This window comes from Acomys russatus, chromosome 10, assembly GCF_903995435.1.
Source record: "Acomys russatus chromosome 10, mAcoRus1.1, whole genome shotgun sequence".
NCBI classification, from domain to species: domain Eukaryota; kingdom Metazoa; phylum Chordata; class Mammalia; order Rodentia; family Muridae; genus Acomys; species Acomys russatus.
The window spans coordinates 7,186,394-7,453,304 of record NC_067146.1 but is presented as its reverse complement, the minus strand read 5'-3'; the positions used below and the strand labels follow the sequence as shown (position 1 = coordinate 7,453,304).

The following is a 266,911-nucleotide window of genomic DNA, read 5'->3' as shown; positions in this document are numbered from 1 at the left end:
AGAGAGAGAGGAGAAGATTAAACTTTTTCCCACATTCAAGTTATATGAACCCTGTCATTGGTGACTCCATATGAGGTTACAATCTACAGCACAGGAATCTGGGACCTGGGGTGGTATGTGTGGCCAGTGCTGTGGGTTCTAGTAGCTGTTTTCATATTCCCAAAACATTCTAATATTCTTTAGTAGAGGATGCAAGATTTTTACATTTCTTCTCCAATCAGAAAGATACTTGGTGGTACAGCAACTGGATACTCTCTTCTCATATTAGTTTCGCAGATTCAGCCAAACCCATTGCTGATGCTCCTGCCACACAGAGGAAGAGACAGATCCCCCACCTCCTGAGAGAACCGTTGTAACAAAACCAGCACAGATGCCACAGGGCACTCCTGACTGTTGGCTCTGACCATCAACTTGCACTGTGTGCAGCACACAGCCATGCAAGCAAACACTTACAGGAAGCCTAGGAAGGCGGTGAAAGATGTGGTCGACGCCTACAATCACTCAGCTTTACAGAGCGGCAAGTATGAGAGTATGGGTGGAGCGCATCCAGGCAGTCGAAAGCCATAGAGTAGAATGGAGTTTGGGGAGTAAGTTTTGTCTGGCTAAGGCTTGCAGACCTGCAGGTCCCGCTGCCCCACAGCTGTTTGACCAATCCTTAGAGTAATCTCTCTTCCCTCCCTGCCTCCCCACCCCACAGTGACCCCACTGAAAAGTCACCATCCGAAGATTCCTGACTGATGTAAGAATGGTCCTCGGCAGGGAGGAAGCAACAAAGACACAGTGATTCCACCCTAGTTATGTAGCATCCAGAAGGGTCTATGGGAGAGAGCAGGGGCACAGAGGGATGCTGGGCTTGAAGATGACAGTGGGGACATCATTCCACATGGCTCTGAAGACAAGGGGTAGCCCAACATCCTGTTACATCGCTGTGCTTAGGGGCTCCTGACACATTCTGCTCCAGGAAGTCATAGCTTGGGACTGAAGAGGATGAAGGCAGGCCTAGGGCAATGAGGGAGGGGCTGGCCAGAGTGGTGCACGATGCTTAGAGCATGGCAGGCTGTGCTTCTCTGGGGACATTCCTGTCATGCTGGCCTATTCTGGGCTTGCAGAATGACTGGAGGTCACTAAGCAATTCTTTTTTATTCCACTGTACATCGAAGGATAGCCAAAGCTACGCAAAGAAACCCTGTCTCGAAAAAACAACAATAACAACAACAACAACAACAAAAACCCCTAGTTACAGCAATTTCAGGAGTCCCTCCCAGTCACTGAAGACCCAGGAGTTCCTTGACCTCCTTTATCTTAGAAGTTAGATCTAGCCAGCATGATGGGGCATGCCTGTAATCCCAGCACTTGAGAGACAGAGGCAGGCGAATCTCTGTGAATCAGAGGCCAGCCTGGTCTATAAAGTGAGTCCAGGACAGCCAAGGCTGCACAGAGAAGAGGAGGAGGAGGAGGAGGACGACGACAATGATGATGACGAGAGAAAGAAAGGAAGGAAGGAAGAAAGAAAGAAAGATCCCCCAAGATGGAAGGTCTGAGCCGGGCGTGGTGGCGCACGCCTTTAATCCCAGCACTAGGGAGGCAGAGGCCGGCGGATCGCTGTGAGTTCAAGGCCAGCCTGGTCTACAAAGTGAGTCCAGGGTGGCCAAGGCTACACAGAGAAACCCTGTCTCGAAAAACCACCCCAAAAAAGGAAGGTCTGTGAACATTGTCCCCCATTTCCCAACTGTTTACTTCTGTGGAAGCTAATATGACTTAGTGCATAGGCCAAAAGTTGGTAATGTCCCTAATTTAAATTTGTTTCATCCTTAGCCTCAATCTGATGGCAGGAGAGGAGGCCTCTGGGAAGGAACTAAGTTTAAATGAAGTTATGCAGATGAGGCCCCCAAGAGAAGATCGGTATCTGTATGAGGAAAAGAAACAAGATGAGAGCTTTTTCCACCATGTGGGGACCCAGCACAAAGACTGCCACCTGGAAGCCAGAATATGGTTCTCACTAGAGCGGAACCATGCATACAGCCCGATCTCAGGCGTCCAACGCAGCACCATGAGAAAAACATAGCTCTGTTGGGTGAACAGAGTGTTCAGGAGGGAAAAAAAAAATGGCACACAGGGGTAAAAATTCTATCACTGACTGATTGGCTGGTTAGAACTTCCTGGTGGTTGCGGCTGGGGAGATGGCTCTGGCTGCCCAGAATTGAAGGCCTGATCCCTGGTGGAAGGGAAGAAGTGACCCCACGGTGCTGTTCTCTGATGCTTACACATATTGCCCAGTCAACAACAACAACAATAAAACAATGTAAAAACCAGCATCTTCCTGAGGTGGAGAGTGGGTGGGCAGCACTGTGCTCAAATAGACATGGTCTTGGGCTGTCTTAAGATCACCTAGTAGCCCTTCAGTGCTCCCCTCTGCCTCTCCCATGACATCCTTGTGACTGTCAGGTAAAACTTCAGGAACTGTATTAATTTATCCCAGTGCCAGTTGTCACCGATCCAAAGGCCAAAAAAGGTCATCAAACAGGCTCAGAGGCCTACAGCAGAGATACCCTCATCTTTCTGCACCCTGACTACACGGTGTTTCCACTGGTGTTTTTGAAAACACCTTGACTTAGTTCAAGGCCAGCTTAGTCTATAAAGTGAGTTCAGGATAGTCAAAGCTACACAGAAAAACCCTATCTCAAAAAACAGACAGAAGAAGAAGAAGAAGAAGAAGAAGAAGAAGAAGAAGAAGAAGAAGAAGAAGAAGAAGAAGAAGAAGAAGAAGAAAGAAGAAGAAGAAGAAGAAGAAGAAGAAGAAGAAGAAGAAGAAGAAGAAGAAGAAGAAGAAGAAGAAGAAAACACCTTGCCTTATAACTGTCTTCTGTTGTGTAACAAGAAAAACTACATGAAACCACTTCCACATTGAAGTGTTATTCTGAGCAATCCAAATCTACATTCCTGGGCAACAGGTGATGGACCGGTTGGCTCCAGAACAGATTCTCTTTCTCCCTTTAAGGTCTACACTGGCAGGGGTTTAATCACTCTTTCCTGCAGCAGCCGGAGCAGACCACGACACCTCCCAAACCAGACCCAACAGGAAACAACTGAGCCACTTCAGCTCTTGCTACTTGAAGGGACTCCAGGCATCCTGAGCGTGGCAAGCATGGCTCTGGCAGGCCGTGCCCTTCTCCCCTTCCCTCTGCCTTCCTAAAAACCATTAGATTCCATTCCTAAAGCTAGGCCCCAAGCTCTGTTCTCCTATTCCCGGTCACTTGCTTCTCCTGAGGCTGATGACCAAGGTCCTGCTATCAAAGTATTGAAGTCCAGCAAATCAAAAGCCCCCTTTGGTTCACCTTATTAACATTCCCAATTAAAATTAAGCACCTCATCCTAACGTGGGGTTTCCCCTTTTATCTAACTGCCATTTTTATATGTGCCACATCCGTCTCCTTTGTATCTGGAAGCAGCCAGTCCTCTGTTATTGCCCCCTTTACTGGGCAAATACCCCTTCCTCCTTTTCCTTGCTCCCTTCCCCTTCTCCCTAACCCTCTATGACCTGTTCTTTGTCTCTTATCTCTGCCCTTTGTCTCTCTGGGGCAAATAAATCTCCATTTGTGCTGAGAACTTGGTCTTGGAGGTCCCCCAATACCAGTCCCTTTCAGTACCTGTTTGCTTTTCTATACAATCGGACTAACACTTATCCTTGCTTTCAGTGGTGTAGGGGAAGTTATGTGTTCATAGATGATATAGCCCATGCACACGTGTCATCATGACTGTTATTTTTACATGGAAGAGGAACAAATCAGGTCATGGGCTGGGCCAGGGCCTGGCCCTGGTGTTCAGACTGCAGCCCCACTTCACCTACAGTGACTCACACAGTAGGCCCAGCGCTTCCTCCTTCCTCACATCCGTCCTGGTGGTTTCTCCTTGTTTCCATCCCAGAGAGAGGAGGTGTTAGGAAATAAAGTACAAGGAAGTATTGGTGATGACAGGAAGGGCAGGCTCCGCCCATCTCAAAGGAGGTGGCAAAGCCTGAGAGAAGACAGGAGAGAGCTGAGGTGCTGGAGGGGCTAGGCTGCTCTTGAAGTAACCTAGAGAGTGACTAAATGTGTCAAATACATCTCTTCCATATTTTGTTGGTACCCACAAGGAATGCAGAAAAATACAAACACTTTGGGCAGCACAGTAGAGCAGAAAACAAAGTTCAGGTGCAGCTACACCATTGGTAAGGACAGTCCCTGATCATCTGACATGTGTGTTATCCTCCAGACCAGAATGTCACGAGTGGCCTCACTATCCTAAGTCCAAGATACACTGCCATGATAAATTGACTAAGAGACCATCATCGTCCCTCCCTCCCTCTGCCAGCCTCTCTTGATTCCCTGTTATTAATATGCCTATCATGTGCAGCTCTGTTAAAAACCTCCAGACCCTGAGGTTCTGACTTCCCAGCATCTCCCTGGGAGGAACCAAGAAGTTGTGATAAGACTCCAGATGATGCTGATGCAGCTGCCTAGGGTCCACCCCGTCTCTGCCTCGGAGTTGAGTGTCTCGGCTCATGAGACAAAAAGGTCCTCTTGAGACTTTGAAAATTCTGAGCCACACTCAGCCACTTGATAAGAAGTTTAAGTAGGTTGAGAAGATGAGAGTACTGAAAACTATCCATGATGAGGAACAGGAGGCCTGGGGCCAGCAAGATGGTACCTGTCGCCAAGCCTGATGACCTAAGTTATCCCTCCAGGACCCACATGGTGAGAGGAAATAATCGGCTCCGGCAAGTGGTCCTCTGACCCATGATGTGTATTGCAACCCTCCTTCCAACAATAAATAAATGTAACTTTTAAATTAAATATAAAAAAAAATGAAGGGGATACTTTGTCAAATCACACTGTCCAAGGAACTATAAGCTCAGTAGCTTGTAGTTGTGACTTTACAGTAGAGTAAGAAATAAAAAGAACTTGGGCTAGAGAGATGGCTCAGAGGTTAAGAGCACCATCTGTTCTTCAGAAGGTCCCGAGTTCAATTCCCAGCAACCACATGGTGGCTCACAACCGCCTGTTATGAGATCTGGTGCCTTCTTGTGGTGGGCAGGCACACGTGTGGGCAGAATACTATATAAATAATAAATAAATCTTGAAAGAAAGAAAGAAAGAAAGAAACAGAACAGAAGGTCACTGGTCCTGGGAGCTAGCAGAACACAAGCAAAGCATCCCAAATGCTTCAGGGACTGTTTCCAAAACTGAAAGTGAAAGTTTAAGTGGGAAGAGAAGTGACTGTTGATACCCAAGCGTCGCCAACAAGAGGAGCAAAGGGTCCTCTGTGGATCTGCTTACTATGACTCAGTGAGTCCCGCCCAGTCAGTGGAAGGCAGACGGCAGCCCAGCCTGACTCTGGCCTGTGCAGAATCTTACAGCAAGAAGGGAAAATTCCCTTGGTCTGAAGGCTTAGAGAGAAATTTTCCATATGAAACAAGTAAAAGAGTAGAGGTGCTCACAAAATATAGAAGAAGGCATACTTCTAAATGACTTTGGAATAGTCTTTTTGAAAATAAAACTCGGGGGCTGGAGAGATGGCTCAGTGGCAAAGAGTGCTCTCTGCTCTTACAGAGGTCCTGAGTTCAATTCCCAGAAACCACATGGTGACTCACAACCATCTTATAATGAGATCTGATGCCCTCTTCTGCAGATAAAGCACGAATATACAACAAATAAATAAATCTTTTTAAAAAATAAAAATAAAACTTTATTGGAAAACAAATGATGGTTTGCACAGATGAAGCATATGCATACAATATGCTCCTTAAGACAAAAATTCAACATTACAAAGCTGCCAGATTTCCAAAGTTAATCTATTGATGTAACGCAGATGTTACCAAAAACCCAAGATGTTTTATTTTACTCGGTAAAATTCTTTGGAGATTAACCTGGAATTACAGATTGAATAACAAAATACCCAACCCCCCTCAAAAAAAAGTGTGCAATCAAGTTATTAATTTTAAAACATTGAGGTACAAGACAGAGAGATGGCTCAGTCCTTAAGACTGTTTGCTGTGTGCATGTGAGGATAGCAATCTGGATTCCCGCAGGCATGTAAATAATTTGGATTGTCCCCACACACACCTATAACTCCTGTAGTGAGGGGAGCAGAGACAGGAAATTTGGTAAGATTTGCTGGTGCCTGCCTCCATAGGTGAACTCATGTGCTCTCCAGGTTCAATCTCCCTGCCTCCAAGGGACAAGGCAGATTCATAGAGGAGGCCACCTAGCACCTCCCTCTGGCTTCTGGTGGAATCAAGTGTGGTCAAGGAAACCCATGTGCATACACCACACAGACAGACAGACAGATAGACACACACACACACACACACACACACACACACACACACACACACACACACACACGATTATCCAGTTTCTTCTGAAATTAAAGCCTTCTGTCTTGGAGGGAAACTTAAAAAAAATTGCAGGGAAGTAAAACATGAAACACTTCAAGAAAATTCATTTAGACAGGAAGTACACAACTCAAAATAGCTTCAGGAAATCCCTGAAACTGACCAGATCCACTAGGACCCTCCCTTCACAGTCAAGTATAAATAGTAAGGATGGCTGGGAGTCACGCTCAGACCAGTCAAGCTTCTGGAAGAGACCTACAGAGCTGCTTGAAGCGGCTCAGACCAAGTGAGCCACCCGGAAAGACCCTCTCCACGCGGCTGAGCTGCCGGCAGACTGTGCAGTAGTGGGCTCCAGGTTCCCAGCTTTGTGAGCTTTCCCCACCATTGCTGTGGTGCGCCGTGGTGATGCAGCTGTCTCTGAGTAATTTCTGTTCCTGTGAGTAACCTTCACCTATATACCTGTAAGGGACCCCAATAAAACATCCATTCACCAAGTTGGACTTTGAGTGTGTCCATGCTTTGGTCTGTTGTCAGTTCCCTATCAGGAATGAGTGGACATTTGTTCATAATATTTTACACACACACACACACACACACACACACAAACACACACACACACAGTCGGATTCTAGTTGAAGACAGAATTATTGTCTATGGAGAGAATTCCTAGGATACATAAGAATTTAAGGGCTAGGAAGATAGGGAGGTACCTGCTGCCAACCTGATTGCCCAAGTTGGATCCCTGGATAGAAAGAATTGACTACCCCACAGTGTCCTCTTGATGTCTGCGCATCCGCTATGGCAGCTCTCCATGCCCCACTAAATAAGTAAATAACATGTAATTTTAAAAACTAGCATAAATAGGCCGGGTGTGGTGGTACACGTCTTTTCCCAGTACTTGGGAGGCAGAGGTAGGTGGATCTCTGTGAGTTCAAGGCCAGCCTGGTCTAAAAAGGGAATCCAGCATATCAAACAATATGTTTATTTTAAAAACTAGGAAGATTATGTTTTAAAATGTAAGGTGTGGGTGAACCTGTCTAGTACTATCTTGAATGGTATGTTTTTTATTTTATTTTTATCCAATACATAGGATATGTATTGGCAAGCAGAAAACATAAAAAATGTATTTATTTTAAAGAAATGAAACAAAATGTATTTCATCATTACAACAAAAAAGAACTTAGTCTAAAGTGCACAAAACCTTGTTCTCTGTGAGAAATGAATAATTATTCAATAAATAAAGCTGAGAAAATTGGTGCTTAGGGTAAAAGTGATTATTTTTAACTCTGGAAACAAAATCTTTAGTGTACAAAAGTCTGTTTAAAATTAAAGATACATAAAATATTTATGATAATTAATAAAGACAAAAGTGTAATAATCTTAATATATATTTAGATAATATATGTCAATTGAATTTCTGGTTTAAAAAAAGGAAAACATTGATTTATGAATAAAATTTCCCCCTCTTGAGAGGGGCATAAGTCCCAAGCATAAAGAGAGTAGAATAGGAAACAATTGCACTAAATTTTGGTAACTGAAAAGCAGATGGTGAGCATTGACATGTCTGCCAGCCCCTGGGAAATAGGTCGCACACAGGAACACGCAAGTGGCAGTGTTCTGAGAGGCGCCTCAATGGGGATAAACACGGAGCTGTGACAAAAGCACCAGCGGGTGTCTCGGCAGGGGACTTGAGGTCTGTTGTCTGGAAAGAGCAAAGCACAGGGTCTCCGGGCAGGAAGACAGCGTGCAGAGCTGCATGTGGGGGATGGAGGGGGGACCATCTCGACACAGGCCCTCCCGTCAGTGCCAGTGCGTATACTAAAACCTCCAGCTCATAATCTTCTGGCCGGCTCCTGTCCCTCCAGGCACGAGACTGAGATCTTCTGGCTATTACAGCAGCATGGCATGGGAAGGGGAGAGATGCTGAGAATCAGACTTCCCCAACCCCACTGCGGCGCCTACAACCAAGGGCAGCTTGAACTGTGGCCCCTGCAGTCGGGTGCCTGCATGTTGGGCTATCCTGAAGGCGAAAGACCCACTTCAGGCTCAGAACTTCTGGTCAGCCTCTTAGAACAGTAGTTCTGAATATCAGCTGATAGAAAATTAGCTTTTAAAAACTTTAAAAACATTACTCCTCAGGGGTTCAAAGTCACTCTTGGCTTTCTAAAAAAAAATTTCACTTATTATTTAGCTAAGATTCTGGCCACATGAGGGCCTGCTCTCACAAAAAAAAGGCATCAGGTCTCATTACGGATGGTAGTGAGCCACCATGTGGTTGCTGGGAATTGAACTTAGGATCTTTGGAAAAGCAGACTGTGCTCTTAACCTCTGAGTCATCTCTTTAGCCCCACCCCCATCCTTGGCTTTTTAACAAGTTCCTTTCTTTAAAAAAGAAAAAGAAAAAAAAAAAAAAATCCCACTTACACCCTAAAAGACTTTTCACTCATAAATCAAAATTCAGACATCAAATATAGCTCTTGAAACAATATTGCAAAAATGAACTTAGTAGACGATTTTAAAAATAAAATTGTAACTTCTTCCCTCCAAATAACAAAAATAAATAGGCATATAAAGAAGAAATAAAAGATAAAGAAAGTTAGAGTATTAGTCCATGGAAATCCAATATCTGAATAATAAAAGTTTCAGAAAGAAATTCATGGTCACTAAAAAGCCAGTATTTATATGTAGAAGCATATTATTTAATATAAAGTACAATGTATGAAAATAAACTTGAACTGTGAATTCTAAATAGAAATTAACAGGACTAAAGTTGTAAAACAAAGGCACAAAAGCTACAGAATCTCAGAGTTGAAGGTCGTTCCAGATTCCAAGGGTGGGAGTGGAGGCGTGTTAACAAACACCCTGGGATTCTTAAAAATCATGTGGCATGCTAGAAGATGATGTAATATTTTCAAAAGTCTGAAAGAAAATTACTTCTCACCAAAATTTCTATGCCCAGCCAAAGTATCAATTGAGAGTGAGACTAAAACCACAGTCGTTTTACACAGTTTACTTCCCACACGTTATATCATGAATTGTGTATCAGAAGAAGAAGAAAGGGGCTGGAGAGATGGCTTAGAGGTTAAGAGCACTGACTGTTCTTCCAGAGGTCCTGAGTTCAATTCCCAGCAACCACATGGTGGCTCACAAACCATCTATAATGTGATCGGATACCCTCTTCAGGCCCGTAGATGTACACACAGACAGAGTACTGTATACATAAAAATAAATAAATAAATATTTAAAAGAAGGAGAAGGAAACATGGAAACAAGACCCAACAGAAACCTGACATAAAGTGGATTTCCTGACGAGGGTGAGGGGGCATTTCAGGACGACAAAGGAGCACCAAGAATAGACAGAAAGTTCCAGAAGGGCTGAGAAGAATCAAACTGATAGACTATGTAATGTAAATAAATGGGAGTCTTAGGAAGAGATTTAGACAATAAGCTAAGTGTTTAGAATTTACTAGAAATAAGTACATAGTAAGTTAAGTATGTTAAAAACTAAAGGCTGGGCAGGGAATTCACCATGTGAGCCAGCTCCAAGTATCATTACAGTGCAAACACTGGACTGATCTCTGCTGGGCAGGTTTTGTGCCTTGGTTTTATAACTTTAGTCCTGTTATTTTCTATTTAGAAGTCATGGTTCAAGGTGGGAGCATGGAAAGTAAGCTTGTGTACGGTAGGGTAAGGGATTGAGAAGGGAAATCAAGGCAGAAATAGTCGGATTGGCACACCATCAGCAATGCCTAAAGTGGAAGTACATCACTTAGAGACCTGAGGCAAATACTAAGCAAGCAGCTAGGAAGAGTGAGCGTGTCTCCATGTGCCTAGAACAGAAGAGGAAAATCCTCCACATGGGAGGGGAACCCTGCTTGTCTTCTGTGAGCCAGCTGCAGCCAGCCATGGTGATACACCAATAATCCCCACACTAAGCAGTCTGGGGCAGGAGGACTGTGGCTCCAGGCCAGCCTGGGCAACATAGAGCGGCGTTTTGTTTTGTTTTTTAATAAAACAAACATAAACCATCGCTTGTCACTATCCTAAGTGTATCCCCACCACTCCATGTTGGCGACGGGTTTTGCTCCGCCATCCTGCCCTGTGTCTCTTCTGCTCTGTTCTAAAGACAAGGATGCTTGGCCTTGTTCCTCCTCTGCTGATGAGCTTTTACGATGCTCATAAGAGACAGGGGTGAACAGCACATGCGGTCACAAAAGAATCTCAGGCCAGAGCCTCAAACATAGCTCCCAGCCTCCACAGACACTGAAGAAACAGCCATTGGTCATCTGCTTTCAAGTATAGGTGAGAGAGTGCAGGCACTCGTAACACGCTCTGATGCTAGGCTCTAAAAATGTGAATAGTCTGTCCATCAGCTACGTCTCCGCAGGGCAGGGGTGGGAGATGACTGCCTCTGATGGGAACTAAGGTGGCAGCGATTTGATCACTTCCCCTTGGCAGGCACACAGAGGAGGCTATCCTGATGAGACCTGATAGGCTGTGGTCAGAGGGTGGGGGAGGAGGGCCCCCCCCCCCCCCGATGTCAGAGGTCTAGGGCAGGGGAATGGGGCAGAAGAGGGAGGGAGGGTAGGAACAGGAAGCTAACAATTGGGATGTAATACGAACAAATTATAATACATTAAAAAAATTAACAAGTTTTAAAAATGTGAATGGGGAGGCAGAGGCAGGCGGATCGCTGTGAGTTTGAGGCCAGCCTGGAGTACAAAATGAGTCCAGAGCAGCCAAGGCTACACAGAGAAACCCTGTCTTAAAAAAATAAATTAAATTAAATTTAAAAAAAAAAAAAAAAAAAACCAAAAGTGCAAATGGAAAATAAATAAATAAATAAATAAATAAATAGAAAAGAAAACAGAAAAACATATGCCTTAAATCCTAGCACTCAGGAGGCAGAGGAGGCAGGCGACTCTCTATGACTTCAAGGTTAGCCTGGCCTACAGATCTAGTTCTAGGATAGCCAGAGCTACACAGTGAAACCCTATCTCAAAAACCCCCCACAAATCCACAAATCTAAAAGTCAAAAGAAAACAAAAGCAAATGCTTATCATCTTTCCTGGTCATAAAGTAGTGCATGTACTCTGAAGGCAAGTAGATGTATAGTCACATTGAATAAATAACCTTTTCTGGGTTTTTTTTTTTCTTCCCAGTTTTATTTGTCTGTTTAATTGGCCTCCTGAGGATGGGTGGCAGAGCCTCGGTTGTTGGGGAGGTTGGGGAGGGGGTGCTGTCAGGGTCCAGGTTCTGAAAGTGTGAGGTCTAAAGCACCCAGGCTCAGAATTGTTTGTCCCTTGGCGATAGGCCAAGACAAAACCAAGACAGACAGACAAAACCAAAACCTGGAGAGATGGCTCAGCAGTTAAGAGCACTGGCTGCTCTTCCAGAGGACGAGGGTTCAATTCCCAGCACCTACATGGCAGCTCACAACTATCTGTAACTCCAGTTCCAGGAGATCTGCGTCTTCAGACATACATGCAGGCAAAACATCAATGCACATAAGATAAAAATAAATAAATCTTTAAATTAAAAAAAAAAAAAGGAAGATGGTGAGATTGCCTGAAACCACTTCAGAAGAAATCCCCCAGTTTAAATTATAATTAGTGCCAGAGAGAGAGAAGCTACACACAACCAACCTCTTATTTCCTCAGAGATTGCCCTACACTCAGTGTCCCGTATGATGAAGGGTTTTGTCTCATTTTATAACCTGAGTGGGTTTCAGAAGTGAGCAGTTAAGTCAGGACATATACAGGAGAGCCCCTGAGCTGTGCCACAGAAGCCGGAAAAACTAGAGAGGGTTTCAGCAGCCAGCCCTGGGCCAGGAAAGGCCTTCCTAGCTCTCCAGCCAGGTGCTGGGATAGATATCTGCTCTTGGAATTCTCTTGCCATTGCGTAACAAGGTTTGACTTGTTTTTCAGAAATCTTACTGCAACACCAGCATTTGTGTAGGAAAACACTGCGTTATCTACTGACCAGCAGATTAGCCAAACCTACTTGGCCTTTGATTCATTCCTAAACTCATTAATTACCACAATCTGTCATTCTGGGGCAGTTACTCATCAGGCCCTGACGGGAAGCCCATTTCTGTCCACTCCCTCATAGCCTAGTGATGTCATCATGATCTGCTTTGTGACTTCATGTCCTAGGGTGCAAATTCCTTGAGCCCTGACTCCTGCGTGTGAGGCTTAAAGAACACCCAGAAGGCTAGGGGGGTAGGGAGGGAGGAGACACTGACAACGTGGCCATGTGAGAGAGACACTGACTCACAGCCATGACAACGTGGCCGTGGCATCATGACTTCATGGCTGTAGTCACCAGTGCAAGGTCTTCACAAAAGCATCCAGCCACGGGGATGCTAAGAGAAGCAGAAGGCTGTGGATGGGGGGGAAGGGATTCTGTGGCCAGCCAGGCAGTTCTGCTTAAACCAAGTGGGTCAAAACGTAAAAACAGAACAAAACAAAAAGCCATAACTTGATAAGAGCAGAGGGCTGGTAGGAACGTGTGGGGGGCGGGGGTGGGGGGAGAGGCGGTATGTGGGACAGTGTGTGGGGCAGGGGTGGGGGTGGGGGAGGGACTATGTGACCAGAATCTACTCTATATACATGTATGAAATTGTCAAGGAATAAATTAAGCTTTTAAACCCCTAGTAATATTTTCAGTAATAATGTACCTGTACCGCTCCCTATAAAATTTGCAAAGCAAAGGGCGTCAGCCATTATCTATGCATTCTCTTTTCACTGTCACCTTTACATCCTACATACTGCATCAGCGTTCCAAAGCAGTGAGAATTTTTAGGTTTTTAATAAGGGGAAGCTGAGTCAAGATAAATTTTGTTACAACGCACTGGGATGTATTTATAAGGTTTGAGACCAGCAAAATACCTGTGTGTGGGGGGGGGGAATTTATTGCGCAGTCCTAGTGTTATCATGCTTTCAGAATAGTCCTACTGCTGCAATGCCGACTCACTCAATGTTGAGACACAAAGGTACAGGAGGACCACAGGTGGCATTAGGATGCCAAGGCATCCTCTAGCCCATGGCCCTGCCATGTGGGAGAAGAGAGGGGTGGCTGGGAAACAGGACTGGGCAAGAATGAAGAGCTGGCTGGAATATAAAACCATAAAACACAAGGACAGTAGCATAGGTGACCGTCAGCTAAATGATAATTTTTAGAGTCATATTACATGTGGAGATCTTTGCTATTTGTGATCTGTATTTGCTTTTTTAAAATTGTAGTTTGGGGATGGGAAGATGGCTAAGTGGGTAGGAGAGATTGCAGTGAAAGCAAGAGGCTGAGCTCCAATCCACACACACACACACACACACACACACACGTAAATAAAATAGAGCTGAGTGTGGTGGCTCACACCTTTAATCCCAATACTTGGGAGGCAGAGGCAGGCCCAAGACTCTGTGTGACTCCAAGCCTAGTCTGGTCTACAAAAGAAGCTCCAGAACAGCCAGGGCTATTATGCAGAGAAACCCTGTCTCAAAAAATAAATAAATAATATATATATATATATATATATATATATATATATATATATATATATATATATATATATGTTGTTATTGATTACTTTTTTCTCTATACATATTCTCAGTTTTACATGATTTTGTATTAATAATTTTCTGTGCTTTTTTTTTAAGATGACAGCAAAAACTACAGCAGTTCAGCTGTACAAAACTGGCTATCTATTCTCAGGACAAGGTGCTAAGGAAATCCCAAAGGCAGGAAGCACTGGACACAAATGGGCTTGGCCAAAGGAGGTGACCAGAAGGCTCAAAAGGTTCCTCAGAGAGAAATTCCCAGCTAGTGACCATCAGCCCCCGCCCCTCTGCCCTCCACCCTGTGAGAGTCCAGAGCTGCCCACACCTCCCTGCAAATCGCTTTCATATTCGCGTCTCTTTGTTTTGAGTCGTGAGGCACAGAGTTTAAGCAGGGTTGTCTGAGTTTAGAGTTCCCCATCGGGGTCTGCTGGACTCCTCAGTGAGCGTACATCTGAAGACAGTGACTACCAGCAGCCGTCAATAGTCACTAGTTCATCAGTAAAAAGTTCATGATCTTAACGGTTGTGTTGAGCCTAAAGAATGTCCTTTCACGGCCCTTTATAGTTCCCAGCTCCCACATACGTCCAAGGCCCTCTTTCGTAAAGTTCCCTGAGCCTCAGAGACTTCTACTAATTTACCGTATCAGTTTGACTGAGCTGATGGATGTTCAGATAGTTAGTCAGCCAGTATCTGTGAGGGTGTTTCCAGGAAGAATTGGCCAATAAATCAACAGCCTCTCACCAGTACGGGAAGGTGTCAACTCATCAACCCATTGTTAGAAAATCAAAACAAAACAAAAAGACGATGGGAGGGAGAATTTACTCTTTTTCTTCCCTTAGGCTGGGTTGTCCTGTCTTCTTATGCCTCCAGCATCTCCGTGCCCCTGGTTCCCCGGATTTTAACCTCCCAACAGTACTCACGCCACAGGCGCCCCACCCCCACTCATAGCCACAAAGTTCACAACTGGACTCAGCCCGGTACATCACATTTCCCCAAGTCTCCTGGGATCCTCTGCTTAAAGGGTCTCTGCCTCTTCCTGAGCCTGCCTGCCTGCGGAAAGCCCACAGTGAGGAGCTGTTATAGGCAGGGGTGGCTGCTAAGGGGACTCTGTTCTTGCCAGGTAGAACCTGAAAGTTACAGGATGGAGTGTCCCTGTTCACACACGCACGGGAGACCATTTGTGATTTGGACCAAAGACGGAGGGAGGAAGCCACAGGATGGAGGCCGGGCCTCTCTGCACTGCCAGGCCCCACACTGAGCTGCAAAGAGTCAGAGAAATCTCAGCTCAACTCAGGCCTGTCAGGTGGGGTGGTGAGTTCATGGTTCAGTTAACAGTTTGTCATCCTGATTTATAACATTCTACCATCAGCCATGGAGTGTCTGAGTCTTAACTGGAATATTTTTATCAAAGGCCTCACAGGTATTAGGGACAGACCTGAGAAGAAAGAGAACTATGGGGCTAAGGAGAGAGCTCAGTCCACAGTGTGCTTCTTACACAGCATAAAAACCTGAAGCCCCTCCCACCTCCCATTTAAAAAAAAAAAAAAAAAAAAGCCTAGATGCAGGGAGCACACTTGCAATCCCAGCACCGGGAGGTGAAGGCAGGTGAGTCCCCGGGACTTGATGGCTCGTCTCGCCTACCTGGAGGGATCCAGGCCACTGAGAGACCCCGTCTCAAAACAAAATAAATAACTGAGGAACAGCGCCTAAAGTTGTGTTTGGGCCTCTGCACATGCATACAAATATGCATATATGCCGGAACATACATGTAGACTCAGATGAACACACATGCACATAAGCACGTGACAGGGGGAAGAGAGGGAGAGAGGGAGAGACAGAGACAGAGACACACAGAGACAGAGAGACAGACACAGAGAGAGAGAGATAGAGAGAGACAGACAGAGAAAGAGACAGAGGGGGAGAGAGAGTTAGCCCTGTGGCATCCAAGTCCCTGGCTTATCATGTCCCCTGCCTTTCTCTCAGCTTAATCATATAAACTGGTGAACAACACATTTCCCCTTAAGCTAATAAGGAATTCTGTTACCTTCAACCAAGCATCCTGGTTTACCACTTACACATGCCCACAACCAGCTACCTGTCATCCCAGCAGCGTCCAAATAGACCTCACGATACCATAGCAAGTAGAACTCAAAAAAAATATCCATGGAGAGCAATTTTACCTACCTGACCCCTAAAAACACTTGCAAGAGGGTGCAGATGCCGGAGACGAAGAAAATAGTGCTGATGAGGTAGCTTTGGGTCAGGGGGTCATGCTGCAGGCATAGGTCCTTGGCCAGGATGAGGGGCACAGCCACGAGGCCCCCCAGGGCTGTGAGGAAGTGCTACGAGCAGAGCAGAAGGAGGTGGGCCTGGAGATGCTGTTGGCTGCATCGTCATCCCCCAAAGCAGAAGTGCATCCTCCCCAAGGATGTCCTCCCATGCCCAAAAGTGAACACCCTGCAGCTGGTCCGTGAGGGGCCTGACAGTGAGGGGCAGGCAAAGATGCAGGAATAAGTACTGGGCAGTTCTGCCCTAAGAAGCTGAGACCCAGCCAAAGGGGCTAGGCTGTGAACACAAGGTCGCTGCATTGGGAACTGATGGCCTGAGAAAGAAACTAAGTCAGGGACGTGAGCTCAGAGGGATAAAACAGGACCAAAGTGGGGCCTAAAGAGTAAGCTCATGCAGGACCTGGTGTTGCATGTCTTTAATCCCAAGACTTGGGAGGAAAGGCAAGCAGATCTCTGTGAGTTCAAGGCCAGCCTGGTCTACAAAGTGAGTCCAGGACACTCGGGGCTATTACACAGAGAAACTCAGTCTCTGAAAAAAAACAAAAAATAAAAACAAAACAAAAAAGAATAAGGTCACAGCAAGGGTGGGTGGGCATGAGCAAGGAAGATCCCATGGTGAGCTTGGAGCTATTGGCAAAAGGTTCACTGAGCCCCACCTGGCAGGACAGAATAGGGCCAAAGTTCAGAGCAGACTAGAAGTCATAGCACGCAACCTCGGTTTCCAAGGGGATAAACTGCATGGATGTAGGTTACAGAGAGACATACAGGAGATAGGTAGCAATCAATATGGTACAGGAATGAGCCACTGTTCCACATACTCTGACCTCAGAACAGCCAGTCTGAGCAGGCTTAGGGGATTTCTCTCTTGGGCTGCAGCTAAATCTGTTTGGAGTCATACTAAGTGTCTTGAATCCATCTCTTGTACCCCTATTCTTCCTTCTCCTCTTCCTGGAAATAAAGAGCTCAAAATCTTCTAATCATATGGGTAGGGATAGCTGGAGGGTAGGCAGGTGAGAAACAACCAACCAGGTTGCTTTAAGGGGCAGCCAGCTCTGGCTCCTGGTTCCTTGCTGAGCCGTGTCTCAAAGGGACCAGTCAGCCAATGCCTTATCTACCAGATGACTGCCCTCAATGAATGTTCTGGGATGATCCAAAAAGTATGACCAGCACTGCTCTTTGACAGGTGGGTAGGGGGATGGGGAGCTTGCTTATTCCCCACTTGTACAAATGTCCGAACCAGCCAAGACGGTTTGGCTGCCCCCAAGGAAGGGGATAAGAGAGTTGTCAGAAAAAGAAAACACATTCTGATGATCTCTCCTTCTTCCCATGGGCTCTTGGACAAGGACATGAGTTTAACCCTTTCTAGCCCCCTTCTGGTGAGACTGTGGAGTGAACACGCATTGGGCAAACAGAACGTCTGAGCTATCCTCCACCCCTGGCCAGACTTTAAAAGCCCCATATAGACACTTCTTTGGCCTGCCTGCAGCTAGAAGCCACAGCACTCTCCAGGCCTAGAATCCACTCACGTTTCCTTTTCCATCGTACACACTGTCCAGCAACAGTGGTGAAGCCCACCTATCAGGGTTAACTCCCTCCTGTCATCAAATGAGCCTCTTAAAAGCTGAAGCGGAGAGCTGCTGACAGGACCGCCTCTGTGCTCAGCTGGCACCTCTCCGCCTTCTCAGGTAGAGCTTCCCCTAAGTGAAGTGGTCCTTTAGCCAGGCCAGTCACCCCCCATCCAAGTGAGTCACCTCAGAACGGTGGAGCGTGTTTTTCTAATCGTCAACACCCATCCTCCCACGTTGAGGGAGAGATCTAGGATCGGTATAGAAAGCTCCAGCGGCAGCTGGGGTTGGACCAGCTGTTAGATATAGAACTTCCTTGGGCCCAGTGCTGCCTGGGTGGCCCCTTACCTGGATCCCCAGGAAGATGCAGAGATACCATGGTGGGCTATCCAGGATGCCATAGGCCAGATGACTGCTGCCAGAACCCTTCTGCTGCCCAGTCTGCTTCTTGCCTTGGCCTTCAGCGTGGGAGCTGAGCACATCGTCACCCCATTGCTGAGACAAGAAAAGAGCATGTGTGAACACTCCTGAAGAAAACAACTGCATTTCCTGCTCTCAGCTGCATGGTGGGGCATTCCTTTAGACACGAGAGGCCCAGGACAGAGATCAGCGGTGTTAGCCAGCTGAGGCCAACAGAGACTGAGAAAAAAAGACTAGTGCCACCCTATTCCCTCCTTTAGGCATCTGTGTTAATGACTGTTAAGTCTTGGGCTGTAGAAAGGCAGCGGGGGTGGGGGGGGTGGGGGGGGGGGGGGGTGGGGGGGATGGGCAGCGGGGGGATGTTCACCCAAAGCCTTGGCAAAGAGACAGCTTTGCCAGGGAGGAGATGGAAGCCCGCCTTAAGGTCAAAAAGTAGATAGATTTACTCTCAGGGATGGAGGGTGGGCCGCTATGGCTGAAGACACCACCTGCTTCGGACTCGGAACTTTTATGATTCGAGCTCGTCTGATCTGAGAGTCTACTTCATACAATCTATTGACTGTATTGCTTATTCACCTTGGGCTAATAAATCATATTTCTGTCTCAATATTCTCATCTATATAAATCTAGGTGGTTAAGGAAACTACTTTGCAGTATAAAGCACATAGTCTAGGGCTTGACACAGCACAACTGCCCAATAAATATTAGCTATTGTGTTCACTCTTCCCTGCCTTGCATGGCAGGGATGATGTGTGCTTGTGGCTGACATCAAGACAACTGATTGTAGGTACATGGGAACACTGTCTCTGGTGTGGCCGGAGGATCAACTCATTCTAGCTGAAGTGCCCTCAGGGGAGTCCCCAGGCCCTGGCCAGACCACAGAGTGCAGACTCTATGCGATGGCACAGCCAAGGCTGCCCTGAGGGTAGTGTGGGCAGCGGGAGACAGTCCTGAAAAGGGTATTGAAATCATTTACTCCAGAACCCCCTCCACACTTAAGGGTCCTACACTGCAACCCACCTCAGGGACCATCTCTGGAGCAGTGTTGGATCAGTATTAAGCTCTTTGACTTTGTGTGCTCCTTCCTTCACAGGAGTATTTAAAATATTTGTGGATTGCCTTAGGACAAACATGAGTCATGTATTAAAGGCTCTCAAAGTGCATTTTTTTTAATGTGAGTATTTATTTGGCAATATTGGAGATTAAACCGAGTCCGTGGGTCAAACATCGAGCCTCCCCTATGCTAGGTACACTGTGGTGCATCCCAACTTCATTAGATGAGGAGAGGTAAGCACAGTTTCAGATCAAGAACTGGTCAGCTGCTCTCACCGGCTCCAGAAAGCGCCCCCCAGGGAACAGTGTTCAATATGCCCTGCCCCCGTTACTGGAAGCCTCTCTTTCCAAGGCCAGCCATAGCCTGAAAATAGCAAATGGAAACTTCCACAAAGAATCATATTTATAAGCTTTACACTTTAAATATTTATTTTTATTATTTTTAAGTTGAGTGTGTGCGTGTGTGTGTGTGCGTGCGTGTGTGTGTGTGTGTGTGTGTGTATACATATGAGTAAAAGTGCCTATGGAGGGCAGTTGAGCATCTCAGACGTTGGGTCCCTCTGCAAGAGCAGCCCACTCTCATCCCAAGCCTCCTCCCTAGTCCTAAGCTTTCTATTTTAAACCGCACCATTCTGAGCAGTGGGATGGGACTGTCCACAAACCTTTCCACGCTGCCTGGGAAGGGAACTAACTGTCCTTTTGTCTAGAGTGCCCGTTGTCCGCGTGCTACCTTCTGGCTATTTGCTGAATAGCTGTTCCTGCCATCAGATCAACTGCCTGAGAATCACAGGACTCGGGGTCAAGCAGTGAGAACCCCAAGGCGCAAGAGGATTGTGAGAAGAGGCACAGGAACATAAAACATGGAAAGACACATTGATGCCATGTGGCAGCATTGCAGGACATACAGAAGGAAGTACACACATGCACACACACACACACACATACCCACAAATATATATGTAAACACATAAATACATAAACGTATAAGAGAAATGATGTGCTTCAGCACTAACTACCTGAAATTTCGGGAAGAAATCTACTGGGAGTCTTAGAAAGCATCTCCACAAATAATGGCAACTGCTGTTTTCAAAGTGAGGTCTCTCAGCCTCTGCACTACTGACGTTTGGACTGTTTTTTCTGTGCTGTGCTCTGTGGGGCTGGAGGTGGCTGACCTATGAACTGTGTTATGTTCGGCATCATTCCTGGCAAAGAGCAGTAACCACTCCCCCCCCCCCAAATCTAACTTAGGGGAAGTGCAGGTTGGAGAGGAGGTGGGTGCAAAGGGATAGGTCACACTGTGTCACACTGTGAAGTGTTGAAGGCGAAGAAAGCCAGACCCTCCATGGGGGCAGAATACAAATACTGGCACATACCCATGAGTGTATGCATAAGATTATTGTGTAATTCAATACTGTGTAATTCAAGTGCTGTTTTCTGTTCCCCTTCCCATCTCTGAACAATCCTTGTTCTGAGGCTCTCCTGTCTCAATGTCAATGCTCTCCATTTGCCCCCTGAAATGCCAATAAAACAGCATATAGCCAATCGCTGAGCAGAGGAGAGAATAGGGCTGAACTTCCTGCCAGCCACGGGAGGAGGAGCTAGAGGAGGAAGTAGGGGATTGTAGACAGGGAGAAGAGGTCCAAGTGATATCAGGTGAGGAGCTGGAGCTGGGGGAGGAAAAGCTACAAAGTGCAAGGATCTCTGAGATGTACGCTGGAAGGAAACCAGATTGGTTTAAAGGGTTAAGAATAGAGTAATAGGTGCTGGAGAGACGGCTCAGAGGTTAAGAGCATTGTTTACTCTTCCAGAGGTCCTGAGTTCAATTCCCAGCAACCACGTGGTGGCTCACAACCATCCATAAGGAGATCTGGTGCCCTCTTCTGGCCTGCAGGTGTATATGCAGCTAGAGCACTGTATACATAATAAATAAATCTTAAAAAAAAAAAAAAAAAAGAATAGAATAATAACCACTCAGTTGTGTTGTGAGGCTTATTAACCAAATATAATAGAATCTCAATTATTTGTGTGATGGCTGGGTTAAGCGAGAAACTGAGAAACAAATACAGTTTGGTTTTTTTTTTTTTTTAAAATAGCTTTACCACATGAGCCCCTCACTACTGGTAATGAAGAAAGCCCAGTTTGGCACACTGAGGGAGCCATGCGTCGGCTTCATACTTCTTAGTATGTGGTCTACTGAGCTAGCCTCGGCCCTGCTCTGGAGAACTATTTTGTTCCAAGATAAAATACTTGCTCAAAAATTTTCCTCTTTATGCCATGTCCCCCTGATAACTCTGACCCACTGAGAAGAAGGACATTTTAAGGATGGCTGACAGACCAAAGACTAGACTGCACTTTCTAAAGCAGTACATATGGACGTGACCCTCAGGGAGCCGCAGACGTTTTACTGCCCCTGCTGTGGGTGATAAGCCTTGCAACGGAGCTGTGCGGTCTGCCCAGAAAAACATAAGGAAGAATTACAACGAGAAAAAAAAAAATCAACAGACGATCACACACACTATTGTCCTCACTAGCTTCTAAATTGGTGGTAAAAGTTGAAACATGAAGGATAAGATGGTGATATTGTCTAGCTAGAGAGTCGCAAGAAAACAGAAAACAAATTAGATCAGTGATAAACAGCCCTTGCTGAGATCCAAACACTTTGAGCCCATGGGACAAATCGAACAGTGAGGAAGAAGAGAGCAAGGAAGAAATATGATAGTAAAAGGACTGAACAGGAGAGAGGTGGTGAGTGGCGCCCAGCTTGCCGGGGTGCATGAGACTATGCTTGCTGGACAACTAATAAGGAAGAGAATTCATCCAGACCCTTGGACTGGACCAGACGTTGGTGCATTCACTAAGCTTCGTGGTGGAATATGACTTCTCAAGAGGTAGCCAGGGCTCTGGCGGAGCTAGGTGACCTAGGCTATGATGTAACTTGGGCTTGAGAAATAATAAAGCAAGCAAGAGGGGATGATAAAAAGAAGAGGCAAGAGAAAGGGGCCTGTCAAGGTCTCTTAAGAAGCTTAGGGTTCTTGTCTGGAGCTGGGGTTTCTAGGGAGAAAACTGCCAGAAACTCAAATGCTGTGGATGCTGCCTTTTGGAAAGCTTCAAGGCCCAGTACAGGTCACCAAAGGGGTAGATGGGCCAGACTGGTGAGCCCCAGTGTGTCAGCTGTTGTGGAGGAAGGAGCTCTGAGAGGTGGGAACCACAACAGCCCTCTCTTTAAAGGAGTGTCCTGAAGGTGAGGACCATGCAGAAGGACAGGAGGCCACGCCTAGAGCTGCAGATGTTCTTGTCTCCTACTAATGTGCTAGATAGTATGGCTTAGGTAGATGCTGGAACCAGGTGACCACGGGGACATCAATGGGGATGGACACCAGCTAATGGGTGCAGAGGTAGAATGGTACACAGATAGACAGGCAGGCAGGCAGGCAGACAGGCAGGCAGGCAAACAGGCAGACAGGCAAGCAGGCAGACCGACAGACAGACAGGTAGGCAGGCAGGCAAGCAGGCAGACATACAGACAGATAAAATAAAGAAAGGGAGAGAGAGAGAGAGAGAGAGAGAGAGAGAGAGAGAGAGAGAGAGAGAGAGAGACTGAACTTCTCCTAGGAGTGGGTAAGTTTCTTTGTCCTTGCATTAGGCAATGCCAAAGGCGAGGGTCTCAACTCATCCTGCCCTCTTATTTTTAGGTGACCAAAAGGGTGGTGGGACCAGGGTTCCAAGACTAGCTAGAGAGGCCTCCATGAGATTCCTCTGGCCAGACTTATCTGGGCCTTGGGTTTTTTTGAGTTTTGTTTTGCTTTGCTTTTATAAAACAGAAAGAGAAGCACCTGTTCCACTCGGTTGTCAGTAAGAAAACCTGGCTCTCTCTGCTTCCCTTTGTTTGACTCAGAAGCTTTGGAAAGAAAGCCTAGCCTGATGCTGAGAGCCTGGGGAAAACAGGTCCCTAGCCTGAGACCACTGGTAAGGAGAGCTTAAGCAATCTAGGCATTGTCAGGAAGCCTGCCCCGCCTTCCACCTCTTCCCCATTCCTTCCTTTTATTCACAGTTCAAGGCTCAGAGAAAGCCTGCCTGAGGGTGGCTGGAGGTAACAGGCCCCAGGGGGCCAAGGAGGGAGGAAGGAAAGGGATTGGGGGCAGAGCTTCTGCCTTGTTCCCCTCCATCTCCCACCAGCACTCACCAGGCCATTTTGGGGCTCACAGCTGCTGACGTCAGAGATCATGGCAACCAGAGGGAGTTCTCCTTCTGTCTTCCCACCAAGAAACAAGACTGAGAATACCAGCAAAGCTGACCGGTGCTCCAAGACAGGAGGACTGGTGAAGGGCCTGACTCAGAGGGCGGGGCCCAGAAGGAGTTGCCCGCAGCATCTACCCTCGTTCTGATGCTTCCTCCAAACTCTAGAGACTGAGGTGTGCCAGACTTGGGAAAAAAAAAAAAAAAATGCTTCCTGGTTTCATAAGTTTTGTGGGCACGAGAATAATTCTCAGGACCAGGACACAGGGTCATGACTCAACTCTTTCAGAAGGCCAGGTTCGCAGGGAAGGCGGAGAGAGGTGAACAGGTTTACAAGTAAGCTTTTGGTTTCCCAACCTGAAAACTGATCGAGATGGCACAGAACTCACTAAGAAGCTAACGCGACCTGTGGGGTTGGTGCACGAACGAGATGATTAGTGAAAGAATATTACGTGTTCTGGGCACTCTGCCTCTGAGGCTCATGAGTGGAGGCGAAGGCTTAGGGCAGGGGTTCTTGCCCTGTGGGTCACAACCCTTTGGGGGGGTCTGCCATGGACCACCGAGGGGGCTTCTAGCCGTGGAGAGCAAGGGTCCTAGGATATCAGATGGGGACGGATTCGGCGCGACAGACAGACATGAACACAAGGGAGGTTCAATGCTGCTGCCAAAATCTTTACAGTCATGACAAGAACTTCTGCTAGCTATAAAGCACAGTTTAAGAAATACAGATCAGGTTACAAAGTGCAAAATACAGCAATAAACAGAAACTAAAAGTACAACAAGGTCCTCTGGCTATGCATAAGGGCCAGAGACAGACTGCAGTTAATCACCTCAGAAGGTGGCATGAGCTTTTCTTAGAATTCGCAGTCCGCTAGGCGAAGCTGGCTCCTTTCTTAGGCATGTTATTATCAACAGCTTTTACCCATGAGAGAAGTACTGTCCATACTTAGATAAAGTTGTTATATTCCTTTTCACATCTTAATATTTCTGGTAGTCCCATACACTGTAAACCAAAACAATCCCGTGGGGTGCCATACTTTACTACCACCTTGGTGAGTTGTGTGATTATGTCATTTTTCTCTGCTGCAGTTAAAGTGCACCATGGAGGTCTGGCTCTCAAGATTCTTTCCCAGGGACTCAGGTCCTAATGTCTTATCTTTTTACCATCCTTAGTAACCCATCGTGTTAAATCCTCATCCTACACTCCTATATATGGTAATGGAGGGTAGGGAGTGGTTCTTAGAGTTAGGGTCCTCTGTATTTGGGTCTCTGCCACCATTTCCCTTTAATCCAGTCCTAAGTTGTCCCATTTTCTGTTTTACTGGGAACTCCCGGGACTGCTTCACTCTCCTCGCTATCCTCACATTCCTGGATATGCCTTCTCTTCCTAGAATTCTTTAGCCTATACTCCAGCTGTTGCCATTTGTCAAGTGCCTCCTGTACAGTTGAATTTTCTTTCTGTATCAACTGCAAAAACACCTTCACCCCCAAGGTGCAGTTTTATTTACAGTCATGTTTCTGGTAATGTTTAATATGAGACATTCAGCTTCCTGCGGAACTATTTCATCCACGGCCACCATTGGTTCATTTCCCGATGGACTCACATCAGGTTTCTCAGTTACTGAGATGTTCAGAGGGTAAGAACGGCCTTGCCCTGGAGGTGGACTTAATAAGAATGCGTGAGTGATTATAGAACAAGGAAGGAGGAAAAGCAGAAGTGGGCCAATAACCAGGCTCTGTACACCCAGGACTCGGGATGCTCATCTCAACAAATACCTGGGCTTCTGCCAGGGACCCTTGCGAATCTGGTTGCCCATCACCTGATCGATGTCGGAGCATCCTCTGAGCCGATAAGGTTGCATGTTACACAGACTCTAGCGGAGTGGGTGTGGCAGGGGTCCAACAACCCTTTCACAGGGGTAATCTTAGGCCATGAGAAAACAACAGATATTCACACTATGATTCGCAATAGTAGCAAACTTACAGTTAGGAAGTAGCAACAAAAATAATTTTACGGTTGGGGGTCATCACAACATGAGGGTTGCAGCATTAGGAAGGCTGGGAACCCCCGGCCTAGAGGCTCAGTAAGAACCGGAGGAAACAGTGCTGAGCCTTTAGCTAAGCGCAGGCCTCTGCAAGACACAGAAAAGCCTGGAGCTGCTTTCAGAGGAAGCCAGAAGGCTCACCCCCACCCCATGAAAGCCAAACCTAGCAAGCAGCAGCTACTTCTGGTGGTAGAATATTCTGAGGAAGGTGGCCCTGCCTCCCACCATTCGGAACACATGTCAGGAGCCACAGAAAGTTCCACCGGAGCCCAAGAGCAAGTCCCAGGGAAAGCATGATAGGACTCTGGAAGAGGAGGGGCTTGGTCTGGCTTGAACTGTGACAGAAAACCCAAGATCAAAAAAATCAATAACATTAACTGGCCGTCCTCCAAGGACTTGACTCCGCACACCCTACAGCTTTATATGTACTGGTCTGTGTTTGTCTTGTTTAATTTGAGGACAAACTGAGCATGTGCGTCCTCGTGTCACAAGTTGCACCCCAGGACCTCTGGGAAGGATGCTGACCACGTGAGCGTTCTGGGTTATGTCCCTGGCCCCTTCTGCACTATCCCTTTTTTCTTTTATGTTCCCTTCTTTTCTTTCTTGTTTATTTGTGCACATGTGTGAGGTGTGAGTGTGAGTGATGGCCAGAGGTTAACATCGGGTACCCTTTCTCCATCACTTTCCACCTTATTTATTGAGCCCAGAGGCCACCCGTTTTGTTAGTCTGGCTAGCCAGTTTGCTCTGGGGAACGCCCTGTCTACCTCTCCTGAGCACTGGGATTACAGAGGGGCCACCACACACACCCAGCATTTATGTGGGTGCTAGGGATCTGAACTCCAGTCCTCACATTTGCACGTGCTTTTCTCACTGAGCCACCCCTCACCCTCATAGGTGTAACAATTGTATAGTAAATAGAAACAACTGGTATGGCTAAAAACTTAAACTGTGTCCTCCTTTTCAGCAGCTACCAGCTTTGCTTTCCTTCTTCTGGGACACACACACACACACACACACACACACACACACACACACACAAATACATACAGATATGCAAAGACACAGATACAGATGCATACACACACACACATGCACAAACATAGTCATACACATAGGGACACACAGACACACACAAATACACACACAAATGCACACACAGAGACACAAATACATACACAGATGCGGACACACGCACAGACATACACAATATTTTGAACTCATTCTTGCAGAACACTGACATTTCACCCAAGCTGCTTAACAGGAACGGCCACAATAGGCGGTTTGCCATTCATCTGGTGCAGGTAACTGCTTTTGATCACCTGTCAGCCCGTCTCCAAGTCCACAGTCCTGGGAGGTAGAAATCTAACTACAATAACCAAAAGGGCTAGAAAGGAAGTAAGGCTTGGAGAAGAAAGACATCGGTCGACCTCCGCCATTCTCACTCCTGGTTAGTGACACCAGTGTCTACCAAGTGACCCTATTCCTCATCCTGAGCCCATCCAGGCATCCTTGGTCTCCCAAATCCTTGCAACTCCTTTCCTATGTGAGTCCAACACGCTTCAATGACAGGAACTACCCTAACCCCATCTGAGCCTACGTTTTGGCCTCTCTTCCCACTCTGTATCAGTTTCTATGTGTATGACATCACAGCCTTCTTCCTGTCCATGATTTGGATAAAGTCTTAAAACAAGAGGCGGGGCAGTGGTGGCGCACTCCTTTAATCCCAGCACTCGGGAGGCAGAGGCAGGCGGATCGCTGTGAGTTCAAGGCCAGGCTGGTCTACAAAGTGAGTCCAGGACAGCCAAGGCTACACAGAGAAATCCTGTCTCGAAAAACAAACAAACAAACAAACAAAAGTCTTATAACAAAAGTTAGTCCTGCAGCCCCTTAAACAAACAGGGAAACCCTTCCATACTCCCCTGAGTCATAAGGATAAAATGAAACTCTTCCTCACGCAACTGTGGCTGTGTCTCAGGACTTCTTTCCTGTAAGCCTGTGGCTCACCACTTCCGGTACCTACACCTGGGTCTGGCACACACATGTGCTCAACCCACAGCAAGTGGATTCAATCAAATTGCCCAGGGTTACTCGGCTCCTCTTAATCATTAAATTGTCTCTCAGATCTCTTAAGCCAAATTTTTGTCCCACAAAAGGGAGATTTAAGCATCCACTTCCTCCTTCCAAGGCTCTCCGTTGTAAAACAGTGGGGAGCCTGCTCAGTATAGTGTTTAGCACAGAAGGAAAAAGGGCTTGAGTTCTCTGGGGCACTGATGTGAGAAGCGGGGCATGAGCTGGCCATGGTGGTGAACACCTTTATCCCATCACTGGGGAGACAAAGACGAGTCGATCTCTGTGAGTTTGAAGCCAGTCTGGTCTACAGAGTGAGTTCCAGGTCAGCCAGAGCTACATTGTGAGACTTAATTAATTAATTTTAAAAGGCAGCAGTGGTGTCACACAGCTGTAATCCAGAGGACACCCTGGGGCTCACCTGCCAGTCTGAGGGCCAGGACATGCAGAGGGCAGAAAATTGAGATAGTGCAAAGCTGGATGGCGTCCCCTCCCCCGAGAAGCTATTGCTGACCTTGCCTTTGCTCCCTTCCCCTTTGTTTTTTTTTTTTTTAAGATTTATTTATTTACTAAGCATACAGTGTTTTGCCTGCATGTACACCTGTATGCCAGAAGAGGGCACCAGATCTCATTATAAATGGTTGTGAGCCACCATGTAATTCCCAGCCACTGCGTGGTTGCTGGCAATTGAACTCAGGACCTTTGCCAATGCTCGTAACCCCTGAGCCATCTATCCAGACCCCGACCCCATCCCCTTTGTAACGGTCTCTGACATCTCCTTCTTCCAAAACAGGAGGTCTTTGAAAAAGAACAAGGACTATTTATTGAGAGAAAATGTTCCCATGCCCTTCATTTTTGGCAGCATGGTAGAAAAGATGATCAGGCTTGGAAGTTGAGAGGGCAAGGACAGAAGGTGCTGGGCACTGAAGAGTAAAATGAGCACACACACACACACACACACACAGAGAGAGAGAGAGAGAGAGAGACAGAGAGAGAGAGAGAGAGACAGACAGAGAGAGAGAGAGAGAGAGAGAGAGAGAGAGAGAGAGAGAAGAGAGAGAGAGAGAGACAGAGAGAGAGAGAGAGAGAGAGTGTGTGTGTGTGTGTGTGTGTGTGTTTGGGAATGTCACTCACTGAGCTTCGTGGATGGAGGTGCTCTAGAGAGAAAGGCAACTCAGTGCAGGCGCTACCAACCCTTGCCAGGCACCCAGCTCGGAGGCCCAGGCCACTGGCTGGAAATTTCCCAGGAGGAACTACGCATTTGCTTCCACTGCCCTCCTGGGGATGCCTTGGTTTGCTTCTGTTTCTCAAGATGATGGAAGCGTGATGTGCTAGGCCTTTGTCTGCCCTCCATCACCCGTCCAGGACAATCTTGGTTTCTGTTCCGAGCCCTCTGGGCACGTGACTGATGGAGAACCTTTCTGGTGGTCCAGTTCATCCAACCAAGGCTCTGAGCAGGGTTCTGGGTACATTCTGACTCCTGAGGTGCAGTTTGAGAGTCCTGGGAAATCAAGTCAAGACAGTGGCAGACTCATAAGTGTTAACCTCACTGGCAAGGTCACATTCACTGGCCACAGGGCCATCGGTGGGGTTCTCTGAGAGTGCATGTATTTTGAAGATGGGGCTGGGGAAGGATTGATGAACTGGAAATGGTGAGCTTAGCCTGGAAGAATGAAAGTTTCTCTCAATGCTAGATTCAGCTGTAAACATTTTGAGGCTACAGAGACCATTATTGACACGTCTGGCAAGTGAAAGCGCCTTGCGAATCAAGTGATTATCTTGGTATTGGGGTCAAGGGCAGAGACAGGTGAAGAAGGCAGGAGGAGCCAGGTTGTGACAAGCCTTTGAAGAGTCCCTGCTTCCTCACTGACATAAACAGAGGTTCACAAACAGAAGCTGCCTCTGCCAGCAGAACATTCCACAGAGGTGTTTAACCGGCGAGGACTCCAACGACCCGACCGTGAATAGTTAGGAGTGTTGCAGGTCCAGAGCCAAACTGTCTTGGGCTATCTTTAGTCTTTTTACAAGCTATGTGTTGTCCTCCTCTGTTGGTGGTGACCTGACAGCTTTGTGACCATTCCATCGTTTGGGATGCTCAAACAGAGCACTGGTGTTCCACTGGAAGGTATTAACTTAGCAGACCAGCAGCTTCCACTAACTCCAAAGCCATGAGCACCATCAAAAGGCATTCAAGGTCGCTAACAGGCTTCCCCGGTTTCCTGGAAGCCATCTCTCTGCTACCCATCAATGTACTTGAAAGTGTCTTGATTCATAACTGTCTTTGTGGTTACTATTAAAAACCCCATCATGCCACATTGGAGTGTGGAATTTGAGGTAACCTAAATCTATGTTCCTGGATTGTGGTCACTCAAATTTGGCTCCAGAATAAGCTCGCTCTTTCTTTCTTTCTTTCTTTCTTTCTTTCTTTCTTTCTTTCTTTCTTTCTTTCTTTTTATCACCTTTGAAGTGAGAGTTGTGTTTTTTGCATTGACCCTTAGCTCCAGCAGGATTCCTGCTCTTTCTGGCTTACACAAGCCATTACACAAGACAGCCCAACTCCGGGAGAGCCCTGGCTGTTTTGCCTCTTGATTCTGAAATCCATTTATATTTTTTAACGTGTCTTTTGTTTTTATTTTGAAGCTGATTTTGTGCAGCCCAGGATAGTCTAACTCACCATGTAGCCAAGACTTACCCTGAACCATGATCTTCTTTTGCCTCTACTTCCCCGATGCTGGGATTACAAGGACACATAACCACAGCCTGTTTATGCAGCACTGGAGGCTGAACGTGGGGCTTCATGAACGCTAAGAAAGCACTCTTTACACTTAGCAGTATCTCCAGCCCTCTACGTCAGTTTAAATGCATCAGAAAACCTTGCCCTAGATACTAACATATAAACAGCCTGGTGTTCAATGCTGTCACGCAAACTCAGTAATTAGCTTAACACTTGCTCCAAGAACGCCATTTCTTCCTATGAGAAAATAAAGCAGACAGGTAGAAAAATGTTTAGATGTTTTCAGAAGCTGGCAACATCTCGCTTAGCTGTTAGAGTGTTGGCAGCTCTTTCTGAGGACGTGCAGGCCTGGATTCAGTTCTCAGCACCCTTGACTGGCAGCTTGCAGCCACTCGTGGTTGCTGGGGCTTCTCTGAGTATGAGCAGGTATCCACACAGATGCAGACAGATGCACGTAAGGAAAAACAAGTCATTTTAAAAAGGGTTTGGACCTCTCCAAAATAAATGGTGTGTGCTCTACCCGGCTTTGTGGGTGGCGGCTTTATGGGGGGTGGTAAAGAAGAATGGAAATGAGAGAGAGACGGGGGGGGGGGGGAGGGGGTGGGGGGGGGGGCGGGGGGGGGGGCAACTCGGGGCTGGCGGCTCCCAGAAAGGCTGTGTCCCTGTGGCAGTGGCTCTCATCACAATTCAACAGTTTGGTATGTTGTGGGCAGTCAGGGCTTGGGACAGGTGTTTCCACGTTTTGTGCCTCTTAATCCAAAGAACCGAAAGTAAGAGCCACACAGGTTTGCAAAAGAAGCAAAACAACTTTATTCAGAGCAAACTGAGGGCGCAGATAAAAAAGGGGCACACTGTCACAACTGACAGCCGGCTACAGGAAAAAGCATGCTCACGGGCCCTGACCTCTGCTCAGGCATGCAACACAGAAGGTTCTCTATTTTGATTGGTAATCCATAATATATTAACTTTTCCCACTGTGTGTCTCTTCCCATGGTGCATCTGGTTTTAATATATATATACCCAATTGTGTATAGGCATAAATGTTAAGTGGGGTGTCTCTCTAAAAGTTTCCCAGAGGACCACAAGCTGGTTCCTGGAGTACCCCCTGACAGGATGACCATCAAAGTCTAGTGAGATTCCAGAACTTTCCTGGGAGGACGAAGGTCACATATATACTATCCTTGTATATATCCACACAGACCTTAGCCCCGACGTATTGTTCTTTTAATCTTCTTATTTGAAAGCAGTTCTATGTAAAAGGACCATTGCCTCTATATCAGCAACGTTACAGCAAACGTTAATTGTGTTGGAATTTTTTTTACAAGGTCTCTCTATGTCACCCTGGCTGTCCTAGACTCGCTTTGTAGACCAGGCTGGCCTCGAACTCACAGCAATCCACTTGCCTCTGCCTCCAGAGTGCTGGGATTAAAGGCCTGTGCCACCATGCCCGGCTGTGCTGGAATTCTTGAAGCTCAGCTGACAAGAGGCTTTGGTGGGACTCTGGAGTGCGGGGCTCGCTTTTCTTCCCATGTCCTTATAAGGTTGCCTGTCTTTCTATCACACCTCAGCATCAGCGAGCCTGCCTGGGTGCTGTGCAGTAGAAGCCTCTGAGTGTCCCACACAGCCATGAGAGGGTTATTATAATTATTATTATTATTATTATTATTATTATTATTATTATTATTATTATTATTATTATTTTATGCTGCTTCTCATTCGGGCAAGAGCCCTGAGCTGAAGAACCCAGGGTTAGGTAGGTCTCTGTCCGACTCCTTTCAGCTCCTCGGTATCAGACCACTGGGCTCCATGGCTTCTCTTTGAGAGCAGAGGGTGCCTGCAAACAGACAGCTCAGTACTAGCTTGTCCCCAGGAGAACAGTGCTGCTGTGTGCATTCCCCACACGAACACACTGTGAACCACGGCTCCCAGCAGAGCCATTGCCTCTTGAATTTTCCACGAAGTCTACTTCCCAGTGACTCCTGATCCCTCCGTGGATGGCTCCCCCAGAGCAGCAAGAACATTCTGCCACCATCCTGGCTGTCTCTGTCTTCTGCATCACATGCTTGCATCAGGAGAAGGTGCCATGGTCCCACAGTCAGTGCTGGGCCTTTGGGTGCAGGAACCCGGGAGGAGGCTGGGGAATCGAGCTCCACCCGCGTTTCCCACATATGACTGCTCAGAATCATCTTTCAGTTTGGGCACCCGCAGAAGCAATACTCCAGCTGAGGAGGTGACTGGCTGGTAGGACAGGGCTGCAGGCAGTGCGTTCCCTCAGCCAGGCTCTCTCAGGGAGTGCATTCCCTCAGCCAGGCTCTCCATTGTTGTTGTTGTTGTTTTTTTGGTTTTTTGTTTTTTTGTCTTGTTTTGTTTTGTTTTTGTTTTTGTTTTCGAGACAGGGTTTCTCTGTGTAATCTTGGCTGTCCTGCATTCACTCTGTAGACCAGGCTGGCCTCGAACTCACAGAGATCCGCCTGCCTCTGCCTCCTGAGTGCTGGGATTAAAGGCGTGCCCCACTATGTGCGGCTTGTACCGCACTCTGAAGTCATGTGCGGTTACTGTCTGCCCTGTGGCGTACTGATGCTGTATTCAGAATACACAGCTGCGTTCTCTAGATTGGTCCAGGTAATTCTTTCTCTTCTCAAGTTTGGGGGGGGGGGGGAGAGGTGGGATAGAAACAGAACTTTTGACCCATCCATCACCTGTCAGAGCCTCAGGAAATCAGGAACAGGGCCACAGTGCCACCCAGTGGAAAAATAAAAGCCAGCGTCTTTCCACCTAGAGGCAGAATAAGCTGGTGTGCCCTACCTTCTAGAAGTGGGGTTGGGCCCTGTCTATGGTGCTGTCATTCTAGGATGCTGTCTGGACCAAATGAGAGGGAAGCTTAGCATGGACATCTCTGTTCCTGAGCCAAGGCCTATGTCCCTGACTGTTATTAAGTCTACTGAGGAGCAGCCAGGAGAGAAATGACACCGTCCTCAGCGCCATACCAACTAGTAACAGAAATCCAAAAGAGAGCATTGTTTGAAATGTGTACCCTGGGCTGAGGAGATGGCTCCGTGAGTAAAGCACTGGCTGTGCAGGTGTAATGGTCAGAATTTGGATCCTCAGCACCTATGAAAATTCTCAATGAATTCGGAAGCCCGCCTATAATCCCAACACTTGGGATGAGGAGACAGAGGGTCCCCAGAACAAGCTGCCTAGGTATATTAACCAAGTCGGCAAGCTTGAGACTCAAGGGAGAAATCCTAGCAGAGTGGCTGAAGAAAGCAGCCATAAACCCTTGGCTCCCATGTGCACACACACACACACACACACACACACACACACACACACACACTCACACCGGCCCACATGTGCACACACAGGTGAGCATAGGCCACACAGATGAAAAAAATATCTTAATGATTATTCCTTCCCCATTTTCCCCCTTCCTTCCACCCATCAACCATACAACATAGTCTACAAAACTCGGCTGGTGGTGAGTGTACCGAAGTCAGCAGAAACAGACACACATCCCGCCCTTACGGAATTCACCATCTGGTGGGAGAGAAAGACGTTAATCAAGGAAGTGTGAGGATCAGTATATACCCCCTGGCCGAGATGAGAGGTAGAGCTCTCCTTTTTGAGCGGAGTCACACGCTCAAGTCGCGTACCCGGATGTGAGGATGCCAATAAACGTGGCAACAGTAAAAGGTTTCTAGACATCACGTGACCAAAAATTAATTCAAAAATTAAAACTGTAAATAATTGGAGCCCTTGCAGTTGGTGTTCACCTGTAACAGTGTGTGGCTTCACTGCAGCCTTGGCTCTGAGCACACAACAAGTCACTTTGTGTGCTGTGTCACAGCAGGCAATGCCAGCGAATGCCTGCCTGAGACTATTGTATTTTACAGAGTGAAGCATGCTTACTGCACACACAAAGCTCTCTGCTGTTACAGAAACACATAGCTCATTATAAAAAGTAATTTAGTTTTTTTTTTTCCTACCATTATCCCTCAGCGTACAAGCATCAGATCTGTATACCTTTAGGTTGTATTGTGTTTGAATGTTTGACTTTTAAAAATGCTATTTGAGGGCTGGAGAGACATCTGAGTGGATAAGAGCACCATCCGCTCTTCCAGAGGTCCTGAGTTCAATTCCCAGCAACCACGTGGTGACTCACAACCATCTCTACTGGATTCTGATGTCCTCTTCTGGTAGGCAGGTACACAAGCAGGTAGAGCACTCATATATAAAATAAATAAAAAATAAACTGCTGTTTAATAGTGCTGGCAAGATGGCTCAGTGCATAAAGGCACCTGTCCCCAAGCCAGGCAACCTGAGTTCAATCCATAGGTCCCATACAGTGGAAAATGAGAACTGACTGCATGCTGCTCTGACCTCCACATGTGGGGTGTGGCATGTGTGCACCCATAAGCACACACACATATACACCCACATAAATGTAATATAAACTAAAATATAATTTAAATGTTTCTGCTTGAGATGCTAAGTCTCATTTTTAAAAATGTCAACTGAAATTTGGCTTGGGACTAAGACAGAATTTCCCAAAACTACTGAAATGTACTAAAATATAGTTCTGTCATTTTGTGCCATATACTTATGCAAGGAGGTATTCTCATCAGTGACAGTTATGAACTCAAAGTATCAACCAATTCTAAAAAATGCTCAGGACACTGAATGTTCTGAAACATCAGACACTCAGCCAAGAGTTGTTTTCTTGGCTGTCCTAGACTTGCTTTGTAGACCAGGTTGGCCTCGAACTCACAGCAATCTACCTGCCTCTGCCTCCCGACTGCTGGGATTAATGGCATGCACCACCACGCCTGGCAAGAGTTGATTCTTTATGCAAAAAATAAACAAGCACCCATCTCATCACTATCCAAACTTGGATTTGTTTTTAATAAGCAACAATTACATATATGTGTACATATATTTGTTTTAAGATAAATGTATCACTTGCCATCAGCAAAGTTATGACTGATATACTTACTTTATGCACTTACACACCCAGGGTTACGTGACAGTTGGGGTCCTGAGTGGAAGTGGCTCAGGACGCTGCTGCAGAAGAGCAGCGAGAGGTGCTGTCGCGCTTCATCGTGGGAATCCAGAGTCGGCTGGATTGACATGTGTTTGAGGAGGGAGCTAGCACACAGGCTCGGGGCCAGTGGGAGGCAGGAGCCCAGTGGAGAGAGTGGATGGGAGCCCAGTGCTGTCGGTGGCAGGAAAGGTGCTACAGCACGTGAGCTTGCCGGCCATGTGAAGACTCTCATATTGCATCTGAGGAGCGAGAGGAGGCCGTTGACGCATTTGTGTCGACTGGCAGTGAAGGTGGAGTGGAGAATGTGAGAGATCATGTGATACTTCTGGGATGTTTGACAGGGTGCAAGATGCTAACTTTTATGGAACTAGGGGAAAGTGAGAAAGGGCTAGCACTGGTGCAGGAGAACATGAATGAAGCCACTGGGGTTAAGGTGGTTTTTGAAACATTCAAATGGATGTCAAGCTGTTTACACTTCCAGAAGACCTCCTGTAAGACAGCCATGCACGTCAGTCTCGAGACTCTGCTTGGTACAAGTGACAGCTGAAGCCACCACGTGAATGATGAGGCTCTGGTGAAAAGTGTTGAATGAGGGGTAAGCAAGAGGTCACATATATGATAGTAACATGTAAGAGTAGCCTCAACCGGCATGGTGGCGCTTGCCTGTAATCCCAGCCCTCAGGGAGGGAGCTAGAGGCAGGCAGATCACTGTGAGTTCGAGGCCAGCCTGGTCTACAAAGCAAGTCCAGGACAGCTAGGGCTACACAGAGAAACCCTGTCTCAAAAAACAAAACAAAACAAAACAAAACACCCAGTGTCCCCAAGATGCATAGTTATCTCAGAAGCTGTGGGTGTGGCGGGGGAGGTACTTGGACCCCACTGTCTTAGCCAGGGTTCTGGTCACTATGCCTGCTTTATAATAGGATCATCACAGGGAGATGGTAGAGACCAAGTGCTGGAGAGATGGCTCAGAGCGAGTGTGCTTGCTGCTCTTTCAGCAAACCAAGCACAGATGGAACAAAGCTACTGGCAACTGGAGCTCCAGGGGATCCGACGCCCTCTTCTGGCCCTAGTAGGCACTACACACACAGTTCACATAACCACTCACAGGCTCATACATACCCATTCATAAAAGCAATAAATAAAAATTTAAAAAAATGTTTCTCAGGCCTGTACCCTTCCTTGGGCTCGGGGTGTAGCTCAGTTGCTGGAGTGTTTGTCTAGCATACACAAAGCCCAGGGTTCCCTTCCCAGCACTACATGAAACTAACCATGATGCCAGATGCTCGTAGTCCCAGCACTTGGGGTGTAGAAGCAGAAGGTTCGGAAGTTCAAGGCCATCCTCAGCAATATGGTGAACTTCAGGCCAGCCTGGAATACATATGTCCCTATCTGTGGGCTGGAATTCAGTGTGGGGACGTAGTGAGACTGCAGAGACTCGTGGGGAGGCAGGGGTCCTCTGTGCTGGCGTGCCCAGCTCCCAGTATACCTCTCCAGGACCTTCCCTGCTCTGCAGCCCTCTAGAAACCACCCAGGGTGCAGTACCACACAGGAGGCGCTGAAGTGGGCTCTTCAGCTGGAGGCTTATGAATGAGGAAGTCCAGGGGATATGGAACCTCTCCCTGCCCTACTAAGCCCTGTACCCATCACCCTCTCTGAGTGGCAGCTAGGAATTTCCAGATAACACACCCCAGATTATTCTTCTGGTGTGTGGTAGCACATGCCTGTCAACCCAATACTTGTAAGGCAAGAGACAAGAGACTTGCAAGTTCAAGGACAGCCTGGGCTATATAGTGAGACACTGTCTCAAAAAGCGAAACACAAAAACCAAGAGCCTCTCCTGACATCCTCAGCCCCAAAGGCCAGACTGTGGACCAGATGGCAGCGTTGGCTATTCATGCCACCTCAAGCAGCAGAGGGGCTGCCTTCTCCTGCTGTGGGCAGAGACTCCCTTTGTAAGCCCTGACTTCTGACTCCCAGGCTCCACCCACCCCTAGACTACTCTGGTAGCTGGGCCTGAACCCTAGATGTGCAGGAATGGCCAGGCCCCTCCAGAACCCCACCCCCAGCACCTACCCCCAGCACCACCACACCTGAGGAACTCCATTGACTAGGCTTTGTCCCCTAGGAGCTCCACCTGCCAGGCCCTACACACCCAGACTTTCTTAAAGGCTGGCCAGGCCCTACTTTACAGAAAAAAAAAAAAAAAAAAAAAATCCTACCAATCCTAAATTTGCCTCAATATCAGGCCACATAATCCCTCCAATGCCAGGCTGCTCCAAAAAGCTGTTGTTCCCACCCCCCCCCACTCCCCTCTCCCCGCCCCCATAAGAAACCCTACATAAACCCTGTCTTCCACAAAGTTCTCTGCTGATTCTCACCCGAGCAGGAGCAGCCACCATCCTGTGTTTTTCTCTCCAAATAAATCTCTTGTGTGGTATCCCTTGGCTCCTCACTGCTAGGATACCTTTCCCCTCGGAGCTGTAACACTTTCAGGCAGTGCGGGTCATGCTGCAGTCAAGGAATTGGTTGAACGGGCCGGCCCAGCAGCAAGACAAGGGTGCTGGGCTTAGGGTAGTTTCTCCTGCCCCATTTTTGTTGGTGTCCTCCAGCCCTGCCTGGAAGTCTCCTTCCCAGAGACCTCTCCACACAGTCCCACAGGGGTGGCCTTGCTTCCTGGAGCATCCTTCTTGCTTCTTCCGGAAGGGCTAGCAGGAGCTACACTAGGCTCCTGCCACAGTCCTGTGATCACACCCAAGAAGTCCTGGGTCACGTGGCTCTCAACAAGAGGCATCCTCTCTGAGCTCTGGAATGAGGATGGCATGGTAGGTGGGGAGCTGTCACCCACCCACTGGTTCTTCACCGGGCCCCGGTCCTAGTCTTTTCTACTTTGAGCTAGAAAATACAAACCTTCCAATGGGGGTCTGACTACAGGCTCAGCCTCCATAAAACAGCCTTCATGCTGACATCGGAAAGATCTCTCTCGGTTGCCAGGTGATGTATCTTAAGGAAGCTGCAGAAAGAAGCGAGGTTCGCTGACAGCGTTGTTGAGGACTGAGGATGGCTCTTTCCCTGTGAGGCTTCGGAAGGAGACAGGCTGGTTGTCACTAAATAGGAGCAGCAGGGATCGACGCAACCCTGAAGACCACAGACCCAGAGCATCTCCAGGGCTCAAGTACAAACGCAGGTCCTACGTGCCACATGTCTCCTTACAGGAATGATAAATTCAAGCCAGCAAACTGCTCCGTGTGCTGTCATCCAGCCTTAACAAACATACCTTAAAAACAGCCTGACAGGCAAGTTTCACTTTCCCTTGAATTCTGCGTTCCAATGGCGTAGTTAGCCTAGGGAGGCCAGACCTTGACTGATAACCACCATCTTACCACTAATTTCCTCACCTTTATCTCTGCCTCAGAGCCCTGGCATGTGTGCAAGCAGATGCTTAGTGCAAACCCCTAAGAGATGCTCACTCTCTACCTCCCTAGCAGAGAGATGGAAGGCAGACGTGGAAAGGCAATAAGAAAGCAACCAGCACAGCCACTGAAGGATGGCCCGCATAAAATTACTCACAGCAATTAATGAAAGGCAGGCTTGGTGTCGTGATCAACAAAATGAGAGTCTTGAGAGCAGTGTGTGTTCAATACTGTACCACATGGTGGCCAGGAATAAGTGGAAGGCAGCTCCTAACGTGTCCAGAATCTTCCCAGTGATGCTAACCTTAGCGCTGAGACTGAGGCCGGAACGCAGTCCCAAGCCTAGGCCATAGTTCCCCTCATATTAATCCTTTTTTCTTCATTTAAGCCAACAAAACCAATGAGCAAAATAGAAGGTTTCATGCATTCTGTGTGGGAAGGGATTGTGGAACCAACTACTGGACATGCAAGATTCCGTGATCCTCAGACTGTGATGTGAGAAAGGCTTAGAGCCCCCCTCCCAACAGAAGCTAGCTTAGGGACCAGCTATCTCATGAAGACCAGAGAGCCACAGGAAGGTGCGTGTCACTGTTTCCTCCTTCCTTCCTTCCTTCCTCTTTCCTTCTTCCTTTCTCTTTCCCTCCCTTTCTTCCTTTTTTGATACAAGGACTTCCTGTATAGCTCAGGCTGGTCTTGAACTCCTGATCCTTCTGTGCCTTGAGTATTGGGATTATGGACAAGCACCCCACAGCCAGCTCTTGCTAGTTTCCCCCCTATTTTGTTCCCTGCCCAGGCAACTTTCTCAATCATCTAACTATTGTCCCACATGCCATCTGATATGGGGAAGCAGCAGCCATCTGCTAAAACCCAGAGCCAATAATTATGGATGACTTTTTATCCCTTGGGCAGGAAATCAATACAGTGAACCCGAGAGCAGGAAACTGGAGCATAATCCATGGAAGAATGCAGCTTACTGGTCTGCAGAAATGGGGGGGTGAGGCAGCATTTTCTTGATTGCTAATGAATTTAGGAGAGCCCAGCTCATTGCGGATAGTACTATCCCTAAGGAGATGGGTGGTAGATAAGGAGGTTAGTAGATATGGCTGGAGAGGTGGCTCAGTGGTTAAGGACACATATTGCTCATCCAGAGGACCAGGGTTTGGTCCCCAAGACCCATAGGAAGTAGTTCCCAAACACCTATAACTCCAGGATACCCCTGGCCTCCTGGGACAAAGACACACACACACACACACACACACACACACACACACACACTCACACACACGTAAAATTTAAAAGGTCAGTGGAGCATAGGCTGCAAGCCAGCCAGTTAGCCAGCCTGAAGCTACTGTCTTTTCTTCAGGTCTAAAGCCGGGCAGAGTTCATCTAATGAGGGCCCGATTCAAGAGTTAACATCGTGAAACATAAATGGACAAAGTGGAAGAAAAATGAAAAGGGGCTATGGGTGGGAACTGGCCACGGAACTAGTGCTTAAATGGAAGCCCTGCACAGCTTTCCCTTGAAATGTCATCCGCTCCTACAGCAGATGCGGCAGCGACGTGGGTTTTTCCGGATCTCTGACATGAAGGAGCTTGCTCCAGGGAGCCGGTCTCCACGCCTGCGCCAGCAACTTCGCTCGCTCGCTAAGCAGGCTCTGCTCATCCTGACAGTGTTGATGGGGTTGGGAAAGCCGCCAGCTTCTCGTCATCGCCAGCAGATTTCTTAATTAACTTGCTGATACTGTCAGCGTTTTGGAGTGGAGCCCTTCTTCCGCTATTTTTAGGGGCTTATACTAGGAGCCCACCTGTCATTTAGCTGGCCTGTCTTAATGAGTGACACGCATAAGGGCACTACGGATCTAACAGAAAGGAACACTGCCTGGTGAGGCGGCTGCGAGAAGGGGCTCTCCTCACAGCTTTAGGACTCCTCTTCCCTTCCCCAGGGTTCTCGGAACAGCTCCGGGCCTTAAAGACGACCTCAGGGCAAGGGTGGGAGGGGGAAGGGAGGGGGTACAAATCAACATTCAGTGCCAAAGAGGACCAAGTCCCAGTGTGCACTGGCTAATTTTGCTACATTCCCAGGCCCTACACAGCATCCATGTCCCTGCCCAGTCATAGGGTGACTGGATCCCACAGCCACAAGATACCAGAATGTGAGAACAGGCAAGAATTTCCAAAAACGCTTATTCTGAAGTCACCAACACCAACACTCCAACACCTCATGCTACAGTCCAGAAGAGCCGGTGACTTTTAAAAAATATATTTTATTAATTTATTCATATTACATCTCAATTGTTAGCCCATCCCTTGTATCCTCCCATTCCTCCCTCCCTCCCATTTTCCCCTTACTCCCCTCCCCTATGACTATGACTGAGGGGGATTACCTCCCCCTGTATATGCTCATAGGGTATTAATTCTCTTCTTGGTAGCCTGCTATCCTTCCTCTGAGTGCCACCAGGCCTCCCCATCCAGGGGATGTGGCCAAATATGTGGCATCAGAGTGAGCCGGTGACTTTTTAAAATTAACTTTTTATTGATTCTTTGTGAATTTCACGTCGTGCACCCAATCCCAACCATCTCCCTGTCCCTTTGTATCTGCCCTCTGGCCTTGCAACCTCCCCCACAAAAGAAAACAAGAAACTAAAATTAAAAAACTAAAACTAAAATAAAAAAGAACCTAAATGTCACAGTGTGTCACACAGTCTACCCTTGTCCACACTTCTTTACTTATAAATGTTTATGGCAGTGAGTCACTGTCTGGTTCGAGGCCTCTGGCTTCATCTACACTGTCAATACTGGATCCTCACCAGGACTCCTCTCAGGTACTGTTGGCAGGTGACTTCTAACTTATGTAGTAGTCACACGGGCAGTGACGGGCTGGAAGCCTAACTGAGCAGGATCCAGGTTTGCCAACACCTAACGAATCAAGTCAACAACATGTCAATCAATGTTCCAGTCAGCAAAGAAGATAAGGAGGTGGGAAATCTCACTCATATATTTGAGAAATTAGTCTTCACTGACTAGCCTGTCTGTACAGTTGTTATTCAAGGGAAACGGTTAAAGCACCTTTCATGATGGTGAAACCATGGGAGACAAAGAGAATAATGCTCATCATCCTGGCTAATTGTTGTCAGCTGGACCCAAACTAGCCTCACCTGGAAACTGGGACCCTCAACTGAAGACTGAATTGTAGCAGGGCTGTGAGATGCCTCTCTGTTTGATTGCTAATTAATGTAGGAAGGTTCAGTCCACTGTGGGCGGTGCCACCCCTAGGCAGGTGGGCTAGGACATGTAAGAAAGCTAACGGAGCACTGGGCAGGGAGGCAGCCACAGTGGGACCCACGCTTTCTGCTCCAGGTTCCTGCTCTGCTTACCTTCAGTGATGGACTGTGACTTGGAAATATAAGATGAAATAAGCCCATCCCTCTCCTAAGTCGCTTTTTATAGGAGTGTTTTTTCACAGCAACAGAAGGAGACTATTAACTTATGAACCGAAAAATGACTGAATAACTCTGGTATGCAAACACTACTACAATAGAATTTTTTCTAATTACAATAAATTGAATGAGGAAGCAGGCAAGAGATTGCAGCCAGTTTCCACCAACTCGGATATTAAAGAAAGCAGCAAAAATGCCGAAAGCGCTGGTAATCACAGTAGCAGTTGTATGCTCCGCCCCCTCCCCTGCCCCGCCCCGCCCTCCGCCCCCCCCCCCTGCCCCAGGCCTGTTGCAGTCCCGGGGACCAAAAGAGGAAAGCGGCCCTCTCCACTGATCCTTAATCCTAAAAAATACAGGTTTTCCCCACTATATGGGCTAGCTATAATAACATGCCTTAACACATATGGGTTATTACTGTTACCCTGAATATTTGAATTAATAATCCCTAAACATCCCAGTAACAACTTCATTGAACGACAGGCACAGAAAACTATAAATTCAATTGGAAAGAAGTTTAGGCAACCCAAGAGCAAAATTGGTCAACGATCTAAACAATGTGGTTATGTAAGTTGTTAACATTCGGGCAACGGTGGGTGGGAATTGTCTGTGCTATTTTTTGGAAACTTTCTAGAGCATAAAACATCATTAGTTTCATACTGTCTTAGTTTCTTGTCCTGTCGTGTGATAAATTACTGAGAAGCAACTTAAGGGAGAAAGGTCTCAGCGGCTTTTCTTTTCTTTTCTTTTTTTTTTTTTTTTTTTTTTTTTTTTTTTTTTTTTGGTTTTTCGAGACAGGGTTTCTCTGTGTAGCCTTGGCCATCCTGGACTCACTTTGTAGACCAGGCTGGCCTCGAACTCACAGCGATCCGCCTGCCTCTGCCTCCCGAGTGCTGGGATTAAAGGCGTGCGCCACCACGTCCGGCTCTCAGCGGCTTTTCTTACAGTCCAGGGAGGTAGGTGGTGTCATCCACACAAGAAGGAGTTTCCCACTGTAGGGGTTTGAATGACGTGGGCCTTGTCTGTAGGCTGGAGGACGCTCCCCGCCCCCACACCTGAGCTGACCCCCTGTTGGCAACAGGTCACCAGACCCACATGTGTTAAAAGATAGTTCCTTGCAGACCCTAACCCACACAAAAGGTGTCAAAAGCTGGCTCTTTGAAGAAAAACATATCAAAGGTGCCCTGGAGACGAATTCCTGGCAAGTGTCCTGGGAGTGTCTCCTGCTATTCAAATACGCTTAGTTTAAAAACCCAGGGTCTGGAAGGTTGAGCAGCGCACCCCCATCCCTTCCCCGTAGCCTTCTGCCCTTTTTTAAGCTTAGTGAATTAAAATCTAGTTGTTTGACTCTTTTTGTCTTTATTTTAATAAAGTGTAGTCTGACCTTTCGCAAACCAGAGGCCCCTTTCCCCCTCTGGAAGGGACGCAGATTTCTCTTGTCTCAACCCGGCTGAGAGCAACTGCTATGCGCTTCCTCCCTGTCCAGGTCTCCTTCACGACGGGTTCTCAGGACGGAGCAATCTTCAGCTAGACTCCAGAAGGCTGGGGAAAAAACAAACAAACAAACAAACAAAACCCTGCGGCTAGATTCTCAGCCCAGCCTCCCGTAGAAACGAGCCCACAGAATGGAGCTCTTTCGGAGGCTTTGGCCTTGTTAGAGGAGGTGTGCCGCAGGGAGTGCACTTTGAGCTTTTAAAATCACATGTGCCATTCTCAGATTTCTCTCTTCGCCGTCCCCCACCACTCCCCTTTCAGTTTGTGGATGAGGATGTGAACTCTCAGACAATGCTCCCGCACCGTGTCGGCCTGCTGCCACGCCCTGCACCATGTAGTCACGAACTCACAACTCTGAAGCTGTAAGCCCCCAAATCAACCACTTCTTCTATGAGTTGCCTTAGTCGTGGTATTTTGTCACGGCAACAGATAAGTAATTAAAATAAGACAGCGCCCCCTCCCCCCCCCCTCTCCCCTCTCCCTCCCACCCGTCCCCACTCCTGCCGCAACAGGCATGGGGGCTTCTCCCAGAGGATTCTGCATTTTGTTATAAGTTTTGCTGGCAATTAGCACTAACCATCACAGGCCAGAATTAAAACAGCAGAGTTAAAAAAAAAAAAAAATGACCCAAACTATATATTAGCTACATTTTAATGCTAGCATGTGGAAGTGATGGTTTCTTGGCATTTTTAAAGGCTATATTTCTTCTGTTTTCCATATTATACAGTTCTGACATGAAACGAGTGTTCGCTTTGCCCAGAAAGTGTCCAAACCCTAGCGGCATTGCCTCCCAGCTACTGAGCTTCACTTTTAACTCACAGAAACTGACTCAAGGAATGAATTGCAGCCAGGCGTGGTGGCGCACGCCTTTAATCCCAGCACTCGGGAGGCAGAGGCAGGTGGATCGCTGTGAGTTCGAGGCCAGCCTGATCTACAAAGTGAGTCCAGGATGGCCAAGGCTACACAGAGAAACCCTGTCTCGAAAAACAAAAAAAAAAAAAAAAAAAAAAGGAAAGAATTGCTTCCTCGTCGGAAAGATTTGGTCAAGGCGCAATGATGAAGTCATTAAGGCTGTACCATGGCCATTCCTGGATGATTCAAGAGCTACTATCTGAATATTTTTGGAAACAGATGTAAAACTGGTTGCTTTGGTGTTTTTTTTTTTTTTTTTTTTAATGGTGCCTACACCTGTAGTCTCCAGGTCCAGCAATGAAATGTACGACACTTCAGAAACCCTACCACATGGCTTCCTCAACAATAATAATGCTTTTCTAGAAGCAACATTTTCACTTCTTGATCGTCTTTCCCTCTTACTATTGGCACTGTGACATGCAGAGTGTCTTTGAACCTGTTTTTAAGGTTAAACGTTTATAAGCATGAAATAAGACAGGATGTTTTCCTCTGCATCCTGTTCCTTTTCAGCCACAGAACTGCTTTATGAAACTGGTCTGATACTACACAGCTATAATTTTTATTTCTGTTGTCGAATTACATTTACTTTCTGTTGGGTTTTGTTTTGTTTTTTTAGAGACAGGCTTTCTCTTTGTAGCCCAGGCTGTCCTGAAACTCATTCTGTAGATCAGACAGGCTTTGAAATCAGAGAGATCCTCCTGCCTCTGCCTCCTGAGTGCTGGAACTAAAAGCATGGGCCACTGCACCTGGATGCATTCATTTTTTTAAATTACATTTTTCTTTCCTTTTTAGTCAACAAATGATAATTGTATCTACCTATGGCTTTAGAGTGGTGTTATGGTTATGTGCTCTCACCATGGAATTAGGAAATCAAAACAAACAATAGGACCACAACTTAGGTGTTTGTTTCTTTTGTGTGTGTGCATATATGTGTAGTGTGTGTGTGTGTGTGTGTGTGTGTGTGTGTGAGATAGAGGCCAGAGGCTGCCTACATCATAGGCCCTCGAGGAGAATCTACTGCTATTCTGCGACATGGACAAAGTTCTTCTCTTTATAGCCAGAGACCAGTGCACCCTTCAACTCTCATCAGAGATACTTGTTGTTTGTTTGTTGTTGTTGCTGATTTGTTTTGTTTTGTTTTTGCAGTAGGTGGTGGTTGACACAGACACAGAAACCAACATTCAGTCTCCATTCAGACAATAAGAAGCTGTGGCCTGTTCATCTCCAAATGAGACATGTATGTCACATCCCCTCCTCCAGGGTCCAGGAGTCCTTGAGGGAGAGGGCATGGGGAGACCGTAAGAGCCAGAGGGAGGGCTCTGCGATGACATAATAGTGGCAGTTCACAGCTCCTAGAAATGCATGCACAGGACTTGAATAGTTTCCCCCCAGCCAGACTCCCAGCACGGATTAAGAAGGATGTGCTGTCCCAGCCCTATCCTAGGAGCTCCTGGCAGTAGGTGGACACTGTGGAGAAAGAATCAGTCTTCTTCAAGGATGTGGGTGCTGAGAGCCTGTCTGTCCATGCTCCAGTGCGAGCTTGCATGCATACACACAAAGAAACATACAAACACACACACACACACATGCTCACACTCTTGTGCACGAGCACACACACACACATAGGTTAGGGGAGAGAACGAGAGAACTAAAGGGGAGGAAATATGGGCTGGATTGGATCCAAACACATTATATTTTTAACTTAAAAAAAAAAAAAGAGGGTGATTCGAGTCATTACGCCGGTCACAGGCAGACGTGGAGCTCCTTACGCCTGGTTCCCGGCTTCCGTTTTCTCCTCCGCGCGCCGGCAGGATGGCCCACAAGCAGATCTACTACTCCGACAAGTACCTCGATGAGCACTACGGGTACTGGCATGTCATGTTACCCAGAGAACTCTCTAAACAAGTACCAAAAACTCATCTTATGTCCGAAGAGGAGCGGAGGAGACTTGGTGTCCAGCAGAGTCCAGGATGGGTTCATTACATGATTCACGAGCCAGAGCCACATATTCTTCTTTTTAGACGACCTCTTCCAAAAGAACAACAAAAATGAAGTGCAGCTGGGATCATCTAGTCTTTTTCAAACTTAATGTATATGTGTATATAAGGTAGTATTCAGTGAATACTTGGAAAATGTGCAAATCTTTGATCCATGCCTGTGCATGAGCTGTATTCTTCACAGCAACAGAGCTCGGTTAAATGCAACTGCAAGTAGTTTGTTTTAAAGTTGTTAAAGATAGCTGGGCGTGGTGGTGCACGCCTTTAATCCCAGCACTCGGGAGGCAGAGGCAGGCGGATTGCTGTGAGTTCGAGGCCAGCCTGGTCTACAAAGCGAGTCCAGGACAGTCAAGGCTACATAGAGAAACCTTGTCTCAAAAAACCAAAATAATAATAATAATAATAATAATAATAATAATAATAATAATAATAATAATAAAGATGTTAAAGATTTTCTTGTAGTTTTTTCTTAATATAAGTGCCTGTTTTACTTTACCTGTTACTTTTGTTAAAGTTTGTATGTTGTATTTAAAAAAAAAAAAAAAGAGGGTAAGTGCTGTTCCTCAGACACACCAGCCCTGGATCCACAAGGCCAGACAGGGCCTTGGTGGAATGCATGCATGGCAGAGAAGAACCAGGAAGGAGTTTACAGCCTCATCTTCCTCGTGCCTCAGAACTAGACACAATATGGAGGCTGCGGCAACCAACAGCTCCCACCTGCCCTTACCCAAGCACCGAGTGGCGCAGGCTAGAGCAGGAAAGATCAGAGAATATGTCACCTTTCAACTCAACCAACAGTTCGCTCCCTAAGTAATCGTTACTTTCTGTTACCTAATCTCCACCCCTACATATGTGTCTCATGGTGGTTTTGTTGTCTGTGTTTTGCTCGGCTAGTTTTCAGCACTGCCCTGTGTGTTTCCTCACCTAGTCTATGACAAGACTATACAACCCCTTCCACCCATAACTCATATGCTTCCCCTTATTCCTGTCTCATCTTCTTTCCCCTCCTATTTTTACTCCTTAATTTAACTTTTCATTTCTACATCTCAATGTTTTTTCTTTGCAAAGCTGAGCTTCTATTTCACCCCTTCTCCTGCCCAGCCTGCTTCCCTCCCAACCCTAATCTTCTGTTTTGTTTAAGAGACAGGGTCTCACTGTGTAGTCCTGGCCGTCCTGGAACTCACTGCGTAGACCAGGCTGGCCTCGAGCCCACAGAGATCCACCTGTGGGGTTAAAGGCATGCGCATGTCCCATCCCTAGCCTCCAATTTTCATCCTAACGGAAGTCTGAGGCCACCCTACCCTCCAATCCCTACTGGAGCAGGAAGCGTGATTGCTGTTACTGTCTGGTGCAATACTTGTGTCGTGGGGATATCCAGCAGCTGTGGTTGTTCTCAACAACCCTGAGCAACAAAATCCAGATGTGTAAAGCAAGTCACAGTGCAGCCACATAAAAACCACACCACACCACACACACACACACACACACCACACAAAGGCAACATTACTTTTTCAGGAAATATTAATCTTATAGTATTGGCTTCTAATGAGAGTAAGTTAGATGGGATTCAAGCCAGGGGACTCAAAAGAATCAATATGTTCAAAGAAAGTACAGGAAAATAAGCTCTTAATTGAGAACACAAATAGCTAGCTGAAATAAGAAAAAATGATGCAAAATACTAAAAGGGAATTCAACAAAAAGGGAAATAATGAAGGAAAACCAGTCTCAAATGCTGGGACTAAGAAACACAAAATCTCTGAGATAGTCTCACCAATAGATCAGGAGAGGACAGACTGTGTGGGTTGGAAGACAAGGCAGGGAAATACACACGATCAAACAGGGCAAAACAGTAAGAAGAGGCAGCAGAATACGAGATATGTACACTACAGTGTACAAAAGCCAAACCTACGATAACAGATGCAGAAAACGAGGGTTCCCACTCTAAAGACGTAGACAATATTTTTTAAAATATGTATTTATTTATTTATTTGATGTATGTGAGTGCTCTATCAGCATGCACACCTGCAGACCAGAAGAGGGCATCAGATCTCATTACAGATGGTTCCGAGCCATCATGTGGTTGCTGGGAATTGAACTCAGGACCTCTGGAAGAGCCGGTAGTGCTCTTAACTGCTGAGCCATCTCTCCAGCCCTAGAAAGGATTTTTTAAAAGAATCATCAGGGCAGGAGAGATGGCCTGGGAGGTGGGAGGGCTAAGAATAATGACCACTGCTACAGAAGATCCGAGATCAGTTCCCGGAACTCATGTCAGGAGGCTCACAACCAGCTGTAACTCCTCCAGGGGACCTGACACTCTCTTCTGACCTCTGTGGGCACCTTCAGGCAGATACACACACACACACACACACACACACACACACACACACACGCAAGCACGCACGCACGCACGCACGCACGCACGCACGCACGCACGCATCAAATAAATATTAAAAAGACAGAGGAGGAGAAGAACCACAGCACTGGAGAGATGGTTCAGCGATTAAGAGCACTGGCTGCTCTTAATCCCACATGGTGGCTCACAACTATCTGTAATATCAGTTCCAGGGATTCATGCCCTCTTCTGGCCACCTCTGGAACTGCATGTATGTGGTGTCCAGACATACATGGAGACAAAACACCCATATATATAAGAGTAAATACATCTTTAAAAAATTAACATACCATTTGTCCACAAATTTCGGAAATTCCTTGTTTTTAATAGCTGAGTAGTATTCCATAATATAAATATACCACAGTTTCTTTATCCATTCTTCTACTGATGGACACTTAGGCTGCTTCCATGTTCTGGCTATTATGAATAAGGCTGCTATGAACATGGTTGAGCAAATTTTCTTGTTGTGTGCTGGAGCATCTTCTGGGTATATTCCAAGGAGTGGAATAGCTGAGTCTTGAGGAAGCCCTATTCCCAGTTTTCTGAGATAGCCCCAGATAGATTTCCAAATGATCATAATGAATGAGTTAATCCAGAAGCAGAGAGACTCAAATGGTATATACTCACTTATAACTAGACACTAGCCCAAAGGGGCAGGTCTCATGAAAGTCTTCACTTACCAGGAAAGTGGGATAGAGGTGAGGACATCCTATTGGGACTCTAGGTGAGAGAAGCATGGGAGACTGGGGAAATAGAAGGATCTAGAGGGTCCTAGAAACCTGCAAGAAGAACACTATGATGGGCGGATCTGGGCCCAGGGGTTCTGCTCGATCTAATATGTCTCTAGGCCCAGCTGAGGAGCTATTAGCAACTGATTATTGCTGTGGGTATGGTTGCTAGTAAGTTGTCTAGGTTCATGCAGGTGACAAGACCTGGACTCAGTGGGTTAGGAGGAGGAAGAGGAGAAAAAAAGGAAAAAGAAGAGAAGGACATGACAGTAGGAGGAGGCTGTTAGGTGGCCCAGAGGGGAGAGTCGGGCGTAAATCTGATCCAGATGCACTGTATATATGTGTAAAATTGTCAAAGAATTTTTAAAAAGTAAAAAGCTTAAAGAAATACTTATACCATTCTCCTGCTTAAGCTGATGATTTTTCTTAGCACTGAGAAACATGTCTTTCCACTTGGCACTTTCTAGACACTGAGCACTCAGTAAATGCATATCCAGTAGATAAATACACATAAAGTGTACTGGATAGAAAGTTAGATTCTCTGGAAATGTGAGGATGTGCTGGAAAGTCCCTAAAGGGTTTCTTGAGTCCTGGGTTCCATAACACAATTTGGCTTTCCTGCTACACACTCAGGAGGGGCATCAGTGTGCACGCGCGCACGCACAACAGTTGTTATCATACCATGTGGTTAAGATTAGTAACTCTTCAGTGTCAAATATAATCAAGGTGATTGCCCAAGCTGTCAGCTTGATTGTCTGAGGCAATCAAACCCCCAAGCCTCAGCATCTCCCAAGAGGGCTTTTTGGAAAAGCTCAAACCACTGAAACAGAAAATCTTGCAGGGAACTTCCAGGTGCCTCTCCCAGGCCTGAGGTTCGGGGCACAATGTGGCGGCCTGTATGGGCTGCCCGGAAGACAATCCAGTAACACTGGAGAAACGTACTCTTCTGCTCAGATCTCCAAGCACCGACATAAAACGAAGCAGGTGTATTTCAGAGGGAGAAGCCCACAAAGGCATTCAGCAGGAAGTCACCACAGCAGCACCTGCGTGGCACTTTGGTTCTCGGGCACACTCATTTGCAGCAGCCACAGGAGCAGAGTGATCGTAGAACATGGGTGAAGAAACAGAGGCCAACAGTAGGGCTGGCTCTTCTTCCCAAGGCCAGTGAACGAGTGAGTGGTGACTCATTCCCAGCTATAGGCTGTGGACCAGGGGCTGGTTTAGAGCTTCCTAGTCAGGCAGCAGGACTCAGCAGATGACCTGGTGCCCCTACTCACAAGTGAATGCTAGATGACAGAAGGATTTCCACGTCATTTAGTTCAGCCTTGCTTCTGAGTAACAACAACATTTTCCTTTACCTCTGTTCTCACCTGGCTGAGTGCCCTCCAGTGCCCCTTGGTAAAGGAACCTTCTGGAGGTGGAGCCTTGTGGGGAGTCCTTAGGCCGCTGGAGGCGCAGCACTAAACACGGGTTTGAGAGCCTTAAGTCTTTTCCTTTGCTTTAATTTGATGTTTGTTCCATGGCAGAGACTGTTTGGTCACTGTTCACTCCATCCAGGATGTGTGTCCTTCCCCAGAGACAGCAAATGGAACTCTATCTGAGGCCAAAAGGAACTCTTTCTAAGTTAATTCTCTCTCAAGAATTTTTATCTTTTATTTATTTATTTTAATTTATGAGACAGGGGTTTCTCTGTGTATCCTTGGCTGTCCTGGACTCACTTTGTAGATCAGGCTGGCCTTGAACTCACAGAGATCTGCTTGCCTCTGTCTCCTGAGTGTTGAGATTACAGGCGTGTGCCGCTGGATTCAAGTATTTCTGCAAGCATAGCACAGAACTGACATATGCTAATCCTTGGCCTTGCTTCCTTCCTTAACTGGACCTCTCTTGAATTTTTTTTCAGTCTTACTGGGTCCGATCCCTCTTCAACAAGCCCAATTCCCTCAAGTCAGCGATGTTTGTCTTGTACAGGCAGTAACAGGAGGTTTAATTAGTACTAACATGCATTGAGCTGGTAAAATGCTAAGTCCTTGGTACAGATTCTTGCATTCCAGCCTCCCACAACTCTAACAGTTGTTAGAGTTATAAACTCTAGAGTTATAGTCCTTGTTAGCCTGGGGTTTACAGGTCCTCTGTACATCTTACCTGGCCCAGTGTCACCACACTGGCAAACAGTGACACTGGCCACGACACTCATGCAGCTTGAACCGTGGCCATCTGAAACACTGCAGACTCCCATCTGTTCCTTCTTTATCCTTTCTCCTGCCTCCAGTTCAACCATCGCAACCCCTCACACACTGAATGTGGACAGGTTGTGGGCCAGGTCTTAACCCTCACCACTCAAATCATGTGGTGCTAGCTTGCATTACTGTCACTGCTGTGTACACTCAGCCCTCAGGGACATCACAATTATTGTCCCACAAACCTGTCACACTTAGGGCCAAACAGAATTGCTTGTGGCTATTAAAGCCACAACTCACTGGGCACACGCTCTCCTCATTCATCGTGTGCTAGGAAACAAGGGCTTCTTTTGGCTGCATGCGCCCGGGTCCTTGTGGCAGGACCTAGCAGATCTACGATGAATGAGCATGGAGACTGTTTTTCAGTTTTTCCTTCTAAATAATGCTGTAATGAACATCTCAATTGTAGGAAGCATTGGGGTAAAGTGAATGGGCCACGTAGCCTCCCTAAATGGCTGCACCAATTTATTACCACAGCGAAGACGAGACAGTCACCTCTAAACTTCACCAATTCTCTCTCTCTCTCTCTCTCTCTCTCTCTCTCTCTCTCTCTCTCTCTCTCTCTCTCTCTCTCTCTCTGTCTCTCTCTCTCTCTCTCCCCTCTTCCTCCTCCCTCTCTCCCTTTTTGCACTCTGCAGACCAGGCTGGCCTCAAACTCACAGAGACCTGTTTGTAATTATGTTTCTTGAACACAAGAGCCAAACATGCTCAGTGATCCTATTCTGCATGTTGTCTTTGGCCAATTTTTCTTTTTTCTTTTTTAAAAATATTTATTTATTTATTAGGTATACAGCTCTCTGCCTGCAGGCCAGAAGAGGGCGTCAGATCTCATTATGGATGGTTGTTAGCCACCATGTGGTTGCTGGGAATTGAACTCAGGACCTTTGGAAGAGCAGCCAGCAGAAGCTGCTTTTAACCTCTGAGCCATCTCTCCAGCCCCCTGGCCAATTTTTCTTCCTTTTTTTTTCCCCCCTGGCTTTTTGAGACAGAGTTTCTCTGTGTAACAGCCCTGGCTGTCCTGAAACTCTCTCTGTAGATCTGGCTGGCCTCCGACTCACAGCGATCCGCCTGCCTCTGCCTCCCTGAGTGCTGGGATTTAAAGTGTGCACCACCATTGCCTGGCTCAATTTTTATTGCTTTAAAACAAAGCAAAAGATGGTTTTACAGGCCTCATCTACACAGCTGGGGTCTACACTCAGTCTGCAGATATTCTCCAATCTGTGGTCTCATTTTAAGGTGCTTCATTTTAGAACACTCTTAAAATGTGTTTTCTTTTTGGTGATGTGCATCTTTCACATGACATGGTAGCCACAGAATTGTTTCATGGCCTTCTACATCACCCGCACATGCACCCTAGGAGAGAGCCATGTCTGTTTCACTGCCAAGTCTTCCTATAGCACAGCACAGCAAGTGCCTTCTCCTTGCTCGATGGATGTTTACTGACTAAAGAAAAGAGGGTGATGAGAATATTATGAAGAAAATATAGACATCTTTAGAAGAAAATCAATATATAGAATATGGCTTTTAAATCTTTTAAAATTTGCACCTGTTTTTTAAAAATATTTTTTAATTGAATATTTATTCAATATTTTTTATTGAATATTTATCTTCTTGGTAGTCTGCTATCCTTCCTCCGAGTGCCATCGGGCCTCCCCATCAAGGGGGCATGCTTGCACCTGTTTTTAAAGTCTAGCTGCTACTAATTTCTGCAACAACCCCCAGATTATCATAAAATAATCTTGGGGGCCACACAGGTGTGAACTTGACTAGTGTTGTCTTCCCTGCATAGTAGACTATGTAACCTCTGTGCACCCAGACTGTGGGCATCAATCCCGACCCACACAGCAGCCATTAAGGGTATCTCTGCTGCCCACCCTATATGAGCTAGGCAGGGTGCCTGATGGGACACCCCAATGGACCAAGCCTAGCTGCCTGTCACTTCTCTTTGCCAGAAGTTCTGCTACCTCTTGCCTTCCTTTTTCCCCAAGACTGACCGTTTCTGAACAATGCTGTTTTTATAACCGTGCTTCCTTCAGTTCTATATGAGCGGTGGTGTCTCTTGCAGCCTGCCAATTCTTATCAGTCCCCTTACCTTCTCCCCAGGGCTGCACATTTTTATGTTAAGTTCCTGACCCCATTTTCTGCCTCTCCATTATACTGAATTGATGGGACCTTAATGCTTCCTGTCTTTACCTCAGAACCATGCATTTCTCTTGCTCCTATCCTGGAGGGGAAAGGCCCTCTCTTCCTAAAAACTGAGTCTACACACATGTTCCTGACTCTAATTCAGCTTTGTTGTTCGGTTCTTCCCAAATAACTAACTCCTCTAATTTCTCGTAGGCTCAAGGGCTCCTTGACGTGCACACATGCTGCCATTACCACTATGTCAGGCAGCTCACTGTCTGAAATTCTTTAACTCCTGGTATCTTCACTTCCCCATCTACTGCAGTTAGCTCCCAGCCCCTCCACCACCAGTCCTTCAAAGATCATCACAGATCTCCTGCCAATAAATTCTAATATCATCCCATCCCTCAAAGCTTCCTTCCTTCCCAGTCAATCAGAACATTAGGAACGATGCCACGCTCTAGGTATACTCAGCTGTCCCTTGAGACACTCTCTCTCTCTCTCTCTCTCTCTCTCTCTCTCTCTCTCTGTGTGTGTGTGTGTGTGTGTGTGTGTGTGTGTGTGTGTGTGTGTGTGTGTGTGTGTGTGTACAGGGAGTGACTCTCTCTCCTGGGACTATCAGAGTCTATGGAAGCTCACCATACCGTTTACCTAAAAATGCCTTAGTGTTTGCCTATAATTTATGCACATCCTCCCTGATACTTTTAAGTCATGTCTGATCATGACTTTAGGTCAACAAATGTCTAGTGTGATATGAAATCTGTATGAATGGTTGCATTGTACTGTTGAAGGAATGACACAGAAGTCTACATATTCAGTTCAGAGGAATTGCTTTTCTTAGCATTTCTGCAGTTGCATCTCCTGGTGTAGAATCCACTGGTACCTTGGGTCAAACTGTAGACATGGAGAACCAAGTTACAGTATAATAAAGGCACATCATATAAAGTATAAGTGGAAATAGGACCACTAAATTAGTGGAGTTTGAGGACAACCTTCAAGCAGATGGCCGGGAGTGAGGACAGAAAAGGTGTATACATTCTGGGCTGAGAGAACAGATCTGCTAGAACACAGGCACAGACAACATCAAACAGTCAATACTCTTTTGGGGAGGAGGGCCCAGGGTCCTGTACAGTCCCAGGCTCCAAATTGGTGGATCTGCACTGTGAAGGTACTGGGGGTGAGAAAGTCTGTGTGTGTGGGTGACGGTGGTTTGACAAGGAAGCTGGTGACCCACTGCAGACACTCCGAAGCACAGGCGCTAGCTTGTCTATCTCAGCCAATCATCAGCGTCCTTGCACGACACTGTCCCATCTGCATCAGTTTTTGAATCATTGTCCACAGCATCCCAGGGATGGCACTCAGGTGAAATGTAGAAGGTGTGTCCGGGAGATGCCGTCATTCTCCAAGTGGCTGTGGTCCCGTAGGTGGCTGCTGCCAAAGGTGGTGTCTTGGTAGCTTTTTCCCAGAGTCCTCCTGAGCGTCTTGACCTGTACAGCAGGGAGCTGAGGGTACTTTGCTGATGGATTTCTGTATCCCTTGCATTTCCAAAGCTGAAAGCCTTTCCCACCTATTCCTTCTCTGGGTTCTGATGAAATCCGACACCAACGCCATTTTCAGTACTTGTGCACCGGAAAAAAAAACCATCATCTTTCAGCTTGGTAGTCAGGTCTTCATTTTCAGCCACTTCATTCTATTTCCCACCAGGCTCCTGTCTCCCCTTATAGAGCAAATTCCAGAAAGCTTAATTTACATCTGGCCTGTGGGAACCTCAAGCCAACATGTCCCCAGGTAAGAACTGTGCTCTTTTTGAACCACAATAGTTTTTTTGGTTTTTTGTTTTTAGATGTCATTTCATTTAAGCACAATACATGAATTATTCCAACAGCCTGGCTTGAGAGCCCAGCTATTGTGTATTTCATTCCAAAATCAGGGCAAACATTTTGGAAGTCTCTGTGTGCCAATAAAATGTAACAATTCCAGGACTATAACGTGTAATGGGCTAGATGTGGTGTCTGCTCTCAAGGAGCCAACAGGACCTGGGAGAAACTCAAGAGGGCTGTGAAACAGTGTGTCTTCCATGCTGTGACTAGTAACTTGCCAAAGAATTGTTAGCACTTTTGAACTCTCCTTCTTTCCATCCCCAAGCCACTTGTCAAAATCTTCACCTGGACCATTTATCTGGCTTTCTAGACTTACCACAGCAAGGACAGTTTCCTAATGTGGCGAAACACACACACAGATGCACAGTTTCAGTTCCTAGGGGTATAGACAATTCACTGTAGCCAAACCTAGATTCCCTGGTGTTCTTTCATTGACCCAGAGAACACCCCCCCTTCCCTATTTGCCATGCCCACTGAGGGCTGTGTATTCATTCACAAAACACAATCCTATCACTATCCTAAGCATGCTCCAAGCATTGCCATTGTTCAGGGTCCTCCCTAGCTCCCCACCAGCCATGCCTCGGGTCTGTCTGGAGCTCTCTTTCTTTTGTCCTTCTGAACTGCATCCTAATGCCTAACAAAAACAATGACCGAGTCTTTACCTCCTTCACTCATGGTCACTGAGCCCAACCCGGGGAAATGGCATCTATCTGCCTGCTACCCTTATCGCCATCAGTTTCACACACAAGCCGCCAAGCTGGCCAGGCCCTTGGAGCAAAGCCGCAGATGAAAGCTGGATGAGTTCCAGCGCTGTTACAAAAGTTGTGACCTGCCCCCCGACCCCCCACAATACACAAATGCTGGGCCTGTTCATTGGCATTTTGCACGACGGGATTCCTGCTGCTGATGTGATCTGAGAAGTGCTTCTGAACTGTAATAAACCAAGCACATGAGCGATGTTTTGCTTTTAGAATGTTCAAATTATCCAGACCGCATACCCAAAGACCTGCTGCACTGATCATTTCTAATGAGCTCCGCCTGCTTCCTTCAACCATGAGGGACAGCTTGTAAGGCACAGTTATCTCCCAACGCGGGCTGTGAGCCTTGTGCCCAGTTCCTAAAGTGATTTCTAAAAATCACACACTTGCTTCCTCCAGTCAGCTTCTTAGAAATCTATGTTCCAGGGGACTCCCTCCTCCTGTTAGTAAATTGCTCATCAAGTCCTTAACAGAGTGATGGCTTTTGTGACAAAACTGTATTTTCTAAGTCATTCATGTTAAAATGACTTCATTTTAATAGAATCTTGACTTAGGCAGGTGCAAATCTATCTAAAAATTACTTTAAGTTCCATGTGTTTTCATTCAAAGGCTTACATAACTTAATGCAGGTTTTAAATCAAACTATATAAAAAGCTCATGCACAGTGTACCTATGACCCCTGTGGATCAGAAAGCTACTGTACTCACTGAATTTAGATGGCTATTCTAGCATAGTCCCTATGGAAATGCACAATCCATGGTATTACTTGTGCTCAAAATACAATTTCCATACAGTTAACAGCTGGCTATTTTTTCTTCTGCTACAACCTCCAGAACTGCTCTGGTTTGGTGAGGTCTAGGAAATGACCCACATCCACCTGACCTGCAGCTCTCCCTAAAAACTACGTAAGATACGCCTTTAACACCCAGCTTACAATTTAATATTCCTCTGTATAACTGCCTTTCATAAACTACTGACTGCCCATCAAAAGAATTTCACTAAAAAAGATGTTATTTAAAAAAGAAATATTCTCAAGGTTGAAAAAAGTGACAAAGAAAGTAGGTGCTGAAAGGCCACTAACAGAAGACAAAGTTGCCTCTTGGCTCTGAGATAAAGCATGGCCCCTGGCGTATAGAGTCAGAACACAAATGCTGAGATGACAGGTCAAACTTACATATCTGATTGTATTTCTGCTCCAAAGTCTATCAAAATGAGGGTGGAGGTGGGAGTGCCTAGAAAGACTAGTGAAGAGTCACGGCTGATTTGAGAAAGTCCAACCTTTAACAGTCGACAGGCAGAGCTGCGAGTCACAAAGCCCACTTAACTTCACAAAATCCTCAAAAGCACAGAGCCTGGTAGAAGCAGACACCTCAAGCCAGGGATAGAGTGGCTGAGGTGAGCCGGCTATAATGAAAGAAGCAGTTACGGGAACTTAGTTAAACAGTAACCCATATCCATGCCCCAACTCCACGACAGAGATGAGAACAGAGAGGATCTCCCGCACAGCAGCTCTGAAATGCTAGTCAGACCCGGAAAGGTCCTTTAAGACTCATCTCTCCGGATTCTAGGCAGCAAAGACAAGGCCTGTCGACTCTGACAACAGGGACTCCCTGGTAGAAAACATCAGGTCTTCCAACAGTGAAGTTCAAAGCTAAAAACCTACTTATGTTTTCAAGTATTTCAGTCACGTTTTTGGATAAGCAACTATTAAAAGCATCTAAGAAGCTACTGACTTGGAAGACAAAGAAGGTCAAAGCAGACAAATGAAACCATCTTGGTGAAAGACTGACACAAGAAAGCAATAAAGTCAAAAATAAAAATATTAAAAAAAAAAAAAAAGAATGCTGGGTGTGGTGGCGCACGCCTTTAATCCTCGCATTCAGGAGGCAGAGGCAGGAAGATCGCTGTGAGTTTGAGGCCAGCTTGGTCTACAAAGCGAGTCCAGGACAGCCAAGGCTACACAGAGAAACCCTGTCTTGAAAAACCAAAAAAATAAAATAAAAATAAAGAATAAAGAAAGCAATAAAGTGAGTGAGGCTTCCTAGTTAGTGGAGCACAAGGCAAGGATGGCAAACTAGCAAAAGGCAAGCACAAGAAATGGTTCACGACCCATATTTCAGTATTGAGATTCCCCCCCCCCCCTTTGAAGAGAGCCAAGAAAGTAGTTAGTACAAGAAACTCAAAAGAAAGAAAGAAAGAAACTCACTAGTGAAGCAACTCCAGATTTCCCAGAGCTGGCCATGGTGGGCAGATTGTAAAAGCCCACTGTGTCCAGAACAAAGAGCCACCCTGACAACAGCACAGTGGACAGGAGGGAGAAGCCAGGCTGCATATAAGCTGGTGGGAGTGGCTCTGGCTTTTCACCAGTGACACTGCAAACAGGCTGACAGAGCAACGCCTGCAAACTTCTGAAGAGAACCCTGTACCCATCAGGCCACCTGCCCAAATGAAGAATGTTAATTTCAGATACATACATTTCAAAAACGGGGTTTTTTCCTGCCTTTTCTCAAGAAATTACGAGAATACATCATTCCAGCAAAGTATGACGCTGGAGGGAGAAAAGGCCAAGTGAACAAGAATCAGAATGTAAGAAAAAGAGGACCCATTGAGTGGAGAGTGGGGTCTGACTTTCACACGTACTCTGGTGCCTCATATTTGACCATGTCCCCTGGAGGGGGAGACCTGGTGGCACTCAGAGGAAGGATAGCAGGCTACCAAGAAGAGACTTGATACCCTATGAGCATTGAAAGGGGGAGGAAGTCCCCCTCAGGCACAGTCATAGGGGAGAGGAGTAAGGGGAAAATGGGAGGGAGGGAAGAATGGGAGGATACAAGGGATGGGATAACCATTGAGATGTAACAAGAATAAATTAATAAAAAAAATCAGAAAAAAGAAAAGAAAAAGAGGACCCAAGAAGACGGTGTGTGTGCGTGAGAATGGGGGAACTTAGGAATGCCTACATACACCAACACCAGATCCACTCGACGGACAAAGTCACCGCGCCGCTGCCCATATCAAGGCTCCCATCGCTCCCTAAGCACAGGCTGCTTGCCACTTTGGTCCAGGCACTTCCTATACTCCTCAGACGTGGTCCCAGTCCCTCATGTCTGTTCTCTCACCGTGCCTCCATCAGTCACAATTCCCCCTTCCCCGCAAGCTCAGGCACAGACAACAGCAAGTTCTTTCAGAGCGCCCTTCCACCGAGGGCTAAGCACCCAGAACTGGCCTCACACTGCTGACATGACAGATACTCCAGGACTCACTGTGACCTGACCCATCATCTTCAGGCGTCTCAAACAGCGCAGAAGCTAACCCCAAAGCAGAACCCAGAGCCTCCAGCTCACTTTCCAAAGCCCTTACAGAGACTGTAGCGTGGCTTTCCTGCCGCTGCTGAGGCTGGTTCATCACGCAGCTTTTACAAACTCTACACTTCATTATCCAGGGATATAACTTAGCAAGGGAGTAAAGGCTTGGGAGTCAAGGCCTCGCAGTTGGACACGCTACAATCTCTCAGGCTGTTTTCAATTGCGCAAGGCACATAGGCCACAGCTATTTCTGAAACAGTAGCCGCACCTTTACAGAGGAGGTATGATTCATTGAACAGACACACAATTACGGCAAGGAAGACTTTCACCTTTTCAGAAAAAGCAGCATTTTTACAGCTATACCAGTTGAAGGACCATGCCATTTGTGTCCTCAGTGTTGTATAGTGCACCATGAAGGTTCTGGTAACTTAAGTCAAAGGTCACAGGACAGAGCCCACAGCTCTCAGTACTCTCCTTTCACGCCACTGCAATATTTTGATTACTTTTCCAAAATGTGCTTCTCCTATCCTCTTGTTTAGCCTGTACATGTGGTGATATTTGAGAATATGCTATTTATTATCTAAAATACCATTTTCTTTACTTCTTTTTTTGGACAGGGTCTCACTCTACAGCCCAGGTTGGCCTGAACTCATGGCAATCCTCCTGTCTCAGCCTCTTGAGTGCTAAGATTATAGGTGTGTAAAATAAACAAAACAAACTGCTTTCTTTAAATGAAGTAAAAATAAGACTAAGAAAAAAAAAAGTCAACCCTTGAATACATTATACACAACTTCACTCTGCTCTGTCTGTCTCGTAGAAGATGCCCTTTGGACACTGCTCTGCAGTCTAAATAAGATACCCAGACTGCACAATTCCTTGGGTTCTGGGAGGAAATACTCAAACCCGTCTTCCCCTCTTTCAGTCAGTGCCTCCGTCACCAGGCGTTCCCTGCACTGGCTGGCGGCACTAAGCGTGTCTGGAGGTCTGCCCAGGGCTTCTGGGTCTCTTTCCTCTACTCCTCTGGGGCGCTGCTGCTTCTGCCAGGCCTTACTGGACCCATCTCAGCGTGTCAGCATCCTACCCAGTCCTGGCAAGCAGCCGCAGCTGGGAAGGTCTGCTCTGCATTTGCAACAGCCTGGTAGGGGTCTGGCCAATGAAAGCCACTGAAGAGGAGCTGCAGAGAGCAAGAGGGCTCATCTTTAAAACTAGTAGCGACTGACAAAAACTTTTACTTTGTTTTGTAATTTCTTCAAAACCATCCTCTATAGCTGAAGATGTAAAATTTAACAGAAACTCAAATGGCATTGTATCATAAAATATTTTAAAATAACATATAACAACTGGAAAAACAACAATCACCCAAGGGTCACCATCAAGTTTTCTGTTTTATTTAAGATTTTAGTTTGAATTCTGAAGAAAGAGGTACATTTCCTTGTTTTTAGTTTTAGCATCAGGTTATAACCAAGTTTGTTTTCTTTTTTCCTGTCTTTTCAATACTGCACAAATGTCCAGAAACTACAGGGTTAGGTAAAAGCTGCAGGCAAAGAGGTCAGAGATTTGCTCCTGTTGGTGATCAGATGGTTCAAGAGCAGTGCTGGCTCAGAGTGCCCTGTCAGGTGGACTTAAGGTCAAAGGGGGAAAAAAAAAAAAGATTCTGATGGAGGAGAAAGACTGAGGAAATCATTTATAATTCAGCTCTTATATTATGGATAGGATTAAATCTGTGAATATTTTTCCTTTAAAATATATGAATGTAAATCTAAAGCCAAAATTTTTCTCCTTAAACAATTACTTCTCCCTCCTTATAAAGTCTTTAGCAATGGGCCATCACTACTACAATCAATTTATCTTGCCATCAACTTCCAATAAACTCCTTTGCTTAATAACACAATTGAGTCCTCCCCATCAATTCAATAAAGAATTTAAAATTAAAAGCATTTTTCCTGCAATAGTGAAAAGCTGAATACAAGTTGGATGCCAGGACCGCAGCTTTCCCCTATGAATTTAGCAATCTCAATTAAATCAGCCTGGTTTTCAAGTCTGCAGTTGATAATGCATTTACTTGACCTTTCCTATAGATTAATCGTCATTTTCTGCTAAGCAGATTATGTCATTATTATGAGCGACAGACAAACAGTAATTCTAAGTATTGAGACTGCCTTTTGATTTTCTTTTTCCTCTGCTTAAAAAGGCATTTGCCCCCCAGAAACATTCAACAGGGTCACTCACTCAAATGCTGGACCAACTGAAACTTTTTACAATTAAAGAAAGGATGGTAAAGACGCTGTGATCGCATGGCATCTGGGGTGGGGAGAAAAAAACCCATCAGGAACTGGATTCTTCAGAATGTAAGAGATGAGAAGGAAGCTGTGAGTGGGCGGAGGGAGAAAAAAGGGCGGGACAAACCCCGCCCTTTGAATTCCCTCTTGGCTTAGTGACGGTCCAGCGTCGAGCTCTGTAGCAGGTCTGTGGGGGTTTTGCTGGGGGGCCGGAAGGCCGTCTGGAAGCCTGGGGGCGGGGAGTGGAATGGGGAAGGATTTGAAGGAGGTGGGTAGGGATTCCAACTGGCTCTGTGCAGAGGGATCTGTGTGTTGAAGGGGGCGCTGTGGTGGGTCTGTGCCGGGGCAGCGCTGGGGCCGTCCATCTCTGTGAGGGCCTGTAGGGATTTTAGCCAGTGTGGAGGATTGTCGTCTTGAACAGAGTCTAAATTGTTTCCTGAAGATGCTGGAATACCTACAGAGGGAACAGCAGACAAAAAAGAAAACGGTGAGTTTGTAAGGAAAGAGCACCACGTAACTCAGACAAACCTTAAAGTGTGATTTGTTTACCCAAGAAATAAAAGAAATTACAATTTCAAATTTCCAAATGAAACTTTTCAATCTCCCGTTCCTTTAGCCTCCCTCCCTGTTCTCCAGCAATGACCAAGATTTATCGTTACACATGAACTCTCCTTAAACTTAGTCCCTTATTTTCAGAGGCGGAACAGGAAAAAAAAAAAAAAAAAAAAAAAAACCCAAGAACAAAAAACCCCCCAAATAAACTCCTCCCCCCAAAGAACTCCAGGGCCCCCAAAAGTAAATGATGTGTTTCCCCCATTGTGCCTGCCCTCCTCTAGCAGGGATCCGTACACAGACAGCCTTATATAGAGAGCTTTATAAAGAGTGGAGTATGTTTCTCTTAAGATGTCTCAGTCAGAGCCTTTTGTACTTTGAGGCCTACAAAATACACACATGCTGCCAGACATTAACACCTACTTAGACCAAAAGGAGCAACTGAGGCACTAATGCCTCAGAACACCACTAGGCCTACAGGTTCACCATGACCCTAAGAGTGAATGAAGCAGGCTTTGTCAAGAGGAACTTAAATGTCAGAGAGGCCCCTGTTCTGACTTCATCTATGCTAGAAACCACACTGATGTCTGTGAGTGGAGCTGAAGGGGGGAGAGTTACCTGTGATGATGGCTGGGTCTGTCCAGCTGCCAGGGCTGTCCCAACTCACGCTGTCGGTGGTGGCAGTGTTGGACGTTGGTGCACTGTGGTTGGCGTTGGAGGGGGAAGAAGAATTGGGCAGTCCACCAAAGTTGATGTTAATGTTGGGTAGAAGTGCCCTTAGCCCGTCCTGCCATTCCTTCATATTTAAACTCTCTACAGAACTGTTGTTGTCTGGGAGATTTACCAACAAAAAATGAAAGATAAAAAAAAAAAAATAAAAAGCTGACGTTAGAAACATATGTTGTTCTTCAGCGGTTAAGCGGGAGAGGAATTACTCTTTCTTTATTGAGCGTTTATGGGTCATTCTAGGGAGACAAACTGGGTTAGGACTGTGCTTGTGAGCGCAGGGACATCAAATGAGGGCCAGGGAAGCTCTCTTAGGCTGAAGGGAGGGGCCTCCTGGTCTCTTTCTAGCCTCCTACATGTGTGTAAATCAACAATCCAGCTGCAAGACTAAACACCCTAGAGATAAGCCAGCACCAGCTACTAGATAAATTTTTAGTCAGAGAGGCATTTAGCCATCACAGCCGATGTACACATTAAGAATAAGAAAACATTAAAAGGAAGCGAAGTTCTCCTGCTTATAAAATTGGTAATGCATTTCAAGGGAGAATAAACAGACTTCTGAACTTGGAAAGGACATTTTCCCTGAAGAACAGCAAGCAGGGGCTGGTCTCCTCTTGGTGGAGCTGGTCCCCGCTTCTGCCTGCTCTGTTCCGCCCTGCTCTCCAGCTCTGCTAGGCACACAGAGTGTGAGCCACGGCGTCCTACATATGGGCAGTGTCAAACAGAAGGCACTGCGGATGCAGACACAGATCTGCGTCAACTGTGCCTTAAACTGATGGTTTACTATTGTTGAAGGTAAAGTCTAACAACTTCTTAGAATAATTATTTTATTGAAAATAAGAATGAATCAAATAACCAACTACAGTTTTTGAAAAGCAAAAAATATCTTTCTCCAGAACTGATCAGCAATCAACATGGAGGGTGATGACAACAGTGACAATGGGTCGGGCAGGCCATGGTCTTTGGAAAATTCAGAATTTCAAAATTTTGCTTTGCCCCATCACTGATCTATGCCAGCTTCTACTAGGTTTCAGCAAGGGAAGCACTTCATGGTACTAACCTTCTTTATAAAAGACAAACACAACTAAAGTCAAGGAAGATCACCTCTGAACTTGACAGAATGGAAGAAAAAACACTCTACAACTAGGTAAACAAAACAATGGGCGTGGGGAGAATTCCTCAAACAATTTTACCTCTCCGCTGGTATTATTTACTGAGCCTTACCCATCTTACACCTGCACAGCACTTTCACTTGCACTATGCTGTACAATTCACGAGGCACCTGCATGTTAGTGATTTAATCTGATCCTCAAAACAACCCTGTGAGGTAGGCAGGGCACTTAACAGACAAAGAACAGACAAGGACAATGTCTGTCTTCTACTCCTTGCAGTGCATGTCTAAATCCTAGGCAGCACTCCACAGGGGAGTGGGGCAGGAGGACCATGCCAACATGGCAAGATTACCCCAAAAGAGGAAATAGCTGCCCATGTTTATAGAACTCATTTTTGGTAAACTGAATCCAGTCACTAAGGGATATATTTGAAAAAAAAAAAAAAAATTAATAGCAAGCTCTCCCTTGGTCTAGTTTGTATAGCCTATTAGCTGATTTTTTTTTTTAATTTAATGAATCAAATGTTTAAGGTCCTATGAGGCCCACAATTAAAGAGACAAAAAAGAAAGTTGGAAGTATCATGGGCCTGTCTATCAGGGATGATGGGCAGGACAGAGAAATAACACACTTCAAAGAACAGACTAAACTTTGTAGTCAGGAGGACACACACCATGCCTTGTGTTACTGAAGGTCAGATTCAGAGTCCCTTGTGAGCTGGGTAAACAATCTATCACTGAGCTCCACCCCGAGCCCCAAGAAGCCACTTCCCTTGTGAGACAGGCTCTCATGTATCTCAGGCTGGCCTTGAAATCCGTATGTAGACAAGGATGACTGATCCTCTGGAGTACTGGGATTACAAGTGCATAACAGGATTACGTCATGCTGGGGCCCAGACCCAGGGCCTCCTGCATGCCGGGCAACCCACCAATCCATAGCGGGAAAGGTTCTACCTGAGAGTCTAATTGTCAACGTCTCCCTCTAGGTCCATACTTTTCACTAGGCATTCACAAGATCCTCGGATAAAGACTGAAACCTTTACACATGTGGTAAATTACAAGGTTTGGTGGGTAAGGCACAGTCTAGTTTCTAAAGCAGTAGAGCTGGAAGGAGAATAAACTAAGAGTGGCATTCTACAGAGCAAAGCTGAGTGAACACTAAGAAAGCTTTGAAACCTTCATGGAAGGGAAACAAAACCCCTTGGAAAGAAAGTGACGCTGTGCAGCTAACTCAGGGCAGGACTCCAGATGGCAATGCCCCTGTCTGCGCGATCCAAGGCACTGAGACGCGCAAGCCAACGGCTGGCTTCTCTCTCCCCTACCTATGCGTAGTATGTTCTTAACGATTGTTTTGCATTTGCCAAGAAATTGAAAAACACTTACCTCCACTTACAAGTAACACAGTCAGGAAAATGTACTATGAAGTGGTACCATCACAGAGTCAAAAGGCAGCAAAGCGGGGCTCTAGGAGAGCCCTGTATCTTACAGCTTGGCTTTGCTATGAACCAAGGACTATTTTTAAAAAGCAAATAAATGAAGTTTACTTTTTCTTTCTTTTCAATCAAAGGCTATTGTTCCTCTGACTGCAAAATAATACAATCCAGCCATAGTGTTAGCCAAACACAAGTCATCTGTGGAACACGCCACACAAATGGGAACCCATAATCTTCCCCATATCATTTGATTTTAAGGTAGCTTGGGAAGCAACTACCTACTTTATAATTTTTAACAGTCCTTACTGAAAAACAAACATTTCCCCATACGCACACTCAGAACAAAGCAGGTGCCTGAAAGTCCGGGGAGCCTGAGAGAGAAAGAGAGAGAGAGAGAGAGAGAGTGTGTGTGTGTGTGTGTGTATATATATATAGTGTGTGTGGCCTCCTGTGGAGACGAGTGGGAGAGGGGCATCGCACACCATAGGACCCAGGGCCTTAGCTCTTGGAATGGGAACCTATTCTAAAGAGCTTAGAAGAAAAGTTTACCTCCCAGCCTTCTCTACTGCTGAGCTCAGTGGTATTGCAAAGACAGGAAACCAGTTAATCCCAACCTCATTAAAACAGCTTGACCTGGATTAGTTTCGATTGTAGAATCTAGTAAGTCAGTTCCTGGAAACACGGCGTAAGTGGTGTTAGGCGAGTGTCTGTCCCTGAGCCAACACCCTGGCTTGGCATCGGGTTTAATCCATGCCCAGTACTTTGAACACCACACTACAATCCTTGTTGTTGATAGCTGTCCTACACAGTGTGGGATGCTCACCAGCACCATGCCCTCCAGCTGTGACAATCCAGTGACTCTGCAGTAGACATTGTAAGTGTCACAGGAGGGAGGTGGGAGCAAAGTCACCCATTAGAACCACTGACAACACATGGTGTCTCCTTTGCTTCTGAGGCTCCAATCATACAGTCTCCCTCCAAACGGTATCAACACTGGGCCACTGACTGGATCTGATGTAACTAATTATCTTTTAAGGAGTTGCACTAGGAATTAATTTACTGCAAGAAGCCAGCAGGTCTACTGAAGGGAAGCCTGGGCTGCAGAAGGCAGCACTAGGGCTATCTGTCAATATACCTTGAACGGGTACCATACTTAGTCTCTACTGCCTTCCCCATGTTGTGGCTAGATCCAGGAGAGACGAGAAGGGAAAAAAGCACATTCATTTCTCAACAATGACTAACAATAAATGCTTCTCTATTGGTCACTTTCCAATGAGCCAACGCAGCAGGCTTCCTATTTGCCAGGAACCGGCCTGATGTTCAGGACTCTTCTTAGGAACTTAGTCAAAGCAGCCACCGTGCCCACAGAGGTGCCGTGTGGCCAACCTGCTTTGCATGTCTGCCATAAACAATCCATAAGCACAGCTTGAAAAGATGAAGCAAGGGATAATGAAAAACCAAGTCACTAAATGTATTTTATGGTAAAAGGACACTCATTTACTCAGTGCTGGCAGGACTGTCTGTAAACATACTGACATCACATCAGCTAAGGTGCTGTGATACACTTTAAGTTCACGGACACACCTGGTCCTCCAGCTTTTATGCCTCAGTGGGAGCAGCTGCATCACAAATTTGGCCCTAACCCTTAGGTTTCAACTGTAGACTGCAGTACTGGGACCAGAGGCTTCACATCCCATCTGAGAAGTCATTGCTGAGTCCAAATCAGAGAGCAGTCCTAAAATTTCATCCTTTTCTCTTCAAGCATTCCCAGGTCACCCCACAAGGCCCCAACATGTGAATGATTTTCTTTTCCTCCAAACTGTACTCATCTCTGACCCTACATCGTGCATTTTCAGTGGGGCCAGTCTCTGGCCTGCTGTTGTCAGTGTGCCATTTCACTCCGGTTTAGGGTTAAAGTCCATCCTCATCAACGTTTATTGCATTAAAGCCTAATTCCCTAACTTCAACAGCTTTATCATGTACCTCAGATATAAATGACTATGCCAAACCAGACTTCAAACGATAGAAAAATTGTCATATTAGAACTTCAGCTTTGTATATGGGCAAAAGGTCCTTCAGGACAGCAGCAAGATCACTGTAACTTATCGATTAAACATATCCCTGGGGTGGTCAAAAAAGTCTTCCAGACAGAAATACAATCAGCCCAGGGAAAGGAGCCCATTTAGACGATAAGGGTTTATACTTAAATTTCTAGGACTATGTTTATTATAAATCAAGACAGGCCAGTATGGCAGAGCTGAGTAACCTGGGCTCAAGACAAAAATCTCAAGGAAAAGTAGATTTTAGGCAAGAGTTTTAAGGGAAATGTCAGGATATTTAGAAGTCAATCTTTTATTATGCCAGCACGCAAAGGTTCAAATGGCACATAAACAGGGAGCCTGGGTCAGCTGGACATGCTTTGTGCTTTTTAGAATTTCCTGTCGTCCTACTTAACTAGAATTTTTCCTAGAACTCTTCAATTAAACTTCCCACAGTCTCCTAAAAAGCTGTCTTTTTTTTCTCTTTTTACCCAGATCATTCTAGATGACACACACTGTGTGAGCAACACTCATCTTGGTATCTTACAATTTTTCCCCTTATTTCAAGATAGCTGTGTAGACTTGAAGACCCTATTTTTTTTTTTAAATGTATATCATGCAATGAACAAATGGCTCTTTCCAAAAACAAACAAATCTTTCTGAAGGCAAGTGTAAATTTGGCAGGGGGGTGGGGGATAGGAGGTGTCGGGGAGTGGTGTCCAAGAAGCTTGCCTCAATGTAAACAAAATCCTATGCCTCGGTATTGCTTAAATAGAAAATGGTTAACTTTTTTTTTTTTTTTTTTTTTTTTTTTTGAGACAGGGTCTTATTATGTAGCCCTGGCTGGCCTAGAATTCACTATGTAGATCAAACTAGCCTCATAGAGAACTGCCCACCTCTGCCTCCCAAGGACTGGGACTATAAGTATTTGCCACCATGCACAGCCTTTGTAAGGAACATTTTATCAGTTTTCTACTCCACAGACCTCTCTCTCACTCTGTTCTGTGTCCTCATTACTTCATGGATAACGGTCTAGTGAGGCTAAGTAGCAGGTTTGTTTTACAAATGAGGAAGCTGAGCAGCCTCCAGTCCTTTAAAGAACTCGCCCAAAGTTATATAATTTAAAGATGTCAGCATCAGTAACCAAAATCAGTTTCACTTTAAAAGATTTGTTTTTGTAAAAGTCATTACCAACCAGTGCTGGTTCAGGCAGGATTTGTGAGCTCCATACAGACAAGAAGGCAGACATGTTGCCTAAGCAGAGCGTGCAACACCGCAGTAGAAACAACAGGTTCTATGAGGTACAAAGAAAGAAGTGAATGATCCCACCATTCACAGATGGGATCACTAGTGCCAGGAGCATCAGGGGAAGAGGGAAGAGCCTCCTGTGCAGAACAGAGATAGGCAGGTGGTCACGAAAGCACATAAGCAGGTGTGCTTTAGAGTATGCATTTTCCTGATCTAGAATGTTCCTGTAAGGATCTATAAGCCCACTTAGGAGGAGAATAAGATCATCTTGAGAACAAGAAGGTGTGCAGAAGGTTTGTCAAGGATGACTCTGTGTAACTCTGTACATAAGCGAGGAAAACACTGATGTAGCCATCAGCGGTGGTGTGCACTTGTCATCTCAGCAGCCAAGGAAGGGGGAAGAAGCAAACGGAGCACCAGGACGCTGAAGCCAGCTCGTCTACAGAGTCGGTCTCAGGCCAGCAGGGTACCCAGCACCCAGCATGCTACAAGTGATCACAGAATCACCGGAAGGAACCTGCATCAGAAAATATAACATAAAGCTCAATGAAGGAGGGGAGGGGAGGCGAGGGGTGGGAGAAGGAGGACAGGGAGAGGGAGGACAGGGAGAGGGAGGGACAGGGAGAGACAGGGAGAAGGAGAGACAGGGAGAGAGAGAGGAGAGACAGGGAGAGAGAGAGACAGGGAGGACAGGGAGAGACAGGGAGAGGGAGAGACAGGGAGAGAGAGAGAGAGACAGGGAGGACAGGGAGAGACAGGGAAGACAGGGAGAAACAGGGAGAGGGAGAGACAGGGAGAGGGAGAGGGAGGGACAGACAGATCTGTCTAGGAAATCCACAGAAGCTGAGGAAACATGCAGCTCCCAGACAGGCGCTTCGAAGGGCATGAAACTGAGCACAGGCTCTGGGCAGGTTAGGGAAAGCCCCGTGGGGAGCACACAGAGCACATGGCACGTACCCAACAAGACATGGAGACCACCAGAGCACTCGCCAGAACATGGTTTCCCTAAACACATTACAAAACTGCAGCCATGCAGGGTGTCAACCACTCTAACAACCTGTGAGGCCTAAACCTGCTTAAGAAAATAAACCCGATAAAACGGCCCCTGAATGTCTTTCCCAAGACAGTAAGAAGGATGGGAACCCTATTCTGCCCAACAAGAGAACCAGTTACCTACCGAAAAGTTCAGGCTCTTTGGGATTTGCCATGTTAGTAAAGGAGAGCGAGATACCAGTTCTTAGACGGCAAGTATCTTGGCTATTTCATCACTGCCACAGTGTACTGTAGTCATTCACTCACATTTGCTGTTTCCTAATGGTCTCTGAGTTCCTTCCTGGTTTGGTAAATACTATCCAACCCTCACTAGGCATGAGAATGAATGGCACGCAACAGTGTGCTTCCAGGTTGGTCAATAACTTTCCAAGCCAGGCAGTGGACACACACGCCTTTGATCCCAGCACTGGGAGGCAGAAGCAGGCGGATCTCTGAGTTTGAGGCCAGCCTAGTCTACAGAGCTAGTTTTAGGCCAGCCAAGGCTACACAGAGAAACCCTGACTAAAAAAAAAAAAAAAAAAAAAAAAAAAAAAAAAAAAAAAAGAAAAGAAAAGAATAACTTTTCCAAAATAGGTCTGAAAAAAGATGGGTGAAGGTTGTTCTCATGTGGGAGCAATGGTTCACAGGTTACAGCATTCTAACTATGCACAAGTAAATGTTAATAATACTAATAAGGAAATGAAAATGAGATGGCATATTAAGAAGTCAGCTGTATGAGGAAAATCTGATGAGATTTAGAAAGATTAGCGGAGATGGAATAGATATATGTTATATATTTGTAACTGAAGAGTCTTGTAATTCTTGTGGATTAAAATTAGAATCTTTAATAATCTAATGCATTCTAATGGCAAGAAAAGGCTGTGTGTAAAATAATGGAAAAAAATAGGAAAAGCCTCTGTTCGGTCTTAAGTTATTAGCATTAAGCCACAGGAAAAGGCAGAGATCATATCCCAGTGTTTACTCCCATCCATCTTATTTGGTAATAGCAGGCTCTCCTAGCCAAAAGCACAGGTTAGGCACCATGAAGCGGGAGATGCAGAGGCCAGTCAAAGGCATCTGCTACAGTGAAGAGGTGCATCCTAGGCTACCGGTCCTCACAGACATGACTGTAGAGCCAGTGCTGAGAGACAAGGCACACCTGAGCAACAGGCCGACTGCAGAAATGACACACCTGAGAGACAAGGCATACCTGAGCAACAGGCCGACTGCGGAAATGACACACCTGAGAGACAAGGCACACCTGAGCAACAGGCCGACTGCGGAAATGACACACCTGAGAGACAAGGCACACCTGAGCAACAGGCCGACTGCAGAAATGACACACCTGAGAGACAAGGCACACATGAGCAACAGGCCGACTGAGGAAATGACACACCTGAGAGACAAGGCACACCTGAGCAACAGGCCGACTGCGGAAATGACACACCTGAGAGACAAGGCACACCTGAGCAATAGGCCGACTGCGGAAATAACACACCTGAGAGACAAGGCACACATGAGCAACAGGTGGACAGCAGAAATGACACACCTGAGAGACAAGGCACACATGAGCAACAGGCCAACTGCGGAAATGACACACCTGAGAGACAAGGCACACATGAGCAACAGGCCGATTGCGGAAATGACACACCTGAGACAAGGCACACCTGAGCAACAGGCCGACTGCAGAAATGACACACCTGAGAGACAAGGCACACATGAGCAACAGGCCGACTGCCAAAATGACACACTGAGAGACAAGGCACACATGAGCAACAGGCCGACTGCAGAATGACACACCTGAGAGACAAGGCACACATGAGCAACAGGCAGACTGCGGAAATGACACACCTGAGAGACAAGGCACACATGAGCAACAGGCAGACTGCAGAAATGACACACCTGAGAGACAAGGCACACATGAGCAACAGGCCGACTGCAGAAATGACACACCTGAGAGACAAGGCACACATGAGCAACAGGCCGACTGCAGAAATGACACACCTGAGAGACAAGGCACACATGAGCAACAGGCAGACTGCGGAAATGACACACCTGAGAGACAAGGCACACATGAGCCAACAGGCCAGACTGCAGACATAGAAATGACACCACCTGAGAGACAAGGCACACATGAGCAACAGGCCGACTGCAGAAATGACACACCCGAGGGACAAGGCACACATGAGCAACAGGTGGACAGCGGAAATGACACACCTGAGAGACAAGGCACACATGAGCAACAGGCAGACTGTGGAAATGACACACCTGAGAGACAAGGCACACATGAGCAACAGGCAGACGGCAGAAATGACACACTTGAGAGACAAGGCACACATGAGCAACAGGCAGACAGCAGAAATGACACACTTGAGAGACAAGGCTCACATGAGCAACAGGCAGACTGCAGAAATGACACACTTGAGAGACAAGGCACACATGAGCAACAGGTGGACAGCAGAAATGGCACGCCTGAATTCTTCAACAACTGAACCCCACAACTGCTCTGCTCTGCTTATTTTTCAAGACATTTCTCTAGAAAATTGGCAACATTTTGTCAAGAACTGTAGTTCCGTTGCAACTAAAATATTCAACAAGTTAAACTTATTTTGAAATTGAACAGGCAGTCATGGAGGTATGCTCTCTCCTGACAACTGCTTTCGGAGAAAGTGTGCTCTTCCTCCATGCTGTGACTTACTCCTCTTAGATTGCCTGCCCGAATCTCAGGCTGTTAGCTCTTCTTTCGTCACTCTGACATTATCAATCCCCAGAGTAGAATTCAGTGACTAATGAGAGCCAAAAAGACTTCCCATAAAGAACAATAATGTTTGGGTCGGCTCTTTAGTGTCAGAGTATAGTGTATCTTGAATTCAGCAGTCCATGCTGTTTCTAATGATTCCTTTGGGGTAAAGATGGTCGAGGACAGCATGAGCTTAGACAAAATTATGCAGAACTGTAGATATCTGTCATACTTCTTGGTGGGTTTAATGCCACCATTTTCCTGTATACTTAACAAAATGTCCAAAAGTGCAAACTATGGAAACAAAAAGCCAATTGTACAGATGTCAAAATCAAGAGTGAAAACCATATCTCTTCTTAAAATCCTTGCATTCTTCACACACAGTAAGATAGTCATTAACAGCATTTATCTGTCACCTTATAATTATGTCCTCCTTTCTTACAGCAAACTTGTAAGATGGGGACATTTGGACAGAACACACTCCAACTAGATCAAATCCAGTAACAGAAAATATATCAAATACATATTCCTGTTTTTTAAAGAAAGCATTAGGAGAGCAGAGGAGCAGGGAAACTTTTAAGTATCTAGTAATGTGCATGGGAAAAGACATAAATGATTTTACTTAGCAGACTCTAATAAGAAAATCTGGGGCTGGAGAGATGGCTCAGAGGTTAAGAGCACTGGCTGCTCTTCCAAAGGTTCTGAGTTCAATTCCCAACAACCACATGGTGGCTCACAAGCTTCTGTAATGAGATTTAGTGTCCTCTTCTGGTGTGTAGGTGTACATGCAGGTAGAACACTGTATACATAATAAATAAATAAATAAATCTTTAAAGAAAAAAAAAAAAGATCTAAAAACTCCATGTAAACAGATGTGCATGTCTAAGAGAAACAGCACAACCTTAGCTGAGCCACAAATAAGTCTGAGTTCCCTCTTTTTTTCTCAAAGATTCTTTTATAAAAGCATAAATGTAAGACCGAGTACTGGCAGTAAGAAGGCTTTAATGAAAAAGCAAATTTATGATCTGACGACCAGCCAATCATTGCCATCAGATGTAAGATCTCCTTAAGAAAGGCATTGGCATATATTACTGAGAGCTACAGAGACTGGTTATCAAATATGAATGGCTGAACTAAAGATCCAACATACATCCAAAAGGTAGGAGACAAACCGTAATGGCCTTCACAGATTTGTCAAACAGCACTAAAAAGGAACAGATAAAAAGATTTTGGTTTAACTATGGGTGGGGGGGGGGGGGGACTGCAATTACAAGTCTTCCTAAGGAACTCCTAACTAGTAAGACAAAGTTCTTAAACAACTCATCTGAAAGTTCAAATATTTTATAGAAGCCTTTGGAACTGTGTCCAACTCAGTAAAGACCAACACTGTGTGTGTGTGTGTGTGTGTGTGTGTGTGTGTGTGTGTGTGTGTGTGTGTGTGTGTACATACACACATCAAATAAGCAATAGGATGGAAAGTGGTGGCACTGTAAAGCGTTATGTGGTGGTGGTGGGAGGGTGTTGGGAAAGGAATAAAAGGGATATAACCTGCAGTGGAGTTACAGGGGAGATCTTAACCAGGTAAGGAAAAAGTAGGTTACAATTGAAGTTCATTCTGACTAGATGATTCCAAAGCTAAGCTCTCACACAAAGTATGTCCACGCTTTGAGGCTCCTAAAGCAACATCACCCCCAAACACACTGTGAATGTGGATTGTCTCCACCCTGTCCCCACGCCTGCATACCAGGCACACCATTCTGCTAGGTTCACGTCCCAGCTGAATGACTGAAGCATGGCTATTCCCAATAAAGTCAGCAACAGCTTTTGATTGTTCCGTGTCAATAGAGCATTTTTTTTTTTTATTTGGGGTACACATTTCTCTTCAGTTTTGCATTCAGATTAAATATTTTGGCTGACTTTGCAGCAATTCCCAATGGTTTTATGTCTATTAAGTTTTCTAAGACTTCTGATGTTCATAACTTGTTAAATTAAAGAGATTTTCCAACGATCTACAAGTAAAGCCACTAAAGCTATGTCTTTATTGCATTTTGAGTGTACAGCTCACTTTTATTACAACAGTGAAGATCAGTCAGTCCCATCTGATTCTAAAGCACCTCCTACAAGCATGCATAAGGTTATCTTAAGGGCTTATAAATTCACAAAAATCTCAAATGAAACAACTAAGGTTATTCATTTTTCCAAAACATTATTTTAACTGGCAAATTCAAAACTTGTTACGAACTGCATGCTTTAAGTATTTCTAGGCATTAGAATGGTTTACTTTATTGTAATTTAATTAAAAAAAAAAAACCCACCTCAGAACATGGCCATTATAGTAAAATAGCATGGGATGGGCATAGTTGTGGTACAACAGACGACACACACACCTCCAGACATAGCTTAACAGACCACTCACACACCCCACAAGTTTCTCACTGTAAAAGTTTTGTAAACCAAGAGACATTTCTTAAAGTTTGAGATTAGCTACTATAACAAAGGCTCATTTTCTGAAATAAACATGTATATATTGAAATTTCACTAATTATGTGCAATGCGTGTTCTAAGAGAGAAAAGCCTAGAGGAAAGAAGTGAAAGAAGACAAGTTGAAAGCTATTCCGAAGACAAAACCAGAACAGGAGAAGCTGCAGGGAGAGGACACAGACCGGCAGCTTTGAGGGGACGGATATATGAACAGAGGACACTACAACCGTGGTGGGCGTATGCCACTCACAGCTGCCTTAATTCTGGACGGTGCACAGCGGCACAAGTGAGCAGGCCGCATATAAACTATGGGCTCTGGGTGACAGTGCTGTGCCCGTGCAGGTTCATCAGCGGGAAGATGCTGACAACGGAGGAAGCGGTGCATGTCTAGGGGCATGGAGGACACAGACATTTTCCGGTTCAGCTGTGACACTAAAGCGGCACTAAGCAAACAGGCTATTTTGCATTTCCTTCCTCTTATTTATTTACTAGGGTAAAATGAAACCTTTTCTGCTTCTAATTTTTAAGTGATGTTTCAATGTAAAGAACATGGAAATTCTTCAACAACACAGACAATGACCTGGTATATCACACATTTTTAAGTATTAAATTGATATTTCTCTCTCTCTCTCTCTCCCTCCCCCCCACGCGCGCACGCATGCGCACACACACACATGCACACACGTACACATATAAAGAGTCAGTCCATACTAATAAGAACATATCCTCTCCCGTCTACAAAAGGCAATCCTGTGCAGGACAGCATTTCAAAAGACTCTGATGAATTTAAAGACTTTTGTGCTTACCACCAGTCCACTAAAAAGATTTTATTTTAAAATCACTTAAAAATATGTATTTATGTAAGTGTTCATCCTTAGTTATGACTTATTATAGTTGAATTTGGAACAGATTGCCAGAGATGGTCTTGACAGAACCAATTCTCAGTCAATATTCAAGCTCACTGAAAAAGAAGGCAGGAAGGAAAGAGGGAAGATTAGATGAATGCATTTTAAATATAAGACAGAAACTGCAATTTTTATTTCAGATATTCTGGAGCTTCAAACTGAATTAGAACTAATGTTTTAGTGGGAAAAAATTGTAAGTATTACAAGATTTTTAAAGAGTACCTTAAAAACTTGTCTTAACTGAATACCAAAACCTTCCGATGTCAAGAGTCTGTTGGTTCAACACTTAACAATACAGTGTCTGCTCTTCAGTCAATTCCCAAACCCAGATTATGCCTTCTGTTCAAATGTGTTGTTTTAATTCAAAAGACAAAGGAAGGAAAGAATACGAACACTTAAAAAATAAAAATGCATTTTGGAAATAAACTAGGTGACAGAACGGTCCAGCTAACGGTATTTACTAAGTGACAACTAGCAGTTCTTACAGGCACCATTCTCTCTTCTAACAGGAAAAGCCTAGACCATCGGCTCCAGCGGAGAAAGTACACCAAGGGCAAACACTAAGGCCGAGTTATGTATGGCACTGGGGTGTAGCTCAGTTGATAGAGCGCTTGCCTAGCACACACAAGGCCCTGGGTTGATTCCCAGACTATATAAAAGCAGACACGTTAGCACATGCCTGTAATCCCAACATTCAAATGATGAACACGTTCAAGGTCTTCTTGCTGAATAGTGAATTTAAAGTCAGCCTCTGTCTCAAAATAAAATATAAATAAGTTAAGAAGATCTAGTTGTGACTTTCCTATTAATTGCAGTAAATTATATGGAATAAGAAATGATTCTTTGTCCAAAGAAAGGAAAAGATAAAGATGAGAGCACAAGCTGTCAGAATAGCATATAAGTGTTTAAAAATTAAAATCTGGAATTGTTATAACCTAAACAGTATATTTAGGGATTATTTAAACCCATATTTATTTTAATAAATAAATTTAAGTAAATTTAAAAATAGACCAAAGCCAGGAGTACTGGCACATGCCTATAATCCCAGCACTCTGAGAGGCAGAGGCAGGTGGATCTCTGTGAGTTTGAGGCCAGCCTGGTCTACAGAGCAAATTCCAGGCCAGCCAGGGCTTAAAAAGTGTAAACCTGTCTCAAAACAGTAAAAGGAGGACAAAATTTGACATGCCAGGTTTTCAGAGTATCTGGCAGGACTGACTTTGAGCATGTAAAGATCACAGGTTTATTGGTGAACAATTTAGAAAGGGTTAGGAAATAACCCTGACAGACAATCTTTCCTTAATGGGCATTAAGAAGTATGGAAGACAGCGGGCTTGGTAGCACACACCTTGGAGGCAGAGGCAGGAGGATTGCTGTGAGTTCGAGGCCAGCCTGGTCTACAAAGCGAGTCCAGGACAGCCAAGGCTACACAGAGAAACCCTGTCTCGAAAAACAAAAACAAAAACAAAAACAAAACAAAAAAAAAAAAAAGTAGTAGTAGTAGTAAGGAGGATAAAGCATTGATCCATAATCACTGTGAGGTTGCTTTTCCTTATCTGGAGGGGCAGGGGGCACTAGAGATCAAACATAGGGCCTTGCACAAGTACAATAATTATGGACTTTAAAATAAAAACTATTATTTTAATAGCAAACACATGAGTGGACCAATAGCATGCAACCAACACTCAGTTTAAGAAGGTGAACACAGTATGTTCCTACTTGGCTGATGACTTCACAACCCAGGGCCTGGTTTACCTTTATTTAGCTGGGTAGTCAGCTTAGAGGTGTAACAAAGAGAGAGAAAAAACAAAAACAAGAAAACAAAACAAAAACAAAATTAAAAAAAATCCCACACAGCTTCATGGATCCAAACTTCTAGCAAAAGGCTACATGTAATGTGCTGAGGTATCAAGCAATTGCAGTGACATTTCAGACCACTTAGTTCTGTTCTGAGACCAACAGCAACGTAAATACGGAGTCAAGTCATTTGCCATATGAGGAAATAGCAGCATGCTGTTACAGTTGACTGGAGGCAGCTTCCTTGACTTTTTTCCTTTGGAGATGCTGATGGTATTGCCATCTATGAAACCTTGTGCAGTTTTTCCTGTGTCAGTATGCTAAAAGCAATAATGTCCTTCACTGAAAAAAGCCAGCAAAGCAGCTCTCAGTCCACAAGGTGTGGCACGGGGTCTGGCGTCTTCAAAGCTGAAAGTGAGAGCAGGCCTTTAGTACTGCTGCGATGTACCTTAGCGCCATCACCACACAGGCATTGGGGGCTTTGCTTGATTGTTTCATAGGAATAGAGATCAGCAGTCTAGTGGTAATGTGTGCTGGTCCTAGGTGCTCTTTGGTACTGAAGAAGAGTCCTGTGTAAATTAAATTCCACAACTTTTTAATCTTTATTTTCATTTTGACATAGGTGATTATATAATGAAGTTTACATGAAGAACCCTTGAAAGGCTGTAACTTTCCCCCCACGTCTTCAAGTTCCTCCAAGGTTACTGGGCCACACTTTACTCGACAGCCTGTACAGGCCACATGGTAACTGCTGGTCCATGGACATTTTGAAAGCCCTTGACTTGAGAAAACTTCTAGAATAGTTAAACATTAAGACACGACATTTAGTGAGGAAACACGTCCAGAATCTTTTAAGTTCTTTTTTTCCAGTGAGTCATATGTATGAAAGAAAACTCAGAATCTTAATGTTCTTTTCTCCAGTGAGTTGTGTGTATAAAAGAAAATACAGACAGGACTAAAGGCACTCTAACTTGGCGTTTGGCTGTGACTACCAAAAACAAACAAACAAAACCAAAACAATAACAAAAAACAAAACCAATCAATTCTTCTGAGAATGGATTAGTATTCGATCCTTACAAGGAAGACTGCTAGAGATTATGGTATCTATTAGAACTCGTGCTTGTAATGGAAATCTTCAAAAAAATTTTCAAAGGTTTTTCTAAAGAGTGACATAGGATGGTCTTATTTAGTAGTAAATTTTGATAAGAAAAGGTTATAAAAATCTTTATTTCAAAAAAGCAAAAACAGAGACTGTGATCAGGATGAGCTGGGAACAAGTTCTACAACCTCATTGCATTTAAATAGTATTAAAAAAACACTTTATAAAAAGAAAAAGACAATACATATACATATATATGCGTATGTGTGTGTGTATATACATATATATTATTTGTCTGTTTGTGTGTGTGTGGGGGGGGTTCAAGACAGGATTTCTCTATGTAGCCTTGGCTGAACTGGACTCACTTTGTAGACCAGGCTGGTCTTGAACTCACAATGATCCGTCTGCCTCTGCCTTTCCGAATGGTAGGATTACAGGCAAAAGACAAAATATTTTTAAAAGACAGATTAATCCCAAATATCTTAGTGAAGTGAGACACATCAGTAACAAATCCATGAGAAGTCATAGAAAACAGCACAAGAATATAGCCATCAGGTAAAGGATTTACACAGAACCTGCACATGCACACAGGCACTACTCTCACAAGCCTCGTGCACACACACACACAAGGATCAAACAGTATACAGTACACCCTGGCTAAGTAAAGCCTTTCTTGCATGATGCTAAGTAAGCATCCTCAAGACAGTAAGATTGCTGTTACAATTTCAAGACTGTGCAGGCAGATGTTCCTAGAAGAAATCAAAGATCTCTGGCCCTTAGCACTGGCCTTGTTTTACTGAGGAAGGGCGTTGAGGGTGGGAATGAAAACTTTCAAAGCAAGCTGAAGTTGAAGTGGTACCATTGTGAAGAGACAGGAGTGTATTAAAGTTTGACATTTATTTACCTTTTAGCTTACTCGGCAAAATACTGAATCTATACATAGCCATTATCATATTGCCCCAACAATAAAGAGGCCAGAATGCTCACTAACAATGAGTTAATTAAAGAGCAGTATTGGGCCAGTGCCCTGTAGATATTTAAATAGTTAGTTCTTCTGTACATGAATTTCACATCTAGAAAAAGAAAGGCATGAGTAATTTAAGAGCTTTATAAAGTATACAGAGGGAAGGAGTTGCGGGCTAACAGCCCAACAGTGGGTCTGCTCAAAGCAGCATAGCAACACTGTTCTAAGGTCTGGAACTTCTGGGAATCTTTAGAATAATCCAAACTGTGTGAAATGGCGATGAGTTAAATCAATAGTTGTCTAGGAAGAGGGGTCAATAGGAAGCTAAAAAGAATGGATGGGCTCTTGAAGTCAACATTTCATACTATTTTACAGATGCTCTGGGCAACTGAGTCAAGCCTTCAAGTGGCTTAAATTGCTTAGGCTCACCTTATCTCTAGGTACCTAACAGGTATAAAGTACATTATTCCTTATACCTAGCAATGAAAACTGGTGTGATGGTTGGTTTTGCCAACTTGAGGAAATCTAAAATCATGCGGGGAGGAGGCTCAGTGAGTCTAGACCACTGTGGCCTGGGGCCACACCAGTGGGGGATTTTTTTTTTTTTTTTTTTGATAACATTAACTGATGGAGGAGATCTAGTCTAAAAGTAGGTAGTGCGATTCCTTGAATTTATATACTGAGTGTATAAAAGTGGAGCACGCTGGCTGGGTTTAATGGCCTGACTATGATGAAGCGTGACAAGAGTTGCAAGCTCCTGCACTATAACTCGCCTGAGCGATGAGCTTTAACTTGGGAATGTGAGCAAAACAACTCCTCGTTTCCTAAGTTGCCTTTGTCAAGGTATTTTATTGGAGCAACAGAAATGAAACTAAGACAGATAGTAATCTTAATTCTCCTAGAAGCAAATCACAGACCAGTAAAGAGATCGAAGAGCAGTGTTTTCTCAATCAGCATGTATATTTCACAAATGTAGTATTGTTGAGCAATGTGTCCCAGCTGATATCTCATTCTACATATATGGAAGCAAATCCAGTTACCTTAAAAGACACTCATTCCAGAAAACTAGGGCTGCTTCCGAACTAGGATATTTGCTGGTAATTAGATGAATACACACATACACACACACACACACGCAAACACACACACACATGCACACACACACCTTCAGTCTGCTCTAGTACACTTAAGTACCTTTAGTAAAGATTACCAACCTAAGTATACAAAATATAAGGACCAAAAGAATATTAGCTTCCAAATTTGTAGATTTTATTTGTTCATACAGTATAATCTTATTGGAGGAAAATTACTAAAATATTTTTATTGTCTTCTTTGGTGACATTGTTAAGTTCTCTTGACTCCTCTGATGTGCTCCTAACTTGCTAAGTAGAATGACCTGATCCAACTGTGTTTAGTATTTGCCTTTGTAAGTGAAAAACCTATGCTGGGGCTTTCTGGTTTGCTTCTCATATTGGGAGATTCTGGTTTAGCACTGGGCTCTGTAACAGAGTCACCATGCCCCACACCTGCCCCATCCTAATGCTCTCAGATCCCAACATTACAATTCCTTTGCACATTCTGAGATTTCTTAAGCCTGACTCATCTCACCATTGCTTTTCCCAGCCCTGTCCCCCCCCCCCACTCATCTCACCATTGCTTTTCCCAGCCCCGTCCCCCTCCCCCCCACTCATCTCACCATTGCTTTTCCCAGCCCCGTCCCCCTCCCCACCACTCATCTCACCATTGCTTTTCCCAGCCCCGTCCCACACCCCCCCCAACTCCCCAGCACTCCCCTTTATGTTCTATCATTCTTTCAGGAAGTTTGCCTTTGGATCATTTCAACTTATAGGAAACCAAACTTGAGATTCTACAGGCAATACAATGCTCTCTACAAGTCAGATCAACTCCATACTCTGAAAAAAGTAGAGGAAAACAGGGTAAAGACAATACAGGGTTACAAAAACAAACTGTTCTACAAGCATAGAGTCCACTACTTTTTCCTGCTTCTTCTTCATTGGTTGGCACTGAGGTCATCACACTGACCATAATCTCATCTGCCATCCATTGAACACTATACTGTTCTTTGCCGTAAAATCTAAAGTCACTGAATTCCCTCCCAAAGCCTTACACCATAGGCTTGCAGGAAATGCCTTACTGGCCTCTTCTTGACTACAAGATTATGTAGGTCTGACTGTCCTGGAACTCACGCTGTGGACCAGACTGGCCTTGACATCACAGGGATCCACCAGCTTCTGCACTGGGATTAAAAGTGTGTGGTACCACACCTGGATAGACTGAATATTTGAATTTATTTATATTTTCATCTTCTTCAATTACTAGTCAACTCTCTTAATTGTTTGTTTTCCACACCTGAACTTTAAATTAAACGAAAGATCATTTTAAAAGCACATTTAAAAGCACAAAGAACTATGTGGAAATTTGTAACAGAATCCTATTTTTACACAATTCTTTAATAAATATATCCCAAATCTCTAAAGGAAACCTCATCTCGCAATTTTTCCCCCTCATTTTATTGTCATGAGGCAGATCTGCAAACTCTGCCCTCCAGAGGCTGAGATAGACAGGGGGTAGTGAATTTGAGGCCAGCCTGCGATATATATGACCCTGTCTTTTAAAAAATGGAAGCAAGAGTTATTAAGTCTCAGCTGGCAAAGCATGAAACCTGGGTTCAATGTTCGACACTACATAAAACTGGGCATGGTGAAACACGACTATAATCAACCGAGAAGATGAAGGCAGAAGGATCAGAAATACAAAGTCATCCTCAGCAATATAGTGAGTTTGAGGCCAGCTGGAATGATGATGATGATGATGATGATGATGATGTAAAGAGATCGGTAAGGTATTTTCTATTAACCTATGTTGTGAGTGATGTGGAAGGTGAGTCAGTGATTTTAGATTTCACATAAAAGAACAGGCTAGTGACCAATGAGTGACAATGAGATCCTGTTTTTTTTTTTTTTTTTTTTTTTTTTTAAATCTAGCTTCTATTTTGAACTATTTTATGTAATTTTGGTTTTAAAAGGTCATTAGAGATCTAACCAAACCTATTATAGTCTAAGCCATCTTTCTGCACTGGCCAACAATGCATCCTGCTACTGGATTCTAATTTGTCCTAACTGCAATGAAATACCTTACCAAATTATTCCTCTTAAAATGCTGCCATAGTGTCACACCATGTCAAGACCCTACAGCATCCCCCCCACCACAGAGACTAAGCTTTGCTCCTTCACTCTCAAGGCTTTAGCTTACTTGGACCCACACCTGTCTGGCACATCTATGTTCCAGTCCCTCCAGTCAGCGGCTGAGTCCTCCTTTATTGGGCCATCTTTCGCTTTTCCTCTTCAGAAGCAACAACATCCCACTTTTTATAAGACAAGCTCCTTTTCTAACTCCTGTTGTTTTGTTTTGAAATCAGCACAATGCCTGGCTTGCTCAGTAAACATGCATGTGTGAATGCTTGCACACACTGCAGCACTTACCCAACCTGAGGAGGCATTCAGCAAGGGGAAGAAAGACAGCTCTAAGAGCAGATGTACTGGCTTACCATCAGATATCTGGCTTTGGCTATTGCATAGAATACAGATTATTATTTCAATTAAAAAGGAAAGGCCAGTATATTTTCATTTGTTAAGCCAATTAAACACATTTGAGAAAGCTTCACGATCAAAAAAGAAAAAAAATCTAAAACTTTACAAACCAACACCAGATGAAGCTCCCCCCGCCCTTGCCTACACAGAGGACATAGCAGTGCTCAGTTTCATGGGATTCAGAAGCTCCTATAATGCTTTCCTTCCTCAGGTCTTTTTGCAACAATCTGTCTCTGAACCTATGAACCTGTGTCAGAGCAGAAGAAAGTTCTGGCTGTTTTGAAGGTACTTGGAACACCATACAAATAAACTACGTCAGTACAGGTATGTACAGACAAACATACACTAAAGCTGTTTACTTTGAAGAAACACACAATGAAATAACTCAGTTTCTAAGATCCTGAGACATGCGCATGTACCACAGAGAATGGCATTCTTTTCTTAGATTTTAGAACTGAGGCCTCGGTGTGTTGTGACAGTGCCCTCTGTTGGCACTGTCAGAGCAGCTGCTGAGAGGAATGATGGGTGGGCCTGGGGTTTGGTGGCCACTGTGGCAAGAGTATAAGAGGTTGACATGATAACAGCTGGTGTCTGTATGTTTTATTCAATCTTGCATCCCTCAAGATCTAGCTCCAGCCACTTTATAGAACAATAATATTTAAATTCATGCATTGCTGAAATAAAAGGGAGAATGTGCCAAAGTACCACCTGAAGAGAACAAAATTAGAACGAAAAGAAAACTATTATTTATCAAAACATTTTCTATTGGGATCTTTGAGAAAATAAAAGGGCATTTCACATCTCAGAAGTAAAAGTCAGTCAGAGCAGGAATCTATTTCCTTTAGGGGCTAAAGGCATTTCAAGGCAGTCATTTATTTCTTAGCCATTTGAAACCTTTTGGAAGGGGAGAATGTCACCAAACTCTTTATCAATCTAGTAACTATGGATCTTCCTTAGGAAAACAACAGCAACAACCACCAACCAACACACACACACACACACACACACACACACACACACACACACACACACCATTTCACATATACCTTTCAAGAGCTTGGGACTCCAGGTTAAAAATCCCTGTGTTAAGGAAAATTGTCACTTCTATAATGGTTAAAGAAGTGCAATATATACTAAGAAGTATCCCAGTGGTAAGATGCACATTCAAGAATGTACTGACAAACCTGAGTTTCTTAGAATGTCTCATTCTTTCTACCATTTTAGATAAATTTGCCCACCACATAAAATGGTACTTTTATGTACTGCACAATTTCTTCTGTGCTTTAGTGTAAAATATGGCTTTTAAAAACCGTATTAAGCAAAAAGGTGAGGCCTTATGGGTCTAGAAATTATAAACAAACAAAACAAAACATAACTTAAAAGTAAGTTTTTAGCCATTCTACATAAAAGTTGTAATGCTGAGTTCTAACTGCCTAAGCAGCACTTCCCCAATTCACGGCATGTCAGCAGTAGAGGAGGGCAGGGTCAGCAGGGAGAGGACAGCCTTGGGGCTCTCACGGGGACTATGGGCAAGTTTGAGAAAACTTTGGACAACCTTTCTGTAACATCATGAAAGAAAGAGAACAGAAAGATAAGGACAGAAGCTTTGTTCAGCAGCACCCCTCACAGCACAGGAGCCAATCACCCTCTGTGACCGTGTAAGAAAAGGGAGCCAATGAAAGATGTACTTGAAAGCTAAGATCTAGTAAGCACCATTACAAGAAGCCAGATTTCCAGTAACAAAGGCCGGAAGCCCTAACCCCACAGATAGCAAAATCTTAAGCAAATGAAAACCGTAACTGAAGCAAGGTATGACTAACGGCTGAAGTTTAATAAGTATACAGTATTGTTCTGGTATTTTCTAAGACAGTGGCTTTCTTATAATGTTGCTGTAAATTTACTTTTAAATGCAAGCTATAGATTGGTATTTATGCTGAACTCTAAAAACATAACTTATATGGGTAGAAAATTGGTCAATTCTGTGACCTCAACCAAATTAAAAAAAAAAAAATCTAAGAATAAATTTCCACTTTATTCCACTATACCTCAGAATGAAGCCATTTATTTTGTTATGTGTAACAGGAAATTACCATATTTTGTATTCAAAAGTAACCCAGAAACGCCAATGCTATATGACATTAGCACCATCTTCAAATAAGATGGCTTACTATTAAGATCATGTTAACTCAGATTTAACATAATATTAAGTTTTCTCTTTTTTTGGTATTCACAGTACCTTTTCACATTGTTTTAAACAAATTAAGGCATACTTTTTTTTTTTTTTTTTTTTTTTTTTTAAATCTCAAGAGGTCTGGCTTTCTCTTTCTCCCCACATGCTTTTAGACAAATTATGGTGATGTTTTTTAAAATCAACTTTTGTCCACTACTCACAACTAAGTTCAGTTTATTCAGGAAGTTTCGCATTATCAAAGGCATCAGTTTACATTATGCCCTATAAAGCACTCCACTCTTCTGTGGTTCCCTAAGCATCGATTACAGCTCATGCAGCCTCAGGCACAGGACACCCAGGTGCCCTCTCTACTGTAAGCCTTATCCTGGCCAGGTACTTTTATCACATGTCAATTATTTAACAATGAAATTTCCAAACAGATCCCACTGAACTATTGTTTGCTCAATAAAAATGTTACACTACTATGGCTACTACTTACACACAATGTTTACCCCATGTTCAAGTTTCTAACAAATCAACTACAAGTTGAAATTCTGTTTTTGAGGCATTTCCTGGTATACTAGGCAGTGCATTAGAAAAGAGATTATATTGCATTTAGGCCATAATAATTACCTTTTAACCATCTATGTATAATTAACAACCATTCAAAAAGAAAAGTGCAAATGTGCAAATGAGAAAGAACAAAACAGTTTGTATACATGTAATGCATAATATATGATATAAATCTAGGCAACTAAAAACAACAGCTGACAACATCTTTCTGAGCATTAAATGACACCACCAGTTTTGTTTTATATGTATTCTTTCTTTCAAGAATTCCAAGAAAGCAACAGACATTATCTTAATGCTTCAAAAATTTCAGGAGTAGATTAGAATATTACCAGTTTTTTCACAAACCAAAAAACAAAGAACTACCATTACTTTTGCATATTTCCAATAATAGGTCAAAATAAGAACAGGTCTAGCTAATCTCCTCTGGGATCTTAATTAGTATTCTAAGTTTATTTGTATGAGTTAAAAATGGTATCACTCATGAGAAACAATGCCAAAATTATTATGCTAATAAATTATGTTAAAGGCCCAATAAAGAAATACTTTAGCAACTATGAGGTACACGCTAGTTGTAGGCATGAGGAACGTTTATATTGGCTCTTTTGAGTGTATACATTAAATGCAAAGTCAGAAAGGAACCATGCAAAAATCCAGTTGCCCATGCAAGCACCCGAGTCTAATCCTCTCCTTTCCTCTCAGTTCTGCTGTCAGGCCACAGTAGTGTGGAGACTTGTAGGCTGCTGTCCTTGTGGTAATGAATGGGAAGAGGCTGACAGTGGCATGGTCGAAACCTTCACCTCTTCTTCCCCTGTGGAAAAGTCAGTCATGGTCTAGTTACGGGTGACTACATTTGTTAACAGTCCCTGTAAAAATGATTTCAATATTTGGAATATTGATACATATATAAAATACATGCTTAATGGTTGGAATCTGGGTGTAAAACAACACATGAATTTTAAAATATTAACTTAAGTACCTAAAAAGTAAACTCTAAACACACCCTTATTTTAAGGTAAAACCAATTTAAATTAGAAATATACCACCAAAACTATATAAACAAGAGGGGGGCGGGGTGGTGGAGGGAGAAAAGATGGAAGACCAGGAAAGCCATTCTTTTCCAAGCCAATTGGAACCTTATATAGATATTCCTTAGCAGTAAGTACTAGTTTGGGGGGAAAAATTAAGACTTGACTTACAGGAGAGAAAACTGATTTTAAAAGGAAAATTATAAATCCACGTTTCAAAGACAAAAGTCAAATATTAGGAAAAAATTAGATGCTAGATACAGTTATTAACTGATTAAATTAACGTATGGCATCTGAAATTTACTATGTACTTTTAAAGTAATTAGAAAATAACAAGTATTAACAGTACAATGATCCAATTGACTGAAAAGTAAGATGACTACTTCTAGTCAGAAAACTATTATGTGAATAAGACCGTTCTCCTAATTGTAATTGAATTTCACTATAATTAACTTACTTTACACATGACTCAAAACTCAACAGTTAGTGTAAAAAGTTACTATAAAAACAAACTTTAAAGAAAAATGCCCTCTGATAGTTAAAATCTAAATTGATAAAAACATTAGAAATCCAAAACCTAAGGAATTTCAATTATTTTTTAATATCTTGAAACAACACTGCTTATACACTTACACTTACTAATGTTTGTTTTCCAAGTAATTTTCAGCATTATGTAATAAAAACATTTTGGCAAAGAAATCTTTGAAAAATAAATCTGCAAACTTAAATTTGCAAAGATAGTTTAACTGACAAACTGCAGAAAAAGAGCCTTTTGATCCACTGAACAAGTTATTCCAATTAGCAATCTCTCTTAAACCCTCAAGAACATAGCAAGGATGCTGTGCCAAGGCAAAGTTAAACCCCATTCATTGGTGAGAACATAGATAGTAATAAGGACCTAAGCAAGAGACTGATTTTCATGTTAATAAGCATCATTCTACTTTCTTTGTGCTCGTTTGCTGTGTATTCACCATATGCCTAAGCTGGGTCAATTTGTCTCATGAAGAAATACTGATTTAAAAAAAAAAAAAAAAAAAAGGATTTACAAGTAGGTGAGAGCAAAAGTCAAGTACTTCTGAGAGAAAGCCAGGCTGAAGCACATACCAGAGGTCTTCAATTGTGAAGGAGAGCATCAGTGTTGTAAAGAAAAAATACTTCCATTACTGATCTTGAAATCTGGGCTGTGAGCCTAACTTACTATCTGAACATGAACCATAAATTATTTGTTTCCTGAATTCAGCATTGACTTTCCTAAAATGAGAGAACTGAACAAAGCAAATAACTTCTTAGAGCTAAAGTACACGGTTTCAATAATAAAACATGTCCAAGTAAATGCCTTCTACCTACTTACTAATCAAAATTCCTCACTAGGAATATTCTAAAACTCTTGTGAACTTAGCAAACCAGATGCGCAAGCGCAGACAACACTGCTAAAAACAGACAAGTACTAAAAGAATAATCAATTTAAAACACAAAAATGTCATCAGTGAGACACAGAATGGAAGCTGAATTTCTGACACATGCTGGCAATTGTTCTGCCCATGATAGGTTTCAGATATATCAGTGTTTTTATAATTAACCGAAACAAACCTAAAATAAAAATTTAAATACAAATATATAGTAAATAGATGTGGTGTCTGCATGACATAGTGGCTACCACCTCTGATTTGCTCCTACAGGTCAGGACTCTATTTTGGCTCTACACAGCTGAAGAGTAAGTATGTGTACCTTTCTTTCCTAGGACAGAATTAGTTTGAAGCAAGTATATTTTAGGAAGCCCCACAAGCAGTGTCAAGTCTCCACTAAAGAGGCACTAATGAACAGCTCTGCAGAACAGGGCACCAGGATAAAGACTAGAGGATGCAAAGCTGAGTTCCTCGCAGTCATCCAATTCGAATACACTTGGACTTAAGGGACACAGATACTTCCTAGGTAAACTGCCCTAAACTAGATGCATTACAAATATATACAGCTTTTCAATTTTTTCCATTTATAATAGTTACTGAAAATCCTAAATCATCTAGTTGTAATTATATAACTATTCTAAGGCTTATTAGCACATTAATTTTTGAGACATCTGTCAAATATTGACTAGCTCTAACAGGATTCTAGTGTGACTCTTAACAACTTTAAATATTTTTGTAAATTAAAACTAAGTTTCTCTAGTCTTCAGTACTTTAAAAATAATCCAATAACAAGTTTAGTTACAAGTCACCATTTAAACATCAAGCAAGAATCATAGCCAAAAATTGAAAATCTGGAATAACTTTCCCCACCCCATACAGAATACAGTAATGACTCAGAATTAAAGCTGGTGACTTCATTTTTAGCATCTCTGAAAAAAAGTTTTCAATGCTCTGTGGTTGAGTATAAGCAAAGGGAGGAAAAACCTCAAAGGATAGAATTATAATTTAATGATACATTTAAAAATTAAGTATCTATTTTAGTTGGGGAGAGAGAGAGAGAGAGAGAGAGAGAGAGAGAGAGAGAGAGAGAGAGAGAGAGAGAGAGAACAACAAAAGGAAAAAAACACTGAAAAGGTCTGCACTTAAACAAAAAATATCTCATTGCTAATATTTCAAAATATCTCCTGTTTGAAACAGCTGGAAACGCCCTTGATAACGTCTCAGGAACTGGGAGGACAGACGCCTGGTGAGGACAGCACGTGGTGGGTTCACAAGGGAGCCGGTAAGTATGGCTAGAACAAAAGTACAAACATCGTGCGCACACTGCTCTCGCCTTATCGCCTTGCCTGTCTCATCCCTACAATTTAAAAAGCAACTCTTGTTATAGAACACAGTTCTGCTTACTGTGGTGGCATACGGTATCTGTCTCTATGCCCTTGTTCAGGAAGTTTCCGTCAACATAAAAGACTGTTCTCTTTTGTTGCTAACCCAACTTTCTTTCAAGATACCACATTAACAGATCAATTCCTACCTTCTTCAAAAACTTCTCCCCAACAGTGAGCAACTACACTGTTTCTCAGATTTCAGGATCGCACGCACAGTTAGTGCCACTTTTGCCTAAGATTTGCATTTTAACTCTGCAAGTATCCTAACAACTACCTGAAACACCATCTGCATCTTATACTTTTGTATTCCCCACATGACCTAGTTCATTGTTGGGTAAAGGGGAAGTGAAATGTTAAACATAATTGGCTCATTATTATTATTTTTTAATATTTGGCATATTTAAGGGGAACTTTTTACCTTTTAACATCAAGACTGGTTAAAAGGCACACTACTAAAAATTATTGAAAGAAAGCAATTCCAAACAAAATGACATTCTAGTATGCTATGTTGAAAGGGAAGAAAGGAGAAAGGCAGGTAGATGTAGTGGATGTCACAAGGAAAACACTGGAAAATGCTATCCTGGATTCCCTACAACCTAGTAATTCCCTAAGACCTCATAATTCAATGCACAAGTATCATGAACCCACCAAATGTGCAAATCACTACAGCAGGTTATCTCCAATAAATGTGAATTAAGGTCACTGTTTCAACTGCTAAACTTCACTATATCCATAACAACAAAGTGAGGCCTCACCTGTTCTAGAACATGGAAGGTTGGTGCCCTAAGGGAACATAGCCAATGACTACTGATATGGTTCTCAGTGTGCCTATCAGAGCTGGCTGGAAATGAAGAGCATGGGCACCTTACTGTAATACCTCTACACCAATGACACACCCTAAAGGCGTGACAAGCGATGAAACAAATCACCGTGTAAGTCCACAACAGGTTGATAACTATTCTGCTCTGTTTGAGGAGAATCAGGAGGGAACATGCTTTATCGCATTACCACGGAAGCCCAAATTAAACGACAACAGTTACCCAGAATGACTTCTTTCCAATACTTCATTTTAAAATGTTACACAGGATCTTAAAACCCCAAAATGCTGAAACCTTGAAGGGTAGCAACACAAAACCAGAAGTGACCTGGCATTAAACTTTTATCTTCTTCATCCTAGTTTATTGGTCCCAGAAATAAAAACATAGCAAACAAACAGGGTAAAATCTCCCCTAAACAATTTTCCACAGAAAGTGTGTCTGTGACATATAATATGCTTAAAAAACACTGATAATTAAAGTTCTCAAGTATCACATTATATACCCATATGGCAAGTTTTGATGTGTGCATGTATGTATCAGTCAAAATAAGTAATTGCTATAGCAATTAGAGTGGCTTTATCCCTCATGCTCTCATTAATTTTGATTTTAAAAAATTGTAATCACTTTACTCCTAGAATCTAACACAATGTATTTTTTATTATGGTGTTGGCCTTTATAGCACAGTAATTTCAGAGCCCATCTTTTCATGTTTATATGTTATCTGACAGTTTGGTGACTACCTATTGAATAAAATGCTTCCAAACAATAAGTAGGTATAATACTCCACCATCCTTATAAAGCTCCATATTACAAGGCATTCATTTAATCAAAAAAAAATTTTTTTAGGTTAAAGATGCAAGGATTTTCATAGAAAGTTCTAAGACTATAATTGTGTACTCTTGTTACCCAGTAGCTGTTCCCTAACCACCCAGCACCCTGAAGACATGAACGATACACATTTTCTCAGAGGCTTTAAATGAACCTACCTGCTATGGGGATCCCTCCCAGACCTGTGTTGTGCTGTGGCGGGAGATTCAAGTCCAAGAAATTACTATTTGAGGTGGGGTTTGCTGTGTGGTTCAAGTGCATGATGCTATTGCGTGGAAAGGCCATCCAAGGATAGCGGGCTGCCTGGCCTGGAAAACCAAACGAATTATAAACTGCTCGGTGCTGCTGAAATTGAGGGAACCTCTGTGGCAAGACTGAAAAGGTACTATTAAGAGAGTTGGCATTTGCAGGTGCAGCAGAATGTAGGAATCCAGAGCCTGGACCTTTGGCGGTTGTAGTGTGTGAGGAGGAGTTCTGAAGAGATGTGGGCGAAAGGGAAGGTTGGTCTTGGACGGACAGTTCCTTCTCAATCAGGTCTGCTAAGGCTTTTCGAGTGACGTCAAAGGGATCAAAACCCAAGTCATCCTCTGGTTGTTTAGAAGAACCAAAGCCAAATGCTGCTTGCCAGTCTGTAGATGATGATACCGGGATTGTTTCTGTTGGGAAGAAAAATAGTGATCAATACAAAATAAAGAGTCTCTTTCCACAATTATGATAAACATGATATATTACAAAAGAAAAGCAAACATGCAAAAACTATGCAGAACCTCATAAATTTCTAGTAGTGCTCTCACTGTTAAATTATTAAGTTCAAGACATGAATGATCTAGATTGATTGTGCTGACCGGGAGGAAAAACTCCCCTGTCATCTAGATGACATCCAACCATTCACAATCAAAACCAGCATGTCATTTAAGCAAAGTAATATAGTCTCAAAGATTGTAGCTAGTACGGCTTTTCTTACATTGTATACTAAGACAAATTAACTAGAAATCTACTGATATGTTTTTAATAGTCTATGTCACCAGTGCTATTGCACATTAATTTATGCCATCTTTCACACTGATAAAGTATAAATGAGGGAAAAGAGACTCTGCTTGACCAGTCACTGCACACTAAGCCTGCTTGACACCCCTGAAACCAGCACCGCAAAGACGAAAAGCCAAGCCTCATCAAGGAAGAGAGTGTAACCTGTCTCAAGTCTTCCTTCAGTCTAGTTTTCATCCCTGAATGTGATGTGGTAAAGACACTCAAGGCCCTGAATGTGGCTGGCATTGTGCCCTGGAGAGTAATTAAAACAATTTCTAAAAGGGTACAAGTGTAACTTTCATACAAATACAAACCATGTCAAAACTGTAAAAATAAAATAGCAAGAAAGTGGCAGAATTTAGTTTTTACTACTAAATTTACTTACTTGTCAATTAGACAACTGAGGGAAGATCTTTTTCATTTTAAAGATTTATTTATTTATTATATAGTGCTCTGCCTGTGTGTATATCTGCAGGCCAGAGGGGCAATCAGATCACATTGTACATGGTTGTGAGCCACCATGTGGTTGCTGGGAATTGAAGCCAGCAACTCCTAAAGAGCAGTCAGTGCTCTTAACCTCTGAGCCATCTCTCCAGCCCCTGAGAGAAGATCTTAAATTTGATTGCATAAATAGAAATCTGACTTTAAAAGTTAGGGCCTCAGTTTCTCCCGGAGCAGTAAGCTTTTTTGTTTTTGTTTTGTTTTGTTTTTCCCCTTTGGATTTTCTAGACAAAGGTTTCTCTGTGTAGCCCTTGCTGTCCTGGAACTGCAGATGAGGCCAGCCTCAAACTCACAGAGATCTCTCTGACTCTGCTGAGATTAAAATCATGAGCCACCACACCCAGCCAGAGCAATGACATCTTATTTGAGACAATATAACAAATGATTTCTATACAAATCTGTTCTCTAACACAGTAATTTCTAGGCAACACAATTTACATACTAATTCCATGTAGTTTAAATAATCTACATTTTTAAAAAGCTGTAAATTGAGAGGGAAAAAAAAAAAAAAAAAAAAGACAGAAGTATATCAACCAAAACGTCTCCCACCAGCCTGCCAAGTTCTAGGAATCTGACTATTATACTAGGCAATGTTGTTACACACCTGATGTGAAGAGACTCTGTGGCTCTGGAGCTGTAGGCCAATCACTGGGTGTCTGTGGAGAGCTGGGAAAAGGAGGAAGCCCACTTGGTATAGGGTTGGGGTGGCGAAAATTGTCTGAGAATAATGACTGTGACTCTGTTACTGCCCCTTCAAAAGGAGACCTTGCACTGTGATTGGATGAGCTGATGGGGATGACAGGATTGGATTTTGATAGACCAGGTGGTGGTGAAGGCGTATCACTGTTAGATATCTAAATTAAAAACAAAACAAAACAAAACAAAAAACCAGGAAGAATTTGTTGTAAGTTTATATCTTAATAGCCACAATTTAAAGCATTTGCAAATAAATGGTTTCAAATACTAGTCTTCAAACCAGAACACAAGACTTTTTAAACAAAGTATAAAATTTCAGAAAAGTAAGCAATTGGTTAACATTTTGCGGGTGGGGAATACAGAAGTGTGTGACTGTGAAGACTAGGCTGGTCTCATTTTCTTTTACAGTCTTACTTCTTGTACTGTCCAATTCTCCAACCCCACCTTGAATTCTTACTGTCTAGGATGCCATTATAGAACAATTGTTCAAGAGTGAAAACCTTTAGGAGCAAAAATAAATGATCAGGAATGCTCAAACTGACTCCTTGTGCAAACTAGATGGTTTTAAGTATTTTAGTTTTTAGCCAAGATAAAGGAGATCTAACCAAGGTTTTCCCAAACAATCATTAAAAAATAATTCTGAAAGCTGGAATATACGCATGGATAAGACGCGATGTTCAATCCCAGCATCAAAAACAAAAAGACAACACAAACAACAACCAACTAACCAAATAAACAAAAAGGAAAAAAAAAAAGAAAACCCCATATTTATAATAAGGATAACTTTTTATGTTATTCTCATATTTAAACTCCATGCTCTGAGAGACAGTAATATGCTTTTCCTCCTCTATCTGTGCACAATTTATACAAAATGTTTTGGTAAAATGAAAAGCATGACTAAGATTACTGCAAGTTTATTTAATGTCGCCAATGTTCACAGAGGAACACATGAAAAATTATTCTGAGATGACGCCGATATATGCTGTTTTGATCAACTCAATACTACTAATGAAAAGTTAACAAGAGAAGAAGGGTATTTAAATCCTTGTCATAGGGTTGGGAATGTAATTGCACAGTTGCCTAGTATACAGAAGGCACCTAAGTTCAATTCCTAGCAGCACACCAAAAACAAAAAACAAACAAAAAGAAAACAAACAAACAAAAAAATTCAACCCTTCCATAGCAAAAACATCTCAGTTCAAAATGTGTTCCGTTTGTGTTTGCTTTGTTTTGTTGTGTTTGTGTGTGTTCCTGAGTATGTGTACACATGTGTAAGTGCATACAAAGGCCAGAATGTGTACTGGGCACCTTCCTATATCTTCTCTGCGTTAGTTGTTGAGGCAGGTCTCTTACTGAGCCTGAAGGCCACCGAGGCAGCTGTGCTGACTCTTCCTGCCCCTGCGGTACTAATGCTGAGTTGCAGACATACATGCTGCTGTGGTGCTCAGCTTTTATGTGAGTACCTGAAGTATGAGCCTTACTTTGTCTATGAGAAGCATAATGCATTAAGATACAACTTGGTGATGGCAATAGAAATGGTATATTTCAAAAAGAAAAGTAAAATTTCTAACTGTTGAAGAGCTTAAGTATTTTCTAAAATAGAGTTTTCTAAATCTGGTATCAAAACATGATGTGATCCAAGTATGATCATGGGTACCAAATATTATGATTCCTGGACATAACTTAAAAGTAATATAGTACTCTGGTTGACAAACACTGCTCAGCATGGTTATACATGGGAAATGAAGGCAAGAGAGTGAGAAGCTTAAGGCCAGCTTCAGCTACACAGCAAATACAAAGCCAGCTTGTAAGACCACATCAAAATCAAAGAAGAAGAAGAAAAAAACTTCGACACTGACTGCTAAATATTACATCTTTGTAACTACTTTTAACTTGTTTTTTAAGAAAAATTTTAAGATTTATTTTATTTTATATGTATGAATGTTTTGTCTGTGTGTGAGTATATTTACTGTGTGTGTGCCTGGTGTCCATAGAGATCAAAAGAGGGTATTGGGCCCCTTGACCTAATGCAATGGTAGAATGGTTGGGAGCCACTACATGGTACTGGGCATCAAACCTGGGTCCTCTGCAAGAGCAGCACGTCTTCTAACTACTGTGTCATTTCTCCAGTCCCCAACTACTTTTAGCCCATTAAAAAATTAGCCAGGCATGATGGTGGGCAGCTTTAATCCCAGCACTCAGAGAGGCAGAGGCAGGCGGATCTCTGTGAGTTCCAGACCAGTTTGGTCTACAAAAGCGAGTCCAGGACAGCCAAGGCTACACAGAGAAACCCTGTCTTAAAAACAAAACAAAAATAATGGAGAGCCTGAATCTTCAGTGTTCACATAAGAAGCCAGTTGTGGAGGCACATGTCTATAACCTAGTGCTGGGCGGGCAAGGCACGCTGAACCCCAGGGCTCAGCTGGCGATCAAAGCTAGCATGGTAAGCTCCAGGTTCACTCAATGACCCTACCGCAAAAAAATAAACTAAAACATTAATGTGGGTGGGGCCAGAAAGATGCTTCAGCAGGTAAAAATGCCTTCCATCCTGAGTCTAATCCCCAGGATTCATGTGGGAGGAGAGATATAACTCTCACAGGTTGCCATCCGAACCTCCGCTCAAGAGCTGTGGATTGTGAGCATATCCCACAAAATAAACAGCAACGAAGTAAGAACCCAGAAGGCAAGCTAGCTGCAGCCATTGTATGGAATCAAAACAACCAACAACTGTAGCAGACTTGAAGGATACTGGTACACTATTATACTGTACAACAGTATGTGGTTATCAATGTAACTCTGAAAGAAGAGACTAACTAATGCACTATGCATTCTATTAAAAAAGGAAGCTAACAATAATACATTTAAAAAAGCAGCCCATCAAGGAATTTTAAATTGTATCATTATTTATATTAAAGTACGTTTCAATTTGGAAAAATTTTGCTTGCATACAACACTTTTCTTTCAGGGTACAGCAGATAAATGAAAAGATATTTTATCTAAATCTTACCTGTTGGGAATTATCACCATTCCCTATACTGAGAGAATCTGAAGGTTTGTCAATGGGGCTGTAAAAGAAAACAAACTGAGTAAAAGGAAGAGTAAATCATTCTAGGACAACTTAAAAACAAAGACCTCCTCAAAGTAAAAAACAAAATACACTTTGTCATCTTAATGTTTTTGAGACACTATGATGCAAGACCCCACGTAAGATGCTAAGAGTTCAAAAGTACAAGGGAACGTCTCATCCTTCTCTACCCCCTTAAAAAGAAATCATCATTAGTTGCCAACACTTATAGCTACAGTAAATGACTCATATGGAGGGGAAGAAGACAGAAGAGCTGCCTAGAACTGCTGTGATGTAGGCTGGGGATGCAGCTCAATGGGACAGCACCTGGCTAGCGTGTAAAAGGGCCTGAGGCCAATCCCTGGGACTGCAAAACCCAAACTGGACACTATTCCACTTAGTACATAATAAACCTTAGTCACCACTTAGTTCTGTGCATGCAAAAAATACATTCATTATAGGTTTTGAAGCACTGATTAACTTATTTTTTCTATATGTTTGACAGAGGACAAAGAATATGGAATGTTCTCTACAGGTTTTTACGATCCATACATTTCTTTTAATATTTCTATGTACATTAATCCTGTCTCTAGGAACAGAAGACAGGTGTGCATATTACACATATACAAGCAAGATAAAGGATATATATTTTAATAAAAACAAATTTTTGATAAAATATTAGCATTTACCTTCATACGGAGTACAATGGTTAAGACAAATTGTAAATTGAAGTCCATTTTAAAGTGTCTCACCCAAAGACGAAATAAAACTCCCTACTACAGCACTAACCTAAGGACACAATTTCTGTAATTCCAATTAGTTCAAAGTATGAGCAAAAGCATTGCTAAAAGAAATACAGAAGCAAATTAAGACTACAGATTTCTTGAAATTATCTTACTCAGCATAAAGTCACCTTACAAACAGGTACCACCATTAACTGTTCTATACAAACTTCAGGGCTAATACCCAGCCTGAATCCTAACTGCATCTTCAACAGAGATGCTGCTAGACACACTAGACTCTAGTAGACTGTCCACTAGGGTCAGCTATCGAACTGTTTAAAACTATGAGTGTAACATATATATAATACCTGATTGTTTCGGGGTTCTTCTTGCTGTAGGTAGTTTATTGTATATATGTATAATAATAAAAATGTGTATGTAAAAATTTTTAATTAAAAATTGTAAAAAAAGACAGAAAATGTTTAAAAGATTTAGAAACTAAAAGGAGAGGTGGAAGAAAAGAACACAAGAGGTAGAAATGGCATAGGTCAAATGACTTCATATAATAGGGAACACATTAGTTTAAACAACAAAAAATACAGTTTGAATTAACAAAGAAAGATAAGGACAGAAAAAGAGAGAAAAGCCAGAAGGAAGAGTTAAATGAGCAATAGTATCAACTTTTTAGAAAACATGTATTTGTTTGTGATTGTGCACGTGTACAGACAGCACACGGAGAACAGAGGACAACTTGTTGGAGTCAGTTCTCTCTACCATACTCATTCAAGTGCACAAACACATACAAATAAGTATCATTTCCAGAAAAAGTATGTATAAACCCCTATAGATAAAGTGTATAAACACATTTTCATTAAAAAAAAAAAGTTTTGTTAACACATTTTAGAATTCTATCCCAAGAGTCAGTATCTTTAAATTAACCGGAACAATTGAAATCAAGTGCTGGGGAACTCTTCAAAAGCTAACTATATAAGCATGTGTTTGTTTATTTTATTTATTTGGAGCATAAGGCACACATATCCATCATTATATTTAGATATTATGGCTCTGTTAGTATAAATTCAAACACCTGGCATGCTAGCTGGCTTTCTGTCAATTTGATACTAGCTAGGGTCATCTGGGAAGAAGGAACCTCAGCTGAGAAATGCCTCCATCAGACTGGCCTTTAGGATATCCTGTAGGGTTTTGTTTTTGTTGTTGATTTGTTTTGATTAATGGTGTGGGAGGGCCCAGCCTAGTGTAGATGGTACCATTCCTAGGCAGACGGTCTTGGGTTGTATAAAAAAAGAAAATCACGCTAAGTAAACAATGAACAACAAGTCAGTAAGCAGGGTTCCTCCGTGGTCTTTGGTTTCAGTCCCTGCTTCAGATCCTGCCGTGACTTTCCCTTCATAAGCTAAACTAACCCTTTCCTCAAGCTATAAAATTCTGCTCATGGTATTTATCTCAGTAACAAAAGGCAAACTATAAAGAAAGATGCCAATATATGAGCAATTCCAAATTTCAATGACAGGTTGTTATATACACAAATGCACATATACTGTTACTAAATAAATATATTTTCTTATTTATTTAGATACATTTATTTAAATAAATTCATTTTCATTTTTTCATGTTTACCAAAGTCTTAAAAGACTTGGGAGATATTTAAATGCTTGAACCACAAATGATTTAAATGAATGACAGGCAAAACTTGCATTCACAGAGTACATTTTATTTTGCATAGGCTTCAAATACACATCGACATTTAAACCACTACTATGCTATTAAAATATGGCCAACTTTTAAGTGGCACAATTAACTCTTTAAAAGCAAGAAAATAAATGCCTCAGCAACTCTGGAAGTGTTTGTAGCTGGGCAAATGCTTTAATTGGTTTTCTCATAACCTCTAAAGCTACTTAACATAGAAAATAAATGTCTCAATAACCACAGGCACAAAGAATTAATTACTTTCCTTCTTTCTTTTCTTTGTTGTTGTTGTTGTTTTGAGACAGGGCCTCTCACATAGTCTTGGCTGTCCTGTAACTCACTACGTAGACAAAGATGGTCTTGAACTCACAAAGATCCACCTGTCTCTGCCTCCTGAGTGCTGAGATTATAGGTGTGCACCACCACACCTGGTTAAGAGTTATTCTTAATACCAAAGGTGAAAGACATCTAAAGATGTGACAAGCTTTCCTATACAGTAGAAAAATCCTTCATTTATTCATTTTAATCTTCTATCTCTGCAATGAAGTTTAACTTTTTAAAAAAGATAATATATATTTAAGTTGAGTTAAATACACAGTTGCTTTTTTGATGTACCTTATCTTCTAGGATATAAGGACCTGAAGAATCTCAGCTTTAAAATAAAAGTTACTTGTGCATTTATGTGTGTTATACACACCCCTGTGTGAGCGCCTGTGTGACCGTATGGAGGCCAAAGGAGGAAGCTGGGTGGCCGGCCTTATCACTCTCCACCTAGGCATTTTATGGGTCTCTGCAAAGACATTCCCCTTCTCTTATGAGCAGACAATTCACAATCTCCTGTTTTATTTTTGCATAAACTCAGAGATATTTACTAGTAATTAAATGTCGCCTTAAAACCCCCAGCATAAGGTTACAGGCATGCTTGAGATTAACCCAAATCTTCATGCTTTTGTAACAAATGCCATTATCTGCTGAGCCATTTCCTCAGTCCCTCAATGCTCTATCTTCAGCCATGCCTCTCCTGACTCACTAAGTGAAAAATAAAACACAATGGCTCCTTTTTAATATAAAAGTACTTCAAATGAGGTTGGGGTTCAGATAAACAGGGGGCACTGGATTCCCTGCCCAAACAGCAAGTGCCTGTTTGCCTAGGTCTTTTAGCTACCTTTCATTCAAACCTAAAGCTTAATCTCAGGGTGGAAAAATGCAGGCCATGCTGCATGACTAAGCACACGCATTGAAGGGAGTGGGTAATAAAACCAGGCGACATAGAGAAGCCTCCCTGAGTACTCAGCAAATAATGAGGAGGAGGAAGGGATCCTCACAGGAATATAAGAATGAGCATTTTCCTGGACTGCGGTGGTGCAGGCTTTTATTCCCAGCACTTGGGGAGTCAGAGGCAGGATGATCTCTGAATTTGAGGTTAGCCTGGTCTACAGAGTGAGTTCTGGGACACCTAGCACTACACAGAGAAACCCTGTCTGAAAAAACAAAAAGAAAAAAAGAAAGAAGATGGAAAAACCAGAAAGACAGAAGGAGAAGAAGAAAGAAAGAAAAAGGAGGAAGAAGAAGGAAAAGGAGGGGGAAGGAGGAGGAAGAGGAGGGGGAGGAAGAAGAAGAGGAAGAGGACAATGGCGGCTGATCGGCCTGCCTGTCACTTTGAATTGGTTCCCTACCTTACAGGATCATAAACTGCTGCACTTTTACCGCTGAGTCTCTGGTACTACTTACTGTGAAGTGGGGAGGTCCAATCACCCCAAAATTTCATCTAACTTCATACACAGATCCTTTAAATCAGTGGCCTTAGTAATCTTTTTTAACTACAGACAATTTAGGTGGAGTAAGATCACTCAGATCACTTAATAGCTCCCCTCCATGTGCAGTAACTACATTTAAATCAGAATGGGACTGACAGAAACTGAAAGATAGAATTCAAAGCAGAAAACCAAATTAGTCAATTAGTCAATTGCAATTAGTCAATTTTAATGTTAAGTAGCCAAGCTTTTCAGAGTATTGCTCATTTAATAAACAGCTCTGAGTTTTATGCAAAAATAAAAATGAAGGCTTTAAGTTGTTTGTCTACAGTAGAAGAAGAGAGTCTTTCTGTAGATCCACAGAACGCAGGCCAGCTTTGCAGCTCCTGTCCACACTGAGAGCCACTGTTCTCTAGCCAGCAGCTCAGCAATGTCTCCATATCAAAACAATGGACATGTAAAATTTTGCAAAACATTTCAGAGTTCACAGGTATCTTAACATCTATTCATGCTTTAACGAGCTCTGCTTGAAAGTATCTTGTACATTTTGGACAAACTATACCTTTTTTTTAGCCTTAGAGATACAAGTAATGCAAATGAATCTAGAGAACGGGATTAATGCACGATTCTTCCAGTGCAATCTATAACTAAGGCATTCGATGGCACCTGCCCATCAGAGGGCACTTCATGTTCAGTAAGAATGTAGTCCTGCTATTTCAAAAGCGAACTGGGAGATGGTGGCCAGTGGTGAAGGGTTCTGTCTAGCACACACAAGGCCATGGATCTGATACACAACACCACAAACAGATGACAATAACTATGGCAGTGGCAGTAGTAACAACAATACACACTTCCTCTCCATGGAATAAAAGCTGATAAATTCCTATAGAAGTTTTTCTTTCAATACCTTTACTAGCTAATATACTAGTGCCCTCTATTTGTGGTTGAAGGAAGCTTAAAACACTATCAATTCTTTTGGAAGTTACACTCTAGTATGCCTCAACAGATTTTCAGTCAAAATACATATGGTTATGACATGGTTTCATTTAATTGAATTAATGTGCCTAATAGTAAACTCTTTTCTTGCAATTTCTCCTTTAAAATGACAGGGATTTTGGTCAGAATCTGGTCTCTATAGCTCACTTGTGTGGAATGCTTGCTAACACTTAACTCGGTGTTAGTTTTCTTATCTGTGGCACAGGACTATTAAGATTAAATAAGCACATCACATTTTATCTACATCTTCCTTCACTTCAGTCTGAGCTTAACATCTTCATTTTCCCACAGTGATCGAGCCATGACCACCCATGCTGTGCGGTTTGTACACTCTGTGATTCTTCTCACTAGGCCCATTTAGTGTCTACAGCACAGTCGCCCAGCCAGGTACCATTTCCTTATAATCTTCAGCTGTTACACAAATAATGTCTCAATCTACAGGAAAGCCCCAGGCTATAAAATACAATACCCATCCTTATACATTACAATTACATGGCTTCCTTGTTTTCTGTTCTCAGCACTTGAATTCCATCATTTTAAAGCAACATAATCATAGAGAAAAAAACTATGCTAATAATGGCAGTGGTGTATATAAATGCAAGTATAACAGACATGTTTATAACAGACATGTTTACTGTAAAAATCTCATTCTTTTATCAAGCACCACAGAAGTGTTAGGTAATTAGCACATGGTGCATCATCTAGAAAGAGTAATACAAACATCAAAGGAGAGGTGTTGAGGGGTGGTCTGATGTATTTTGATGCTAATTAGTGCTTACAGTCTCTGACCAAACTTTTGCTTAATAAAAAGCCATCCCACCTGGGCAGGGCAAAGGAGCTAGGTAGGGCTAGGAGAGAGAGGAATTCTGGGAAGAAGGACACCGCCAGAGGGGAAAGGAGATCTGAAGTGAAGGGAGGAAGGGTGCCATGGGTTAGCTGGAGGAGAAGCACATGGCCCGCGGCGTGGATGGAGAATCCAGTCCAGATGAAGAACATTAGCAAGTATATGGAATTATGGATGGAAGGGAGCTTGACAGAAGTTATTAGAAGCAGATGGCATGGCCCACTATGGGAGGCAATTTAGAGGATTGATATCTGCCCTGCCCCAGGTTAACTAAGGCTATCTTAAAAATATAACAAGTGTCTGTGTCTTGATTCATTGCTAGCCAGGCCTACAGATAATACTTGTAATTTTAAAAACAATAGAGAGGGTCAGTTTGTTCAACCCAAAAGATATGGTTTCATTCAGCTTCTATTCTTAACTTCAATGTAAATAAACCTCACATTATTTAATATAGTGACTTTCTGCTTTATGCTCAATTCTACCTAAACAGCTATATACATTATGTGTAGATGCACCAAAAAAAAAAGAAAAAAAAAAAAAAAAAAAAAACCTCCACTCACATTTAAATAGTATTTAGTATTTAAATAATCTTTTGCGTCAAAGGGAATAAACATCTCCTTTAATATTTTAAACACAAGAACATGTTTAAAGAAAGACTGACAATAATTTTTATTGATATATTTGAAAACTAGTTATTTTACTAGATACTAGGCTCTACTATTTAAAGTTGAACATTAAAACATCACTGAAAGAATATTTAGGATATAATAAAATTCCAAAACTATTATTTAACTATATCATTTTCGGACAACTTTTAGCAAAGTACAGTTTAACACATGAAGACCATCACATGAGCAAGAACTTTGTACTAAAAATTATAAAATGTATTTAAACATTCATTCAGCATCTCTTACCCAAACCATGTTAGAGGTAGAAGATAGAGAGGTTATTTGTTCTCAGAGGTAAGACTGAATATGTGATATGTCCTCACAGGATGTACCATCAGTGCTTCCTCAGACTAAACAGCCGCGCACACTTGTAACCCAAACACACAACACTTTAGGTAACTACCACTTTCTCTTTTATAATATGTTTTCTCCTTTATTATGTCAGTGAGAAACATTAAATTGAGTAGCAAGAGTTTTCTATATCTAATACTCCTTCCCTACCCAACACAGGGTTCGTATTTTGTACAAGCCAGAGAAAGCCAAGAACTTGCTATGTAGCTCAGACTCCGACCTCAAACTTGTAATCCTCTTGCACCTGCCCAATTAGAGATGTGAAAACTGTACCAAGCTCTCTGATTTTCTGTCAACATGAAAGGTGTTCCTGGGCACAAGTTAGTTTGTAAATGAGAGCCAAAAGTGAAGGCATCAAGAAGCCTAGTGTTACCAGAGAGCAGTGAGCAGCAGAAATTCAAACTTAGCCATGGCTTGAATCTCAGAAACCAGAGGGGGCAGAGGCAGGAGGATCTCTATGAGTTCAATGCTAGCCTGTTCTACATAATGAGTTCCAGGAGAGTAGGCACTACTTTGTAAGACCCTGCCTCAAAATGAAATAAAATAAAAATCACACTCAAAAGGTATGACCTAGCACTTCTATATAGCTGAAGATGGTGCAGAAATGATAGATCTTGTTATGAATTTTGCCTAAAAAACATACACGATGAAAAGAGTGACAAACAGGAGGGAAAGACATTTGACTGGAATAATATCGGTACTTACGTATCATACCTCTGCAATGGTGTCACTTTGTTCTTATTTTTATCAACTGAACCCGTAGATAGCTGAAGAAAATTGGGATTTAATTTATATAACTCTTGGAGTAGCTTCTGTTCATACTCTTGGTGTTTACCCGCCTAATAAAAGAAGAAATTAAAACTGCAGTGGGATTCAAACAAACAAACACGTTCTGGTATGAAATACTTGGTTACTTTCTGAATTATTAAAAGCACCATAAATAGAACATTAGAGTTTTTTTCACAGAGTCAAAGAAACATGAGGATGATGCGACCAAAGTTTTAAACCAACAAGTTATTCCAGTCAAGTTATACTACAGATACTCCACAGCCCAAAGTGCCCCAGCAGCACCATAGGAGAGAACTAAAGCAACGGACCAGAAGGCGGCCGCTGAGATGCCGCAGTGGGCAAAGGTACTTGTCGGCAAGCCTGACAACCTGAGTTTATCCCTGAAAAACACATATGGCCAGAGAGAACCAAATCCCTGCAAGCTATCCTCTGGCCTCCACATACGTGTTGTGCCATGTGTGCACGCGCGCGCACACACATGAGTAAATACATACAATACAAAATTTTAAACTACTTCATTTCTTTCACACAACTAAGCCCTATAATAGGTCATTACTGAGTTTTGTGATGCCCAGTTAGCTTTCATTGTTAACTTGACACATCAAAAATCACCCAAGAAGGGAATGCCAGTTGAGGAACTGCCAGACCACAGTGGTCTATGGGGGTTATCTTCATTGTTAATTGGTGTAGGAGACCCTGGACCAGCCCGCTGTGGACAATACTATTCCTGGGCTAGAAAAGAAAACTAGTGTGTGCCAGGCGTGGTGGTGCACACCTTTAATCCCAGCACTTGGGAAGCAGAGGCAGGTGGATCACTGTGAGTTTGAGGCCAGCCTGGTCTACAAAGTGAGTCCAGGACAGCCAAGGCTACACAGAAAACCTTGTCTTGAAAAACAGAAAGAAAGAAAGAAAGAAAGAAAGAAAGAAAGAAAGAAAGAAAGGAAGGAAGGAAGGAAGGAAGGAAGAAAACTAGCGTGTATAAGCAGACCAGCAGGAAAGCAGGTAGCATTCCTCCATGAGTTCTTGCCCTGACTTCCCTAAAGGTGAACTAAAATCTGTACACTGAAATACACCCCCTTTTCTCCCATAAATTGCTTTTGGCCACGCTGTTTGTCACAGCAAGTAGAAGGAAACTAGAACATCTGATGATTATACAAAATTTACCAATAGATTTCTGGTCTTACTTAGAGATCTATAACACAATGAATCCATAGTTTTCTTACATTTTTTTCTTTGTCTTGACACCAAGTAAAATTGCCATTAATTTGTTTCTATTCTCTACTTTCTCTCTACTAATAACATATAAAAATTGACGTATTAAACTCTAAACCAGGAGTGAGGCATTTACTGCCAGCCTCTTGTTTTATACACACTGTTTCACTGGGCACAATCTGGTTCCCCGTTCATACAATGTCCACATGCTTTCTTGCTACAGGGCTGGAGTGAAGTGTTAGGGATAGCGGAGCACAGCGACAGATGCCGCACAGCCCAGGAATCCTAAAATACTTATGAGGCTGGCCTTCACAGAAAATGTGCTGGCACCCGCTATATTGCAGTTGGGGTAGCTTTCTATCAAAAGGCAATGTCACAAATGGTATAGGAGAAATCAAGCAAAGATTTGCTATAGAAGTAAACTGTAAACAAAAATAAATGGCAATGTAAAGTCTTCTGAATGGCTTTTTACCATCTGCATGTGTGTCTTACTATGGGAACATTGACTGGATTAGGACTGTGTCTTATGTAAGTGTTGTGGCAAAATGAAAATACAACAAAATAAAATGCAATAGGAAGGGAGGGTAGTACCATCTAACTGAGCACAAACAACTACCTCATTTGCAGCACGCATTGTACTGCTCCCTCCTCTAACACTCACGCTGGTTGCTCAATTTTGAGTGTATAGCAACAAGGAAAAATAATTTGTGGGTTTTGCAACAATACAATTTGCTCAAATTATCTTTCTATAGTGAGAAATATTTCAGCAAAGAAATTATCAAAATAATTCTTTAACATAAAAAGAATATACTATGCATGAGTTTTAAGATATTTTAGATGTGAAATTTTTCATCTATAAAACATGAACCACCTACAAAGTTCTGTGATCAATACTGAAGGAACTATTATGGCTCAGCCTGATACATACGTAATTATGGTGTAGTTCATACATGCAGTTAAAATCCCAACATATGCATTTTTCACCTACTGTTCAATAACAGATTTTCATGAGATCAACTTGGATTTGGAAATCCTTAGACAAATTTTCACTGTAATAGTGTTAAGTATGTAGATGTTACTTAAAATCCAATTTGAAATGCTATCTAGATTTCATCCAATAAGTTTAATCCAGGAGCTAGGAGATGACTCAGTAGGCAAAATGCTGCTATGCAAACATGTGAGCTCAGGGCTCGTGTGTGTGTGTGTGTGTGTGTGTGTGTGTGTGTGTGTGTGTGTGTGTGTGTGTGTGTTAACAAAACAGAACATACATGGAGAAGACAGTAGGACAGTAGGGCCCTCTTATCACCCAGTCTCACCAAACAGACCTTGTCTCAAAACTTAAGGCGGAGAGCCATCTAGAAAGGCACTCCATGTGCTTCTCTGGTTTCCCCGACACTTGTAAAGGGGAGGGCACCTGCACACGCTCATATATGCCTTACACAAGTGCACACATACTCAGAATTCTAAGTCTTATTTTTTAAATCACTCATAAACAAACAAAACGTTTAAAAGCACTAATTGAAAAGATGTACTTTGCCCTGTTGAATATCATTATTTTTAACTGTTTTTTGAATTTCAAAGACAATACTGTCAAGAACCACCAAGTTGTTTATTATAATGGGACTTAATCCGCATTAACTACAAATCAAAAGAGACAAAACTTCATGCTGTTTTTCAATCTGCCTTTAAAGGAGCTCATATTTTTCTAGTTTGACCTGGAATAGAAAGTAGCAAGGAATGCCCCCCACCTTCTAAATGAGAAGTATTTCTGCAAAAGTCCAGCAAAAGATTCAGCAACAATCTGAAGTCCTCATCTACAAAAGGGAACTGCAGCATTGTACTTTGGTATAATCCTCATTTTAATATGCCGCATGGTCAACATTGTTACTTGTAAAAGCATGTTTATACTATAAATTGAAAGGAGACAGGAGAAGAGGAAATGTAAAAGAGAAGATAGGATATTAAGCCCTCAAGTCACCTTTTATAGGACACTGACTACTCTGTGGACACTTTCAAAGGAGAGTCACTGCATGAAAATGCTACCAGCATCATTGGACAGATTATTATTTCCTAGAATACTCTATAAAGAATACATCTTGAACCAAAACAAACAAAAGCAACAACAAAAAACCCAACAGAAGCTGGGCATGGTGGTGGCTTTAATCCCAGAACTCTGGAAGCCCAGGCAGGCAGATCTCTGTGAGTTTGAGGCCAGCCTGGTCTATACAGAGCAAGTTCCAGGACAGCCAAAACTACACATAGAAACTCTATCTTGAAAACCCAAAATCCAATCAAACATTCAACCAAACAAAAGCTCCAAGTACTAGAAGACTTTAACTCCTTGGCCTTCATACTGCTGACATTCTCCTTAAAGCAGAGTCCCCAACAGTGCTTCCTGTGGTCAGCTTAGTTTTCCTCTAGAGTAGATGCTTAGCACAGTAAAGCCTCTGCAACATTTTGCAACAAATGAGCTTGCTGATTTTCTAACTTAACCATGTCCGCAGAAGACATTTTATAAGAGACTTTGGAAAATGCTACTTTAAAGTAATGTTGGTTTTTTTCAAAAATGCAAATCTTTGTCTTTACAATTTTAACTTTAAAACTCCTTTTTGTACTAAATTGGTAAGTCACATGAGTTTACTACCTGCATTTCCTCTTTTGTGAAGCTGGCTGCCTCATCTCCCAATTCATGTAGATACATGCAGTCAGGCTTTGGACACTGCATATTCTTTAAGAAGTAACTGCAGTATTTCGTTGTACCTAAAGATGCCTGTAGGAAAAAGAGGGGAGCAGGGGAAAGAAGACTCAAAATATGAATTGATACCACAATGTGAATTCCTATGATTAATGTTTTTGCTTCACATAAGATTAGACACAGCAGAACAAAACATGACTGAGAACACTAGGGAGCTGAACTATTTCTGGTAGAGTTACTACAGACATTTACTTAGAAAATCTAGAGAAAACAGACAAGGGTTCCAGAATTTACAAATCAAATCTTCTCTCGGCATCAGGAGTAGGTATTTAAGTAGCTCCATACTGAAGAAGGGAAGTCCCCCTTTTCCTACTAGCTATGCTGTCCTTCTTCCCTTTACATTGATTGGGAACATGCCGGAACGTAAGGCAAAGATCAGGTGTTTAATGACTACAAATCAAAACTATTATCTGTTTCTGATGAGAACAGTTCTAGTTTCATAAAATAAGAAATACATGAAAGTTTACATTTTGGGGGTGGGGGTTCAGGACAGGGTTTCTCTGTGTAGCCTTGGCTCTCCTGGACTCACTCTGTAGACCAGGCTGGCCTTGAACTCACAGTGATCTGCCTGCCTCTGCCTCCCGAGCGCTGGGATTGAAGGCGTGCGCCACTACGCCCAGCTGAAAGTTAACATTTTTAAAGGATGATCCTCTAAAAATGTGTATTCCTATCCAGTAAATAAAATAGGACCCTTCTAAGTTAGTATTGAATTATTTGTGTATCATTGGTTATTATGGAAATCTAATAGACAATCTTTAAATTAAATGCCTTCAAAGTTACCATTTAAATGCCAGGCACTCCTCTACTTTCTAATCGTATTCCTTCCTCTTAAAAGACCAGAAAGGAAAAAAAAAAAATCAAGAGAAACACATTACCTTAAGAGTCCTGCCATCTACCACCACATTGTTAACACACTGTATTGCTCTGAGAGCATCTTCTGACCGTATATAGGTTACGTAAGCACTGGCACTCGGACCCTAAAGCAAAGCACATCCCATTCCAAATTATTAGTTTCAAATTAATATTGAAAAAGAAAATTCTTTTACAACTTGTTTATGAAATTCTATAGCTGTTTTGTTTACTACTACTACTGTTTTTAAAAATCATGGCAATAATTAAAAGCAGTAGCTTTTTATATAATGCTGCTCCTTTTAATAGCTCATTTAAGAGCTATAAGTGGATTATAACATAGGTAAATAAAATAGTATCTTTCCTTCACTTTTTTCCCCTTACCCTATTTTTTTTTAAAGTAACTCGACAGAATTGTGAAACTTACAAAAACGTTTAAAAGTGAAAATTTAAAATGACAGATTTAAAGACAATATATCAAACTAAACATTCTGAGAAATAAACATGATCTATACAAGTTGTTAACTACTGCCAGTATGACAATGTTGCTGTATTAAGTTTTCAGTATCTAAAATTATTACTGATTATAAATCGTTATCTAATTACCAGGTTGCTTGGTAGCAGACTAAGTCCTCACCACCACCACCCTTTAACCCATCCGTTAATTTTATTTTCTATTTCCCTTTTATTCTATCAAGTAATTCACTCTAAGTCCTGAGGGATCAAGTAAACACAAAAGCTCCCCAGCCCACCAATAGCAATGTCACTTAAACTCCTTTGACCCTCAAGCTTTCTGACTGCAGAAAGCAAGTTATCCTTCTGACAGGCCAGGTCAAGCCCAGACCTAGGGAAGAAAGGCAAAAATCCCTATAATGAGTTACCTGTGAGCCTGCATATGATGTGCTATTATTGATGACAACTTTATGTATTTTACCAAACTTCCCAAAATATTCTGGTCGTTTTAAAACCTATAAAAGAAGAAGAAATAAGGCATAAACTGTCCCCATTTTAATCACCTTTATCCTGATAATGGGAACATTCACCATCCCTTGTCAATGAAAAGCACAGAGGTCATTTTAAAGTTTCCAATAATGGAACTGTCTCCTAAGTATGTTTATGTAGCTGACTCACGGGGCATTTTGTTTTATGTTATTTCATTTTTTGGTTTTTCTAGACAAGGTTTCTCTGTGTAGCATTGGCTGTCCTGTGCTCACTTTGTAGACCAGGCTGGCCTCGAACTCACAGCAATCTGCCTGTCTCTGCCGCCTGAGTGCTGGGATTAAAGGCGTGCGCCACCATGTCAAGCTTAAAGAGTCTTAAGAGCTACCTTTTTTCAAACACTAAATAGGAACTGGGACTTATGAAGTCTGAATTATTATGTTCTAATATTTGTATTAATAATCTATGGGATATTACCTTAACAGAATTTAACTGTATTGTCATTCATAGGTAATTTTTATGAGTTAATGATCAAAATAATGATCAAAATCATATTTGAGAAGAGAGACAAAGAACAGGCATAAGCAGTGACATTTATGTCTCATAAATCTATTGTATATTACACTACGGCATGATTACTAAATCCCAAATATGTAACAGTGTCTCCTCAACGTTTAGTGTTTTATGATTTATCACTGTGTACATAATTTCCTATCTCAGTAAATTTTATTACGTTGTAACTGTCTCAAAGGTTGTTCCTCCCTGCAGTCTTTGCTGCTAAGTCACATTTGGAGAACGAACTTACATTTCTTCCCCTAGTACCTTAGCTACTTCCTAGTGTTCACTTGTCCTCCTATCTCTCTTACCTCTGCTATTCTGTCATCACTACAGTAGACTTTTAGATTTCCTTACAAACTTACAAACCTTGGCTAATGTGATCAGAATATTATGACACAAAATCTTTCCCATAACTTGTAATTACCTCAACATTAAATTTTGTTCTTCTCCTAGAACTTTATAGACAGCAACCTCTTCCTCAATGAACAGTCTGTATTGTGCCAATAAGTCTCAACAGTATTCAACTTAATACAAACTAATCTCACTGTATTTGGGTGTTTATAAATATAAGGTTATACACAGCGAATTTTCATGGATTAAAAGGTAACTACACTGGTTTTCCACTTCTTTTTTTTCCTACCTAGACTCCTTGACTGATAGAACAGTAATAGTAGCTAATGAAATGACACATCATCCCCAGACAGCTTCAGGGCTAAAGGATGGAGAAGAAAATAGTTTGAAAGGGGGTTTTCTGGCCAGTAGAATTTAAAACTGAGTTCAATATTGCAGCTGGAAAAATATCAATTCAGGTAAGTTAAAGCACCTGCTCCCCAAGGCTGGCAGCACACAGCTGTTCTGCATCAGTAGCTCTTACCATTAGTGAGTTTAGAGCAGCAGTTCTCAATGAAGGAAGCACTAAAGGGGCTTTTAATTGGGGGAAGGGTGACTTTAAAGTAAGAGGGAAACACTCCTAGCATTTAGAGGATAAAAGCCAGGGGGATTCCTCCACGGGCCAAACTAGCCCTACCCAACCGTGGCTCCTGTATACTTTCTGAATGTCCCACAAGACATGCATGTAGCTGTGAGGCCTGGTTATAGTTAAGGGAAGCTTGAAGCTTCATATTATTAAACATAAAGTATTTTCTCATAATACTGACATAAACTGAATTCATAGATAATATGTAATTAAGATAAGACTATACTTTGAAATTGTACTAGCTTTTACAGAAATCACATCATTTCATGGTATTTAAGTTGTCAAAACATATACCTGTAAAAATCTGTAATTTTAACTGCCATATTTAGTGATTCTACAAATTAGACGGAAAGTAGTGTTAAAAACACTACCCCAAGAAATTGAACATTAACACAAATCATTTGAGACAAGTTAAAAAAGAAACACAGCTCCAATAGGTCTAAGGCCTAAGAACTGACACAGTCAACTCCAAAATGATACTAAGTGCTTCTAGCTTAAAAGGCCACAGAGCACAGTAGGTTTGCGAGTGCCTATGCCAAAGCACGCATGTGCAGAAAAGGCCTTCTCATTGTTGTCTCCCTTCATGTGTCTGTTTTGGAATACATAGGAGAGAGTATACCATCAAAAATTCATTTTTAACTGTCTTAGGGATTATTTAAAACACTGAATTGTTCTTGTTAGCCTTTTCAAAGAAGTTGGAATGTCTTTTGGGGCTTCTGTTCATACTTTTTGTTTGTTTATCTAAGTGTCCTATATTATATGTATACTTCTTGACTTGTTTCAAAGATTTCTTCCTCCCTGTCTTTTTGAAGGTGTTATATGCTATGGATGTTTTTATTTTTCTCTTCTGTGAAACATGTTGTCTCCTGGAAACTAGAATACAGGCATCCCACCTGGTACAAGAGTGTTTAGCCCACAGAAGAAATCAAGAGCTTAGACTAGCCCAAGGAAACATGTGTCATTTTCTCTCAGACAGGAGCACAGTGGCCTCTGTGCCCAGGGAGGTAATCTAACATGAAGCTATGCAGTGTGCAAGCCCTTCTGAGGGACCTGAGTGTTACTCTGATTAAGAGAGAAAGGTGGAAAAAGACTTTAAGAAAATGAAGGCTTCCGTCTGTCTGGCTGTGGGTAGAGTGCAGGCTTACAGCAGTAAAGGCAAAGGCAAATCCAAGGACCATTATTTAGGAAGTAGGGTGCCTGCATCAAACATTGTTGGTGGGTCAAGTACAATTATTAAAAAATCATTAAGAAAAAGATGGGTAGTATTTCATTCAAGAAAAGTGGTTTCTGGTTGTATATTAGAAGTAATTTGGGGGCTTTGGGAAGTTATCAATACAGGCCTTTCCCCAAAATATTCTGATTCAAACACTCTATACCACATAAGAATGCATAGGAAAATACAAATGAATATGATCTAACAAAACAAAAACCAAGGGGGGGGGGGAGGAAGATATGGTTTACAATATTAATTTTCTTATTTATTTATTTTTTTAAAGCGGGCAATGAACCACTTTTAGAATTGAAGACCACTGATTTATGGAAATACTTTCTGGCAAACAATATAGATATAATATTACATTGACATGTCCAGATGAAGGCCAGAATGGTATTTTCAGAGCACAAATCTAGCATGCCATTCTACTAAAAACATTCAATAGCTTTCCACTACCTTCAGGATAAAATGAAAAGTCTTCAGCATTGCTAACAAAGCTCTCATAATTAAGTGCAACTTTACTTACCCCAACTACATTTCTCATCATTCAGCTCCAGTCTTTCAGACCAAGATTACATAAAGAGGCATTTCTCACTCAATAACACCTGGACATTCCCTCTGCGCGAAGCACTTTACCCCAAAGACAGCAAAGACCAGTATACCTTCCCTGCAAAGGTCTGCTATCCCCAACTGCCACTAAAGCAAACAATGCTCCTCATCCAGGACTGTTGTTACCTCTGCAAAAAAGCAGGCACTGTTTTGTATACTGTAAATGCTCAGTGCCTTACTCAATAGATTTTAAATTAAAAAACAAAAAAAAACTGAATTGTGTTAGTATTAAGAGAAAAAATTACATAAAGATCTAGGTGTGGTAGCTTGTAACACAGAAGGCTAAAGCAGGGGGATTTTCAAGAGTTCAAGACCAGTATGGGCAAGAAATAGACTCTGTCTCAAAAGAAAAACAAAAACATGTATGTGTACTACAGTAACCCTGATAGGCCTCTTAAGTACCAGCAAATGACCAGCAGTTGAAATGAGAGATAGGCTATTACAGCAAAGGAAATTGAAACAATTTTAAACATTCCATATTAACGCAAACACTAGATCTTTACCTAAACAACTGATAAAACATAGAAAGAAGTATTCTTTGGGAACACAGTTAAGGATTCATGGACACTAAGAAAAGCAAAAACGTGGCAATCAGATGCTACATGCGTAAATGATGAATGGATTAATGAAGCAATCATCAGGACAGAATACCCCAGAATAGCAGATCTATCATAACAAACAAGCTGCTTACCTTGCCTTTGCCTCAGTTTACAGTTTATAAAATGAAATGGTTGTGCAGACTCTTAATTCCTCAAATGAAATACTCTCTAGGGCTACCACATACCTGGGATACTAATTTGACCTTATTTGCTGCCTAGCTAATAGTATTAATTCTCAAAGCTGATCTTAATTATCCTTTCCTTGGAAAGTTTGTCGGTTTGTTTGTTTTTCTGTGTGTTTTGCCTGCATACATGTAGGCTCACCATGTGCGTGCACTGCCCTCAGAGACCAGAAGAGGATGTCGAGATCCTTAGAACTGGAGTTAAAGATGACTGTGAACTATCACATAGATGCTGGGAACAGAACTTGGGTCCTCTGCAAGAGCAGTAAGTGCTCTTAATTGCTGACCCATCTCTCCAGCCTTCTACTTCTCTTTTTATAAGTACTCAAGAATGTGTGAACTTGATTTCTGTCTTCTCCACTAGCCTGTAAACTTGATATCTAATTTATCTTCGGTATCACTGTATGTATTTACAAAATTCAAATTTTAATAAGAATGAATAGCTCCATAAACCTGAAATTTTAGGACTTTTAAGATATATATAATTACCTGTTAATTGGCGTCAAATTACCATAGCTTATAAAAAATTTTTCCTACTGACTAATAAAAGAACATACTTGATAGTCAATCCACTTCTAGTGTGGATCCACATTGCTTCCAATATTAGAGCTGGCTAAACTAAAGATAGACAAACAAACAAAAGGTAAATTCACACTTAAAGCTCTCAAATCAAGATGAAAGTCCCAGAAGTTATTGAAGTAGCAATTTCAGAAAGGCAAAGTAATCAAAAAGATTAGGAAAAAGTAACAAAGGACAGAAAGGACCAGCAAGGTGGCTCGCAGGGAAAGCTCCTACTGTGCACACCGGACAGCCTGAGTTCTATCCCTGGAGCCCACATAAAGGTGAAGGCGTTCTCCTGTAGCACCCACATCATGCATGTGTGCCCCTCAGTAACATGCACGCATGCACAAATAATAAAACAGTTTCAGAGGCAGAGTTAAAAGGGACAGGGAGACAATTAGTGCGAAATTTTAGTCATATTCAAGGAAAGTGGTCAAAAGAGAGGTGGAATTGTGTCTACCTGAGGAAAGTAGAAAAGTAGAAGCTTACAAACAAAATGGAAGGTGTGAGTGACTGCTCAAGTGACACTGTGGATCTAAAATGAACTCTTTCCTTAATATTCCTTATTGAAATCCCTTTCTCTTTGAGTATTTTATTTTTGTTTCTCGGGACGACGTCCTACTTCCTTAGCTCAGGAAGGCCTGGCACTCATTAAGTAGCCAGGTTGGGCCCAAAGTCATGGCCCTTTTGCTTTAGTAGCCTGAATACACACATTACAGGTATGACTTCTTGGCCAACCCCTGTGAAAAGAAGCAAGTCTCCTGTATATGATATAAAACGCTACTGCCAAGTTCCGTGGACCTAGAATCCTAGTAATTCTTTGTGTGGTGGCAGCAGAGGGCAGGACAGGGCCATGAACATATACCATGGTACACACAGGGAAGTCAAAGAACAGCTCTGCAGAGTTGATCCCCTCCTACCAGTACATGGGATCCAAGGATTGAAGTCAAGTCTAAGGCTTCCACAGCAAGCAACCGTACTCCTTGAGCCATTGTGCTGGCCCAGATCCTAGGAATTCCTGAGTTGCATTCATTGTTAATACTCATGATAGGTTCTTCCAAGTAACAGCTCCCCGAGCTTCTCCTCTATGGATCTGCAGGCATTTTAAAGCCTCAGTACAAACCCATAAATCCAGGACTATAATCTAGTCTTGTACAGAACGAGACAGATAAGAAGTTAGTCCCACAAACAAACCATTGCTGAAGGCTTGGTCTGCAGCCTAATCAGTGATCAATTTCCTGATGGACTCATAACTGAAGGGATTACTGGGAGGTGGTAGAAACTATGGCAAGTGGGGCCATGAAGATCAAGTGGGTCACTGAGGTGTGCCTTTCAAAAGTATCTTGTTCCCAGCCTTTTATTTTGCCTGTCTTTCTGCCTATTGGCTACATGGCAGGAGGAGCCTCCTGCCACATTCAGCTGCCAGCAGGATAGTCTGTCTAACCTCAGGCGGACAGCAATCAAGCACGTTAACAACAGCCTGAAGTTCAGACAGAAACTTGTTTTAAGTGTACCCCTACTGCCCTACCAGGTATTTGCCACAGTGAAAAGCTACTGAAAACAGCCTAAGTGAGTGCATTACCACAGAGCTAATTGCCAGCATCATGAGGAATGTTACCTCAAACAGTTTTCAAGGATTTATTCTGGAAGACTCTCCAAATTCAGTGCTATCCTACTAAGGCAAGCATGCTAACTGATACTAGCTTCAATTTTCCCTCCCAAGAACCTTGTCAACACTTCACAGTATAGTGGAGTTAAAAACTGGCAGGCACACATCCAAAGCCCACAAGGAAGTGTGAGCTCAGAGTCATGTCGATGAGACTAACTGAAGAAGGAAAAAAGAGAAAGGTTAAGAGTCATCAAGTAGGAAATTGAACCACAAAAACAAACAAACAAACAAACAAAAATAACTTGATCTTTTATTTCACTTAGTCAAATTCTCCTTCTTTCCCTAAAACTGGCTCCAAATGACCAAGTAAAGAATGATGGCACAGTATAACACTTCTAAGTGAGCAAGAGTTACCACGTGGGGAGCACTGAGATGCTCAGCTCATAAAGGCACTCACTGTTAGGCCTGATGACCTGACTTCAACCCCCAGAACCCACAAAGGGAAAGTAGAGAAGTGAGCCCTGAAAACTCCTGACCTCCACACATGTACCAGAGCACACACACTGCTATGTGGGCAGCTCATTAAAATTACTTAGTGTGATTCATGTAACTGTGTCTCCAATTACTTGGTCCACACAGCTACAAAAAAGAGAAAAAAACAAAACAAACAAACAAACAAACAAAAAAACCAAAAACAAAAAACGATTCACAACTCATGTTAACCTTAAGCATGTCATTATCCATTTTCACAGGCTGTCATCACTAAAAGGGACTTTTAGTTCAAGCCCTTAGTTTCACAATTGAAGAAACTGAAGCCTAGAAAGATTAAGGCAAGCCTAAGAGCACAATTGGCCACTGTTTCTTTTCTTGTTGTTGTTTGTTTTTTGAGACAAGGTCTCTCTCTCTGTAGCCCTCCCTGGCTGTCCTGGAACTCTCTCTGTAGTCCAGGCTGGCCTTCAACTCAGGTCTCTGGCTGCCTCTGCCTCCTGAGTGCTGGGATTATAGGACTAACCACCACCCTACGGTTCTGGCCACTGGTTCTTCTGTTTCTGTTTGGTTTGGTTTTGGTTTTTTGAGACAGGGTTTCTCCGTAACAGAGCCTTGCCTGTCCTGGATTGGATTTGCAGACCAAGCTGGCCTAGACATCTGACAGCCTCTTCCTCCTGAGTTCTCAGATTAAAGGCGTGTGCCACGACACCCAGATAGCCACTGGTTCTTAAATATTATTAAAATTATTTTTACATTCATACTTCCTCCCAAGATTTATTATTGCAGAAGAGTCTTACATTTTATCAGGATCAACTATTATTTTCAAATAAGACATGCGAACACAGAAGACTACCACACAGCAATAAAAGCAGAAAAGGACTTACTTCTGGGTCAGCAAGGCGCTGGGACAGACCTACAACAAAGACGAGATTTTTTTGTACAACACGTACACTAGCCAAATGTTTTCGATTTTCTGAAATTTTCTGCTTTCTCTCATTTTGCTTCTGTTTTTTCTCATTCTTTATCCTTTGCAATTCTTCCTGGGAAAGTGGTTTATAAACTGCTGGGTCTTCTGGATATGGCTATAATAAACAAGGTGAAGTTAGCATTAAATATTAACAGAAAAACTGCATAAATGATATATATACAATTCTGAGTGGCAAGTGTGATTGTTAGTTTCTCTTCTTCTGATTTTTCAATTGCTTCAAAAATATTTTTATTAAGAATTCTAAAACTTATTTTTTAAAGCTTAGCAGAGACTACTTTCAGCATAAATATCAAAGCAACCATCTAGGTATTCCCGTAACACCTTCTCACACAGTTCTTAGATGATTATGCTTCTTGGCTGATGTGTAAAGGGCAAAGAAGATAATTCTTTCAACAAAATATGGATTTTTATATGTTATAATCAACAAATATTTAAGGAAATCCTAGTATGTGCTAAAATACTATGTAAGTTATATGCTTGTTTCTATATGCTGGTGTATGCACAGTGGAGGCCTCTGCCTCACTTCTTTGAAGCAGGTTTCTCACTGAATCTGGAGGTCACCGATAGCTATGCTAGCAGGCCAGCGAGCTCTAAGATCATTCCCTAGCGCTCAGGTGAAAGGTCAGAGAAACACTCCTGATTTTTACATGGATAGTCAGGATCCAACTTAGGAGTACAGAGTAGGTACCTAACCTACTAAGCCACGTCCTTAGCCCATATCCTTTTTTATTTTGTTTGTTTGTTTGTTTTAAAATATATTCCTAGTCTAATAGGAAGAGATATGGAACATAAATATTTAGACTCTGGCTCAAGAGTTCAAATTTATTTCTAACATTACTGGCTAAGTGTCTTTAAACAACTCAATCCCTAAACCTCAGTATAAAGTACAAAAAACACTAAAATTTAATGTAAAGATTAAGTAATGCCCATAAAACAATTATAATTATCATTGTGCCCTCAAAAAACACTAGCAATTTCTGCTGCATGTTTCTGTCTTTTCCTTCTCAAGATTATAGTATTTTCCTTCCTACAGCTAATACCAAGACCACTGGTAGACCAAGAATGTGGACTCAGAACGCCAGGTTTTGAATCCCAGCAACCTGATGTAAAACCATGCAACCACTCTGCCCTAGCCTTCTCAGCTATAAAATGGAATCTTAGCCAGGGGGCTTCTACAGATGTAAAAAGAGAGCTAATGATTAAAATATGCTCCACATAGATAAGTACTACAGAATCAGTTACTGGTACTACTAATAACATGATAAATGGAAGACAATTACACAAAACTGAGTATAAAGATCCCAGGGAAGACGTAATAATTAATTTTCATTGTCAGTCTGACTGGATTTAGAATCATACAGAGGTATATCTCTAAGGGTGTTTCCAGAAGACTAACTGAAGAGGGAAGACCCACCTTAATGTGGGTGGCACCATCCCATGGGCTGGGTTGCACAATTGAATAAAAGAGGCAACAGTCAGCTGAATGGCAGAATGCCCCTTTCTGCTTCTTAACCCTGGTTAAATGCCTCTCCTATTAAGTACTAAAAGACAAAAGTGAAATAACCCCACATACAGATCACGGTTTTCAGCTCCACATTATCATAGCCACACTCATTAGTTCTTTACCAGTCCTCTAAATCAGCAAGCACCAGGACTTCGTCTATCTTTTTGGTCAGAGATTGTATGACTTTACAGATGCCACATAGCTAGCTAACACAGCAAAGGCAGCACTTGACCCCTTCTAGTTCATTGCTCCTTAAAGACGGCACAATGTTTGTTGTAAAAGCAATCACTCGTACTCATGGGGAATGAATTATACAGTTAATACTGGACAGGAAAGAACCTATATACAAAAAAAAGCTGGTTTGCAGCACTTACCTTTCTACATGCAGGACAAAGCCCATTCTCATCAGTGCGAATTCGATGCCAACAAAACCGGCATATCTGGTAGCCACAGGTGCAAGGGAAAAAGTTAATATCGTCTATCTCCAAGGGCTCCATGCAAAGAGGGCATTCCACAGGGTCTTCCTTTGCATCAGGACTGCGAGACATTTTCACGCTTGTTTGACAGCAGCAAAAGTTTATAATAACTTAAGGGAGAAGGAAATTCAGCACTGAAAGCTAAAATGTAGAACTCTGAAGACCTGCATGAGAAGAAATTAAAAACATACCATTGACTACAGGAAAAATATCAACTTTTGCTATAATCAAAATCTATGAATATCAAGAAAAAAGAACTGGAATTAATTAGTTTCAGATGCAGAAGAAATGTAAAAGATTCCCATATTTTTCCAGCTAAGACATTTAATACTGATCTAAACACTGTTTATAACACGTTTTAAGAAAAATACAATAAACTTTATAAGAACTCTGCGAGCAATGAGATGGCTCTGTGGGTAAGAGCTGACTACACAACCCTAACAACCCGAGGGCTATCACCAGAGTCCACAGGGGAGAGAGCCGACTCCTTAAAGTTTTCCTTTGACCTCTACACAACATACACACACACCGTGCCATGTGCATGCCAACATACTCACTCTCTTTCTACACACACACACCGTGACACTCTCACGTCAACATACTCGTTCTCTTTTGTAATAATACTAAGTTTAAAACCGTGCATACTGCCAGGCAGTAGTGGTGCACAGCTTTAATCCAAGCACTCAGGAGGCAGAGGCAGGTGGATACTTCTGAGTTCAAGGCCAGTCTGGTCCACAAAGTGAGTCCAGGACAGCCAAGGCTACACAGAGAAACCCTGCTGTGAAAAATAAAACAAAACAAAAAACACATACTGAACTGGTTCTTTCACTTAAAAGTTAGTACTACTTCTGCCTATCTGTATCACAATTTACAATTTACAAAAAGGCCCCCAAACTAAGATTTAATCACCTACACCTACATATTACTATCAAATTCTTGCCAGAAAAATTATAGCTCAAAACTAAGCAACATGCCATAACTGTTTACAACTATGTGATGCTATGCCAGTGAAAACTGCTAAGCATAGTTTTATAAAATATTCTTGTAAGAGGTGCTACAAAAAGCCTGTAAGAAATAGTAAGAGAACAAATTGACTTTTCTATCCCAATCATGTTTTGTGAAATGTGAATTCTTATTAAGTTATAGAGAGGTGAAAACCACAGTTAACAATTTCATGCTAAAGGGTAAGCTGAAATAATTATTTGCAGTTGAAAATGGAAAAGCTGTAAACTAACCTACGTCTTGATGCACTTCCCCCATCACAATGGTTTAAAAACAACACACACAATAAAACAGAGTGATTCTAAAAGTTACACTGAAGAGAGTATGAGAATAAATGACATTGCTGAGGGGAAAGTGTGTTGATTAACTCTATCAGATAGATACTCAACTGTCTTCTATGAAGCTGTAACTTCTTACTGCACAAAAGTAGTAAAAACATCAAGAGCTAAATCAGTAAGAAATAGGCCCATGAATAAACAATAAAAAATTTTTAATTTAATTTTAATTTTTAACAGAAATCACACTACAAATCAATACAGTGGAATGGACCATTTCATAAACAATAAAAAACACTGGTACATATCTAACTTACACTACAATAAAATAATTCCCCTGTGCAGTGATGACATGGGCCTTTAATCCCAACACTGGGTCTGTGCATTAGAGGCTAGTCTGGTCTAGACAGAGAATTTCAGGACAGCCAGGGCTACACAGAGAAACCATGTCTCCAAAAAACCCCAAAATAAATAAAGTAACAACCAAAGGTGACTGGAGATTTACCTGGTATAATAAATTACTGAAATGTTGGAAAAACAAATAGCTGGGTTTTTCTTCCTCCACTTAAGCTCGATCACCCAAAATGAGAAGCCATATAAAGGTACAGTTGGCAGCCGGGCACAGTGGCACACACCTATAATCCCAACACTCGGGAGGCAGAGGCAGGCAGATCTGTGAGCTCAAGGCCAACCTGGTCTACAAAGTGCGTCCAGGACAGCCAGAGCTACACAGAGAAACCCTGTCTTGGAAAATCAAAACAACAACAACAAAAAAGCAAAAACAAACAGCCAGGTGTGGTGTTGAACTGACTTTAATCCCAGCACTTGGGAGGCAGAGGCAGGTGGATCTCTGAGAGTTCAAGGCCAGCCTGGTCTACAAAGAGAAATCCTGTCTAGACAAGGGGGTAGGAAAAGAAAGAAAGGACAGACATAGCAATTTAGTAAATTTGTGTAAGTTGACTCAGATAGAGATCTATTCTTTAAGATGGGGCTGGAGAGATGGCTCAGAGGTTAAGAGCACTAGCGGCTCTTCCAAAGGTCCTAAATTCCATTCCCAGCAACCACATGGTGGCTCACAACCATTTATAATATGATCTGATGCCCTCTTCTGGCGTGCAGGTGTACATGCAGGCAGAGCATTATATAAATAAATAATAACTCTTTTTTAAAAACTTGTCAAAGAGTTTAAAAAGAACAAGCTGGAGAATTACTATCTCTTTCTCTACACAAAAAGCCTTGTATATATAAACTTAAGTTTCAGTAAGAAAATAAGAGAAGGAGGTTGACATAAAAGTAGACATCTTTTGTTAGAAAAATCTGTTACTGAACTGATTAAAAATGTTAGTTTTGAAATTCAAGTAGCCAAACCAAGGGGTGGGGGTCGTTTTCATTTCCTTGATAAAATGTCCAATTTTGGTGGTTAGATGGGAGAGGGTAGTGGTGGTTAAATAGTGTTTTCTGTTTTCCATAGTTTCAATTTGGAGTGACCAAGCTGAAATTAGCTGTATACTCCTTGTTTCACATAAAGAAAATTAACTGGAAAATTCAGAGCTACAAGTGAGGGGATGTGTTCCTGGAATGTCTTCCTAAGAATCTATAATTTTATTTCAAATTTAAAGTTAAAAAAAGAAAGACAGAAAAGCACATGGTATTTATAAACAATCCAACATTACTAGTTTGTAAATCTGAATAGCCACTTTCTCCCTGTTTAATAAAACTGGGGATGCAGACTAGACTGCTCCTGAGTAAGTTGAGCATCCAAAACTCTGCAGTTTTTCTATAGAAAACAGGCTCTTATATATGTACCAACAAGAAACTAAACTGAAGTCTTCGGAAGAAGGAGGGAGGGTGGGAACAGGAAGAGCAAGGGGATTACAATTGAGAGGTAATGTGGTATAAAAACAAATAAAATATTTAATGCAAAACTGATCTTACTTCTAATATCTTTGACTTTAAAATTCTTTTCGTGTGTGTGTGTGTATGTGTGTGTGTGTGTGTGTATGTTGGTGCAGCGGGGAAGGGTGGGGGTTGATGACAGGTCTCTCTATGTAGCCCTAGCTGTCCTGAAACTCACTGTGTAGACCAGGCTGCTCTGGAAGTTAGAGAGCTCTGCCCGTCTCTGCCTCCTGAGTGCTGAGATTAAAGGCATATGCCACCATGCTCAACTCTAAGACTTTTTTTTAACTCCACACTATTACCATTTTAGTGAAGTAATATATTGGTTGCTGAGAAGGAAACAATATATTGAGGCTTAGAAATATAAAACTTTCTAGAAAGTATACTACAAGAAATAGAAGATGAACTGAAAAACACTTTCAGGTTTTGTGTGTGTGTGTGTGTGTGTGTGTGTGTGTTTTGTTTTTCAAGATAGGGTTTCTCTGGTAGACCAGGCTGGCCTTGAACTCACAGAGAACCGCTTGCCTCTGCCTCTCAGTGCTGGGATTAAAGGCGTGTGCCACCATGCCCAGCTGTGTGTTTTTATTTTAAAGGTTTTTAAGACATTTATATTGAGAAAGAAGGAAAGGACAAAGTAGCAAGAGGTATCACAAGTTAAAAGTGACTTCATCTGAATACTTGTAGCACTAAAGAGATATTCCACACAAGCAGATAATCAAATGTTATCCAAGAATGATTGAATATATGTGAGTAATCCAACATTTGAAGAAAAAGCTAATTTCCACCTCATCTCTTCCACTAAGTAGACATATGATCCAAAGTTCTAGGACTTGATTTACTCATGTCAAAAACTACAAAGAGGGGCCAGTGAGATGGCTCAGAGAATAGAGGCTTGCCCCCAAGCCTAAGGACCTGGACTTGATCCATGGAAGCCATACGGTAGAAGAGGTAAAACAACTTCAACTGGTGGTGGATACAAGCAAACACACATGCACAGTGAAAATATACACAGAAATTTAAGTTTTTAAAAACTATTTTAAAGGGTATTTCTGCCAAAGGAGGAAAATATCCCAGAAAATCAAAAGTTAAAGAGACAATGAAGAAAGAACCTGGTTTAAAAACAAACAAACAAACAAACAAATAAAACTAAACAAAAAAAAGTAAATAGAATCACATACAAAGTGTCAGAATCTAACCTGTTGGACTAAAAAGTAATAGTAATAAATAAAAACTACATCCAAGTCTACAAAGTGAGTCCAGGATAGTCAAGGCTACAGACAGAAACTCTGTCTGGAAAAAAAGCAAAAAACAAACAAAACAGAAAACAAAAAACAAAAACATTATTAAATTAGAAAATAAAAACTAGCAAATAGCAACATGTAGGTAGGAGACGGGTAAAATAAGCTCATATACTTTTTTTCCCCTCGAGACAGGGTTAACCAAGAGGGCCACCCAACATCATGATGGCCCAGGCAGGTGGGCACCACTACAATGAACAAGTATGTGGCTGAGAGATGGGAAAGAAAGAAAAGCAGAACAATTTGTGCACTATGAAGAGATGTGGAACTAGAGATTCGAGGGTGGGTTAGAACAGCCTGACATGAGTAGCCTGAGCTGCCACTTGAGGCCATGGTGATGTCCCGGTCATGCTAGGTCTGTGGCCCTGCAGCAGCAGGAGTCTGTTACTACCAAAAGGCCATTAAGACTGGTCTGGGTTCCTGGTCTGGGTTGCCATCTGGGGCCATGTTGATGTCAAAGGGCTGTTAAGAGCTGGCCCCAATGACCTGAGCACAAGAGAGCTGGCTACACCCTTCACAAGCTGCAGTACTTGGGAAAGCTGGCCCCACACCAAATTTGCTGTACAATGGAGTGGGCATAAGAGGAGAAATTGACTCCTCCCTCCTTGTTGCATTCAGCACTCAGGAGAGCTGGCTCCAGCCCTCATCCACTGTATGGTGGTGTAAGCGCAGGAGAAACTGCCCACCTGCTGCATCCAGCCTCAGCCGGCAGGAGAGCCTACCCCCTTGCCAGCTACAATACTCAGGATAGCATGCCCCACACCTCACCTGGACAACACAGTAGAGCTGACCTTGGTGGCCTGGACACAGGTGAGCAAGCCCAGAGGGTGGGAGCTCTGGAGAGCTAGTCCTACTCTCACCTGGGCATTATTAGAGGGCTGGCCCCAAGGGTGTGAGAGAGGGTGAGCTGGCCTGCCCTTCACTGGCCTTGAGGTGTCAGCCAGAGAGCAGCTTCCCCCGCCCCCCTCCCCGAACTCCACCACTCTTCCACCCCACCACACCCACATCTGGGCGGCACAGGAACCAACTCAGCTACCACCCAGGCCCAGATCCAGGGCTTTGAGCTTGAGCTGGCACACTCAAACATCTACCCCATCTATGAACTGCTGGGGCCAGTCCAACAAAATGGAAGCTGCAGCATCTCCATGACACAGGGCGACAGGATATCCCAGGAGAGTACCAGCGGGGAGCCAGTTTTGATAGTGCAGCAGAAGCCGAGGTCTCGGAACAGAACCAGTCTAATGACTCAGTGTAATAACATTTATTTGCAAGTAAAGCTGTTTGGGCAAAAAGGCATGACACACCGTTGCACACTGCAACTGCTATGGCAAGATTTTTGTTTGGTTTTGTTTTCTTTTGTGGGGTGGGTTGCAAGGACAGAGGGGGACTATGAAGGAGCAGGGAGATGAGCAGGACTGGGGTGCCTGATGTGAAGTTCACAAAGAATCAATCAAAAGGTTTTAAAAAAAGATTATATGTATATATAATATACCAAACTAATATTCACATAAGAAAACGTTTCTCTAAGCATAATGGCCAGAAGTTGTGTGCACTCCTGTAATGCCAGCACCTGAGAGGCAGTGGCCAGGTTAGGCTACACACAGCAAAGCAGTCTCAAAACCAAATCACTATTGCCCAGAGGCTCAGGATTTCCCTGACATACCCAAAGCCCTGGGTTTTATCCAAGAGTAACACAGCAAATTAAAACAAAACAAATAACAGCCAAAACCAAGCAAACAGAAAAAGGAAGAAGAAATTATATAAGAAATTAGATGGATTCTAATTGTGAAACATATTTCGTCCATTATCATGCCCAAATAAAAGAAGCGGGGCAAAGCTTTAAATCCATGGCAACGCAAAACTATTCAACCAACTCAAATGTTGTGTTTCCAACCTACAAAGTAATAGTCAATACATGGGCTTTACTATTCGTTAAAGTACCAACAGTAAATAACAGCATCCATATTGGTTAGATCACAGCCTTCTGTTACTGCAGTTCCAGGAGATCTTTCACTCTCTTCTGGTCTCCATGGGCAGCCACATACATATTCACATACACACAAATAAATAAAAATCTTTTTGTGACATGTGTGGTGACATTTGCCTTTAATCTCAGCACTTGGGAGGCAGAGTGGCACCCTGATCTACACAGAAAGAGTTCCAAGCCAGCCAGGACTACACACCAGACTATTGCAAAAAAGGGCGGGGGTAAACAGCTGGGTGGTGCATGCCTTTAATCCTAACACTCAAGAGACAAAGGCAGGTAGATCTCTGAGTCCAAGGCTAGCCTGGTCCACAGAGCAAGTTCCAGGACAGCCAGTGATACCCAGAGAAACTTTGTCTTGAAAAATGGAAGGAAGGACGGAAGGAGGAAGGAAGCAAAAAAGGAAGGAAGAGGAAAAGATGGAAATTAAACAATTTATCTGCAAATTTCACAAAAAGCTCAATGTGGTAGCATACACTTATATTCCTAGCAGGCAGGGTGCTGAAGGAGGACTGCAGAGATTTCAAAGCCAATCTAGGCTACAGAGCAAGATCTTGCCTCAAATACAAAAATTTCCACAAACTTGAAGAAATTTGATGATTAGACAAACATAAAGAAATTACAATACTGGATAACTACACAATAAATAACTACGTAACAGACACAATAAAAATAAGACCTTTCTCAATCCTACATGGTCTAAGTATCAGGTGCCATTATATCTCAAAATATTCATAAATACCAGTTAAATATCTTCAAAATGTAATGTCAGAGTCTCAGAAGCATCTAAGTAATCATAATATATAAAACTAAAATGAGAGAAATTTACCACTAAAATTACAATTGGGTAGTTTCATATTTCATGGAAGAAGAAATTTTTGTCAAAATGAAGCCCAGTATTTTGCAGAACTCATATAAACTAGTAATAAATAGAAAAACTAGTGGCTGGGCTATGGGTTGGTTGGTAGAGAGCTTATAAATTGCACACAAGGTACTGGGTTCAATTTCTAGCACTATACTGACTGGGCACAGTGGGTACACTGTGTGTAATCCCAGCATTCAGGAGATATGGACAGTAAAATCAAAGTTCTCAGAAGTTCATCATCCTCAGTGACATACAGATTTCAAAAACAGCCTGGGAGACCTTGACTCAAAAGCAACAATTAAAGAAATTTGGTAGTACAAAGAAGAATAAAATTGAAAATGAAATATAAACAGCGAGAAATCAAAGTTCAAGAAAAATGAAGGTCTGGAAAACAAGTTTTGACAAGAAAAAATGAATAGTTTAAACACAGTACTGAGTTTGAAATAATGAAATACCAGGTTTAACTAAAAAAGAAAATGGTTTATACGATGATAGTAGAGAGAAAAGGGAAGAAAAGAAATGAAGAACAAATACCCAAAGTGAATAATTAAAATTAAGATGATATATAGTTACAGTTACAAGTAGTTATGATATTTATGAACTTTTATAATATAATTATAATCTCCCCATGTAAAAAATACAATAATCATATTCCATTACATTACTATAGAAAATACAGAGTACTAATGAAGAAAATTAAAGAATGAAAACAGTGCTGCAAAGAATGAAAGCCTTTAAACAGTGGGAGGTGGTAGGTAGCACATGCCTTTAGTCTAAAAACTCAAGGCAGAGGCAGGCAAATCCCTGAGTTCGAGGCCAGCCCGGTCTAGAATGAGTTCCAGGCAGGCAAGGCTACACAGAGAAGATCTGTCTTGAAAAACAAAAACCAAAAACCAAAAACCCAAATCCAAAACAAACAAACAAAAAAGGCTCTAAATATCTGTAAACTATGCAGTACACTTAAAAATTAAGAAATAACGTAAATTTATCATTGTGACTAGAACATCAGCAGTTTATTATCTAACCAATGTTCCAAAACTAGACAAATTATGTGAATAGTTGGTAAGACCTGCAATACTTCTAGAAGCATTAACAACCAAAATTGAGGGAAAGGCTGCAGAGAGATGATCAGCGGTTAAGAGCACATAATGCTCTTGCAAACGACCCGTGTTTCTTTCCCAGAACAGACAGAAGTTGGGTAGTTAGAAACCACTTGCATTCCAGCTTAAGGAAATGCCCTCTTCTACATTCTGTGGGCTCTGCACTCACATTTACAAAGACCATGACATACACACATAATTAAAAAACAAAAATAAATCTTTTTTAAAAACCACTTCAATAGAGCAGAAGTATATAAGAAATTCACTAAGCGCAGATACACATTTACAAGAGAACCACAGACTCTGCCTGATGTTTCTAATAACCCAGACAACAACCCTGCTAAGTAAAGAAAATATGCTCTAGTTACAAAATTAGATTTATAAGATTATGTTCCCTTAAAAAGGCTAAAAATCTTGTTACACTGAACAACCATAAGCATGTAGTACTTTGTATTTAGTAATTAAAATGACAAGTGGAAGAGGAACAAGAATAGGGAAGCAGAGGAAAATAAAGCTCCAGGAAACCAGACAATAAATCTAATAGTAAAATCCTAACAAAGAAGCTTAACAGAGTTAAGCTATTCTAAACACAGTATTAGCAAAACCAAATCTAATCACATTATAGAGTTCTCAGAAGTGCAAGAATTTTGTTGAGTCAAAATTATGCATAACCTCAATAAATCATAACAAAATACTATCCATCTCAAGAAAATCTAAGAAGTAACTTGAAAAACAAGACTATTTCCTCTTTATAAAATTCCTCGATACTAAAGCCAGACGTAACTCTCACGCCTGTGACTTCGTCATTGGTAGAGACAGACAGCCAGTCCCACAGTCTCCTTAGCTAGTGTAGAGAAAACGACGAGACTGAGACTGAGTCAGAGTACCTCTCTCAAGGGAATAAGATGAGGAACAATAAAGAAATATACCTCCACACCTGTAATCCCTGCACTCGGGAGGCAGAGGCAGGTGGATCGCTGTGAGTTCGAGGTCAGCCTGGTCTACAAAGCAAGTCTAGGATAGTCAAGGCTACACAGAGAGACCCTGTCTCGGAAAAAAAGAAAAGAAAAGAAAGACATACACCTAATCCTCCTCTGGCCTCCACATGCCATTCATGGGCACATGCACCTTCTCATACACAAACACACACAAAAATTGTAAAGCACTTCATAAACTAGGGATAAAAAGATAATCCTTTTCACATGGTAATTAATACATACTCTAATACAATCTAAAATTAGGACAAATACAAATTCTATCATTGACATTATTTCAGAAGCTATGACCATGGAGGGGAGGAATAGAGACATTATTACAAGTATAACAAATATTTAAAAGCATCAATAAATACTAAAGAAATTGCATGTTAGTAAATTTAACATTTAAAAGGAAATGCCTAGATACTAGGAAAGTAAATTTCTAAAATGGACAGGGTGGTGACATATACCTTTAATCCTAGCACTTGGATAACTGAGTTAGAGGCCAACTTAGTCTACAGAGCAAGTTCCAGGACAGTCAGAGAAACCCTGTCTCAAAAAGAAAGAAAGAAAGGGGGGAGAGGAGGAGAAAATCCAGTTATCCTCTATATGTTAATGCAATTTAAAATATCACCTTTCAGGCTGGAGCAACAGCTTAAGAGAACTAGGTATTGTTGCAGAGGCCTGGAGTTCAGTTCCTAACACCCTATACTAGATAACTTACAAACACCCGTAACTCCAGCTCCAAGGACTTCAAGACCCTTTTCTTGCCTCTGAGGATACCTGCATGCAAATGCACATACATACATGCATGCTCGTAAATTAAAAATAAATAAATATCTAGAAAAACATGTCAAACTTAGACAAGCTCTTCCAAACAACAGAGGAAAAGGAAACTACTCAGCAAGAACCTTCACAGATGAGCATGGCGGGTGATACTTCTAATCCAGCACTTAAGAGGCAGAGCGGTAGGCCTGGGGGTGGTGGCACACACTGTCAGCTCTATCACTGGAGAGGCAGAGACAGGAGGGTCCCTGAGAAACCCTGTCTTGAAAAACCAAAAAAGAAGAAGAGGAAGAGGAAGAAGAGGAGGAGGAAGAGGAGGAGAAGGAGGAGGAAGAGGAAGCAGCAGTAGCAGCAACAGGAGGAGGAAGATCAGGAGTTCAATGTCAGTCAGGGCTACATGAAAACTCTATCTCCAAAACACAAACATATTATATTTTGAGCAAATTAGAAATAAAAAGAAATTGTCCTCAGTATGATTAAAAAAAAAACCCTCAAGTCTATATGCCAAATACTCTCCTTAAAGTCAGGAGAGTCTACTTGAAAAACACTGGGTTAATTCTGTTGCTATTGCTTAATACTAGAGAAGCTTAACAGATATTTTGAAATCTGAATTCAATAAAACATTACAATAAAGTTGAAATTTATTAAACTTTTATTGTTAAGTTTTAACGTACCATAAGATTGTATTATATATAAAACAATATGTATTTTATAATTATATAGTACAGTATGTATGATTGTATATACATATTTATATGTGTATGTATATATACATAATTACACACACACACCCCTAATTGTCTTAATGTGGACTTACAAACTTACTGCAGATAACCTAAATCTAAGACACAATCAGAAGTGGATGTTGGATCCCTTAGCCACCACAGGGGTGCTGAGCACTGAACCCAGGATCTCTGCAAGAGCATCAAGTATTCTTAACCACTGAGACATCTCCTCAGTCCTCAACACTAACTATTCTTAATTCCTTCAAGTGAAGGATTTTAGACAATTAGGACGGCTTCTATCAAAACACCAGAAAGCACTGTGAGGGAGAAGGTGTGGTGAGACTGGAACCCAGAGTGCAACTGCTACAGGAAGAAGTATAGCAACTTCTGCAAAATACTCTCCTATAATATGATCCAGGAGTTTTCCAAAAACAAAAGCCACATCACAGAGAGGCATGCTCACACTCATGTTCATAGCAGCACTATTTGTAACAGTCAGAAGGTAGGAACAAACCAAATGTGCCTTGAAGAATGGGTAAAGGAAATGTGTATTTACACACATTGCCATCTTGTGCGGCCCTGAGGTGGAGAAGGTGTCCATGTCATGTGGATACCTCAGGTTTTCTAGGTGAAAGCAGATCTGGAGATTGGCTTGACAACAAAATGAACACCTGTGATCTAGCTTCTGCTGTGGACTCAGCACAGCCAGGGTCCATCTGAGCAAGTCTCAGCTGGGGAACTGGTTGATTAGATTGGCCTTTGGAACTATTTTCTTGATGGCTAATTGATGTAGGTCGCCTCAGCCCACCATGGGTGGGTTTTTCCCTAAATGGGGTTCTGGACCATGTCAGTGGTGCTATAAAATCTATAGAAAGTAATAAGTCAATCATTTTCTTCAGACTTGAAGGAGTGAGAAATAAGTCGCAAGATATTAACAAACAATTTAAGAATTCAAATATTTTGAAAATCGATTTTAAAAATGGATTGGTTATATTGTCAACTTCCTAGTTAAAACTTAAGCTCTTCCACTTCAAAAAAAGGTTGGAGACACAGTTCAGGTGGTAGTGTTTGCCTAGCACACTTAAAAGCCCTGGGTTCAATCCCCAGCCTTGCATACAATAGAACCATGTGCTGACACAAACTGTAACCCCAAAACTTGGTAGGCAGAAACAACAGAACCAGAAGTAAGGTAATCCTCAGCTATACAACGAATTTGAAGCCACCCTGGAATACATGAGACCCTATCTCAAAAACAAACAAACAAACAAACAAACAAGCAGTTGTTTTTAAAAGACATGTCTGCTCTGAAAAATTCCAACATTGTGAACAGTCTTAGTGCAATAAAACAGAAAAAATAATCTAAAAGCAGTATTTCTTGAATTACAAAAAAAAAAGTAACAGAAAAACTACTATAATCACTATAAATAAATAAAATTTTTGCAATTAGTGATAAACACTGGGAAACAAAATAAACCCAAAGTATTTACAAATGAATCAAATAAAATATTAAATGTTTAATGATAAATTTAACAAGGGATGTTAAGTACATCTACGTTAAATGACAAAATGCTGCAAAAACTAATGAACAAAAGCCCAGTGTTAAAGACCACACAGGTGTGTGTGTATGTATGTGTATGTATATATATATATATATATATATATATATATATATATAATGAAATGTCAGGTACATATATACATATATGAAATGTCAGGTGAGTATCCCTTATCAAAATTACTTTAGGCCAAATGTGTTTCAGATTTTAAAACTTTTTTGGACTTTGAAATAAATATTTGTATATATATAGTTAAGTATTTGAGGGACAAAATTCAAGCCTGAACACAAAATTTATTTATTTTCATGCTCAATTTATACAAACAGCATGAAATTAATTTGCTTAATATAAATAGACTGGGACCCACTCTATAGGATGGATGTTGTGGAATTCTGTGGCACTTTATTCACACTTAACAATATTCAGATTTAGTGGGTAAAGGTGCTTGCTGCCTAACACCTTAAGTTTGGATCCCAGAACTAACATGATGTAGAGAAAAACTAATCTCTGTAAAGTTGTCCTTTGAATGCACAAAATAAATAAATGTAGAAGGAAGTTTTTTCTTTTGTTTGGAGCATTTCAAGTTAGGAATGCTCAACCCCTATTTTTGTTTACACAGTTATACCTCAGTAAAATAAAAGGGGAGTTCCGTATTCCTACTACTGCTTTCATGTTAGTAATTTGTTCTCTTGTGACCTAAAATTAATTATTTCTACACCCAAAGATCAATTATTTAATTCCATGATAACTAGCAATGACAAAACACAATTCTTACAACAATAAGTTTTCTGGACCTACCCATGTGCATCTGGAATTTTAGAAGAAAAAAAAAGAAATCAAGCTGAGCACTGAGAATTTGGATTCTTGCAAGCCCTTAATGCAATTAACATCTTTCTTTTGCATCAGTCGGGTTATGGCTCTCACAGTAAATTTTCTTCTGCACAAAAGCACAAAAGGCCTGTATGTATACAACAATCCTCCTGTTTCAAAGTACTGCAATAGAAGCAATGTTGTAATCAGCATTCCATAAATGCTAACTGCTTTCACTTACATGACTTTAACTAGTATCCTTAATGCTCTAAAATGGTTCTATGTGACCACATATAACTTTCACCATGACTTTGATCAATGATTAACAATTTTTTTTCAAAGGACAAATTACAAGTATTTCAAGATTGGAAAAATACACATAATACCTGCTTCAGTAGTCTTTAACACACACACACACACACCAAAAAACAAACAAACAAACAAACAAAAACCTTATTTTTAGCTTAGGGCCTCACTAAAACAGAGCCTGGACAGGATGTACCTGCAAGCCATAGTTTATTGACCCCTGATTTTGATCATGCCTGCAAATACCTATAAAGACATATACTCCAGAATGATACATGGTATGTTATGTGCCAGTCACGTCTTCTTATTGGACAATCTAGAGTGTAAGATAAATTTTTATTTTATTTTCACATGCTATCTTAATTCCCACATGATTAGATAACTGAAACATTTTAAAACAATTTAAAAGTATGAAGGCTAGTGTAGCTTATGAGCTATTTTAAAGGTGATAATCAGTACTACTGAGCTTTGTTAACATTCATAACTCTGAGTACTTTTATCCAACAAATCTGAGGCATCCAACCATCACTAATGTAATTCAGAGCCACAGAAAAAAATACCATCCCTCCTCATCTCAGTGTACAGCCCATTTATTTCTGCCTTACCCATAAAATCTTTAGGTAACAAAAGAAAAACAATAAAAAATATTTAAAATTTCCTGGCGTGGTGGTGCACACCTTTAATCCCAGCACTCGAGAGGCAGAAGCATGTGGTTTCTGTGAGTTCAAGGCCAGCCTGGTCTATTACACAGAGAAGCCCTGTCTTGAAAAAACAAAAAAAAAAATAAAAAACTAAAAAAAAAAAAAAAAAAAAAAAAAAAAATTAAAAATTAAAAATTAACTTTCAATATTTTCTTAACAAGATTTTTTTTTTTTTTTTGGGTCTGGAGAGACAGCTCACCAGTTAAGAGCAGGTACTGTTTTTGTAGAAGACCCAAGTTCAAATCCTAGCATCTACAACCAAGTAATTCAGAACCACCTGGCTGTCACCTTCTGGGCTCCTCAGGCAACTGCATTCACATGTACCTACTTAAAATGTATATAAATAATCCTACTGCACACTCATTTTACTGTAGCTTTTTTTTTTTTTTTAATTCCTTTTAGAATTATCTCTCACTCCTGGGAGCCTCTACCCACACCATATGCATGTGTACACTCTAACTGCCACTTTCACATCATAAGCCCACACCACTGTACTTACGAAAGACTATTAATTCACAATTAATATTATTACTCAATAGTCATTCTCTTTCTCCCTTCTTTTTTACCTCCAGAGCTGAGGACCAAACCCAGGGCCTTGTGCTTAGCAAGCAGCGCTCTATCACTGAGCTAAATCCCCAAGCCCCTGTTTCTCCCTTCTATTGGTAGAATCTCCAGAGTTTTAGCTAAGCACATTTGGTCAATCTACAGAAGATCCTATATAGGCAAAGACATTAGGCCACTAAGTTTAAGCAAAAGGATGTGACTGAAAGCAATATGTCCAACCTCCCAATCTCTTAAGTGCATAGCTTCTTGCCTATTGAGTGGCAAGCACCAAATAGTGAAATCCCAAAGAGAATGGCAGAGCTAATTAATAACCTAAAGATCCCTAGAGGCTCTTGTTGAGACTAAGCCAATCTTGTCAGCCCTTTCCTTATAACTTCTGAACTGCTAGGTGAAAGAAAATCAACTATCTTTTTTATGTCACTGTATTTAGAGTCTCCTTATTGCAGCCACTTCATGTGTGTACCCTTTCTAAATTTTTCATGTAATTTGTTTTTCAGCGCTGGGAATCAAACCCAGGGTCTTCCACATGCTGGGCAGATGCTCTACCACTAAACTGATACTTCTGATCCCTTATATAAATATATAAAAACATCAAACTGTGGAGTTTACAAAGAAACAGAACTGGGAGATTTACCTACCCCACTCTACCACCAGATCACCACCATCATTGTATTTAAAAATTAAGCTATATTATACAACTTCCATCTATGTCAGCAGTACACATGTACACATACTTTACAACAAGAGCAAATACACAGAGCATACAGGGTACTTTGAAAAGAACAGTGTCTCTTTAAACATACTCAGGCTAATTAAATTGTTTAAGGTGTCAGTATATTTTGCTTTTAAAATAAAGTGAAATGAAAACCACTAAAATTTACAAGCATGCCTCATTCTTATATATTTTTATTTCAATTATGCTAAACACATAAAAACACTTTCAGCATTCTCTATAATTTCTATCAATGACAGAAGGAAGACGTATAGAGATTTAAAATCTACTGTAAAAAAATCTGTGTAATTTACATGCTGCTCCATCTCAGGAATGAGTTTGTTACTGTGCCTTAAATATCAAGAAATGCCATGTTTCAGAAGGTATAATTTTTCCAGTTCCTGTTCCTCACCAGCCATCCACCATTTTTTAGACAGGGTTTCTCATTGGCCTAGTACTCAAAACACAGGCCAGGCTGGCTGACCAGTGAAACCCAGGCAGCAGGTTTTTCAACTCTCCAGCACTAGGATTACAAGTGTACAACACTATGATTGGTTCTTTCCCATGATGCTTGGACTCAAACTCAGGTTCTAACAAGCAATTTAAAAATTGAGCCATTACCTAAGAACCTACTTGTATCTTTCTCCACTGATGAATTTTCTAGAGAACTGAAGTTCATCATTTTTAAAACACTTAAGTGCAAACTGGGTGTAATGGCATATGCCTGCCTATAACCCCAACACTGGGAAGGCTAAAGCAGAAGGATGAGAAAGAATGAGAAACTTAAGGCTAACCTTGGCTACATGGTGAGTTCAAAGTCAGACCGGGAGAAAAGAGACTTTATTTCAAAATACCCTAAACTTTAGGTCCTAAAGTAAATATAAAAATAAATAAAACAGCTAATCCTATCTATAGATAGACATCTACTATGTCAAATATAGTGCCAGGCATTTATAATGATGCTGGTAATTGTCTGAAGAGAATGTTAATAATTAATATTGACTGTATCCTCAGTGCCCCTCACTCTATTTACATAGGAAAATTTCAGGTTCTTTGAGATGTAAACCCTTATCAGCCAAAATCTAAACAAAGTTATGCAAACTACTGTGGTACTCTAGTCCATGCTGAGTGAGACTAGTTTCTCATCACACTGAGTCAACTTTCATTAGTCAACAGCCTAAAATGCAAATATATAAAATCTTCAGGAAGTCTAAACATCACAGGAAAACACAAGGTGAAATTTTTTAAAATGAAGGTGAAGGGAGAAAATGTTGGTGCTTTAACTAAGCTACACAATACTTCTTTTCCACTTTCTTGTCAAAATTTCAAGTCAACTGCTAACTTAGAAAAATAATACAAGTCTAGAAGCAGTTAAGAAAGCTTGCTGCTCTTGCAGAGGACCTGAGTTCAGTTCTCAGCACCCAAGTGGATGCTGACAACTGCCTAGAACTGCAGTTCCAGAGAACCTAATGCCCTCTTTTCTGGCCTCTGCACTCACATGCAAACATCCACATCCACATATGCACAGTTAAAAGATAAAATAAATCCTACATAGATACAGGTTGGTTGGTAGACAGACAGACAGACAGACAGACAGACAGACAGAGAGATATGTGGTGGGAAGAGGGCCCACAGGCTCATTATTTGAATGATAGGTTCCTAGTTGCTGGATCTGTTTTGGGAAGGATTAGGAGGTGTGGCCTTGTTGGAGAAAGTGTCACTGGGGTGGGCTTTGAGGGTTTGAAAGCCTGCGCCAGGCCTAGTCTTGTTCCTTCTGGCTCCTCCTTAGGAATGAGATGTGACCTCCAGCTACTGCTCCAGCACCACACCTGCTGCCGACCCCAAACCATGGTGTCCATGAGTTCATTCTCTAAAACTGTAAGCTTTCTTTTGTAAGGTGCCTTGGCCATGGTGTCTTCACAGCAACAGAACAATCACTAAGGCAATTACTCATGCTTGATGTGTTTCTTCCAATTGGAAGTGATCTACAGACTGTGGACAAAAGAGCACACACTTTCCACTCTCAAACCATGAAGAACATGACTAGACATTTGCCTCAGTCTTCATGTATCTATTCCTCTCTTGACTTAGCTTATAGAAAAAAAGTAGAAATGTTCTACGTTTCCTCATAGCAAATTAGCATGGAGTTCACTGTGTGCTACAATAATGGCGCCTTAAAGCCCAGTGCCTAGGCTAAGTAGATTAGTAGTAGAGCATTTGCCTAAGGTGTGAGGCCCTGGATTTGAGACCCAGCATAGGAGTGGAAAAACTTACTCCTAGTAGTATATTAATGAGCACGTTTGATTCTAAACCTGCACAGGTTAAGGTAAAAAGAAATAAAAGACAATATAGAACCATAGCTAAAGTAATTCTAAACTTTCAGTGGCTGCACTGGAAAAGAAGGCATATAAACGTGTAAATGATACTCAAAAATACAGGGAGAAATCAGCATTACTGTGACAATGGAGATAGAAAAGAAGTGGGTAAGTTTGAAAACTACTCCAGTAGGAGTCCAGACCACATGGTGAAGAAAGGAAAAACAACAACAACAAAAATAAATCAAGTTATACTCTGGATTTTTCTTTTCTGCAAGGATTCCTTCAAATTACATAGATGAACATAGAGTTCAGAAGAGAATAAGAGCTGATAACATAGTCAGGCATGGTGGCGCACGCCTGTAATCCCAGCACTCGGGGAGGCAGGGGCAAGCAGATCTCTGTGAGTTCGAGGCCAGCCTGGTCTACAAAGTGAGTCCAGGACAGCCAAGGCTACACAGAGAAACCCTGTCTTGAAAAAACAGGAAAAAAAGGTGGAGAGGGGAGAAAGCTGATAGTATATTAATTTTAGTCAGACATGGAGTATTTTAAAGCTTTGAGAATGAATGATACTGCCTATGTTTTTTGTTTATTTGTTTGTCTGTTTTAATATAATTCCCTCCAAATTCTGTCTAAACTAGTTTAGATCATGTCTTCTATCATTTATAAACAGTCCTCAATGGCACAAACTCTTCATTGGATCTTTAATATATTCTTTAAGAAGTAGGAAAAGTAGAAGTGTGAATTTGATTATTTTATTTTCCTATCTTAAATATCTCCATGGATTTATTTTGTACTTGGAATAAAATTATTTATATAACACTTATAAAAAACAGCCTTGTTTAAAGTGTAAGTGTGTATATGTGCATGTGTGTATACAAATGCATGTGTAGGCATGTGGCCCATGCACACAAAGAGAGACCAGAAGAGAAAGCTAGGTGTCCTGTTCTCTGACTCTCTGCCTTAGTCACTTACAACAGGGTCTCTCACAAACTGTGGAGCCCAAGCCCCAGTGATCCTGCTGTCTCCACACTGCAAAGTGGCTGAGGCTGCAGGTGCACACATGGTCATGCTCAAATTTTTATGTATGTGCTGAATATTTGAACTCCGGTCCACATGCTTGTACAGCAAGCATTTTACCATATACTCCATCTCCTGAGCCCCATCACAGCCTTTTGATTCATCTCTCACTTCCGTACACCTCTATTACTGCACGAATGTCTGTATGAGGGTGCCGGGTTCCCAACAGACAGTTGAACACTGCTATGTGGATGCTGGGAATTGAACCTAGTCCTCTAGAAGAACAGCCAGTGCTCTGAACCACTAAGCCATTTCTCCAGCCCCTCTAGACAGACTTTTACACCTGATCTATAATACTATTTCTATATATTAGCCCCTCCAAAATGAAAACATGATCCACAATGTACATATGTCCATAAATATATTTTTCATAGTAGCCAAAAATGAAGAAAAAAAGTCTACCATATAAATGAATAAACAAATCTCTCAATAGAATACCAAAAAACTGCTATTTTAAAAAAGCCGATAATAAACACAGTATGAACAAATGTAAAATGTATTATGCTCTGTACAAGAAGACTGTCACAAAATTATCCCACTTACATAAACAAGCAAAACTAAGCTCTGATGACAGAAGCTGAACAAACAATCTGGGTGATAAATACTGAAGCAATATGAAGAGCATCTCAGGTGACAGATATTCTAAATCTTGACTGAGGTGTGGGCTATGCAGGTGTACAAATCTATCACATGTTTAACACAAAACTTGTTTCACTGTATATAAGGCCTCAAATTTAAATACAATTTACAAAATCTCTACAGGCTTAAGCACACGCCATTAGAGTTTGGCTGTACTACTCAGCCATACAGATTTGAATGAAACTAAAGCCCTGAGGAGGGAGGGCAGTCTCCTGGGGCAGACCTTACCACAGGCTCAGACCCTCCAGCCAGTCTCCTACACAGCTACTGGTCAGCAGAAGTAGGAGAGGTGTGGAAACAAAGAAAGAATACTGGTTGCCTAGAAAAGGTCAGGGTTACAAGGTGGCTCAGGAGAGGTGCTCTTTGCCAAGCCTGATGGCAGAAGTTTGATCCCTGAGGACCCCATGGTAGAAGGAGAGCCCAGTCCCATGCCCTGTCCTCTCTCTCTGGCTTCCACATGCACACCATGGCACATTTGCACTGCATACATATAAATAGGTGTAAAAACTTGTTTTTTAAAAGTCAATATATGCCAGGCGTGGTAGTGCATGCCTTTAATCTCAGCACTCAGGAGGCAGAGGCAGGCGGATCTCTATGAGTTCAAGGCTAGCCTGGTCTACAAAGTGAGTCCTGGACAGCCAAGGCTACACAGAGAAATCTTGTCTCGAAAAGCCAAATAAATAAATAAATAAATAAATAAATAAATAAATAAATAAATAAAACAATTATAATAAAATAAGTCAGTATACTAGCCAGGCATGGTGGCACATGCCTTTAATCCCAACACTTAATCCCAACACTTGAAATGCAGAGTTCTGTGAGTTCAAGGCTAGCCTGGTCTACAAAATGAGTTCTGGGACAGCCAAGGGCCACACAAAGAAACCCTGACTCAAAAAAAAAACCAAACAAAAAACCAACCAAACAAAACAGGAAGGAAGGAAGGAAGGAAGGTCATTATGCTTGGCCAAAACAATTCCGACACACACACACACACACACACACACACACACACACACACACACACACACACACCTACCTACCTACTGGAAATAAATTGATCTTTTAAGACACTACTTTTTATCAAACCTGAGCATCTGCAAATAGTGTTAGATTTAACCATTTGGCAAATTACTTATTTTCATGAAAACTGTGACATGTCTAAAAGCAGCATTTTCACAACTAGGACTAAAATTGGAAATGAGTACCAGAAAAGAAATTATGGTGGTAGAATCATGTGAAAAGGTGATCTTAGGCCATGAAGTGATGTGCTGTGTGTGTGTGTTGGAGAGTTAATGCTGGAGACTAAACCCAGGTCTTGTGCACGCTAAGTACAAGCTCTACCATTCATCTATACTGCCAGCCCAGACAAAATGTTCTGAGAAGCAAAATTATCAAGAGATAAAGTTATAGTACAAACTAGTAGCCTGCAAAATTGCTAACAAATATTTCTTTCATGACTTTGAACTCTATATTGGCCCTGGGTACAATTAAGTGCTTCATTTCTTCAAAACCGTCTAATGTCATGAACCTACATGCTAGTCTACACCTAGTCAAAGGAGACTATATCTATGTCAAACCTCATCAGTGACCCTCAGTATACACAGGTCATAACTTCAATATGCAATAGATTTATTATGAAAACTGAAAAAAAGTTAAATTAATTACACTAAGAGACAAGAATGCGTCTTTTTGTTTGTTTGTTTGGTTTTTCAAGACAGGATTTCTCTGAGTAGCCTTAGCTATCCTGAATTCACTTTGTAGACTTGTCAGGCCTCGAACTCATAGCGAGTTTAGGACAGCCAGGGCTGTTATACAGAGAAACCCTGTCTCGAAAAACCTTTAAAAAAAAAAAAAAAAAAAAAAAAAAAAAAAAAAAAAAAAAGATGAAAAGGACAAAGGAGAAAACCAACTCCACGAACCTGTCCCCTGACTTCCATACACGAACAAGCCATGACACATGCACCCAAACGCATATCACACAACAACAATAACGAGGAGGAGGGCTATAGAGATGCTTAGTGGTTAAGGACACACATGTTGCTCTTACAGAGGGCTGAGTTCAATTCCCAGCACCCACACTGGATGGCTCAAAACCATCTATAAATCCAGCTCCAGGAGACTTGTCACTTGGTTTTGAACTCCACAAGCATATATCCACACACAGACAAATACACATACAAATAATTAAAAATATGAATAAAATAAAGAAAAGTATAGCTCTACTAATGTTCTTGGCTAAATAAAAACTAATAAGCAGAACAAAAATATATTTTTATTTACTTACCAGCAAAACATATTACTAACATGGCAAAGAATTAAAAAACAATTTTCTAAACTATCTCAATCAAAGACAGATTTAAGCAGTGTGTGAAACTGCGGATAAAAATAGCCTATTATTCTATTCAGATTCTAGAAGGGCATAAGACAAAAGAACAATGCCTTCTGTTCTGAGAGTAGGATAGTAATACTCTTCAAGGCTTTCCTTCCAAGAACACTCTATTTCATTATGCTAATAACCAATCATAATTTTTTAAACTGGCTCTGACTCAACACATCAGTGCATAGCACAGAAGGCTGCATTATTAATAAATGCTCTGGTTAAGAGTCAACAGTGTTAGGACACCTGCCTAATATGCTCAAGGACCTGAGTTCCATCTCTATAACCACAGGGGGAAAGCCAACATGTTTGTAACTTACTTCTTAAGCCTTATTCCTATTAAATTCCTAAAATATAATAAAACATAAATATAAAACTGCTACTCTAAGCAAAACATTTTAAAGTAAAACATTTAAGGAAAGCACTAAAATTGGCATTATATGTATCTGAAAATCAACACAATAGAAAAGTCCACACTAATGACCATATCCTCCAATCAAATAACTTTATGTCTGGAAATTTAGTGCAAGTTAATAGTTTAACTAAGAGAAATGCCGGCTGTTTCAATTTTGCCTAGCAATTATTACATTTTGTTTCCAGACAGGGTTTCTCTGTATAGCCTTGGCTGTCCTGGACTCACTATGTAGACCAGGCTAGCCTCGAAATCACAGAGATCTGCCTGCCTCTACCTCCCTGAGTGCTGGAATTACAGGTGTGCGTTACCACACCCAGTTCAATTATTACATTTTCATAGTCAATTTAAAGGAGTTAAAATCTGGGTTAAAACAGTACAAAGACCTGAATTTGGAACATCCAAACTGACATGCTATATTCCCCAGATGTTTTCTGGGTGATTTTTTTAAAAATGGAATCTATAAGTTGTTTGTTTTTTTAATCTATAAAATTAAGCTTTGTCAAAGCCAAAAGAATGCCTAAAGTAAATCATTTCATGCTTTAAAATCTCATCTTTAGACAATAGAGAGACCCTGTCTCAAAAACCCAGGAACAAAAACAAACAAACAGAATCTCATCACTGGAAAAGGAAAGTTTCAACAAAAATACCATCTCCAGGAAAGACAGATCAAAATATAAAAGGATGGAAAGAATTCTGGGCTTCAGAGTTAACAATCCTACAACAGCAAAGAGAACTAACTGCCTTACAATTTGTTTATACAACACCTAAGCAATAAAGCTTCAATCTTTCATCCAATTTACAAAGATTACAAGTGGAAAATTAAAATTAAGCAGATCATGACAAAAGCTGAACAGGGTAAAAAATATGGCTGTCTAAAATGGATGAATCAAACTCTTGATAAAATCTTGGTGTGCATTATTTGAGGTAGGAAAAAAGAACTTCATAAAGCTCAAAACATACTAATGTCAGACATGATGGCACATGCCTGTGATTCCAGCTATATCTGTCTCTTATAAAAGAAAAGTAACACACCAGGCAGTCACGGTGATTGCGACCTGTAACCTCAGAACTTGGGAGAACGAGGTGGGAAGATGTCTGCAAGTTTGAGACCAGCCTGGTCCACATAGCAAGAAGGCTACTTAGTGAGACCCTGTTTGCAAAGGAATAAAATGAGTAAAATAAGGCTCCCAGGAAGAAACATGAGCAGCTTCAGTTTGAGGAGAGTGATGCTTACTACAGACTCATAACTGGTCAAGGTGCTCAGAATAAAAACTGGGCTGTTGAGTGTTCAGCCATAATTGGACATCTGTGCCATCACCCTCCTCTTCTAAAGGTCAGGAACTCTACTGAAGAAGAAATGGAAAAACAAGAATATCGGAACCAAATGATGGTGAGAAATGTAACATGCTGTTTTTAGGACATAACATGGCTGTTGCACCCATGAATTCACAGTAGCAGTGGCTACCTATATGAGGCTTGCACAAGACCTTCAGAAGACTGAGCCCACAACACTCCATCATGGACAGGTAGCTCACCCTTCCCAGAAGAGAGAGAGGTAGTTAGTTAGCTAATGGCTGTATTGGGGGAAGGGAAGTCACGTTCATTGATGGTGCAGCAACTAGTAAGCTGCTCCTAATTATATCCCCTACTCATCTTCATGCAAGCAGCCCTAATTAAGTCCCATGGGGTGGGGGGTGGTGCACATAAAAGTGTAATGAAGACATGTGAAGAAAAGGCACTATGGGAAATGGAGGGGAATATGAGAAGGTAGTAGAGAGAAATGATCAAAATACATTGTGTGGGGGTGGGTGCACAGAAAATTGTGAAAGATTTAAAAATTTTTAAAAACTGAATCAACAAAACGAAATGTTCGTTTTGGAGTATAAAAGAAAAATATTCCCAACAAAACTGTTCTAATAAGAATGGGGAAACTTGGCAGTGGTGATGTGGGTCTTTATTTCCAGCACTCAGGAGGCAGAGGCAGGTGGATTTCTGACTTTGAGGCCAGCTTGGTCTACAGAGTGAGTTCCAGGACAACCAAGGCTAAACAGAGAGACCTTGTCTTAAAAAACAACAACAGCAGAGAGAGAGAGAGGATGGGGAGGGAGGGAGGCAGGGAGGGAGGGAGAGAGAGAGGGAAGAAGGGAGGGAGGGAGAGAGAGAGGGAGGATGTACTGGGACGAGAAGCTGGAAAGAGGACCAAGCAGTTAAGAGCACTTATTACTCTTGCCGACAACACGGGTTCTTTTTCTACCCACGCTGGGCTGCTACAACCATCAGGAGATGATGCCCTTTTCTCACACCTGAGGGCACTGCATCAATGGAGTGCACAAACATTTATTCAGGAACACATACACACATAAAATAGGGTAAAGCTTTACAAAATGAGGAGAGCTGGAGGAAAGGCTCAGAGATTAAGCACTTGTTGCACCCCCATGGCAGCTCATGACCATTTCTAAGTCTAACCCCTCAGTTTCGTGCCCTCTTCTGTCCTCTGTGGGCACCAGGCACACACATGGTATATATACATGCATGCAGCAAAACACTTATACACATTAAAAAAAAAATCTAAAAATAAAAACATGAGAGAAAGCCAGGCATGGTGGTGTACACCTGTAATCCCAGCACTAGGGGAGGCAGAAGCAGGCAGGTCTCTGTGAGTTCGAGGCCAGCCTGGTCTACAAAGGGTGTCCAGGACAGCCAAGGCTACACAGAGAAACCCTGTCTCAAAAAAAAAAAAAAAAAAAAAAAAAAAGGAAAAAAGAAAAAAGAAAAAAAGGAGGGAGGGGGCTTAATGTTGCTATACTGACCAATAAATTAGTTTAAAGTAACTTTATATATAAGATAATCTGTTCATCAAGTCTATTTGGAGGTGGGGGTGGAGGAGAGAGAAAAATGCTTGAAAAAAAAATGTCAGAGGAGGACATGTCTCCATACAAACCAAAGCTCAGTAGAGGAATGTTTTCTTACACAGACTGTCATCAAACTCTATAGCTATAGAAATCTGAAAGAGATAAACAACTTTGCAGAGAAAAGAGGTCACCAGGAAATGCGCAAATCAACCATCAACCAGGCAACAAACATGGTAATTAATATACATAACCACACTGTCTCATCATCATAATTATAAAGGGTACAAAGTGGCTGCTAAAAATGCTGCTTGTAGATAAATTTATCCTATGTCCTCCACTTTATTTCTCAAAGCATATAATACAGTATGTGATAAGTAGAAAATACTAATGTTATAGTAACTTTAAATAGTGTTTTAAAAATGCAACTAGGAATGGCGACCCACATCTGTAGTCTGAGGAGGGTTAAGGCCAGCGTGACTACATATTTAAAACATCCCTCAAACAATATAAACGATTTACAAGCAAAAGGCAAAATAAAAACACTGACAGAAAACAACAAAGTGAACTTTTAACAGTCGTTATCTTTGAAGAGTCTTTGAGTTCATCATTTTCATTTCTTTATCACTTTTTCTTATGCCCATTTAATTTCCCAGTCCTACAGAAATATTTTTACTTTTACTAATTGTGTGATGAAATGAACGCACAAAAATAAGATTTCCACTAACTTCCAACTCTATGTCTCAGAACACTGGTGGCAACTGCTGTAGTGCACTCTTTCAGACATGCACACAATTTCATGTAAAAAAACACTCAAGAACACGTGTCTTACCACACCTTTCTTTCACTGAAAACATTAGAGACTGGTACCTTGGTCTCAACTTACCTTGGCTGTCCTGGACTCGCTTTATAGACCAGGCTGACCTCGAACTCACAGCAATCCACCTTCCTCTGCCTCCCAAGTGCTGGGATTAAAGGCGTGTGCCACCATGCCTGGCTTCAACTTGTACTTTTATACTTAACATACACTGGAAGTTCTTCTACCCTGAGAGGCACTCCTACTTCATTCTTAACATAACATACCCTGTTACATGGTCACACAAAATGTAACAAATGTCTTACTTCTGAGCCCATACTTTTTAACACGTATATTCATGTACTCTCTAAAATTTATTTTACTAAACAATAAAAACCACTGAAATTATCAAACTTACATATTTATGAGGGAAGCAGACACAAGAGGCTGACATTTTGTATCAGTATGTTACCTTGATATATTAAAATTATTGCATGTATTTATAATAATCAGATATGTTTATATTAACATATGTGACTATTTTTATTAATAGGTGTGGTTTAAGCATTTCCCTATAGATATGCTAGCATTTACTAATACACTAACAAACATATTTTCCAATATTCTCTCTAGTCCTTATAGGTTTTTATTTGAGACAGGGTCTCACTATATAGCTCATGTTGGCCTAGGAATTCCTTTGTAGCACAGGCCAACCTCAAACTCCAAACCTTCTTGCCTAAATCTGCGAGATGCTGGAGTACAACTGTGATTTAACATAGTTGACTAACATTCTAACTTTTTTACATTTCTATTTTTTAACTTTTTATTGATTCTTTGTGAATTTCACACCATGCACCGTGGTCCCACTCATCTTCCTGTCTCCTCATATCCACTCTTTGCCCAAAATAAAACACAAAGAGGGAAAAAGAAAAACAAAACAATGACAACTGCAGAGAAAACTATCTCATCATGGAAGCTGCAGTGTGTCACAAAGTGTCCCACAGTATATCCCTCTGTCCACACATCTTCACTTGCAAATGTTCATTGCATTGAGTCACTGGTCTGGTTCTGTGACACCATTACTATTGATCCTCACCAGGACTCCTGGTTATCCCGTTGTTGCCCTGTGTCATGAAGACCTTGCAGTTCTGGATCAGCAGGACTGGCCCTTTCCGTTATCCCAGCCATTCATAGATGATATAGATTTGGGAGCAGACCAACTCAGAGCCCTGGATCCGGGCCTAGTGGGTAACTGGTGATCAGTGCTCCAGCTCTCCCTTATTCGCACCACCACTGCTCTGTCTAGGTCACCACTGCTGCCATCAGCTGGAAGCAGGGTCAACTCTCTTGCTCTCATGCCCACAAGGCCGCACCTCCACCTCCACAGCCAGCTCCACTGCGCTGCCCAGGCAAGATGTGGGGCCCACGCTCCCAAGTGCTGCAGCCTGCAAGTGGCTGGCTTACCCATGCCTTAATCATTAGGGCCAGCTCTACTGTGCTGCCCAGGAGAGGTACAGGGAGTGCTACAGCTGGTAAGGAACAGAGCCAACTCACCCAACTACTGCAAGTGGCCAAGAAGATGGAGGTCCTCATGCCCACACCATGTCACAGCAGACAAGTGGCAGGGCCACCTAGCTCCCTCTCTCGCCCTCAGGGCTGGCTCACCTGAACCCTCTTGAACAGCACTAGCCCTACTGTGCTGCCCAGGTGAGATGCAGGGCCTACTCTCCCAAGTACTGCAGCTTGTGAGGGCCAGGGCCAGCTTACCCACTCTCATCTCTCCCTACTGCCTCCAGTGGAGATGGGCAAGGGAGCATAACATTATTTCTTAGCTATTTTATTTTGGGAACACATTCACACTGTGGTCAGTCTTTCCTTGTACCGTGTGGGCTCCAGCATCAAACTATGGTTCTAAGGCTTGGCAGCACCTTTACCTTTGCCAGCCCTTAACACTTGCCCTTCACAGTGAGATTTAGATTGGGGTCTATGTGTGTCCATGTGTGTCCATGTGTGTGCAGATGCCCAAGAAGCCAACTGATCCCCTAACACTGGAGTTGCACGTGGTTGTGAGGCATCCAATGTGGATGCTGAAAACCAAACTCTCTCTATTCCTGTGAAAGAACAGCCAGTTTTATATACATTTTGAAACTGACAGAAGAATCCCAATAATAAAATGCTAGGAAAAGCCAGGCATGGTGGCGCATACCTTTAATCCCAACACTCGGGAAGCAGAGGCAGGGAAGCAGAGGCAGGCGGATTGCTGTGAGTTTGAAGCCAGCCTGATCTACAAAGCGAATCCAGGACGGCTAAGATAACATAGAGAAACTCTGTCTCGGAAAAAAAACCAAAAAAACAAAACAAAACAAAAAGCTAGGAAATAAATACAAAGTAACCTTTTAAAGTATTAGAAAGAAATCAAACTGAAAATTTCTCCCACAATATGATGAAATTTTAACCAAATTTATTAAAAAAATATGTTCCTGAAAATACCAACATAATTCGCAAACCTGACAATTGGTCTGTGGAGTAACTGACATGAAGCTAGAGCATTTACAGAACCAATTTCTAGGAATGAAATTTTAATCAAAACACGTTTTTGTTTTGAAATTGTCAAAGTATTAAACAAAACACTGTAGCAATCCACATTCTCTGTAAAGCCAAACAATTGAATTCCTTACACTCTAATATGTAAGCACTGCAATAATTTTGAATATTTGAATATTTATGATTTGAGAGTGAATATACTTTATAATGAAAAATTCCTTTTAAAGTAAATTATGGCCAGGCAGGGTGGCGCACGCCTTTAATCCCAGCACTCGGGAGGCAGAAGCAGGTGGATAGCTGTGAGTTTGAGGCCAGCCTGGTCTACAAAGTGGGTCCAGTACAGCCAAGACTAAACAGAGAAACCCTGTCTTGAAAAAACCAAACATTTTTTAAAAAGAAAAAAAGTAAATTATGAAAAAAAAAAAACATTAAAAAGAAAAAAGTAAATTATGAGGAAATATGTGATATTTATATAATAAAGGTCTAAGTATAAAAACTGTCTTTAAACTACTAAGAATTATCTAAAAAACATGTTCACACATTTTGAAAAATCAAAATAGCCTGAAAATAATAAATGGGTGTTTATTTTAGGGTTTTGAATTTAAGAATTCTTTTTTGAGATTTTTCTCCAGAGTTATTATTATGGTGATTTTCTGTGACAAAAAGTTCTAGTAGCCTAAGAATAAAAATCAGAGCTCTCTGTAACACCCAGGCCTTTGATTTCCTCTCACTGGCCCACCCAGTTTTCTGTTGTCCAGGGCCAAAATGGGACCATACTCTTTGTCTCAGCATTTTCCACCATCCTCTAAAGCTGGTCATTACATTCCCACTAACTTCATTTCTTCAAGAAATCTTTTCTGGTCTCCATTTCATCTGGATTACTAATATAAAACTGAATCTGCATTGACTCTTATGATCCCTGTTCTAGAATTCACATATCATACAGTTGTCTAATTTTCGTCAAATTAAAGTTTGTCAAAAGTGATCAGACATACTGTTTAGCTATTTTGTCAAAAAATACTGATTCTGATTCACCATGACTAAGGAATACTGTATTTCTAATAAATTCCTATGTGATGCCCATGCTTTAAAGTACACTCAAGCCAGGCACGGTGGCTCACGCCTTTAATGCCAACACTCGGGAGGCAGAGGCAGGTGGATTTCTGTGAGTTCCAGGCCAGCCTGATCTACAAATGAGTGGAGGACAGCCAAGGCTACACAGAGAAACCCTGCCTTGCAAAACCAAAATTTAAAAATATAAATAAATAAATAAAGTACACTCAAGTCACTCCTCAGATTAAGAACCTTTAAACTGGGGCTGGAGAGATGTTCCAGTTAGGAGTGCTGGCCGGTCTTCCAGTGGCCAGGGCCTAACTCTCTGCTCAAATTTAAATCCTTTCTTCCTTATACTGCCTAATCTCACTGTCCTCACTCTCACTGCTGGCTGCACATGTTCATTTTGGCTCTGCAGTCCTCTAGTATAGATATGTTCCTTGGATTGGCTTAGCTTTCTTCACCATTCATTCACGTATTATCTTCACAACTCTGAATAAATCAACTTTACTCACACCCTGACCACTGGTCCCCTGAATGCTGACAGTGCTCTGCACTGTGGCTCTGCTGTCTGCTGTTTTATATATTAGAGCCACTTCTCAAGAGCATTCCTCTGGTGTCCCAGGAAGTGCCTTAGGGGTTCAGATTTCCCTCTCATTTATTTCCCAACAATATGCTTAATATGTAGTTCATACCCAGCACATACGTGCATTAGTTTAAGCACAGCACTCAGGAAGCAGAGTAGGATGGCTCTCTATGAGTTTAGGGACAGCCTGGTCTACACAACAAGTTCCAAGTCAGTCAAGGCTATATAGTGAGACCCTGCCTCAAAAAAAACAAAAACAAAAAGATGAAATTATTCAGGGCTAGGTATGTAAATTAGTAATGCAGCACTTGTCTGGCACATAAAAGACCTTGGGCTCAAACCAAACCAAACCCCCGCCCCCCCCCATGAGAGAGAGAGAGAGAGAGAGAGAGAGAGAGAGAAAAGAAGAAGAAGGAGGAGGAGGAGGAAGAGGAGAAGGAGGAGGAGGAGAGGGGGGAAGGGTTTGGGGGGAGAGGAGGAAGGGAGGTAGAAGGAGGAGAGAACAAGTTAAAAAAAAAACAACCCAGGATGAGAACAGATAATCTGGTTACTCCTATAACCACTAAAGATGTAGAAGCCATAATTAATAAGCTTTCCAAACAGAAATCCCTTAGCCCAGCCAACTTCTTGGATAAACTTTATCAAAAATGAAATAATTTGTTTTTTGCTGAATCAGCTGGGGAGATAACTCAATGGTAACGTGCTTGATTGGCATGTGCAAAGCTCTGGGTCTGATCCCCAGTAGTACAAAAAAAATTAATAATCATAGTAATAATAATGACAAAGATTACAAACAGAAAAGGGAAGGGAGGGAGAGAACTTCACATCAATATCCCTCATGAACTTAGATGCAAAAAGCTTGAATAGAATACTATTAGCTGAAAACCCAGGGATGTATAAGGAAGACTGCAAACCGTAGCAAAATGAGATTTGTTCCAGCTACGCAAGGCTGACTAGACTTCTTTGTTTTTCTTTTCTCCTCTTTCTTTCTTTTCTTTTTATTTTTTATTTTTTTATTTTTATTTTAAAAATTGCAGGTGTGTGGGTGTTTTGGCTACAAATGTGTCTGTGTACCAAGTTCATGTCTGGTGCCTGCAGAGCCAGAAGAGGATGTTGGATCCCCTGGAACTGGAGTTATGGGACAGTTCTGAGGTGTTACAAGGGTGTTGAGCATCAAACCCAGGTCCTCTGGAAGAGCAGCAAGTACTCTTCATCACTAAGACATCCATCTCTCCACCCCTTCCTCAACTCTTGGGGGTAAAAAAGACACGATGGATCTAGAGATTCAGCAGTTGGGAAAAAGTGCTCGCTGCTCTTCCAGGGAGCTGAGTTTGGTTCTCAGGACTCATGCAGACCAGCTCACAGCCACCTTTAAATACAGCTCCAAGCAACATGACACTGCCTTCCAGTCTCCAGAAGCACTGCACGTATGCAGCATGCAGACACACACACACAGATACTATAAAGCAAAAATTAATATTTAAAAGATCTCAATTCCTGATAACAAATCTCACCAGGCCTGGAGGCACAGGTCAGTAGTAAAGAGCACTTGCCTAGCATATGTAAGGCCCGGGTTTGGGGAGGGAAGGGGGAAAGCACATCTCTGAACAAACTAGGAAAAGAAGGCTAACTTCCTCAGCTTGGCAAAGAACAGCTTAAAACAAACAAACAGGCACAACTAAGAAGCTAACATCATACTTAATGATAAAAACAGTTATCTTTCCTCCTAAATTCCGGTTCAAAGCGAAGACAGTTGTTCTTACAAGTCTTATTCAATAGTTATGGAATGCTACACAATAAAGCATAAAGTAAAAAGCAAACCAGATTAGGGATTTTTTTTTTCAAAATCCTTATTTACAGATAGTATAACTGGTTAGTTAGAAAACTTTTTTCACTACACTAAGTAAGTTCAAGGAGGTAACAAGATTCAAAATCAATATACAAAAGTTAAGCACATGTTTATACCACAACAAACAAAAATGTTTTTATAATGTTCAAAGAAACTGAAGCCTGTACATTGGTTATTCTTCATTATTAGCTTGATTGAATTTGTAATCAATTCGGAGACATCTATGAATGTGTTCCCTGAGAGGCCTCACTGAGAAGGAAGACCCACCCTACAAGTGGCCCACCGTCCCATGGGTTAGGGTGTCCAGCTTAATAAAAAGAGGGAAAGGACACAAACTGAGTGCCAGCATTCATCACTTTGGTTCCTTCCTAACTGGACACAGTATGGTCAGCTACCTCCTGCTCCTGCTGCCACGGCTTCCCTGCATCAACTACCTCCTTTCTAACTGCGAGCTGAAATGGACAGCAACAAGGTAACCAGTGTGCCTGCTGTGGTTTGGCCTGTACTCCACTACCTAGGGAAGCTAAGGTAGGAGGATCAAGGCCAGGCTGCACATCTCACCAAGAGCCACCTTGAAAATCAGTTAAGAAAGAAAGTAAGAGAAAAGCTTCAGATATGGCTCAGTGGCAGAGTGCATACTTGTGTTTGTGGTGTCCTTAACTATATATGACCTATGCTGATAAAAGAAATAAAAGATTTAAATAACTCAAAAGTCTTACCATGCTTACTGACTAGAAGACCTAACAAATTCAGCTACAGGAATAATGCGATTCCTAGAAAAAATAAGTAAACCAGAAAGGCTTTTGCAAATAAAGATGGGGCTTATAAAATTTATGTGGGAAGAGGAAGTCCTAGGAGACCTAAAGCAGTTTTGTAAATCAGTCTAGTGAGAAGAATTATTCTTTCCAACGTTAAGGCTTGCATCACAATGTGGTACTGATGGAGTGAGAACGAGAAAGATACACAGACTGATGGTACACAGTAGAAACCCCAGAAAAAGTCTGCTCAAATATGTTCAGCCAACTTTTCACAGCTTTGCCCACACAATTCAATGGAGGAAAGAAAGCCTTTATAACAATGATGCTGGAGCAATGGTGCTGGGGTGTGTGATCTTACGACTGAGGAAGTAGTAAGCCAACTTGAAATGGAGCACACATTTAAACATAAAGTATGGAGGCGACGCATGCCTATAACCCTAATATCTAGGAGACTGAAGCAGGAAGACTGGAAGTTCAAGGCCAGAATGTGCAACATAGGAAGACATTGTCTCATCACCGTACACACCACCACACATAAAATAAATAAATCTCCACCTCTGGTCTTTCTAACCCCCATTAACTTAAAGAAAAAAATGTTCAGAACTCAGCATTAGATAAAGGGTGCTTAGAGAACACAAAAGTCTTATCTACAAAAGGAAAATTTGGAGATCATCAAAACTAATTTTTTTCATGAAAAAACAAACAAACAAACCCAATTAGTGCAGTACGAGGTTAGAAACCAGTGCATGATAGATAAGCATCCCACCACTGAGCAGAGCTAACACCCCCTGTCCCAAGCTTAAAGTGTATACTAGGGCTTGGAACACACCATTTGCCAGCGCTCGGGAGACCAGCCTTGTCTACAAAGACAGTTCCAGGATAGCCAGGGCCTCACAAAACAAAACAAAAGCCTTTCTTGAAAATAAACAAAACCAAAGGAAAGAACAGGACAGGACAGGAAACATTTGCAAACTACTTTTTTGCATGTGATACAGTGTCTCACTCTGTAGCCTTGGCTGACCTAGAACTCACTATACTGCCCAGGCTGGCCTCAAAGTGGAAACTTTTTTTGGCCACCTCAGTCTCCTGAGTACTAGGATTATGAGTACCACAGCCAGCTTGTAAACTAAACTTTTAACAAAGGATTTGCATCTACAATATACAAGGAATGCTCAAAATTCAACAGGAAAAAGTCAATGCAATTGGAAAACAAGCAAAAAAAATTTTTTTTTCTTTCACAAGCAGCCAATAACTATACAGAAAAATGTCTCCTGAGTTTGTGAGACATGCACTCTTAGCACTCCGGAGGTAAGAGGATTGTGAATTCAAGGCTAGCCTGAGTGAGAACTCAGACTTCCGAACAAAACAAAATGTTTCGGTATCTTTAGCTACTGGGGATCTCAAACCACACTAAAATATAATTACACACCTATCAGAATGACTACCATAAGAACAGTGACAAGATATCTTAACGTCTTCCTACTACTGTGAAAAAAATACCCTGAACAAACGTAATTTAAGGGAGACAGGATTTGTTTAAACTCAATTTAATATGCAGTCCCTTATGGTGCAGTAGTCAAGACGGCAAAAGCTTGAGCCAGCAGTCACACTCTGTCTTCTCCTAGTTAGAAGAGGAATGTAACCATGCTGCTCAGCTCCCCTGTTCTACTTGTACAGTCCAGGACCTCGTCAGGGAATTGCTCCATCACCCAAAGTACATGGGTCTATCCACTTCAGTTAAAGCATGCCCAAAGGCCCTTCTCCCACTCGATTCTAGACTCTGTCAAGTTGACAATAAGCACTAACCATCAAATACAACAGAGAAGCAAACAGATAATCTACAAAATGAGATAAAATGTGTGTAAACTATAAAGCTGTCAAAGACTTAATATGTAGAATACATAAGGAAGTCAATATAAAAAAATCAATTAAAATCAGCAAGACACATGGAAAAATACTATCACCAATCACATGGAGTTGGGTACAAAGCTCAGTTGGTAGAGTGTTTGCCCAGCACGCACATATCTCTGGGTTCAATCCTTAACACCATCACATGAAACGAGGTGTACTAGCGAATGCATGGAATCCTAGCACAAGAGGTGAAGGTAGAATGATCAGAATTCCAAGGTCAACTTTAGTTACTCCTGGGATACAGGTGACCATGTTGTCATCGTCATCATCATCATCATCATCACCGCCATCACCATCATTATCATCTGAAGCTAGTCTTTGTACTTTGTGGGTTCTACTTTTTCCCAACTTTATCTCCCCTGGTTGTGTCCCCTATCACTAGATATGAGAGAAAGGATAGAGGAGAAAGACCCCTGAATCTAATTTCTTTCCTCTTGTTTCTTCTTTGAATACAACTACTAGCAAACCGCAACCAGCCCGTCTGAACGACACTAATCACCAACCCCACCTCTTGGGGACATTGCATTTCTATGCCCTCTGAAAAGTCCCCAGAACTCCAAATGTCACAAAATCACAGAAACTATCTACAGCTGGCAAAACCACGCCTCTGCTAGAGCACAAGGCAAATCATAATCAGCTGCTGTGGACAGGCTGAAGCAGACCCACATCCCTACACCTGGGATTAAAATGAAAGCACATACTTATAATATTTCTGTGTTTTTTAAAGAAACCAAAATTCCAGAAATCTTAAAAATGCCCCTACATTTTTCCGCTTCTGTTTTAAGCCGCTAATTGTGTTATGTGTAGCACAATTATTAACAGAGACATTTTCAACAAAATAAGCAGTTTTCAGGTCAGTGGCCAAAGTTTTCAGGAGACCTCCTGAAATTCTAATCTTTGTCAGTTTTAGTGGTATCCACAGCTTTTCATTTCCTGTGGAAATATAAACAAATCCGTGTCCTCAAAGCAAAACTTGTGCTGGCATCCACTCTGACATTAACACATACTTATAGTATATAGACCCATTTAATTCCAGTTTCTGTTTGTTCTATAACCCAGTGTTTCTTAGCTGCTGTTGTTCCTTTCTCATTAACATACAGAAAATCTGTTAGCAGAGCACTATTTAGTCTATTCCTGGGGGGAGGGGGGCCTTTATTCTTCCTTTTTGTTCTATAAACATTTCCTTTAAGGTGTGATTAGATCTTTCTACAACTGTTTGTCCTGTGTTTGAACAAGTGGCACAGCCTGAGGCTGTTTTTGATGCCCTGTTTGTCAACACTTTCCTCAGGAACATCTACCATTTCGCCCCTTATTTCACGGTGGGCTGTCCCTGGGATTGCAGGAATACTCACCTAAGTACCCCGCTGCTGTGAAAGATTCCGTCCCTATAAATGCATGGGCACGTCAGCCATATAATGCCTTAACTTTCTTTTGACCCTTTGGTCCCAAACATTTAATCCATTGTACACTTTATTTTATCTAAGATAACTTTCCAATTCTAGAAACTGGGTATAAATCTTTTGAGGTGGCCATTTTGAGTTACAAGATGTGGGGGAAGTAACAGTTACATCAGCTCCAGTATCTACTACGTCTTCTATTTCAATACCATTTGCTTGTAATTTTAATTTTGGACTCTGATCACTAACAACTGTTTGCCAGAAAATAAATATGTTTTCCAGTACTTTCAAACTCTCCTGTTCTTTCTACTGGAGCAGCTTTGCCTTTTGATGGGGAACAGTAGCAGCTGATCAACCCTATCACCTGTGTTAAATTGCATCTCTCTTTTTACACAAGCCATAATTTTAACTTCTTTGAAATCTTCATCTATAATTCCTGGATATACAATGAATCCTTGGGAAGTCGATCCACTCCTTCCCAAGATCAACAAAACTGTCCCTAAGGGCAAAAGACCATAAACTCCAGTAGCTTTTTTTATAACACTGAAATTTTTGAGCTAGAGTTAAGATGTTCATCTGTAGCCAGGTCTAGAACCACACTGCCTGCCATAGCATGAATAAAATCTCCAATGCCAAGTTTCTTGGTCTACATGTTACTTCTTGGCTGAAATGGTTCATAATTTTGCTGTGGGGCATCTAACCAGGCCCTAATGCCATTTACTGGCAGTAAGAAATTACTTTGAATATCTCTTTTGGTCTGTGTTCCTGCACCCAATGACAGCCTTTGCCACATGACATACACAACCCCAGTAGGTTAGGTGTTCTTTCTGTTTGAGATTTAGGAAAGCCACTGCCCTTAGAAACAGCTCTTTCACTTTTCTGGCACAAAGTACTGTATTTCTCTCAGTTAACACATCAGGCATTTTGATATCTAAGGCTTTTGGTTTGGTCAGTCTCTTTGTAAATGACCATATTTCCCACAACTGAAGCACCAGGCATTTTTATATTGAAGACCTCTAGTTGTAGCTTGATCTACTATATTAGCATGATACAAGTTAAGACCCCCTCACATTCCTGATCCACTCCTCCATAGATGCTGCCTTTGCCTTTCATGACCTAATAACCTTTTTGCATTCTGTATTTGCAGTTTCAAATGCCAAGGACTCAATTAGCACTTGTCTGGAATTAGGGTCTGAAATGGCTTTGTTCACAGCTGAGACTAATCTTTGTAAAACATCAGTGAAGGCTTCTCCAGAGCCTTGTATAATCTTTGTAAATGAGACAGACCTTTCCCCTGACTCCTCAATTTTGTCCCAAGCTCTTAAAGCCACTAAGTGACATTGTCTATACTACCATCATCAAATTGGATCTGTTCTTGCCTATCAGAGCAGTGCCCTCTGCCCAGCAACTTTTCCCTTACTGTATTCATTCCCTTCTATTTACTTCACCCTTCAATATAGGCAGCGTCTTCCCTCCTTAGCCACGTCAGCTATGGACTGTTCTAGTACAGCTGTTACCAGTCCCCTCCTCTAGTCTGGGGGAATAATTCTATTCCGAGTACCCCAGTGAATTAGAATCTGTTTCACATAAGGCAAGTGCATCTCATATGAAACCATGGCCTCTTTAAAATGCCTCAGAGCTATCGTTTCTGTAAAACACCGCCCTACCTGGTATAACCTTGTTCCACACCATTAGCATGCAGATGCAGTACAACTACTAGGGAAGCTGATGGCACTCTCATAATCCAGGTTGCCCCTTCTCTATCTCTGGCAGTGCAGTTGGTTCGAGATTAAACCTTTCACCCCAAACTGTTTCATCAGATTGTCCTCCCGCTTTTTCAGCCCAGTTTCTTTCCCTCCTTAATCCTGTAGGAAATTCACACTCTCTTGCTCAGTCACCGGGAGTGAAGCTTTTTGTTCTCTCTTTTTGAGTGCTCCTCACATCCCAAGGGCTTCCACCTTCACCTACAACCTCTCCAATTGTACCGACAACCCTGCAACCTTTTCAGCGATCCGCTTGCCTCTGCCTCCCGAGTACTGGGATTAAAGACATGAGCCACCAGGCCTGGCTCTTCCTTTTTTCTGTTTTGTTCACTGATCTATCAAGAGACCTATATAGAATTGCAAGCAAATGGTATTAAAATAGAAGGTTTAGTGTGAGTTCAAGGCCCGCCTGGTCTACAAAGTGAGTCAAGGATAGCCAAGGTTACACAGAGAAAGCATGTCTCAAAAAAACAAAAGAAAAAAGAAATCCTCTGTCCATACAATGTCAAGTACTCGGTGCCACAGAAATAGTCAAAATGGTCTTGTAGGACTGGGGTTGTAGCTCAGTGGCAGAATACTTGCCTAGCATGTGAGAGACTGTTGGTTCAATCTCCAGAACTGGAGGGAAAAAAAACCCAAAACTTTCCACTGAATAATATTTTATATACTCCTGACTTAAACCCTCCATCAACAAAAAGAATAACGATTCCTCTATCAACCACAACTACATATTGCTGCCTTAGTTCAAAACACTTGATCATCATTTTCCATCTTATCTATCCAATTTTGTTTTCTATTACTCCCTGATTCAAAAGAATACCAGCAAGCCAGTTCTTTGATTATTCCTCAAACACACTGCCTGTATTTCCATTTGCCTAAACAGCTACTGGAAACATATACATCCAGCTCCTAGGAAAACAACAACAACAAAGCAAACCAAAACAACAAAAAGTGTATTGAATACAAAGATTTAACTTAAAATTGAAAGTTTCTTGATTCTTTCCAATGTATTCTAACAGCAAACCTTTATCCAGGGCTTATTATGCACCAAACATCATTTTTAATCTATTAGTTCATTTATTGTACAAAATAAACCTAGGTCTTTTATATAAGTGATAAAACTGAGATTCAGTTAAATAACTGTCCTAGGTTAGGAAGTGAATTGTAAGCAGTAGAACCAAGAGTCACACTGTCTGATTCTATCCAATACTGCACCTACCTGCAGAAACAATGAATTAAAAACAAAACAAAACAAAACAAAAAATTCAAAGGACTCATATTGAAAACCACAGGCTAATTGAATACAATTCTCAACTATTAAAAAATTATCTCAGGGCTGAAAAGAATACTAGCTGTTCTTCCAGAGGACCTAGGTTCAGTTCCCATCACCTACAGTCTCAGAGAATCTAATATCTCTTCTGGTCTCTGTAGGCACCAACACACATACAATACACAAATATACAGATAAGTAAACACCCATTCACCATCTAAGACTGGGCATGGTGATACGCATCTTTATTTCCAGCACTGGGAAGGCAAAGGCAGGTGGATCCTCTGTGAGTTCAAGACTAGCCTAGTCTACATAGTGAGTTCCAACCTAGCTGGGGCTAGATAATGAGAACCTTGCTTCAAAAAGAAAAAAATCAAAAACAAAAAACCAAAAAGCATCTAAGTTAGTCCTTCATTGCAAGTACTTTAAAAACAGTATTTTCTTTAGTATCATGACAGGTTTTTAAATTTTTTCAAATATTTTGTTTTTACTTATAAGTGTGTGTGTGTGTGTGTGTGTGTGTGAGAGAGAGAGAGAGAGAGAGAGAGAGAGAGAGAGAGAGAGAGAGAAAGAGAGAGAAAGAACAGAGTCCAGAAGTCCCAGGCAGTTGTAAGCTATCTAACACAGGCACTAGGAACCTATAGCTCCTCTGGAAGAGCAGAAAATGCTTTTATCCGCTGAGCCATCTCTCCAGCTTTTAATTTTACTTTTAATTTACATACTGCAAGCTTTTAAAATTACTTTTTTTTTTTCTTCTTTTGACACAGGGCCTCATTCTATAGTTTGGAACTCTGTGTAGATCAGGCTGTCTTCAATCTTCCTTGCTCTGCCTCCTGGTGGCTGGATTACAACAAGCATGCCCTAACACTCCTGGTTCTAGAGTTCAGTAATGTGTAATAAAAAGTACAGGCTAGGGCTAAGGATGTGGCTCGCTGGCAGAACACATAATTATTGCATGTGAGGAACCCCCAGTATCAAAATTGAAAAAGAAAAGAGCAGTGGTGGTACATGCCTTTAATCCCAGCACTTGGGAGGCAGAGGCAGAGGCAGGCGGACTGCTGTGAGTTCGAGGCCAGCCTGTTCTACAAAGCGAGTCCAGAACAGCCAAGGCTGCACAGAGAAACTCTGTCTCGAAAAAAAAAAAAAAAAAAGAAAGAAAGAAAGAAAGAAAAGAGCATATAATAATCCTCAAGAGTCTCTTGTTGCCTTAAAATTATTATTAAGAGCTGGGTGCAGTGTCACACACTTGTAATTCCAGCACAGAGGCAGGCAGATCTCTGTGAGTTCAAGGCTAGCCTAGTCTACAAAGCGAGTCTAGGACAGCCAAGGCTGCACTGAGAAACCCTGTCTGAAAAAAAAAAAAAAAAAGAAAGAAAGAAAGAAAAGAAAAGAAAAAAGAAAAAGAAAATCTTTGAGTTTTAGTCTATCAGCTTTGACTATGATCTGTAATGTGAAGGCCAGAATGGAACGTCCGTCCCACTACACTACCACGTTAGTGTTCCAGTTTCAGATTTGGGAGCATTTTGAGATTTGAAATTAGGGATATCAACTTGTATTTCTCAATAATGTACTAATTACATCTTGGTTTTTATCATTATCAATATTAAACAAATGCTACAAGACTCATGGAATTAAGGTAGACCCTAACTTTTCTAACACAAGAAAGAAAATGACTGGTAAAAGTGTAAATTTAAAATTCTAAGCACCTTGGGTTTCTGACAGTTTCAGCCTTGACTGTCAGAATCTTTAAGATCTACAATTTAAATACAGCATAAGAATAATACCTTAGATAGTAAACAAACCAAGAAATAAAATTAAATATACTTATTATTCATCTACCATTTAAAAGCTAAAATACAAAGTGAGGGGGCTGGAGAGATGGTTCAGCAGTTAGGAGTACTGGCTAGCCTTGAAGTGGTCCCAGGTTTGACTGTCAGCACCCACACAATAGATCACAGCCAACTGTCCAGGGGATCTGACACCATAGTCTGACCTCTACACAGGGACCAGGGACATACATAGTGAACAGACATGCATACAAAGCAAAACATTCACACAAAACCAAAATATAAAATTTAAAAATAAATAATACAAAATGAGCTGGGTGTAGTAGCACACACCTTAATCCCAACACTTGGGAGGTGGAGGCAGGAGCAGGAGTTGAAGGGTTATCCTCTGCTACAAAGTAACTTTTCAGGAGCTGGCAAGATGGCTCATTAAGTAAAGACACTTAGGACCAAACCGATGACTCAAGTTTGACCCCTGGAATCCAACTAACTCCCAAGAGCTGTTCTCTGAACTCCACATGTGCCCCCATGGAATGCATATACACAATAAATAAATAAAGTAATTTTTAAGTGATTTTTTTTCAGGCTAACCTGAACACATAAGTTACTGTCTCCAGAAAGAAAGAAAATGCAAAGGGCTGAGGATGTAATTCAATAGTACAGTGCGTGTTAGCATGAGCCAAGACAAGGAGGAAAGAGGAGAGAGAAGGGGAGAGAACCGTAAAATGTGAAAATTTCCTTTACAAAATGAAGCATGCTGTCTAGAAATACACAATATTTGAAGTGGTCTTAATGAGGATCAACACACTGAATAAAATACTTTCAAGGGTCTCAGAACAGCAACATGTGTGCACATGCAAGCAAGCACGCACGCACGCACGCACATGTGCACGCATGCACACAACGTCCTCATCTTATACTCTACCCTGCTGACCTTAAAATCCTATACATCCTTAAGGGAAGTTGGAGCCTTCAATATTTAATACCCTTATTCATCAGAATTTTCTGCCATTCTTTTGGCCTCATCAAGCTGTCCTGATAATTATCCAAATATAAGCCATCTTCTAACTTATTTGTACTAATAAACACATAGAAGCAAATGAGATAAAAGGTTCTCATTGTAAAAAAGTGAGCAAGCACCAAGGCACACACTTGTAACCCCAACACTGCAGGAGACACAGGTAGGAGGATCACCCTAAGTTCAGCACATTTTGTAGCTCTACAAAGTAAAAGTCTGTCTTAGGGCCAGGGGGGAAGGAGGAGTTTTACTTTTTACTATCTTAATGTTTCTTTGTTTCCTCACTAACCCCCAGTGGATGAATGTATAAAATGATTTTTTAAAACTCATTTTCACTAGTCCAAGGGATACGTACCATGAAAATCTTTACTTACCAAGAAACTGGGTCAGAGGAGAGGATATCCGATTGAGACTTTAGGCAAGAGTAGCATGGAAGAAAGAGGAAATAGTAGGACACACAGGGTCCTGGAAACCTACAAGAAGAACTTTATGACAAGCAGATCTGGATCCTGGGGTCCTCCTCAAACTAAGGCACCAGCCAAGGAGAATATAGGCAGTAAGCTTCGAACCCCTACCAAGACCTAGCCGACGAACATGATACTCTCCACCGTTGAGTGGAGAGTGAGATCTGACTCTCACACGAACTCTGGTGCCCCTTTTCTGACCATGTCCCCCGGATGGGGAGACCTGGTGGCACTCAGAGGAAGGACAGCTAGTTACCAAGAAGAGACTTGATATTCTGAGAGCATATATAAGGGGAGGAGGTCTCCCTCAGTCACAGACATAGGGGAGGGGAGAAGGGGAGAAATGGGAGGGAGGGAAGAATGGGAGGAAACAGGGGAAGGGCTAACAATCGAGATGTAACATGAATATATTAATAAAAAAAAAAGCACATCAGCAAAAAAAAAGAAAGCAGGCTGAGCAAGTCATGGGAGGAAGGCAGGAAGAAGCACCCTCCATGGTCTCTGCATCGGCTTCTGCCTCCCAGTTCCTGTCTGTTTAAATTCCTGTCCTGATTTCTTTCAGGGATGAACTGGGATGTAAAAGTGTAAGCCAAATAAAGCCTTTCCTCCCCCCCCCCCCAAAAAAAACTAATTTTCTTTTTTTGGTTATTTAAATAACAATGTTTCCAAAACCCTGCTTCTATTTTAGCCAATTATATTGGCCAATAGTCCCAGCTGTACACCAGCCTGGATAATGAGACTACCAATGCACAGGTAAGGGAATGGCCTTGCATTAAAAAATTGCAGTTTCCTATAAAAGACAAGTACAACACATTTCCTTAGTCCTATGTTCTAATCTAAGCCTGGTGCCACTCAGGGACTTAGGAAGCTTAAGAAAAGAGACTCTAGGGCAAGAGGGACGCCTCAGCTATTCACTGCCCTTGTAGAGGACCTAAACTCAGTTTCCAATACCTACATCAGGAGACCATGACCACCTCCAACTCCCCCTTCTGGCTCCAAAGACACCTATACACACTTAGGACATATACATGTACACACATATACACATAAAATAAATATTTAAACAACAACAACAACAACAAAAGACAACTTACTGCCAAATCCTGCAGAAACATTCCTCAGAATAACTTTTCAACTGGTCTTTAATATTTCAACAAAACTCAGCCATTAACCCCAGATTATTCTGCACAGTACTGGAAGAACAATTGATCATTCTAAAAACCAGCACCCTTCAATTCCTGACCCTTACCAAGTATTTTTGGTGTGTGGTTTTTTTGTTCTGTTTTGTTTTTGGAGAGGGGCTTCTTAAATGCTCTGCACATTGAATTCAACTTTATTCTTCATAAACCAAGCATATACTTCATAATCCAACTCTACTTTACTTATACAAAATAATCTACTACAATTCCCCCAGATTAACATTTTCTTCCAGAACACTCCACCTTCTTACATCCCCCTGACATCATGCTGAGCCCATCACCAAGGGCTGCCCATGCTTCTATCCCCCACACGGAGGTGTGGAAGTTCCTCTGGAGATACTCTGGAGTCCAGAGTCCATCTTCTTCATTTTGTCTGACCCCTACAATGTAAAGACAATAGACTCGAACTTACATTATATACATTATCTGAACCCTGCCCTGGACAGTGCTCGGTATACTACTCTAAAGCATTCTTGTCAAGATAAACACAAACTGTCGCTTTCCAGCATGTGGGTCTCAATCTGCACTCAGCCATTTGAAAAGCTGACTGCATGCTCCTGATTAAAATTCCAAGTATTTTATTACGTCAAAAGAGTTCTAGTACAAAAGAAAACAATGTGATGACTAGGATTTGATTCAAAGTGGTCAGGGCAAAGAGCAGCAAGAAAAAAGGTAAAGAGAGTGGGGCAGAGATGAACCGATCTTTGCGGCTCAGTGTCAAGCTACATCTCAGTCCACAGCTACATCATAGTCCATAACTACTTCCTATTTGTTGAAAATTTTTCAGTTTTTTGTTTGTTTTGGGGTTTTTGTGGGGTTTTTTTGTTTGCTTGTTTTTGGTTTTTGTTTTTGTTTTTTTGGGGGGGGGGTTCAAGACAGGGTTTCTTTTTGTAGCCTTGGCTGTCCTGGACTAACTTTGTAGGACAGGCTAGCCTCGAACTCACAGAGATCCGCCTGCCTCTGCCTCCCAAGTGCTGGGATTAAAGGTGTGCGCCACCACCGCCCGATTCCACAGTTTTATTTTTAAAAAAATACTTGGGCTGGGAAAACAGCTGAGTGATAAGAGTTCTTTCTTGGCACACATAAGCTCTAAATTCAAATCCCAGCTCCCTGCCCCAGATTTTTAAAAAATGTGATACTGTCTTAACTTCATTTTAAATATACACAAAACATATTATAATACCCTTTTTCAGCCGAGCATGGTGACACATGTCTATGATCCCAGCATTCTGGGAGACAGCGGCAGGCGGATCTCTGTGAATTCGAGGCCAGCCTGGTCTATAAAGGGAGTCCAGGACAGCCAAGGCTACACAGAGAAGCCCTGTCTCAAAAAAACAAATTAATTAATTTTTAGTGCCCTTCTTCAGGTTTGTTTTTGGTTTTTGTTTTTCTGTTGTGGATACCGGTGCATTGAACTGGGTCTGGGACAAACAAAAGGTATGGTTTGGTTTTTTAAAGCAGGGTCTTACTATTAAACCCCAAGTCAGCTTCCAAGTACTGACATTACAGGTCTATAGTACCATGCCTAGCTACAATTACTGGCGTGCACCCGCACACATGCGTGTGTGCGTGTGTGCATGTGTCTTGAATTCAAGAGCATGGTGCCTCACTCTAGAGCAGACAGGATTACATACCTGTACCACCAGGCCTAGACTGTAATTAACTTCTCTACCCAACAAATATCTAGATATACACTGACCATAAAAGAAAGGTTTCTAAAAAGATCCAATTTGACAGGGAACTTGCAGCATCTTTATTCTTTTCTGCAAGTTAACCAAAGTAAACTGGAGGAATATATATCAAAATGTAAGAAATCTCCATGAGAAGCAAAATTAATCTTGTCACCTAAGCCACACTGTCTATATTACACATTTTTATTCAATTCTAAAATCCACAAAACGGTCTAGACAATTGCTAAAAGTTTTTTAAAACTAAGAAAAGTCATAAGAATAATATGGGAAGCAGAAAAGGTTTTGGTTTCGGTTGTTTTTGTTTGTTTTGTTTTGGACTCTCTTTGTAAACTATGCTGGCCTCAAGCTCAGAGATCCTACTGTCTCTACCTCCCCGAGTGCTGGGATTACAGGCATGTACCGCCAAGCCCAGCTCAGAAAAGTTTGTTCAATGGAGAAAAAGCTGCTACAACCAAGGCTGAATGACCTAAATCAGCCAATGTCAATTCAGTAAATTCACAATCTAAAGACACCTGATACCCTAACAGGAAATGACTTAAACAGATTCTAAATGATCAGAAAATAACATCTTACTGAGAAACAGAAAAACAAGCTTAAGAATGTCTAGATACTTGGCTTAGACAATGTATCTGTTATTGTTAGGGAATACCCTAACCCGTGGGTAGTCAGCGTGCAGCTACCATTCCAACTCAATCCCTGCTTTTCCTGCATCATCATTTGCTAATTCCTTCAGTGATATAACACCTAGTATTTTAAGCAATGTTTTGGGTTGGGCTTTTTTGTTTTGGGTTTTTTTTTTTTTTTTTCAATTACATTTGGATTTTGAAGTTTACTGCTGAGTTTTTCCTACCTCAACCTTTGTTTTGTTCTGTTTGAGACACTTTGTAGCTCTGGCTGACCTCAAACTCAGAAATCCACCTGCCTCTGCCTCCCAAATGCTGGGACTGAAGGTATGTGCCACTATGCCTGGTATTTATTAATCATTGTTTTTACACACTGGCTTTGCACACACGTGAATTTGATAATTTTAATTTCTAATTCTAGTCCATAACTGCTTAACTTCTTAAGAGATGGGATTTCTAGTGACCACAAACAAAAAGGTTTTGAGCAGGTATCTAAAACATATGCTCTGCAAGTAGCAAGGCTTATCTAGTAACAAAACATCATCTACATATCATTTAATCCAAGAAGCTTGAAACAGGAGAATTTTCCTATATAAACAACTTAATAACGAAGAATCCATCCTCCCAAATATACTGAGACAAAAAAGAAAAACATCACAAACCCCCTTATACTTGTGCATCTTTACTTTAGGCTTTTTCTTCCAATAAAAGTAAATCGTGCTATTAGATGACAACATGACGCAGCTAAGTAGTTTGCTGCATAAGCACAAAGCCTGAAATGTGTTCCTCAGCACAGAAAGACTAAACGAAACTATAAGGGGACAAAAAATAATGCTGAAATTGTCCATAAACAACTCTGGGGGGACAACAAAACAAACAAATAAAGAAACTCACCAAACTTAAAGACCCAGGGCGGGAGACGGGGGCTTACATGGCATTTACCTTACAAGTGTGAGGATCTGAGCTCTGTCCTTAACAACTCACTGGGCATGGTGTGCACTTGCAATCCCAGGCCTGGCCAGGCAAAGACAAGAACCCTGGGGTTTAATGGACAGTCAATCTAGCCTAATTGGTGAGTTTCAAATCAATGAGAGACTCTGTCCACATTCCTAAAGTTCACACCTGAAGTTGCTCTCTGGCCAGGCCACACACATGAATCTGTATGAACGCACAAATGCAGAGGCTTTTTTTTTAATTGTGAAGGAATAGTGTGCCAGAACCCACTAGATAACTACCCTGGGAAAATCTGGCATTTTCTACACAATCTTTCAACTAAAGACGTCTACAAAATGAGATTAAAAATTATTTTGAAATAAAATGTGTAAATACCCACCACTTGATCAAAGAAGCAAATTATTAGTGAACTCTCAACTTTAGAGAAACAAAAATACATCAAATCTTTAAGTTACCATGTTTCCTGCAACTTTCTTTTCAAGAATGGGCATTTGTAGACCTTTCTTAATAACTCTGAGGGAACATAAAGTTTATAAAATGTTAGAATGTGTTACAAGTTTTATCTGATACATGCTATTCCAGTGGGATGAAAACCATTTACAAGTTCCATTTAGATTAAAATAAATCCTTTGGGAAATGTATGTAGTACATTCTAGTTATACTGTTTCTAGAACAGCAAACCCTCTATAACCTATTTCCCTACTGTTTTTGTTTAAAAACCAACTGAGTTCACTATAACTTCCTTCACAAAAAGTCAAGGCAATACTATAGGTAGTGACAGAACTATTTGAATTTTCAGCAGAATGAAGCTTTCACAAATTTAACCTACGTCGAAGTCTACAAAAACAATAACATAGTTCAATCAAGAATTACTTGCAGTCACATTAAAAAAAATAATCTTTAAAATGAAGAGTGCAGCCTCATTTTAAAAGAGGGAATACGGAAGAAGGGAAAAAAATCCTTCTAAAACCAAACTGCTTAAATGAATTGTTTTTCATTCTATTAAGACACAAAATCCTTTTTACAATAACATTCTCCTGAAAGCTACTGTCTAGCATGCCAAAGCTCCACGGTCCAGGCTTGTACCACACAAAATAAATAAGTAAAACTCCCCTAACGCTAAAAGTTCGTCCTTAGGCAATGCCTTGTCTTTTACAAAGCACTTAGTTATCCAGTACTAGCTACACAGTAGCTCACACCTGTAGTTCCAGCCCAAGGAAGCCGAAGCAGGATGGGCTGCCCTGTGCTCCAAGGCAGCTTATTCTACAGTCAGTTTCAGGATAGCCTGAGCTACAGTTAAGACCTTGTGTCAGAACAACAGAAGCAAGCCATCTCTGGTACCCCCATCTCGAAGGAAGTGGGCCAGTGTAACAAAACAGCTTCATTTTGTATTTTGCTGCTTAGCTATATCTCTCATCCTAATCAAATTAAAGATTTATCTATGCACCTTTTGGAAAAATTATATAGTAAGCCAACTTTAACTCACGTTTAAAGACCTTATACAATCTTTTCATCTGAAGGCGTCAACTATCCGGTTTGGCAAAGAAAAGCATTTAAGTATGAAACTGCCATGTTGAAAATGCTACAAATAAAAACTACACAAAAATATTTATAAATTTCAGCCTACTTCCTATCAATGTGTCAAAGAACGTTTTACATCTTCTCTACACACCCTAAAGACCCCTACGTAAATTCACTTTTATTTCCCAAAGCTAGAAGCAAGACTTTGATGACCCCAGTAGAGAAGGAGGAAAACTTACTTAAGACATTAACTGAGCAAATACTTTACAAAAGAAAAAAAAAAGCATTAAAAATTACTCACCCCCTTCTACCAGACAAACAGTCCTCTCTTAGAACGTGCTGCTTACAGTTCAGCCGAGCACAACTGCCAAGAGTACCCAAACAAGACTGTCCAGAGTGGCAAGCTTTCTACTGGCATCCATCTACTCTTTATTTAAGTTAAAGACACGTTTTGATGAGCTAAATGGGAAGTATTATTTCCTTTTTTAAGTTCAAGGTATAGCTAAAGACAAAGCTTGCTATATCAGTTACTTCCAATTCTCAGAAGAATACAGATTTACTCAGCTTTGCCAAACAGGTACTTATGTGGCTGAAAGGAACGATGGAGCTTTGGCCAGGCGTGGAAAGGCACACTTATCACTAGGATGAAGAGGTAGGCGGATGTCTACAAGTTCAAGGCCAGCCTGATATACCTTGCCAGTCAGGACTACATAAAGACCCTGCCATAGCTGGGCATGGTGGCGCATGCCTTTAGCCCCAGCACTAAGGGAGACAGAGGCAGATGGATCGCTTTGAGCCTGATCTACAAAGTGAATCCAGGAGGACAGCCAAGGCTACACAGAAAAACTCTGTCTTGAAAACAAACAAAAAAGACTCTGCCTAAAAAAGAAAAAAAAAAGAGAGAAAAACAGAAAGAAGCAAGCTTTACAGCTTTTCTAACCTTACTTTATATTTTTAAAGACTTCTTTGCAATAACTGAATATAATATCAAATATAAGAATATTCAAGTTTTACAGGTAAAATATGTAAAACTTACACTAACTCAGTAATGTACAGAAGTGACTAGAGGAACTACATTTGTATTTACACTTAAGCTGTTACTGATTTTGCAGTATGTCCAATAAGAAACATACTACATTATGAGATTGTTACTGTGAGTTTAAAATATTTTTACATATATATTAAGAATGCAATGTCTTATGTTTAAACTTGACATGTGTGTATCTGACCTACATAATCCTATATGCTTTTCTGGCAATTCTTTATTTCACTGAGGTGTATTATAACGAAGGCTCTGACTTTTCATTATGCAAACTGGTACATTTCAATTCTGCTTCTACTAAACCATAGAGGCCATAAGCCATCCTTGCTCTTGAGTTTCTAGTTCTTACTGCAAGTAATAAGAGCTAAGTACCCTTGAAAGCATGCGTGCGCACAGCTTTGTGACTTCTTTTCTCAGTCCCCTTCTTTTCTATGAAAAAAAAAAAAAAAGAATTTAAGTTTACCCCAAAATATCTACTTCTCTTTTACATACATACCCAATGCGTTTTTCCATACAACTTATTCTTATATCTCCTATCCTAGAAATGTTAAAAGAGGGAACTTTCCAGGTCTAAAGAGAGAAGGGGGGGGAGGAGTCAATTTTACACTAGCCAGACAGGAAATCTCCACCCAAATAAGTGTTATCAATTAACATAAACATCAATATAACAGAGCCACTAATCAATATAAAAGGAATGTGTAACCACATATAATCAAAATATCATTTGTATTTGCATGTGGTGTCCAGGGGTGAAGTGTGTGTGTGTCAGATTCATCTTGTTTGAAATGCTAGGCTAATCTTTATGGGTATAATCAGAGACAACATCAAGTGTCCTGGGGAAAGGCAATTCAGGAGAAAGCTGAGTGGCATGGAGAAGGGCGAAAATGAAAAAGAGAGGTAAAATGCCGTGGTCCCAAAAGACTGCATGAGCAACAAATAGCTCACAAAATGCAAAGCATCCCTTTCCTGAGTAGCCTGAAGAAAGATCTTTTCTCTTAACGTTAATAATACCCTACCTCACTTCATTCACTTCCCAACCTCCTTTACTTTTCAAGTAACCACACGGGGCATCCCCCCTTTTCTGGAAGTGTGTGCTCAAAGAACCTGCATTGGGAACAGGGAAGGAACCGACAATTCTCAAGAAGGATGAGAAACAGGTGGGTTACACGGAGCAACGGGGCAGCAGCAAGATTTAGATACTCACGGGGTGGCTTTAAGATGACAGACAGATGGAGTTAAAGGAGACTGCAAGTCGGAATCAGCTCGGGTCTGGCAGACAGACTGGGGGCTGACTGCAAGCACTAGAGGGGGGCAGAGGCTAGATCCTGAGCGGCATTAGTGGAGGGGAGGAGGGCCTCCCACCCCCCCAAAAGGCAGAATACCCAAGCACCAAGCAGGACGGGTGGGCAATGAGCAGCAGCACCCGTCAGAGTGGAAGTGATAGCTCTGCCTGAGGAGACCGGGGCCAGTAGGAAAGGACGTCAGAGGGGAACCGGGGGCTGGGGAAACAAGAAGGACCGACTCCTAAGGATACTCTTGCCAGAAAAATGCGGGGGAAAGCTGGCGATTGGAAGCCCTCTTGAGTCCCCAATTGAAGAAATTCTCGAAGGAGAGAGCTGGGCGCTCGCCGCCGCGCTGCCTCCAGCCCGGCTGCCTTTTCCTGGTGGTAACTGCTGTGGCGTAGAGGGGAGAGGGAGGAAGAGGAGGAGGAGGAGGCAGCCGGAGGAGGAGGAGGAGGGTGAAGACGAGGCGGGGGGTGGGGAGAAAGGGGGGTGCGGCCTGCACAGTCCCAGCGAAGCCTCCGCTCTCTCGTAGCCGGTCAGCCCCGGGTTTCCCCTAAGCCCAGCCCCGCAGACACTCACCCGCCTGCCTTGCCTCGCTTTTCTCTTAGCCGGACTCCACGCGTTGCCGAGTCCTCACAGGAGACCAATGAACGAGAGTCGGCGAAAAAACTCTTCAGAACCGGGCCTGACTGCTTCAGTGAGTCCGACCTTTACGGCTGAGAGAGAGACTCTCAGCTTTCGGTGGGTTCCACAGCTAGACGGGCCACCATCTTACATTAGGGTAAGACTCCTCCGGCCTCCGGTGCGCAGGCGCATGCCGATCCGGCTGGGAGGGGCGGAGGAGGGGCGGGACGAGCGGCAGGCGGCCGAGTGGGAGGTTGCGGCGGACTGGTCCGCTGCACCCTGGGAGTTGTAGTCCTCGGAGAGTAACTGCCCCGGGGCAGGCTGGGAATTGAAGTCATCACTGGAGAAGGCGCTCGGGAGCTCGTACTCACGTGGCTACTGGAGCTCCGGCTTTCTTCTTGTTTTGCTTCCTCCTCTGCCCGCGTGTACGGCTACAGTGTCATGTGGTCGGTGGTTTTCATTAATGCTTGCTGAAATGTGGGAAACCAAAACTCTACGAAACTTAGCTGATTTGAAGGGGCCGAGGGCATCTCTTTTCTGCCCCGCCCTCCATAGATGGGTATCTGACGGGGGCGTTATGGAAGTGGAATCAGGTTAAGTATTGCTAGAGCGCGGGATTTGATCGAGCGTGGGGATTTCATACGTTTTGGGAAAGTGAGCATTAATTCGTTCCTCGATCTTTGAGCGTCCTGCCACCAGCACGCGTGATCTCTTCCTTACGGTAAAGTCGCCAGTGAAGAAATACCTGAATTGTCAGATGCACGTTTCTCCAGAGAACTCGAGTAAGCAGTAGGCTGTGGTGTTGCTGTTTATGTGAACAGCATGCGGACTTCACTGCAAACTATTGTTGGCTGCCATCCATCCTGCATAGATGTGTGCGTCAGGATCTCCAAACTGCACAAATAAACACGCTCCCAAAGGACAGAATGCAACCGCAGCCGGTTTGAGTACTAAGAAATCCTAAATAGCAAAATCAGTCAATTTATTTGACTTTCCGGGTTGCCTCCCAGAACTCTGGGGGAAGTGGCGCTCCCGGATCGGGCAGTCCACCTTATGGCCTTATGTTCGGCACCTGTTCGTTGACATTCTCAGCTCCTCCTTGATGCCCAGTTCTGTGCCATGTGCTTGGAACATACGACAGAATGCAAAGCACAAATCTGTCCCTATTCTAGTATGTGTCCAAAGTTTTCAAATCCAGACCTAGCATACATAGACCGGGCCAGGCGTAGTGGCACATGCCTTTAATGCCAGCGCTCAGAAGGCAGAAGCAGGTGATCTCTGAGTTCAAGCCCAGCCTGGTCTAAAATGCAAATCCAGCATAGCCAGGGCTACACAAAGAAATCATGTCTCAAAATATAAAGAATAAAATACAATTTAAAAAAAAAACTTGGGATGGGACTGTCGGTATAGCACAAAGGTAGAGCACTTGTCTGGCACACTTGAGGCCTAAAAGCAAAAGGCAGAAGAGGAGGATTTAATACAGAAAAAGGAAACGTAGGAAAAGAAATTGAAGTTTTAAAATCTCAATCTCATAGTAAGAAATCCTCATTTCGGTTTAAAAAAGATTGGAGGAGGGGTAGGGGTTTTGTTTGGCTTTTTTTGTTTGGTTGGTTGGTTGGTTTGGTTTGGTTTAGTTTTTGGCGTTTTTGGTTTTTTGAGACAGGGTTTCTCTGTGTAGCCCTGGCTGCTCTGTACTCACTTTTGTAGACCAGGCTGGTCTAGAACTCACAAGATCTGCCTGCCTCTGCCTCCCTGAATGCTGGGATTACAGGCATGCACCACCGCACCCGGCTTAAAATTATTTTCTTTTTTTTTTTTTTTAAAGATTTATTTATTTATTATTATGTATACAGTGCTCTGCCTGCATGTATGACGCCCGTCAGAAGAGATCATTAGATCACATTATAGATGGTTGTGAGCCACCATGTGGTTGCTGGGAATTGAACTCAGGACCTCTGGAAGAGCAGTCAGTGCCCTTAACCTCTGAGCCGTCTCTCCAGCCCTAAAATTATTTTCTATGCTTCCATTTTCACTCAAGTTAGAATCAGTAATTTTAGTGAAGAATTAGTATGTAATAACTCATACTCAACAGGATGTAAAGTTACAAATCATATAAAATAATTACCTGAAAAGAAGCTTTAAAAATCATTTTCATCCATCTTCAGGTACTCAAATACCTAAACATTCTATGTAGGTGACTTGTATATTTTTAAAAATCTGATCATATGTGTATAATGTTGCAATTCCATACTGGATGAACAAGATATTGAAATAAGTAATTTTTTTTAAAAAAAGATAATGTCTCCTTATATAATGCAGACTGGCCTTGAACTTGTCATTCTCCTACGTCAGCCTCCTGAAAACTTGAGTTGTAGGCTTGTGCTACCATGCCCAGCCAAGGTTTTCCAATTTTGAAGACTAAAGTCAATAAGAACTGTTCACAATAAGGACATTTCTTATGAATCACTTGCTTGTGCAAGTCTTGGGTGACTTCCTTGGAATAAGAGATCCAGAGTTGGTTGTTATAGCTCACATCTTTAACCCCTGAACTCAGGAAGCATAGGCAGATGGTCTCTGTGAGTTCTGTGAGTTCAAGACCAACCTGATCTTGTAGCAAGTTCTAAACCAGGCAAAATCACATAATGAGTGAGACCTTGTCTCAAAAATAATTACCAAAGGGGCTGGAGGGATGGCTCAGAGGTTAAGAGCCTGGTCTATTCTTCCAGAGGTCCTGAGTTCAATTCCCAGGCAACCACATGGTGGCTCACAACCATCTATAATGGCATCTGGTGCCCTCTTCTGGTGTGCAGACATACATTGTGTACATAATAAATAAATCTTAAAAAAAAAAAAAAAAAAGCCAGGTAGTGGTGGCTCACATCTTTAATCCTAGCTCTTGGGAGACAGAGACAGGCAGATCTCTGAGTTCATGGCCAGCATTGTCTACAGAGTAAGTTCCAGGATACACAGAGAAATAAAACTCTGTCTGGAAAACAAACAAAAATTACAAAAAAGGGGACCAGATGTGGCTTCCTTTGGTGTAGAAGAGAGAGGAAAGAAGTTAATGGGGGGATAAAAATGACTTAAATTTATTTTATACAGGTATGAAATTGCCATAAAAAAGAATAATTTTTAAAAAATGAAAGAATTACATGTTTGTGCATAATAATGTGAGACCTTATCTCAAAGAAAAAAGTTAAAGCCTAGGACCAGTAAAGAAGCTGCCTGTTGCAGAGCCCCGAGTTCAATCTTCAGAGCTAAAAACAAAAACAAAGAAACAAACAAAAAAAAATTTACAAGGTAATACATAGTAAAATTATCTACATTTCTATAAACATAATTGATCTGAAAAAGATAATAAATTCATCACTTGCCTCCACATAGAACAAAATCCCATATATATGAACACTGTGAATACTGACATGGGCGTATGCGTGCCTATCTCTGGTGAACAATACCCATCTGTCCTTAGTTTCCTAATGTATTCAGTGTTTGTTAGAACTAAAACCACAAACACATTTGTGTTCTTGAGTAAAAGAAGTTAGACCTTAGATAATTAGATATAAATTGTATTCAGAGAATCATAAACAGGTATTTCACCTGTGGTGGGTCATTTAAAAGCCATGAGAGGGGCTGGAGAGATGGCTCAGAGGTTACGAGCACGGTCTGTTCTTCCAAAGGTCCTACGTTCAATTGCCAGCAACCACACGGTGGTTCACAACCATCTATAATGAAATCTGGTGCCCTCTTCTGACATGTGGACACACATGCAGACAGAATACAAATAATAAATAAATAAATCTTTAGAAAAGAAAAGCCATGAGAGACATAAAGTTATAAGGAACAGTTGCCCCATTTTTTCAGGAGGGTAGCACACCAGGTTCTTGTACTATGAGGGCTAGCATTGCTGGAGTGTCCAACAGTGGGAAGCAATGTCCCTTTTGCTGTTGTTTTGTTTTTGGAGACAGGGTTTCTCTGTGTAGCCCTGGCTGTCTTGCAACTCCCTCTGTCGACCAGGCTGGACTCGAACTCGGAGATTTGCCTGCCTCTGCCTGCCAAGTGCTAGGATTAAAGATGTGTGCCACCAGTGCCAGGGACAATATCACTTCTACACTGAGATCCCTTCACTGATGGAGATTAACAGAAAGTGAGAGTTCAGCTACTAGCTAGTATCACTACTCTTTCAGGCCATTTCTTTTACTACACTAACAACCAAAATTTACATGTTAACATATGTGTGTAACATAATTTCATGTACATGTATCTATGTAACAACTTTGTTGTTTTTCTTTTTCTTTCTTTCTTTCTTTCTTTTTTTTTTTTTTTTTTAAAGGGTTTCTCTGCGTAGCCTTGGCTGTCCTGGGCTCGCTTTGTAGATGAGGCTGGCCTTGAACTCACAGAGATCTGCCTGCCTCTGCCTCCCAAGTACTGGGATTAAAGATGTGTACCACCAAGCCCTGCTATGTAACAATTCTTTAAAATGCAGGGATGTTTCTCTCTTTTTGTTTGGTTTATCAAGACAGGATTTCTCTGTATAGCCTTGGCTGTCCTAGAACTTGATTTGTAGACCAGACTGGCCTCTAATTCCAGCGGCCTCTGCCTTCCAAGGGTGCCAGCACACCCAGCTCAGGAATACTTATTTTTCACTTACTTTTACTGTATTACTTTTACCTATATGTGCCTATGTAGTTCTGTGTGTGAGTATATGCATGTGATTGGCACTGCCTGAGGAGGCCTGAGCTGGCAAATGACTCTGGAGCTGGAATGATAATTGGCTGTGATCAACCCAGTGTAAGTACTGGGAATTGAACCCTGGTCCTCTGAAAGAATGGTATGTTCTCTCTCTCTCTCTCTCTCTCTCTCTCTCTCTCTCTCTCTCTCTCTCTCTCTCTCTCTCTCTCTCTCTCTCTCTCTCTTTCTTTTGGTTTTTAGAGACAGGGTTTTCTTTATGTAGTCCTGGCTGTCATGAAACTCAATCTGTAGACTAGGCTGGCCTCAAACTCATGGAGATCCACCTTCCTCTGCCTCCCCAAGTGCTGGGATTAAAAGAGTGAGCCACCACCACCCAGCTAGGAAGAGGTTTCTATAAAATCACAGAAAACAAAATCACAGGATTCATACACATTAAATATGTAATGTGTAGTTAGTTACTCGAGAGGATTGTGATTGGAAGGGAGAGGATGGGAGACATAACTTTCTTCATAAATGGCTGCATTGATTTATGGTTATGTACATGAATCAGTTTTGTATATTTTTCAAAAATAGATCACTCTGGCGCGTTGAGAATAGATTAGAGAAAGACAAGAGTGAAATTGGAACAACTAATTAAGAGGATATTTCAGTCATCCAGATGGTTACTCTGATGGTGGGGGCAGCAAAGACAGAAAAAAGGTAATAAATCTAAGATATATTTTTTGAGATTGAAATAACAGGGGGAAAAAAGGAAATAACAGAACTGGGTGATAAAGCGGAAATGAAGGTGTTCCCACGAGTCAGATTTTTCTGCAGTAAATGGCCTTGTAGGTGGGGGCTCCTTTGCTTGAAGAACAGCACAAAGAAGAGGAAGGAGAAGAAATAGCACGTATGGAATATAGGAGGCCAAGTTCTGGGGAAATCGGCAGGGCTTCAGAAGAATAGTGACTGCCCACTTGAACCTGTTAAACTTGTTTTTTTGTTTTGTTTTTTTTTAGTGTGTATGTGTGCGCAGGTGTGCACATGCATGTTTGTAAGTGGTGGTGTGCACCTTCGTAAATTACTCATATACGGATATTTTAAATAAATCAAAATTTCCAGTCATATTCTTGGGATATAGTTTCAGATGTGAACCTTCCTACAGCAAAGACCTGCTTGCTCTAGAGTTGGACAGTGCTCAGTGGTGGTGGTCACTCAGCATTTTCAGGCCACTGAGTTTCATCCCCAGTACTGATGGAAAAATGAGATTGCTTTGATATTAATAAATAGTAATGTCGCATTATTTGTGGATCTTTATTTTCCTCAACCCCTACTAACTGTGGGTTTTATTGTCATTTAGTGAGTATTTGAGTATTGTGTGTTGGGTATAGATATCGGTATGCAAAGTTATCTTAAGATTTGAAAGCAAAGAGAGAGAAAGATGACAAAAAAAAACTAGAAAAATTAATCGCTTTTTGTCAAAGTATTAGGAAGGAAAAAGAATAAAGTGTAGGGTCAAAGCTCTTGGGCTGGCTTATGCTAAGCAGGAGAGCTTCTCTAAAGAGATGACCTAATCTGAGATTTAAAGCATTAGAGACGCTGATCCCATTAAAAAAAAAAATGACCCATGCCAAGATCTTAATGTAGGGAGATCCTTCCCATGTTTCAGGGATGGAAAGACAACCAATCAAGTAGGTGCAGAGTCAAACAGGGAGGAAGTCAGAAAAGATTCAGGCTGGATGAAGTTTAGACTTATTTCCAAGGGCGTAGGGGACAACTGAACAATAAAGTAGAGGAGTGACATGGCTGTGTTTATCTCTTACCAAAATACTGCTGTGTTTGCTGGGAGAGGGCTGAGAAGGCAGAGGCAGAGACAGGCAGGTGGATCTTTGTGAACTCAAGGCCAACATGTTCTATACAGAATGCCAGGACGACATAGTGAGACCTTGTCTTTAAAAATAAAAAAGCTCATGTGGGCACACACACACACAGGCATGGAGGATGGATCTGAAATGGTTGGAAGCTGTAGAAGTAGAGAGCCTAGTTAAGAAACTACCACCGGAAGTGCAGCATGGTGCCGCGGTGTGCTTTCAACCAGGCAAGGAGGACTAGGACCTGGGAACCAGAGATGGGACACGTTTGTTTTATGCACAAAATTTGGGTCACCACCAAAAAGATATCAGTAGTCACAGTAAATGGTGTAGTGGGGAAACATGTTCTTAATTGCGTGTCTGAGTGCGCACACACACATGTGGGTGTTGAGATTGGAGTGGAACTGGACTCCCTTCTTCTACCATGGCTTTAAGTGATCAAACCGTGGTCATCAAGCTTGGGCAGCAAGCACTTTTGCCGGTTAAGCCCTCTCACCTACCCTGAAAAACATTGTTTTAATAGTTAATGGGATTGGAGAGATGGCCCACTAATTGAAAGCAGGTGTTGCTCATGCAGAGGACCTGGGTTTGTTTCCCAGCACCCGTACTTAACTGCAGTTCCAGGAAACTCAACACCCACTGCTGACCTTTGCAGGCACCAGTTATGTGTGTGACGCACATACAAATAGGTAACACACACACACACACACACACACACACACACACACATACACACACACCAAGGGGGGAAAAAAAAACCTAAGGTTTTGTTTTGTTAATTTATTAACTGGAGTGTGGTGGTGGAGGCCTTCATGAGTTTGAAGCCAGCCTAGTCTACACAGGGGGAGTTCCAAGCCAGCCAGAGCTACACAGTGAGATCCTGTCTGAAAGTAAATACTATTTTATTTTATGTGTGTTAGTGTGTGTGTGTGTGTGTGTGTGCACGCACACACACACTTGTATCTGGGTGCCCATCGATGCCAGAAGAAGGTGTCAGATTCCCTGAAACTAGAGTTATAGGCAGTTGTGAGTGACCTCACCTGGACACTGGTCCTTTGCTAGAGCATTAAGCCCTAAATCCAATTGCCAGCACTCCATAGAAAGAGCCTGATGGCCCCAGCACTCAGGAGATGGAGGCAACATCATCAGAAGCTCAAGACCGATGTGAACTACACAGGGAGCTCGAGGCCAGCCTGGACCACATAAGACCCCCATTACAAATAAGTAAACAAATAGGCCAAACAAACAAAATGTTGACTTATAAAACACACACTCCAATCTTTAATTTGCAAAATGCTGCCTCACTTCTCTCCCCCAACCCCAGCCCTTTCCCAATAAAGTTTTATCAAAACAAATAACTGCATTCAAGCTATAGCTTGCTAATTTAGTTTTTTTTTTTTAAGTCATTCGTTTAAAAGGAAACTCAAATTACATATTAATAAATATCCTACAACTAAACAGTTCTACTCCCATATGTAAGTGTGTGTGTGTGTGTGTGTGTGTGTGTGTGTGAATGTGTGTAAATGTGCATGTGTCTAGCATCTATGAATTTTACACATGACAAAGCAGTGGGGATGGCCCAAGTGTTAATCAATAGCATAATGGATGAGCAAATTATAGTAGTTTAACATGATGTAATACTAAAGGGAAGCTGTAACTTACAGCTTCACAGTCAAGAGTGAATTTGAACCTGGGCGTGGTACTGTGCATCTATACCCCAGCATTTGGAAGACAGGGGCCCAGGGTTGCCCTAAACTACACAGTCAATTCAAAGTCAGCCTGATTTCCATGACACTCTGTATCAAAAGAGAGAGAGAGTTGGGGAGGGGGGAAGGGAGGAAGGGAGGGAGGAAGGGAGGGAGGGAGGAAAAGAAAGAAAGAAATAGCCAGGTGTGCTGGCACATGCCTTTAATCCCAAAACTTGGGAGGAACATGCAGGCAGATCTCTGAGTTTTAGTCTGGTCTGGTCTACACAGTGAGTTCCAAGACAACCAGAGCTATATAGTGAGAGCTCTCTTGAATTCAAAAAGAAGAAGAGGCTGGAGAGATGGTTCAGAGGTTAAGAGCACTGGCTGCTCTTCCAATGGTCCTGAGTTCAGTTCCCACAGTGGCTCACAACCCTTTATAGCTATAACTGTAGTCCTGTAGAATCCAATGCCCTCTTCTTTTGTGCAGGCATAGATGCAGATAGAACCCCCATACACATAAAATACATACATAGGCCTTTTTTAAAAATTAAAAACAGACAGGCCTGATGGTACGTGCCTTTAATGCCAGTGCTTTGGAGGCAGGGGCATTTGGAAGACAGGGAAGACAGGCTGATCAATGTGAGTTCGAGGACAGCCTGGACTACAAAGTGAGGTCAGGACAGTCAAGGCTACACAGAGAAACCCTTTCTCAAAAGGAGGAGGAGGAAGAGGAGGAGGAGGAGGAGGAGACCAAATCAATTAAAAATAATTTCAATTACAAAATATAAAATGGAAGAAGAAAGTCACAGGGCTTTGCTTTTTTTCTTTCTCTCTCTTTTTTTTTCTTTCTTTCTTTCTTTTTTGCCCCGCTAAGACAGGCCTGGACTCACTTTGTACACCAGGCGGTCCTCAAACTCACAGAGCTCTGCCTGCCTCTGCCTCTGCCTCCCTGAGTGCTGGGATTACAGGCATCTGTTACCACTGCTAGGCTGGCTTTGTTTTATTTTATTTTTTATTGCATCATGAAAATAATGATAATATTCTGGGATGCATTCATGAAAAATTAGGATTGGTATGCCTGTATTTTATCTTGAAAGATACAAGCTCTGAGCAATCTTGCCAACTTCTTTTCTTCAAAGACTTTCTTTAAGCTGGGCGTGGTGGCCCACATCTTTAATCCTAGCACTCTGGGAAGTAGAGGCAGGTGGATCTCTGTGAGTTCGAACCCAGCCTGTTCTATAGAGTGAGTTCTAGGACAGCTAGGGCTATACAGTTAAGTCCTATCCTGTGACAGGGTGGGGGGGATTTTTAAAAAATATACTTGTGTCTGGGGAGGAGGTATGTGCACATAAGTGTAGGTGACCCAAAGGCTAGAGGTTTGGGATTCCCCTGGAGCTGTGGTTACAGGCATTGTGAGCTGCCCCATGTGGGTGCTAGGGACCAAACTCATCATCCACTAGCCATGTGCCAGCCCCTTGCCAGCTACTTTTTACCGGACATTCAAGAAATATATAACCCTTCTCTTACTCAACTCCTATCTTCACTATGGAGATTATTGCAGCAAAATTTACCACACTATTCAATATCTAGTGGAGGGCCTCTCCAAGGTAAAAAGACATTTTAAAAATGAGTTATGGATGCAGGGATCGCATGCCTGTAATTCCAGCACTCGGGAGGCAGAGGCAGGCGGATCACTGTCCATTCAAGGCCAGCCTGGTCTACAAAGTGAGTCTAGGACAGCCAGGGCTACACAGAGAAACCCTGTCTCAAAAAAACAAACAAACAAACAAACAAACAAAAGGGAAAGAAAAAACAAAGAGAGAGAGAGAGAGAGGGAGAGAGAGAAACAGGAAGAGAGGGAGGAGAAAAATCTTACATATAGATACAAATAATATACAAAGTTTCAATTTGCAGTAGGTGGTAATTAACACGGAGACCCACAACTGCCTAACATGCAAAGAATAAGAGACTGCAGAATGCATAGCCCTAAATGAAACATCTATATGGCACCCCCTTTCCCCCAGCTTCTTGAGAGCCTACTTGTGTGTAACAAACTATCCAAGCTTGTGAGTTGGCTTACAACAACAGTTGCTTACTCTCTGCGGTGCAACTATTGGTCTTTGGGACCAGGAATCAGTGGATCTAAGCTGGGTCCATCTGGGTGGGTGTGCTTCAAACTGTTGGAACCACCCTCGAAGGAATGGAGGTACATGTTTAACATGTACGTCTGTGCACCGCTTGTGAACAGGTCCTCTGGAAGGACAGCCAGTGTTCCTAAGCATTGAGCTGTCCGGCTGGTGAGCCTTGTGACTTGGAGAGCTGGACTGGAGCAAGAGTGAGGTTGAGACTTGTCCAAATCTGAAAATCTCATCTTGAGACCCTCCCTGTTCAGGGCCTGCATGACCCAGTACAGGCAGTCATGTAGCCGGGTGGCCAGGTTTCAGGTTAAAACTTTATTTCCTTATAAGGACATGCCCAGCTAACGCCTGGAATTCCTCTTCATTGGCCCCAGCCAATGACGTCCACTCACCCCCAAAACCCCTATCCACCTCCCCAACGTTTAAATTGCTATTTATTAACGGAGCTGTTTCATTGAAACCTTCTTGGAGAAGGCTGTTTCTCCCAGACTCACCGCTGACCAAAATCCTGCTAACCCACCCGCCCGGCTAAGCTTCATTCCTTTCAGAGTGACCAATGTGCAATGGGTCCTGGAGGATACCCTGAGGGCAGAAACAGACCTGGGCCATCACTGTAACCATCTCTACAACCCCAGGAATAAGGATATCCCAAGGGGACAGACAGTGCTCTGCTTCCTTTTAATTACCAGACTATTGAAATAATGGGCTTTAAAAAATTGGAATTTTCCCAGGAATCTCATACTGAGAGAAAGAAAAGGATGGGTCCCTAGCGTCAGGCAGAGAGGGGAGCTTGTTTCCTGGGAAAAGATTTCATATCATGCCAACACCTTCTAAGACGCATTTACAAGTTAATCTGAAATAAAAATAATGATGATAGACAGGACCACAGCCTGACTGGACTGCTTAGTTATTTATTTTCATTTGTCTTCTATCTAAACCTGAATCTCACGTTAGGACCTGGAAGATGGACTGGACGTCTTTGTTGTTTCCTGTGCAGCCACAGTAAATACATCTTTTTCTGCTTTTCACTATTCTGTGTTCTTTAGGTTTGTTGGTTTGCTTTGGTTTCATTCATTGTTGTTGTTGCTGCTGCTGCTGTTGCTGTTGTTGTAGTTGTTTCGTATTTTGAGGCAGGGTCTCTCTATTATGTAGCTCTGGTTGTCCTAGAACTCACTCTATCTAGATCCGACTGGCCTGGAACACACAGAGCTCTACCTGCCTGCCACCACCACAGGCCCACCACTATGGTTTGATTGACCCGCTGATCTGTTTTTTGATGGGTCTGTTGAGGAAAGTTGTCCAAACCCAGGTTGTTAGGGTTGGTTGGCTGGACCCAGGGTGGGCTTAGCCATCCGGTGTGTCTCTGTACATGGAAACTTCTGAAGGCAAAAAGAAGCACAGGAGGACGAGCCCAGATGTGCAAGCACATGCCAAGCCTATCCTTGAATGACATTTAGCAACCATTCAGTAACCAAAGAATGTCCCATGGACAAATTCAACATCAGAATTGCTGTGAAGTAGAGTTTTCACATAGAAGCCGGACAAGTGATGATTTGCTGAAAAATTATGTGTCACAATAATGAGGAAAAAAAGACTAAATATCAAGAACCATATACATTTGTCCCCATCCACTCCACTTTCTCTTTATTGGGGGGGCCCAATAAAGATTTTTTTAATCCTTTCATGACAAACAACTAAAAAAAAGTTGGATGAATATCAGAAGCATTTACTAAAAATGATAAAAGACAAAAATCCAGTGAGGAGGCTTTGAGCTGAAGAATGGAGTTTAAAGAGGTGACGTGAATCCTTTGCTCTCCACGGGGCATTTTATCTCTCATAAAAGCCTTCAGAGAGACAGCCTGCCTTTGGCCAAAGGTGAAGGGTCCTGACTGCCAAAGACAAAGAGTGCCCTTCTTATTGTGCGTGCTAAAAGATCACAGCTTTTGGCATGGGGTCATTTGCTAATCCAAGGCAAATAGCTGAAAAATAGAGTAGCTACAAAGACACCTGGACCTAAGCGAACAGACACTGACTTAACACGTGATGGAGCCGGAGACCTTCTGACCTTCCCCAGGAAACTGAAATGTGCCACTTTTGAAAGTAGGGGGAGAAACTCAATTCCAGGGGGTCAACTAGACAATCCTAACACCATCTAAGCGACAGAAGGTGTCTTAGTAACTTTTTTTTTTTTCAATACAAGTGTCTCTGTGTAGCCCTGGCTGTCCTGGAACTCACTATGTAGGGTAGGATAGCCTCAAACTCTGAGATCCACCTTCCTCTGCCTCTGAGGGCTGGGATTTAGGATGTGCACCACCACACCCAGCTTCCCAGTAACTTCTATTGCTGTGATAAGACACGATGAGGAAGGCAACTTACAAAAGAAAGATTTTACTTGGGGCTTACGGTTTCAGAGGGCTAAAGTCTGTGACCATCATGGTGGCAAGCATGGCAGCAGGCGGGCGTAAAGCTGGAGCAGTAGCTGAAAACTTCCATCTTGACCTAGAAGCACAAGGCAGAGAGAACTAACTGGGAACAGCACATCTTTTGAGACCTCAAAGGCCACCCCCAGTGACAAATCTCCAACATGGCCATACCTCCTAAATACATGAGCCTATGGGGGCCATTCTTGTTCAAACCACCACAGGTGGAAACACAAATTTTCTGAACGAATCTTATTACCTAGCTGTTAGATTATACCCAAGTACATTTTAAGATGAACTGTTCTAGAAATAGTAAATGGTGGAAACATGAAATTAAGACCCAAGGGAAAACCAACAAAACAGAAATATACTAGAAAACATTAAAAACTTAGACACGATTATCAGAGACAGAATACAAAGCAATTACATGTCCTTTTTCATACAGAAAAAAAAAAGTTCACTGGGTGGTGGTGGCACATGCCTTTAATTCCAGCACTAGGGAGGCAGAGGCAGGTAGATCTCTGTGAGTTCAAGGACAGCCTGATATAAAAAGAACATCTAAGACAGCCAGGGCTGTTACACAGAGAAACCCTGTCTCAAAAAACCAAAAAAATAAACAAAACAAAACAACAACAACAACAACAAACAACCCAAAAAAGCTCACTCTTGAAAATTTGTTCAAGAAATCAGAACTTTTTTTTTTTTGAGACAGTATTGCATGACATAGACCATGATGGTCTTGAACTTATGTAGATCTACCTTTGTCTACCTCCCAAGTACCACGTACTGGGTTCAAAAGCATGTGTCATAATGCCTGGCCAGAAACTATTAAAAGTGACGTCACCACAAATAAATAAGCAAGCAAGTAATATTTTAAGTGATACCGCATCGGTCAGGAAAGATAAGTAGATAGTTAAGGGAACTTGTGGCTCTTGGAGAGGATGGTTGCTTCATTTCTAGCATCTATGTCAAGTGGCTTACAGCCAGTACCAGAGGATCCAGCGCTGTCTTCTGGCCTCTGTGGGTACCCACATGCATTGGTGCATATACACACAGAGACATATCAGACACAAATAAAATAAAACATTTTAAACATAACATCATGGTGATGAAGAACATCCAGTTGGAATGTTTTTTAAGATGTAGTTATCTATTTTATTCATGGGTATGTGTCTGAGCTGCATCAGTTTATGTGCAGGAACCCACAGAGGCCAGCAGATGGCACTGGAGCACCCCTAGAACTGGAGTCACAGACAGTCGAGAACCTCCCTGTGGGTGCTGAGAACTGAACCCCAGTCCTATGTGAGAGCAGAAAGTATTCTTAACTGTTGGGCCACCTTTCCAACCGTGATTGGAAATTTAAAGATTGACATAGTCACCAAAAATAAGAATTTAGCATGAGGGTTTTATAGATTGGGCGTTGCTGAAAGAAATTATTGAACTAGACAGTAGAAGATTGATCTACACTGAGACTCATAGAAACAAAATGAAGCAAAACACAAAACAGGACAAGAGATACACGGAATTCAGTGACATGGTCTAACATAATGAGTGTAACTGAAGGAGGAATGACATAGTGAGATCAAGGCAACATTTGGATACTATGGTTGAGAACATCGCAAAACTAATGAAAGACCTTGATGGTTACTGATTCAAGATGACTGACAGGCTTCCCCCCAAAGGTAGAAGAGAACTACAGATGTCATATGTGTTTATTCTGCAGCCCGGGCTGAAGGGGCAGAAGTAGGTGCTATCACAGCTTATATTGAGTCCATCGTTTTAATCCAACATGACGGTCAATCACTGCCTTTGAGAATCAGGCTGTTTAATCGCACTTAGTATACTGTTCATTGGGTTCCAATCTACCCTACTAATAGTCTCTTTGCTTCTCTCCTTCTTTCCTTCTGCCCCCCACCACCCTGCACCGCCCCCCTCTTGATACTCTTTTCTCACTTTGTTTTGTATTGAAGAGATTTTGTTATGTTTCATCCCCAGCACTGGCTTGTTAGAGTTATACCTCCTTTTATTTGGTAAGTGCCCTAGGGTTTATATCGTTAACATATTTTTAATATATTGTGTTCTACCTTTAATATTGTACTACTTCACTACATTATAAGAATTTGGGGGTGGGGGCGGCTGGAGAGATGGCTCAGCATTTAAGAGCTCTTTCTTCTCTTCCTGAGGACCCAGAACCTATGCTGCAGAAAAACCCAGCCACATGGACCAAGTAGCTACTGGGGTCTCAGCTTTTCCAGAGTGCAGCTGTGTTTGGACTAGCCAGCGTATGGCATGTAAGTCAATCTAATGACGCCAATTTTCAATATATATTTATTCTGTTGATTACGTTCCTTGGGAGAACCCTGACTAATACAGCCATCACTTATCTCTTAAGAGAAAACATTTCCTCATTACCTTCATTATCCTTTGTTGAGCTCCTCAATCTTTTTGTGTACATATGAGTGTCTCCTGGGCATCGTACCTGTGCCTGAAGAACTTCCTGTCCGTGTTCTGTAATGCACATCTGCTGTCAGTTCCCTCAGCTTTTGTTAGTTTGAGGAGGCTTGTTTACACTGGCATCCTTTTTGAAAGATGTCTTCCTTAGATACAAATTCGGAGTCAAAGGAGCATTGACTTTCAGTGGTTTGACTATTATGTCAGCCACACAGGCAACCAGTGCAAATGTGCTTTGAGGAGGACTTCCTGCAGAGAGCACACTTGGCTGGTAATCCCACATGCTATATGGTTTAATGTACCATGTCACCCAGATTCAGCCAGCTTCATAAAGTACCAAAAGAAGCCAGGCATGGTGGCACATGCTTTTAATCCCAGCACTCGGGAGGCAGAGGCAGGCAGATCTCTGTGAGTTCGAGGCCAGCCTGGTCTACAAAGAGTCCAGGATAGCCAGGACTATTATACAGAGAAACCCTGTCTCAAAAAAAAAAAAAAAAAAGTACCAAAAGAAATGGCTTAAACTCCAGCTCATAGTCCATACGCTGTGAGGGAAGAGTGCCAGCCTTTAGTCTGCAGTACTATATTTACTATATTTAACTAGAGGTCACGAGGCACAGTGTCCTCACTGGGAAGAACAAGACTACACAGAGTACAGCAATTGACCACCACTCCCAGTGAGCCTTTCGGGATGTAGTGCTCCTGTCTTATAATGTTGGGCAGAGAAGGGTTAAAGCCAATGAGACTTCAAACAGCTACCTGCTTTCCAAAGAGAACACAGCAAGGTTGTCACTGAAGTATAAGTTACAACTGACACTTTGATGTCCTTGAGAACATGGTCTAAAAAGTGACAAGAGTCTCTCATCTTGGTTTTGTAATTCTCCTGAGGACCTGCCCTGCCTTTATGCAACCAAGATATGGGGGAACACGTGGAACACTACGTTGAGCAATAATCCCCTCAGGTTATGAGGAGTTGAGGCAGGCTGGAGCAGACAATAGCCCCTAGCCATAAAGGATGGCCTAGCCCCAACCAGACTGTTCTGTTTCACCTGCCGAAACAGCATACCTGGGTGCTGAAAACAATCCAGCCTTTTCTAGATCAAGCTACAAAAAACCAGCTGTGCCTTCCTGGTAGTTACCACCTATGTGGGTACGTATACATCTGTGTTTCCCCTAACCCTTTTAAATGCACCCAACCTTCATCCCATCGCTGCTCCCATCAAGTACTCCTAGTAGACCCAAGGGATTGAGTTCCTCTGCCTAATTTACTTACATGCTCGAGCACATCTTTTGTGTGCATGTGTGGGCAGGGCAGGGTTTCACTGTGTAGCTCTGGCTACATAGAGCAGACTACCCTCAAGCTCACAGAGATCCCCCTGCCTCTGCCCTCCCTTGCGCTGGGACTACAGGCACGACCATCACACCTGGCCCTCACTTTTAACCTTTAACCTGCTCTTCCACGTCTTTGGCTTTACCTGAAAAGTTAAATCTAGAACCTTCTATGAAAGGTTGTGCCACCAAAGGCCCCAGTTCTAAGGATCTTTTTCCTTTCTTTCTTCTCTCACACAGTACATCCCAACCGAAGTTTGCCCTCCCTCCACTCGTGCCGGTTCCTCCCCACACCTCCCCTTTTCCCCAGAACTACCCCTCCATTTCGCTTCCGAACACAGCCCCCCCGCCAGGGCTAGCAACCAAACACAGCACAGTCACAACAGGACTAGGCACAGACCCTCCTATCAGGCTTGGGCGAGGCAACCCAACAGGAGGAAAAGGACCCCAAGGGCAGTTGAAAGAGTCAGAGACACCCCCACTCCCAGCGTTAGGAGTCCCACATAAACTCCAAGCTACACAACCATGTCGTACATGCAGAGATCCTAGCACAGGCCCGTGCAGGCTCCGTGACTGCTGCTTCAAGCTCCGCCAGCCCTGTGAGCCCTGCTTAGTTGATCCCCGGGCTGTGCTCTCCTGGTGTCCTCAACCCTTCCAGCTACAGTCCTCCTTCCCCCTCTCCTACAGGGTTTCCTGAGCTCTGAGGGAAGGAACCTGATGGAGAGCTCCACTGTGGGCTCTCTCTGTGCCTAATGTTTGGTTGTGTGTCTCTGCGTCTACCCTCATTACCTGGTGGAGGAAGCCTCTGGTGATGATTAGACTAGGCACCTGTCTGTGAGTATAGCAGAATATCATTAGGACTCGTTTTTTTTTTCCCACAAGAATATTTATTGAAAATATTCAAAGTCATTTCTTCTGACTTTCTGATACAATTAATACTCATAGTCACATTACTATGCCTTACCACCCTAGGCACTGTTACTTATTTTACTTTTTAATATATTTTATTAATTTATTCATATTACATCTCAATGGTTATCCCATCCCTTGTATCCTCCCATTCCTCCCTCCCTCCCATTTTCCCCTTACTCCCCTCCCCTATGACTGTGACTGAGGGGGACCTCCTCCCCCTGTATATGCTCATAGGGTATAAAGTCTCTTCTTGATAGCCTGCTATCCTTCCTCTGAGTGCCACCAGGCTAGGAACTGGAGGCTACCCTGTACAGAGACCTAGAATATATTTTTAAAAATCTCTAAAATGAGTCCTATCCCGAAATTTATAGACAAATGGATTGAACTAGAAATGATCATAATGAGTGAGTTAACCCAGAAGGAGAAAGAGTCAAATGGTATATACTCACTTATATCTGGACACTAGCCCAAGGGGCATGTCCCATGTTCAAGCTCCTTTAAAAAAAAAAAAAAGTATGTTTTTAATTAGCTTACAAACTAGTGGGGTTTCAGAAGGCTTTTTCACACATCCTTAGTTTGGTTGTTTCTGAAAGAGGTTAGTTCTCACTGCAGCCGCCTGTTTGATTTCCTATCCACTGTATTGACCAACGCCAAGAACAACAGTGAGCACAAATAGAAAATACATTTATTAGGAAGATGCTGGATGACTCAAACAATTGGCTGGGAAGTGGAGAAATAGGCTTTGGAAGCATGCAGGAACCAAAAGGCTGGCAGCTAGGGAGATCGGCAAAGTAGGACAGATGTCCCTGGCACCAGTGACATCCATTACCATTATTTGGTGGCTCCAATGGTACTGTTGTAACTGTGACATTGCTACAAGCAAAACACGAGCATCTCTTCTCCTTGATAAGAAAGAGTATCTGATTGCAAAGTGTGGATCATGCCTGTTTTCGTTTGTTTTGAGATAGGGTTTTGCTATGCTGTCAGGATGGTCTTGAATTTGTAGGCTCAAGTGATCCTTCTTGTTGCATGTATTTTTTTAAAGTTCATTTTATTTGCGTTCCTATACCTCTACTTTCCTTCTCCACCCCAATCCCTTCAACATCCCAACACCAGGCAGGAGAGAAAGGTTGGGAGGAAGGGGGTGTAGTTCTACTTCCTGCTGGCTAGGATCGTTGGGTTCCTTGGGGCAAGTCCAGTCTTTGTTTCAGGATACCTCCAACTTCTTCTCAGTCAAACTGCACCAATAAGAACCAGAGCAGTGGGGGCTTCTAGGAATGGAAGCATTCTTCCGTCTCAGAGCCCCCTGCCTCTCTCTGGGCTCTGATATTTATTCCCTCTCCAGAAGCCTCATAATTAAACTATCTACAGCTGGCAAACAGCCCCTCTCAGAGCCCACATGAGGCATATAGTCTGCTGCTGTGGACAATCAAGCCCATATCTCACACCTGGGATTCAAACAAAAACAGGTTTACATAACATAACTGAGGTTTTTTAAAAAACACCAAAACTTCCACTACACCTTCTGCCTCAGCCTCCCGAGCAGCTGGAACTATGTACACCACCACATTGACTTCATTTGTTACCGGCTTCGCCACGCTGACCCTCCAAACCTGCTTGAGGATATGAATAGACCAAGGATGACTTTGGATTGAGGTGTGCCTTAGTTACTCTTCAGCTTCTATAATTAAATTACCTCAACAAGTTGAGTGGTGATGGTGCACTCCTTTACTCCCAGCACTCAGGAGGCAGAGGCAGGTGAGTCTCTGTGAGTTTGAGGCCAACATGGTCTACAGAGAAAGTTCCAAGACAGCCAGGGATACACAGAGAAACCCTGTCTCAAAAAACAAAAACAAAAACAAAAAACAAAAACCAAAACAAAATAAAAACAAAGCAACAGTAACAACAAAAAGCCAACAAAAGCAATTTAAGGAAGGAGGGTTATGTTGGCTCACAGTTCAAGGTTACAGCCCATCATGGCAGGACAATCACAGTGGTAGGAGCCTGAGAAAGCAGATGGTCCCCTAACATACACAATCAGGAAGCCAAGAACAATGCGTACTTTAACTCAGCTCCCTTTCCTCATTTTAAACAGTCTGATGCCCCTGCCCAGGAAACAGCTCCACCCACAGAAGATTGCTCTTCCTAAATTAATCTATCCAAGATAATCCTTTGTGGGCATTCACCTTCTCCCAGGTGATTCTAGACTCATCAAGTTGACAATTTAGATTAACCAACATAAGGTGCAAAATCATATTGTCTGTCTGTCTGTCTTTCTTCTTCTTCTTCTTCTTCTTCTTCTTCTTCTTCTTCTTCTTCTTCTTCTTCTTCTTCTTCTTCTTCTTCTTCTTCTTCTTCTTCTTCTTCTTCTTCTTTCTCTGCTTTTGTTTCTTCTTCTTCTCTTCTTCTGTCTTCTTTCTTTGGTTTTTTTTAGGGTTTCTCTGTGTAGTCTTGGCTGTCCTAGGCTCAATTTTTAGACCAGGCTGGTCTCGAACTCACAGTGATCCACCTGCCTCTGCCTCCTGAGTGCTGGGATTAAAGGCGTGTGCCACCACTGCCCAGCTGCAAAATCATATTTTCGTTGATTCTATACTGAACTTCATTTGGACTTATCACAGATGTGGCAGCTCTCTCTCTCTCTCTCTCTCTCTCTCTCTCTCTCTCTCTCTCTCTCTCTCTCTCTCTCTCTCAAACACACACACACACACACACACACACACACACTTTATTTCTTTTGGATCATAACTTGCCTTACCTCCTTTATCATTTTCTTGCCATTGTTAACCTTTCTTTTTGCCTGTTTTCTCTGCTACACTGTTTGAACTCATGTTTTCATAACAAAGATCTCTGTTTACTATATCTTTTCTATACTTAGGGCTGTTTGAATCTGGAAAAAGAGCTGTGCACATGTAGCCAAAGTTACTTATCTTCAGCAATCTCATGCTGCTTTCCAAACCCTGTACATACTCCTTTAACCATTGCACTTGTAAAGGGATCTACTTACTCACCCAAATTGAGTATTCTTTTGCATAAGGCAAACTTCTAATTTCCGTTACATTTTATCATTTTCCCAAATTACCACATATTTTTAAAATCGAAAATAAATCCAGCTAAAGTTTCAGGAAAATTTTGCCTGCATGCAGTTTCTTGTGAACTTGTCAGATCTTGGTGTTACAGGCAGTTATGAGCTGCCATGTGGGTGCTGGGAATTGAACCCGCATCCTCTGGAAGAGCAGTCGATGCTCTTAACTACTGAGCCATCTCTCCAGCCCCCTTTTGGTGTTTTACAGTGCTATCAACCTTAATTTTTTGTTTTGTTTTGGTTTTGGCTTTTGCCTTTTGGGTTTTTGAGACAGGGTTTCTCTATGTAGCCTTGGCTGTCCTAGATTTGCTTTGTAGACCAGGCTGGCCTCGAACTCACAGAGATCCACCTGCCTCTGCCTCCTGAGTGCTGGGATTACAGGTGTGCACTACTGTGCCTGGCTTCCAATCTTAATTTTTATGGTCTGTTGGCTTAGGTATCTTTTTAGTATTGTATTATAGTAACAAAAAACAAGATATAAATGTCGAATGATAGTAGACTGGCTAAAGATATTATGACATTTTCATATAATAGAATCCAATGCAACCATTTAAAAGAATAATTCAAGGGTCTGGAGAGATGGATCATAAGTTAAGATCACTGTCTGCTCTTATGGAGGTCCTGAGTTCAATCCCCAGCAACCACATGATGGATCACAACCATCTGTAATGGGAGCTGATGCCCTTTTTTGGCCTGCAGGTGTACATGCAGGCAGAACACTGTATACATAATAATAAATAAATAAATCTTCAAAAAATAAAGTCTTCCTTAAAAAAAAAAAAAAAAAAGGAATGATACAAACTCATATAGACTGGTCCGAAACCATATGCAGGAGGAATGGGTCAGAGTTGGGTGTCTGGTCTATTTCCACTTGTGAAAAAGTCATACATGAAAACACTATCTCCAGAAGGGCACACAGGGAGTTCGCCATAGTGTTGACCTCTGAAGAGCTAATCTGTTGGACAGGGGTTAGTGCTGGTGGTAGGGAAATAGTTTTCTCTGAAGGCTCAATGTGGTACCAAAATGGGATCCTTTTTTCAGAGGCACTGACAAACACCGTAATAACTTATGATTCAAGTGAAAGACCTCAAAAGAGCAGTCTATTCAGCGATAATTTGGTTCAGAGGTTAAATGTTTTCCAATTTCTCAATCTGAATACCATAAAATATTGGGGAGGAAGTAAGACCTGAAATTTCCTGTTGGCCTCATTGTGGAAGCTGACCTCGTTTCTCTTCTCCTTTTCTGTGCTGCTGTGAATGGAACCCACACTTCACCCTGTGAGGAGAGTGCTATTCTTCCTATTTGCATTTTGAAGCATTCTAGGGCACGGAAGTTGGCTGTGTTCCTATATCTCCTCTTCCATGTTATTTACCTGCAGCAAATACTGGTCATCCATGGGACCAGGGTCAATGCAATACATCATGGTGTCTTATACAATACAAATGGGCTTCAGAGTCTCCAGTGAGGAAAAAAAAAAAAGGAAAAACTGTAATAATGGTAACAATTTTTTTTTTAAATCAACATTTATTTATATTGTGTATAGATGTTGGGACATGACTTACATGCCAGGGCATACATGTTGAGGTCAGAGGACAGACAACTTATGGAATTGCTTTTTTCCTAATATGTGGGTCCTTGGGATGGAACTCAGGTCGTCAGTCTTGGTAGCCACCCTCTGAGCCACCTCACTAGCCCATGAATAATTGCTAACTCTGTGACTGAGAGCACAATTCTGCACAGTCCTCTCCCAAGGTCTTGCTGGGGCGATAGCTTAGTTGGTAGAGGGCTTGTCTAGTAGGTACGACCTGGATTTGATCTCTGGTATCACATAAAAAGGTGGGCCTATGGTGTCAGCACTTGGGAGGTGGGTCATCCTCAGCTGCATGGTAAGTTTGAGTTCAGCCCGTACTACATGAGCCCGGTCTCAAAAAAAACAGAAACAAAGCACAACACCAGTAAAAAGATTTGAGAATTGTGTATGCTTAGGCCCCATCTGTTTTCAAACTGTGCTCTCTTTTCTTTTCTTTCAGATTTCCAACAAGAGATTTTTTAAAGACACAAACTTGTTTGTTTTGCAGGTGGGATTGTACCTGAGTCTCGTTTGTGACTAGACAAGAGCTCTACCACTGAGACTCCAAACTTCTTATGTTTACATACAAGCTTCTGTAGAGCAAGCCGAGTAACAGACCACACAGATGTCATAACAGCAGTTTCTGTGCCTTGAATAAGTATGATTTTGTTTGACTACTTTCCCCAATGTACTTAAGGTGCTAGCGACTTCAGCAAGACATAGCAGGTTGTAAATAAAATAATTCTTTCAGCTCCCACCCTCCAATTTAGCCCTCTGCTGACATCTAGCAATGCTGTGAGAATCAGTCTTCAGTTTCTTTTTAAAAGATTTATTTATGTAGTATATGTAAATGTGTAACACATCAGGTCCCATGACAGATGGTCGTGAGCCAAATGTGGGTGCTAGGAGTTGAACTCAGGACCTCTGGAAGAGCAGTCAGTGCTCTTATCGACTGAGCCATCTCTCTAGCCCCAGTCCTCACTTCTTTTCCAAAATTTTAGACAATGATTTCCACCTTGAACCATTTGTCTCTCTAAGCAGAAAAGCCACGCAAGTGAGGCAGAAATGGGTGGCGCTGCACTAAGCCGAGATGCAATTCTAACACTCACACACCAGCTTTCCAGTCGGGAAGGCCAGTGACAAATAACCAACCTGTGCCTGAAAGGAAGCTGTCAAGGGCCACCAGGGGAATTCATGTCTGTTGGAGAGTCTTTTTGCTTTCTCCATTCCATTCATCATTCGTTCATTCATTCATTCAACTTAGTAGTTAGGGACATAGACTCTGGAACCAAACGGCCTGGGTTTTAAGCCTGACTTTACTACCTATTCCTACTGTTGACCTGTTGGCCAAATTATTCAACTGCTGTGCACTCCAGCTTTTCTTTCTTTCTTTTTTTTTTTTTCTTCTAATTTGTAGAATTGTAATACCTCCTAGAGTTGTCTAATATTTGTTCTCTGAAACAGTTCCAGGCACACAGTAGATGGGATTAGTGGTGTTTCTTCTTCGACCAGCCTGTTAATCAGCTTAATAAATTACACATTAAGGAACTACTAGGGTCCAGGCATTGAGCCAAGTGCTTGGGATATGATGGTGGATGAGATGGTCACAGCATCTGCTTCTATAACTTTGAGCCTGTAGAGACAGGCCACTTCAGGTGCGACTACATGACTGAATAAAATATGGAGGGAGAGAAAGGTGTTTTGGGACCACAACATGGGAGATCCTTCTAACCAAGGTCACACAAGGGCTCCTTGTTCTAAGAAGGCATTTGACAGGCACGTGAAAAGGTGATGTAGTCTACAGTTAAGTGCTTGTGGGAAGCCCAGCTCGGCATGAGTGCCACTGGGTGATGCCAGGCCTCTCTCTTACTTAACTCTGTTTGTTTTTGAGACAGAGTTTCTCTGTGTAACTAACTCTGTCTGCCCTGGAACTCCCTCTATAGACCAGGTTGGCCTCAAACTCACAGAGATCCACCTGCCTCTACCTCCCGAGAGCTGGTATCAAAGGTGTGTGCCACCGCAGCCGCTGCTACCACCTGGCATCACTGACTTAACTCTCAAGGAGTGAAGGTGAAGTCAGCTTCCACATCTCAAATAGAACAGTATGTGGAATATGAGATTTTGAAAAACCCCACTTACACGATGCACATGAGATATTACTGTACAAAAATAAATACCGGAACAAGTGACTCTTGGATGATAAACTGATAATGTTGATGCTATTGATGTTTGTTTGTCTTCTTTAAGTAGAAAAGCTACCTCCTCTTTCACTTTTTGTGAGAAAGGTAAACATTTTAGAACAGCATACAGTTGTGGGCGGGGGGGGTGCTTGTGAAGGGGCCTCCCGGGGACTGAACTCAGGGACTAGGCAGCCTCTAGCAAAGAGCCACACCTCTAGCAGCACTTTAGCATGGTAATTTTCTTGCCTCTTTTGCTGAAGTCAGTGTTACAACTACTCTCTTTATCCCTTTCCGTCTAGCCTTTAGTGTGGATTTAAAAGAGACCTTTGTAGACATATGAAAGCGCAGTCCAGACTCTAGAGCTACTATCACGCATAGATAATGCCAGCATCACTTACGGAGGGGTTCAGCTTTCCTCCTCTGGACTAGAGGGAACACTGAACTGACAGCTGGACCACGTAGGCTGTGTCTAGCTGTGTCACTTCCTGAGCGATTCTAGGCAGCACAATTGACTTGTCTGACCTGCAGTGTGCCCGTCTGTAAAATTGTCAGTTATTGAACTTTCATGAGGAAAAATGAGACAGCAGATGCAGAAAAATCCTGTAAAGAGCCACTTATTTAGAAATGAAACCACACACATTTGTGTCTGATGTGGCCTGATCTAGTGTTCTATGTGGCTGGACGCTTCCACGAGCAATTCACGTTACCCCATGAATTCTAAGCTACTGGCCACTACTTATTTCAAGTCCACATCCGTCTAAGAAGCCTGCTAGAGGTTAAATTCTTGGGAGAGGTAGGTTTGTTGATTTGAGGAAAAAACCTTGAAGGTTTTCTTCTGGTTTCTTTTTTACCCCACTTTCTTTCTTTCTTCTCTCCTTCACTTCCTTCTACTTATTCAATGAAAAAAAAAAAAAGTGGCAGCCAGCTCAGTGGCACACTCCTGTAATCCCAACACTCAGGGAGGCAGAGGCAGGAGATCTCATGAGTTCGAGGTCAGCCTGGTCTACAAAGTGAGTCCAGGACAGCCAAGGCTACACAGAGAAACCCTGGGGGAGGGGGGAGCAAAGGAGTTTCCATTCCATCCTCCTATCTAAATTCCCATGGTGCTTTATTTTATTTTTTTATTCTTTAATGTGTGTGTGTGTGTGTGTCCATATGACTGTATATGCATATGTGTGTGCAGGTGCCCACAGAAGCCAGAAGGCATTGGATCCCTTGGAACTGGAGTACAGACATTTGTGGGCACAGCGATGCAGACTCTAGGCTTCTCAATTGAGCAGCACGTGCTTTTAAGTGCTGAGCCTTTTCTGCGGCCCGCTATGGCGTTTTACACACTACCACTTCACAAAGCCACGGGTGCAGTTGTACGGAGATGCGCTAGTGCTGGACCTCTTCCTTTCTTCCGTTTGCTCTCCTTGGTGGGGATGGCTTAATAAATGCATTGAATTTACCTGAAGAGACTATAATATAATTGAAGCCACTAAGAGCCCAGAGTACATTTCAGACACTTACAGCAAGTGATTTACTCAAGGGACTTTTCAAGGGGGTTAAAAATAGAGATCTGAATCCAGACAGTTTTGTTCAGAGACTTTTGAGAGGGTGAAATAGTGCCGGCTGCAGACTAGGGTCTTTGTTAAAGGAAAATGCAACATACGAAGAATTGCAAAATGCCACCAAAGAAATGTTTAAGTGTTTTTGAACCCTTGGCAGAAATGTGTTTGTCTGGAGTACACTTCCTTTTCTGCCTGTGTTTAATCACAGTCACAGTTTAACTCAGCAGCATACGATAAGGAAGCAAACTTAGAGAAATCTTCCATTAATCTAGAGTCTTTGAAATTAATACCTGAAAATTTCTTCTTGCACCAAGAAATCAAGATAGCATATTAAGATAGCAATTGCATGTCCCGGCCTCCCCCGCCCAAACAAAGTTTCTCTGTGTAGCCTTGGCTATCCTGGACTCACTTTGTAGACCAGGTTGGCCTCGAACTCACAAAGATACACTTGCCTCTGCCTCCTCAAGCACAGCGATTATAGGCATAAGCCACCATGCCTTGATCCTGGCTTTTACTTTCTCTTTTATAAAAAATTTAAAATATCTATCTGTAGGCTCAATTTTCTTTTCTTTTTTTTTTTTTTAGGCTCAATTTTCTTAATAATTATATTTTATTATGAACGTATCAACTGAGCATACCTCCCTTATAACCCAACTAGCATAAACCCGAGGAAAAGAAGATTAAAGAACACAAAAATGAAACCTTATGGGTATCAGTTCCCAGGAACGACTCTCCTGGCATAGTCAGCAGGATTTCTTCTGCTGGAGCCTGGAGCAACTGGAATCCGGAACCCAGAGCCTCCGCAGAGACTTGGATCAGCAACCGCAGCCCGGAGCCCCAAAGCCTTGACTGGAGCGATTCTTTTGAGGAGGGTCTCAGAAGCCAGTGATACACAGCCACTCAATCCCAAGTCTCCAAAGATGCCCCTCCTGTTTGGGGCTCACATTTATATCTCCTCTCAGAATTTGTTCAAGGATGTTTTTCAGCTGGTAACACCCAAGCCCCCCCCTCACAACATGGTTTGACTTCTAAGGGGATAAACATCGCCTGCTCTCTCACAAATCTGTTCCTCATCCCACACTTGCGATCTAAACAAAAAACATGTTTATTTCTCATTCATCTCCCCCTTTCTATTAAATAAGCTATATACAACATATATCAGTATTAAACTTTGTCCCGTTTTTGGCTTTTGTATTAAGAAAATTTAATTTCACCTTATGTGTGTGTGAATATGTCTGCATGTGTTTACAAACATGTATACTAATGCTGACAGACGCTGGAGGAGGATGGAGGTCTGTTGGCTCCCCTAAAGCTGTGGTTACAGGCAGCTGTGAGTGGCTTGATGCCATCATTAGGAACCAAACTCTGGTTCTCAAGATAGATGAGTGCTCTTGACCCCTGAACCCTCTCTCTCCAGGGCCTGCCACGAAACCCTTACATAGACCAAGACAGGCTGGACTCTGCAAACCCAAAGGCGAATGCACAGATTTGCGAGTGACAGTCTATATGCTCCACGGAGCCCTGGTTTGTTTGTTGGTGCGGGGAACGGAGCCCATGGCAGTTCGTAAGCGGGCCAAGCACCCCACCACTGAGCTCTATATAGCTCCTGCCCCAGAGAAGTTTAAGTGTGTGGCTACCTTGAGCAGGAAGCTCTAAAGAGAGGAATCAGCCCCTCTTTTTGCAGCCACCTTGACTCTCTTCCCAGCATCCTAAGCGGTTTGAACACTTCATAGACATGGTGAAGAAACTACCCTTCAGATGCACGGCCACTGCTGACCAGCAGTTGGGCTTCAGGAGGCCTCACACGGTCATTATCACTCCAGACAAAGTACACTGGCTTTGGACGGCTTCTCTCCAGTCATTCTAGAACTCGGGGTGATCCTGATCACTCTGTAACTACTTTTGCTCATAGCGTGGGGAGGGGGAGCCCAATCCTAACATTCCCGGTCCTACAGAAAGCTTGCGGTTCAAATAACTCAGGGCTGGTGATTGTTCAGTGTGTAAGGCTTGTGATTGGAAGTTGCCACCTGTGTGTGATTGGTGCGGGTTACATCCGGGTGCCTCATGCTTGTCGTACCCTTTCTGACCGTATACAAGCAGGTCCTCTTCCACGTGTCGCCCTTAGTGTTGCACCATTAGGCTCGATAAAAATCTGCTCTTTAATTTTTTTTCTAGTCTCTGTGTGGCCTTAATCACAAGTAGGGCAGGCTGAGGTGGTGGCAGTGGTGGTGCCGCAGTAGCAACTGTCCCCAGGAGCATCCCATTTCCATTTCCTTCTAGTTGTGAGTGCATGCTTGTCAATTGCAAGGCTCTGAATTCAATCCCGGCCTCTTGACCCCACTTTTTCCTTCCCTTTTCCATTTCCCTCCCCTTTCTGTGTGGTGTGTGTACATGTATCCATGTTTGCATGCCTATGGTGTGCGTGTATGTCTGTGAGCGTCTGTGTGTACACGCACGTGTGTACCCATATGTGTATCTACATAGAAAGGCCTGAGATTGATGTTGAGAATCAGGCTGTAACTCCTCTTCCGCCTTGCTCACTGGCGCAGCGTCTCTCAACCAAACCTAGAACTCAATAATCTGGCTAGTGTTCCCTACCAGCTTGCTGAGGGACCGTGTTTCTGCCTTCCATGCCCGGTGCAGTGGCTAATCCTGGTTGTCACCTTGACTACCTCTAGGGTTAGCTACAACCCCAGCAGCTGCGTAGGAAGACCTACCCTAAATCCAGGCCACATCTTCCGGTGGCAGCCCATGTAAAAGGACATGGAAGAAGAAAGCTTCTGGGTTTTGCCTCTGAGCCTTTACTCTCGCTGGCAACTTCATCTGCCCCGCCCCTGAGGCATTCCTTCACAGCGGATTTTTCTTCAGGAATCCAACCTGGATGGAAGACCATCAGCTCTCTTGGAACTCCCCAGGACTCCTGCACCGGATTGGGACCGCTGAGGTGTCAGGTATCACAGACTGGAAAACTATCGATTCCTGGCCTTTTTGTCCAGGGAGACTCCCTGCACCACAGTATATAAGGCATTTTAATAAATTACACACACACACACTATTAGTTCCGTTCCTTTAAAGAACTCTAATACAGCTGTAATCACAGGTTGGCCATTATACCACATAGCATTTACGAGGGGTTGGGGGAATCTGAATTTTAGTCCTCACACTTGTGAACCAAACCCTTTAATCGTTGAGTCATCTGCTCCACATCAGACCCTATAAAAATCCAACATGCCTCTGAGTTGTCAGGGTTATGGCTGTAGATGCTCAGCGCACGTGCTCATGGCTGTTGCTCCTGATTGAACCAATGGCTTTGTACATCCTGGTGAGCACTCTCTCACAGAGCAACCACCCCAGAAAAGACAGAAAGCTTAACCTAAGAGCAAGACTCTACTCTTGAGTCCTGGTTGCCACTCAGACTGTCTAACTTGAGAAGCATTCAACTTAGTCTTATCACTACTTTTGAGTGTATTCAATGTGTGCTGGGGCTGGAGAGATGGCTCAGAGGTTAAGAGTACTGCTTTGCCAGAGGTCCTGAGTTCAATTCCCAGCACTAGATGGTGGCTCGCAACCATCTATAGTGTGAACTAATGCCCTCTTCTGGTTGGCAGGCATACATGCAGGCAGAGCACTGTATACATAATAAATATATAAATTAATCTTTTTTAAAAGGTGTAGATCTGTGTAACATGGTTTGGTCATATGGTTGCCTCAAGGGGGCCATGAGAACCTCAGCAACAGAAATCATGGATGCTCTTAGTATGGACTTTCTACATCTTCACTCAAAGGCCCCCTTTCATTTTTCCTTCACCTCTGCACTTTATCCTCAGCATTCCTCTGTGTAACCATCTTATTGGTACCAAGAATGTCTTTTTAAGTGTTCTATGCTAACCCCATATTTCACTGAACCCTCATAGCCACTCAAGGGAAATATTGTCTCTGTTTTAGTTGGTTAAGAAACACAGGCTCTGGGAAGTCACATGACTTGCTCGCTGTCACTCAGCAAAGTCACTGATGAATTAGAAGTTCCACTCAAAGCAGTTTCTTTCTGGTGTGTCTCTTCTGAAACCGCACCAGCACCTGGTGGCGTCCACTGTTTACCGTTCTCTCTCCATGAACTCTCAATGCTTTGGGAAATGGGATGAGAAGGTGCAACATGCACATTGGCAAAGAGTCACTAAAGCCAAGGGAAGAGAAGAAAAAACACACACACCAGCTCCCTGTTTGTCCAGAGTTGTCTTTCTCTGACTCGTTTAGCTCTTCTCCTGTATTTTTGAATTTTCATCTTGTCCCGGACAGTTCCTTGGTTTATTGCAATCAGTGCTTTCTTGTTCCTGTGTGAAGAGTTTCACTCTGTGCGTCCTTCTAAGAGGATGAACAGTCTGCTCTTTCCTTACCTACAGACGAGGTTCCTCACTCCCCACACACTGCCTGACCAGGGCAGAGCCACACAGTCACACAATTCCCTGAACATAGTTCAGATTCTATCTGGAGGAGGAAATGTTCAAGACAGGATTTCTCTGTGTAATAAGTAGACCTGGCTATCCTGGAACTAATAGCCCGGATTATCCTGGAACTCGATTTGTAGACCAGGCTGGCCTCAAATGCACAGAGATTTGCCTGCCTCTGCCTCCTGAGTACTGGAATTAATGTGCCATTGCCCTTGGCTTCAAAGTCCAAACATTAAAAAAAAATTTTTTTTCCTCTTGGAGCAAAGACTTTCTTCTTTTCTTTTGTTTTTTGAGATGTAGCCTTGGCTGTCCTAGACTCACTTTGTAGACCAGGCTGGCCTTGAACTCACAGAGATCCTTCTGCCTCTGCCTCCCGAGTGCTGGAATTAAAGGCGTAGGCCACCACGCCCAGCTGGAACAAAGACTTTTTAATGGATATATTTTACAAAGGCACTGGAGAAGCATGCAACACTGCCTGTATTGGATGCAATCCTGAGCCCCAAGTCTTCACGTTCCTTTGTGACTGACTTGCAATGGCAGAGCCTTTCATCTCCTGCCCTCCTCCAACCCCCTTCTCACTTCTGCACTATCTTCAAAATAAGAAACACCCTGTCTTTTCTTTGATATGACTTTCATTGTTCAATTATCACTGCTGGGTGGACCTTTCTCTCAGCTCTGGTTTGTCTTTCTTAACTCTGGTCATCCCCATGCCACTCACCAGAAGCAGGAAGTCTGTTCAGCCATTCCTTGATTCCTTTTACAGACATGGCATAAAGTTTTTCTTTTGGCTCTTTTATCATCAGCATAGTTGATCATAAATCCTACTGGAGGATTCAGAGAAATATAGAATTTCACTCTGGAGAACCTACCATGTCCTTAATTCAACATCTTGAAAACTCAGAAAGAGTGAAAAGGGATTTATTTATTTAATGCTTATGTATTTTGCCTGCACATATGTCATGCACCATGTGTGTGTAGTGCCCACAGAGGCCATATGATAGCATGTTATTCGCTGTAACCGTTATCAGTTATCAGTCACTATGTGGGTGCTGGAAGAGCAGTTGGTGGTCTGAGCCACTGATGAGCCCTCTCTGTAGACATAAGGTTATCATGTAATCCAAATGCTGATTTCTGTACCCCCATATCTGGTTGCAATCCTTGTTCTGAGAACATCCTGTCTTAAAGTTGTGTAAACCCTGCTTCCCCAATTGTCCCCTGGTACACCAATAAAGCAGCTTACAGCCAATCACTGAGCAGTGGAGAGAAAAAGGCTGGACTTCCTGCCAGCCAGGGGAGGAGGAGTGGGAAGAGGAGGCAGGGGATTCAGCTGAGGGAGAGGTGAAAGTAAAAGGGAGGAGCTGGAGCAAAAAAGCCACAAAGTATCTCAGAGATGTACCCTGGGAGGAAACTAGATTAGCTTTGAGAGTTAAGAATAGAGTAATAACTGCTCAGCTACTGCGTTGTGAAGCTTACCATTAAACAAATATAAAAGGGTCTCAGCTATTTGTATGGTAGCTGGGTTAAGAAAGAAACTGAGAAATAAGCACGGTTTTATAAAAATAACTAACATCTCTCTGCAGCTTTCAATTCAGACTTTTTTTTTTTTTAACTGTATGAATCCATACACAAACAGAAGTTTTAGTCTGCTTGACTTTGTGTTTCAAGCTCAGCAATTATGGAAATTTGCTTATCAGAAACAGAGATTTGCCTTAGGAGAAAATATGGAGTGATCCACCTCTTTCATCTCCACACTGAACATTCCAGCATTCCCCTAATCCCAGAGTTTTCAGATACCCTTAAGAGAGTATCTTTGTAAGCTGCCCGCTTAAGAAGCTGTCTTCAAGTGAGGTGTGGTTGAGCTTGCCTGTATTCCCATCACTCTGAGAGGCAGGGGCAGAGAGCAGAGGCAGAGGCAAGTGGATCTCTGTGAGTTCGAGGCCAGCCTGGTCTACAAAGTGAGTCCAGGACAGCCAAGGTTACATAGGGAATCCCTGTCTTAAAAGAAAGAGAGAGAGAGAGAGAGAGAGAGAGAGAGAGAGAGAGAGAGAGAGAGAGAGAGAAAGAGAGAAGAAGAGACGAAGAGAGAAGAAGAAGAAGAAGGAAAGAAGAAGAGGAAGACAGAAGAAGAAGAGGAGAAAAGAAGAAGAAGAAAACAGAAAGAAGAAAAAAGAAGAAGAAAAAAGAAGAAGGAGAAGAAGGAGAGAGAGAAGAAGAGAAGAAAGGAGAAAGAAGAAGGCGGAGAGAAAGAAAGAAAGAAAAGAAGAAAGAAGAAGAAGGAGAAAGAAGAAAAGAAGAAGAAGAAGAAGAAGAAGAAGAAGAAGGAAGAAGAAGAAGGAAGGAGAGAAGAAGAAGGAGGAAAGGAGGGAGTGGAGATGGAGGCGGAGAGAAGAGGAGAGGCAGAGGAGAAAAGAAGAAGAAGAGAAGAAGAAGAAGAAGAAGAAGAAGAAGAAGAAGAAGAAGAAGAAGAAGTCTTCAAGAAGTCTATGGTACACTCTGGCAATGGATATGTGTTTCCATCACTGTGACAAATACCAAAGTAATACAGTCAGTGAGAGGATTTACTTTAGCTTAGAGTTTCAGCAATTTTAGCCACGGTCACTTGGCTCCTCTGCTCTGCGCCTGTGGGAAGGTAGACCACTCTGCTGGAGAGTGTGGGGTGGACCATGTTTGCTAATCTCATGGTGTCCAGGAGTCAGAATGGGAGCTTGTTTTTATAACAAAGTCTCTCCTCCCAAAGATATTAAGCCACAAGTAAAAAAATGAATTAATTCATCCATGAAGTCATCTTCACTGTCCTGTCACCTCCCAAAGGCCCCACTTTTGAATGCTGCTGTATTGGGAAGAAGTTTACAATAAATGGCTTTGGGGGACATTTAAAATCCAAACAAGACTAGGGAGTGATGAATCATACTTTTAATCCCACCACTGAGAGGCAGAGGCAGGTGTATCTCTGTGAGTTCAAGGTCAACCTAGTTTACACAGTGAGTCCTAGGACAACTAGGGCTATATGTAGAAATACGCAGCCTTAAAAAAAAAAATCAATGATAGCGAAGTGGAAGATAGCAGCTTCCTTTGCTCATTCTTACTCATCTGACACATTTTTATTCGTTATTTACTAGGCACTTTTCTATGTGGATATTTCCCGCCCCCCCCCCCCGCCCCGAAACAGGGTTTCTCTGTGTAGCCTTGGCTGTCCTGGACTCACTTTGTAGACCAGGCTGGCCTTGAACTCATGGCGATCTGCCTGCCTCTGCCTCCCGAGTTCTAGGATTAAAGGCGTGCACCACCACGCCCAGCCTATGTGGATATTTCTACCCAGAAGGAAGGAAGAAGTATGTTGCATGATCACAAAAAGGATTTTGGCTCTGCCTGGCCTAGGAACACAGTGAAGGAAGGCAGTACCTGAGCGGAGGCTAGAAGGCCAAAGAGTAAGCAGAAGAAGAAGAGGATGTTCTACAAAGATCCTATGGACAGAAATTCGAGGAGACAGACAATATGGCAGCAAGAAAAATATGAAGGTATTGGGGAGATGGTCTGATGTCTCTGTGACCAACCTTATGATTAATAAAAAAGCAGAGGAGACAGAGGTGTGGCTAAGGTTCCCGGGCTTAAAGAGAGAGAGAGAGAGAGAGAGAGAGAGAGAGAGAGAGAGAGAGAGAGAGAGAGGAATTCTGGGATGAAGAGGGACCCAAGGAGAGACCTGAAATGAAGGGAAGAGAGGAAGGCTGCCATGGGTTAGGTGGAAGAAAAGTGCATGGCCGGCATGGATGGAAGATTTGGCCCAGAAGAAGAACATTAGCAAGTATTTGGGATTATGGATGGGAGGTAGCTTGATAGAAGTTATTGGAAGCAGATGGCATGGACTGAGGTAGAGATCCCATGCCAGCCTGTTAACATTAAAACTGTATTGGTTTGGCTTAAGATTGCTAAATAAAGACCCAGAGTCCGAAGCATACTTTAAAGCTGCCAGCACAACACTGGGCAAAGTCTAAACTAATACCTATCTATTCCTATACTATGGTAAACAAACTGCTCTAAACTGATATATAATACATATACCCCAAGCATTTGCTACTATGATGCTCCACTGTCCACTCTTCCCTCTGTGCTTCTCCCCAGTCAACTGTCTCTCTTCTCAACTGACAAACCTCCTTGCTCCCCTCCAGGAGGTCCCGCCTTCCACTGCCTGTCCTTCTGCCCAGCTGATTGGCTAAACAGCACTTTATTGACAGTTGATACATCCACTCAGCATTCCTCCATAATTCCCCCTTTTAGTTTAATTAAAAAAAAACCTTTCCCCTATACATTTATATCATTACACCAATATACAATATACATACATAAGAAGCACAAAACAATTGTTATATTTATGTTATACTCATAATGTTTTTCTGTCTTCAAGCCCATCGAGACTTGAGAAGGAATAAAATTAATTACCTGAGTAAATAGGAAGTGCAGGTTAGCAGCTTCCAAAATACAAAATTACAGAAACACCTTGCTGCCTGAACAGTCACCTAAAGCTTTCTAACACGTAGGAGCATCATCTTCAGCCTTCTGGCCCAATATATCTGACAGACATATTTGTGAAGCAGAGACTATTGAGGACTTGCTTACCCTGCCTTGGCAGACTTTGGCTGTCAACTCCACCCGCATCCAAGTTTGCCCATTTCAGGCAGAATTCTGTCTGTGGCAGAAAACAAGGACATTTTCCCCCAGTGGCTAGTTTGCCACATCTGAAGCCATCTCCATAAGGAGGTTTCTCCATGCTTATTACCTTCTTTGAGGCAGACTGGGTGTTGCCAGGAGTCAATCTGGCAATCATTATCAAAGAATCCTCAAAACAAATAAAATTTCTTTAAATGCTATATTCTGTAGGTCTTTGAGGTTTTTGAAGATTTTATCTAAATATTTTACCTTATCTATCTATTAAATCTAGGATGTATATGGTCTTGTGATAAAATTGAATAGTACAATGAAATAAAAAGAAACTTATTTTACATCAATATCTAATATTCTATATGAATGAATTAAAAATAGCCTTGTGAGTAACAATTAAGGCTTTAACTTGAAGAGTAGATTCAATAACCTACCTTTTGTCCTATCATTCCTATATATTTTTATGTTCTCAGAGAAAGATGCCTGAGTCCAACCTTGTTCTCTCTCTGAACAAACCCAATAATAACACAGTCAATTCCCAATGAAGATAAACCTCCATAGCACAAAATCTTACCCAACCCCCCTTTAAGGGAAATGGGAGGGTGTTCTCTTTTTAAAGCTTCTTCAGGCTGATTTGGGACAAATAATACCTATGTAGGGGCCAAAATAAAGCTGGGAAAATGGTTAAACAAGCTACAGATAGCATTTCTGGTTCAGTCTCTAAATGTTGAAAAATGCAGACTTAATAAAAGTCCTGTGTGGGATGGTCTGATATGCTGGAGCAATTGGAATCAGGAGCTTTCTTCCAAGCTGTCCTGGGAGATGAGCCTGTGGTATGATAGTTAGACATTCAAGGTGAGTCTTTCCTCAGGTAAACTCTCTGGAAGGTGGGCCTGGGAGGCAGCGGCAGGCGGATCTCTTGAGTTGAAGCAACCTAGTCTCTAGAGTGAGTTCCAGGCTAGCCAGGGCTACACAGTTGAGACCCTGCCTCAGAAAACCCAACCCAAGCCCTGCGTGGTGGTGCATGCCTTTAATCTCAGCACCCGGAGGCAGAGGCAGGTGGATTGCTGTGAGTTTGAGGTAGCCTGGTTTACAAAGTGAGTCCAGGACAGCCGAGGATCCACAGAGAAACTCTGTCTCAAAAAATGAAAAAAATTAAAAAAACCAAAAAACCCAATTCAACTCAAATCAAAACAACAACAAGAAACCCTCCTTGGAAATGTCCACAAAAACCGTGCTCAGAGTTGTCTCCACTGATTCCAGATCCAGCCATGCTGGTTCTTTCCACCCATGTCAGTGTTTCCTAGTCCTAGTAAGGTGGGTGATCTAAACCAGAGTCTGATTGGCATATGCTAGGGCAAGGTTTCTACTGCTGCCCACCCTTAAAGCCCCCTCCCAAGACAGAGCCAGTGTTTCAGCAGGTAACAGTATCCTGTCAGTCATATAATTTTCCAGCACTTGTTCATGGTATTATGTTGTTTCCAAGGGTTTACAGAAGCATTTTTTTGTTGTTAGGAGTCTATTCTTTGTACAGTTTATTTAAAAAAAATTACAGGGAGTAAGTAGGTAGCTGATTAGATTTTTTTTTTTTTTATGGTCCTCTACAAATCTTGTTTTTCTGCTTATATTTTACATTTCCTATTCACTACTAAGTCTTTAAGTTAGTACTTTTTTGACATGAAATTACTGAACTTTAAGTAGGTGTGTGATAATTAGATTTTTTTGTAACATTATTTTGTGTCTGTATATATTCATGTGTTCTTCTCTCTCTCTGTGTGTGTGTGTGTGTGTGTGTGTCTTTTGAGACAAGGTCTAACTATTCCTGGCTGGCCTACAACTTGCTATGAAGACCAGGCTGGCCTCAAACTCATAAAGGTCCGCTGGCCGCTCCTCCTGAGTGCTGAGACTGAAGGCGTGCACCACCAGCGCCACTCACTCTGAGTTTGCTGTTTTATGTTCTGACTCTAGCCCTGGCTGAGTTCACCGAAGCAGATGAAGCAATTGCAGAACTCGCCATTGCTGATGGCGTCTTCTTGTTCCTCACTGAGTCTGTTGTGCTGTCTGAAAACTTCTATCAGGAAGAATTTTACATCCGCAGAACTCATAATCTTATTACGGACTTCCTTGCATTTATGCCAATGAAAGTAAGTGTGAGAATGTAGGCGGGGCTTTATGAAATAGGTGAAATGGTGTGTTAAGTTTGGCAGTTAATAAAGTCAGCACAGACTAAGCTTTGCTAGTGATGTATTATAAGTACAGCCTGCGTGGCAAGGTGAAATGACATAAACCTTATTAGCTGATTGGACACTGAGAAATCTTCTCTAGAAATGAGTGGGTTAATGACAATGCCTTTCTGGGTGGTGGTTACTCTTAATTTCCTGGTACCCCAGTGCTGTGGGTGCCATGTTAGTATTGTTGGCTCTGTGTCTATGTGTTCCGTATCCTATCCATTACTAAGTCTTTAAGTCAGTCTTGGGATCAGCCAGCTTTAAGTTTAAGAAGTACATCTGTACTAAAGCTGTATGCGACCCCACTATTTCCTAAATAATATTGAATAATAACTACTATATTATTTACATTAGGTATTGTATGTTCTCTAGAGATAGCATACAGACTATATGGGAAGGTGTATGTGATGTGTTCAATTTTACCTTGTCATTTTGTATAAGGGACACCCAGTAATTGACAGTAGGTTATTTCAGGCTAGGTCAGCTCAGCGAAGGGCTAAGATAGTTGGGGTAAACAGGTAAGTTGAGACCTGCAGACTTGAAAGGTGAGCAGAACAGAGTTTTGGAGTAGGAAGAACCCCGCCAATGCTTTTAATTTGCATCTGGGGAAAGGGATCTTTAGAAAGGTTAAGGGTTAAAGTTTTTTTTCCTAAATAATTGCTATATGAGTTTTTGATTATGGAGACATAAAGCCCATCTGAAAAGATGAAAGTTGAGGGAAGAGTCAGTTGAGAAAGTTGAGTTAGAAGAGTCAGAAATGGCTTGGCAAGGAAAACAAGGAGTTTAATACTAGGATTTCTTTAATAGATACAGGATAACTGAGGGTTTTTTAAATGAACTTTAGTAGTTTGTGTCTGCCACTGAATATGTCCATTTTGTTCAAATTCCTATATGGACTGGGTTAGGCTTTGCAGTCATGGCTCCTGTGTAATCATCGATACAGTGATTAGTATCTTCTCTCCTTACAAAATAATTTATGTGAGTGCTTGCCTGCATCTGCATGTATGTCTGCACCATGTCCATGCAGTGCCTAAGGGAGCAGAACAGGTTGTTTGGCCCCCTGGGACTGGTGCTGGGAACCAAACTGAGTCCACTGAGCCATCTCTTCAGCCCCTCTCCTCCTGGTCACACTGTGGTAGAGGTTCATCAGTCCTGGCTTTCCTGTGAATCCTGTGCTTAACTCATATTTTTTTTTTTCTTAGATTTCATTTAACTGTTAACTGATTTTCATTCTTTTAGTGTCTTCCTTTTGCATTGGGTTTAATTTGTGTATTTTATTTCCTTCTTTATTTTACTGACATTTATTTGTCTTATGTTTACTGTGTGGGGGCTTGCATGTGGAAGTCAGAACAACCCGTGGGTGGTTTTCTTTCCCCTGTGTGGCTCTGGGGCTCAGGCTCAGGTCGTCAGGCTTTGCCGCAAACCCCCTTACCTCCTGAGCCGTCTTGTACACCCTCCCCCAGTCCTTGTATGGTGGCGCAAGGGGTGAGGCATAGGCCACAGTCATATAAGGCAAGAGCTTTCTCACTGAGCCACACCCCAGGTCCTTCATTTAATTTTATGGATTCTTGGTTTAAAACTTTCGTGTGTGATTAAGTATTTTAATGCTATGGAGTTTTTATTTGTTGTTCATTTAATATATTTTGGCATTTTTCCTGAGGTGACTTTGGTCACTGGAATATATGGAAGTGTGTTGCTTGATTTCTAAATGCTTAGGAGACTTCCTAGTTACTTCTCTTTCACTAGTTTCTAGTCTAATCCTTGGTAATAAAGGAATAGTCTTTACCAGGTTGCTTTGATGACGTTGAGGTTTGCTCTAACGCACCCACTGTGGCGTGTTTGGTAAGTGGGCTGTGAAAACTGAAAGGAACCTGCATTTTGCTACTGTTCTGCAGATTGTTCAATAATTAACTGAATTGGTTTCATTAAATTGTTTGGCCCTTTCTGTATCTTTACCTAGATAGAGAAAGGAGTAGTGAAGCCTCCAGCTGTGAATGTAGTGGGGACTGTTTGTTTGTTTGTTCGTTCAGTTGGTTGGTTTTCCGAGACAGCGTTTCTCTGTGTAGCCTTGGCTGTCCTGGACTCTCCTTGTGGACCAGGCTGGCCTCGAACTCCTAGTAATCCACCTGTCTCTGCCTCCCTGAGTGCTGGAATTAATGGCATGTGCCACCAGGCCTGGCTCTTGTTTTTGTTTTTTTCCAGAACAAAGTAATTTCTTGTTTCATTAGCATTTGGTCACACAAATGGTATGAGAGAGGATTCTCAGTGTGGATATAATGTTCGTCACAGCGTGCTGGGCAATGAGTTGCTTGTTAACATCACTGGGACACGTTCTTAGTAGTTCCAGGGATGGGAAGTTTCATGCAGTACTTAGGGTAATCCTTAAGTGGAGGTGGCCTGCCCCAGACCTTAGTAGTGTCTCTATTGAGAAACTGATTAACCGCAACTTCTCTAAGGTGGAGAAGCCTGTGGTTTCTTCCTTCCTTCCTTTTTTATTTGCTGTGTGTGTGTATCTGTTTGGCTTGAGCATGTCGTGGTGGGCAGGGTAGAGTGGACATCAGGACAACCTGTAGGAGTCGGTTCTTTCTGCAATCTTGTGGTTGGCAGGCTTGGCTCGGGCATTTCTACCCATTGAACCATCTCCCTGACTCCCTCTAAGCCTTACGATATTATAATTTTAACATTTTAGTGAAATTTCTAGCATGTTTTTCATGTTGTTAAAATAACACAAGTATTACGTGATGTTTTCTTATACATAGTAACTCTTAGTTACTTCGTTGTTAGCCAATCCCTAGGATATTTCTACTAAGCTTCTTGTAATGCATATAATAGGTGAAGCAGCTGAAGAACCGGGCAGATGAAGATGCTCGAATGATTCACATGAGCATACAGATGGGTAACGAGCCCCCGATTTCACTCAGAAGGGACCTGGAGCACTTAATGCTCCTGGTAAGTCATTCTGTTGGAGAGTTTTGTTTTGTTTTGAATTTCTTTTCTGTTCCATTTTTTTTCTTGAACTTTGTTTGGAAAATTTTTCGCAAAAGAATTCAATACTGATGTACTCTTTTATTGCTGTAACTTTATTGTTGTAAGCATTTCTCCATAGTTTTTGCTTATTCTCTACAGATTGGTGAACTATATAAAAAAAACCCTTTTCATTTGGAGCTTGCTCTAGAGTACTGGTGTCCTTCAGAGCCTCTCCAGACTCCCACGATCATGGGCTCCTATCTGGGAGTGGCTCATCAGCGACCCCCTCAGCGCCAGGTGAGTTTTTTAGGTTTTTTTTTTTTTTCCTCTGATTTGGTCATTTTTTGAACACAGGCAATAAATTATTTAGAAATTATTGCTTTTCCTCTTGTATTTCAGAACATTTGAATCCATCAGTTTGAATTTTATATAGTCAGCCCTTTATTACATACTAGACACGTGACAAATTATTAGCAGTGGAAAAGCTCCTAGTCTCATTATACACTGCTTTCTTGAGATGTTTTTGGTATAGTCATCCTTTATAGATGTGACAATAACTAGTATACATAGAGGTCATGGTTGACGACATTGTGCCTGGGAGTCTCCATATATGTAGATAAAAACCTGTCTTTTCTGTCTTGTACTTGCTGAAACATAATGGACAGAAGTAAATACAAAGGACTGTTATGTCATAATTGTTCATTCTGGGATTTCAGTGTTAGAAGCTTGAATGCTGTAAATTCATTCTCCCCTTCTTGGAGGCTAGAATCAATGCCTCCCCTTTATTTTTACTATATTTCTTATATTTATTGTTTTAGCTTTTTCCCCATGTAGAAAAATATGTCAGAGAAGGATATATTAAAGTTTTCAAAGGTTAATATACAAGATAGAATAATTATAATGGATTACCAGTGCCCTAGTTTTATTATTGCAAGTTGATATAGTTCTGTAACTATACTTTTATCTTGAGGGATGTTTTAAAGCAAGCAATGTGCAGCTTCTCAATGTTTTTTTTTTCTTAGAGATAAGGATATTTTTCCCACAGTATTTTAAAACTATTTTATACCTAACAGATCACAGTAATTTCCAGGTATCTGTAAATACTTTTAGTTTTACATAGTTAAAAAATGAGAGTATTTGTGGGATGGAGCCATGGCTGTGCAGTTAAGAGTGCTTGCTGCTCTTCCAGAGGACCAGAATTCGCTTCCCAGCACCCATGTCAGATGGCTTGCAACTGCAGATTCAGCAATCTGAAGACTCTCCTGTCCTCTAAGCACATGCTGGGATTAAAGGCCTGTGCCTCCACTGCCCAGCTTAATTGTCTTAAATCGCTAATAACAAACAACAGCTTTTCATAAACTAGCAGCTACTTTTGTTTTTTTTATGGCAATAAACTGAATCATAGTACTGAGTTTTAGTTTTTATAGCTAGTCCAATTTGCCTTAAAGTTAAGATAAATTTCCTATAAACTTTTTTTTTTCTTAATTTCAGGTTGTCTTGTCAAAGTTTGTTAGACAAATGGGAGATCTGTTGCCGCCAACTATTTATATTCCTTATTTAAAAATGCTCCAGGGCTTGGCCAATGGGCCTCAGTGTGCTCACTACTGTTTTAGCCTTCTCAAAGTCAATGGTAGTAGTCACGGTAAGAACAGTCTGCATGTTAAATTTGTTCTTACATTATTGAGTTCGGTATAATACTGTGTAGATTCCACCATAGGTGCAAATTGCATTTATAATAACTGAGGGAAAGAATTACACTAATGATTTTTTTTTAATGTGTGGTAATGCTTTGATCATGGTCTCAGATTATTGCTATTTATTTTTGTTAAATATAATTAAGTGTAACAAGTCTGAACCAATATATGTGATTTTTCAAGAATACATCTGTGCATAAGACCAAAGTGTATTTCCTTGCAACGGAAGTTTGACTTTTGTTTTGTTCTAGTTTGTTTGAGATGAGGTCTCACTCCTAGCTTAAACTGTCTTAGAACTCACTCTAAAGCCCAGGCTGTCATCATCATCCTGCCTCAACCTTCAGAGTATGAGAGTTACAGGTATAAGCCGTCATGCACGGCTAAATTTGATTTCTGTAATTTATCCTCATACGTACTTGTTTTCTCATTACTAATTTTCAGACTCAGGTCTGGTTCAGTCAGATACCCTGCCAAAAGGGAAAAGAAACAAAATGTCTGCTGTTTTGGGTACATATTTTTATTTTCACTTTTATATGTGAAGAATATGAGGTTTGAAGAAGTTAAGTTTTAATATACCCATGGTGACAAGTTGGAGGAGCCGTGGTTAAAACAGATCTTCCCGCTCCCAAGCCAGCGTATTGGCTACTCTGTTGGGGCCTGCCTATGTTATTTGTCGTGCTCTGCCCCGCAAAGCTTAGTATGAAATGGAGTATTTTAATTTATAGAATTACGCTTTTTCTGAGAATTCAAGTTCAACCCTTTTTTTTTTTTCTTCAAGTTCAGCCTTTTTTTTTTTTTTTTTTTTTAAAAATAAATGTGGCAACAAGAGAGCTCCTGGCTAGGAAACAGTTCAGTGGCATGCAGAGTCACTTACATTTACTGGATACCACCCCATCCTCAGGTCTGAGCAAAAAATGAACCCAGAGGAATTCTGATCCCTTTTGGCAAGCTTCTTACCTGGGCAAACAACACTGTCATTTAGGACAGATGGACTGTCTGCTAAAACAAAGACAAACAAAAGTCATTATAATTTAAATTACTTTTAGGTTCCAAGCAAACAACCAGATTTTTTGTTGTTGTAAGGCTAGTGATTGGTCCTAGAGCCTCTCATGGAGTAGGCAGTATTCTACCTATGAGCCCTAAATATGCAGTTTTTAAAGTAAAACTTTGTGTTGCTCTTATTTTTAGTTGAAAACATTCAGGGAGCAGGTGGCAGCCCTGTTTCCTGGGAGCATTTCTTTCACTCCTTATTGCTGTACCATGAGCATCTCCGAAAGGACCTGCCAAGTGCAGATAGTGTCCAGTACCGTCACCTTCCTTCCCGTGGCATCACCCAGAAGGAGCAGGATGGGCTGGTTGCTTTTCTGCAGCTTACGTCTACTATCATTACTTGGGTAGGTAGCCCATGCGCAGTGACATGCGCAGTGGCTAAGCATCTTCTTCTTTTTCTCTTTTGGTTTTTCGAGACAGTTTTCTCTGTGTAGCCTGGGCTGTACTGGACTTGGTTTGTAGACTAGGCTGGCCTCAAACTCACAGAGCCTGCCTCTGCCTCCTGAGTGCTGGGATTACAGGCGTGTGCCACCACACCTGCTCAGGCATTTTCTTTAAGTGATTAATGTTTATGAGTGATATACTGAGAACATACATAGCATTCATCCTTATGCACTTGGTTTTTAGACTTTAGAGGCTATAATTTATGCTAGTTCTGCTTGCTGCGTAATCTTAGTTTAAAACTTACAGCTGAGCATGTAAGAAAGGCGAGGAAGGTGAGGGTCACTGTGTGTGTCCTCCTCTAGAAGGCAGCTAGCGGAGGTCCTGAGGCAGCCATGTGAGTTGGTGTATGTATGTGTGTGTGTGGAAAGAATAGTTTTCATTAAAAAGGAAGCTACAGTTCTTACTGAATCATTTTAGCTGCTTCTACAAAATTAGTTCTTTCTTCAGTACATACTTTTCACAGCTTAGAACTCCTCATTGATCATGAGAGAAAAATGAACTGCTCAGGTTCACATTTTGTCTGGAATATAAAAATGTATTTTCTAGGGGTTTGATTTTTCTCATCATGTTTGATGTTACTGTGCATTAAAAAATGTAAATTTATTAAAATATCTTACTGAAATAAAATGAAGTAACCTTTGATAAAATATTTCATTTTTTTTTCCTCAAAAAGAAAAGGTATTTCTTGACTCATTAATGAATTAGGTATATTTTAGTGTAGTGTTCTAGAATGGACTTAAAAGTGGCTGAGATTTATGTCACCCTGGTAGACCATTTATCTCTTTGTAGTAGTATTTTCTGTTGCTGGGTCTGCCAAAGAAGTTCTTTGAAATTTATATTTCATCCTTTCCATGATCAAACTAGTGATCTAATTTAATTTACCAATAGCTTCAAATATGTATTAAATGTTTACAGCCAGTACAGCGTATTGCTGATCACTCCCCACCCCACTGTGACTTGGTAATGGGTAGCTATATTCACATCTGGTCAGGAGGCCAAGTCAGGAGGGCAGCTTGAGTTAATGGGGTTGGAGATCAGCTGGGCTCAGTGGCACACACCTGTAATCCCAGCACTCGGGCCGGCAGATCTCTTCTGAGTTCAAGGCCAGCCTGGTCTACGAGGTCAGTCCAGGGCAGCTAGAGCTACACAGAAAACCCTGTCTTGAAAAACCTTTAAAATAAAGGGCAGGGGCGCTGGAGACCAGTTTGGGGAGCATAGCAAGAGCTATTGTCATGAAACAAAATAGAAAAGCCTAGATAAATGAATAAAATAACTTTCTTGTTGTTTTGTGTTCAAATCTCAGAGTGAAAATGCTCGCTTGGCGCTCTGTGAACATCCTCAGTGGACACCTGTCGTGGTGATTCTGGGGCTCCTGCAGTGTAGTATTCCCCCAGTCCTCAAGGCCGAGCTGCTGAAGACGCTTGCAGCTTTTGGAAAGTCTCCTGAAGTTGCCGCTTCACTTTGGCAGTCGTTGGAGTACACTCAGGTAGTGCCATGAGCTCCCTTATCTGTATAATTTGGAGGATGATGGGCAATACTGCAGAAGCAAGAGCATCTGGTTGAAATTTACGGTATTCTAGGGGCTTTCCATGTTAAGACTTGAGAGCCAAACATGGCATTAGAAACCGGTGGTCCTAGGTTATTTTCCTGGCTTAGTTCACAACCTCACTACCAATGATAGGTTCTTCAAGTACCTCTGAAGTTCTTATTTCCCAAGATGAGACGATACTACTTGTGTGGCAGATTGCTACCGTTGTCTCTGGAGACTAGGCTAGTTAACGTAAGCCTTCAGCCATACCTGTACTCATTAAATGCAGGAAATTCATGTTTTTCATACTGTTTTTTTCCTTGTGATCTTCCTGCCCAAAACTAGGAGAGTGACTGCTCTTCCAGAGGTCCTGAGTTCAGTTCCCAGCAACTACATGGTGACTCACAAACCATCCATAATGGGATCTGATGCCCCCTCTGGCATGCAGGCATACATGTAGATACAGCACTCATATACATAAATTAAAATATAGCTCCTTGCTGGGCTTGGTGGCATACGCCTTTAATTCCAGCACTCGGGAGGCAGAGGCAGGCAGATTGTTGTGAGTTTGAGGCCAGCCTGGTCTACAAAGTGAGTTTCAGATAGCCAAGGCTACACAGAGGCCGTGTCAGGAAAAACAAAACAAAAAACAAAAAACCAAAACGGACACACACACACACATCTCTATCTCTATCTCTCTATCTCTATATCTATCTCTATCTCTATATCTATATGTATCTCTTCATGTTGGGATGTCCCCAACCATAAGATGATTTTTGTTGCTATTTCATAACTGTAACTTTGCTGCTATATGAATTGTAATGTAAACTTTTGGTATGTGACCAGGTGGAGGGGTTGTTTGACCCTTGAAGGGGTCGTGACCCACACGTTGAGAATTGCGGTTTATAGCACTACCTCTAGGGAGGTACTTAAGCACAGTATCATTTGTCTCAGAGGTAATACGATAGAAGGGAGCCTGTGGTTCTTCTTTTGTTTGTTTTGTTTTGTTTTATTTTGTTTGTTTGTTTGCTTTTTCAATACAGGGTCTCTCTGTGTAGCCTTGGCTATCCTAGACTCACTTTGTAGACCAAGCTGGCCTTGAATTTACAGTGATTTGCCTACCTCTGCCTCCTGAGTGCTGGGATTAAAGGCGTGCGTCACCACGCCCAGCCTGAGCCTGTGGTTCTTTTTCATTTTTCGCACAACAGCCATTTCCCAGTAGCAGAGGCCTCTAAACTAGATAAGTTAATCAATGTGATTGCTGTGTGCTGACAGGCTGAGGCTGAGGGCGCTCCTGCCTCCCAGGGAACCCTTACATAGGCCTGTGCGCTTGCCGCTTCCTGCTGTGATGGGCTCAGGTGTTCTTATCAAGTGTAGTGCACCCTTGACTTCTAGGAGAGTTAAGTCTCATGAATAATGTGGTTTACTACACTGTAGATCACCAGAGGGCTGGGCCTGGTCAGGAAGAACCCCTTATTGCAGACTTACCTAGCCTTAACCTCATTTCTTGGTTAAGTATGATTGGTTATGTACAGATGAGTGTCTTGAACAATGGTGAGGTTTCAACCTATAAATGCTTTTCAAGAGCAAATTCCAGAGTATCTGAGTGGAATTTGCAGAGAAAAGTAAATTGTGTGCTCTTAAAATTTAGAAGTTTCCTGTACTTTACAAAACCAAAAATCCTGAGTGCCAGAGCTGCTACTAAACATTGCCCAGGGGCTCCTAGGTGCTCACTGGTGCCAGAGTGAAGCCTGTGAGTGGTGACGAGGGGTGTAGCTGTTAGATGGCCATTGCTGCTCACTGACATGCAATTTCTTTTTACTTCCAGATCCTGCAGACTGTCAGGGTTCCAAGCCAGAGGCAAGCTATTGGTATTGAGGTAAGGCTTTCCCTTTTAGTTTCAGCATGGCATTCACTCCTACAGTAATGCCAGAAGATGGGGAAAAGTTATTTGTAGACTACTGAGTTTCTGTAATTTTTAAATTTACTATATTTACTTTTGGAGGGTTTTTTTTTTCTCCTGTTTTTTAACAATTAAACTTTATTATACAACCCAACTAGCTTACAGAAGAAGGAAAAAAGGTTAAAGGGACAAAAGAGTGAATCTTCTGGTATCTGTTCCGCGTGCTGGTCTGGCCTGTTTGCTGCTCCACATGCGCCCAAGCCTGGGCTGAACCTCACTTTTGGAGGTTTTTATTTATTTATTTAACAGTGCTGAAATAGAGATAAAACTATTTTTATCATTATTTTATATATGCACTTAGGCATGCCTAAGCCCACATGTGCCGTGGTATGTGTGTGGCGGTCAGAGGGTAACCTTGGGGAGTCAGTTCTCTTTGAGATACTAGACATCACACTCAGAGTTGTCAGGCTTGGGGACAGCGTCTTTACCCACTGTGCCATCTTGTTAATTCTGAGATGAAGCAATGATAGAAACTATATTCAGAGTTGGAAAAAAGATGTCACATGGCAGCCGTCTGAATTGGAAGTCTTTTATTTATTTATTTATTTTGCTTTTTGGGGACAAGGTTTTTATGTGTATATGTGTAGCCTTGGCTGTCCTAGAGTCACTTTGTAGACCAGGCTGGCCTCAAACACACAGAAATCTGCCTGTCTCTGCCTCCCTGAGTGCTAGGATTACAGGCGTGTACCATCGTGCCTGGCCAAATTGAAAAGTCTTGATTGGGATTGTAATTAGGTTAGTGAACTTGGGTGAGCGTTTAATGTTTGGTTTGAGATAAGGTCTTGCTTTGTAGCTTCGGCTGACCTTGAACTTCCGATAGCTCTTTTCCCTCATATTTCTACGTATTGGGATAACAGTGCATGTGCTACCACCCCCAGTGCGAGAAATTATTTCTGTTCTCCTTTCTTTTTATTTGTTATATTTAGTTATTTACCTTGCAGGAAGGTGGCACATGCCATGACATATCAGTGGAGGTCAGCAATATTTTTAGTTGTCAGTTCTCTCTTGTGATATAGATTCAGACTACCAGATTCCTATCCTCGGACTTGGCAGCAAGCACCATTACCCACTGAGCCATCTCACTGTCCCCTCTCCTTTTTCTCTTACTTTTGAGATTATAGTTACATCATTACTCTTTCCTTTCCTCCCTTCAAACATCTCCATATACTCCTCTTTGCTCAAATTCATCACCTTTTTTAATTAATTGGTGTTACATTCATATATGCATATGTATGTGTGTATGTGTGTGTGTGTATTATATATGTATGTATGTATATTCCTAAATATAACATGTTCAGTCTATATTATGTCACTCATGTATAACCAGTTGATGTACTGTCCCCTCTTTTTAAAAGAAGCATGTAAAAATCTTTTATTTCAGGGTTGCCATACTATGTGAAAGTTTGAAATTCTTTTCGCTCATTTAGATGGATTCATTTCAGTGTCTTTTCTACCAAGCAGGGATGGTAGCATTTGTTCCTTTTCTGTGGTGGTAGGTCAGTGCTAGTGACTTAGTATTGGCAAAATGCTTTCATTTCGTAGTTAGTAATTTTATGTTGCTTATTTTCTTTATTCTTTTCTTTGAAGGTTGAACTCAATGAAATAGAGTCCCGCTGTGAAGAGTACCCCCTGACCCGGGCCTTCTGCCAGCTGATCAGTACCCTGGTGGAGAGCTCATTCCCTTCCAATCTGGGCGCTGGCCTGCGCCCTCCTGGCTTTGACCCTTATTTGCAGTTCCTCAGAGATTCTGTGTTTCTCCGATTCCGTACAAGAGCTTACCGGAGAGCAGCTGAAAAGGTTATTCAGAGTAAACCATTCTCTCCATTTAACTGTCACTTCTGTCATCCAAGGTGTAAGGGGCTACAAATTCAGTTTGGCTTCTGGAAGTTAGTTAAATTCATAGTCCTAATTTTCTTATTCCTGCTTGGATTAATTCATGTGTCTTACAAATAAATTTGGTCATGAAAATCAAGACACATTTTAATGATCAGTGGCAGGAGATTTCTGACAAGAGTTCACAGTCCTTTAACACTTTATTGAGACAAAATCTCACCATGTCTAATGGAGCCGGTTTACTAAAATTGAATTAAAACCTTTCCACCTTTGTTAGAAACACATGGGATGCTTTTAGCTGGGAATTACATCAGTTCAAGCTGATCTACTTCTATGAGCAGTTCTAGGTTGCGGATTATTTACCCAGAGGGAGGCTGGTATGAAGTGGTGGACTTAGCTACGTGGGTGAATGTGGAGGGCAGTGCTGTTTATGCACAGCGTGGCTCCTACACCCCACTGAGTGCACTGTGTGTCCTCAATTTATGTAACTCTAGTATTACCTCAGGGCAGGTGCTAGTGATGTTCCCATTTTACAGAGGGAGGCTTAGCAAAGTTAAGGAACTTGCCTAAGCTCCAGGGTCAGGATTTGAACCTAGGACTCTGTCTTCAGATCCAAGCTCATAACCACTAAGCTATGTAAGAGACCCTTCCAGGTTCTTATGTAGTTTCCTTTAGTTTGTAGCATTGTTTATTATCTCACAGAATGTCCTTGAATATGGTTTATAGGAACATTTCTGCTTTATTGGTTTGCTGAGGTTTTTTTTAGCTGTTGAATGTTTTGTAATATTAATGATTATAAAAAGAATTCAATTTATGCTAATATTGGACAATTTAGAGCATAAGAACTATCACCCCTTAACCTTGTTACAAAATGAAAAATAGTAATTTCTAGTCTTTTTTTTTCTTGAACACATTTAAATAACATTAGAAAGACTACAGTCTGAGTGATGGTGGCACAAGACTTTAAACCCAGTACTTCAGGAGCCAGAGGCACATGGATCTGTGTGAGTTCGAAGCCAGCCTGGTCTACTAAGCAAGTTTCAGGACAGCCAGGGCTACACAGAGAAACCCTGTCTCAAAAAATAAAAATAAAAAACCTTATGCTGTTTTGTATTCTTTGTCATATACCATCATGGAGATTTATTTTTGGTTTTTCGAGACAGGGTTTCTCTGTATAGCCTTCAGTGTCCTGGACTCACTCTGTAGACCAGGCTGGCCTCGAACTCACAGAGATCCAGCTGCCTCTGCCTCCCGAGTGCTGGGATTAAAGGTGTGCACCACCACCGCCTGGTGGAGATTTCAAGTAATTATGAAGTTTTACTTTTAAAAAACTGGCTTGTAGATTGCTGCATAGAATCCATTCCTTTTATCTATCTGGGACAGTGTCATTCACTGTGTTTTTGTAATAACAGCAACCATGCTTCATTACATGTCATTTCAGACAGAGAGTGCGTGCTGGATCATGACGGGGTTTTTTGTTTTGCTTGTTGTTTGTTTTGGTTTTTTGAGACAGGGTTTCTCTGTGTAGCCTTGGCCGTCCTGGTCTCGTTTTGTAGACCAGGCTGGCCTCGAACTTACAGAGATCCTCCTGCCTCTGCCTCCCTGTGCTGGGACTACAGGCGTTGCCACTGTACCTGGCTTACAGTTTTTTGTTTTTGTTTTTGTTTATTTAACAAAAATTTTTGACACATTTTTTGTACTTGTTTTAAATGTCCTATTTGCCTTTTCCTTATAAGGTCATTATGACTGGGTGTTTGGAGTACTAGGCAGCCATGTTCTTCCCAGATACTTTTGCTCATATGACGCTGTCCCCTACAACACTGCTGCTTTCTCTGCTACCACTATTTTATTTTCTCAAAAAGTTCTTGTCAGGTTTTAGAATGCTTTTTATTTGAAGTTTTCTTCAGTTTAACTTGGTAACTGTATCTTAACTGTATTTTCATGAAAACTTGGCTTTGGGTTGAGATAAATACTCATGAGTATTAGAGGTAGTAGAATTAACATTCTTCAAATTTATTATGTGATAATGCCTTAGTCTTGAAAACCCAAAAAGGCCACAATATAGTCCTATACCAAAACTTAGCCCTGATAAACTTGTATGCTTTAATGATTGTTTAAAAGCACCCGTTTGCAGTGTAAAGCCTAGTATTGCCAGACTGGGCAGTGGGGCTGCAGCTGTGCTGTGGTAGAGTAACAGTCTTGCGTGTACAGCCGGAGCTCAGTCTCCAGCACCACAGAAACAAGTAAACTATGGAACAAAATAGCCTGTGCAATGGATTTTAAAGCAGAGTTTAAACTTTGATGTGTGTATATAGCTGGATATACACGTCTTTTAAATCTGTCTTTAACAATGAGATGGTCATGTGGTCATTCGGGGCATTTTGACTGCAGTTGTTGGGCGGAGAGCCCTGGTCTGAGCATGTTCGCCGCTGAGCCATGTGATCTGAGGGATTCAGTCACTGTGCTGAGGTTTGCACGAACTTCTTAGAGAAAATGTGAAATATTTGACTTTTAGAGAACTCTGGTATTGTGTAATTAAAGGGAACATGGCTAGATGCTAAATACCTCAAACTTGTAAATGAGCTCAAACTTTGGCTGTAGAGATACTTCTTAATATTTAAAAAAATATTTTTTTTCCTGGAAAATACCATCTGTTATGTTTGACAAAACGAAAGAAGGTGAATTAGATTGTTTTGCATAGATTGGTAAAGTAGACGAGAGCCTTCACATCTTTTCTGGAGAGCAAAATAAAGGGATGAAAGGCTTGGCAAGTCCCACCTTGGGCTGTTCATTATTCCTGAAATACTTGTTTTTCCTCTAGTGGGAAGTGGCTGAGGTTGTCTTGGAAGTGTTTTATAAGCTGTTGAGAGATTATGAGCCTCAGCTGGAAGACTTTGTAGATCAGTTTGTGGAGCTACAAGGTAATTTAATTCTATCCTTTTTCAAAGTATTTATGATTTAGTCATTAAAATATAAATGCAAGTTAAAATTTATGAGCTAAATTAGAATTTAATCTTTGTTTTATTGTTTTAATCATGTTCTGTTCAAGAGAGAAAATAGAATTTTACTGAGTAGAAGTTTAAGTACTCAGATTATAGTTCCTTTGCTGAGTTCACTTGTTGATAATGGGTTCTGGCTCCCATATGCACATCAGAAATTCCTGTGTGGATTTGCTATCTTATTGGTTTGTGTCTCTGGCTGCGATTTGAAGCTTGCCTTCACCTGTGTTAATTCTATTTAAGTTACATTTCACAAAAACAAAGGGTGTAACAAAACTTGTAATTGAGGAGCCAGTAGTAAGGTGGCCACTACTTTTATAGGTAATGGCATCTGCAATAACCTCACCGACCCCTACATTCAATCCCTGGGATATATGGTGGAAGAGCACTGACTGCTGCAACTTGTTCTCTGAATACACACACACACACACACACACACACACACACACGACCACTGCAACCTGTTCTCTGAATAAACACACAAACACACACACACACACACACACACACACACGACCACTGCAACCTGTTCTCTGAATAAACACACAAACACACACACACACACACACACACACACACACAAATAAATAGTTTTAAGCCAATACTTATTCAGCATCTTTTGGACTGTGTCCTCTTTAGGAGAAGAAATTATAGCCTATAAGCCACCTGGCTTTAGTCTGATGTATCATCTTCTGAACGAGTCACCGATGTTGGAACTTGCCCTCAGTTTACTGGAAGAAGGAGTTAAGCAGCTTGATACGTATGGTCCCTTCCCTGGTATGTGCCTGAAAGTCTCTCTGCCTTCAAAGCTGTTGACAAGTTCATCTTCTGTGAATGGAGAATGTATTGGAAATGATCTCTGAAGTTCTTTGGTGCTATAGGATCTTATTTAACAGTGCACAGTCATTATGAGTGAAAATAGACTAAAGTACAGAGACTTGTTTGTTCTGACTCTCTCTTTGCAGGGTCCTCTCAGGTAATTCAAGTGATCTTCATCGCTTTCACATCTTTAACATGCTTAGCTCTGAATCTGAAGTCATGGTATTAGAAAACACACACTACAGAGTCTGGCTCATAGTGTTCAGTGAACATCACTTACTGTCATGATCGCGACTGTTTGTTCCATGCTTTCTATGCAGTTTTTTCTTAAAAGCGCAGCATGTGTTTTGCCACATTTGATCTGCACAGAAGCCTCATGTGGCAGATCTTATTTCATTTTACAAAACAATACACAAAGAGGTTACACTGAGAGCTGGGATTTGATTCTGGGCAGTTAAGCCCCAGAGCCCATGCTTCATACAGCTATGCTGTTTGGCCTCTAATGAGGCAGTGATCTGAAGTAGAAAAGTCAGACTCTAAACACTGGATTGTAACTATACAGTGCACAGATAAGAAACTGTAGAAAGAATTGAGCCAGCATTTTAAATCTGAAAGTTTGAGATTTTAGATGGTTCTTACTATATTTTTTGCTTCTTTATTTTCTTTAAAATAAAACCTTTGTAAGGATTATTTTTACTCTATGGGTATAAATGTTTTGCCTGAATATATGTATATGTGCCGTGTGTATGCGTGTGCCTGTGGAGGCCAGGAGAAGGTGTCAGATTTTCTGCAATTGAAGTTTCAGTTGGTTGTGAGTTACTGTTTGGGTGCTGAGAAACAACCCAGGTCTTCTGCGAGAGCTCTGAGTGCTCTTAACCACTGAGCCATCACTTCTACTTACAAGTGCCTTTATTTTTATAATGATTATGTCTTACTTGAAGTTGGGTCCTCACTCTCAGCACTGTTGACAGTTTACTGATAATTCTTTGTTGTGGGTGCTGTACTATATGTTGTAGGCTTCTGTCCTCTAGATGCCAGTTACACCTTCCTATTAGGACAGATAAGAGTGTTTGTAGGAATTGTCAAATGTTCACTGGGGACAAATCACCCCACTCTGAGAGCCATTGCTCTAAAGCAGTGGTTCTCAACCTGAGGGTCATGACCCCTTAAGGGGTCACGTCCTGGATATCCTCCTGGATATCAGATATTTACATTGCTATCCATAGTAGTGCTAAAGCTACAGTCATGAAGTAGCAGCGCGATAGCTTGCTGTGGGGTCAGCACAGCATGAGGACAGATGTTCCAGTGCGGCTGTGGGAGGAAGGTTGACAACGTCTACCCTAACGGAAAAGGTAGAGGGGAAGCTGATGCCTGAGGAGCTGAAGGCACAGAAGCAGCTGGTTTTCTGTGGCTGAAGCTGCTGTGAAGATGCTCTTAAAGCTTGTAGAAACAAACACTTTTAGAGACTAAAGCTTTCTCTAAGTACATGTAAATTCTGACTTCATTTGTGGGTACAGGAAAGAAGCACCTGGAAAAAGCAGTTCAGCATTGCCTCGCGCTTCTCAATCTCACGCTGCAAAAGGAGAACCTTTTCATGGACCTTCTGAGAGAGAGTCAGCTGGCTCTCATCGTCTCGCCTCTGGAGCAGCTCTTGCAGGGAATTAACCCTAGGACGAAGAAGGCGGACAATGTGGTTAACATCGCCAGGTAAGTGACAAAAGTTACAGCAGAAGGGTGATAGAGAGCCGGTCTAGCTTTTGTTTCTGTCTTGTTGTTGCATATTTAATACATCACAGGTTATTAGCTTTGGCCTACTTTATTTTTATTTTTACTTTTATTTTTTATTTTTTGAGGCAGGGTTTCTTTGTGTAGCCCTGGCTGTGCTGGAATTCGCTCTGTAGACCAGGCTGGCCTCAAACTCAGATATTCACCTGTCTCTGCCTCCTGAGTGCTGGGATTAAAGGTGTACGCTACCACTGCCCAGCAGAGTTAGTATTTTTAAATAACCAACTATTTTAGGTAGTGGTAGAGTGCTTGCCCAGCATGGGAAAGGCTGCCTGGTTTTGGCCTACTTTAATCTTACTAAAGTCACTCCTTTGATTTTAATTACTCTGTGCCTTTCCTTTTTTCTCTTCCTAGCTCATTCTATGCCCTAAAAGTTTCTAGTTATGAAATGAATAGTGTTTGTGTTCTGTAGGGAAACTAAATGTTTGGGGAGGGGCGTAGAGTGCCACCTCCAGTCCTGTGTACATATATGGATACACACATGTGCATTTGCTAACATTCTGGTGGTTTGGTGTTTCATAGCTTGTAGAAACCGTGGCTGATCACTCACCTCAGCTTCATGTGGTGGTCTGTGGGGGTGCTTCTGTGCGTGTATCCTTTTGTGAGGACACAGTCTTGATGAACCCTTGTCTTAGTTGTGGTTTAAATTGCTGTGATAAAACAATGTGACCAAAAGCAAAACCTGAGGAGGAAAGTTTTCCATGTTGCAGCTCTCAGATCACACTCTGTCACTGATGGACATCAGGGAGGAACTTAAGGCAGAGATCTGGAGGTGGGACCTGAATCAGAGGCCTGGAGGGGTGTTGTCCTGCTCCTTGTGCCTTGCTCAGCTTCCTACAGCACCCAGCACCACCAGCCTGCCCAGAGAGATCTGCCCTCCCACGTAAACCAGTAATTAAGAAAACACCCCTGGCCTACTCATGGGCAGACTCCCGGGGACATCTTCTCAGATGAGGTCTCCTTTTCCATATAACTCTAGTTTGTGTCAGGTTGACATTAAATTAGCCAGCACAGTCCTCCTGAATCACCTTATTAGTACTTGATTTGCTGCATATGCAAAGTCTTTTTTCCAAATGGTCATTGTGGGGTAAGACTTTAATGTAGATATTTTGGAAGGACATGATTCAGCTTGTGACAGGTTTATTGTAGCTAGAAGAGAGATACCTTTTTCTTTCTTTTTTTTTTTTTTTTTTGTCAAGAAGTGTTATATGGGAGGTGACCCCTTGGCTTTACATTTTCTTTGCTTTTTCTTTTAAGAGTTATTTTTAATTTGTAAGCTTGTCTCTGTATGCATCACATGCATACATGAGCCTGTGAGGTCAGAGATGAGGTTGGGTCCTCTGGAGCTGGAGTTTGAGGTACTTGTCAGCAGGTGTAGGTGCTGAGAGCCATCCTCTACAAGAACAAGTGTGCTTAACCACGGGCCATCTCTCAAGCCCCTAAATTGTCTTTATTGAGAACAGTGAGCAGCCAGGTTTGATTACATTGCCCTTCAATGTTTTATTCTGAAGGTATCTATATCATGGGAACAGTAATCCTGAGTTGGCATTTGAAAGTGCGAAGATCCTCTGCTGTATCTCTTGCAATTCCAACATTCAGATCAAACTGGTTGGCGATTTCACACATGACCAGGTAACTGGTAGTATTGTTGGTGCTCTCTGGCAATCACGCTGTCTGGATGAACTGTATTTTTCTTGGTAGAATGATTCTCTGAAAGTAAGTGTATTTGTAAGGGATAGGTGAGAAACTAGCCATGTACTTGAGTTTGATTTATCTTTGAGGTTAATATTTTTCATGGCATAGTACCCTCCGCAGTGTGCTCTGTGTAGTATTTACACTCCAGTGTGTGACTATGTAGCCTACAAAATGGCTGTTACTTTGAGCATATGAAGTGATTGAGTTTGTAGTCACAACGTCTGTTTGCTGAGCTAATTCCCTTTGTGTTATGTTGGGTATTATTGAATGTAATTTACAAGTCATTTTTTCTTATTCCTGAGAGCATGTTGCTCCCGTGATCCTCCTGCCTCTACTTCTGGAGTAGTTGGCACTATAAGCCTGTGTCTATACCAGCTCAAATGCTTTTTTTCTTCTGTTTTGTCTTGTTTTTTCAATCCAGGGGTTCTCTTTGTAGCCTTGGCTGTCCTGCACTCACTTTGTAGACCAGGCTGGCCTCGAACTCACAGCAATCCACCTGCCTCTGCCTCCCGAGTGCTGGGATTAAAGGTGTGCGCCACCATGCCTGGCTCCCTTTTTTTCTGTTCCTAATAGTTTTTGTTTCTCTTTCTCATTTGAAATGGTGTTTTGTTGCCTTGGCTGGTTCAAGCCATGCTTAAGAGGTCTCCCTCCCGATCCTGTTGGTGGATTCTGCTTTATAGCTGATCTGCTCTCCTCAGTGCATAGCCACAGCTGCATAACTGCCCTTGTATTCTGTAAAAATTTAGTGTTTATAGGAAGCTGTGATTAACTAAAATCGAGGCCTTTACTGGATCGGCCTCAGCAGGGTTTTAAAACAGGAGCCATTTTGTTACTTTGGATGGGGTGGGGTGAATATGCATGTACAAGTGGGTTTGGAGGTCAGAGGACAACTTAGAGGAGTCAGTTTCATCATTTACCATGTAGTTCATAATGCTCAGTAGCAGGTTCCCTCAACTCAGCCATCTCATCAGCCCCCAGATTGTCATTGCCACGGTTTTTATACCGTGACACCGTCTATACTATGAGACTGGGTTTGCTGCCACTGTCAGCGGTGAGCTCTAGTAACAAATCAAAGTGACCTCATCTTACAAGTGCTCTTGGAATTAAGGCACCACCAAGGCTGAGAGCTACTGAGAGACGCAGGCGTGGCTTCTGGATTCCTGCTTTTCTTTTTTGAGAATGGGTCTGGCTGTGTGGTCCAGTCTGCCTTAGAATCTAAGGATTTTCCTGTGTTCTCTCCCTCTTGAGTGATGGGTTACAGGTGTGAGCCACTGCTGAGCTTTAAACTTAGTACAGTATTATTACTGATTGGAGCATATTACTTCCTGCCAGGTTTCTTTCTCTTTCCCTTCGTCCCTTCTCTTTCTTTCTTTCCTTTTTTTTTTTTCCCCAAGGCCGGGTCTCATTATGTAACTTGGTTGGTCTGGATGAAAGACTGCCCAGGCGAGTCTTAGAGAGTTCTGCATGTCACTGTGCCTGCTGCTGTAATTGTTTCTATAATGAGCTTATGTGTAGTAATCTCAATAATAAGTTTTCTTTTAATTAAAAACAACCAAAATCTGGGGGGTGGGAGTTGATTGAGATTTGTGATTAAATGCACTGACTGCTCTTCCAAAAGACCTGGGTTTAAGTGTCAGGACCCACAATGGTGGTTCACAATTATCTGTAACTCCAGTTCCTGGGGATCTAGAGCCTTCTGGTCTTGGTGCTCAGACATTCATCTAGGCAAAATACCCATGCACATAAAATTCAAAACCAAACAAGCCTAAAATCTACGTACTTGGAGCAGATTTTTGTTTTCAATGTTTGTAGATGCATTGTTTGTATCCTTTGTTCTCTAATGTGTAGAAAGTTGTTGTTAACTTATTAATTTTGTCTTTATGACTTCAGAGTGTGAGCCAGAAGCTGATGGCTGGGTTTGTAGAGTGCTTGGATAGTGAAGACACAGAAGAATTTGCACGTGTAGAAGAGGGTATGGCTCTGGTTACTTTATGTACATATATGGCTTAAAGAGAAAAATCTTGAAATTCTTAATTGTCTAGTGCTGACGTAAGAGAGATTGAGAATTTGCTAGAACAAATAAAGAAGAATTTTAAGATTGTTTAAGTCAAATCAGTGAAATGGTCAATCAAGAATTAAGTAGATGTGGGGCTTCAAATACATGCTACTTTAAAATTTGACATGCTTTCCTTTCATTAATTTATGATTTTGTTTTTTTGAATGCTGTATTTAGGCTCAGATTCTGAAAAGAAGTTAGCTGAAATCCGTCACGAAACGAGAATCCACATCTTGAATCTTCTCATCACATCTCTAGAACGCAATCCACCCAATCTTGCTCTTTACCTGTTGGGCTTTGAGTTGAAGAAACCCATCAGTACCACAAACCTACAAGACCCAGGTATAGCTTGTACCACACATGGGCATCTATTTCTTACATGGTTGTTGGTATAAGTGGTCATTTTTTTGAGTACTGGGTACGCTTAGAAAAAAAGACATGTGAAAGCTATTTAAACAGATTTAATGGATTGAGATTTGCCACTTTTCTGTATCAGTATTTGATATCATGTTCACCGTTAAGCATGTATTTCTAAAATTAGACTTTGGTAAAGGAAGTCTTGGGTCTGTGATGCAGAAGCCCTGTTTCCTTTTGGTTTCATGTAGGGGTGTTAGGCTGCCCTCGGACGTGCCTGCATGCCATCCTCAACATCCTGGAGAAGGGGACGGAAGGGAGAGCTGGCCCTGTGGCTGTGCAGGAGCATCCTCAGCTGGCTGAGCTGTGCTACCAGGTATGCAGTAGATACATACGCCTTGAGGAGCTGGGCACAGCGAGCCGCTGCGTCACGGGTGGGAGCGCGGCAGCATAGACATGCTCCTTTAGTAGTTCCTCCAGTCTTTATGTATGGAGAAAATCCATGAGGCATAAACACCCAAATCCTATAGATCCGAAAATCCTCACAAAAATGAGTACGATTAGGTGTTTTGATGGATTTCACCAGTGGTGCTGTATTTAGAGAAGCTCTTTGGGGGCATAGAATGGGCTTGGGTCAAAAGATCCCTGGTGTCCCTGGGCAGGCTGAGCTAGCTTGGGAATGCTGTGTCTCTTTTCTGGTGTTTGCTGAGGCGTAGAGTGACAGGACAAGCAGCACCTTTGATGAAGCATGTAAAGAGAGAAGTCCTGCAGCCGTGGAGAAGGCAGGGCTCTGATGAGAGTGCTGCTCTGCCTGAGAACTTTCCCCTGCTTATGTCTTACTCATTTCACGTGTGTTTTAAGAACTGGACTTTTTAATTCGTAGTGTAAAAGCGCTGTGGTTCACATTTCATGGCTTAAACAGTAGGATTTTTCTCTTGGTGTAATGGAGACATTTGTGTTATTCTCATGTTTATCTTGTGATTTTTTTTTTTTTCAATATTCACTTTTGTCCTTCGGTTTTCTAAACATTCACACTTCTTTGAATCTGAATTAAATCTTCCTTAATGAGCGATCGAGGTATGTTGAAGCTCAGTGTTACAGAATCTGCTATATATGCAGAAGCAATTGAAAAGCTTTGTCATCTAGGCGAGGGTAGATGGGGGTGAATGAGGCCAAGGTCAAGGCAAGGAGAAAAGGTGAGGGTGCTGTCTAATTGCATAACTGATTTGTGTTTGTTTAAGGAGTCTGGCTTACTGGATAGCAAGGGAGTACCAAAGCTGTCTGGAGACAAGCGTCAATCTGCAGCAGAAGTGTTCACGTTTTATTTTGTGTTCTCTATTTATGTGTGCATATTTATGTAATTGTATTCAGTACACAAATGCTTTTGTGTCCCTTTTAACCCTCTTATACTAATTTCTATAGTCCCCTTTGGAAATATTTTCTGTGCTGTCAAAGTGTAATTTACATTTGCACGTTTCCATTCACTGTCCTTTTCACTGTTGTTTTGTGTTTTTCTTAAGAATATATTTCTAAGGCCAGCAAGATAGTGTGGGAGGTAAAAGCACTTCCCAGCAAACCTGACGGTTGAGTTCCATCTCTGGAACCCATGGTGGAAGGAGGGAGCCAGCGGCACAAAGTTGTCCTCTGACCTCTGCTTGACACTCATGCCCACGTGAGCATGCACACACACACAAAACTAACAAGTAAACAACAAAAATAAGCAATGATTTATTGTGGGCCAGGAGTTGCAGTTATTTCTCACTCACTGTGGCATGTTTTTATAAGGTCAATGAAGACTGAGCGCTGACAATTGCTGGATTGCCTACTAGTGAAAGTTCAGATTCCTGCAGTTCCCCAGTCTCAACCCATGACCTTTTATATGTGCATTTCCCTTAAAAGGATCTTACATGATACGTACTAATGCTCCGTTAGTGTTCAGCTCAGTGGCACTCGCACTGTAATCAGGGCTATGTGAGCTTACTAACAAATAGTTTCTCTGAAGGCAGTTGATGTTACAGCTTTCTGGGACTAAATAATAACACTTCCGAACTCTGCTAAGTCCTGTTTCTTTAGAATTACATGCATACCAACTAGGGTGGGGGTCAGAGGACAATTGGGAGTCAGTTTTTTTCTTTTACCTTATTAAGTGCTGGTGATTGAACTCAAGCTGTCAGGCTTGGTAACAGGTGCTTTTACATAGTAAACCATCTCTCCACCCTTGGTCTGATCTAAGCAACATTAAAAGATTAAAATAACAAAATGATACATACATGTGACTTTGGCCAGACCTTGAGAAGGAATGTTGAGTGCAGTATGAGAGTTTGAAGATGAAGGAAGCATGAGGCCTTATTTGTGTTGAACGAGTCAGGTGGCGGGAACTTCACTGCACAGAAGAGTGTGAGCGTTGGTTTAAGGGTTATGATCAATTTTAGCATATGTGCATGCTGGCGCCTGGTCTTTTTTTTTTTTTTTGGTTTGGGTTTTTCGAGACGGAGTTTCTCTGTGTAGCCCTGGCTGTCCTAGAACTCACTCTGTAGACCAGGCTGGCTCAAACTCAGAGGGATCTGGCTGCCTCTGCCTCTTGAGTGCTAAGATTGAAGGTGTACACCAACACCACTAGTTTTTTTTAAACATTTTTAGGAGAGATATTTGTCCAGACTAGATTTCAGACATGTAGACTCAAGCTGTCTGTCTTCTCCAGCTTTCAGAAAAGCTGGGACTGTGGAGACTCAGCCACCACAGCTGGCGTAATTATTGTCTCCTATTGAGAACAGATGCATTCTTGGTTTATGAGTGATTTTCATTTCTGTGCCATTTTGTCTATTTATATATTTATGATAGTTATGTGCATAATGGAGATCTATGTTTGTTAGATCTATTCAGATTTTCTTTGATTGATATAAATGCTCCCCCTCCTATTTACTGTTTTTGTTAAAGTTGTATTTAGACTTTGTATTTGTAACATAGTGAAATTTGCAAATCTTTGTGGTTTTTTTATAGTGATTGTTTGAATTCTAAGTTTTAGTATTCTTTTGAAGTTGAGATAAAATAATTGTGATTTTTCAGAAGTGACTACCATGTAGTAATATTACTAATTAAAATTCTAAAACTTAATTAATTTTATGTATGTATTAATAAATAATGTTTAGGGGCTGGGGAGATGGCTCAGAGGTTAAGAGCACTGGCTGGTCTTCCAAACGTCCTGAGTTCAATTCCCAATAACCACATGGTGGCTCACAGCCATCTACAATGAGATCTAGTGCCCTCTTCTGGCCTGTAGGCACACATGCAGGCAGAATACTCTATAAATAATAAATAAGTAAGTTCAAGATTTTGTCCTGTCATATAAACCAATTTTATGTTGATTGCAGGGTCTTGCTATGTAACCTAGGCTGGCCTTGAGCTCATTATTAGCCTGTGTCAGCCTCCTTAGTTCTGGAATTGTAGGCCATGTCTGGCAATGTCAGTCCTCTGAGCTGTGCTTCAGCATGTTTTGAGATGGTACACCAAGGACCTGGATTTACAAACCTCAGTTTATGGGGCTGGGGAAGTGGCTCACCCACTAAGAGCTCTGACTGCTGCTGCAGAGGTCCTGAATTCAATTCCCAGCCCACATGGTGTCTTACAACTATCTATGACAGGGTCTGATGCTCTCTCTTAGCAGACAGGTGTACGTTATATATATAAAGGACTTATATAAATAAATAAATAATTCTTTTTAAAAAATCTAAGCTAGTTGGGCACACACCTTTAATCCTAGTGCTTGGGGGAGATAGAGGCAGGCAGATCTCTGTGAATTTGAGGCTAGCCTGGGCAACAAAGTGAGTCTAAGGACTATAAGAGAAACCCTGCCTTGAAAAACCAAACCAAAAAAAGGAAGAAAAAAAATTTTAAGCTTGTATTTATTTGATACATGTGATTATTCACTTGCTTGGGTTATTGATGCATCTTAAATTTTTTGATGCATCTTAATTTTTACACTCATATTTTGTTATCTTTTTTGTTTGGTTTGGTTTGATTTGATTTTTTTTTTCTTTTTTTTTTTTTTCCGGGACAGGGTTTCTCTGTGTAGCCTTGGCTGTCTGGACTCAACTCTGGAACCCACAGAGATCTGCCTGCCTTTGCCTCCCTGAGTGCTGGGATTACAAGCATGCACCACCACACCTGGAATATTTTGTTATTTTAACTACTACAAAAATAACTGATTTTCTTTTATTTCATTAGGTGATATATCAGTTATGTGCATGCTCAGATACATCTGGTCCTACCCTGAGGTACTTGAGAACCAGCCAGGATTTCTTGTTTTCCCAGTTGCAACACCTACCTTTCTCAAACAAAGGTAAGACATCATATTGCTTTATTACAGGTTGAGAAGCCTTTGTTTCAGAATTTGAATATTTGATTGATAGTATCTTTCTGTGGATCTGGGATTGGACTTGAAGGTACTCTGCCTCTGCTGGGATTACAGGCATATATCAATATGTCCCCTCCAATCCCTTTTGATTTTGCAGTATTTCTTACATTTGAGGTGTTTTGAGCATTGTACTCAGTTCTAAACATGAAGTTCGTTTGTGTATGGAAACCTTACAGGGATAGCCTGAAGTTAACTTTGCCCTATGTTTTTAGTGTGCCTTCATTTTGCCTGCAACCTGTCATGTGAGGTCGGATATAGATTGTACATTAGTGGTATTGTGTGGGCACTTTATATTGGGGTCTGGAACATCTTGGGTTTTGTGTTTACGGCTTAGAATTGGTTAAATTGTGTAACCAGCATATACATTGGTATTCCTTGGCTTTGTTTATGCACATTTCAGGGCTGCAGGTATTGTGGGCTTTCTCATCGCATTTGTTACATTGCTGCTGTTACTTTGGATGCCTTTATAATTTGTTTTTACTTTTAGTGTAAAATGACACAAGCAGAATTTGCATGAGGGGATTTGGTTCTAAAAGTTGTCTTAGAGGAATAGGAGAGTCTCTGAAATTAGTGTGTGTGTGTGTGTGTGTGTGTGTGTGTGTGTGTGTGTGTGTGTGTGTGTGATGTCATATATGTGAGGGTGTGCACATGCCACAGTACACACGCAGAGGCCAGAGAACAGCTGTGCGGTGTCTGTTTTTCCTATATGTATATCGGTGCACCATGTATGTGTATCCTTAGTCTACTAAGGCTCCCCAGCCTCTTTATTTATTTATTTATTTTTTTGGTTTGCTTGCTTGCTCCTTTCTCCCCCCCCCACCCCCCGCCCCTCTCTCTCTTTTCTTTTGTCAGTGTTTCTCTGTGTAGCCCTGGCTGTCCTAACTTGTTCTGTAGCCCAGGTGGCTTCAAGCTCAGAGATCAACCTGCCTCTGCCTAAGTGTTGGAGTTAAAGACACACACCACTACGTCTGGCTCTTTATTTTCTTTTTGATTAACTACTTACAAACTTTTTCCTATGCTTGTTTGTGTTACTCTCTTACAGATATAGTAGAACTTACTGTTTATTATTATGTTTTGCATAACTGCATGCATTAGAGATTGAAAGACAACTTTGAAGCGTTGGATCTCTCCCTTTACCATGTGGGCCGCAGGGATCAGTGTCAGGCAGTCAGGCTTGGTACAAGTACCCGAAAATGCGGGCCACTTCATAGCCCTTACTTAACTTTTGACAGCTTTTGAGATTTATGTTATGGCCAAACCAAGGATGTCTTGAGTACGTGAGCGCAGATCATTTTCCACTGGCTTAACCTCCTGAGTATCTGGACCCATAGCCAGCACCACAATATAGGCCTGAAACTTACCTTATGCCATCAAAGCTTTGAAATAAGAGATTTTGTTTATATAACAACATTAGAGAAACTTTAAATTTTTATACACAACTACTACAAAAGAATAGTCATTGTCTAGCTTGTGATATATGTGTTGTAAGAATTGACTTAGCTTGGCCTGTCTTAGGGTGTCTATTGCTGTGATAAATACTATGACCAAAAATATCTTGGGAAATAAAGGGTTTGTTTTATCTTATTAGTCTCAGATCATACTCCATTTCTGAGGCAAATCAGGGCAGAAGCCCCAGGTATGCGTTTGGAAGCAGGAGCCCAAGCAGAAACCTCACGGAGTGCTGATGACTGTCTGGCTCCCTGTGGCTTGCTCACCTGCTTTTATACACACATAGGACCAGGAGCCCAGGGGTGGTACCACAAGCAATAGGCTGGGCCCTCCCACATCAGTCTCTAATTAAGAAAATGCCTCACATGCTTGTCTACAGCCTGATTTTATGGAAGCATGTCCTCAATTGAGGTTCCTTCTCAAATAACTCTAGCCTGGGTCAAGTTGGCAAAAAGACCAACCAGGGCAGACTGAGATTGTTAATATTAATGTTTATATTGTCATCATTTAGCACTTCAAAACATAGGACCTGCCAAGCATCAAAATAATACTGAGCCAGGAATGGTTGTGCATCCTGTAATCCAGATGAGCACTTGGGAGTCTGAGGCAGGGGGACTGTGTTTGAGACTTGTCTTGGTCATACTGCAAGACTATTTGAAAACAATAACACTGAATTTGAAAACTACGTTTTTGAAAGATTTATTTTTAGATTTTGTATATATGTGTTTACATGCACCATGTACCTGCAAGGAGCCTGGGAAGAGAGCAGCAGATCCCATGGAACGTTGTCATGGCTGCTGGGGATTAAACTGTGGTCCTCTGCACAAGTGGGAACATCTCTTAACCACAGAGCCGTCTCCCCAACCCTTTTAAACTTCTTTAATATATGTGATTTATAGCCCTAATTATATGCCAAGGCAGGAGCTCTACCAACTATCTTATCATATGTCATAAAATTTTATAATGCAGGCTTAAGTATGTATTTTATGGAGTAAAAGTTAAGTTTTTTAATAAATTATTACATATTTGAAAATTACTTTTAAAACAAAATACAAAGTGACATTGACATTAAATTGTGGCAGACTTATAAGATCTTTGTGATATTACTCTGGTAATAAACATTTTTCTTTTGAGCCAGTGTCTCATTGTGTATCTCTGGCTGGCCGGGAATTCGCAGACATCCTTTGTTACCTGACTGCTGGGGTTAAAGGCAGGAACCACAACTGCACTAATAAAAAGGTTATTGTTCTCTTCATCTTTCATAACTTCTTTTTCCTGGTACCTGTCTTTTTCGTGATTTTATGTTTTGAATAAGAAGTTACTATGATGCAAAATTACTGAGTCCATTTCATGAGGAAGTAGCTAATGATTTATAGAATTTTCTGAGCCTGTGTTAGAAGTATGGGACTTGACCTGTATCTGTTTAACTTCTAGAGTATGAAATCGCTATGCTGAACCAGATGTCCTGGCTTATGAAGACTGCCTCTATAGAGCTCAGAGTGACCTCCCTGAATCGCCAGCGCTCACACACGCAGAGGCTCCTGCACCTCTTACTGGATGACATGCCAGTGAAGCCGTACTCGGGTGAGCACCGAGGAGGGCCTCAGGCTTAGGATGAGGTTTAACAAAACCAGTTCTTCCCAGCCTTAGTGTGTTTATCCTTAAAGTAAGCAACTAAGTTTCATTCTTTCTCAAGTCTCTGATGAGCTTGAAGACCAGAAAGTTTAGTCTTACAATTAACCTTAGCTGTGTAGGGGTTAAGGTGTTTTTAGGTCTAAATAGAGGTTTTGAGTTGGAAGAGATGAGGTATAATAGATATTGATTCTCATTCAGAATTTTAGACTCACGAAGATAGGAAAGATGTTTTCTACAAGGATGCCAAATGCAACTAACCAAAATACCTTGAATGTAACATTCATATGATCCCTGATGTTTTCGCTATATGTAGTTTCTCTACTTAAGTGTAATAATATAAATGTATATGCAAAAAAAAAAAAAAAACCCACACAAAATTAAAAATTGTCCTTTGGCCGGGTATGGTGGCATACACTCACTTGGGAGGCAGGGGCAGGTGATCTGTGAGTTTGAGGCCAGACTGATCTATATAGTGAGTTCCAGGAAAGCCAGGACTATGTAAAGAGATCCTGTTTCAAAAAACAAAAGAATCGCAATGCAAAGCAAACAAACAAAACCCAAAATTGTCTGTTGGTATCATTTTATTTTCCTCTTAATGCATTTGCAACATAGTCACATACAAAATAGTGAAGCTTATGACACCGAGGCAGCAGAGCCCTTTCAATATGTGTGTGTTACACATGCACATTAAACATAAGCTTCTTTTTAATCATCTCATTAGTATGATGAGGTCTTGCCAGTTTTGAAATTATAATTATCCTCTTCCACATTATGAATAGGGCGCATCGGGATGGAAAGAGTTAGATGAATACTGCTGGTATGTCCTTGTCATTTTTTCATCTTAATTATCCATTTACAAAAGGCTCTTTGACCCAGAAACAAAGTGCTTTATGTTTGCCATCTCCAAGTAAATGTAATTTTAAAACTGCTTTTCTTTTTCTGACCTATTGCTCTTGGTGCTCCAACAGATGGTGAAGGAGGAATAGAAGATGAGAATAGGTCCGTCTCTGGGTTCCTCCATTTTGACACTGCCACAAAAGGTGACACCCTTGGAATTGTAGTACGTTATAGACATGACACTGCTTAAAATGGCAGGGTAACTTACTGGTATCTGTAGATTCTGTGCTTACATAGAAAAGCTACATAAAGGATTATTTATTGTCAGTCGTTAAAGGTTTATGAAACAAAAGAGATAGAGAGAGAGAGAGAGAGACATCTGAATGAGTGGCTGTATCAGAAATAAGTCAGCTTTAGATTTCAGCAGGGCCTCTGGTTTCAGAGCAGAGCGTGCTAATGAGCTAAGTAAGGTGGTTATTCTTCTCTTTGATGCCTCAAATACAGCTTATTTACTTCTTGTTTCTAGTACGTCGAAAAATTCTGAGTATTCTTGACTCTATTGACTTCAGTCAGGAGATTCCTGAGCCTTTGCAGCTGGATTTTTTTGACCGTGCTCAGATTGAGCAAGTCATTGCCAACTGTGAGCACAAGAATTTACAGGGGCAGACGATCTGCAATGTCAAGGTGAGGGCTACTTAAAGAGCCTGCAGTAACAGTGGTTTATATGTGTAGCTGTCAGAAAAATGAAACTGTGTGTGTGTATGTGTTCAGTAACATACATATGTATGTGTGTATATATATGTTACTAGCTTATTGGGCTGTTTTGTCTACATCGAAGAAATAAAACTCAATAAATACTCCCTACTTTCTTTAAAAAGCTTTCCCATCAACTTCCTTTAGAAAATTTCCTACCCAGTTAGGACTATGGAATGTTTTTCACTGTTTAGTTCTCCACCAGGTAAATGTTAACATTCTCAGCAAAATTAGGATCTTAAGGCACCTGGCATTCAGTTACTGCCCCTGAGCCCATAGGGAGAGGGGTGGCCAATGTTTGTGGGTACAAACTGGACTATGCGATTATTACATTGTGTGCAGAGATACCGGGACTGTTCCAGTAGGGTGAGTTGTGGTAATTGCTATGTATTATTCTACCAGCATCTGATGATACTGTTTTTCTCTTTTTCACTAATTACTTAGCTTCTTCATAGGGTTCTTGTAGCTGAAGTCAATGCTCTTCAGGGTATGGCAGCCATAGGACAGAGGCCCCTGCTGATGGAGGTAAGCTCTGCGGTAGTCTGACGCTTTCAGCTGTTTGTACTAAAGTTGCTTGCTTAAAAGGCATATTCAATTGATAAAGTACTTGTTTATTAAGTGTTCATGGAGGGCTAAGGAGATGGCTCAGTGCTGTCAAGCCAGACAACTTGAGTTTGATCTTCAGAACCACAAGAAATGACTCATGGAAGTTGCCTGCTGATCCCTATGCATTTCCTATGATGCACACACATTAAATTAAATTAAACTGTCATAGAATGTTTTGTGGGTTCATAATTTTTTGGGTATTTTAAAAAGTTACACAATACAATAAATAAATGTAATTTAAGTGTTTTCTGAATAGCTGACTATTTTGTTTTGTTTGTTTGTTTGTTTGTTTGTTTTTGGTTTTTGAGATAAGAGTTTCTCTGTGTAGCCTTGGCTGTCCTGGACTGCTTTGTAGACCAGGCTGGCCTCAAACTCGCAGAGATCTGCTTGCCTCTGCCTCTGCCTCCTAAAGTGCTGGGATTAAAGGTGTGCACCACCATGCCTGGATCCTGAATAGCTGACTGTTAAAAATGGGAAATTGTTTAATAAAATACGTATTATTGCCCTGAGTATTAACCTGTCTCAATATTTATGGCTTTAGGAAATCAGCACTATTCTTCAGTATGTTGTAGGAAGAAACAAGTTGCTGCAGTGTCTTCATGCAAAGTGGCATGCGCTAGAGTCCTGGAGGCAGCTGGTAGAAATCATACTGACAGCTTGTCCTCAGGAGCTCATTCAGGCCGAAGATCGACAGCTGATTATTCGTGACATTTTACAAGATGTGCATGATAAGGTGATTTTCTTCCTAAGTTACTTTAATGTGTGAATATATGGCTTAGGTATATACATTTGCCTTTAAGCAAATATGCTATCCTTTTTTTTTTTTTTCATTTTAGATCAGAAGCAAAGTAGAGTTTATAATACTGATGTGAAAAGTTTCCTTGAGAAAGATTTATTCCGTACAGTAAGAGCTATGAGCTAGAATGTTTCAGAGTCATCCAGTTAGTTTTGTGAAAATAGACATAGGTAGCTCCTGTCTCAGAACTACTGAGTATCCTAGTGGTAAATAAAAACAAGCTTTCATGGGATGCCATGCATGTGTATTTCACAGCAAAAAACATCTGCATGACATTCTGATAAGAGCTAGTTAGGTTACACCTGTGGCTTTGGCGGTTCCAGAATTGACTCTCTAGACCAGACTGGTCTTGAACTCACAGGGATCTACCTGCCTCTGCCTTTTGAGTGCTGAGATTAAAAGTGTGTGTCAGCACCACCTGCCTTAGGTCTTACAATTCTTTTTTTGAGGGGCGGGTGGTAGTTGGAGACAGGGTTTCACTGTGTAGCCTTGGCTGTCCTGGACTCATTTTGTAGACCAGGCTCTCTCACAGAGGTCTGCTTGCCTCTGCCTCCTAAAGTGCTAGGATTAAAGGCGTGCGCCACTACTGCCAGGCAGTTCTTAACATCCTTAAGGAAGTTGAAGAGCCTTATGCAGTGAGACTTGTTAACAGTTTCAGGCGAGCTGGATCTCACTCTGATGCCCCTGTGTACTTTAAGGTACTGGACGATGAAGCAGCACAGGAGCTAATGCCCGTGGTTGCTGGCGCAGTGTTCACCCTGACCGCTCACCTGAGCCAGGCCGTCCGCACAGAGCAGAAGCCGCCGCTAGTCTCAGGCCCCGGAGAAGCCCATTATGCTTTCATGCTGGACGGTTCTCTCACCTCGCCTCCAGCAGCAGAGCGCCGGCCACTGGGGTTTGCTTCTATTGGAGATTCTTCGCTTCACATCATATTGAAGAAACTATTAGACTTTATTTTGAAAACAGGTTTTTCCATCTATGTTTTCTAAACATTGTGGCTTTGTTCTAACTTTGATCGAGAAGGAAGGTGTCACTTGACTGCATGTCTTTGTCTTCAGGTGGTGGCTTCCAGCGTGTAAGGACTCACCTGTACGGCTCTCTGCTTTACTACTTACAGATTGCCCAGAGACCAGATGAGCCAGACACATTAGAAGCCGGTAAAGTTAAACTGATTTCTAGTCTTTTCTGTTTTTAAAGATGGTAACTTCAGCTGGGCGTGGTGGCGCACACCTTTAATCCCAGCCTGCAGAAAGCACAGGCAGGCGATCTTTGTGACTTCAAGGCTAGCCTGGTCTACAATGCGAGCCCAGGACAGCCAGGGCTTTGTTACACAGAGAAACCATGTCTCAAAAAACAAGACAAAACAAAAACAAACAAACAAAAAAGATACCTTCAGAACTCTCAATCATTTCTCCATCTTTTGCCTCAGCACAGCTACAATTAGATTGCTGTAAAGCTGAGGATAGGTGTTTAGTTTATATAGTTGAACTGCAGTGTACTTAGCATCTGTAGAATTGGATGCTGCCTCTTCTTACACCACAGTACGCATCTACCGGTGTGCTACAAAGTGGCTGTTGTTCTGGAGTAAGGATATAACATTTAAACAGTTTTCTTATTCATAAGCTTAAAAATTCTAATACTTTACTATCACAAAAATGCTGCATAAAAAAATCTCATGTATATCTACTTTTTAAGGAGATTTGTGGTAGCGAAACAGTATGCAGCTTTATTTTAATAGGTTGTTTTAATGGCCATCTAAAAATTGTCTTACCAGTGCAAATGTTCATCTGTAGTGTATATGTATTTTATACCAGTGTGTGAAGGTGGTTTGGATAAAGTCAAGGTAGGACTTCTTCATTTAAAGGAAATCAGGGTTAGGTAAGATGGCTCAGCAGTTAAGAACACTTGCTGATTTTTACAGAGGATGGGAGTTAAGATTCTAGTGCCCATGTGAGCTCTGAGGGATCCAATCTCTCCTGGCCTTCATGGACACCTGAACACACCCATACACAAACACATATAAATGTAAAAGGAAGACATACTTAAAATACTGAGCTGAACACAGTGGCACATTTCTGAAATCCTGCTCTACAGGACTAAGCATGAAATTACTTTCAAACAAAATTACTGCTTTACTGGTTGTATTTACGGAACATTTAGAAGATTCACATGGAATTTACTAATTTTCTTTTTTTGAGAAAGATTTTTGTCTGTATTGTATCTGATCCTTCTTAGCCAAACTGTATGTTTAAATTACCTTCGTAATGGATATTTTCATTGTTAGTTTTGTTTCAATTAAAAATGTTTTGCCTTTTATTTTTAGTAATAAGTATTTAAGCTAAACTCTGGTAAGAACGTGTCAGTGGCATTGTCTCACGATGGGCCTTGTCTGTGCTTTCCTTGTGAATGTCTGTGTTTTGAGCGTGCCTTCTCTTACACTGTCTCTGTGGTGATTACCATTCAGTGCTTAGTGCTTCAGAAGATAACAGTGGTAGGTGTATAGAGCTGCTTGATGTGTGTGTATATTTATTTTCTTTATTTTATGCATTTGGAGGTTTTGCCTGGATGTGTGTCTGTGTACAATGTGTCTGAGACCAGAAGAAGGCGTCATATCCCTTGGAAATGATGTTATGTATGGTTAAAGTAGGAATCAACTCAGGGCCTCTGAAGAGTAGCCTGTGCTCTTAACCACTGAGCCACCTGTACAGCCCCTGTGGGAAATATTTTTAAGGTCAAGAAGAAATATAATTAAAAAATCTTTGGAGCAGCTGGTGTACGCCTTTAATCCCAGCACTCAGGAGACAGAGGCAGGAGGATCTCTGTGAGTTCAAGGCCAGCTTGGTCTACAAAGTGACTCCAGGACAGCCAAGGCTAACACAAAGAGACCCTGTCTCCTCTCAGGGGGGAAAAAGAATCTTTAGAGCAATCAAGCTTTTTAATAAAGTTGATGATAATGATGATGATGATGATAATAATAATAATAATAATAATAGTAAATAATGACGATGATGACTCACTCCCACCAACTCTCATAGTTTTCTCTTAAATATTTTTCACATTCTTTTAGTCAAAGTGTCAAGTATTATTTAACCACTAGATGGAAGTCTATGACACACTTAGAGTAGTCATCAAGATGACAGTTTATTTCTCCCTATATTGGATCTCTGTATAGCCCAGGCTGGTTGCAGACTTAGTCTTGTGCTATGACCACAAGTGTGTGATGTGTGCCTGCTTAAGATGGTTCAATGCTGTGCATGCTGGCACAGGTCTTTAATCCCAGTGCTCTGGAGCCTGAGGTGCGCAGATCTCTCTGAGTTGGAGGCCAGCCTTATCTACAAAGCAAGTTTCAGGACATTCAGGCCTGTTACACAGAGAAACCCTGCCTGGAAAAACAACGAAAACAAAAAATGACCTCCCTTCCCCAACAAAAAGAAGATTTCAGATCAGACACTGCTACAGCGTTAGGAAAATCATGAAATTGCTTTGAAGAAAAACTTGCTTTATTTGATTATAAGTTTTGTAAGGTTTGCGTGACTCAATGAAATATATGTTCACACACTGCATAATATTTTTAAGTTTTAAGTGATGAGATTTTAAACTTTAATAAATATCTTAACTAAAACAAACCCTCAGATTAAAACTTTCTCATTTTAGGGGTTGGGGACTTAGCTCAGTGGTAGAGCTCTCCACAAGGCCCTGGGTTCGGTCCTCAGCTCTGAAAGAAAAAAAAAAAAAAAAAAAGACAAAGTTAAAACTTTCTCATTTTATCTTTTTGAGGGAACTTTTTGTCTATATTGTATCTGTTTCTTCTTAGCCAAAGCTTCAAAGATGGTAGTAAAATATAAGAGTAAATTAATTGCCAGTTCTCTTGGAATCCATAACTAATTTTAACTTCTGAAAGAATGATACATTGTGAGTGTTATTAGTGTACGTGTGCGACGACGCATACTCTTAAAGTGCATTTGCCTGGACTCATTGATCTGGTCTTTTGTATACATGCAGTAATGGATTTCTGTCATTGTTGGATATGAGATAATTAGTAATGAAACTGCTTTTTATTGGACTTCTTTTCTATTCTAATCCTTGTAGCTAAGAAAACCATGTGGGAAAGGCTGACAGCCCCTGAAGACGTGTTTAGTAAATTACAGCGAGAAAACATGGCTATCATCGAGAGCTACGGCGCCGCTCTCATGGAAGTGGTCTGTCGGGATGCCTGCGACGGTCATGAAATTGGAAGGGTAAGATCAGCTGTTAGGATTGCTGCTGAATAAGTACTGTGCATTTGTGAGGGTGTATACTGAATCTACTTTTATACTGTATGGCGTATGTATTATTTTCTATATTATAATGAGTTTGCTCATCTGCTATGATTTGTAGCTTTTGTCTTATTACTCTGTATTTTGTTTAATTGTGTAGAATCTTAACTCAGAGTTTTCCGTTAAAGTTAACTTTGCTAGGTTTGAGGGTTATGGTAGGACAATACAGTAGGAATCCTGCTCCATAGATGGTTGGTCTGTCCACTGCGGGACGGTTACTCCTTCACTGAGTGTTTGTCCTTTGTGTGATGCTCATGGAGCAGGGCTTACACTTTCCTGTCAGTAAAGCATTGTGGCATCCTGGTTGACCCACATGTACATTTTCAAAAAATTAGTTTTTCCTCCTCTCTAACAAGTAGTTTCTGGGTTTGTGTAAAATACAAATACTATTATTTTTCATGTAGATTTTGCTTCAGAATTAACACTTGACACTGAAGATTTTCTTTATATTAAGAAATTGATGGGCTGGAGAGATGGCTCAGAGGTTAAGAGCACTGACTGCTCTTCCAGAGGTCCTGAGTTCAATTCCCAGCAACCACATGGTGGCTCACAACCATCTCTAATGAGATCTGGTGCCCTCTTCTGGCATGCTGGCTCACATGCAGACAGAATACTGTATAAATAATAAATAAATAAATCTTTTTTAAAAAGAAATTGAGATTCTAGATACATACAGTTTCCAACTCCTCAAATTTTTTTATTATATGCATTCTCATAAGGAAAAGTCGTAAGTCCTCCCAGTAAAGGCTGTGGCTGTTGGTGCTTTGGTCACCATCCACATGTTGAAGTACCGACTGATTTCTTCTTCCTTTAGATGCTGGCCCTGGCGCTCCTGGATCGGATTGTCTCTGTGGACAAGCAGCAGCAGTGGCTCTTGTACCTGTCTAACAGTGGCTATTTGAAGGTCCTTGTGGATAGCTTGGTGGAAGATGACCGTACTCTACAGAGCTTACTGACTCCACAGCCTCCTCTCCTAAAAGCCCTTTATACCTATGAATCCAAAATGGTAAGGCTTTATGGACATTGGGTCAGCAGGTCTTGTGGTCTTGCAGATGTGTATAAGAAGGCAGCTGTGCTCACTGCAAGGCCACTGGTGCTCCCTGAGTATTTCTGTTGTATTAGCTGTCATTGTTTTCCATTTGGGGACTTGTGCTAGAAATACATCTTCTGAGTGAAGATAGGCTGGGACAGTTCTGAGAAGGCTAGAGGGTAATGTCTTGCTGCCTGCCTGCTCGCTTGGGACGCTGCTAAGGTGGCATGCTGGCCAGGGCTCATGGGATGGAAGCAGCCGCACCTTAAACTTTGTCTGTTTTGTCATTTCCTTCCCTCCAGATCTGTTGCAGTTGCCCAGGCTGAATTTCTTGCATAATGTCATGATAGTGGAAACTTTAGAGTCTTCCTCCATTCACACATAGCTGTTTACTAAGTACCTCACGTACACTAAGCATGGCGCCAGCTGTTAGACACACTAGACATGAGCCCAGCAAACCCACCTGACCTGCGGACAGAAACTGTATTTCAACTGAATTAGTCACAATAATAATAATGTACAGTATTCAGGGACCACACACACACACACACACACACACACACACACACACACACACACCCACCCACCCCCTTGAGGTCTCATAAAAATCTTAAGAGGAAGGAGGTATAATGTGTCCTTGCAGACAGCTCAGGATTTCCCCTCACTAGTGATTAATAAGGAATATACAATGAGTGTCTTGTTTTCATGTGAGGTTCTTGAACATGATTTCAGCACTGATACTTTCCCTTTTGTATCCTTGTAGGCATTTCTCACAAGAGTGGCTAAGTTACAGCAGGGTGCATTAGAACTCCTAAGATCAGGGGTGATTGTGAGGCTAGCACAATGCCAAGTCTATGATATGCGCCCAGAGATGGACCCTCATGGGTAAGTGTCCATTTGAACCAGTTTGCTTAACCTCCTAGTAAAGGATTGCTAAGAGAAAATGAAAATCCCAAAGATAATTTTCCTGAGGGCTGGGGAGTGTTGCCTGCCCCTGTCATTTACTAGTCAAAGGAACTTAGCCAGAGAATAAAAGTGGGTGGGGCCTAATGGTGGCTCAGTACGAGAGACAAATGGATAAGAATTCTGTTAGTCACTGTTCCCTTGCCAGCCTTACTATTGTATATGAGCTCCGTAGATGCTTGTTTTAGGTAGGCGTCTTTTTAAATATACTAGTACAGTCAAACCTTGTTGGTAGGTGTGGTAGTGCACACCTGCTTTAAGCCCAGCACCTGAGAGACTGAGGGAGGAGGCTGTGAGTTCAAGGATAGCCTGGATTGTATAAGAAACAAAATCAAGGGGAAGAAAAAGAATTAATTTGCTAATATTTCTGTTCCTAACAATTTGAATAGAATCTCAGAGTTGGTTTTTTTGTTTGTTTGTTTGTTTCTAGTTTTAGTGTTTTACCCACTGCTTACTAATTTGAAGGATTCAAATGAAATTATTTTCAAGTTTCAAGTATTTCAGTAGATGTCAATTCAATTTGGATACAGAACACTCCTTTTTTTGTTTTCTTAGTTTCATTTCATTTATTTGGGGTGTGAGTAGCTTGGAGGCACTACAGTGAGTGTGAAGGTGTGAGAACAACTTTGGGGAGTCGAGTCTCTCTTTCCATTGTGGATCCAGATTGAGATAGGGTTGTCAGGGTTGCAAGGTAAGACAGTGCTTGACCAGCTGAGCCTTCCCACGGGCCCTGATCCCCTCCCCCTCCCTGCCTCAGTCTACAGAATGGCAGCATTATCAGGCAGGTGCATCTTCCTAGCAGTAACAAATACACAAGGTGGGTTAGTTACTGTTTAAACTCCACTGCCAATTGATATCTGAGTTCTTTCAGGCTCACCTCAGAACTTTGCTGCCTCATGAGAAGGGAAGGGATTATTTTGATACAGCATTACAGATTTTAAACACGAATGTTACTATTTTCTCTGTGCTAGAGAATTGAGTTAAATACTTTAGAAATGCTGGCATAGAGTTACTTGTCTGTATGAAGCCTCTTAGTTTTGCATTCTGCATCTGTTTATTTTGTCTAAAAATTAAAATACAGTAGTGTTTATAGTTCAGCACATAAATGACATCCAATTGTTAAGACCATATTTAAATGCAGTGTTGTTCTCTCCTTGGCTAATTGAAACAAATCAAGCATGTTTGGTCTGAGAGACCCCCCAGTGTTCATCCCAACACCCGTGGGACGGTACCGCCAGATTCTCCTTCCAGCCCTTCAGCTGTGCCAGGTCATCCTCACGTCAAGTATGGCCCAGCACTTGCAGGCAGCCGGGCAGGTAAGAGGGATGCTGTGTGCCTGAGTCGGTAGTGCAGAACGCGCTTAGAGGGGCAGGATCCTGTAGTTAGAGAGCTCATGTCCATAGTGAGGTCATGTCCATCCTGCTGTTAGAGTATAGACCCCAGCCCCTTGTGCTGCCTTGTGACTACACTGGCCAGTTAATGGAACATTGAAGCTACTTATAGAACCCTGAGATGGAAAGCAAGAGACTGAAATTTGTTCCTGTAGAAAAGCAGGCAGTTACTTTGATAGGAATAAACTGACACTTAAGACATATTTTAGCCAGGGGTTTAGAGAGGTTATATAGGCCCATGTCAGTTACTTTTCTATTGCTATGGCAAACACCATGACCACGGGCAAGGCAACTTAAAAAAGACAATGTTTAATTGGGCTTACAGTTTCAGGGAGTTAGAGTCCATGATGGCAGAGCAAAGGCATGGCAGCAGGAACAGCTGGGAGCTCACAGCTTGTAGGAGGCAGAGAGCGCGCACTGGGAATGGTGTGTGTCATTTCAAGCCTTCAACGCCTACCCCCCAGTTACATACCTCCTCCAATGTCACCACACCTCTTAACCCTTTCCAAACAGCTCCACCAGCTGCGGACTAAGTATTCAAACATGAGCCTTGGGGGCTATTCACATCAGCACAAGGCCTTTGGAAAATACAAAAGACAGGCCTAGTGTGGTGGCGCATACTTGTAATTCCAATACTGGGGAGCCTGAGGCAACTGGATCATAAGTCAGAGGTCAGCCTGGCCTGTGTAGTGTAACTCTGTCTCGAAAAATCAAAAGAAAACCCCAAAATTAGGCATGTCTGTTATCCAGGCACTTAGGAGGTAGAGGCAGGAGTATCAAGAGTTTAAGGTCTTCCGTGGCTGTGTGGCTAGCTCAAGGCCTTTCTTGGACTATATGAGAACCTGTTTCCAAAAATAAAAACTATAAAAGACTATTTTTTTAGGTGATTTTTTTTGATGGCACAAGATAATTTGAATAGTGAATTAAAATGTTTTCTTTAAGCATGAGAGATGATGATGATGATGCTTTTCATTTTCTTTTCATCATGATCTGTAATCTTCAACTGTCTTGAGACGCTTTGGTTTCTGGTCATTTTGTGTTTTTCCTACATGACACTCAGCTGTCTCAGCAGATAAAGCAGTGGTTTCTTATGTGATACCTTATTTATACTGCAGTAGTGTAAGGGACATCCTCCTTCATTCTCAGAGTGGATTTTGAACTAGTTCTTTAAACGAGGGGGTTTCTTCGTTTCTTCTTTACTAGGTTAAGTAGGCCTCCCCAACTCCATTCTTACCCGCACACACTCCCACCTTCCAATCCCCGCCAGTGCTGGGAATTGACTTAGTGCCTCAGGAATGCTGTGCAAGCACTCTATCACTTCTACACACTGGCTTGCTATTACCAGTTTTCTGTGGGCTGTGTTAGAGTCACTGGATGGGTTTCTTCAAGAAAGAATGGGGCTGGGATTTGGGGAGAGTGCTTCCTTTAGCATGGGTTTGATCCTAGAACAACTCCAAAAGAGAGGACCAAAGAAAGAAAACCAGCAAGTGTGTCATAATAAGATCTGTTAGTATATTTAATACACACTAATACAACACCTTACAAAAACAAAGTGAAGCTGGGCGTGGTGGCACATGCCTTAATCCCCGCACTCCAGGAGGCAGAGTTTGAGGCTACCTTGCTCTACAAAGCAAGTCTAGGATAGCCGAGGCTACACAGAGAAACCCTGTCTTGAAACAACAACAAAAAGATTTTTAAAAAGATACGGATAGTCACAAAAATAAACTGAGTGCACTTCCTTAGTAGTCCTGCGTTAGCTTGCTTGGGCTCAGCCTGTGCTCTTGTGGTGCTGAGGGTGTTCCCCTGTGAAAGTGCTGAGAGCCCTCCCTGTGGGTCCGTAGAACACCAAACCGAGACAGGAGTTTGGAGGGAAGCCTTTCTGTCACCTTTGTTCTTACCACATCAGAAGGGGACTGTGACAACGCTTTTGTAGGACTGAGCGAGCCATGCTTCCCAAGTCAGGCGTACATACAATGGCCTCTTGAATTACTTTTTATATCCATTCATATAAAATTCTCTTGACTCCTTGTAAATAAGTAGCAAAAGAAATAAAATAGGTGTTTTCACACAGTGTTTCCAAGTCATGGTCACCTACGACACCACTCTGTATGTTAATATGCAAACTCTGAAGTAGTTCAGCGTTGTGTTGAGGTGAGGGTAGACTTCTGCTTTGAGAGGAAATAAGCTGTAAGTTCGGAAAGCAGCTGCTTCTCTGGTTCTTCTTTGCATGTGGTTATTGGCTAAGAAAATGGTTTGTACATGTGTAATGCAGGTTTCTTGTCTTCCTCCTCCATGTCTTGGGCTGCTCAGGTGCTGCAGTTTCTCATCTCGCATTCTGATACCATCCAAGCGATTCTGCGCTGTCAGGATGTCAGTGCCGGCTCTTTGCAGGAGCTAGCCCTGCTGACGGGAATCATAAGCAAAGCAGCACTTCCTGGTAAGTTGATGGTGCTGAGTGCAGCTTATTCTTTACAGACTGGCACAGGCTTATTGAGTGGGTTTTATTACTTTACAGTTGACATGTGACTGATCTGAAATTGGTACTGGTGATACTTAGCTGCCTTTATTGAAGTGATAAGCTTACATAAACCATATACTCAGAGGATTCAAAAAGTTCAAGGAGATAATTAGCAAACGTGAGACTCTTATTACCTGTATTTGGTGAATAGCTTTTCAAACATTGCACTTTATTTTTTTTATTTATTTTTTTATTTTTAAACATTGCACTTTATGAATTGAGGGTAGCAGCATATAAAGGTTATATATGAGAACATTACCTTTCTTTTTTATCTTATTTTTTTTTTAAGATTTATTATTTATTTTTTATTATGTACACAGTACTCTGGCTCCATGTACACCTGCAGGCCAGAAGAGGGCATCAGATCTCACTATAGATGGTTGTGAGCTACCATGTGGTTGCTGGGAATTGAACTCAGGAGCTCTGGAGGAGCAGTCAGTGCCCTTAACCTCTGAGCCACCTCTCCAGGCCAAGAACATTACCTTTCAACATGATAGTTTAGAAGAATTTTACATGAGTTAATAGATTAAAAGCTTATTGAATAAAAATAAGAATTACTGAACTCTAGAAATACTCTAAGAGTATAAAGAAATAATAGTTCTTCAAAGGTTACCACGATTAAGAAAAGTGTTTAGGAAATAATGAACTTTTTGTCACCTCTTTTTCTTCAGTATAATTTCTGTACTATGTGTAAATTCTAAAGTCGTCGCCCAGATGTAAAACTGAATCAATGAGTCCTTTTATAATCCCTGCTCCACCTGTAGGTTGTTTGTAGTATTCCTACTCAGTCTTCCAGTCTTTTTCCATGACCCTCAAGAGTTTTCCTCTGGTTTATCTTTTGGCACTTTAAATCTGCGCTGCAGGCCTCCTCTCTCAAGGAAAGCATGCATTCACTGGCTCCCTTCATGTTCAAAGTTATTTTGGTGCTGCCACTGATCTTAAGTGGTAGCACAGCTGGCTGTGGCTTCCTTCACCTCAGCATGTTCAATACCAGTGATAATGCATGTTCCTGTGCCAGGCCCAGCTCTTCTTCCCCCAACATGTTAATTGATGTGAATATGCATGAATCTCAGGAGGCCGAACTATTTGTGTTATATATACAGGTGAGGGAACTGAAGCATAGACCAGTTACAGAGTCCCGGGCAACATGGCTCCTGATCCTAAACACATTACCTCTATGTCTATGAGGTAATAACCCCTGGTCCACTGTCTCTGACACGTTGCCTCCTGTGGATGTCTCTGTATTGAGCCCTCTGAGCTGGAGAGTTGATAAAGCTGGCTGTAGTTCCTATCAGAGAACTTGGAGCCTTGCTGCTTCCGGGGACACTTGGGGTCTGTCTTCTCAGTGGAGTGTCAAAGTTTCCAAATTAGTCCATGCTGCACAGAATGACTCCAGAGCATTCCACCCTCCTTGCTTGGCTCTACCACGTCCCACAGTGCAGTGCAGGTGTTGCAAGGCCTTAACTCCTCGCATGCTGCTCGTGGACTAGGGCTCTGTGAGTTTATCCTCTTCCTCCATGCTGCTTCTGGGGGAGCTGACACACAGTGCCTGTCCCTGCACTCATTCTCCTTCCTCTCTGTCATCTCTGTTCCTTAGTGTTTATGGCACAAGTTAGTTGTTCCTTCTCCTCTTTCTTCCTCCTCTTCTTTGTTAGAGAGAAGAGGGTCAAAGTTCACTTATAAGTCTAAGCTCTATTAGTTACTATGAAGTACTTGATTTCTGATTTTAGAAAGTTTTAACTTTTATGGTTGTAAGTAAACTTTTGAGGTTTAATCTTATGCATATGTAAACAGGTGTTTTACCTCCATGAATGTCTCTGCACCCCTGGCATGCCTGGCAGTTAAGGAGGCCAGAAGAGGGGTTCAGATTCCCCCGGACTGGAGCTACAGATGGTTGTAAGCCACCGTGTGGGTGCTGGGACATGAACCCTGTTCCTCTGGAAAAGCAGCCAGTTCTCTTAACCGCTGAGCCATTTCTCTAGTTTCTTAAACTTTTAACACTAGCTTTGAAAGTGCCCACCTAGATTATAGTTGTGTGTGAATGCCCTTGTACTAGTGTTGCAAATATAAAAGATACTTATGGTCTTTGGAAGATCCTATTTCTCAAAAATTTCATGCTCATGCATGTAAAGGATGGAAAATGCCAGAAGCACTACAACTACTACATTTATATGTATTCCACATTTTATAGGCATGCTGAGTGAACTTGATGTTGATGTGAATGAAGGGTCCCTAATGGAGCTACAGGGACACATTGGAAGATTTCAGGTAACTGGCTTATTTCTGCAAATAGCGGTTTTAAGGTGCTGCCCCCTAGACTAGAGCAGCCCCTTTCATCTGTGCCATCGGCTCTCTGATGACTGGTGATGTGCATTGTTGAGACTGCTTGATTTTCCTGGAATCACCCTCTGGCTACCTATTGCAGGTGAAGATTTCGTGTCTTTATTCCTGCTCATCTGCTACAGTTCTTTTTTAGCACACACTCCTAAAGTGTTAACACAGCTGTTTCACAGGGCTTTTATCTTAATGCCTAATGTTTCGTTGTTGTGACTATGCCATGAACAGCTGTTAACTTCACTATTGTTGTTTGTTTGCTTTTTGAGAAGAGTATAGCTTTATACCCCTGGCTAACCTGAGACTGTGTAGACTAGGCTGGCCTCGAACTTACAGCACTCCTCATTCCTCTGGTTCCAGCATGCTGGAGCTGTAGGTGTGTACTATCACCTGGCTGCTGTTACTTTTTATGCAGCACTTTCCCCCTTACAGTTGGCAACTCTCTCTACCCAACCCTTGGCCCCTTGCTCTCTCTTGGCTTTCCTGAGGCAGGCTTTCACATAGCCAGTCTGGCCTTGAGCTTTTGGTCTTCCTGCCTTTGCCTACTAAGTGCTTTGCCTTTTTTAAAATTGGTTTTTATATATTATTACTAGTTTATTCCTAAATTCTCCGTGTGTATAATTTTCTTTTAGCACACTTAAATGTAGTGGTTTATCAAAGGCTTCCTAAGAGTCTGCTGGCCTGCTTTGACTTACTGTCTACTCTTGTCTGATTGTACTAGCTTTAGTGTGTGTTGTGTGTGTGTGTGTGTGTGTGTGTGTGTGTGTGTGTGTGTGTGTGTGTGTGTGTGTGTGAACACGTGTAAGGATTGACATTCTTTTGTTTTAGTACAACAATTTTCTTAACCAGTTACCTTTCTTAAAAGAACAGTGTCAGGGCTCAGTAGAGGAGCGCTCTCCTAGCATGCACAGGGCAGTAGATTGGAAAGCCTAGCCCCGCATGGATGATGGGAAAATGAATGTCGATTCACGTACTTGTTTTAAATTTTGGATTTAGTTACATATATGGTATAGTTTGGTTCAAGTGCGTTGCACATGGTATGTTTTGACATTATATTGTCAAATAACTTTTCAGAAGGACTTACATTCACCACCAAAACTCACCAGAATTTTCCTCTTGTATTCTTTTTTCTATCGAAAGAGAGGACACGATCTTTTGGGTGGCCTCTGGGAATATTAGAGCATGTCTATTTTATCTGTAAAAGCAGCAAATGTTGGGGAAAGTATTTACTTTTTTTGCAGCGGGGGCGGGGGTGTTCAAGACAGGATTTCTCTGTGTAGCCTTGGCTGTCCTGAACTCACTTTCTAGACCAGGCTGGCCTCAAACTCACAGCAGTCCACCTGCCTCTGCCTCCCGAGTGCTGGGATTAAAGGCCTGCACCACCATGCCTGGCACATTATTTTTTTAAATTATTACTTTATTGTGTATGTTTGTGTGCACACATGATACCATTGTGTACACGTGGAGGCCAGAGGATAACTTAAGGAGTCTGTTCTCTCCTACATATAGGCCTCAGGGCTCAAGTCCAGATTGTCAAGCTTGGCCCTTACTTGCTGAGGAGCCATCCCACAGGCCCTAACATCTGCATCTTATCTGCCAAGGCTTCCTCTAAATTCCCAACCCTTCCAGGGAGTCCTGGGAAACGGGAATTACCCTTTAAGTTTGAGTCCTGGTAGACAGAACAGGATTTGTTACTGACAATCTTGTAGTTGCCTTCTCATTGTACCTTTCGTTTGTTTATTAACTTGAATTTCATTTTGTAACTGTTTTATAAAGGACTCTTAAATATTTTTATATAGGACATACATTTTCTTCATAAACATTTAGGTTATATTGGGATCCTTTTTTATTTTTTATTTTTGGTTTTTCGAGACAGGGTTTCTCTGTGTAGCCTTTGCTGTCCTGGACTCGCTTTGTAGACCAGGCTGGCCTTGAACTCACAGCAATCCGCCTGCCTCTGCCTCCCGAGGGCTGGGATTACAGATGTACGCCACTGTGACCGGCATATTGGGGATTCTTTATGGAAAAAAAAATTAGTATTTTCTTTCTTTGCCAAAAGCTGAGTTTTAGCAAGCTTAGCTTCATTGTCTCAGTAGGAAGTAGATGATCAGGTGCTTTCGAGACTGATCCTCTTCCCCAGTGACTCCCGCTCCCCCTCAAGAAAAATGAGGTCCCAGTGTCAAGCACCTTCAGCCCAAAGTGAACAGTGTGTCTTTTTTTCCTTAGCGCCAGTGCTTAGGCCTACTAAGTCGCTTTGGTGGCTCCGATAGACTGCGGCAGTTTAAATTTCAAGATGGTAATGTGGAAGGAGATAGGGTGAGCAAGAGAGATGAAATTGAGCTGGCCATGCAGCAGGTAAGTGGGGGTGAGAGTTGTGTGCCTGAAGTTTTTATGGTTTTAGAAATTTTGACAAAAATAGCAGTTGTGTATAATTTCACAAATTGATTTATGACTTTTTTCTTTTACAGTCTAGATTTCTGTGACTTCGGGGAATTTTTACCCTAACATTTTAGCTACTCCTTTTCTTCCATTGTAGATTTGTGCCAATGTAATGGAATATTGCCAGTCACTCATGCTACACAGTTCCCCCACCTTCCAGAATGCCACGTGTCTCTTCACCCCCAGTCTTTCAGAGAGCCTTAACAGAGATGGACCACGGCAAGGTGAGCCCGGGCATTGTTTGTGTGTGAGGAACAGCACTGTTGGGAGAGGATGCACGTCTGCATCTTGTGTTCTTGATGAATTATTAACCACGGATTTTTTAAATGACCTTTTAAAGAAAATGTGGGAGGTACTATTGTCAGATCTGTGTGTGAGACTGGAAGCACAAGAGATTAAGCTAAGTCTCTGGATTTCTGAAGCTGAATCTATCTAGAAGAGCCATGTGGGGGCGTATAGTTTAAATAACCCCAGGGACCTCAAAGGAAGTTTCTAGGACCGAAGGGAAAGCCAGCCGGGTGAGAAGCAGGAACGCACAGCAAGTTAACTTTGGATGCTGAGTCAGTTCATGTGAATCAGTGTCTAAAGTGGGCTGTGCATTAGTGCTCTGAACTTCTGCACCCGGCAGTAAAGCGTGAGGAGCTAGGCAGGCTGACTTCATCTGTGCTGTCTTCAGGGTTAGTCCAGAAGGTCAGGATTGTGGGTTGGTCCAGTTTGCCCTCCTGGAAGACACGGAGATGAAGCTGTGGAATACTGGTTATGTGCTGATTTCCAAGTAGTTTTCCAATTTTGCTGCAAGGAAGGACACCTCTGCATAAAGTAATTACCATGGGAGAATCCTAATCTGTGTGCCCTTACCAACGTGATGGGAAAGTCCTTTTTCTAGTCCAGTTTGGGTATAGAGTGAGTAGGAAGCCTGTCCAGAGACTGCCTTTGATTGAAAGTCACCTACCAGTGACTTTCTCATTTCTATTCCCTTTTTTTTTCTTCTTCTTCTTCTCCAAGACAAGGTTTCTCTGTGTAGTCTTGGCAGTCCTGGAGTCCCTTTGTAGACCAGGCTGGCCTCACACTCACAGCGATCCATCTGCCTCTGCCTCCTGAGTGCTGGGATTAAAGGCGTGCGCCACCACACCCAGCTTTATTTCTGTTCTTTTAGACAGCGTTTCCCTATGTAGCCAGGTTATTCTTAAACTAAATTTATAGCCCAGACTATTCCTAAACGCGCTGTTCCTATGTACTCTCACTGGAAGGTAGCCAAGTAAAAGGCAAGTTGCTTTGTTTTGCTCCCAGAGGAAGTTTCTAAAGTGAGACAGGTTAAAATGAGCTCTAGATTATTTTTTAAATATTTCTTGGAGAGAATGTCAGCAGCCAGAACAATGCAAATTAGAAGTAAAAGCATGAGACTGGGACTAATGGGTGAGGTGAGAATTGTTTGACTCTGCATAAAGAATTCCTGTAAGTATATATGGTTTATAGGACTAGAGAGGGGGCTCAGCAGATAAGAACACTTAACTGTTGTTGAGTAGGACCCAGGTTCAGTTCACAGCACCAACACAGTGGCTCACACCATCTGTAGGCGTGGATGTGGTGCACATACATGCATGGAGACAAAGCACTCAGACACATAAAAGAAACACTTAAAAAGTAAGTATGGCTGGGGGTGTAATTTTCATAAATCTTCACTTCCTAAAGGGTGCCCACCAGCCGTATTTCTCAAGGGCTGCAGCTCTGTGTATGCACCTAACTATAGCAGCATTTAGCCGCTTGCTTGAGATTGATTTTTATCTCATGTGCAAGTTGTTTTGCCTGCATGCAACTTTGTCTGCACCTTTTGTGTACAGTGCCTTTGGAGCCCAGGAGAGGGTGTCAGATCTTCCGGAACTGAGTTATAGAAGGCAATTGTTAGCCATGTGTGGGAGCTTTCTCTGGAAAAGTTGTCAGTGCTCTTAACCACTAAGCCATCTCTCCAGCCTCAACAGTGGTGTTTTGTAATCTTGGGTTGTAATTAATTAATATGACCTAAATTATAGAACATCTTTAATTTTTACAGCTGGCTTAAAATTCACAAAAGGTGGTTTTCCCAGGGTGAGCCTCATCCATTGCACTCTGGCTGTGCTGACCCCTCCAATTTCCGCAGATAGAGGAAGCTTAGCTGCGTCATTTGTGGTAGTGGAGGACTGCATTCATGTTCTCCTTTTAAAGCAAATCCTAGAAAATGCATCTGAGTACAACACTATTTCTATTACCTGTTAGATACCCAGGTTCCAGTCGTTCCGTATTGGCGCCTGCCTGGCTTGGGCATTATTGTCTACCTGCTGAAACAGAGCGCCAGTGACTTCTTTAGCTATTATGACAGTCACCGACGCAGCGTCAACAAGCTGCAGAACGTAGAGCAGCTTCCCCCAGATGAGATAAAAGAGGTATGAACCTTGTAATGGGCCGAGAGGCTTGAAAAGTCACTGTTGCCCCAACAGGGGCCGATGTTCTGGGTGTGGGCTGGGGGGAAGGAAGATACGCTTAGTGCTGGTGAAGGTCTGCAGTGGGCTTCCTTGCATGTACCTGGTGAGGCCAGTAATAGCTCCTCTCAAGAAAACGGGAGGCGCTGCCCAGGGAAAGAGCTCCCAGGAATCTCTTGAGAAGCTGCAGCGAAATGGAGCTCGCAGTAGACCTCGGGCAGTTGTCTCTGTGTCTTCAGCATCTTCTTGTTTTGGAGAAGTTTCCAAACAGACGGGATGGCAAGTCAGTCTTGATCACTTTATCTCTGACACATCCACCACGCCACTCTCTCCAGAGATACGTGACAAATCATGCCAGCTTTTCACCTACTGCTTGAAAAGGCTGGTTGTCTTAGTCTAGTAGAGCATTGAGGGCTGGTGGGCCACATGTGGGTTGGAAGTGTCTGTCGAGCAGACTGTCAGAGGCAGCAGGTGAACATTCACGTGGGAATTGACTGCTTCTTTGATGCCCATTTTTAGACTAATGAACTTTTGTCTGCCAGGCAGTATACATACATTTGAGTGTTTTCACAGTTCTTAACTATAAGGACCTGTTCATAGTAAATTATTTTAAGTTGTTAAAATTTCTCCTTCTTTCTTTTCCTTAGTTGTGCCAGTCTGTGATGCCTGCTGGCGTTGATAAAATCTCTACTGCACAGAAGTGTGTCTTAGCGAGACGTCGGCTGGTGAAGCTGATCAATAACCGTGCCAAGCTGCTGTCCCTGTGTTCCTGTATCCTTCCGCAGACGCAGCCCTGCATGCACACCCAAAACGCGGCAGCACCTACTTAAGTCCTCATTATTCAGCTAGAACCGTACGGCAAGGGGCACAGTCATTGTCCTGTAGCCTGTCTTCTTGCCCAGTATATACCTGCTGTATTTCTATATTATTCTTATTCTTACCTTCTAGAGTAGCCAGGAGTACTTTAAAATACGCAGATGCTTTCTGTCTGGGCAAGTGACCAGTCCACAGTGTCCTGTGGGCCTCACCTCCCATAGCTCACACTGAGGCTGTTTCTGAAGCACGTGGAACTTCATCCCTGACTCTTAGAGCAAGTTCATGGTGCAGAATCCAGCACACACTCTTCCTTTTCTCCTCCCATTCTGGTTTGTGAAAAATAGGTGATGAGATTCTTCTTTAATCTGGACTCAGTTATCGTAGAGACCTGCCTGTTTATCCTTTGGCGCCACCTGGAGTATTACCTGTTAAATTGCACTCCAACGGATTCCCAAGATTCAGTGTTTGCCTCTAGGACTTCATTTAAAAGCAGAAGGCTACAAGGTGAGCTGTTCTCAAAAACAAATGAGCTGGAAGTGTGTGTACATTTTAGTCCCAGCTGCCTCATTCTTTATGTGTCGTCTGTTTTTCGCAGCAAGGTTTTGTGCTATTGCCCAGGTTGGCCCAGGCCTGCAGAGGAGCTGGGCTGTGGATGTACAGCACCTGCTATTCCAAGCAGCCTTAATTTTATGTGTTTCAGATTACTCAGTGAGTGCTTGAGAGCCAGATAGTAAACACAGCTGATTTTTATATTTTGCCTTCTGCCATGGGAAATTATTCCAGATCCTGTTTATTGATTGTCCTTCATTTCCCTATAGTTAACGTTTGCCCCAGCCACAGAGTCATGTCACGGCTAATTTTCCAGAATAGACATAGGCCACTGCTCTTGTGCTGGGGTGGGTTCTGAGGCAGATGACATGAGTTAGATTCTTAGAGGATGTGAGACCCATCCTGGGCTGGGATGTGCTTCCCCGGCTTCCTGTGCTCAGAGCTGAGCTTTAGGCCCTAAATCTCTCGCCCTTCACGTGCCGCTGCAGGCAGGGCCTCTGTCAGTAGACACACTTGCAGAGCTGCCTTACTGTGCCTCTCACTCCAGATTCCTTTTCCTCAGAACCCAATCTGGACTTCAGAAGTGGGATGGCTGGAGTGAGCCAGCATGATGTAGACCAGGTAAGGTTCTGTCCTCATATACCCCTCTCTTTCAAAGGGAAACCTGATTTGTTGATAAAATGGAAAGAAAACGTTTCTTTCATGCTCTAAAGACACTTAAAAAAGGAGTCTTTATTTACATGTATATGAAAGTGTGTCTATATGTGTGTTCCGTGTGTGTGCCTGGTACCCTGGTAGATCAGAAGACAGCTTCAGAGCCATCTAGCTAGAGTTAGAGGTGGCTCTGAGCTGCCTGAGATGGGTGCTGGAAATGGAACCCTGGTTCTCTCTAAGAGTGTTTTGCTTGTGTGTATGTCTGTGCACCATGTGTGTGCCTGGTGCCCACAGAGGTAAGAAAAGGGCATCAGGTTCCCTGGAACTGAAATCACAGATGGCTTTGAGTTGCCATGTGCTTGCTGGGATTTGAACCAAGGTCCTGTGGAAGAGTAGCCACTGAGCCATCTCTTGAGCCCTTTGACAACTTTTGCTGTGTCATTTGGAGCTGTTTTTGTATGTATATCAGTATATTCAGCATCAACAATTGTTGCTATTTAAGATCCACGTTTAATTCCTATACATTTGTATAGGAATTAAAAGCACAAAAACATTCTGAGGTAGAAATGTAAATTTTTAATTAATTTGGTACCCCATTACAAATCTGACAGTATTACGTTGGAAAGTGCCTTTTGTGAGTATATGTGGGAGTGGGTAGTGGTGGTGCTGGGTTTTAAGCCCAAGGCTTAAGCCCACATGTGCTCTGCCTCTGAATGATGCTCTCACCTTACTTCATGTACGAAAAGCAGTGTTAGAATAGCGTGTCGGTGTTCTAAGTGGGGAGACAGAGTGAAATGCCTAAGAAAGCAGTGCGGTAACGAAAGGCAATCTGTTCCCTCCAGCTTCAGGCTGATGCCATCAGCGCTTTTGGAGAATCCCTACAGAAGAAACTTCTGGACATCGAAGGGTTATATTCAAAAGTTAGATCCCGCTACAGTTTCATACAGGCTCTTGTCAGACGTATTCGTGGCCTACTGAGGATATCAAGGAACTGAGAGCTTCGCTTACACTCTTCTGTAGAAGAGAGGAACTGAGGAAAACCATCTCCTTTTTATAGATGATGTTATTTCTAAATTATGACCAAAAGATATTTTGCTATTTCTTTCTTTATATATGGACGTCTTTTCTGTAAACCTCTGCCTCATCTCACCCTCACCTGTGAACAGTAAAATACTTTTTAAAAAATAAAGCAAATGTATGTCAGTCTTTTGAAGTTATTGAGACTCTTAAAAAACGTTTTAGTGCTCGTGGGTTCCCCTGGAGTGATTCTAGTGCATAGTTAGAGCAGTTTGTTTCAGCCATCAGCCAGGGTCCTTCATTCCTTTGCGATGCTCAGGTACTCTAGCATAGCTTGGGTAGTAAAACTACAGCCTTGCTCCTGCTGTGAGAACAAATGGCTCCAAAAAGTCAAGCTGTCTCCTACAGTTAGCCTTGCCTCTCTCCTGCATTTCAAATGGCAGGGCAGCGGCGTCTTTGTTACCTTGAAAGGATCGTGACAGTTCTCAAATGAGTCATCCGCTTATATTCTCCTTACTGTGATTGATTACCACTGATGAAAAGCTTACATAATCAGTGCCTTCCGGTGTCCATCAGTGGAGGTGCATCTTCCCTTCCAGCAGCTGCAGCAGCAGTCGCCTGGTACAGCCAGGCTGCTGAGAGGGCTGAGGCCTGACTCACGTGGACGCAGAGCATTACCGTTAGTCCCATGCTGCTACACTTGATGGGTTTTATTTTTTAAATCTTACAACAGACTTTCGTCAGCTTTTAAGCATCTTCATTAAAAGACTTGGTCATTGTTATATTTTGAGAGTAACTTGCTGCCCACCAGCTAAACAACAGCCTTTGGCTAGAAAGCATCCTGTTAGTAGGCACAATCTTGGGGAGGTGAGTGATCCAAAGTGTAAGTCTCCTGCCTGCTGCTGCACTGGCCCTCTCTTGTCCTCTGTGATCCTGGGACAAGCCCAGGACCTCACTTAAGATAGACAAATGCTCTGGCTCTGACCTCTGCCTCCACCTAGCCGTTGTCACCAAGAACACAGCATTGGGCTGGCAGTGCCTAAAGGTGTTTGTTGGCCACTGAGCCCGATGGCCTGGGTTCAGGTTTTGGAATACACCTAGGAGAGAAAGAGAACTAACTAGCATGTCCTCTGACTTCTGCATGTGCATGGTGGCCTGGATGCACCCATATACAAATAACCAAGTGTAAACTTCCTGTCGCCAAAGCCTCAGCATTTTATAAGCCTGTGATGGATGTGGAGCTATTGAAGAAAGTGATAGCTTGCACAGGGGGCAGTTCTTTCCCAGCTCGGGCGAGGTGGTTTTCTTTTCCTCATGAGGATTTCAGCCTGTTGAGCTCGGTGGCAAATGCCTTGTAGCCACATTTTAGTGGCCCAGCATTGTCTGTCTTACTCATCAGTTCTTCCGGAAGTGCAGGGGACTGGCTCAGAGGTCAGGAGGCCGGTGGGAAAGTGTGGGAGGGAGGGAAGTGACAGCAGTGACAGCAGCAGCAGCACAGCTGACTGCAATTGTTACTTCATGCAGCAGAGGGTAGTGGGCAGAATAGGAAGGCCTGGCCGAAGCCCCATATGGGAGACATGGGAACTGTTATTTATGGGTTCCTTGGCAAAGCAAAGGGTAGAGAGCCAGGTTTTAGATGCTTTGATTTACAGAGTTTTAGCATTTAGAAAAAAGGCTCTCTATTCCTGACAAAGTTAATGTAGGCTATTAATTCATTTTTTTACTCAGCTAATATACTGAAGTTGGTAATTCAATGTTTTCTTCATAATGATTATTATTGTGGCTTTGACGAGTTACTTTTATCTGTGCTGTACAAGGCATGAGTTTGGGGGGCTTGGGCAGTGTTGAGGTAGGGCTTCTCTGTGTAACAGACCAGGCTGGCCTGGAACTCAGAGATCTGCTTGCCTCTGCCTCCTGAGTGCTGGGATTAAAGGTGTGCGCCACTCCTGGCAAATTCAGCCTTTTCTAAATACCACTTTCCCCACGTTACTTTGAGGTCTGTGTACAGTGGACTCCTCCCTCCTACCTGTAGTACTAGTCAGTGGTGTGCCAGTTGCGTTCTCTTCGATGTGTATGTATCTGGGGTTCTCGGGTGCCGAAATGATTCCTAAGTACATCTTCCTCAATTAACATTTCAGTGATTTAGATATTTCACTATAGAACCCAGAGCTTTCTAGTATTTCTTCTGTATCCAGCTTTCCCCAGTTGTTTTTAAAACTTCTTTTTTGGGGGGCAGCAGTGGCACACGCCTGTATGAGTGATCTCTTGGTTAGATGTAAAGGTCATTTCCCATTGGAGTGAGTGATTTGTAGGGGAGATACTTTTAGGCTGAATATCTGGGCCCCAGGAAAACCTTTAATCATTGAATTAATCCTTTCAATTAAAATATTTATAAGTTATACACCATTTCAATTTAAAATGCTGTAATAAGTATAACAAGCCCGTATATTCAGTCATTGACATACACCTAATTTTTTTCAAAATTTTTACATATACATTTATATTATTACACATAAGTAAAATAAACTACATTCAACAAGAACCATGAAACAATCAAGAATTATATAAATGTTACATTCATAATGATTTAGCTATTTGTATTTGGCAAACTTGAAGAAAACATCTTTCCTATCTTGGTGAGTCTAAAATTCTGAGTGAAGCCAGGTGTGGGAGCGTACACCTTTATTCCCAGCACCTGGGAGGCAGAGGCAGGTGGATCACCGTGAGTTCGAGGCCAGCCTGGGTCTACAAAGTGAGTTCAGGACAGCCAAGGCTAACACAGAACTTGTCTTGAAAACAAAACAAAACAAAAAAATTCTGAATGAAAATCAATATCTATTATATCTCATCTCTATCAACTTAAAACATCTATTTAGACCTAAAAACATTGCATACACCTAATCTTTAAAAAAGATTTATTTATGTATTATGTATATAGTATCTTGCTTGCATGTGTGCCTGCACACCAGAAGACGGCATCAGATCTCATGGATGGTTGTGAGCCACCATGTGGTTGCTGGGAATTGAACCTGGGACCTTTGGAAGAACAGCCAGTGTTTTTAACCTCTGAGTCATCTCCCCAGCCCAATTGTTGCACTTAAAAAAAAATCACTCTGATGGACATAAAGTGGCATTGCTTTGCATTGTGTGCGTTATTGGCCTTTGGTGGGGGGGGGGGGTGGCTTATTTTTTCTTTGGTGGCTGTGTTAAGAGTTTCTATTGCTGCAGTGAAACACCATGGCTGAAAAGCAAGCTTGGGAGGAAAGGGTTTATTCTGCTTCCACTCCCATACCATTCTTCATCATCTAAGGGAGTCAGCGCAGGGCCGGGGGGGGCCTGGAGGCAGGAGCTGATGCAGAGGCCATGGAGGAGTGCTGCTTACTGGCTTGTACCCATTGGCTTGCTCAGCCTGCTTTCTTATAGAACCCATGACCACCAGCCCAGAGGTGACTCCACCCACAATGGGCTGGGCCCTTCTGTATTTATCAATAATTAGGAAAATGCCCTATAGCTGGATCTTGATGGAGGCATTTTCTCAATTGAGGCTTCCTTCTCTCTGATGTTCTAGCTTGTATCAAGTTGACATAAAACTTGCCGGTATAGTGGGTTATGGTTTTTTTTTTTTTTAATGGATAGGAGGTAATACATAATATATTCAAAATGCTCCCTTCCTGCTGCAGGATCTTTGATCCCATTGTGATCCCTGAGATTGTGAACTGTAAAAACCTGTCTTTGGTTTAGTGTGGTTGAGCCCTAACACACAGCTTTAATCCACGAGCTTTCTGTACACAGGATTTAATAAAGTTAACACTAGGTCAAGAGGCAGAGCAAGAAACCAGCTGACAGGGATTAAAGAGTAGAAGCGACTTTGAGTTGAGGGTATTTAATACAGCATGTAAGAGTAGAAGGAGCTCTTTGGCTTTTAGCTCTTTAGTTCCTTGGCTGTTGGCTTTTTGGCCTTGGGGGTTTTTTAGGCCCTTTCCTTCTGGGCTGCCAGCTGAGCTAGTGAACCTTTTGGGCCTTTTCCATCAGGACATGAGCTGAGTAGGAAGGCCAGCGGGGTGCTTTCTCTGCCTCTCTGAGCTAGCAAGTTTTTCACCCCAGCATCTGGCTTCTGAGTTTTTACTGGTAAAATAGAACAATCTGGAGTTTTCATTTAAAACACCTCCCCCATTTTCATTGTAAATATTTGCTTAAAGTCTACTGGGTTATTTTTTTCCTCAACTTTAATACATTTTAGTATATCAAACCTATTGGCCTTGTCCTTGGTGGGATGTGATCTTTGTGTATATCTATTTTTTTTTTTTTCTCTAATCAGATCTTTTGTCAGTTTGGCAGAGGAGTGGGGAGGAGGGACAGAGAGAGAAGCAATGGAACAGATGGATGGAGAAATACAGAAATGGAAGGGGGAAATTCTGATAAGGACTGCGCTGAGTGAAAAAAAAAAAAGACATAAAAACTAAAGGAAAGAACATTACTGCCCCTAGGTATGGTGGAGGAGAAAGTTTATTGTAGATACAAAGGAAAGCATAGCCAGAGGCAGGGACATCTGGGAGAGTCCAGAGTGAACAGGACTCTGAGTTGGGTCCTGTGAGGAGAGTGGGGAGATACCCAGAACTTAGGGGCTAAAGGCTAAAGGTACGTGTACACACACACACACACACACACACACACACACACACACACACACACACACGGGGGGGGGGCGGAGTCTCTTGGGAAAGGGCAGCCCCGCCTCTGGGCTAGGCCTAGGGAGTGCTGGGTAGAGGGCTGGGTATGCCAGCCATACCCTGCAACAGGTAGGGAGGAACTAAATGCTAGGAGAACCTGGAGGACAGGTTGCTTGGATATGTTAAATAGGCACCTCAGCCATTTGTCCCAGGGTTTGAGACTTAGCAGTCTCAGCCATGATTTGTTTTTCTGATCATTGAAACCAGAGCTCCACTGAAGTAGATAAAGATGAATTTGGAAGATTGAAAGCAAAGTAAGGAGGGCGGTTTCCATGTGCTTGTGTATGAAGGAGGTGGTCAGCAACGTTGTGACAGGGCAGGAATGGATGGACTGGGAAGGGGATTCCCAGCGCTCACTGCCCATATTCATCGTTGGCTCCTATATGGTAGCTGATTGGCGCTCCACTCACACAGGCAGAAGTAAACTTGAGGTAGATTAGGCAGTTGCTGGTAGCTGACTGTAATCACACTTGGATCCAGCTGTGCCAGACTCCCAAGATCTCTCTCCAACCTCTTTCACGGGTCTGAGGACTATGCTTAAGTACGTTGCA

At 42.2% G+C, this 266,911-nt stretch overlaps 3 protein-coding genes across 8 annotated transcripts; 2 read left to right on the top strand and 1 right to left on the bottom strand.

Moving 5' to 3' along the window:
• Positions 1-46,383: 46,383 nt before the first annotated feature.
• On the top strand, positions 46,384-46,837 carry LOC127194230 (cyclin-dependent kinases regulatory subunit 2-like). Its single transcript, XM_051151551.1, has one exon. It carries the CDS (start codon positions 46,447-46,449, stop codon positions 46,684-46,686), a length of 240 nt encoding a protein of 79 aa, XP_051007508.1. The 5' UTR covers positions 46,384-46,446; the 3' UTR covers positions 46,687-46,837.
• Positions 46,838-61,421: 14,584 nt separating this feature from the next.
• Cnot4 (CCR4-NOT transcription complex subunit 4) lies at positions 61,422-172,456 on the bottom strand. 6 transcript variants are annotated; one of them, XM_051151739.1, is made up of 12 exons: positions 172,232-172,456; positions 120,810-121,075; positions 118,828-119,025; positions 111,090-111,176; positions 110,235-110,336; positions 109,249-109,374; positions 105,309-105,442; positions 97,505-97,562; positions 94,406-94,655; positions 92,430-92,927; positions 63,505-63,717; positions 61,422-62,788 (listed from the first exon to the last, which is right to left on the bottom strand). In XM_051151739.1, exons 2-12 carry the CDS (start codon positions 120,981-120,983, stop codon positions 62,487-62,489), a joined length of 2,142 nt encoding a protein of 713 aa, XP_051007696.1. In that variant the 5' UTR covers positions 120,984-121,075; positions 172,232-172,456; the 3' UTR covers positions 61,422-62,486. The 6 variants fall into 6 exon arrangements, with proteins under 6 accessions (XP_051007696.1, XP_051007697.1, XP_051007698.1 ...); XM_051151740.1 differs by having other exon boundaries at positions 105,318-105,442; XM_051151741.1 differs by lacking the exon at positions 63,505-63,717.
• Positions 172,457-201,019: 28,563 nt separating this feature from the next.
• Positions 201,020-261,816, top strand: Nup205 (nucleoporin 205). Its single transcript, XM_051152464.1, has 37 exons — positions 201,020-201,089; positions 209,211-209,386; positions 212,303-212,419; positions 212,597-212,734; positions 213,929-214,079; positions 215,320-215,525; positions 216,929-217,111; positions 218,982-219,032; positions 220,704-220,913; positions 223,771-223,870; positions 224,588-224,725; positions 226,285-226,474; positions 228,064-228,184; positions 230,138-230,219; positions 230,481-230,645; positions 230,909-231,033; positions 234,882-234,996; positions 237,955-238,104; positions 239,124-239,195; positions 239,519-239,676; positions 240,190-240,270; positions 240,893-241,084; positions 241,846-242,113; positions 242,206-242,304; positions 245,237-245,385; positions 246,278-246,469; positions 247,257-247,378; positions 248,634-248,772; positions 251,158-251,284; positions 253,557-253,633; positions 255,926-256,054; positions 256,236-256,362; positions 258,392-258,558; positions 259,242-259,365; positions 259,786-259,914; positions 260,522-260,580; positions 261,456-261,816. The coding sequence occupies exons 1-37, from the start codon at positions 201,020-201,022 to the stop codon at positions 261,606-261,608; spliced, it is 5,052 nt and encodes a 1,683-aa protein (XP_051008421.1). The 3' UTR covers positions 261,609-261,816.
• Positions 261,817-266,911: the final 5,095 nt, after the last annotated feature.

Coding starts and splice junctions, on each gene's coding strand:
- LOC127194230 (XM_051151551.1), top strand. CDS start 46,447: ATGGCCCACAAGCAGATCTACTACTCCGACAAGTACCTCGATGAGCAC.
- Cnot4 (XM_051151739.1), bottom strand. CDS start 120,983: ATGTCTCGCAGTCCTGATGCAAAGGAAGACCCTGTGGAATGCCCTCTT. Junction 94,656..97,504: donor ATGGTGATAATTCCCAACAG/GTAAGATTTAGA, acceptor TTTTTAATTTAG/ATATCTAACAGTGATACGCC. Junction 92,928..94,405: donor ACAGAGTCTCTTCACATCAG/GTGTGTAACAAC, acceptor TCTTCCCAACAG/AAACAATCCCGGTATCATCA.
- Nup205 (XM_051152464.1), top strand. CDS start 201,020: ATGGAAGACCATCAGCTCTCTTGGAACTCCCCAGGACTCCTGCACCGG. Junction 226,475..228,063: donor AATGTGGTTAACATCGCCAG/GTAAGTGACAAA, acceptor TTTATTCTGAAG/GTATCTATATCATGGGAACA. Junction 259,366..259,785: donor GCTGCTGTCCCTGTGTTCCT/GTATCCTTCCGC, acceptor ATCTGGACTCAG/TTATCGTAGAGACCTGCCTG.